Genomic DNA, 288,358 nt, shown 5'->3' on the forward strand with positions numbered 1-288,358 from the left:
CTTTATTCAGGTTTATGTTCAAAGAAGCTGGTACAATGTCTAGCACTTTGCAGTGACCCAGTGAAGAGTTGAGTGAGTAATGGGAGCCCAGCTGCTCCATGACAAGGTTCCTGTCAAGGCCTGGTTGAGCCTGAGATGAGTGTTGAAAGCCCATCAGCAGAGGCTGTTTTTCCGAACAAGGAGCCTCCCTCAGGCTGACCTTTCCAATTCTAGAGAAAGTGGGAGAGGGGTGAGGTTCAGTGGGATTATGTGTAGGGAACATCTACATTCAAAGATCCCATATTTTATATTCTTGTAGGAGATTTTTTAAAGAACATATTCAAACCCACTCACTCATTTATATTAAAAGTTAATTGTCAAGCAAATAATATTTCAAATTTAGAAATCCTACTAATTCCTAATTATAGCTGTCAGAGTGACAGGGCTTTGTGAACTAGCTAGCAAACATGGAAAAGCCTTCCTAGTAAATCAATAAAGTGGAACACTTTTAGAAATATGTGATTAATTATTTAGCACAAGGAAACACTATACAGCTTGTACTGTGTCTATGTACAATTGCACAGATTCTTTTCTTTCTAATAGAAAGCTAATTGTTCTTTTTAAGTACCTAGGATACAAATTACTTGATTTTCTAAGTGGTATGTCAAACTAACTTACATAGTCAGTGTCTGCTTGTGAATATATTGCAAATATGGCTGTGGAAATAAATGGAGAGGACCATTCATAGCCATCTTTATAATACCTCAAAGGCATCTATTATGCAGGCAAACATTTCAGCTTAACAATTTTGTCCTTTAATAAAGAGGCTTGTTAAAATATAGCCTATTCAGAATATGCTACTCATTCAGTAGTGATTTCTGACAGTTTATAGTAGAATGCAGGGAATTGTGACAATGATTTATTGCAAGTTATTAAAGTAATTGCAAATGTGGCATTAATTAAATTAATTATTTTCTTAAAATTTCAACCTAGAAGAGGAAACGATGTAGACACAGAAATGTGTAACATTGTGGATAATATCATAGGTTGTGTAAGAAAACATTCTGGTTTCAATTTCTGCCCCTATCATCTATTAACTGGGTGAGTTGGTCCATTTACTAATGTGTCTGGGCTGTAGTTTCCTCCGTTGGAATATGGGTCTAATAATAATAACTATACTCATTAGATGGATCAGATGTGACAATGCATGTAAAATGCTTAGATAGTGCCAAGCACGTACTAAACACTCAATTATTCTTGTTATTATTGCTTCAAAATTAAGCCAGGAATTGGGTGTATTTTCTGCATTTCCAAAAAATATTTAGTAGTCATTTGAGAACCAATGGTTCATGTCAGCCTTTATGAATATTCACAATAAATACCATAAAACACTACTCTGTTGTATAATGAAACACTCGCACAGGTGGGGATGTTTTGTTGTTTTGTTTTGTTTTTTTCTGAAGAAATTTATATTATGAGAACATCTTATACTTCCACCTATTAGTCCTTATTTGGGTCTTTGTCCTTGGATGAAATCCCTTACTGATAAAAGACTAATACTTTAGCTATCTAAAAATTCAGCTCTCCGGCAAACTCCTCTCTCTGGAAGATGGCTCAGCACCAGGAAATAAACAGGTCACTCTAAGCAGAAAAATAGATGTCACAAGATCTATGTCTCAAATTCTCACATTTTACTTCTAGAGGTATCTTTCAGGCCTTTTCTCAAAGTTTATTTGTCCTTATTTCATACATAGTTCTTTAAGAAAAAGTCATTGTATTCCTGCAAAGGAGACTAAGAAGCAATAAATTAGGAATAGGAAGAATAATCATATATATCATCAAGAATTTAGCAAATGGCTTGATGACAACAAAGGAGGTAGAAAATTTACAAAAAGCAGAAGTGATATAAAAGAATAAGTCTTAGACCTTTGGGGGCTACTTTGTATTGAGACAGACATTTGTACCTCAATAGATTCTGATGAAGTCCAAGAATGTAATAATATAGGATAATAATTGGTATTTATAAATGGTCTAAGTCATCAAGAAATAATTGGATCTGTTTAGGTTACTCTATTTAAGGAGATAAATTATGTAATATATCAGAAATGTCAAATTGGTGCCCTGCAGGAAGAATCTGGCTGGTGAATGTTTAGGTACATCAGTTAATTTGAAACAATTGAATTACTTGACAATATTTAAAAATCAGAAACTTTCACTTAAAATTGGCATCTATCAGTTTCTTGGAAAAATTAGAAAATGTAGTGATACTGAACCCACATTCTCACTTTTCAATCATCAACTGTATGACAACTCTTATATATTACCAATGGGATTAATAATATGTTCACCACTCTGGAAAACTGAAATTTTATCATAAAGTTAACCATAAATCTAAAATATGGGCCAGAAATTCCACTCCTAATTTAACCAAGAGGAATAAATGTATGCATCCAGAACAAGATTTATCTAAGAATGGTCATAGCAACGTTAACCATAATAGCTTCAAACTGGAAACAACTCAAACGCCCATCAACAAGATGTATTAACAAACTGTGGTAGAGCCATACAATGGAATCTACTCAACAACAATAAAAATAAAAACAAATTACTGATGTGTAACAACATGGATGGATCTCAAAAATACTACACAGAGCAAAAAAGGACAAGCATAAAAAGTACATCCTTCATGATTCCAGATATAATGTTGTTAAATGATCTTAAAAAAAATTAGCTTATGATGTTAGAAATCAGAATAGTGATTGTCTTTGGGGGGAGTGGCAGAGAAATTGACTGGAAAGGAAAATTTATGGGCCAATGGAAATATTATTTATTTTGAATTTGGTCATGTTTATATATATTTGCTAATATTGAGCTATGTACTTATGATCTATGCATTTTATTGTATACACCTCATTCAACAAATACTATTAGCTTAAAAACAAGCAAAGCAAACAAATAATTGGAGCTAAATAGCTGCCATCTCCTTTAGCCATACTCTACCTGCATGGTTCCTGCAGGTATTATATTTGCAACTCTTAAGTTTATTTTTATTTATTTATTTCCTAAAGGAGTACATTTTAGCTATCTGGAAAACTCAGCTGTTCAGAATATCTAATTCCTTCAAGGTTCTAGAGAGTTGCAATTTTTAGCTCAGTTTTTCTTGTGTGTTTTGCACAACATCATTTTCTGAACTTGCTTTACTGTGGGTGTTTCATTTGGGTATCTGTCCTTATACATCAAGTGATTAACTATTAGCACTCATAACATTTCAAACATTTCAAATAAATGGAAGCACTGCTTGATACAGCAGGTAGCAAGCCTATGGTGAAATAATGAAACTCATTACCCTGAGGCTTTATATAGATTCAAAATAATGAAAAATAGCTGCATACCAGCAAATAAAATTATGTATTTCAAATCTTAGATTTTAAATCATAGCTCATAGATCCATAACAATTTTCTAAAAGAAGCTATGGGTGATTTCAAGTGAACGACGAGGAGGTCAACCAGTTCTCTTTCATAATACAGTTTTTGTTATTTCTATCAGGGACTAGATTCCAAGCTGAATGGATTAAATAACTGACCAAGTATGGAATTTTCATATTAAACTAATTCAGTCTCTACCAGAGTAAAGAATTTCTTGATAAAACCGTAACTCTTTGTGTTTTTCAAAAATTTAAGATTATATACTTACTCAAATACAGATAAGCCTCCTTATCTGTCAAATTCATTTACATTCAGAGCATGCCATTTTTAAAGCTTTATAAAAGAGGGATCTATTCAAGGTCAACTACTATACTTGATATCAAGCATTAAAAGTAGTTTATGAGCAACACATGTTATTAATTAATAATGCACACAGTTATGTGTTGAGATTAAGCAATATTTATGCATGTAAGTATGACTCATTCTTTTCTTAATGATTTATAAGACAGAATTTTTATGTAACAGAAATTTCCAGGTATCTAATCAACCAGAAGGTATTACCTTTTCATCATGAGGTAGAGATGTTTCAAATTTAATGACAACCCATTGACCTATAGTAGTGATTTCAGGTTTGATTTGCATAGTCACCTCCACCGAGTTGAAGCTGACTACTAATTAGAAGAATTCCAAGTCTGAAGATATAAATAGACTGTAATAGTGGGCTTTTTATGTTTTCCAGGTTTTTTCCTTAATGCCCCAAATTAGGAGATGTTACTATGAAGTCACATTGCCATCTGGTCATATATGGCCTCACTTATGAGTTAACCATGCTTATGTACATCTACAACATCCCTGCATCCCCAGAATGTTATAGGAGGTTTCTGCCTGATGCGCCTGTTCCCGGGCACCCCTTGCTCAGCACTGCCCACATGCAATAGATTCATCCACATCAAAGGCCATTTTCCCAAGTTGTCCTGATACTCAAGCTGTTTCTAATGTCAGAAAACAGTAGAAACCTCTTCTAAGAGCACAGAGGTAGATTCCATGTCAAGGTCTATCATGATACAGCTATACAACCTTATTTTAACTTTTAGGTCATTTTAACTTTTTGACCTTATTTTTCTCAGGTAAATTGATATAGTAAGTACTCCTTGCTATCCCTATCTCATTTGTTCAACAGTAAACAGTGTAATCAACTTTGGCTGCACATAATGAACACCTGGGAAACACTGAAAATCTACCAATATCTGTAACTGAGACATTGATAGTATTTAAATCTCCACAAGTGATTCTTATGTGCAGTCAAGACTGAGGAATAATGATGTTGAAGGAAATCATGGAAAAGTCTTTTGAAGTGGTAAATTCTCTTAAAAATTTTCAGCATTTTTATCAAATCAACTCTAAACTGCTGTCTTCCAGCTTCATTATCTGTCATATTGCCTCTCTATCCAGAGTTTCTCCCTGACAATTGGTTCTTTTTGTGTCACCATGTCCAAAATGGGCCCAATTCTACATAGCACTTATTATTATCATTAAATGTTTTAAATTAAATTTATTAAACATTATAAATTTTTAAAAATAATCTATCTCCTACAACATCTGAAACAACCCTAAGATGTTCATGCCTATTATCTCCTCAACTGTGACTCACAATTCATTTCTTCCCAATATGTTGTACACACTCAAGAGTTCCATCTCCCCTAAACGTACAAGGAAACAATTATAACATCAAATTATCATTATATATTGCTTTGTCATTATCTAGTTGCCTTATGTATGCAAGTTTTCCTCTTCTTAAAGCTATAAACTCCTTGAAGGAGTTACCATGTCTCAGATGTGTTTTGTTTTTCTCTTTCATATATTGTCTACAAGGTATTATATTTTTCATGATTAAATTTGAACTAGAGAAGAAATATTTTCTTTAAAAAATGTCATAGACACACTTCCACTATTTCACTTTAAAATATTCATGGCATGGACTTCGCTGGTGGCACAGTGGTTAAGAATCGCCTGCCAATGCAGGGGACACGGGTTTGATCCCTGGTTTGGGAAGATCCCACATCCCACGGAGCAACAAAGCCTGTGCGCCACAACTACTGAAGCCCACATGCCCCAGAGCCCATGCGCCGCAACTACTGAGCCCACGTGCTGCAACTACTGAAGCCCGCATAACTAGAGCCTGTGCTCCGCAACAAGAGAAGCCACCTCAGTGAGAAGCCCGCACACCGCAACGAAGAGTAGGCCCTGCTCGCCGCAACTAGAGAAACCCCATGCAGCAACAAAGACCCAATGCAGCCAAAAATAAATAAAATTCAAAAAAAATATTCATGGCAATATGGACACTTGTGATGGCTTCTATTCTTTGTTTAAAAGACCACCAACCAGTGTGAGCAATGATTTGCCTTTGGTACCAGTACAGCCAATTTGAATCTGTGACCAAGTGGTGAAAATTTGAGGGAAATTTGTTACTTATAGAAGGGATACTTCTGTTTTAGCCACCAAATATGAGAAGAAATTAAGGTGGGCAAAGACATGCACTCTTAAGGTTTTTTTGTTATTACAATACAAAATTCTGAAAAAAAGGAAAAGTCAGCTTGTCTCTCTCCATGAGACCCAGAATGTACATATATCTTGATACCTTAAAAAAATGTCTGGGACTATGAGTATTCAGAGACTTGATGGATGGATCATCTCTCAGGATCTCTAATCCTCCATCATTAGGGCTGAGTGAAGGGCTTTTCAGAAGAGGTGATGACATAGGTAGTATCTAATCAAAAAATGCAAATTCAAAGAAGCCAGCCTGCTTGTGCCTGCGTTGTGATAATATGGGTTGAAAAAGATAATGGTGGCATGTTTTTCTGACTTCACCTCGGCAGACATAAATGCCCCAGCACTGCATGTGCTAATTCAGACATGAGATAGAGAGACAAATCAGCTTAGATATGTGACAGCTTCACTGCAGCTGGTTGTAGATAAACATCTTTTTTTTTTTTTTTTTTTTTTTTACCCTTGGGATTTCACAAGGAAAACACATTGTAGGGTGGATTGTAATGCAAGAAAACTATGTTTATTAGCAATTGACAGCTCTAGGTTTCTGTCATCTTCAAGAAGGAAAGATGTCTGGTAATAAAGGAGCTCATCCATAAATCTGTATATGATGGGAGAGACATTCTGTTAGAATTCTGTACATATGGGATCATTTCAGCACATAGCAGGCAGAGGTTCTCCTTCTGACTCTTTCTCTTAGACAGAGCTCCAATCTAAGGGTTTCAGAATTTTGTGTAATATTTAAAAAGTTAATTACATGCTGTGACTATAAAGATAATGCAATTACTTGACATCATCAAAATGTATTCCTCTCCTGCAATGTTGGTGAACCTGCATTAAGCCACTTATGCCCATTCACGAGTTTTCCCAGTAATCAAAAGAAGGCACTTCTGAAATGACTATTTGGAATTACAGTTAACATCTGGAATGGAAAAGGGGAGTGACTAACTCACCTACTTGACACTTGAGACACTTAAACTTCTTTTTATCTTTTAAGGCCAAACTTACTGAAGGAGGCGGGGGGGGGGGGGTCTATTTACTGCCTCCATTTCCTACTAACTAACGATTTATTTCACCAACCCAGTGAGATTGCTTATTGAAATGGCTTCAGATGACCTCTTCATTTGTCATATTCAATGGTCCTTTCTTAGTCTTCATTTTTCTGGGTGGTTTGGTACATTTAACACATTTGACCACTTCCTTTATCACAACACTGTTCCTCTGGCTTTTATGACAATACTATATCTGAAGTTTATATTTTTACTTCTTTTCTGTTTCTTATTCTGATTTATTTTCTTCCTTCTCTAAAAGAATAGAATAAGAATGTGATAGTTTGCTCTACCTTTTCTCTGATCTCTTTACATCTCCTTCAAATATTTTATCCATTCACATCTCCAACCGTCACTGTTAAGAGAACAGAAAAGAAAGAAAATCACAAATCTCCCATGGAATTTATCTGCTGAGTTTTCACTTGAATGTTTAAATGCATATAAGATAAGAACAGGATCTATTCTGAATGTCTGCATTTTCACATTCAATAAGTTTCTAATTCTTATGATTTTTTTCTTTGCAATCTTTGTCAGATCTTTCTATTCTCATTGACTCTAGTCTAATCATGAATTTCTTCCTATCATTTTTGAGTCATTGAAGTAACATTCCAGAAAAAAAGTTTAGTCCCAGCGTGCTTTCATTTCTTCTGATTATGACCATCTAATTAATATTTCTAAAATATAAATTGTATCACATTACGTCCTTGTTCACAGCCATCAATATCTTACCTTTGCTCAGTGTAAGTTCCATGAAGATAGAAATTTTATTCATTTTATGTATTATTATATCCTCAGTTATTAGGTGACTGTCTGACACATAATAAGTTTTTAATAAAATTATTGAATAAATAATAAGGAATCCACTCTAAATGTAGCCTGAATTCAATATTTTCCACCATTTGACACCAATCTACTTCTTTAAACCTATCTTTTTTACTCTTTTGTGAATCTCAAGTTCCAGATAGGTTAATCTACTTCTTACTTCTGCCTTCTAAATCTTGTTTTACTTAAAATTCTAGGGTCTGACTTCCTTCATTAATTGCATCTGAAAACTGCAGCTCATTTTTACATTCACTGAATACTTTCACCATGCCATGCACTTTGCTATGTGCTTTCCATAGGTTATCATTTACCTTTCACAACCACACTGTGAGATAGGTATCATTTTCTCCTATTTTACGACTGAGGACATCGCAGCTTTGAGAAGTGAAGTCACATAGCAGTTAAATTGCAGAGCTGAGATTTGAGGCTTGAATAGTCCAGCTCCAGAGCCTAACCTCTCAGTTCCCACGGCTTTCACAGTCATGGCATTCTCCTCTGAACTCCTGGCATGTGAGGTCTGTATTGCTTACTTGGCATTATTCATATTTCCTTGCAGTATTGTTTAATTTGTCATATATATTAACCTTATCTCTCAAGTGCAGAGACATTGTCTCTCACCTCACCATTCATAGATCTGAATAGAGATATGAACAATGATACTGAAGTATCATAATCACCTTGTGGGATTTCTTTTGGATCAAAACACACACTTTGGGTCTGCTGAATGAAAAACTAAACAGGTATTACCTATTGAGTGCTTTATACTAATATGAGCATTAAATCCACTTAGTAAAATATATTTTCAGAACTGCAGTAGGTATAAAATAAGAACACCTCTTTATTTATGTAAATAATTAAAAATAAATATCAGGCATGCCCCATTCCTACTCATTTAAGTCATTTTAATGATACATGAAATATAAAAGGAGATTTTGTTAAAGGTCTCTAAGGAGAAAAGGGCAACACCACTAAATAAAGAAGCATGATCATGCTGCGGCAAACTTGAAAGGAGATGGCATTTACACAAAATGCAATTTACTTTGACAGTAATTTTCTGAGTTTCCCTGGTTATTATTGAAGATACATGTGTGTTTGAAAAAGAATGCTCCCTCTTTCCTCGCTAGCCAGATGCTCTGTTTGATCCTGCAGTGAAGTCACCATCCTGTGTTAATGGCTTCACAGTTTGTTCCTGGAGAAAAAAATTATTATGATGTCACAAATTTGTCATTTTGACTTCACCGCAGGGTCAGGTTGGGGGAGAAAATGGGTTGTAAAGGATAAAATCTTTCAGGCAGAAACTTTTTTTTTTTCTCCTTGTAACAAGAAATAGGTGGTGTTAGGACAAGCACTTAAAATCAAGTAGATGAAAGGGTACATGACTATAAAGGTTCATAGGTATCATGTTAGAAATAATCCATCTGAAATTCTCTTACTTTTAATGGTGCCAGGATAACTTTTAGCTCTACATCCAGGTCAATCTTTTTCTTCATTTTTCTCTATACACCCTAAAGTTCCCAGTTTCAAAATGGAGAGTTTCCTTTCTTGGAATTGCAGTTTTTTCAACCTTTTAAACTCTTTGAAGAATCACAATAGTATATTCTCTCTTTGCACAACTATCAAAGAGCTGCATTGTCCCAGCATTTTTAAATTAATGCACATGAACTTCAGCTTAAGATAGCAGGGTTGAGGCAATTCTTTTCCTTTCTCAAATCCATTAAAAATAATGACTGGAAATTTAAAAAAAGAAAAAAAAAAGAACTAGCTAAAATGAAACAAAGGAATGGCTAAAACCTCAAACTACTAACTGTTCACACACTCACCAAATCATGTAAAATCTGAACCTAAACAGGACAGGATGCTGAGAGCCAATGCACGCCTCCTTGAACATTGATGGATATCGATTTTTCTCAAAAGTAAATGTTACAATCCAGAAAGGCATAGCCAATGATTCTTTGATTCAAGATAACAAGATCCAGGGGGTATAGTGGCTGCAGAAAAGCACAGAACCTCCCTGTAGAATATGTTTACTAGCATGGAATGGCAGGGGACGTGGCACAGAAGGAAAAACTAAACAGAGACTCACTATTACTATTGACTGAAGCCTAGTGTTCTTTGCAAGGGTGAGTGCCAGAGGTGATGCAGGGAAAAAGAGGCAGCCGCACAGGGAATGCTTGACATAAAAGGATTTTCTGTGAGTCACAATGACTACTTGCACACAGAGGGTCGTCATACACTCAGGACAAAGGAAATAACTGAATTGGTGTGAGAGTGTTTGAGACCACAAATTTCCATCAAGGCTCTAGACTTACCTATCCTATAGCTCATACTCCCCAATCCTCCTATACACTATTTTTCAGCAGGTAGCTAGCCTCATTCAAACTTGAGTAAAACTTAGAAACCAACCCATAAACTGTGGGAAAAAAGAGGAAATAGACATAAGCAAATGGTAGCAAAGTAAACATGTAGCATAAGAATTCTTACCTAAAAATACACAGGAAGAATTTAAATAAATAACTTTTCAAAGAAGTAAAAAATATATATATAAGAGTGCAAATAAGAGACTATAAAATAGAAGAAAGTTAAAAGCAAACTATTAGTCCTCAGAAAAGAAATGTAAGGAACAAATAAAACATACTGGAAGTGAAGCCATGTCATGAAGCAATTTAAAATATAATAGAAGTGGCTCAAAGCACAAAGATATAGTGGGTATAATGGGGAAAAACACACAAAATTAAATGGAAAATAACAAAGATACAAAATAGTAATGAATAAGATAATAGAGAACGCAGAATGTATCTAACTGATGCATATTTAGTGTTCCTGAAGAAGAGACTAGAATGAAAAAAGCTTTCAAATATAAGAAAAATCCCTGAAAATAAAAAGAGAGGCTTTCATTTACATATAAAAAAGGTATTTTGGGTCTTTGGAAAAGATGATACAGGATGATTGGAGCCAAATTTGATGATATTGCTGAATTTCAATATCAAAGAAATAATATATAAACAGCCCGGTAGAAAACAGGTTAAAAATCAGACTGTCCTCAATCTTTTTAAAGAGAATCCAAGAGCAAAAGACAATATATATGCTTTAAAAATTCTGAGAAAAAGATCTTGTGGTCCAAGGTCTTATACCCAGTCTAGTTGTCCTCTAAGTACAAAGGCAGTTTGGCAGACCACCTTATGCATGGAAGAACTTAGGGAATGCAACAGTGAAAAAAATCTTTTTTTTTGAAAAACTACTGGCTGGATCTTGCTGGCCAGAAGGTGAATCAAGATAAACCCGAAGAATAGAGAAACATGGCAAAAAAAGAAAAGTAAGCTCTGAATTGGTTAAGATATAAAATTATGACTAAAGAGTGGTACTTATAGCTAAAGGACAGAATTTAAATGCTATCAAGTAGACAAGGGAGAAAAATAAACAAAAATCATGAAAGACATAGGAAAGGAGATGGGAACATGTCTAAGACTAATTTATTCATCTATCATGAAGGAAAGTCAATGGACTTGTGTAAATTTGAAATTTGAAGTTAAAAATACAATATTACAAACTTTTAAACATTTTTTTCCATTTTTATTAAAATAAGCAAGCTCTTTTAGGAACTAATACCACTTTGTTGAAGAAACATTTATGTAGATTCTAGCATTTTATTCCCACTGGTTTCTTTTTCTTCAATTCAAATGAAAATAATTTTATATTTGTATTAAAACAGCTTGTATGATGTGATTCCATTCTTCCAAATTTATTACTTGAAGGACTTATATCTATCTATATCTAGCTGGCTAAGAATCTAACCAGATAGGTCTCTTTAGATACCAAGTTCTATAGTATCCAGCTCTAATTCCATATATCCTTATTTATTATCTTCTATCTATGTAAGAACATAAAGAGATGCCTGAAATTAATTTTACCTAAAGTTAATGATGATTCTTTTCAGTTCGGGAGATTCGGAGTAATATTTTATTTTCTATTTATCCTCTCATCAATACTTAGCTTTTTATTTTTATCATAATTTTTGTTTTCCAAAACCCACACTGGATAAGAAAGCAGGGGAGTGTGTCATCATATTTTAAAGACATTCAAATAAGAAAAATTTTTATTCGGCTTGAATAAATGGCTCTTTTGAGTGTTAGTGATTGCAAATAGCACAATTTAAGAGTTTCTACACGTTGCTTTGGAAGTCTTCCTTCTTTTAAAAACTTATCCTTCCCTTGGTTTCAACCTCATTGCTCTATCTCTTCCTTGGGCTGCTTTTCCATGTCTTCATTTCTAGACTCCGTATCACCTCTAGCTTCTTTTCCTAAACGGAGAATTTCACTAAAACCAGCCCTGGGTTCTTAGCTTTTCTCTATGCTTTTCTCCTCTCACCAAAGCCTTTCTAGAGCAATGACTCTCATCTCTGAGATGATGACCTAATCCATTTCTCCAGCCCTGTCTTCTCTCCTGAGCCCTGGTTTTCCTCTGTAGATGCTTGAAACTTTTCCTTTTAAGTTTCTGCCGTCCTCCCAAATTCAAGTTGGATAAAACCGACATCTTATTTCTTTAAAAACAAACAACATACACATATACAGGCACATACATCAAAGCAACAAGAACAACAGCAACAAAACCTCATTCTTCCTTTCAAAAGTTTATTTTATTAAAGTCTGTTAACTGCCAAATGTTTCAAACCCAGCTGTCTAGTTTCTCACCTCCCACTCAGTTCTCATCCAACAATAATTTGGCCTTTATTCCTTCTCCTCTCCCTAAACTACTTTCATCAAGGCCACCAATGCCCTTCATATAATTAAATCCAATGGGAGGTCTTTTTTAGGCTTCAACTTGTTTGTCCGCTAGGCAACTTTCAAAAATATTAACTACTTCCGGTGAGAAACAACCCCTTCCTTAATTATCTCATACCACATCCTCCGCATTTTCTTTTCCCTAACCATCAACTTCTTAGTCTCCTGGGCCAGCATATCCTCCTTTACTCCCCTTCTGAACACTGCAGATTTCTAGGCTTGCTCTAAGCCCTGTAAGCCTCTTACTGTAAATTTTCTTCCTAGTGGTTTTCATCCATATCTATGACTCATCTCTTTGCTAGGGACTTTTACATTTAGATCTGCAGCCTAGACTGTTCTTCTGAGTGTCAGACCCATATTTCTATCTTCTGATTCAACATTTCCAATTGGATGTCTCAAAGAAGCATCAAACTCAACTTGTCCAGAAATGAACTCATAAATTTCCCCTTCCAAACCTGGGCCCACACTGTTCGTGTTCTTAGGAATACTCTTTCCATCATTTGCCTAGTTAACATCACTTCCTCAGAGTAACCTTGGACAATCCCAACTCACACAAGTATTCTTGTGGCATGCACGCATAGTTTCCTCCATTTCCCTTTATAAGCCCTATCAGAGTTCATAATTATATATTTGTTATTTGATTATAATTCATATATTGGTTATTTGATTAATGTCAATCTTCATCTCAAAAGTGTGGGTGTATATGTATATATGATTATATGTATAATATACATATTTAACATATATTACATGTACATGTCTTATATGTATAGTATAATATACATATGTAATATGTATATATGTCCATACATTTAGAATACTTATTCTATAAATACTTATAATTAATAGACATATGTTGTTTATTTCATATCTATCTATTTATCTACCTCTAAAGCTTGCACACCTCATTGAACCCACATGGACTTGCACAGTGTGTGACAAATTGTATACCCTCAATAAATATTTGTTAAAAGAATACATTTTTTAAAGTAAATTAATAAGTGGTGGAGCATTCTCTCTGGCATCCAGCCTTTAAGTCATGACATCTTTGTTTTTTCCTTTAACCTCACACTACATATCCAGCTATTATCAAGTGCCTTTGAAATAAAACATCTCTTCTAGTCCTTTTCTTCCTATTTATATTGCTACCATTCTGGTCCAGGTCCTAATCACCTTGTATTTAATCTATTGCAAGTCAAAGTTTGGTCTCTGTTCCTTCAATCTATTCTTTATAATACTGAGAGATTAAACATCTAAGAATTATACTTTGTACCTAGTATTCTCTCACTCAAAAATCTTTCAACATTTTTAATTAATTACTAAATAAAAATCCACATTTCTTAGCTTGGATATAGCTCAATACTCCCTGGAACATCCAGGCTATGTCCTCATTGTCCTCTTAAGATGGTTTGTACAGTCTAGTACCTTTGGTGCCACTGTACCTCTTCCTGGAAGACACTGCCCTCTCCCACCAAAACCACAGTACATATGCACACACTACTCCATACTTAATGAAATTCTACCCAAACATCAAAGCCAGGCATATAGCTACCTCCTGTGAAATCTTCCCCAATTACTCAGCTAAACATATTCTCTCCCTCATGTGACACTCAGTGTCTGTCCCACACAATACAAGATATTATATTAATTATGATTTTTAAACACATACATCAATTTTTCAAAAGTTGCATGTGTTTGAGTGTATGTATCTTAGCTTGCCAATTAGATTTTAAGTTATTTCTGGGTGAGAACAATGTAGCCTACTTTATTTCCCAGTGCACAGAATCATAGTGGGTGCCAAAACCCTTTTAGTTGATTTTAGCAGTAGAATAACGACAGCCAAGGAACAAATGCAACTGAAAGGCCATGAGTATTATGGTGTATTTTTTATTATCATTATAGGTAACAGTAATAAAATATTTGTAACAAACGTATATTTCTTTATACTGTTCCAAATGACTTTCCAATTAGTCACTTCATTAGAGCTCCATGGGGGACTAGCTCAACATTAATAATAAGAGAATTAAAACATTTTCCTCTTCCTCATGGAAACTAATTTAAAACCAATGTCTTATGAGACCTGTCAGAAATAATAGTTTTGTTTATTTTTTATTGTTTAATATTGAGAGAGGTGAAAATATTATATGCACTTAGTAGGAGCTTCTAAAATAAGTTTTGGGAACTGATGAACATGTAGAGATGTACTCAGAGTTTACATTGGTGTTCATGCTGATTTTAAGATTCAAAACTCACCTTAAATCTTTAAATGCCCTTCAAATCTGAGTGCTATAGGAGAAAAGGGACTGTAGGTAAATTATAACTATATCAGATTCTAAATTTCAATATACAGAAAATAGGAGAGAAAGAGACAGATAGCCAAGAGAGTGAAAGGGAGAGAGAGAAGAAATATAGGAGATTTCCCCTGACTTTTAGCAAATTCTTTGGACCAGTGTCATAAAATTAAATAGCTCTAATAAAAATGTTTTAAGACTACATAAAATGAGTCCCTTTGCTCAAATCAAACCAGTTCAAGAAAATTTGGCCCCTTTAAAGTTGACCTCATTAATTTCATGATCTTTGGATGGCATATAGCACCCCAACTGTGCAGATTAGTTTGTATCTTCGAAACCCACCAGCATTGTATATCTCTGAAGATTAAAAAAAAAAATACAGCACAGAACTCTGGACTTGTGTAATTAAAATGCAGGCATTTGTTCAAAAGCTCTTGCATGTGAGCTATAAATAATCATTTGAAAAAAATTAAAAATTGAAATAGGTATAACATAGAGTAGTAATTAAGCATTTCTTTTTTTAGAGATGGCTACACCTAAAGGTTGGGAGGGGGATTTTTCCCTGTGAAGTTGCTGGTCATGTATGTGTACACTCTTCCCTTGACATTGACATTAACACAGAGTAACTACCATCTTGAATACCAAGATCAGTGAATATCAGTCAACCTCCCTATATTTCCTATAAGCAAAAATTGGCAGTTTCTGCTGCATTATTTTGACAGAGCAATGATAGGTGGATATTTGCTGCCACCCATTGAGTTGCCGCAACTTGATTAATGCTACATCCTGTATCCTTTTATTTATAAGAGTTCATTCCAGATCTATAGGAGAAGTTTCCTATATTTAAACTCATATTAGTTTTCACAATTATTCTATAATAGGCCGTTTATATTATTAGACAATAGTTACACAAGTGACGGTTATAATTGAACTATTTTGCATGCAGTTTTAAAACATGCCCATCAGAAAGACTGATATAACAAAAGGCAGATTTATAATCTCTGGTACCAGACTACTTGGGGCACATCAAATTGTACGACAGATTTTGCCTTTCATTTCTGGAATGGGTTTTGATATTTTTTGCTCACCATATGTTGGATGTAAATCTAGAAACCAACAGAAATGTAAACATCATTCATGATTAGAGGTTTAAAAATTTTTGGAAGCCCTCTGATTTATTTTGCTGGAAAAGTAATTCCAGTCTACTGAGCACTACAGCCCTTATAACCATAAGTACAATTTGCCTTCCTGGACTTATTACTCTCTGATGGTTTCTGTGCTCTGTGAACGATTACAGAAATGAGCAAATAGGTTTGGTATGTATGGAATAATGATGTAAGGGCTCAACCTCCAAGCTATGGCTTCAGATGTTGTGTATATCAAAGTCAGACAATTTTCTGCCAACAACTATATTGTTAGAGTCCTATATTCCCCTCTCAGAAATGCATCCTATGATAAGAATTTCCTGATTCATATGGAAGGTCTAATTTTGAGGCTACAGGATTTTTTTTTTTTGAGATAGAGAAACCATCAAATTATGTTTACAGGTGTGTATGATGATAATCTAGCACTGTGATCCCATAAAGAATAAATCCAACTTGTCTTACAGGTGTAGGGAACTATTTAATTTCTTTTATTTCTTAACTCTTAGGTAAACAGGTGACTGGAAACACTTCTTATCAATCAAAAGAAAGAAAGAATTCCAGGCACAAACTTGGCATCATGCTAAAATATCCCTATATGTTGAGAGGTATTAAATACTTTTTCTCAAGCGAACTGAAAATTGCATTTTTCCTGATTCAGCAAAATGCTGTAATTGCCCAATACAAAGAAAACCGTACATTATTTAATCTTCAGAATGTTAATTAAGCACTGGATGCGTTCAGATGGTTATATTTTTACTTAAAAAGCCACTTATTTGTGATAAAGGTATGGTGGTGCAGAGATTGCAAATGGATGGTCATTGTGTTAAGTTAGACCAGTGGATCTTGTTTGTTGTGCTCTTGTGGTCTTGACCCAGAGGATTTGCTATTATTTTTAAAATTCCTTGGTAGTCTTTCCTATATAAATCCAGATTTTCAGTTTCTTTTGAAAAAAAAAATGGCAACACTGAGCCTCCATTCCTGCATTGAAACAGTGAGTTGGAGCTCCTGCTATTCTGCCTCTCCAGGCCTCTCCAGACCTTGTATTCTGATAAGTCCAAGATTCTCCACTTGTTTCCTTACCTGTAAGGCCCTGGTGGGCACATGTGTATGTGATCTATGTGTTAAAGTTTTTTCCTTTTTTTGATTTTTTTTTCCCTATATTTGTTTGTTATCTGTAATAGTGCTTCTAAAAGCCTTAAAAATCATGGAAGGTGATGTAGATGTTTTTATCTTTTTTTCTTTTTTAATCATCAGTTGTGAATAAATAACACTTTGCATAAAATACATTAAATGTCAAAGTCAGAAAGAGTCTTTTCAGGGTACATTGGAGTGCCATGCTGTAGAGTGGCATCTTAAGTGAGCATAATGTCTAGAGTCAGCAGGTAAAGCAAAAGTTGAGTACAGGCAAACTTGCCCTTGAAAACCTCTTAGGACGATACCAAGTTTGAAACTGATATACTGTCCCTCAATAAGTCCAGTACAGCCAATTTTTCTCTCTAGTTTGGGAACAGATAGATTTTTTCTTTTTTGGTTGAGCACCAGATGAAGTAATTGCACTGAATTTAGGAATCATATTATATGCAATACACATCTTTGAAAACTAGAATACTCAGAACTGCAGCAAGATGATCACTAAGAGAGACGCGTAGGAAGTGAACTCAACAGAGGAAAAGGCAGAATCCCATTTTTCATCTCGTGCTCACTCTGGGGCATATGCTCAGTGAGTGGAATGACAAGTGAACTGTTCATACTGTTTAATTCTCTATCTGTGTCTCCATTGCTCTCTCTCATCCCTTTTATGAGTGCATGTACTTGAATTCGAGTACATTTGAGTTTGTGCATATGGTAGAAATACACTGACTCAAACTAGGATTTGATCACTTACTAAGTTTTTAGAACATAGGACAAAGGAAGTGAAGAATAGAGATTTTGTTTCTTCTGAGAACAATTCACAGATAGAAAAATGATTAAACCAGTTAAGATATTTGGTAAACTTCCTTAGTGCATGAGATAAGCTCTGATAAAACAGCTCTGAAACAGCTCTGATAAGAGCTGTTTGGGATGAAGAGAGGTATAATGTGACTATCTTAAAGTCTCATACATCTTATAGCTTATATATATATTTTTTAAATTGGGAATCTGGCAAAGAGTGGCCAGTTGTTTTATTTTGGACATTGAGTGCATTTAAAAAGAGAAGAATATTAATCTTGGAGGGAGAATGGCCAAGATGGCGGAGTTTGAAAGTTCTGAGCTTGACTCCTCCCATGGAACACCAAAATTACAACTATTTACAGAGCAACTATTGCTGAGAAAAACTAGAAGACTACAGAAAATATCTTCTACAACTAAAGATATAAAGAAGGAACCATGAAACAGGACACCTTGGGCCCCTGAGCCAGCCACTCCAGGATCCAGCACCATGCATCAGCTGGCCAACTCAAGCTTTAGGACACCATGAACCATGCAGCCAGCCATGTCAGGAACTGGCCTTGCCTACCAGCATGTCAACACTAGATATTGGACCTCAAGCCCCACAACCACCCACCCAGAACACAGCTCTGTATACCAGTAGGCCAGCACTAATCCTGTGAATCCCTAGGGCCCTGCAGCCAACCACCTTGTGACCTGACTTTGCCCACCAGTGGCCAGCAGCCTCTGCACAAGGCAGACCTTGGCAACCAAGCTGACTAGGGACTAGTTACACCTACCAGGCCACCCATAGTAGTCAGCCTGTCACAATAGAAGGACCCATTCAGCCCATATTGGGGCACCCCCCTATGGCATATACATCTGGTGAACACAGAGGAGTGCATTGCTGAGCTGCATAGCATGTCTCCTACAAAAGGCTTCTTCTCCAAGGTCAGAAAACATAACCAACCTACCAAATATATAGAAATAAAACAGCAAATTAGGCAAAATGAGGTAACAGAGGAGTATGTTCCAAACTAAGGAAAAAGATAAAACCCCAGAAGAAGAACTAAATGGAGTGGAGATAAGAAATCTACCCTATAAAGAATTCAAGGTAATGATTGTAAAGAGGTTCAAAGAACTCAGGAGAAGACTGGATAAAGAGAGTGAGAAGTTAGAAGTTTTAAACAAAGAGTTGGAAAATATAAAGAAGAACTGAACATAGATGAGGAATACAATAACTGAAACAAAAAATACACTAGAAGGAATCAACAGTAGATTAGATGATAAGGAGGAACAGATCAGCGAGCTGGAAGACAGAGGAGTGGAAATCACTGAAGCTGAACAGAAGAAAGAAAAAAAGGATAAAAAGAAATGAGGACAGCTTCAGAGACCTCTCAGACAACATCAAGCATACTAACATTCATATTAAAGAGGTCCCAGAAGGAGAAGGGAGAGATAAAGGAGCAGAGAACATATTTGAAGAGATACTAGCTAAAACATCCCTAACCTGAAAGCCAACAGACATCCAGGTCCAGGAAACTTAGAGTCTCAAGCAGTATCAACTCAAAGAGGATGACACGATGATACTTTGTAATTAAAATAGCAAAAATTAAAGATAAAGAAAGAATTTTAAAAGCAGGAAGGGAAAAGCAAATTTACCTACAAAGAAACTCCTATTAAGGTTATCAACTGACTCTTTAGCAGAAAGTCTGCAGGCCAGAAGGGATTAGCATGATATATTTAAAGTGATGAAAGGGAAAAGGCTATAACTAAGAATACTCTACCCAGCAAGGCTCTTATTCAAATTTGGTAGAGAAACCAAAAATTTTACAGATAAGCAAAAGGTAAAAGATCTCAGCACCACTAAATCAACTTTACAAGAAATGTTAAAGGGACTTCTCTAAGCAAAAAACAAAAGGTCATAACTAGAAATATAAAAATTTTGAAAGGAAAGTTCTCATTGGTAAAGGCAAATATAAAAGTACTAAATCAACCATGTATAAAGCTAGCAGGAAGGTAAAAAAGACAAAAGTAGTAAAATCATCTCTATCCACAAGTAGTTAAGGGATACTTAAAAAGATGTAAAATATGATGTCAAAAATAGTAATTGTGGATGGCAGGTAGTAAAAATGCCAGGTTGTTAAAATACATTTGAAATTAAGAGATCACAAACTTAACTTAAAATAATTATATATATATATATGTATATATGTATACACACACACATATATATGGATTTTATATATATATATATACGGATTGCTACATATACACCTCATGGTAATCACAAACTGAAGGTCTGTAATGTGAGACACACACAAAAAAGAGAAAGGAATCCAAACATAACAGTAAAAATAGTCATCAGAACACAAGGAAGAGACCAAAGGAACAAAAAAGAACTACAAAACAACCCCAGACAATGAACAAAATGGCAGTCAGTACATGCATACGATAATTACTTTAAATGTAAATGGGCTAATTGTTCCAATAAAAAAAACATAGAGTGGCTGAATGGATACAAAAGCAAGACCCAAATATATACTGCATAGAAGAGACTCCAAATCTAAATATACACACAGATAGAAAGTGAGGGGATGGAAAAAGTTATTCCATGAAAATAGAAATGAAAATAAAGCCAGGGTAGCAATACTTATATCAGACAAAATAGACTTAAAACAAAGACTATAACAAGAGACAAAGAAGGCCATTATATAATGATCAAAGGATCACTCCAAGAGGAAGATTTAACAATTGTAAACATATATGAACCCAACATAAGAGTGCCTAAATATATAAAACAAATATTAACAGACAAAGGGAGAAATTGATAGTAACACAGTAATAGTAGAGGACTGTAACAACCCACTAACATCAGTGGACAGATCATCCAGACAGAAAATCAATAAGGATAACTTGGCTTTAAATGGCACATTAGATAAGATGGATTTAATATGTATATGTGTATATATAATGTATACATATCTATATATTATGTTATATATATATGTCATATATATTTAAAACATTCTATCCAAAAGTAGCAGAATACACATTCTTTTCAAGGGGACATGGAACATTTTCCAGGATACATAGACCACAAAACAAGTCTCAATAAATTGCCAAACACTTAGAAAGAGTTAACACCTATCCTTCTCAAGCTATTCCAAAAACTGCAGAGGAAGAAATGCTTCCAAACTCATTCTGCAAGGCAGGCCAGCATCACACTGATACCAAAGTCAGGCAAATATATCACAAAAAAGAGAAAATTACAGGCTAATATCACTAACGAACATAGATGCAAAATCCTCAACAAAATACTAGCAAACCAAATTCAACAATACATTAAAAAGATCATACACATGATCAAGTGGGATTTATCCCAGGGATTCAAGGATGGCTCAATATCTGCAAATCAATAAATGTGATACACAACATTAACAAATTGAAGATTAAAAATCATATAATCATCTCAACAGATGCAGAAAAAACTTTTGACCAAACTCAACATCCATTTATGATAAAACTCTCCATAAAGTGGGTGTAGAGGGAACATACCTCAACATAATGAAGGCCATATATGATAAGTCCACAGCTAACATCATTCTCAACAGAGGAAAGCTGTTTTAAGATCTGGAACAAGTCGAGGATGCTCACTCTTGCCCCTTTTATTCGACATACTGTTGGAAGTCCTAGCCACAGCAATCAGACAAGAAAAAGAAATAAAAGGAATTCAAATTGGAAAGGAAAAGTAAAACTGTCACTGTTTGCAAATGACATGATATGATACATAGAAAATCCTAAAGATACCACCAAAAAACAACTAAAACACAACAATGAATTCAGGAAAGCATCAGGATAAAAAAATAATATACAAAAATCTATTTTGTTTCTATACACAAACAATCAGAGAAATTAAGGAAACAATCCAATTTACAATCACATCAAAAAGAATAAAATACCTAGGAATAAACCTACCTAAGGAGGTAAAAGACCTGTACTCAGAAAACTATAAGACACTGATTAAAGAAACTGAAGAGAATACAAATCCCTGGAAAGATATATCATGTTCATGGATTGGAAGAATTAATACTTTTAAAATGACCACACTACCCAAGGCAATCTACAGATTCAGTGCAATCCCTATCAAAATACCAATTACATTTTTCACAGAACTAGAAAAATAATTCTAAAGTTTGTATGGAAACACAAAAGAACTCAAATAGCCACAACAGTCTTGAGAAAAAAAAGAACAATGCTGGAGTCCTGCTTGCTGATTTCAAACTATTCTACAAAACTACAGTCATCAAGGCAGCATGGTACTGACACAGAAACAACAGACACATATGCCAATGGAACAGAATAGAGAGCCCAGAAATGAACCCACACTTACAGGGATAATTAATCTACCACAAAGAGGGCAAGAATATACAATGGGGAAAAGACAGACTCTTCAATAAATAGTGTTGGAAAAACTGGACATATGCATGCAAAAGAATCAAACTGGACTACTCTCTTACACCATGCACAAAAATAAATTCAAAATGGATTAAAGGCTTAAATATAATACCTGAAATCATAAACCTTCTGGAAGAAAAAATAGGCAGTTAGCTCTAAAACATTACTCTTTGACATCAGTCTTAGTAATTTTTTTTAGATATATCTCCATATGCCAAGCAAGGGAAACAAAAGTGAAAATAAATAAATGGAACTACATCAAACTATAAAGCTTTTGAATGGTGAAGGAAACTTTCAACAAAATGAAAAGGCTGCCTACCAAATGGGAGAAGATACTCACAGACAATATATCTGATAAGGGGTTAATATCCAATATATACAAGGAACTCATACAACTCAACATCAATTAAAAAATACCATCAAAATATTGTTAGAGGATTTGAATAGACAAATCTTTAGAAGAAGAAAGATAAGTGAGGGAGATTAAGAGGTACAAACTTCCACTGTAAAATAAATGTCATGGATATCACATGTACAGTATGGGAAATATAGTCAATAACTATGTAATATCTTTGTAGGCAGATGTACCATAACTAGACTTATTGGGGTGATCATTTTGAAATGTATAGAAATATTGAATCACTATGTTGTGTAACAGAAACCAACAATGTGTTGTAGGTCAACTATACTTAAAAAACAAACTCATAGAAAAAGAGATCAGATTTGTGGTGACTAGAGGTGGGTGGTGGGAGCAGGAGGAATTGGATGAAGGCTGTCAAAAGGTACAAACGTCCAATTATAAGATATATAAGTACTAGGAATGTAATGTACAGCATGATAAATATAATTAACACTGCTGTATGTTATATATGAATGCTGTTAATAGAGTAAATCCTAGGAATTCTCATCACAAGGAAAAAATATATATTCTATTTCTTTAATTTTGTGTCTATATGAGAAGATGGATGCTTACTAAACTTGTGATAATTATTTCGTGATGTATGTAAGTCAAATCATTGTGCTGTACACCTTAAACTTATCCAGTGCTGTATGTCAATTATATTTCAATATAACTGGAAGGAAAAAAATAGAAAATCCAGTGGGAGCTATTGCATGGACTTAAGTGAGTTCTTAGACAAGGGTGGTGTGTAAAGATAAAAAGAAATGAACAAAATCCATATGAGACAACCAGTCATTGATTCATTTCAAATACTATTGTCTGATTGTCTTGTCACTTTCAATCCATCAGTCAAAAGAGGGGTGAGAGCTAACGAAAATTTTAGTCACTTATTAGCGTGTTCCCAAATCTCCGGGTTTTGCCTTGTCATTTCTGTCAGACAAGTGTGTGGTTAACCAAATACCTTCAAAATGCTTTTTCTGCTCTTCTCTATTTGTCAATTCAGGATTAAACAGAAAAAGAAAGAAAGAAAAAAGGATCAGGCATGCTTAAAACAATAGCCCTCTTAAGAAACTTGAATTTTAGAGAAAGATCTCTCAAGTCCTCTGAACTGTTTCATAAAGCAGTAGTACTAAAATTTATTTTGAAACTCCTCTATATAGATATATAAATACCAACGTTTATAATTCAGTCCTGGAATTCTTCTCCTACTACCATGTGTTCTCTCCTCACCTCTACCACACCCTCAGACATTATCTTTAGCTGGTGACACTGCCTGAGAGTCATCAAAAAGCACAAGAAGACCAGTTGTATTAATTTTCCTGTTCCCATATATACAATTATCCATATGAACATGGCTATGAAGCAAAGCTATAACTGCGAAACAGTTTAGGCAGTAAATGTATTTCTTTGTTTCTCTGCAGATTATTTTACCTGAATATCCCATGTCCATGACTGTAGTACTACTGCTAGGTTTTGAATTCACTTTATTCATTAGATTTTTGTCATTTGGCAACAAAGAAAGAGTTTGAGTGAAGAGAGACATGAGCCCTCTGCTAGCTACTTTCTTTCTTCGAATATTTTGAACGTTATCACTTTGTGATCTTATCATTGTCATTGCCTAGAACTGGAATTTCTTCCTTGCTGTAGTTACCTCTCCAAATCGTCGATTATTTCTCAAGACCACCTCAAATCTTACAACTTCTCTGAAGCCTTCATAGATTAGGTGATCCCAATTCATTCATGCATGCATTCATTCAGTCAATTAGCTGATGTTTAGAGAGCACCTACTGTATTAATTGAAGCACCTAAATACTTTCCTCAACCTCCAGTGCTTGATCACTCTCAGTTTGGTTTATAAAAGCCTCATCTACACTATTCAGTTGACTCTTCACTCTTTTATTTATCTTGCTGAGTTGATTAACATTTCAAAAACACGTACCATATGTTCACATTTAAGTTTGTGGATTCTTGATGACGTTTCACAGTCAAAAGATAAGAGGCAGGAGTGATATTTTTTTTTCATATTCTTTTCTTAGTCTGGTGAATTCTTAGTCATATTTATTTATTTTGTTGTTGTTGTTGTAATGTCTGAAACATTTATATTAACATATTTCCATACAAATAACCCAATGAAAGTTTAGTATTAGTTGTTTTGTTTGTCTGTTTTTTATACTGCAGGTTCTTATTAGTCATCAATTTTATACACATCAGTGTATACATGTCAATCCCAATTGCCCAATTCAGCACACCACCATCCCCACCCCACCGCAGTTTTCCCCCCTTGGTGTCCATATGTCCATTCTCTACATCTGTGTCTCAACTTCTGCCCTGCAAACTGGCTCATCTGTACCATTTTTCTAGGTTCCACATACATGCATTAATATACGATATTTGTTTTTCTCTTTCTGACTTACTTCACTCTGTATGACAGTCTCTAGATCCATCCACGTCTCAACAAATGACTCAATTTCGTTCCTTTTTATGGCTGAGTAATATTCCATTGTATATATGTACCACTTCTTCTTTATCCATTCGTCTGTCGATGGGCATTTAGGTTGCTTCCATGACCTGGCTATTGTAAATAGTGCTGCAATGAACATTGCGGTGCATGTGTCTTTTTGAATTATCATTTTCTCTGGGTATATGCCCAGTAGTGGGATTGCTGGATCATATGGTAAATCTATTTTTAGTTTTTTAAGGAACCTCCATACTGTTCTCCATAGTGGCTGTATCAATTTACATTCCCACCAACAGTGCAAGAGGGTTCCCTTTTCTCCACACCCTCTCCAGCATTTGTTGTTTGTAGATTTTCTGATGATGCCCATTCTAACTGGTGTGAGGTGATACCTCATTGTAGTTTTGATTTGCATTTCTCTAGTAATTAGTGATGTTGAGCATCTTTTCATGTGCTTCTTGGCCATCTGTATATCTTCTTTGGAGAATGTCTATTTAGGTCTTCTGCCCATTTTTGGATTGGGTTGTTTGTTTCTTTAATATTGAGCTGAGTGAGCCGTTTATATATTTTGGAAATTAATACTTTGTCCGTTGATTCATTTGCAAATATTTTCTCCCATTCTGAGGGTTGTCTTTTCATCTTGTTTATGGTTTCCTTTGCTGTGCAAAAGCTTTGAAGTTTCATTAGGTCCCATTTGTTTATTTTTGTTTTTATTTCCATTACTCTAGGACGTGGATCAAAAAAGATCTTGCTGTGATTTATGTCAAAGAGTGTTCTTCCTATGTTTTCCTCTAAGAGTTTTATAGTGTCCAGTCTTACATTTAGGTCTTGAATCCATTTTGAGTTTATTTTTGTGTATGGTGTTAGGGAGTGTTCTAATTTCATTCTTTTACATGTAGCTCTCCAGTTTTCCCAGCACCACTTATTGAAGAGACTGTCTTTTCTCCATTGTATATCCTTGCCTCCTTTGTCATAGATTAGTTGACCATAGGTGCATGGGTTTATCTCTGGGCTTTCTATCTTATTCCACTGATCTATGTTTCTGTTTTTGTGCCAGTACCATATTGTCTTGATTACTGTAGCTTTGTAGTATAGTCTGAAGTCAGGGAGTCTGATTCCTCCAGCTCCATTTTTTTCCCTCAAGGCTGCTTTGGCTATTCGGGGTTTTTGGTGTCTCCATACAAATTTTAAGATGATTTGTTCTAGTTCTGTAAAAAATGCCATTGGTAATTTGATAGGGATTGCATTGAATCTGTAGATTGCTTTGGGTAGTAGAGTCATTTTCACAATATTGATTCTTCCAATCCAAGAACATGGTATATCTCTCCATCTGTTGGTATCATCTTTAATTTCTTTCATCAGTGTCTTATAGTTTTCTGCATACAGGTCTTTTGTTTCCCTAGGTAGGTTTATTCCTAGGTATTTTATTCTTTTTGTTGCAATGGTAAATGGGAGTGTTTCCATAATTTCTCTTTCAGATTTTTCATCATTAGTGTATAGGAATGCAAGAGATTTCTGTGCATTAATTTTGTATCCTGCAACTTTACCAAATTCATTGATTAGCTCTAGTAGTTTTCTGGTGGCATTTTTAGGATTCTCTATGTATAGTATCATGTCATCTGCAAACAGTGACAGGTTTACTTCTTTTCCAATTTGTATTCCTTTTATTTCTTTTTCTTCTCTGATTGCCGTGGCTAGGACTTCCAAACCTATGTTGAATAATAGTGGTGAGAGTGGACATCCTTGTCTCGTTCCTGATCTTAGAGGAACTGCTTCCAGTTTTTCACCATTGAGAATGATGTTTGCTGTGGGTTTGTCGTATATGGCCTTTATTATGTTGAGGTAGGTTCCCTCTATGCCCACTTTCTGGAGAGTTTTTATCATAAATGGGTGTTGAATTTTGTCAAAAGGTTTTTCTGCATCTATTGAGATGATCATATGGTTTTTATTCTTCAATTTGTTAATATAGTGTATCACATTGATTGATTTGTGTATACTGAAGAATCCTTGCATCCCTGGGATAAATCCCACTTGACTGTGGTGTACGATACGTTTAATGTGTTGTTGGATTCTGTTTGCTAGTATTTTGTTGAGGATTTTTGCATCTTTGTTCATCAGTGATATTGGTCTGTAATTTTCTTTTGTGTAGTATCTTTGCCTGGTTTTGGTATCAGGGTGATGGTGGCCTCATAGAATGAGTTTGAGAGTGTGAGGCAGGAGAGATTTTGATAAAGCTATTTATTCAACTTAAAGGACCATATTTTATTATTAGATTATCTCTTTCTTGCTTTTCTTTGATGTTACAACTTATTTCTCTTTAATTTTTTTCCAATTTTATTGAGATAAATAACTCTGCAACAAACATGAGGGTGCAGATATCTCTTCAAGATAATGATTTCATTTCCTTCGACTATATACCCAGAAGTAGAATTGTTGGATCATATAGTATTTCTATTTTTAATTATTTGAGGAACCTCCATAGTGTTTTCCATAGTAGCTGTACCAATTTACATTCCCATCAAGAGTGCACAAGGGTTCTCTTTACTCCACATCCTTGTCAGCACTTGCTAACTCTTGTCTTTTGGGTAATAGCCATCCTAACAGGTGTGAAGAGATATCTCATTATATTTTTGACTAGCATTTCCCTGGTGATTAGTGATGTTGACAACTTTTCATGTATCTGTTGGCCATTTGTATATATTCTTTGGTAAACTATCTATTCAGGTCTCTGCCCATTTTTAAACTGACTTATTTGTTTATTTTTTGCTACTGAGTTATAAGTCCCTTGTATATTGTGGATATTAACCCCTTATCAGATATTTGATTTGCAAATATTTTTTCTCATTCAATAGGTTACCTTTTTATTTTGTTGGTCATTTCTTTTTCTGTGCAGCCTTTTTAGTTTGATGTAGTCATACTTGTTTATTTGTGTTTTTGTTGCTTGTGTTTAAGGTGTCAAATCTAAAAAGTCATTGCCAAAACCAATATCAAGTACTTTTTCCTTATGTTCTTCTACGAGTTTTATGATTTCAGGCCTTACATTTAAGTCTTTAACACATTTTTAAGTTAATTTTTGCATATGATTTAAGAGAGGGGTGCAGTTCCATTCTTTTGGATAGGATATCCAGTTTTCCCATCACCATTTACTGAAGAGACTATGTTTTCTCCATTAAGAATTCTTAGTGGATCCCTTGTCAAATATTAGTTGACCATGTGTGTGTGGGTTTATTTCTTGGCTCTTGATTCTGTTTCCATTGGTCTATTGCCTGTTTTTATGCCAGTACTATACTATTTTGATTATACTATAATTTTATAATATAGTTTGAATTCAGGGAGTGTGATGCTTCCAGCTTTGTTCTTCTTTATAAAGATTGCTTTGGCTATTTGGGGTCTTTTGTGGTTCCATATAAATTTTAGGATTTTTTTTTCTATTTCTGTGAATAATACCATTGAAATTTTGATAAGGATTTTATTGAATATTATAGATGGCTTTGGGTATTATAGACATTTTAATAACATTAATTATTTCAATCCGTGAACATGAGATTTCTTTCCATTTATTTGTCTTCTTAAATTTCTTTCATCAATGTCTTATTACAGTTAGTGTTTGAATCTTCCACCACATTAGTTACATTTATTCCTAAGTATTTATTGGTTTTTAAAAAATTTTTTTTTAATATGGTAAAAGTCACATAATATAAAACATACTATTGTAACCATATTTAACTGTACAGTTCAGTATCACTAAGTACATTCACATTGTTGTGCAACTTTCAGTATCATCTATCTCCCGAATTTTTCACCTTCCTAAACTGAAACTCTGTCCCCATTAAACACTAACTCCCCATTCCACTTCCCCACCCCCCAACCCCCTGGCCCCTGGCATTTACAGTGTACTTTCTGAATCTATGAATTTGACTATTCTAGGTACTTCGTATAAGTGGAATCAAACAGTATTTGTCTGCACCTACTGTATATTGTAATGCATTTTTAAGGTTAACTTAATATATGTCCTACAAACAGATTATACCTTTTTTTTTTCCTGTGCTATACAGTAGGTTCTCATTAGCTATCTATTTTATACATAGTAGTGTATATATGTCAATCCTAATCTCCCAATTTATCCCACCCCCCCTTTCCCCCCTTGGTGTACATATGTTTGTTCTCTACGTCTGTGTCTCCATTTCTGCTTTGCAAACAGGTTCATCTGTGTTATTTTTCTAGATTCCACATATATGCATTAATATACGATATTTGTTTTTCTCTTTCTGACTTACTTCACTCTGTATGACAGACTCTAGGTCCATCCATGTCTCTACAAATGGCACAATTTCATTCCTTTGTATGACTGAGTAATATTCCATTGAATATATGTACCACATGTTCTTTTTAAAAATTTTATTTATTTATTTATTTTTATACAGCAGGTTCTTATTAGTTATCTATTTTATACATATCAGTGTATATATGTCAATCCCAATCTCTCAATTTATCCAACCCCCCCTTTCCCCCTTGGTGTACATATGTTTGTTCTCTACGTCTGTGTCTCCATTTCTGCTTTGCAAATAGGTTCATCTGTATTATTTTTCTAGATTCCAAATATATGCTTTAATATACGATATTTGTTTTTCTCTTTCTGACTTACTTCACTCTGTATGACAGACTCTAGGTCCATCCATGTCTCTACAAATGGCACAATTTCATTCCTTTGTATGACTGAGTAATATTCCATTGTATATATGTACCACATCTTCTTTATCCATTCCTCTGTTGATGGACATTTAGGTTGCTTCCATGTCCTGGCTATTGTTAATAGTGCTTCAATGAACATTGGGGTGCACTTTTTTTTGAATTATGGTTTTCTCCAGGTATATGCCCAGGATTGGGATTGCTAGGTCATGTGGTAGTTCTATTTTTAGTTTTTTAAGGAACCTCCTTACTGTTCTCCATAGTGGCTGTGTCAATTTACATTCCCACCAACAGTGTAAGAGAGTTCCCTTTTCTCCACACCCTCTCCAGCATTTATTGTTTGTAGATTTTTTGATGATGGCCATTCTGACTGGTGTGAGGTGGTAGCTCATTGTAGTTTTGATTTGCATTTCTGTAATAATTAGTGATGTTGAGCATCTTTTCATGTGCTTCTTGGCCATCTGTATGTCTTCTTTGGAGAAATGTCTATTTAGGTCTTCTGCCCATTTTTTGATTGGGTTGTTTGTTTTTTGGTATTGAGCTGCATGAGCTGTCTGTATATTTTGGAGATTAATCCCTTGTCATTTACTTTGTTTGCAAATATTTTCTCCCTTTCTGAGTGTTGTCTTTTCATCTTGTTTGTGGTTTTTTTTGCTGTGCAAAAGCTTTTAAGTTTAATTAGGTCCCACTGGAGTTTGCAGGCAGCTGGGTGGAGCTGGGTCTTGGTGCTGAGATGAGGACCTCCAGGAGAGCCCACACCAATCAATATTCCCTGGGGCATGGCCTAAAGTATCCACCTCCAACATTCACTTTAGAACAGTAATCATTCCTCCTTGTTGAGCAGCAGCAGCAGCCAGGAGCGCCTGCCATCTGCCATCCCCAGGGGGCCCAAGGCATGGTGGGGCATGGGGTCATGGTGCCCTGGGACTGTGGCGTGGCTACCTGAGCTGGATTGTGCCTGGGGTCACCGCGGCAACTGCAGGAGCCACAGGGCCACCGCGAGGCAGGCCACGGCAGGGACAGTCTGCAAACTCTCAGGCCTGACAGGGCCATGCATGGCACATCCACACAAAGCCTGGACACTGCAGAGATGCTCCCTGGGGGCTCAGCCGACCAGGGCAGGGGTCTATTTGCAATTTCTTCCTACCCTCCCCTACCGACCTCTCCAACTTCTCCCCACTTCTGGGCTCACAGCTCTCTAAGGCCAGTGTTTATTGTTTTTGATGTTCTTGTGAATGGGATTGTTTTCTTTATTAATTTTTGAGATAGTTCATTGTTAGTGTACAGAGATACAACTGATTTTTGTATGTTGTTTTTCTGTCCTGTAACTTTTCTGAATTTGTTTATTAGTTCTAACAGTTTTTTGGTGGATTCTTTAGGATTCTCTATGTATAAGATCATGTCATTTGCAGATAGAGAGGATTTTACTTTTTTCTTTTTGACTTGGATGTCCTTTATTTCTTTTTTCTCTGATTTCTATGGCTAGGAGGTTCAGTACTGTGTTGAATAAGAGTAGTAATAGTGGCACTCTTGTTTTCTTCTTCGTCTTAGAGGAAATGCTTCTAGCCTTTCACTGTTGAGGATGATGTTAGCTGTGGACTTGTTATATATGGCTTTTATTATATTAAGTTCTTCCTATACCTAATTTGTTGAGAGTTTTTATGATCAAAGGATATTGAATTTTGTCAAGTGCTTTTTCTGCATCTATTGAGGTGGTCATATGATTTTTATCTTTCTATTAATGTGATATATCAGATTTATTGATTTACATGTGTTGAACCAACCTTATATCTCAGGGATGAATTCTACTTGATAATGGTTTATGATTATTTTAATGTGCTGTTTAATTCAGTTTGCTAGTATTTTGTTGAGAATTCTTACATCTGTATTCATCAGGGATATTGGTCTGTAATTTTCTTTTCTCATAGAGTCCTTGCCTGGCTTTGGTATCATGTTAATGCTGGCCACATAAAATGAGTTTGGAAGTGTTCCCTCCTCTTCAAATTTTTGGAAAAGTTTGAGAAGGATTGGAATTAATTCTTCCTTAAATGTTTGGCAAAATCCACCCATGAAATCCACCATCCACCCGTGGTCCTGGGCTTTTCTTTGTTGGAGGTTTTGATTAGTGATTTAATATCATTACTTGTTATTGGTCTGTTTAGATTTTCTGTTTCTTCATAATTCAGTCTTAGGAGGTGCATGTTTCTAGGAATTTATTAATTTCTTCTAGGTTATCCAATTTGCTGGCATTTAATTTTTAGTCACTTACAGTTCTTTGTATTTCTGTGGTATCAGTTTTAATGTCTCCTTTTTCATTTATATATTTATTTGAGTCTTCTCTCCTTTTTTCAGTTTGTCTAGCTAATGGTTTGTGTGTTTTATTTATCTTTTCCAGTTTTGTTAATCTTTTCTATTGTTTTCCTGTTTTCTATTTTATATATTTCTGCTTTAATTTTATTATTTCCTTCCTTCTGCTAACTTGGGCTTAGTTTGTTGTTCTTTTTCTAGTTCCTTGAGGTATGTTAGGTTGTTTATTTGCCATCTTTCTTTTCTCTTGATATATGTATTTATAGCTATAAACTTTCCTCTTAGAACTGCTTTTGCTGCATCCCATAAGTTTTGGTATATTGTGTTTCTATTTTTGTTTGTAAGATTTTTTTAATTTAACTTATGATTTCTTTTTTGATCCATTGGTTGTTCAGGGGTGTGTTGTTTAATTTCTACATATTTGTGAATTTTCTGGTTTCATATTATCATTTTCAGAAAAGATACTTGACATAATCTCTATCTTCTTGAATTTGTTGAGACTTCTTTTGTGGCCTAACATATGATTTTTCCTATAAAGTGTTCCATGCATGCTTCAAAAGAACATGTATTCTGCTGCTATTGCATGGAATGTTCTGTGTATGTCTGTTATGTACATTCATCAAAGTGCTGTTCAAACCAAGTCTTTCCTTATTGATTCTCTGTGTGGATAATAAATCCATTATTGATAGTGGGGCTAGTGACTGTGCTCCTCAGTTGGGCAAGGTCACTATCTTGGCTTGTCAGTCAGTTGGGGTTGTAAGCTATGCTCCATGGTTGGACAGAGTCATTGGCTGCACTCCCTGCCTAGGCAAGGCCACAGGCTGTCCAGCAATTGGTCAAGGCCATATGCTGGGCTCTGCTACTGGGTGAGGTTGTAGGCTGAGCTCCTCCGTGGGGTGGTATCATAGGCTGTTCTCCAGGATTCTCAGGGTCACTGTTAAAGCTCCCTGGTTATGCAGGGCCAGAGCTATGCTCAACAGTTGGGTAGGATGTGATCCACAGCTATTGGGCTATTGGTTATTGTGGCCATGCTTCCCAGAGTGATGGGACTGGATGCTATGCTCAGCAGGTTGGTGAGACTGTGAATTTGTCCCCCTGCCAGCATGGGCTATCAAATGCACTCCACTGTAGCTTCAATCTTGTTGCCAATAATCCTAATCAGACTGAACTGTCAAATAGGCTCCTTGGCCAGACTAGGCCATGGCTCAGCTCTCTAGATATGCAGAGCCTCAGGCTGGGATTTCTACCCAGGTGCCTCTGCAAGCAGGAACATGGTCTGCTGAAACCTGAGTGAAGGTTGCTGTAGGCACCACCACCCTTTATCTGTCTCCTTCTGATCCCTAGCTCCTGGTGGAGATGCACGAATACCATCCTGTGATGTATGTGGGGTAAGACCTGAGTATACTTCCTCAGAATCATCTTGCAACTCTGGAAAAGCTGAATGTCCACCTTGAGTTCTCTTTTTACCACTGGAGAAACTGTAAGCCCAGTGGGGCCCTCTAGGTGTGGTGATGTGCTGGCCTGGGGAGTGGTTGAGTTGGTTAAAATGAAGCTGCTGCTCTTACTCTCCTGATGCAGTCCCTCTTAGTCTCTGCTGTCCAAGGTAGTGTTCAAGCCTCACTTCTTGGGTTCTGGGATCTTCAAACTGGTGTCTTGTGTATAGATAGTTGCTAGTTGACCCTCTTGTGAGGCTGACTGAAGTTGGGTACAATCTATGTCACTGTCTTGATGACATCACTCCAAAGCAATTTGTTTTAATGCAAGCTGAAACATCTCTCATCCCTATTTTATATCCTTCAAAAGCTTCTCAAGGTTTTTAGGATAAAGTTTGGCTCAACTATCCTTACTTTGAATGACTCAATTCCTACCTCCTTTCTCCTTACCTACCACAGTCTCCCTCTTTCTATCCTATAATTAATTGAAGTATGGTGGTTGATACATCACATTATAATTACCTTGTTAATTTAGACTTCCTAAATAAAGATTTTTATATGTGGGGTCTAGTAATCTTAATTTTAAGCAAGCTTTCTGGAAGATTCTCATTTAAACTAAAATTAGAAAACCACTACACAATTCCCTATTGGCCTGACCTTTCTGCTCCTCAAATATGTTCATTTATTTCCTATTTTAGGGTCTTAAAATGTTCAGTTTCCTCAGTCTGGAACGTTGAATTTTTATTCTAAGGTAATTTCTAATTATGCTCAGCTTCCAATTTCATGTTAATTTCTTATGGGTATCTTCCCTTAGGTTAGTAGACTAAATTATATCTTGTTATGTATTGTCTTCATTTTCTATCATTTTCTTTCATAGCACTTAGAACATTGGTAATTAAATTGTTATTTATGTATTTATATTTTCATCTCCTCCACCAGATTGTGTGCTCCTGAGGGCTACAAGTTTTATCTCCTTTCTTTCATGGGGTTACTATGTTCTGTCATTTTGGGTTAAGTGTCCCACTTTGCACTCATCTTGCTGCTGGTGGCCACCTGAATCTTTGCTCTTATCACACTGTGCTACAATTTTCTCACTCCTTGTCTCTGTCCTATATAAGCATGTGATATAGGACAGAGATGTAGAACTTCTTGAGGGAAAAGACCAACTACATCTTTAACTCTGTTACCACATCATCTAACAGAGTAATTGGAAAATAGTAGGGCCATTAATAAATACTTGATTAATGAATGAATGAATGAATGAATGACTATTACACTGTGTGATTTTTTATGTTTTAGGGAAGAGATTGTGATTTCAGAAATTCCAAATGTGTGAAATACTGAAGGCTCTTAGTATTCTTCTGAATTAAAAACAAATTGTGTCCACTCTTTTTACTCAGAGATGTCACTGAGATTTCATTAATATTATATCTATTTTAAACTGTATTGTCATGAACAATCTGTAGACTAGAAGAAAACATAAAAGAAAATTTTTGTGATCTTGGATTAAGCAGACGTTTCTTAGATACAATATGAGAAGCACAATCCACAGTAGGAAAAAAATAGGTTGATAACTTGGATTGCATTGGAATGAAGACTTCTGCCCTATGTATGACACTGTTAAGAGAATTAAAAGATGCAGACCACAGACTGGGAGAAATATTTGAAATCATATATCTGATAAAAGACTTGTATCCAGTTTAACCTAAGTACTCTCAAAATGCAATAATATGAAAACCATCAACCTAATTTTTTAAAAAATGAGCAAAAGATTTACACAGACACTTCATCAAAGAAAATATAGGAATGACAAGTAAGCACATGAAAAGATGTTTAACATCATTAGTTACTCGGAAAATGCAAATTAAAAACCACAGTATGAAGCCACAGCACATCTATTAGAATAACAATTGGGTTGGCCAAAAAGTTAGTTCGGGTTTTTTGTAACATCTTATGGAAAAACCCGAACAAACTTTTTATCCAACCCAATAAAACAAACACACAAAATAACTGAGCATTCCCAGTGTTGATAAGGTTGTGGAGCAACTGAAACTCCCATACTTTGATTGCAGGAATTCAAAAAATACAGCCACTTTTCAAAACAGTTTGACATTTTTTTGTAAGGTTAAACATACACTTATTATACAATTCAGTGATCCTAGTCTTAGGTATTAACCCCAGTTAAATGAAGTCATGTTCACACAAAAATATGTATGTTAATATTCATAGTAGATTTATTAGTAATCGCTGAAAACTGGAATCAATTGAAGCTGAGGTACATCCAATCAATGAAATACTACTTAGCAAAGAAAAGAATGTACTTCTGGTACCACAACAATGTGGCTAGATCTCAATTGCATTTTTCTATGTGAAAAACAGCAGAATTAACAGGCCATATACTACATGATTCCACTGATGTAACACTCTGGAAAACATTAAATTATAGGGATGGAAAACAAATCAGTAGTTGCCAGGGACTGAGGGTGTGGCAGGGGTTGATTACAAAGGGGCAGGAGGAAATTTGGGAAACAGATTATTGAACTGTTCCATATTTTGGTTGGGATCGTGGCTACCTGACTATATGTGTTTGCCAGAACTCAGAGTGGTACACTGAAAGGATGAAGTTTACTCTATGTAAGTTATACCTTATTACAGAAATGAAATTTCAGTGGCAGATTATTTTGTTTCTGAATAATTAATGCTTTCAAAGTCCATGTGTTATAACCATATGCTTTTCCTGTTCTGAATATATGCAGTGTTAGCAATGTCAGCATATATGTTGCATGCCTGTTTAAGAAGAAATGTAGGACAAATTATAGATTTAAATAGCCCTAACTGTTGTCTAAATGTAGAAGTCATTAAAAGCTATTTGACTAATAGCAGCTTGAAAAAAAATCTAAATTCATACTGGAGCATTACATCGCTGAATGGCTAGATTCCAGGTAAAGTGATTGATTACATTATTGAGGAACACATGTTTTACTGGTCTACCTATAAATTACCCTTAGCCCCAGGGCTACAGTAATCAGTTTTCATTTCAGAACATTTTCCTCCATTTAAAATTCCATGATTTTTCAGTCTAATCCTTTGTCCATTTCTATCTTGTTCATTTGTAGAAATAATTTCAGTTTTGTCTTGTCCTATAGAAAACTACCATCCAGTAGAAGTGCCTAAAATGCTGGTAGTAACTATTTTGGATGACTGCTTTCTGAGGGAACAAAAAAGAATGTGGAGGTCTTTCTTAGCACATTCTCATTTCTGGGGGAAAGGTCAATAATTCAGATAAATCCTGTTTCATATCTCTACCAGGGGTCACAAGGAGCCAGTCTTACTCAATTATTGAAAAGTCTCTCCATTTTAGAGTAAGCAACAAAAATTCATACAGAGAGATATGACCTTCAATGTTTGAGATTAATTCATTTAAATACATACACATTATTATTTATTAAACTAAGAGATATTTTGCCTTCTAAGTGGTAAAGTTTCTTTCTTCATTTCCATTTCCTACAAAATTTCTACCAATGTACTTGCCCAACAACCTTTATTCGGTTGAAGGAGGAAGAGTGAGTGTTCTTTTGAAATGACATTGACAAACATGCACTGTACACTGGACCAGTAGAGTGGTGATTCAATTATATCCACCAGGCCATTGACCACTGATGGCGGCTTTTTGTCACAAGCTCTGCTTCCTTCAGTACTTTCCACAACCCAAGTCCATCTCTTTTTCATCATATTATCACAGCCTCCCCTTGTCTCCCTCTGCACTCCAAAGCATCCTTATTCATGGACACTTAAAGCAATGTCCTTTATGCAGATCTTGATTTGTTGTCAGAAATCAATATTTTGAAGACTTTTTCTTCATGGATTACTATCATTTCAAAATCAAAATATTTTGCAATTGCTGAAAGCTCACAGAAATATTCCGTGCCTGAGCTGACAGGAAACTGTAATCATATTGTCAAGCAATTGCTCTGACTGTGGCAAAGTGAGAATGTTAGATTACATGTGTCAGCATGTGAAGATAACGGCTGCGCAGTGAACAGCGTGCTGAAGGCTTGATAGGAGATGGGGAGTTTACCGCTGTAAACTGCAGCCTGTTGTCGACAGTAGTGCCGCCTCGGCATTCCTTCATTTGCATTAGGAACCCTTTATGATCAATAAAGTGTCTCAGTTGAACTGTTTGGAAAGCATCCTGAACATTCCCGGCAAAGCTTGTTCTGTCAATTAATATGTGCTAATCTGCAAGCCAGGGTTAAACAACCAATGGTTTCGAATGGGTAATATTGGTTCATCTTTCTCAGACTGGATCTAATAGCATTAATATATTCATTTCACATGAGTGACTCTGCAGCAAGAGAACAAATGTTTTTCTGCTAAAATGGATAAAATCCTATATCTGGTAGCCAGTTTTCTTGGGTATTGAAAGATTTATTGCCAATCTCTACTCTTCTGGTTTTTTCCCTGGTCACAGCAAGACCCTAAAAGTTCTTCATCACTCTTCCCTCCTCCCATGGTGGCTTGTAGCCTCCACCAAGGGCTCCCAGGGATATCTATTATTCAGCACCTCGATACCTTGCAGCTACCTCCATGGCCTAATCACTCAGCATCCACTCTGTCTTCTTCCACGGAGGCAGGAGAAGGCTGTGGAGTTTGAGGTCAGTATGTGTTGGCTTCACCCTTTTATCCAACCTGGCAGTCAGATATTTTAAGGTGCTGTATTTATTATTCAGTTGCAAAACCAGGGTGATTTTTGTGACTGATGTTGTGGTATACTAGGTGTTTACTAAATAAATACATATTTTATGATGTGCATTATTTATTAAGTTAAACATTATTCTACCCAAGTGTATCTTTTGGTACCTTCTTTGTCTTGCTTTCTCTTTACATTCTTTTATTTTCACTTTGCTTTATGAATCTATTCCTCCTCATTGGGCCCAACATTCCAAAGACATTTTCCTGGAAGAGTTGGACACTTTGGGAAGCTACATTACCTCTTTCTGGCCCTTTGGCCATCACTTTATAATTGCTTATTTTAATACCCTGAAAGGGACCTTAGCTGCCTGAGAGTCGATGCAGCTCCCTGGAGCATTAAACTTTCAGGAAGCAGCTAGGTTCAGGGAGGAAAGTTTTAAAGCAAATCCTGCAGATCTGCTCAGGGTAGATTTGGATTGGGGCACTCTACTTTGCATGGGTTGTGCGTAACCTCAGCTGCTGAAAGGGAAGAAGACCCAGGAATCTCTTAGGGCTTATGACTTGTGTATATTCGCTCCAGTCATCTCCGCTCCTAACTTCCCCCTCCTTGTTCCACCCAGCACTCCTGGAGCCTTGGGGCAACACAGGTAGCTTTGGGGAGCAGATGATCATCTCATGAAACATGCTTTTCATGTTAAAAAAATCAGTGAGGGGCTTAATTGGCCTTTCAGGATAAGACCTAAAATAGTAAATAAACTGACACATTATGTATCCCACACAGGTTTGTGGATTTTCAAATACTTTCAGTGTGGAAGAAGGTTACCTCTCACCTTCAATGATTTGTTGTATAAGAAAAATGCATTATTTAACAGTTGTTAGGTAAGCAGTAGCCTGTGATGTTATCAGAGGACATCAAATGAACCGAAGAGTCAACCTGGTTTTTCATTTTTGTTTTTCTAGCCTCCTTCAAAGCATCCAGTACAATAGAGCATTGTTCGGACTCCTGCTTCTTAAGATGGGTCACAAGAAATCTTGAGACTGTTTTATGAGTCCTTGGTGAATAACAGGTCCACTATTAATATTTGTGGTTTTCACCTAGAGCGAGAGTACAAACAGAGGCCCTTGGCCGGCATGCTGGGCTCTATGACGCAGAAGTCTGTAGCTGGGGTCCCGTTGTTGGCCAGTTTATGGGGAGTACAGAAAGTCACCACCAGTATCAATTATCTGTTGCCTTGTATTATCTGTCTTATGTGTTTTGGGGTATTTTGTCTCTACTTACCCATGTCCAAGGTTTTTCAAGGCAGCATTGGCAGTGCTTTTGCAATCTTCATGATGCTTAGCACAGGGCTGTGGACACAGCAATAATAATGATATAATAATTATTTTACTATTTTATAATTGCATAAAGATTTAGATTACATAAAACTCCTTAAATCTCAAACCTGTGAGATAAATATTAGATACAAACACAAAGGAACTATATTTAAAGAAGAATGATGTATGACTTAGAAAATGCACCCCTGCGATTTAAATCCATCGTTTTCAAGAAGCCTTTTGAGCCCTTTCCTTCCTCAATTAGGTTCTTTATCACCTTCTTCTGGGTTTAGCAGACATTAATCTCTGGTCCTTTTATGTTCCCTTAACAAGTGTTCATATATCTCTTTTTAGCAATTGTCACATTCTATTTATATTATTGTTCTTCAAGCACATATCTTAGCTCCCCTTCTGGAATGTGAGATGTTAGGACAGAAAGAGTCTCACTCACCTTTGCAGGATCCTGTACATTGCAGAAAGACTTATTCCTTGCAGGCACTCAGTAAACATGTGTTTGAATTGAAATCTGGGAAACTAATGCAACATCTTTTCATTAAATGCACTTTAGGGTAAAGATAAGTATGACGCAAATAAACCGTCTCTTATACTTTGTAGACGCTGAGACCACATCCTCAAAAATGCAATATTGTGTAGCTATGGGTACTGTCATACAAATAATACCTTTGCTAAAAAGTAATTTTGGATTTGAAAACTGGCTTATTTCATTACACATCACATATCTATACCTTTTTTGATCAAATCTCTAGCCAGATTAACTTGACAAAACAGCTGATTAATATAAAAACAATAGTTAAAAATTAGCAGTTGAAGAGTGGTAAAAGTTTTCCTCTTCAAACTGTGATTTAATGAATATTAGGATGGTACTCACAGTCAACATATCAGTGTTTATCAGAGTGATTGTTCTTTAGACAAAGTTATTTATGATTAAACAAAAGAATGGGATAACAGATATACAAAGTTTCAAAATTACATGAATTTGCTAGTGCAATGATAGAGTGTGAATAGCTTTTAACTTCAACAATGAACTAGAATATTTCTTGCCCCTTATGAAAAGACTTTTTCACGTTACACTACACAATTGCTTTCTACCTTTCCATCCACTCATTATGTATTTAAAAATTTAACAGTACCTCCTAGATGACGATTGAATAATGGTTATCTTTTTTGCTATATCACCTGTATTGACTGATGTCAAAATCATGTGATAGAGTCTTATAGCTACCAGTAGAGGATTATAACTTAGAAGTGGGGATGTAAATGATGTTTATGAGAACTCTAATTACTGACATATCATTTGTGTTAAATGAGTCATATCCCAAGGAGGGGGTCTCAAAGTTCTGGGAGCTGTATCTCCTTGTATTCTCTTTCTATTGAACATCACCTTACACTCCTCAAACACTCCTGTACTTTTCCTCTTCTTTCTTTCAGATAAGTCCACATCCCTATTGAAGTCATGAGCTTTCTGAGCCCTTATAGCTGATTTTTTCTTAGGCAAAGAATGAAGACATGTTGAACAATTAAAAACCACAACCTGTCACCAAAAGCTAGGAAGTAGCACTGAGTAGCCATCTCGTTAATTTTGCTTTTAAATTGTGCTAATACAATGTAAACCAGATAATATATAGCAGAGGGTACCTAATTATGAAAACATTTCTTACCTGTTTCCATTCTTTGGAAAGTCTGATCAAAGTTTGCTGTCAAATATGCTGACTTTAACCACTGATGAATTTGGATATCTGTTTTCATTGTAATTCTTAAATATCCTACCATTTTGTCCTATCCTTCCAATCTCAAAGCCAGTGATCTATTCTCTGGTTTATCCTCTATGACCTCTTAGCATGGTATTACCTTAATTTTTAATTTTCCTTAAAGCCAAGCTCTTTCTCACTTCAGGACCTATTAATATATTCTTCCCTTTCAGTCTAGAATGTTCTTCCGCTTTTATCTCTCCTTTCCCTCCTTCTCCCTTATGCACTATTTTTGGGGGTTGGTATATTATTCTAGTCTCAAATTCTAACTTAAATGTTATTTCTTCGAAGACTTGAGTAGAGGTATTAACAAGTTAAGAGATCAAGGGAACTTTAATAGTGATATCACATAAAATTAGTATTCACTAGGATTTGGGGTGAACAAAAAGACGTTTGGACCTACACTGCCCACTCTCCACTTGGGAATCCCTCTTCCCTCCCAAATCCAGATAGGCCTGCCCCTCTTCGTGACTTTCCTTTCCCTGTTGTTTCCAGCAACTGCTTTGATCATCTCAGCTTTCTCCCATTCCTTGGAAAGAAACCCAGACACTCTGGTGTGTAAATTTTGATGGAACAGAATAGTAATGGGAGAGTCTGTAGAATACATGTTTATAATGGGGCTTGAATTATTTTTCTTGTTTTCTTTCTCTGAGGCAGGCTTGCTTATTCCCAAAGGCCTGATGGATGCCATATAATCAATACAATCTCCTATACTTCTTAAAGCTAAATGGTCTCTGCCACCTTCTTCCATGTTAGTTATTCTAGGATTCTGCTACAAACTGAGTGCTTGTGTTCCCACAAAATTCCTGAATTGAAGCCCTAATCTCCAGTGTGATAGTATTTGGAAGTGGGTACCTTTGGAAAGTAATTAGGTTTAAGTGAAATCAGGAGATCATGATGGGATTAATGCTAAAAAAAGGAGACATGAGATCACTCTCTGTTTGCATTGCACACACCAAGGGACGGCTATAATACATAACCAGAAAGACAGACCTTGTCAAGAACCTGACCATGCATAGCACCCTGATATTGAACTTCCAACCTCCAGAATTTGAGAAATAATTGTGTGTTGTTTAAGCCCCTCTGGCTATCGCATTTCATTAGAGCATCCAGAACAACCACAGATTCCTAGAGACCATGGATCATGGGCACAATAGGATCCAATCAAAGGGTTAAAGAGCTTGTAGTTTGTTAGGCAGAGCTTGAAAAGATCCGCTGAGGCAGTGATGTACATTTTGGGAAGGCTTGGGGGGGATGCAGGAGTAGGAAAGCAGTGGGCTCTTCAGGCTGGCGGGCGTGGGCAGGGCTGGGTCCAAGTGCTAATGAGCTAGAGGGAGGATTCCAAAATGGTGCTTGCCAGCACCAGTGTCCACATGGTAGAAGGAGCACCCAAAATGCTGCTGCCAGAGTCTATGTCCTCAGGGTAAGCTGCAGTTGCCTCCTGCCTCTCTGGGAGACTCTCCAAGATCAGCAGGTAGGTCTGAACCAGGCTCCTTTCAAATTACTGCTTCTTCCCTAGATCCAGAGCATGTGAGATTTTGTGTGTTCCCTTGAAAAGTGGAGTCTCTATTTCCCACAGCCCTCTGGGTCTCCTAAAATAAACGCCACTGGCCTTTAAAGCCAAACGTTTTGGGGGCTCATCTTCCCAGTGCAGGATTCCTGGGCTGCAGAGCCCAATGTTGGGCTCAGGCACCTTGTTCCTTGGGGAGAACCTCTGCAATTGTAATTATTCTCCTGTTTGTGGATCGTCCAACCCTGGGGTATGGGTCTTGACTATACCACAACTCCACCCCTCCTACCTGTCTCATTGTGGTTCCTCCTTTATATCTTTAGCTGTAGAAGATCTTTTCTGGTAGCTTCCCATCTTTTTCATGGACAGTTGTTCTGTAAAGAGTCGTAATTTTGTTGTGCCTGTGAGAGAAGGTGAGCTCAGGGTCTTTCTACTCTGCCACCTTTGGAACTCCCTCAGGTCCTTTTTCAATTAAATTGATTTTAAAAAGAGACTATAGAACACTACAGTTTCAGAAATCAGTATATGGCATATGACTACATATGACTGTCAAGAATATTTTTAATGTAAAATTTTCAAAATTTTAATTGTTAAAGTAATGAAAATTAACATTTTATTACTTCTTATTTTGCATAATATATGTTTAATTCTTCATAGTTTTAGAAAATATGTCTTTAAATTTTATTAAGAATGGAGATGATATAAACTATTTTTGAAAATGAATTTTTTGGAGGTTTCATAGTCTCTGGTCCCTTTAAGGACTTTCTATTTAGATGATTTTTACATACATATGTTTTCCCATCTTAATGGACAAACTTCTGATTAAAGTTGGAAAGCTATCATACTCCCAAGATAAACCCAATATTGCAAAAGTATTAAGTCCTCATTAAGCAATATAATGAGAATTTCTTCGAATATACATTGGACAGTTCCTATAATTCTCTCCTCTCTCACTTAAAATTTTTTTTTTTTTTTGCATGGAATATTAGTAAATGAATCAATGGTTATAAGAAAATTCTTTGGTATCTTACCCCAAAACGTTATGAATGTTTTTGCTCAAAAAAAGCTTTGAGATTTTTAAGAGTGTTGTACTTATCCATAGCTGCATAACAAGTTATGCCATAATTTCCTGGCTTAAAACAACAAACATTCATTATCTCACAATTTCTATGGGTCAGAAATCTAGACTTGGCTTAGCTGGGTCCTCTGGCTCAAGGGCAGTCATGAGCTTGATTGACGTCATCCTTGTGGACAGGGTTATGATCTCATCTGCAGGCTTGACAGGGAGAAGAGTCACTTCCAAATCCACTCCTGTGGTTGTTGGAAGGATTCGGTTCCTTGTGAGTTGTTGGACTAACAACAACTTAGTTGCTCAGTGGCTCTTCGCCAGAAGCCTCCCTTGGTTCCCAACCACATGAACTATCCACAGCACAGTGGCTCATCATGGGAGCTGGCATCCCTAAGACGGGTGAAAGAGCCAGAGAGTAGGAGAGAGAGAGCATCCAAGACTGAAGCCATGACCTTTCTTTAACTTAATGTAGGAATTGACTTTCTATTACGTTTGCTGTCATATATCAAATAAAACAAGTCCCTAAATGCAACCCACACTGAGAGGAGAGTCATACACAAGAACATGAATACCAAGAGGTAGGTGTCATTAGGAGCTGTTTTAGAGGCTGCCTACAGCAAAGAGTATTCCACAAACCCACTTCACCAACAGCCCTCCTTCACTAAGTTGATAGCAACGCTTTCTTTCTAGTTGCACAATCCAAAACTTCAGAGTCATCCTTGAGCTGTCTTTTTTCCCCATATGACATTCCAGTGTTTGAGGAAGTCTTGTCAGCTCTAATTCAAAAATAAATGCAGACTTTTATCACTTCTCATGCTTTCACCGCTATCACCCTGGCCTTAGACCCCAGCACCTTGTATCTGGATTACTGAAAGAGCCTCCTAATAGGTGTTTCTCCTTTTGTCCTTACCCACTGTAAGTTTATTCTCTACACAGCAGCCAGAGGGACCCTTGTTAAACAGAAATCAGTCATGTCACTCTATTCAAAACGTCCCTTGACTTTCCATTTAATTCGGTAGAAGCCAAAATTTACAATATACTGCAAAGCTTTACATGAGTTGGCTCTTCATTCTTTACTGGTCTTTCATGTGCTCCACTCCAACCATACTGACTTCCCTCTATTCCTCTAGCTCGAGGGCAGAATCTGGCCCAAGTGCCTTTTCTATGACTCTCCCATCTGCCTGGAAGGCTCTTTCCCTAGACATCTTCTTGGCTGACATTCTCTACTACTTCAGTTCTCTCTTAAGCCTTCTTGATAAGGCCTGCCCTGATCATTCTATTTCGTATTACAGTCTGTCCTCCTCACTCCCATCCCTTCACCTGATCTACTTTCTTTATATTATAGCACATATCATCTCATAGGAACTGAATTGTATTCTTACAAAAAGAGTCATATGTTGAAGTTCTAACTCTTATTACCTCAGAATGTGACATTATTTGAAAATAGGATCATTGTAGATATATTAGTTCAGATGAGGTCAAATTGGAATAGGGTGGCCCCCTCATCAAATATGACTGGTGTCTTTATAAATAGGGGGAGTTAGGACACAGACACACACACAGGAAGAATGCCATGTGAAGATGAAGGCAAAGATCAGGGTGATGTGTCTTCAAGCCAAGGAATGCCAAAGATTGCCTGCAACCACCAGAAGCTAGAGGAGAGGCATGAAATAGGTTCTTCCTCACAGCCCTTCTAGGCTGGCCTACACCTTGATCTTAGTCTTCTAGCCTTCAGAACTGAGAAATGATAAATTTTTGTTCTTTAAGCCACCTAGTTTGTAGTACCTTGCTATGACAGCCCTAGCAAATTAATATATTATCTTTTAATATATTATGTAATATAAGTTTTATTATTTATATAGTTTACTGTCTGTCTTGTCTTGTTGAAATGTAATCAACTCAAGGGCAAGGATCTTTGCACATTTTGGTCATTGACAAAGATCCATGCCTGGCACATAGTAGGGTCTAGATAAATAATTATTGAATGAATGACCAAGAGACAAATTTGTTCTATGAAATTATTTATACTATATTAGGTTACACTCAAAGAACTAATTATAAAATTCTGTAATGTCCATATATACACTACCAAACGTAAAATAGATAGCTAGTGGGAAGCAGCCGCATAGCACAGGGAGATCAGCTCGGTGCTTTGTGACCACCTAGAGGGGTGGGATAGGGAGGGAGATGCAAGAGGGAAGAGATATGGGGACATATGTATATGTATAACTGATTCACTTTGTTATAAAGCAGAAACTAACACACCATTGTAAAGCAATTATACTCCAATAAAGATATTAAAAAAGTAAATAAATAAATAAATCCATTTTACATCTAACTCTTAAAAAAAAAAAAATTCTGTAATGTCCAAATACAGAATGCCTCACTCAATTGTAGACCTTTTGTTTTTACAGCCTGTCTTGAAACTGCTAATATAAAACAGGGGGTCAATGATGCAAAGAAAATAGGAAATTGTACCACTTTTAGATTAATGCAATTAGTAGACACATTGATGACATGCTGGATTACATAGAGGTCACGCTAATCCAGAATATTATTAGATTAAAGAAGTTTCATTACAGATTGAATAGTACTTCAGTAATGATGCTAGTGAGTATCTCTGAAGAGAAATGCTTTGAAAAACTTTATTTGTTCTATAAAATACCAAAAGAGCTTACAGGAGATGAATTGTTTAAATTGATTAGTGAATACTTCGATACAGATAATATGAAAACCCTACATAAATTTGTGTGTCCTGAGAGTGAGGGAACATGACAGAAAGTTGTAAAGACTTTTGCATACAGCTCATATTATAAACCTTAAGGTTCAAGAAATACATTATTTTCTTCACAGTGAGGCTTTCAGATGTAGACATTGACTGTAGATCAGAATTCTACATCTAATGATGTTATCAAAGTGGTGAATCTAATAAAATTTAAGCTTTTCCACCCTGTTTTAAGCTTTATGTGAAGAAATGGGAGCAGACACCACTTTCTGCTCTTTCATACTGAATTGTATTGCTCATCCAAGGGAAGATTTTTGTCAAAAATTTTTAAGCTGTAAGAATCAAAAACATTTTTTTCTGGATGATTCTCACATTGGCTATGTTGAAGCATAGTTATTGACTTGCTAAACTTTACATCACTGAGCTTTTAAAGGAACTTAATGAAAACAGTAAGGACTCCATGAAAACATTAACATGTGCAGAGTTTATAGATAAAGTGAAAATGAAATCTTGAAAACATGGAGTGAAAAACATTTTGCTAATGATATTTAGTTTACATTGTAATGCTAATCTTAATGAAGAATCATTAACATACATTAAAGCAACATTTGACTGTATGTAAAGAAAAACTGTATCATTATTTTGAAATACTTCATATAAAAAAGTTGTATTGGATTTGAAATCCAAATATATTATTACAAGATTTTTCAAAATTACATTGGTGAATGAAAGAAAAAAAGAGTTGTTGGATTTCATGACATACTAGTTAAAGACAGGAAATGATCTAAATTCTGGCAATGGTGAGAATTCCATTCATCAGTCAGAAAGCTATTAATAGTCTTCTGATATTTGCTACCTTTACTTCTGTGAACAAAGTTTCTCATTAATTGTTGAGTATAAACAATTGAAGAACTAATCTGTTTTGGTTACTTATTTCTACATAGCAAAGAGCCCAAAGACTTTGTGCCTTAAAGCAATAATTTATTATTGCTCACAGATCTGTAGGTTGACTGAACAGTATACAGTTTGGCTTTGGATCTCTCATATAGTGGCATAAGTTATCAGCTGGGTCTAGTCATTTGAAGTTTGACTAAACTGAGTATCCAAGATAGTTGGCAATTGATGCTGGCTGTTAACTGATAACTCCACTGGAGTTGTCAACCTGAGTGCCTACATTTGGCCTCTCCATACAACTTAGGTTTTAGCCTCATGGCAGCTTGATTCTGAGATGGACATCCCCAAAATAAGGACTTCAAGATTCCCAGATGGAAGCACCAAAGCTTCTGATAAGATTTAGTTTCAAAAGTTCAAGAATGTTACTCTTGCTGCATTTTAGTAACGTGTTTAACTAGGAAAATTCTAAATTCAAGGCAAGGAGAGCTAGATTCTGCTTCTTTATGTGAAAGGTAGCATGCATACACAGTGAGGAAAGGCATCCATGGAGGCCATATTGGAGATGCTCTTCTCATGTAAAGTTTTGATGAGAAATTGAATATAAACACTTAAAGAATAAAATATGAATTAAAATATGCCCATTAAAGCAAATTTAAATTAATAATTAATAATAAAAATATTTCATTTAAAAATAGGATATACTTCACGAATAGGATTAATGAGTGTCTTTCCCATAAGATAGACTCAATATGTGTTGGCTATGATTGGATGTTGACTTTTCAGTATTGCACTTGTGGTTAAAGTTATCAGAATAGTGATGATAACATCTAACATTTATATGGTAATTAATGGATACCAGGCACCACTCCAAGTGCTTTGCAAACATTAATTTATTTAAACCTCACAGTTACCCTTGTGAGATAGGTATTATTGCTAGTTCCATGACAGAACTGAGACACAGAAAGGTTATGCAACTTGCCCAAGGTCACACAGCAAGTAGGTGAGAGAACTAGTTTATAACCCAGGTTCCTTGGTTTCAGAGCCTGGGCTTTTAACCAGTACACTATACTATGCAGATTATTCTTGTAGTGAGAAAAAAATAGAGAAGCATCAATTGTAGATCAGATCAAATCACAGATTGTTCAGTTGTACTATAATGTATTTGGTAAATAATATTGTGTTTCCATTTAAATGATAACACCTAGAACCCAGATCTCAGTATTTAACACCATTGTTGAATAAAAGGAATTAGGGCTTCTTGGAGAAATGGCTGATTCTAGGGTTGGGGTAGGATATATACAAGATAAGCCTGGAGCAACTTGTAGTGCCAGAAAGTAACGAAATGCCCAAAAACAAAAAGAAGTAGGATTGGGCATTTCAAAAGGACACAAGAGCCAACATGAAAGAGCTTTCAACAGCCAAATTGGGGCCAATTTGAGCAACAACAACAACAAAAATAACTAGTCTAACTCAATGTATAAAATAAATATTCATGAATTCATCCTGATGGAAATAAATGGTGAAGAGACAAATCATTCTTAGAAAAAAATTCCAAATATATATATATATTATAGATATATAACTCTATATATATATGTAGTTATATCTATTATAACTACTTATAGTCATAACTAATTCCAAAGAGCAGAGTATGAAAAGGGAAAAATAGTAACTTTACAGTGAAGAAACCTGACAGACACATCTTAACCAAGAAAACAAGGTTAACTTCACCAATGATAAATTACATTGATATCATGTATTCCCTGATAGGATGTGATGAGAAGGGCACTAATTATGAGAAAACATTAAAAATCCAAAATGAGTGATACTCTATGGAATATGGAACCAGTAGTCTTCAACATGTCAAGACCATGAAAAACAAGGAAAGACTGAGAAACTTTCACAAATCAGAGGAGACCAAGGAGACATGACATCTAAATGTGACGCACTGGAGTGCATCATGGAACAGAAAAGGAAGCTGGGGGGAAAACTGGTGAAATGTGAAGAAAATAAGTAGTCTAGTTAAAAATTAAGTTATAATTTCTTAGTTTAAAAAAATATACCATAGTTATATATGATGTTAACTAAGGGAAGCTGGATGAAGGGTTTATAAGAACTCTCTGTAAATATAAAATCTTTGGAAGTATTCTGTAAATATAAAATTATTCCCCCCAAATTAAAAAAATAATAATGCAGCATAACATATCTGTTTATACAGTATATTCCCTAATAAAAATATATGTCCAAACACAAGCAAAAAGGAAAACAGGCTAGAAGGAAATATATCATCAAATATTAACTGTGGTTGTCTCTGGATTTTAGGGTTATGGATTAATTTTTTCTCCCCTTAATATTTGTCTATGTTTCTAATTGCTTATAATGAGCATATTTTACTTTCATAATTAAAAATGTGAAAAAAAGAAAAGCATTGTAGTATAAATACAGCTTATGAACAGCATTTGTTTGAGTTCTCAGAATGTTAATTGATGCAAATGAGAATGTTAACGAATATTTTCAAGTAGTTAAGAACAAGTACAGTGGGAGCTAGGACACTAGTTAGGTGAAGCATGTGGAAGGTGTAGAATTTCTTTCTGTTTTCTAATACTTCATCACTTTTAAGAAAGTAGTGTCAGTGCTATTGATGCTTTCTTCCCATTCCTAACAAAAAAAGAACTTTGCAAATGTTGAGTTTGTCTGAACCTCAGTTTCCTCATTTGGTACTAAATTAAGATACTAACTACAGGGTAGAACTGGAATGAAATATGTAAGTACTTTGTAAAGAATTATACAAATGTTAGAGATTATTTTTACTAGTAGTATTAATCCAGTGGTAATAGTAGTAGTGGTGGTTGCAATTTGCTACTGTTATTGTTCAGTATTGTTCAGTGTAATGTAGTATCCTGTGTTGGACCCTGGAATGGAAAAAAAAAATCATGAGTAGAAATATCAAGGCTCACATTGCATATAATCGTTCCTCCACAAATTCATTTTACTTTGGCTGCTGTCAGTTCTTGAAGTAAGATACAGGGTTCAAGCAATGCTGGAAAACACCCATTTAATTGTTTTATCTTCTGTAGGATGGCTTTGCTGTCTACCCTAAGAAGAACTGGCCAGTCCTTCTTTTGGGCCTTCACTGTCTTATGGTTATGCCTATTAGAGCACTCAGTACACTACCAGATGTTTACTTGCGTGCGTGTTTCCTTTACTATTCTGAGCTCTTTGAGGACAGGGCCCTGTCTTAGCCACCCCTGTGTGCTCTACAGCTCCCAGGACAACCTTTGTTTTCTCAGCATGTATCAAGCACTCAAAAATATTTACTATATTGACTTATTAATATATTATTCAGATAGATTTAGAATTATGTTTCAAGGCCCTTGAAAAACCACCAGAATTTAGATGGTAACATCATATTTCAAAAAAATGATAATACATTTCAGAAGAGCTATTTGATGGGTGAAATATCTCTTGTTGGCATCATCAAAAATAAATGCAAAGTATTTTTTAATGTTCAATGGAGTACTGATGAAAATAAGGAATGGAATCTGCAGGTTTTTGTAAAAATAGCAAGCAATTGATCAAGTCACATTCTGTGCTATCAACTGTAAGGGGCTATGACTTCCTAAGGAAGTGTTGGGGATGGGCTCAAATAATGAAGATTATTTTAGCTTTTACTACTTGCCAGACACTCTGTGAAGCTTTTTGTTTCATGTTGTTTGAATTTTCACACACTTGAATGAGGCAAGTATTAGTACCCCCCATCTTTTAGATAAAGAAATAGGTAAAGACATTTCTTAACTTGTTCAAGGTCATACAGAGTCAGGTCAGCCTGACTTCTGCATCCTAAACAAGGATGTCTTTGCATAATATCGGTTCTTATAGACCATGTGTATTAGTTTGCTTGGGTTCTATAACAAAATATCATAGATTGGGTGGCTTAAAAAACAGACACTAATTATTTTCCCTACAGTTCTGGAGGCTGGGAAGTCCAAGATCAAGGTGCTGGCCAATTTGGTTCTTGGTGAGGGCTCTCTTCCTGGCTTGTAGGCGACCACTTTCTCTCTGTGTCCTCATGTGGTAAAGAGACACCAAGTTTTCTGGTGTCCCTTCTTAAAAAGGGCACTAATCCTGTCATGAGTGTTCCAACCTCATGACCTCATCTAACCCTAATTACCTTCCAAAGGACACATCTCCAAATACCATCACATTGAGGGTTAGGGCTTCAGTCTATGAATTTTGAGGGATGCAAACATTCAGTCCATAACACCATGATAATGGATTTAGGGTATTAGCATTTTGTTTTGAGATGTATAGACTAAAGTTTTATGTAGGCACTTTTAAAGGATTTATCCTTTAAGAGGGCATCTTCTGTTTTGTAGTCTAAGATAGAACTGTTTTAATCAGAAAAAAAAAAAAAGTTCCTAACATGATAATAAACTATGAGGGCTTTAAAGAATTGAATTAAAATCAAAGGAAAACAGAGTTTATAAAGTCAGGTTTATATTTTCTTAAAAATTCTTTGAAAACTAGGGGTTATTACCAACTCATAGCTGCTTTCATTAGTCAATTTGTATTCATCCTTGTTGATTGTCTTTCTGTCTCTTAGGAGTTCCAGGTTCTACTCTACCTGGTGAATGCACTTCTTTAATAAAAATTTGTTGAGTGTTGTGCTCGACAAGTACAGACATTGACCACTTTCATGTATTTTCTATGATTAAATAATTAATTCCCGTTGGTTGATCTCTTTGTGTCCCTATGTGAGATGCAGAATAAAGAAAAATAAAAGAGCTAACATGACTGCTTTAACCCTTGACTGAAGACTCCTCACTGAGATATTGTTTTCTTCCTTATGCCTAGAGCTTCTGCATAAAACTGTGGGCTGGAAATTGAATTCTGAATGTTATGTTAATCACTAAAGACGCATTTACTCCAGAGGCTTAAGAGAGACAGAGAGGGAGAGAGAGAAAGAGAGAGGTGGAGACAGAGAGAATGAAAAAGAACAATGACAGAGAAATCCTTCCTTCTGACTTTTTGTATATACAATGAAGGAAGGAGAAGCTATATAAAATTCCCTGGCCTGTGCTACTATACTCCTTTGCAAATTTACTTCTATGTCTCAAAATAAGCTTAAAGTGACACACATATTAGAGGAAAAAATCTCAAATATGTCTTTTATTCCTTCTCTAATGCCCCACAAATGAGAATTCTGTTTAAACATCTTACATGTATTTTTGCCTTTTTGTTTCCTTTAAGAAGAAATCTTGTTGTCTCTCAAATTATAATTTACTGGCCTTTAGTTATTATAGTTCCATAGGATCAGGCAAAATGACTCAAACTCAGAATTAGTTTGGTGTGGTTTGGTGCAGATTTTATTCACTTTTCAACAATCAAATCAGTCTGCTGTGTTCACTGCTTGTAAAGCAGTTTTACTGAAGCATCATTCAGGGAAAGAACATTGCCAAATATTTTATAAAATGACTCTTGTCTTAATTAAATCTTATAATCCAAATTTCCACCCTCCCAGCCACATAAACAAGGGAATTTTATAATATCTAGTTAAAAATAACAAAATCAAACCCCAGGTTGTAGCTTACACATTTTAAATGGGAGGATTTCAGAAACAACAGAAAATAACAAAGTTATTTGATTGAGGATAAACAAATTGTAAAAAATTAAGACACTTAAATAACTGGTTCAAATTCAAACCATATTTGAGCCAGATGAAGTTTCCACACTGGACTTTAAGTGGCATACATGTTACAATCTGGTTGCAAATATTTGTCCAAATGTTATATTTACCTCAAGCAGCTAACCAAGGGTGGAAGATAAAAATAAAAGAATGAAATTGTTTGCACATTCATTGGACAAAATACAAGCTCCTCACGTATTTTAGTCCTAGCTTATAGCTTAATTGTTTGGTTGTTTGCACTGTGTTTACTGTCAGGTTTCTTGACTATTCTTTATTTTTTCTTTTCTTTCTTTCTTCTGGTGTTCTTAGATGGTCCAATTCTCCATCAAGGAAGAGTAGTCCACCACACTTTCCTTTGAATTGTAAGTCCTAGAATCTAGCTGGATATTCTGCTTGAAACATTGCATTGCCACTGAGTAATGGTCTTGAATATGTGTTCCACATAGAGGGTTTTATGGAATAGATGGAGTTAACTAAAAGAGACTCTAATACTTTTTTTTTTTTAATTCCTTTTATTTTTTATTATTTATTTATTTTTAGCTGTGTTGGGTCTTCGTTTCTGTGCAAGGGCTTTCTCTAGTTGCGGCAAGTGGGGTCCACTCTTCATTGTACCTTCAAAGAGGTACGCGGGCCTCTCACTATCGCGGCCTCTCTTGTTGCGGAGCACAGGCTCCAGACGCGCAGGCTCAGTAGTTGTGGCTCATGGGCCTAGTTGCTCCGTGGCATGTGGGATCTTCCCAGACCAGGGCTCGAACCCGTGTCCCCTGAATTGGCAGGCAGATTCTCAACCACTGCGCCACCAGGGAAGCCCTAATACTTCTAATTTAATACAAAAATAAAGTGCTTTTTTAAAACAGCAAAACATTGACCAGGATTCCTAAGCGCTATCTTTAAAAAGATTATACAAAGAGATGAAGATTTTGTAGAAAACAAACGTCTAGGTGCAATTAGATTCCTTTTTCATTATCTGTAGTTGTTATCTACTTATTCCAAACCCAATCTTATTAGACTCTGATGAGAATGTTTCTTTAAAATGCATCAATTTCTCTTAATGTAGGAGCAAAACAAACCTTTCTGGATCATGGAAATGTGCATAGAGATTAGAAGTAACTTCCCTCAACTTGCTTGATTTTGTTTCCTGAGATAAGAATTTTATAACTATCTTAGTTAGGAAACTAAGGCCTCCATTTGCTTCTCCAGTACTGTCAATCAACCATTTAGCTAGGACTTTCGTCAAAAGCAAAGAAGGAAGAAGTTATGGTCATTGCTACATGAAGTTCTTTGATTGTCATCTTCCAGTTTTTGTTAAATGATATCTATTCTTCACTGCTCCTTTCTCAATGCTAGATTTATTGCAAACCTACAAATCAGAAGCCTGTAAGAGGAAAAAATAATCACACTTGGATTTTTTGAGGAAAATGTTTATATTGTTTCAAATTTTGAAATTTATTAGCAATTAATGCCCAAAAGATTATAGAAAGCGTCGTAAGGTATAATTTAAATGTTACTTTCAATATAGCTTATTCTCAGTAATTTAGAGACAACTCTATCATTGGATTATGGATCCACCAGTTGTCTAAGCTTTTTAAACCTAGTCTCTACCACGAATTTCATTGCTTCACAGCAAAAACCAAGGAAATATATTGGAAAGAGAAACTGTTTTTGCTGTAGTTAAGGATCAATGAAGAACAAAATAAGGAACAATCTCATGAAAATGTCAAATTTTTTTCCTGGATGATTAGTTAAGTTGAGATCTTGAATTCCTAATTATATTTGTTATAAAAATAAACACAGAAATTTCAGAGCTGTTTATAAACTAACTCTCTCTCTCTTTTTCTCTCTCTCTCTCTTTCCCTCACATGGAAACTAACAAAATGGGTGTAGTGGACAATGTAGGTTACTTCTTAAAAAGTCATGGCCTCCTTCTCCCCCTTTCTTGGCTAACAGAACCCCAATTTTGTTCTAATATCATGAAGAGATCCCTGACTTAATCTCAGAAGAGTCAAACAGGACATAGGGGTAGAAATAAGGAGAAAGCTGGTTAGATGTATCCCTGAGAAGCCAGAGGCAGTGCTCTGCTTTTTCTATGCTTGAAGATAGTATGTGGCCCAAGATACCTGAAACTGCTGCAGCTTTCTTGAAACTAAAATGGGAACACTGAAAATTACAGAAATTACAATCCAGTATCCTGACTGTATTTCCAGAACCAAATCTGGAAATTATTCCCTCCAGGCACCTTGTTATGGACAAAAATAATCCACTATTGACAGGGGTAAAGTATCTAAAGTAATACAATTCTTTTTTCAAAATAAGGCAATGACCCAGTCCACTTTTAATCAAGTAATGATTTTTCAAACAAAGCTGATACTCCTAATTATAAAACATTACTGATTATTAAAATGTATTTAAAAATCCAAACTATTCCATCACCCAAAAATTATTATTAAAAATCGATGACTATTATGTATATATTATATACATATCAATATTTATAAAGTTCTTCTATTTAATTTTTTATGAATTTTTACTAACAAAATGAAATTAAATTGAAACTGAAGGAACTGAAAACTTTTTAAGTATGTTTTCTTAATGACCTTCTCAGGTTAGAGAAAAAAAATTAATTTTTAAACATAAGAGTTTGAAGTCTCTCCTTTCCTGAAAATTAGTTGAGTGTCAACAGCGCTGTCTGGCATCCACATGCAGAAACAGAGATGCTCTAGGTGGACTGTTCTTGGGCTTGCCCTTGGCTGTGGGTCCAGTTTTCAGATTTCAGGATCCTTGTCCATTTTCTTCATCTCATTCTCCAACTTCCCTGTGAATTCTGTCAATGATTAATCTCCTTCCAATAAATTTCTTTTCTATTTAAATTATCCAGGGCCCATTTCTTTTGTTATAGCTGAGAACTCTGACTGGTACAAAGGTTATTTGTATGTTTATTTTTAATATATATTGAGAAATTGTTTTACCAGAGGCCAAAATGATTTCTATTTACTATCTTTTGTCCTACCTTCATCCTCGCCATATATTGTATTATCTCTCTTTGAACTTTTAATTTGTCAATCTGATAATAACCAAAAGTATCTCAATGATACTTTGTTTTCTTAATTACTAATGAGGTTACATATCTATTGACCATATAGTTATCACATTTAAATTTTTTTTTCAGTTATTTGTCTACATGTATCAGTTAACCATTTCCCTATCTAGTAGTTTGCCTTTTTCTTATCCATTTTGTAAAGAGTTCTTTGCACACTATAGGTAATAATTTTTTTTTCTGTCCAATATTTTGCAAATATTTTTCCTAATTTTTTGTTTTTTTATTTTGTTTAGGGTATCATTTTCTATACAAAAGTGTTTCATTTCTGGTTGGTCAAATATTCTATCTTATTTCTTAGATATTCTGGATTTTCCATTTTGGTTAAGAAGGTTTCCCCACACAAAGTTATATCTACATATCTATTTTTCCCTATGCACTTTGTTTTATATTTAAGCTCTTAATCCATCTGGAATTTATTTTTGTATGTCTCCAGTGTGAAGTACTAGTTCAACTTTATTTTCTGCCAGATGGATAGCCAATTGTGCCAACATCATTCATTAAATAAACTATATTTCTGCTGATTAATTTAAAATCACCTTTGTCAAATAGTAGATCTCCACATATGCTGTGATATATTTCTAGACTATATTTTATTCCACTGATTTATTTTTTCTTCCTATGATGATTCTATCTGATTACAGAGAATTTATGATAATTTTTAATATCAGGTAGGATAAATCTACTTTCATTACACTGTTTCTTACAATTTCCTGTAAGTCTGTCACATTAACTTTAAGATAATTTTATCCATTCCCCCCATCCCTTAAAAAAACAAAACAAAACTTTGAAATTGGAATTAAAATCAATTTGATATTGGAGGAAATTCACACCTTAGTGATACTAAGGTTTTCCAGCCAAGATATCTTTTCATTTTTTGTATAGATACTTGGTTTTGGGCCTTTTAATAAGGAGGCTTTGTATGGTGTTCTTCACATAAATCTTGAATTTTTTTGTTAAATTAATACCTTGGTATTTAATAGTTTTTATTACTATTGTAAATGAAATATTTTGTCCCATGACAATTTAAAGCAGTTTTACTAGTATAGAAAAAGTAATTGATTTTTGTATTATATCTTATATTTATCCTGTTTACCAATATTTCTGCTAAGTCTTAGTAGCTCTGTTACTGGAGTATTTTGTTTGTTTTTGCTTTTTTTGTTTGTGTGTTTGAGGGGCTTGGAGTGGAAATTAGGATTGTTATAAAATGAATTTGTAGGGAAATAAAAACTTAGTATAATATTGCAGCAAGTTAATTGGATATTTTTAAAAGAGAAAATATTTTTTAAGTCCCTCCTATTTGAAATATAAAGCACTAGGCTTGATGTCACGTCACAGCTTCTTCCATAGTGATATGAAGTTACCTCAGGATATAGCATGGAAAAAGGGAACTCTACCTTTTTGGATCCTGAGAGGATTATGGGTAGAGATAACTGAAAGAAGTTGAGAGTAGAGTTGGAGAGATATTGGATGAAATCTATGGGTCCACAAAATCTTGTTTGTCAGCTTTGAAATCCTAGATGGGGGAGGACTCTTGCCTATTCCCTAGTGAGCTGAAGAGATCGCTATGCAGAACAAGCCCATGCCAACATGGAATCATGGTCAACCACAGAGAGGATCTATTCTTACATGAGGACCTCCTTTGGGTCCTTGTGTGGCATGGACACAGATTTGAGCACCAGTAAGAATACCATAGGCCATAGAGGAAACCAGGTATCATCATAGCAGGGTCTTTGGTGGTGCAGGGTTGAGAAGGGAAGGAGCAGCTGAATCAGTGCCACATGGGGTATCATGGAGACTCAGAGTACTTCCAAATATACTCTCAACTGAGAGCCCAGCAAAGCCTTAGTCAGCATACAGGGGCCACCACCTGCTGATCAGGCTGAGAAATTATAGACTACAATTTCTTCAGTCAAAAAGAGGAGGCCAACAGGCAAGGATAGGATAAAGCCAGCCAAACACTACTGGACTCAAGGTGGTACACGCCCAAAGTCTAACACAAAGTCAAGTATCCAGGTAACAATTTAAGCAGGAGCATAGGAAAGAAGGAAAGAAACAGAAAGAAAGGTCAAATTTAAAAAGAATGTTTAAATTATTAACTATAAAGGATTTAACCAAAATTAGATTTTTTTTTTTAATCCTTGCTACTGTTAAAGAAAAAAAAAATTCACTGGACACTTGTCACAAATGGCAAGAAGACTTTATTTAAGACTTCCTAATCAGGAAAAGGGCTCAGAGGAGTCTGACTAAAGTTTGGTCAAGGAGAGACCCACTGTCATTACTCACCAGGTTGGAGATCTTAAGAGATATCAGAAAAAATTTAAAGAATAAACAACAATATTGATAATTAACACTTATTGAAAGTTTACTTTGTGCCAAAGATCTGTATAAAAACTTCCCTGTATTAACATTTAATTCTCAGGTGACCCTCTAAGAAAGGTACAACTATTATCCTCATTTTACAGAGGAAGAAAAGGAAGCTCATTAAGGTTAAGTATCTTCCCAAGATGCAATAGCCTGAAAATTGCTGAGCTGGGTAATGAACCCCAGGAACCTTGTTCCACAGATTACACTCTTACCCACCATTTCCTATATCAGTTCTCTAATTCTAGTAACTAGAACAACAATTGTCATCACTGCAGTGTTATTTTTGACAAAGTAGATGTAATGAGCAAGTAACAAAGCATTTTCTGAAACTGATTGTATCAGCTAGGTTCCATCAAGAAAAAGAAGCCAGTCTAAGTCTGTGCATTCTAAGTATAAAGGGTTTTAGTATAGGGAATTCGAATCTTACAGAACCATTGCAAAGCTCAGGCCAAGGTCAAGGAAGCTATCTCAGACTGTCTCTGCTTATAAGCATTGAAGTTTGTGGTTTTAAGAGCTCACCAGGAAAAGGCTGCAAACCCCAAGAGCTCCCAGTAACTCTCAGTCTGCAGCGCTCTTGTGGGTGGAAGATTCTTAAGACTCCCTGTAAGCTGTTTTAAACTTCACGTCAGCTTTCTGCCCAGGCATTGGGGTGCAAATTCCTCTGAGAAAGGATGGCTTCTACTTTTCTTCAGCATTTCAGTTCCTGCATGAAGGCCTCTCATTAGCAGCTTGTATTCTGGATCTATAAGGGTAGGGGATGCTGGGAAATGTAGTTCCCAGTTTGTCCTCTGCAATGTAGAGGGCATCTTGGAAGAAGGTGGCAGTAAAATTGAGTTGACAACATACAAGTATGTTGATCTATAGGAATTTTATTCTTCTAAAGTAAAATTAAATTTTTGTTATATTATACAATGCTCTTTCTATAATCATTCTGTATACATAGTTTAAACAGTGAAATAGTTCTATAAAGCTAATAATAAAAAATAGTAATTCTTACCCTATCTCCTGATCCATAGATTCCTTAACAAAAGTTCATGCTGCTGATCTTAATTTAATACATTTCTATTGAGTCATCATGCAGATGAAATCACATTGCTTTTCTTTTAGAGCTCAGATTTTTTTAGAATTCACAATTGGGAATTACAGAGATTTCTCAGAGATCTTGTATTCTTCATAACAGTTTTGGTAAAAATTCCAAGCATTTCATTTATTTTTTATTTTTTAATATTGAGAACCATGCTTTATTATAATTTTACTGATCTATTCTTTCTCTCCCTTCCCTCCCTATTTCTCCTGGTTCTTTCATTAATTCTTCGTCTTGGCCCAATTCAAATAACTACTCCCACTGTAGCTAGTCACCTTCCCCTTTTTGCTCCTATAATGTCTTTTTGGCACTTACCTCGTTATTTATATTACAACTGTTTATGTATTTGTCTCCTCTTTGACTTTGTGAGTGCATGGAGGGCAGAAGCTGAATCGGACTCACCTTTATGTATCCAGTACTAACACATGGCTGGGTACAGAATTGGTGCTCAAAAATATTTTTGTGAGTATGTGCTGTAGAATAAGCAGAAATTTAAAAATTTTTGTGATATGTCCAAACTATATCACAAGATGACACAAATAAGCTAGTTTATTTTTTTCTCCTTGTCAAAGAGATAAATTTCCCATAATTTAAAATGAGATTTTTTTAACAGTTTGAACTTCTATATGCTATTTCTTTGTTATATTGTGACTATCTGGGAAGAAAGAAGGGAGAATCAGAAATGAATTAAGAAGGAGACAGAAAAGGTGATTAGAATACCAGGAGGTAGGGATGAAAGGAAAGAACAAGTATTGTGTTCACCCCAGGGAGATTTTTAGTTTTATGCTCAATTGAGCTATTGAATTATGTCAGTACACAAGCCTGCAGAAGTCTAGGGGAGCAATATATTACTAGCAAATAAGAAATAACTGTACATTTCAGTTGTAAAGACTATTTATAAAAGGAAAATTTTACATCACTGGGAGTATTCAAACTGGACCTGAACGACCATGTATCAGTAATATTTTGGAAAACTCAGTCTAGATCAATAGTTTCCAAACCACTCCTCAGTGGAGTTCCTTAGTGGTCCTTGGGAGCCATAGAGGAGGGGGAACAGTGAAGGTTTTCAACTTCCCCTTTAATTAAAAAAGTTCTACTTTTATTAGTTTTACACATTAACGTTCCAAGTAAAGAAGTGAAAAAAGGCTTTCACTGATTTAACAACATTTGAAAACTGCTAGTCTATATTTCATTGCTTCTCAAACTTGGCTGTGCATCAGAATCTTGTGGGGAGCTTCATAAAAGTACTAATTTCTGGGTATTTTTCCATACCTACTAAATCAGAATCCATGGGGCTGAGTTGTAATATCTGTGTTTTTACCAAGCTCCCCAGGCAAGTTTTATTCAGCTGGCCTTTGGAACTAATGACCTCTAAGTTTCTTTCTAAATTTTAAGACTCTATAATTCTTTTTGAGTTCAGTTAGTGTGATAGCTAGAAAAAAAATCACAACCACAGACAGATTCCACTTCGATACTTGTGGATTATCAGGAGGACTGAGTCAAAGGATAAAAAAATTAAATAGATGTCTAACACCAACAATAGCCTAAACTTGGTTTATGAGATGCAAAACAGTGATTGCTGAAAACAAAATATTTATTACTAGAGTAAATATAGAAATGCCTAAACAATAAGTAACCCTTATATGTACTATATTTAGAATAATGAAAAGGAAAAATAGAACCTAAGTAACGAAGAGGGTAACAAACTTTTACAGGGATCTTATAAGGGCCCAACACATTGTTAGGATGTTTAGATACAAACTCTCATTTATGCCTCATAACAACTATATTAGGTAAATAATGTTATTATTCTCATTTTAGAGCTAGAGAAACTGAGGTTTAGAAAGGGTAAGTAATTTACCTAAAGCCACAAAGTTAATACTGATGTCAATATTAGAATTTATGTTTTCTATGTTCAAAGTCAATGTTCTTCCAAATATACTGCCCTGACCCAGGGTAAGAAATTAGGAGTTGAAACATTTTAGATGATTAAACTCAGGGGTTATAATGAATGTTGGAGACTGGCACAGAATCTATTCTTCTCTCTCTTTCACTCTCTTGCTCTCTTTCTCACACACACACACACACACACACACACACACACACACCCTCCCCTACCTCTCACAGACATGAAAACCAGGCGAAAGAAAACAAAGGAAAAAAGGAGATTAGTGAAACTACCAGCATTGATGTCTCTTTCATTTCAGCACCACAGATACCAAGAGGCTCAGTATTTCATTTGAAGGAAAGAACAAGGGATTTGGAGTCAGAATCTCAGTCTATATTCCACTCGTGAGTTTCGTTACCTCTGAGATGGGTTAATAATACCACTCTCACAGAGTATTATGAGGATTAAATGAGGCTTTGTGCAGCAATAGGGCATCCTTAATGACAAGGGATTCTAGAGCTTTTAGAAAGAAATAGATGTATTGCACCATCTCCTATTGGGAGCAAACGTGTAATCAAGGCAAATCTGAGAGGTAGCAGAGTATGTGTGTAGTATGAGTGCCAAAGTCTGTACAGGACAAGTATGAATGCATTCCATCATTCATTCATTCATTCATTCATGTCACAAGTACTCACTGAACCCCTACTTCATTCACAGTCATATTCTGGGCTGTGGGGAACATAGAGAAGGCCCCTGGTCTTAGAAGCTCACATTCTATCTCACAAGTAAAATCCAAATTAAGATAACAAGAAACACAAAAAAATAAGCTGGCAATGAAATCAAGACCGTCTGGGGTACTGAGAATATATAAAGGAGGGTGGCCAGAGAAGTCTTTTCTGAGGAAGTATCATTTGAACTGAAAACTAAAGAATATAAAGGAGAATCATGTAATGGTGTAAGGGAAAAACATTCCAGGCAGAGAAAGCAGACGTGCCAAAGCCCCTTGCCCATCCATTTCAGTCCCTCCTTCCTTCCAGGGGTAGCCCTTGTCTCACCTCTAGCTCTCCAGAGGTACACAGCTCTCATCACCTAGGCCCAGAAACCTGGAACTTGCCCTTTTGTCCACGTGTTACATCTTGGGTACCAGAGTATCACTGGCCACTTACATAAATGGATATGATGTTCTTATTAGTGTTCTATTCTATTCTTTCTGTGTTCAAAACTACAGACTCCTTGTTTGAACTCCATTGCCACATTTTTAGCTAGATAGTACTCCTACAGATTCTGAGGAATGTACAGTCTTTATACATCGGGGGACATGGTACCTGAAAATGTATGTAGTGAGTAAATTTTCACATCTAATTGTAGTATACTTTGTAGTATACTTTCAAGAGTATGGATATGCAAGGTTGGATAGAAAAAGAATTTTAATGTTAGGGTAATTCATTTGATCCTAAGGGTCTTGGAGGTCCGGAGATCCCACAGGAGAATACGATAGTGACTTGCTAATTGTAAAAGCCACTATTAGTGTCTGATTTTCACTTTACATCGTCAAAGTCAGAATTTCTTGGAGGGGCATACGTTCTGAGTTTTGTTTCAATGGCAGTTTTGTCAATAGTCAGCTGTTTATTGATGATATGCTGCAGGGGTGGTCTGAAAGCCTGTTCTCATAAATATTCATCAATATCTTGAGTGAAGGAAAAGCAAATTAACTTCCTGTGTTAGCAGAAGATTCTAAATGTGATGTGGAGAATGGCATCAGAGAACAAAATTGCACTTCAAATAACCATGATTCCACAGTGAAAATGAATAATGATCCAAAGTTTATATTTATTCTCTTATGTCCCCCTTAGAGTACAGAGTATCTGGTAGAACTGGCAGTTGGCTAAATGTTATATTAGACATATATATGTGTATATATATATACTGGCTGGAAGTTAGTTCAACATGAGAAAAACAGAAAAATGCAAAGATTGGCCTTTGACCTACCTGCTTCCGGTTTCCCTCAGATTAGCATCCTCTCTGGAAACCTGACAGCAGGTGAATGGAAGCACAGAAGAGTGTATCTCTCACCTTTGATGGATTTGGAGGCAAGAATAGAGAGTAAGAAGATGCTAGTAAGAAGTTAAGAACAATACCACAGGGTTTCATGGCCAGTGTTTGCAGTCTGGAAAATTGCCGCCTTTTAAACATGCATCCATATAAATAACACCTTCAAAGGAGCTATTAACAGTTTTAGGGGGCTAGGGGTTTTTAGGCACATCTGTGGATTTCAGACATCTGTGGTTGCCATGAAACACAGAGCTAAAATGAAGCTCAATTTCACCATATGATATGCCCTCATAATCATGTTTATATTTCACTTCCTTAAAATAAAATTCTCTTTGCTTTAATGAGCTTATTACATACATTCCTTTAACTCTAAGCTCCTCATTGTCATATTGGAAGAGGGGCCATATAAATAATGAGGAAATAAATATCTGTATCATTCTATCCTTTCTTGAGAATAGACCATAGGGAACTGAGGCATAGGGATAAAAGTGAAATCAGTATTTCTCTAGGCTATCTAACAGTACATGTTATATATTTTTAGTCTGAGGTTGTTAATGAGGTAGCTCTATCGCCATACTGTCACTATTCATTCATTCATTGATAATTATTAAACACTTAATAGTGTACCAGACATTGGGCTAAATCCTGGGAAATTAGCAGTGAGCAAGATAAACACTTTCTTCTTAGAGTTTATAACTGAGTGATGGAGACAGAAAATTAAACAAGCATTGCAAATACAATAATAAATGCTATGACAGAGAAATACGTTTTTCTCTAATCAGGGTCAGAGGTGGAGTTAAGGGGGGATCTCAGAAGAAGAATGTCCAGCTTGACCCTTGAAGGATGGGATGAAGTGAGCAGGGAAAAAGGAAGGGATGTAAGAGCACGGAGTAATTTCAATAAGTGGAAGGTGGTGTGTGTGTGTGTGTGTGTGTGTGTGTGTGTTTGTGCATGGATGTTTATATACACTGCTGTGACTATTTCTGGGGCTTCAAAAGCAACAATTATTAAGAATCTTAGATTCAGAGAGGGCAACTCTGCTTTAGGAAAATAGTGTATATGCTTTGTTTTGTTGTTTTGGTTATTTCCTCTGGGACAGTGGCTTTTTTTGAATCTTGACCCACAGTAAGAAATACACCTACTTCATGACCAAGTGCATGTATATATGAAGTAAATGTTTTATAAAGCAATACCTACCTCACTGAAGTGTGAGACACTCATACTTTCTAATCTTTTTTATTGTCATAAAAATATATAACATAAAATGTATCATTTTAACCATTTTTAAGTGTAGAGTTCAGTAATATCACATACATTCACCACGTGGGCAACCCCTACCACTATCCATCTCTAGAACTTCTTTCATCTTCCCAAACTGAAACTTTGTACCCATGGAGCACTAACTCTCCGTTCTCCCACCCCCTAGACCCTGACAACCACTATTCTACTTTCTATCTCTATGAATCTGACTACTCCAGTACCTCATATAAGTGGAATCATACAATATCTGTCCTTTTGTGACTAGCTTATTTCATGTAGCATAATGTCCTCAAGATTCATCCATGTTGGGGCTTCCCTGGTGGCGCAGTGGTTGAGAGTCTGCCTGCCAATGCAGGGGACACGGGTTCGAGCCCTGGTCTGGGAAGATCCCACATGCCGTGGAGCGGCTGGGCCCGTGAGCCACAATTACTGAGCCTGCGCGTCTGGAGCCTGTGCTCCGCAACAAGAGAGGCCGCGATAGTGAGAGGCCCGCGCACCGCGATGAAGAGTGGCCCCCGCTTGCCACAACTAGAGAAAGCCCTCGCACAGAAACGAAGACCCAACACAGCCATAACTAAATAAATAAATAAAAATAAACAAAGAGGATGCATTTCAAATAGTAAAAAAAAAAAGACAACTGAGCAATTTATAAAAAAAAAAAGATTCATCCGTGTTGTAGCTGTGTGAGAAGTTTCTTCCTTTTTAAAGTTGTCTCCGATTTTAAAAGTTAGTGTTCTATGGTTATGTACTTTACAATGGAAATTCGGAAAGTTTTATTTTTTGACTATTCATTGGTAGTAATTTTCTACTTCTCAGAGGAGGTCTGAAGGCTGACCTTTAGGTCACAGGGATAACAGTCCTTTCTTCATAGGTCAGATTCTCTAGAGCCCTGTAGCTTTCTATTTAAGAAGGGCCTGATTCTGGATTGCCTCCTTCCACCTGAAGATATTAGACTTTACTCCCTTCTTCCCACTCTTCCTTCTGTTATCTTCTTTTATATAATATGAATTCCATGTATTATGGATCTTCTTTTTCTGTAATGTTACTGCCTTTTTCTGCCACACTTTAAGGCAAGTTATTCCATCCTTTTTTCCTTCTTTATTCATCTATTTTCCCTTTATGCTCTATTTTTTTACTTCAGAAACAACACAACCTCATTGGTTTGGGGTTCATTAATCAGACTGACTATTTGCTTTGCACAAATTCCTTTCCTATCATACAAGATAGACCCAAAGATATTAACACATCCTTTTGTTTTCTTAGTTTTCAGAGAATAGTCCATGATGCAAAGTAGGTACGTGAGATTGTATATGCTCGTGTATTAAAGTGTGTAATATTAAAAACACTAAGTTGATACAGCAATTAATGAATATTTATCATCAACGAATACAATAGTCTTCATAAATAAATTTTATAACAACAATAAGGTTCTAAATGCTTTACATATAGAAACTCATTTAAACCTAACAGCAACTCTATATTTTTTCTATTCTATTCTAAAAATGCAAGTTTAGGTGTCCTAAGGTTTTCTTGTCTTACCCGTAGATCAAAATTTACAGTTGAAAATCCCTGATCAATGGCATGTCCCAAAGTCTGAGTTAAACACAAGACACAGATTCAGGGAGATCATGGAATGGAGAAAAATAAAGATATGTAAAGTGGAACGAGTTGATATGTGTTCATATTGTGTGCACTCTCTGAGCTGAGAGGTGTACATTCTGCATTGCCCAGGATCCAGCATGATGGTGGCATTATGAAGTCTAAGAACAAGTGAAAGGCCCTGAAACACAATATATGGGAAACTGCTGGAAAAAGCAAGAATGCTTCACCCAGCAAGTGTGATCACTTTTTAATTATTAAGGGCTCTTATCATCATAATTGCTCTAATTGCGGATATCACATAGTATAGATGTAGTGATAACCCACACTTAGGAGGCTATATTTGTTAGGCACTCCTCTTAGAGCTTGTGGCAGAGACATTACTATATACTCATTAAACCCACTTTCTTTCTTCCTGGAAAACCACTAGCCTTCATTTTCCAGGCTTCTCCATCCCGATGTGGCACATGACTAGCTCTAAGCACTTGGATGTGAGAGGAAGTGATCAGTGACAGCTCTAGACTGTGGTGACTAAGAGCGTGTGTGCCTTTTCCAGTCTTTTGCTTGGCTATTATCTCTGGACCAAATACATAGGATCCAGTGGAAGAATCTGAGGTCCTAGTGGATATCGCTCCTAGATAGAAGGGGCCTGAGATAGGTAACATGATTTTCCTTATAGCTATTACGTAGATGAGAAAAATGAGACTAAAACGTTTAAATAGATTGCCCAAGGTCACATCACATAGCTACTAAGTGTTGGGGCCAAGTTTCATATCAAGCAGGCTTGTTCCAGAGGCTGTGCTCTTCACACTGGACTCTACCCATTGGCTCTAAGTAGCATGTAACTTGTTAAATTCTCACAGCAATTCCATGAGGTGTTGTCTCCCTTATGTAGGTGAAAAAATTGAATTTGAGGAAGGATAAGTGATTTATAAGTTCCAGAATTAACATTTGACTCCAAGTTTGTAAGACTCCAGAGCTCTTTTTAATATGCCATATTTTTTTTACAACATGGCATATAATGTACATAAAAGATGTATGCAATTCTGGAGAGCAGAAGAAGCCACAGGAGTGGAAGATATAGGGAAGCCAATTTTGGTTTAATGATGGAAGATTTTTCTAACGATATGATCTGTCCAACAATGGAATGATGCTGCCTTATGAGGCAGTGATTCCCCGCCACAGGACTGCAGCACAGGCTAGATGAGTCTTTAAGACAGATGTTTTAAAGACGATTACTGCACGTGGTATGTATTTTACTTTTGATCTCTAAAATGCCTTCGAATTCTGAAATCCTGTGATAAGGACCTATTAGAAGGTCAGAACTTGAGATTCTAGAGTGGCAAAGGCTGTGCTGCAGAGACACATGGAAAGTGACAATCTATGGAATCTGACTGTGGCAGGTTAGACAGATTTAATAATTAACGGCCCATAAACTCCATTATCTACTTGATATTGTTAGAATTAGGTGCCAGTCTCAGGTGGAGACTTCATCACTGTCGTTAGACCTCTGTTCTAATTAGCAGGCCTAAGAATCTGGTTGTGAATCTGAGATGTTGCTGAAGGCAAGGGAAACAACCTCAAAGAGAAGTGACAGAAGAAGAACAGATGTAAATGTTTTATGGCCGAAGAGGCCATTTCCTTGCCCCTGCCTCTGTCTGGAGACTTGAAGTCCTGAGACATATCCACTCTGCTTCAAGGAGGCTGCCTGACCCTGACCAGCTGCTTCATCGTTTAATGCATTCATTATGTCTGAGGTCGGCTTTAATTTTCCAGGTCCTCATCTCGATGCCTGTGGATAAGTGCATAAAAAGCCTATCATCAAAACATTATGCCCTCAACTCCACAAGTCTTTTGGTATCCTCTTCAGGATTTCAAAAACTCAGACAAAATGCAAGTCACATTTTACATCCAATGTGGGATAACTTTTTTTCTCTGCATTACAGTATGTGCCGAATTTGATTCCTGTGACAATTCATATTGTACAAAGTGAAAGGAAGCTTTCAGCCTGTTCTTTTTTTCTTCCTTCCATATGGCTGATTGATTCATCTCATACTACAAACTCTTTTTCTTATGAAAATGTGATCTCTGGTGATTTAAATGAATATATCATTGCTTAAATGGTGCAGCATGGCATAGTGTTTCCATTTCAAAGCACAAGCTACAGAGTTGGAGAGAACTGGGAATGAAATACAGCCCTGAACTCTTATTAGCTATGAAACACTGAGCAAATCATTTAACTTCTCTGGGCTTGCATTCCCTTAACTGCAAAATCAGGGTGCATCTGAAGCTGCAAATTCCTTCCCTTATCTAAGAGTCATTATATCTTTTGATTATTTTATTTATCACTTTTTCATTTGGCAGCCAAAATTCATTGCCCTATTTCTGTGTGCCAGGCATGGTATTAGGCGCCAGGGAGACAGCAATGAATAAGACAACATGATCTTTGCTGCTGTTGAGCTTAGTGTATGCTAGGGAATATAAGTTAAATAACCAGTTACACACTTAATTGCTTAATTACAATTGTGAATAGTGCCTGGAAGGAGAAGAATGGGGACTTAAAAGAGTGATCGGTAGGAATGTAGGGGAGGAAAAGTTCTCCTCTACCCTCTTTGGGTCTCTGGCTGGGTCTAAGAATTAAACTGACATGAAATTCATTAACAGGAGAAAAGCGTACAAATTTTATTAAATTTTTATGTATATGAAGAGAATGAAGACCCACAGAAGTGACCAGAGCAGGAAGCTTTGATACCTTTTAGACAAAGAGACAACACATTTGTGAAGGATTATTAAGACAAAGGGATTTGAGCTAGGGAGAGGAAATGGTGAAGAAGTAACTAGGAAGATAGGGGTGAGTTTAACAAGGTTTGTTTGTACAGATTTCTCAGCCCCAAATTCTTTGTGATAAGATGTTTTCCTTCTTCCTCGTACAAGGAGGGTGCCTTTCACATGGGAGTCTTATCTTTTGCTTTTAGGAAGAAAAAAGAGGGTCAGAGTGTCCTTCTTGCACCTGCTATTTCTTAAGTGTCTTTGATTCAAAATAAAGGAATATGACCTATTCTGGGGGACTGGAGAAGACTGATCTGAGAAAATGACATTTAAACTAACTTCATTCATTCATTTGTTCATTCATTCATGTATTTATTATTTAATCAACAAGTATTTACTAAACACTGATTGAACCCCAGGCACTATCATAGGTTTTAGGGAATTTTTGGAGAAAAAAAGATAGACAAAACTCTCACAAAGAGCTTAACATCTAATGATTTTTTCCCCTAACTTCGTTCTCAGTGCAAAATATGCTATTGGAAGATGAGGAGAGTTTGTTATAAGACAATAAAATAGAGAAGGCACTTTGAGGTGAAAGTACTGGCACTTATTTTATGGGAGAAAAACACGAAAGAAATTTAAAGTAAGTTAAAGCAAAGCTTTGGCTGAGAGGAATATGGAGAAGAAAAATTTATGTGTAAAACTTGGTAATTTGTCTGGGGAACTTAGTGTGATGTCAGAATGAGTTCTGATGAGAGTATTACTGAGAGCCATTACTCAACTCTCTGATTTGGTTGGGTGCTTATTCCTTCTAGAATAAATGGTGACATTGTTCACTAGCTTGTGGACTCAATGACAAAGCAGAGCCAGCTGCATAATCTGTGAATTTTGCTGTCAAATTCAGATAACACTCTAATACCTATTTCAAAAATCAGGAATATTTTCCCTCATTGTGGTCATTCTATTTCTTCTTAATGTTGAGGAATATTCATGCTGTAGTTTATGGGTTGTACGTTGTTGACATGTAAATATGACTATGGAATCCATATTTACAGATGCAATAATCATCAACCTGCCTACCCCATTAAGTGGGTGTCACATACAGGATGTTCTGCTTATCAACAAGACTGTCAACTTTGCTTCTAAATATCTCTAAAGTACCCACTCTTCTCTCCATCACCACTTTTTCTAAGGCACAATCACCTCTAGCCTGGAATAATTACAACACCCTCCCAAATGGTCTACATTCCACTCATTTAGACACTCCCCCAACCCCTTTCACACTGCAGTCAGAATGACCTTGTCAAAAATGTAGATCTGATCAGGCTACATTCTGTTTATTATCTTCATGATTATGAGAAAATATGACCTTGACTGGTCTGGCTCCTCTCTACCTCTTTAGCCTCATCATGAATGAGGCTGTTCCTGACTTTTGGTACTCGGTACTCTCAACACGATAACTTCCTTTCAGGCTTCCTCCCACCATAAGCCTTTGCACACGTTTATTTCCTCTTTCTAGAAAGATCAGGAGCACATTCATGAACTATCATTTCAACCCCTTGTCCTTGTGAGGCATCTGCTTGGCAAAACACCAACCCTGGGTCAATTTGTTTTCTTGGTGCAAGAAAAAAAAAAACATAGAGTGAGTTAGAATAATTTCCAGCATTATTAAGGACCCTAAAATTCATTTTCCATAAGAATGATTTCAAGCCTTCATGATTATTTTCAATCTGCCTTCCCATCACCCTGTCATGAACTCATACAAAATCTCTATTCTTACCCTACCAAGAAAACAAAAGTTACCAGTATGAAGTTTTCAACCTTCTCTACCAACTTCCTGCCTCACTGGCACCTTCACAGATTCATTTTCCAACCTTCCCTCACTCATTTCCTCCTATGAATTGTCTGAGGATAACCCTGCCACCTGTTTTACATTATTCTTCTCCCATCTCCTCGGAGACATTACTTTACCTATTAGCATATTTTCTTTATCATCCCCCATATCAGTAGCTTTCAGTACTTTCCATTTCTTCCTCCCACTTCTTGAAACCCTCTCCTTTCCTATTCTTTCTAATTTAGTCTCCTGGTTCTCCTCCCATCAGTCTGACTTCTTCTTTTTTGCCTTCCCCCATCCCCAGTCCCTTGAATATGTATACTCTCAAAGAACATAGATGTTAAACCACTTTACTTCCTTCTATGCAGTTTCTCCCTTAAAAGTCTCATTACCTTATCTACTCAAAATTGTTTTTGGTGACAGTCTTATGAAAATTATAGTTCTTATTTTTTTGGTCTTTTTTGTTTAATTGGTGAATACACCCATAATGTAGTGTAGCTGATTTACTTTATTATGCTTGAAAACAAAACAACTTGTTATTTTTTTCCAGTTTTATTAAGATATAATTGACATACAACACTGTATAAATTTAAGGTGTACAGAATAATGATTAGGCTTATGTACATCATGAAATGATTATCACAATAAGTTTAGTGACCATCCATCATCTCATATAGATACAAAATTAAGGAAATAGAAAAAACATATTTGCCTTGTGATGAGAACTCTTAGGATTTATTCTCTTAACAACTTTCATATATAACATATACCAGTGTTAATTATATCTATCATGTTTTACACTACATCCCTAGTACTTATTTATCATATAACTGGAAGTTTGTACCTTTTGACCACCTTCATCCAAGTCCCCCTTCCCCCACCTCTGGTAACCACAAATCTAATCTCTTTTTATATGCTTGTTTGTTTGTTTGTTAAGTATAATTGACCTACAATACTATGTTAGTTCCTGGTACACAACACAGTGATTTGATATTTCTATACGTTTTAAAATTATCACCATGTTAGGTCTAGTTACTATCTGTCACCAGGCAAAAATATTGCATAGTTATTGACTATAGTTCCCACACTGTACATTTCATACCTGGGACTCATTTATTTTATAACTGGAAGTTTATACCTCTTCATCTCCCTCACCTATTTCTCTCCTACCCCCACTCTCCTCCCCTGATAACTACTATTTGTTCTCTTTATCTATAACTCAGTTTCTATTCTGTTTTGTTTGTTCTTCTTCTTCTTTTTTTTTTTTTAGATTCCACATATAAGTGAAATCACACAGTGTTTGTCTTTGTCTTTCTCTGTCTGATTTATTTCACTTAGCATAATACCTTCTAAGTCCATCCATGTTGTCACAAAAGGCAAAATTCTATTTTTTTTATGACTGAGTAATATTCCAAGGTATATATTTACCACATCTTCTTTATCCATTTATATACTAATGGACACTTAGGTTGTGTCCATATCTTGGCTATTGTAAATAAAGCTGAAGTGAAAATAGGCATGCATATAGCTTTTCTAATTAGTGTTTGTGTTTTCTTTGGATAAATTCCCAGGAGTGGAATTGCTGGATCATACGGCAGTTGTAATTTTTAATTTTTGGGAGGAAACTCCATACTGTTTTCCATAGTGGCTACACCAATTTACATTCCCACCAACAATGCATAAGGTTTCCTTTTCTTCCCATCCTCCCTAACACTTATTATTTGTTGTCTTTTTGATAACAGACATTTTTGATAATGTCTTTTTTTCATTCTGAAGGGTGCAAAGTGTTATCTCATTGTGGTTTATATTTGCATTCTCTAGTGATGATGAGCATCTTTTCATGTGCCTGTTGGCCATCTATATGTCTTCTTTGGAAAAATGTCTATGCAGGTCCTTTGCCCATTTTTTAGTCAGGTTGTTTTTTTGATTTTGAGTTGTATATGTTCTTTATATATTTTGGATATTAACCCCTTATCAAGTATATCATTTGCAAATATCTTCTCCCATTTAGTAGGCAGTCTTTTTGTTTTATTGATAGTTTCCTTCACTGTGAAAAAGCTTTTTAGTTTAATGTAGTCCCATTTGTTTATTTTTGCTTTCGTTTCCTTTGCCTGAGGAAACGTTTACAAAAAATATTGCTAACACTGATGTCAAAGCTTGTACGGCCTATGTTTTCTTCTAGAAGTTTTATAGTTTCAAATCTCACATTTAAGTCTTTAATCCATCTTGAGTTTATTTTTGTATATGGTGTGAGAAAATAGTCCGGTTTGATTCTTTTGCATGTAGCTGTCCAGTTTTGCCAAAACCATTTATTGAAGAGGCTGTCTTCTTCCCATTATATACTCTTGCCTGTTTTGTCATAGATTAATTGACCATATAAGCATGGGCTCATTTTTGGCCTCTCTTTTCTGTTCCATTGATCTCTGTATGTGTTTTTGTGCTAGTACCATACTGTTTTGATGACTGTAGCTTTGTAGTATAGTTTAAAATCAAAGCCTGTGATACTTCCAGATTTATTCTTCTTTCTGAAGCTTGTTTTGGCTATTTGGGGTCTTTTCTGTTTCCATACAAATTTTAGAATTATTTGTTCTGGTTCTGTGAAATATACCATGGGCATTTTGGTTGGCATTTCATTGAATCTGTAGATTGCCTTGAGAGTTATTGTCGTTTTAACAATATTTATTCTTCTAATTCATGAGCATAGTATATGGTTCCATTTGTTTATGTCACCTTCAATTTCTTTCATCAGTGTCTTACAGATTTCCAAGTACAGGTCTTTTACCTCCTTAGTTAGATTTATTCATAGGTGTTTTATTCTTTTTGATGTGATTGTAAATGGGATTGTTTTCTTAATTTCTCTTTCTGACAGTTTGTTGTTAGTGTGTATAGAAATGTAACAGATTTCTGTACATTAATTTTGTATTCTGCAACTTTACTGTATTCACTGATGAGTTCTAGTAATTTTTTTGGTGCTGTCTTTAGAATTCTCTCTGTATAGTATCATTTCAGCTGCAAACAGTGACAACGTCATTTCTTCCTTTCCAATTTGTTTTACTTCTTTTTCTTGTCTGTTTGCTGTGGCTAAGACTTCTAATACTATGTTGAATAAAAATGGCAAAAAGTGGACATCCTTGTCTTGTTCACCTGTTATTATTTTAAAAGAAACCATCAAAATAACATTTATGTGAGGTCACTGAGTTCTGCAAGGGGTGTGTGGTTTCTGATGCACAATGGGAAAGAATGACTAGAGTCAGTTCACTGTCCTTTGCCACCAGACATACTGATGTGTTAGAGTTTGACAGTGAGTATTAATCCCTCTATATTTACTTCCTAGAGTTCTAATACCATGATGCTTTATGTGTGTGGTGTTATTTTCCTTGTATTTCCTAGATGCTGAATATACATTACCTACAAATTTCTTACTATGTAGAAGAACTTTAGTTATTTTCATTTTCTTCTCTCTTATTTAATTCTCTTCTTACTTATTCACTGACTGACTCTTCAATAAATCTTTATTGATTGCTACCCAAGATATGGTGGTGAATAAGAAAAGTCCCCATTCAAGTAGCTTTCTGCTTAATGGCAGACCAATAACTGTAACTTGAATTTTCTTAGGGGTTTCCCCCTTTCAGGTACACATTGGATCATTTTAATATTTATAATATTAACTTTGACACAATTTCCCCCAATTTGTAAATGTCACCCAGCAGCTTGCAAATCTACCTCAGGATATTGGAAGTTCTCAGGGAGTTTTCCTCATGTGTTTAGAAGTCAACCTCTCAGCACAGGCTTTATCTCATGCACAGGCTCCTTCTCACTGACATTTTCTGATAAACTACTCAAAAGAGGCTCTTCTTACTGTAAAAATGTGCAGGTCCACACCAAGTTTTAAGTTCCAGTGTTCTCAAAGCCTCCAAATGCTGAGGTGCCAAATAATTTTATATTCACTTTAGAACACCTATACTAGAGGCATACTCTATTCTATGAAAATATGTCTTAAGTTTTTTATACAAATAACATCTACCCTCTGCCTATAGCAACTCCTCTACACAGGTGATTGGGTGAAGGGACAGATACTATGCTACTTGTGATTGTTAATTTTATGTGTCAACATGGCTAGTCTATGGTGCACAACTGTTTGATCAAACACCAGTTTAGATGTTTCTGTGGAGGTATTTTTTAGATGTGAATATTTAAATCAACAGACTTTGAGTAAAGCCCATTACCCTCCATAATTGGGAGAGCCTCATCCAATCATGTGGAGGCTTTAAGAGAAAAGTGAGGTCCCCAGAAGAGGAAGGAATTCTGTCTCCAGACTGCCTTCAACTCAAGACTGCAACATTGACACCTGCCAGAATTTCCAGGCTGCTGGCCTGCCCTGCAAATTTCAAGCTTGCCAGCCCCACAATCATGTGGACTAGTTCCTTAAAGTACATCTCAGATTGCTCTATCTCTCTGTGTCTCTGCATCCTATTGGTTCTGTTTCTCTGGAGAACCCTCTAAATACACTGTCCTCACCATCTGTTAATCCACCCCCATAAACAACTAATAAAATCTCTTCCATCCTGCTTAATTAAAAATCCAAAATTGTGATGTAAATGGATTATAAAGTAATTGTTGCACAGAATGCCACATGTGATAGGCTGAAAAGTAGCCTCCCAAAGATATCTGAGTACTAACTATCAGAACCTGTGAATATGTTACTTTACATGGTAAAAAGGACTTTGCAGATGTGATTAAGATTCTTGAGATGAATACAGTATCCTGGATTATCTAGGTAGAATCAATGTAAACACAATGTCTTTATAAGTGGAAGGTAAGGGGATCAAATTAGGGAGAATGTAATGTGACAACAGAAGCAGAGATTGGAGTGATGTAGCCATGGGCTAAGGAATGTGGGAATCTCTAGAAGCTGGAAGAGATAAGGAATGGATTCTCCTCTAGAGCATCCAAAGGAACCAACCTTATCAACACCTTGATTTTAGCCTTTCAAGAGTCATTTCATACTTCTGACCTCCAAAATTCTAAGAGAATAAATTTCTGTTGTTTCAAGCCACTAAGTTTGTAGTAATTTGTTGCAGTAGCAATAAGAAAAACTAATACATCAAACTTTCCTGAAGTTCAGCCTTGACTGTAGCCTGTGCTCAAACTGAGATTCCTACTATATGAAAATGAGCAGTTAAAATATAGTGTGATAGACTCACACTTCTAACCAACTGGTATTAGACTTGCCTTCATGCCATAAATAACTGGAAAAATGGACCAAATATGTTAAACAACTCTTTTCAGGCATTACACAGTCAGCATTTCAACAATGTGTCCCCAGCTAAGGAAAATAAATGAGGTGAGCCCTATGTTTTTCTCAGTGTTCTTCGTGTAGGCACTTTCTGGACCATGGTAGAGGGAGGAAAATTGAAACAAAATACAGTGGTCTCTCTTAGTTGAGGACACAGAAATCAGAGTTTAAGGACACAAAGGTGGCTGAAATGTGGGATCTACATAGAAAAAGAGTCCAAGAAATACGTGTAGAGATTTATTTGAGCTTTCGGATGAACAATAAGCTGCACATGTATAGGGCTAAACTCCATGAAGTAGAATAAAGAAAAACTACCACTGAGTTATAAGCTGAGCTGTTCCCAAAGCTCAAACATTGCTATGAGACATTTGAGCCCCAGTCAGGCAAAGTAGAGAAATGTATTGAACACACAGGACACTTAGCAGAGACCACAGAATGATAGCAGGGCTAAAGTAGCCTTAAAGAAAAATCTTCTTTAGACTTATTGTGACAAAATTTATAAACATGTCTCTAAAGAATTAAGCCAACCCACAGGTTCCTTGGTTGCTTGATAGAACAAGGCCCAACATTCTTTTTACTTACTTATTTATTTATTTATTTATTTATTTATTTATTTATTTATTTATTTTTGGCTGCATTGGGTCTTCATCGCTGTGTGCGGGCTTTCTCTAGTTACGTCTAGCAGTGGCTTCTCTTGCTGCAGAGCACGGGCTCTGGGTGCGTGGCCTTCAGTAGTTGTGGCCTGTGGGCTCAGCAGCTGTGGCTTGTGGGCTCTAGAGCGCAGGCTCAGTAGTTGTGGCACACGGACTTAGTTGCTCTGTGGCATGTGGGATCTTCTTGGACCAGGGATCTAACCCGTATCCCCTGTATTGGCAGCAGGATTGTTAAGCACTGCGCCACCAGAGAAGTCTCCAATATTCTTTATAGAAAATCTTTTAAACAATGAACAATATAAATTTCACACTGTCCAAATTCACTTAAAAGTCATGAGAAGCAGGGTAATGTGACCTATTACAAGCAGAAAAATTAGTTAGTAGAAATAGACCCAGAAATGACAGAGATAGTAGGATTACCAATGGCTTTTAATAGTCAGTAGACTTAAAATAGTGATTATAAGTGTGCTGGGATTTAAAGAAAAACATAAACATAATGAAGCTACAAATGGAAAATACAAAAAAAGAACTAAAAAATCATTTTAGAGTGGAAAATGCACTATATAAAATGAAAATATTAATGGTATTAACAACAGACGGGAAACTGCAGAATAAAACTTCAATGATCTTGAAGATATATTAATAAAAATTATTCAAACTAAAATACACAGAGAAAAAAGTTCTATTCAAACTAAAATACACAGAGAAAAAGATCTTAGTGATATGTGGGATAATATCAAGTAGTCTATTATACATGAGGAAAAAACTGACAAAACTGAAAAAGATACAGACATACTGACAGTCATATTTGCAAATTTCCCTAATCCTCTCTCAGTAACTGGTAGAACAAATATATGTACTAACAAGTATCAACCAACTCAATCTAATAGTTCAGAGCACCCATAGGTCAAGTAGAAATTACATGAGGATTTAGAAAATATTTTTTACTGAATGACAGTGAAAACACAGCATATCAAAATTTGGGTGATGAAACTGAAACATTTTATAGAGGGAAATTTATAGATTTAAATTCTTATTTTAGAAAAGAATACAATGTGTCTAAAATAAATTACCCAAGTTTCTTTCATAAATGTTACCAAAAGAAAAACAAATTAAACCTAAAGTAAGTAGAAGATTAAAGTAATATAAATAAATAAATGAAATAAAAATAATAAAAAGTAGAAGGTAATAAGCAAGTAAGAGATAATAATAAGAACAGAAAGCAATGAAAGAAAAAAATAAAAAATAGAGAAAATTAATGAAATTTAAGGGTTTTCCTTTGACAACATCAATAAAAGTGAACACACTCAAGTTAATTGAACATGAAAAAAGAAAATGATATAAATTACCAATGTCCTAATGAAAAAAGATATCTCTACATATTTTACCCAAATTAAAAGAATAACAAAGAATATTATGATATTTTATGAATAATATGTCTATAAATTTGGCATTTTAAATATAACAGATAAAGTCCCTTGAAAGGCACATATTACAAAAATTGGCCCAAGAAGAAATAAAGTTTGAAAAGCCATATATCTAAGAAATAAATTGAATTTATAATTAAAAACTTTCCCATGAAGAAAAATCTAGTTCAAGATAACTTCACTTGTGAATTCTATACAAACTTTAAGAAAAAAATAATATTCATCATTTACAAAATACAGAAAGAAAACTTCTAAACTCACTTTATGGTATTAATGTTACAAGATTACAGCATTCCAGAATACAAAACTACAGGTGAATACTCTTATATACTCTTACGTGAACATAAACAATAAAATCCTTTACATAACATTAGAAAAATCAAATCCAGCAATATATAATATGTAATATATATCTTGATCAAATGAAATTTATCTCTAGAGTAAAAAATTGGTTTATAATTTGAAAATTGATCAATGAATTTTTACCATATTACTAAAATAAAGGAGAAAATACATTTAATAATCTCAGTAGATGTAGAAAGTGCATCTCAGTACATTCCATAGATATAGCAGATGCAGAAAGTGCACTTGACAACACAATCCCAAATCATGATAAAAGCTCTCAAAATAGTAGAAATGGATAGGAATTTCTTCAAACTAAAAAAGAGCATCTACACAATCCTTCATCTAACATCATATTTAATGGTTCTAAGTTTGGGAAAAAAGATAAAGATCTCCATTCTCAACATTTCTCTTCAGGATTTTACTGGTGGTCCCAGTCAGTGTAATAAGGGAAGTAGAAGAAATAAAAGACATATAAACTGAAAAGAAAGAGGTAAATGTGTCTTCATTTGCAGATGACATGCTTGTGTATGTACATGATATTAAGAATCCATAAAAAAGCTACTAGAACTAAAAATGAATTTAGCAAGATCAGAAGATACAAAATCACTGTAGAAACTTCAGTTGTATTTCTCTATACTAGCAATGAATAATTTAAAAATGAAATTAGTACTATATAAATGTGTCATGTCAAATTGACATCAAAAACTTATAAATCTAGGATTGAATTTAATTAAATATATTTAAGAACTTCACACTAAAAATGACAAAATTGCTGAGGGAAATGAAATATCCAAATAAATGGAGAGATATACTATGTTTGCTTAACACAGTATGACTGGCTCTTATTTAATGTAAGTTATACTTCAATAAGTTTGATTTAAAAAAAGAGAACTATGTGTACAGTGTGATAAATACTGTCCTGATGGTAGTCAGGACTCTTAATACAACTTTGTGTGGATGAAAGATTTTCCAGAAATCTTCTTTGTATTTGATTAATGTAGGAAGAGTAGATTTAGATAGACAAAGAGAGAAGGGTGTTTCTGATAGACAGACTATCATGAGTCTGGTACATTTAGCCATCCAGATGTTCAGTAGACTTGGGATTCAGAATGTGAGGTGTGGATACTGAAAGATGGAACTGGGAAAGATCAGATCATGAAAGGCCTCTTAGCAATACTTTGAGAATGAGCATCTCCTTAAATATTGTATCCCAGGTGCCTCTCAGGCACCCTTATCCCTTATCCCTGCCATACTTGGAGTTTGGGATTTTCCTTAAGAATCCTTTATCTTTTCATTGTGTACAGATAGGTTGAAAAGTAGATATTCTGCCCTTGGGGCAGAAAGACAGATTTGGATGTCTTCCCACTTGAATCTTCCAGGGTACTTTTAGATCAGGTGGTAGCATCCCTGCCAGGAGAAAGAGAGGAATTATAAATACAGGATGTCTAGAAGGTGTCGAGCAGAGTACTGGTCACTGGTTACCAGTCCCAGAGGAGGAACCTCACTACATGGAGGAAAGCAAAGAGCATCACTATGCCAACCATCAGAAACAGAAATCCAAACAGTTCTGCCCATTGCGTCTTGGTATTGGAGTCACTAAGGAAAACACAAGGCGGTCAAGCACTGGATGAAACAACACTTTACTTACATAGAGAATGGTGAGCATCTGTCCCCCATGGCTGACAGGTCTTTCACAGGGCAACTGGCCTATGTCCACCCCTCTCTTGCTGTAGTGGAAGGTACCCTGTCCCCTTTCCAGATAAGACAGATGTAGCAGTGGGGTTGGCCACTGCCATATAATGCACACGTTTTAAGCAGAACAAAAGAGCACTCAGTGAATCAGAAACAGAGAAAGATATTCTCACACAGGGTGAGAAACCTGGCTCAGGCTGTGTTCCTTATTTCTGGATGAAAAGTGTTCCAGACTCAGGGCCCTTTCTTATGCAGCTGAGTGGGGGGAGTTGAAAGACTGCTCATATGAGACTGCCTTTCCCAACAGAAGAAAACTAGTCTTGAAGCTTTTTTGAAGGCAGTAGAGGCTATTTGGTTGAGTTTGTGACTCATATTCTGTTTGGAGTGTTCCTTTAACTCCAAGGGCTAAGAGGGATGGACTAGGAAGGGCTCAAGTGAGAGGAAGTTAGATGCTGGTCGCTGGCTGTTGAGTACTTATTCCCATTTGTAGACATGATCACATCTGGGTTTTCTTCTGTATCAATTCACTTAGCTCCCAGCACAGAAAGGATGACAGAAGCCCTCTTATGGAATTCTGTCCCAGAATTTGACATTAGTGGATGAAGTACAACAGCTCTGAAAGAAAGGAATTTTGAAGATAATCCTCTTATTAAGTACAGGCATACTTGTTATATTGCACTTCACTTCATTTAGTGCTTCTCATATTGATTTTTTTACAAATTGAAGGTTTGTGGCAACCCTGAGTCAAGCAAGTCTATTGGTGCCATTTTTCCAATAGCATTTGCTCACTTTTTGTCTCTGTGTCACTTTTGGTAATTCTTGCAATATTTCAAACTTTTGCATTATTATTATATTTGTTATGCTGATCTGTGATCAATGATCTTTGACTCTCTGAAAGCTCAGATGATGGTGAGCATTTTTCAGCAACACAATACTTTAAATTAAGGTATGTACACTGTTTTTTAGACATAATGCTATTGCACACCTAATAGACTATAGTATAGTGTAAACATAACTTTTGTATGCACTGGGAAATCAAAAAATTCATGTGACTTGCTTTATCGTGATACTTGCTTTATTGCTGTGGTCTGACATTGAGCCCACAATATTTCTGAGGTATGCCTTTATAGATTTTCATGCTTCTCTTTATATGTAATGTTCCCAGCACCTTTAACAATTTCTCATCATATTGGTCATCATTCAATTACCCTAGTTAGCCAATGCACTTCCTGGAATGTTTGTGCCTTTGTTAGTTAACTAAATAGTGACTGGTTCTCAGGGGAACACCATATCACTGATGTGGAGTGTCCTGTGCAAAGCGGAGTAGTACCAGTTCCACCCTTGATCTGGACTTACTATAGTTCCCTAAGCTTACATTAGTTTATTTTTTTTCCTACCATTCAAAACAAACTTTATTCTACATAGCAACTCTGTGGAATAAGATAGATTTGAGAGAAGGGAAAAATGGACTGTTACCATCTATGATGGAAACTTAGAAGACTCAATTAAATGATCAGTTGTAAAACACATTTAGCATTATTTACCCTTCCCCAAAATGTTACTGAAAAGCCTACTTGAATGGAAAAGTCTTTAAAAATATATTTGATTTTTCATATGTAGTGACTAAGTTAAATAAAAACAGACAGAAGCCAAACATGTACAACAACACAGAAATGTAGGTACATATTGCACTATTAAGCACTGTCATGGGGTTATCATTCAGCTGGAAGCAAAGTGAACATTTCTTTCTCTTACTTTTTTTTTTGGTTAAAAAAATAAAAGCTTGTCTTTTTGATGCAAATTAAGAAAATTTCTTAGGTTAAGAAGTCTGGCACTTTGACTTATTTCTTCTGTTGAATTTCAGTAGTACATAAAAGTTATAATTCCAACTCAAAGATACATTTGCTTTTTTTCAAGAAAATAACTTAGTAACAAAAGGAAAGTTATTAAGTTGGGAATAATGCCCCTGAAATTAGCGTGTTCTTTTATTCTACTCTAAAAATGTGAGACATCCATTCATGACAAGCAATGATGAGTATACCCAGGGTAGATCATTTGATATCCTGTGTTATTTTATTTCTTTGAAAAATAAGCTTCCAGGAAACATCTTCATATGTGAATATCCTCTGAAGGATGTCTCTGTCAATTCAATAAGGTTTTTTTATTTTTTATTTTTTTATTTTTATTTTTTTTTAAAATTGAGTTTTTTTTTTAAATTTTATTTGTTTATTTATTTTTGGCTGTGTTGGGTCTTCGCTTCTGTGCGAGGGCTTTCTCTAGTTGCGGCAAGCAGGGGCCACTCTTCATCGCGGTGTGCAGGCCTCTCACTATCGCGGCCTCTCTTGTTGCGGAGCACAGGCTCCAGACGCGCAGGCTCAGTAGTTGTGGCTCATGGGCCTAGTTGCTCCGTGGCATGTGGCATCTTCCCAGACCAGGGCTTGAACCCGTGTCCGCTGCATCGGCAGGCAGATTCTCAACCACTGCGCCACCAGGGAAGCCCCAGTAAGGTTTTTTTTAAAAGTCCTATTATCAGAGGCCATGTTTCTAGTCTGTCTTGACAGAGGATCCTCTTGAGGCCAGAAAATGAGGTCAATCACACACAGGAAAGTCAAACAGTGTAACGGTCAAGAAACACCTAAAGAATAGAAGATCTTTCACTAGATTTGGTCAAGAAGAAATTTACCTTCAATTTCAACCAGAAGTCAGAGGCTAGCATACCTCTAATTGCCCAATAGCAGACAGATTAATCAGCTTCTAGCTAGGCACTGAGGCAGCTTGCTATCATTTTAGAAAAAAATAATCTGCTTGATTGTTACTCAAATTCTGGAAATAGTTTAAAATGTTAAACTTTTTTAAAAATTTTTATTTATTTATTTATTTATGGCTGTGTTGGGTCTTCGTTTCTGTGCGAGGGCTTTCTCTAGTTGCGGCAAGCAGGGGCCACTCTTCATCGCGAGGCACGGGCCTCTCACTATCGCGGCCTCTCTTGTTGCGGAGCACAGGCTCTAGACGCGCGGGCTCAGTAGTTGTGGCTCACGGGTCTAGTCGCTCCGCGGCATGTGGGATCTTCCTAGACCAGGACTCGAACCCGTGTCCCCTGCATTGGCAGGCAGACTCTCAACCACTGCACCACCAGGGAAGCCCTAAAATGTTAATCTTTAATGTATCATAAAGCATTGGAGGTTTTGTTCTGGTAGACATGGATGACAGTTTGCAACTACAGCTGATTGAGAGCTAAGTGATATAAGGATATGCATGGACCAATTGAATGGGCAGACCAATCAAGGGCTTTCTGGTTTTCTTAAAGCAACATCTTGACTACACTCCATGGCAATGGCAGTAATGGTAGGGAGATTCTTGCAGGCAGCATCCCAAATTCCAAGCTTTACCCAAAGTTTCATGGCTCAAAAGTACACAGATACTGTCAGGCTATTGGTCACTGCTTTCCTATCATAATGCCAGGATTCTTGCCCAGTATGGAGAGTAATCAGACATAAAGGTCTGTCAGGATGCCCTATTTACAATAGTAAATTCACTTTGAGATAGGTGAAGACATTGATGCCACAGGCATTGGGAGGTGGGAGGGCTTGGATGAGGCACCAGATCACACTAGAATTCCTCGGTATGTTTAGATCAGAGCCAGGTCCTCCTTGGTGATCTCCATGGAGCCATTGTTTTGGACTTGGATGGCTATGTTCAACCTCTTAACTTCCACTGAGCTGGGCATGGAGTTCTGGGTTTCTCTTGCTTCTACTGTTCTGCCATTTCTGCCACACATCTTTAGCTTCATCTTTCATCTGCTGAACATATTCCAGGAGATTCTCCTCCACAGCAAGTTTTCTTTCAAGGAAAGTGTTTCTTTTAATGGTTTAATTCAAGTGCAGCTCAACCTCTTCCAGAGATTTGTCAGAGGCTCATTGTTCTTGTTCCATGGCATCATTTGCTCATCTAGCTCTCTAATAAATTTTTGTAATCCATCTTTGATTCTTTTAGTCTTCACAAGGACATTCTCTAATGCTGAGACCCCCTTGGAAGATTTCAGAATGTTGCTTTTCAGAAACATTCTAGCTCCATCAGGAAGGCAGTTATTTTCTGATCAGAGAGTCCTGTTATTACTTCTAATTTGTTGGAGCTGGTCTTCATCTCATTTTTTGCTTCCCTCTGGGAGTTTTTGCAGTTCCTCTGTGTATTCTTTGCCCTTCACTTCTATGTCATAGCTAGATCTTTTCAATAGCAAGTCTCTTCCTCTATAGAGCTAAAAATGTTCTTTCCCTGTTAAAATGGGGGAAGAACATCACTCTTCTCATGGCCTGATGTACAGGTTCTGGAGGTGAGGAGGGGGTGGTATCTGGGGTACACCTCAGTCCTGCATTAGCTCCCTAAGGGTTCGTTTCACACTGGCCTATTTAGAGTTTGTTGTGAGCTAAAATTCATGAGAGTTTTCTTTATGAATTGCAGTTTAGCCCATTTTCTTTTGACCTATATTTGGGTACTTTATTAAAAAGTCTGAATGGAAGATTTGAAAATGTTATTTACTAGATTTCAGTTTGATTTTAGAGACAATTTGAACTAATGATTTTGTAACTCAATGCATGAGCTTTCCATTTCCCAAGCTTTGTATCATTCACAGATTCGATGAGCTTCATGCTTTGTATTCTTTTCAGAATATTCATTGCATATCATCCGTGTACTAAGTATTATATCACACACAGCATGGAAACCCATTAGGATAAAATTCTTCTTTTTGAGTTGGTCACAGGCTGGTGGACAAACGGTTGAGCACTCAAATAATTACGATGCAACATAAAGTGATTGATAATGATGATGCAGTTTTGCATTGTTTTAGAACTTGCCAAATTAGGGGTGATTTCTGTCTCTGGAGAAGATCTCACTCTGATTCTTTATAAAAACAAAAGCAAAAATTGGTTGTTTCAGTTTACCAAAAGAAAGAAGCCAAATGAAAGGTTAATGTACTGTATACTCATTCTCTATCTAAGACAATGTTAAGTAACTTCAGATATCAGCCATCGATTTTCAGAACCTGCCAGAGGGAAGATTTTCTAAATGTGTCTGAGCAGTTCCAGATTCTTCACTGGCAGAGTTCACTTGAAGGTAGAGAGGTGATACAGAAGTGGTTGTTCACAACCTCAGCTAAGCTCTGTTTCATGATTGGATGACTTCTGAACAAGGGTGAAGGTGTTCCTATTTTATCTCTTCTGGGACATAAATAATAGACCGTAATGATAACTGGTCACATCTTCATAACAGCATTTGAATGAACTTTAGCCAGGAGTTTTTTCTTTGTTTATTAAATAACAAACAGGGCACTTTCTGAGCAAAGGGAGTTTCTCTCAGAACTTTGCAAATATTATCTGCAATATGTGAAATTTATTTTGTGGACATACACAAGTTGATGTACTTTTCTTAAAAATAGTATATAACAGTCACATTTTATTAAGTTCATTTTTTTCTTGAAAGAGGAAAAAATTATTAATTGCATAGTGAACGGTAATGTATTCTCAGATCCTTCAAAGGGTAGTTTACTAAGGGTCTCCCAGACTAGTATTTGAAATTCTACAAAAGTGCAGAAGAAGTAGTGACATGCTTCCTAATTTTTCACCCAAGTTCTGAATTTTAAATAAGAATGAACTGATCAGACTTATGAAGAGAAAGAAAGTGTGACATAATATCAGAAAATGCCTTTTGGTTTGATCTAATTCATAAACAAGTCCAGAGAACTTGTGGAATTATGGATCTCTGATTTGAATTGATTTTCTAGGTCAGATTACAATAGCGTAATGACTGCTCAATGTCTTTAGCCTGCGTGACTATTTTCTGTTCTCTCTCTCTCTCTCTCTCTTTTCCATGAGATGTATTAAATGTAGTTTGGAAGATTCAAGTGTGACAGTGGTATTGATAATTTTCATTCTATTTTGAAATCCATATTCTGAAAGGGCATGCTTTCAAAATAATTTAATTATTTTGAAATAATTACAGTGATACAGTGACTCCTCAATTGAGTGTTTTCTTTCCATCAATACTCTTTATTTTCCCCACCAGTTTCTGTTGTTAAGCTCCAGTTCAATTTTTAACTTTCCATTATCATGCCATCTATATAGTATCTCATTTATGCAAACTCATAAACACATTTTGTTTCAATACCATTTGTACATATGGCATTATATGATGCCTATTATATAATATACTATACTTATATACTATGGTATATATACCATTTATTCTTTTGACTTTTTGCGTGTGTTTGTTACTCTGTTGCTTACTTAATTAAGCAAATAAATATTTGAGTATCTATAATGTACCTAGCATGATTCTAAGCTCTGGGAGCACAGCAGTGAACAAAACAGATATGTAGAATATGCATTCCAGTGGGATAGACAGAAAATAAAGATTAATAAAATAGAAAGTGATACCTGAGGGAAAGAAAAAAATGGAAAATAGGAAGGTGTGAGTTAAGGGTTAGTGATTTGGGGTAGAGTAACCAAAAAGGACCTCATCAAGAAAATGATAGTTGAGTAAAGAAATGATGGTGGTAAGAGTTAAGAGTGCTGTTGGTGTGTTTGAGAAGCAACAGGGTGGTCAATATGGCTGGAAGTAAAAGGGAGAGAGAATGGGGGACCTGATTCTGTATGAATTTTGAAGTCCTCAAAGACTTTGGCTTTTGCTCTGATAGAAGTGGAAAGACACTGGGGGACTTTGGATGGACACGACTGGACTTGCATTTTAATATGATACTATTTCCACCTGTTGAAAGTAAAATGTATGGGGCAAGAGTGGAACCAGGGAAACAAGTCAGAAAGCTATTCTAATCATCCAAGTGTTGAAAGAAGAAGAAGTGGTCTGATTCTAGAGGGAGAGCTCTACATTACTTCACTATTACTTTCTCTGCCCCAGCCCTGAAATTAACCATCAGATTCTGGAACCAGGGTCCCTGGTTCCTTTTAATGGAGAAGGGTATTTATAAATCAAGATCTGAATCTAAAAAAATCTCCCTACAAACAAAAGTCTAGGACCAGATGGCTTCACAGGTGAATTCTACCAAACATACAAAGAAGAATTTTTACCAATTCTTCTCAAACTCTTCCAAAATATTGAAGAGGAGGGAACACCCCCAAAGATATTCTATGAAGCCACCATCACCCTGATACCAAAAGCAGACAAAGATACCACCAAAAAAGAAAATTAGAAGCCAATATCTTTGATGAATATAGTTGCAAAAATTCTCAACAAAATATTAACAAACCGAATCCAACAATACGTAAAAAAAGATCATACACCATGACCAAGTGGGATTCAGCCCAAGTTCACAAGTATGGTTCAACAAACACAAATCAATCAATGTGATACATTACATTAACAAAAGAAAAGACAAAAACCACATGATCATCTCAATAGATGCAGAAAAAGCATTTGACAAAATTCAACATACATTCATGATAAAAACTCTTACCAAAGTGGGTATAGAGGGATTCTATCTCAACATAATAAAACTTATTTTTGACAAACCCACAGCCAACATAACACTCAACGGTGAAAAGGTGAAAGCCTTCCCGCTAAAATCTGGAACAAGACAAGGATGCCCACTTGCACCACTTCTTTTCAACATAGTATTGGAAGTCCTAGCCACAGCAATCAGACAAGAAAAAGAAATAAAATGTATCCAAGTTGGAAGGGAAGAGGTAAAATTGTCATTATATGTGGATGACATGATACTATATATAGAAAACCCTAAAGACTCCACAGAAAAGCTATTAGAACTGATAGGTGAATTCAGCATGGTAGCAGGATACAAGATTAATATAGAGAAATTGGTTGCATTTCTTTACATTAACAATGAAATATCAGAGAGGGAATGTAAAAACCAATACCTTTTAAAATTGCACCAAAAAAATAAAATACTTAGGAATAAACCTGACCAAGGAGGTGAAAGACTTCTATGCTGAGAACTATAAAACATTAATAAAGTAAATTAAAGATGATTCAAAGAAATGGAAAGCTATCCCATGCTCTTGGATTGAAGAATTAACATTATTAAAATGGCCATACTACCGAAAACAATCTACAGAGTTAAAGTGATCCCTATCAAATTACCCACGACATTTTTCACAGAACTAGAACAAATAATCCTAAAATTTATATTGAATCATAAAAGACCCAGAATTGCCAAAGCAATCCTGAAGAAGAAGAACAAAGCAGGAGGCATAACCCTCCCAGACTTCAGACAATGCTACAAAGTGACATTAATCAAAACAGTGTGGTATTGGGACAAAAACAGACATATGGATTAACGGGACAGAATAGAGAGCCCAGAAATAAACCCACACACCTACGGTCAATTATCTTTAACAAAGGAAGCAAGGATATAAAATGGGAAAAAGACAGTCTCTTCAGCAAGTAGTGCTGGGAAAGTTGGATAGCTTCATTGATGCAAATCAGTGAAGTTAGAACACACCCTCACACCATGCACAAAAATAAACTCATAGTGGCTTAAAGACTTAAATATAAAACATGATACCACAAAATTCCTAGAAGAGAACATAGGCAAAACATTCTTTGACATAAATCATACCAATGTTTTCTTAGGTCAGTCTCCCAGGGTAATAGGAAAAAAAGAAAAAGAAATCAAGATCTGGACACTATGATCATTGATCCTGGGCCATTTCAGTGGAGAGAAAATAGATAATTATTACTTTGAAAACTATCATGCATTGCTACTAAGATTTCTAATTCCAGTTCCAACCACAAGGTTCTTTCTTGCCTTCCCACATTCTCAATTTGTATTTTACTTCTCTCACAGTAAGAGTTTGGATCCCCCAAAATATCAATATATTTACTATTGGCTCAGTCTCAAAATATACACAAAATAGTTTGAGAATTGCTACACCTATACTACTACAAAGGCAAATCTACTAAATTAAGTTGAAGACTTATTCACATTTTCTTTAGTCTGAGGATATATAATCAAAATATTGTGTACAGACGTTATTTGGATTAGTTTCATTTTTCCCTATGTGGTTATATAATCCATTTGTTATGCTGTTTAATTTATTTGTTTCTATTTGTATTCAAGTTTAGTTTGCTCCAGTTAATTTTGATTTAATCTCATCATTTTAATATGTAAAATATTAAACTGTTTCCAAAGTCAAAACTATACAAAGAGCTATTCTCAGAGAAATGCTGCTTTCTACTCTCTGATTTCCATAACCAATTTGCCTATTACATTAGTGTTTACTTTATCATTCCTATATTTCTTTTTTTAAAAATAAACAGATAGATGTATATGTCTCCCTCCACTTTTTCCTATCTAAGAGAGAGTAAATTATACTTACATCTTTGTACATTGCTTTATTACCTAACAATATATACTGGTAATCATTCCACATTCATTCATAGAGATCCTCCTTCTTCTGTAGAGCTATGAGTACTCCATTGGGTAGATGATCCATAGTTCACTCAATTAATTTCTAGGTATGGACCTTTAGGTTGTTTCCAATATTTTGCAGTAACAATAATGCTGCAATAAAAAACTTTGTACATACATATTTTCTGATTTTTGGAGGTATATTTCAGAATAAATTTCTAGAAGTAGGATTGCTGGACCAAAAGGTAAATGCAAATATAGTTTTGTAAAATATTGCCAAAATAGCCTCTAGAGTTGTGTATTTTGCATATGCACAGCAATGTATGAAAGTACCTGTCTTCCCAAAGCTGCTCCCCCTCAAACAGAGAGCATGTTGCTAAATTTTGAATTTTTGTAAACGTGACACAGGGTAGTATTTACATTTTTATTATTAAAAGAGGAAAACTAAATTTTTGACCTGAGCAATTAGGAGAATGGAGATTTCTATTAACTGCACTATGGAATATTGTTTAAAAAAAAGGAAGCAGGTCTTAAGTCACTATCAAAGTCTCAGATTTGGACACATTAATTTTAAGTCACCTCCTGGACAGTCAAGTGAATTTGTTGAGTTGAGAGTTGATACATAAGTCTAGAGTTTAGCGGAATGGTCTGGGTTAGATATATAATTTTATGATATAAATACATGATATTTACATGCTTGAGACTTGATGAGATCACCAAAGGAAAACATTATTTAGAAAATAAGTATAAAAATTAAGCCCATGGGCTCTCTAACATGGAGAAGGTGAGGAAGTGAGGAAAGAAGAACCAGATAAAAGGATTGGGGAAGAATGTTAAGAGAGACAGACAAACAGGGAAATCTGATGTCCTGGAAGCCACATGGAGAAAGTGTTTTAAGATGGAGAGACATGTTACAAACAGGTTAAATTATTTGAAAACCGACCATGGGTTTAGCAACATGGAGGTGTTTAGTGATGTCGATAAGAGCAATTTTTTGTGGGTATTGGAGTAAAAGCCTGATTGGATTGGGTTGAAGAGAGACTAGGCAGAAAAAAAGAAGGTACTGAAGACTGGTGGTATAGACTACTCTTTCAAAATTTTTTACTGTATGGGGAAGTAAAGAAATGGGCAGCAAATTAAGTGTCTCAAGAATAGACACCATGGCTTTATACTTTTTAGTATCTTCATAGCACTTATTACTGTGAACATTTTTATAACAAAGTAAACTCTGAGTAGAAAATGTTTTCCAGTAGGAATATCCGTTATGCTTTCCCAGAGAAAGTCATCTAAAATGATTTTTTTTTTCAGTCAGAAGTCCTTTATTCTTAATACTGAGAAAGATGCAAACACAAGTAATTCCAATCAGAGACTGAAACTTGGATGTGTTTCCTACTCATAAGGTTGATATGAATTTCTTTTTGTTGTATTGATCATCCAAACCATGACATCTTTTGTTGTCAATTGTAGTCTCAACAGAATATGTATGTTTTTAACTTATTCTGGGAAATGCTTTATAACTTTTTGAGGAGCAGTACATCATACTTGGAAAAATACTCTGAACATAAAGTGAGAGGTATTCAATTTCCTTGAATAAAATATACACAGACTGGGAGGGGATATGGAGATATATGTATACGTATGGCTGATTCACTTTGTTATACAGCAGCCACTAACACAACAGTGTAAGCAATTGTACTCCAATAAAGATGTTAAAAAAAATATACACAGACCTATTGTTGACATATTTTCTCTACCAAATGACTAGTCTTTTCTTCTTTGATTCATTTACACATTACCATTATCAAACTTATTTGAAACGTTGATGTAACATGCTCTCCCAAATAAAAACACCTTATATTTTTCCATTCAGATTTTCATTTTGAACAGAGCATTGTTTTATGCAATTGCCATAAATTACCATAACCCCCCAAAGATTATCATCCATATTATTTGTGTTTTGGAGATCTCACCAAAGGTGCACACAGGAGGATGGGAATGATCTGGTATCATTATCTTTGAGAAGCCATCAAATCTCTCTAAATAAGACCTCTATAGGGGAGCAAAATTTGCCACTCCAATACCTGTCTCTTTTGGCATGTGGATTATTTAAAGCTGAAAACAATCAAGGCCCAAAAGACTGCGACCTCTGCACAACTGTCTAAAAGTATGTAGATAGATGACTTGTTCCAGAAGGGAGCTATCACCATAGATAACTATAGTATGAACTAGAAGTGGTAGACAAGGAGGAACCTAGCAAAATCTGTTTGTTAAAATTCCTCTCTGTATACCATTTTCTCTGTATGGTCCAGCAAACCTTTGTTTACCAAACATTTGCCTTTTCATCTCCATGTGAATTGCTTTCCCCCAGCTTTGAAGTCCCAAATCATTATCCCAACATCTTCTTTTGTCTTTAGCTGAAGATGATATTTAAGTTGAGGGTTTCGGTCATTTGGGCAAGTTATTCAGTTTACCTGGGTCTCTCCCATGTGTACATGTTAGTAAACTTTTGTTTGATCTTCTCCTATTAATCTATCTCATGTCAATTGAATTCTTAGACCAGCCAGAGCAACCTAGAAGGATCGAGGAAAATTTCTTCCTCCCTGACAGCTCTTATTACTAATAAAATGCCTTTTAACTGAGGGTGTCAAGGTACTTTACCAAGTAAAGAGAAAAAGAAAAGTAATTCGAATTCTAGTGGAATCATATCTCAAGCAACTAAGCAAAGAAACGCTCAAAATCGGGAAAAATTTTAAATTAGAAAGTATTGCATTGTGTTTATTTATTAATTTCACAAATCTGTAAGAAATTTTGTTGTGCAATTTCTCCTTTGAAAATAAGTATTTAATTTAATTTATTTTTATCTTACTAATTATCAATGGAGATGAAATCTCCATTGACATATTTGGCTATATCAGGTTTGTTTAGTGAATGAAAGATTTTCTACTTTTCTATCTAAAGTTCAAATATCCAGGATAGAAGCAGTAGTAAAGTTAAAATACCACCTATCTTCTTTGGTAAGTTTTCATTTTTTCGTTTATTTATTCAACAAACTATTAGCAAGCCATGCACATGAAAAATACTAACAATTTAAAACAAGCCAGTAACTATTAAACGCTTACTCTGTGCAAAGTGCTTTGCTAAGTACTTTTATTCTTAAAATTCTTTTAAATTCTTTTCATTCTTTTATTTAACCCTCACAACAACCCTGTGAAGTAGATACTGGTATTATTTCCTTCATAAAGATGTAAAAACTGAGATCCATGAAGGTTAATAAACTTGTTCAAGGTCAACCAGATACTGTGCATCAGAACTAAAACTTGGATTCAGTGCTTGCACTTGAACTACACAGTCCATGTCCTCAACCATGGATTCAGAGAGAGAGATAAATTAGATTCTTGCTTTTGAGACAGTTGTGGATTAGAGAGTTATGAGAATCATGGTGACAGTATCATCAGAAATTCTCTGTTGGTGAAGGCAAGAGAAAGAAGTGGCATCGTCATGAACTGATTCACAGAGATTAGTTTCTGCACATTGAACACTTTTTTATGGAATTACAACTGTGTGACAGGCATCTGCTGGGCACTAGAGAAACGGTGATAAATAGGCTGCCTCTAGGCAAGCTGCCTTAAGTCAAGTGTCCTATCCGTGATCATTAGACATTAGCGGAGCTCATTTCCAGCTGTTTTTGTCCTCTGGGGACTCCCTATTTGGCCTTCTTCAACCCGCAATGTTTGGTTTACAAGGACACATCGATAAGACAGGCTTAACTTCTCCCTCAGTTTGAGTAAATTTTAGGCAGTTTTCTTCCTGACTATAGACCCTTGACCTCCCTTTTCTTAGAGCATTTACTTTAGAAAACTTGAGACTGTAAATTCTTTCTCTGCTCCTTTGAGATATAAATCTTATACAACCAAAAAATGTCTTTCTGAAGGATCTGGGAGCCATCCCTTTGAAATGTAATTATCAAGAAGGAGAGGGGCCCCTAACTCCCAATCTCTGTGGGAGAGTAGGAGCCTAACTTTGATAAGCACCAACTGGCAAACACAGATGGTCTAAATCACCTTTACCAGCCTCCTCCTAATGTCCTCCAGTACTTTTCTATTTGCTCACCTTAGTGCTTAAAAGCCCTCCCACCCTTCATTTCAGCAGAGTTGGGTTCAATCTCTCATCTCCATTGCAATAGTCTTGAATAAAATCTTCCTTGCCTATTTAACCCATTTGGTGCAACTTTTCTTTGACACATGTTCTGTGGGCATGGTAGAAAAAGCAAGATATAATAGCAGTGATAAAGACACTCAGGAAGGAAGGCGTTCTCATCATAAGTGTGACTTGAGCCAGAAGCCATGGAATCCTGAACAAACCTCTTCTAGCAAAATAAATTTCTATTCCTGAAGTAATATTAATTGAAACCACAGAATGCTAGAGCTGAAATGAACTCTTGATATCAGTAAATCTAACCTCTTTGGTTTACCAGTGAGGAAACAGGTCACCTGCCCATATGGTCAGAGTTGGTATTGTAAAGCTGGTCTTCTGACACCCAGTTCAGCCCATTTGGGACAGACCTGTGTTTTATATGTGTTGCAGATTCATTCGAGAATCTTCAGGCTATTAGTCATAAAAGCACATCTTGTATACCTAAGATATTATCTCTACTCTGCTAAAGAGTTTGATAACAATCAAGGAGGGGAACTATGTAAATTGCTATAATCTGTCTCATACCAATAAAAATACTTGAGCTAATGTCTTGGATCTAATATGAAGTACTGTATCATATACAGCCTTATTATTTAAATTAAGACCTACCAGTCAATCCCCTATATGGTCTTAATTTTAAAACATCCAATTTCTCTCCAAGCTGTTAGGAAAATTAAAATGCATTATTTTTAGGTGTTTGCAGCATTTTCAACTAGTTTGTTGTCATGAGATGAATATTGCTATCAGTTTTTTTATTCATGATGTTATTTAAATAAATATCAGGTTTTTGTGTGTGCTGTTTAAATTCTTATTATCATGCAACACAGCCTTTCCAAATTGCCTGAGGTTAGTGCTTTTGTTACAACCTGGGAGATTAGAAAACATAGCTAGAGTCATGAGAAAGTTAACTGACCTATATTTGAAAAAAAATATAATTAAAAAAATTAACATCAAGGTCACATCACCAGATTTAATGATCATCAGACTTGACTCACTAAATATTAAATCTCATAATGATTAATTCATGGCAATATACTATATATCTCTGTGTGGTCATCTGCATTAAGCACCTGGCTCAAAAAATTTCACTTGAGGAATGTCCTGGGTCACAGAAAATGTTTAGGGTTGTCTGGGTTTCAAAGTAGTTTAAAAAGAGCACAAATGAAACTCATAGATTATCTCTTATTTTTAATGCAAAAAAAGAGTAAAAAATGAAATGGCTATACCATAAAGCTAAGCATAAGCTGATTTGCTCCTGAGTTGAAAGGTTTATAACTCATTTAAAAGTGCCTATTGTTGATGACTAGAGCTTAGTGGGAAGGACATTTTGATTATCAGTTTCAAAGTGTCAGTTCATCCACTTAGTGTTTTAAGTGGAAAGAAAATGCCAGGTGGCAGCTGTTCTGTGTGTGTAACAAATGGTTAAGTACTTATTCTCTCACTGGGCCTAATAACTCTTTGCATTTGGAAGTACAAAAAGATCAAAACATTTAACTTGTTAAGGAGCTGAAACACATGGTAATTGACCAGTCACATGTGACCTTCTTGCACTTGAGCGAGAGCTCTTCTACAATCCGCTAGCAACACTCAAGTCCTTCCCTTATGCTTTTGTTGAATCATATCCCTAGTCCTGATGCAAGTTCACAAATTCTGTATCTGCAATTCAGAAAACTAAAAGTTTATGCATCTGTTGAAGGTTTTTGGAAAGCCTCTTTGGTGGCAAACCCTGACTTCAACAGATGTGAGTTGATTTCTATTCTTATTTATAACATTTTAGTGTGAATATTAATTTATTTCACTGCAGAAAGACTACTGTGTTTGATTATAGGGATCTTCTCTAGACCTGTGTGTGGACATGACATATAATATGATACAGAGACTGTATTATCTGTTTATTATCTAAAACCTGAAAATTTCTGACTTCTAAAACCCAACTCATCTATAGAGTTTTCTTTTAGGAAATTAACAAACTTCCATCGCTTATTATCTTTCACATACCCAGGCAGCTCTAGCTAAAGTTTGTGCCACTCTCTTCTATAGTGTGGATTGTGGCTGGGACGGTTGCCCAACCAGGCATTACATTTTCCAGCCCTTCTTGTACCAGATGTGATCACATGACTAGCTATCCCCAGTAGAATAGGAGCATAAGTGAGAAGAGTCACTTCTGGGCCAAGAATTTCTTAAAAAGCAGGTGGAGCTTCTGCTTCTTTCCCCTTCTGCTGATGGAAAGCAGAGGACTCCAAGGCCCAAGGAAAAGGCAGAACCACAAGGTGCGAAGTACCTGGGTCCATGAATCACTAGAGGGAGAAAGCTGCTCACTGGTCAGAAACATCCACATTGTGTTGTTAAGTGGGTAAGAAATAAATTTATTTGGTATAAAATCCTGAATTTTTAGAGTTTGTTATAGCAGCATAGATATGTAATTACTATCTCCGAGTAGATTACACATTCTCTGAGGGAAGTTACTATATTTTTATGCCTATATCTAGTCAATTGTACCCGTAAAGAGTTACAATAAATGAGGCTGGTTTTATAATTTAAAGAATTATCTAGACTTTGGAAGCTGAAAAATTGTGTTAAAATTTAGGTGTCATTTACCAGTTGTGTAACTTTGAGCATTCCATAATCTTTTTTTGAGCCTTGGTCTTGGTGAAACAGAGACAATGATATTTGTGTGGAGGGTTTTATGAGAATTATAGCATATGGACTAGAAACATCTAGCATGTATACGTTTGCTTTTTAGAAAGCTGTGCTCAACACGTATAAGGCTTTATACATCGATGCTCTAAAACGCTTTTTGAAAAACAAAACAGTAAGCACTAAAAGTATATAGTGCTTTAAACTTATTATTTTATCTCATTCTGTTGATATGACAACTTTGGGATGTCACTCTGATTAGAGGTATTATTTTTGCAATTAAAAACAAAGAGGCTCAGAAGTTTTTGAAACTCATAAATAAGAATATCAGAGGTGGAAGCTAATTCTTCTGACATCAAATCCCACGATTCTCCTACCACAACAGAATCTTAAAATAGATAATTTCTCTTTTTTCTCTTCTATTCTTGGGCAAGTATTTGCAGAAACTACTTCTATGTTGCTTGTATAAGCCCAAGGATGCTGGATAGACTGAGTATAAATCTTAAGCACATATTTCTTTATGTATTTGCTTGGTCAGCCTAAGAAAATCTATCACTAACTTCTCTGGTTTATTAGAGCAGGTCTACTGATATTGTGAAGACATTATAATAATTATAACATCTTTGAGTGCTTACTTTATACCAGCTACTCTTATCAATGTTTTTCATACATTCATTCATTTTATATTCACAACAACCCTATAAACTAGTTAATATAATTATCCCTATTTTACCTATGAGAGAACTGAGGCACAGGGCAATGAAGTAACTTTCAAGGTCACATGGCTATAAGTGGCAGAGCCAGAATTCCAACTTAGTCTGCCTCTGGAGCCTATACTTTTAAACACCATGACACCAAGTCTCTCACCATGTATCAATATATACCTAAGTGATAATAATTTTTTACTACTGAATAAATAAAATGGAATTTACAACTTAATACCATAATTGAGTGTCTAGGGTGGAATTCTTAAAGTATTGGAAATTGACTTTTGATCTAGAACATTGTAGTTTGACCATATTTTTATACATATTTTATAAAACCAGTCCCTGTCTCAATGAATTCTGGACACTCACCTCTCACAGCAAGTCCTATCAGAAGGAAGGATATTTAAATGGGGAGTGAGAGAGGAATACAAGTGGGGAGAGGCCTATATTCAGAGGTAAAGAGATATAGAGGTAAGAAATATAAAGGAAAAGAGACCCGGAATGGAGAGTTGCTGAGAGACTACAGATGCCCCAAGAGTCAGCGGAAGGAATGGATGACCTACGGTGTTAACAAAACTGGAGGGAGAGGATTCCCGCATTAAACACTGGGTGGATGGGGTCTGGGAAACTGAAGAAGAGACAAGGAAGAATACTGAGTGCATTAGTTACCCTGAAGAAAAGCTCTTGCTTCATCACTAACTTGAGTGTGAGTTATGTCCACTCAGTTTTCATGGCCTTGACTATCATCTTCCCATGAAGATGTCCTCACAGGAGGGTCCTTAAGAAAAACTCGCAAAATTGCTCATACTATAATGCTAATATGTTTCTGCTCTGGAAATTTTCAGGATTCTTTTAAATTTTCAACCACCATATAATTTTAGCAAGTACCTTTCTCATATTTTTAAAATTGACTATCATTTATTTAGTGCTTTGTCTTTTTTCATGCACTCATATGTGAGGTATTATAGTAGATTAATTAAAGGGCAAACTCTGGGAGCCAGACAGCTATGGATTATAATCTTTGCTCATCCACTTCTTAGCTTTGTGACCTTGAGCATGTTACATAACCTCTCTAAATCTTAGTTACATCATTTGTAATCTGGGGAATAATAAAAGTGCATATTTCATAAAACTGTAGTGATAGATTAATGAAATAATGTTTGTAAATCACTCAGTGCAGTGCCTGGCCCATAATTAGTGCTCAGTAAATACAGACTCTTATTAAACTGATGGTGCCCTTTGTGAAGTTGATTTACCTTTCTGAAGTGAGCAATGTCACTGTCTTCTTGCTGGCAAGAGTAAGCTCACTAATGTTTTCGCAGTGCCATTGTTGCCTGGGCCTAAGTGAAGTGACTGGAGTGGGGATAAGGGGAAGTTGACTGAATTGGCCAAGAATCCTGTATTAGACACTGAATGGATGAGGTCTGGGAAGCTCCCCCTGGTTGACACTGAAGACGTATCCCCCATATTGAAACATGCCCACAAAAGGAACAGAAAACAAAATAGGTTGAACCAAGAGCAATTAAATACAGTGACAGATGTGAGCCAGAGGTGGCAAGCCAATTTACTAAAGAGACTCACTCACTCCAGGGAGCAAAGACCGCTTGCATAGGTTCAAATTTAAACAGCAAGAAAGAGTTGCCAGAAACATCCCAATGCCTGCATTGCACAGAAGAAGCAATGAGAATGAGAATCTTTACTCCAAGCCATGAATGAATTGAGTATGGTTTCAGAGAGAAATCATGTGAAGGGAAAATCCTTTTAGATTTTCTTCTTTCCTTCCTTTAATTGTTAAATAACCAAGTCCTCAAAGAGACAATAATATCCCCACTTTTACTCTGTTTCCCTATGGTGGATATGAGACCATGAAGTGACTGTTTGTTAAATATTGTTAAATATTTATGCCCTCGGGCTTCATATGAGTTATTACAATCACTTCAAGCCCACAGGCCTCCATCAACTTTACTAATGTCATTAATCTTATCTCTTAACCATCTTGGCCTTCAGTTTTTGCTCTGTCCCCACCTTGCTTGTCCTTCATGGTAAAGAGCAAGGCGTATTCAGTCTCAGGAAGGGAGATGAGTCTCTTCCCTTCTTATGATCAACAAAACCCAGCTATGTATATGTTTTGTGGGTCAGTTTTCCTGTGAATTCTCATCACTACTTTTACTAAAGTGTTTGGAACTGAGGCATTTTCCCTTCCTTTTACACAAACATTTTACCTTTTAAAAATTTTAGAATGATATCTCAGGGTTTCCTTGGACACCAGGGCTTCCTTTGACAGTACTAAAACAAAAGATTTGGCTGTGGATTAGAATAAAGAACAGTAAGTTTGCAGAGTGAAGGTTAGGAATGGGATCTGCAAGGGGATATTAAGTAATTGCTGCCGAGTTTATAGCCTTTAAACCTGAATGGCAAAAAATATAAATTCAGGGAGTCACAGTTGTTGCTTAATCTAGAAGTTGTGCTTTTGTCATTACTGCATTCATCATCCATTTGTTCATTCATTTAAACATTTATTAAGCTTCCACTATGTGCAGAGTTCTAAGGATGAGACAGTGAATAATGTAGATGCTGTACCTTATAGCACTTTTTGTTTTGGCTGGGAAGGCAGACATGCAAATTATTGCTATAAAACTAGGCGATATATATAAACAGATATAAACAAAGAGCCAAGGAAAACCTAGAAAAAGGAGCAATTAATTCTCACTAGAAACTCTATAGCTTTACTTCAAAAGAAGGGAAAAGGGAGAAGGACATTGAAATGATGAGATATGCTGATGTTCAACTGCCCTGCAGTGGCCAGTGGCTAGCGGCAACCTCAGAGTCACCACTGGAGCAATAAGAAGCTCTCCCTATAGGGTGAGCACATGTGTCATTTTGCCTGGGGCTAGCTTTGGTTTATAGCTTTTGTACTGGTGTAGTTGTTCATCCAACCCCCATTCATGTCCAAAGTGAACACCTGGTTACCTGAAGCTCCCTTGCCTCTTAGTACTAAGATGCTCCCCTGTCTCTTTCTCTCTGGTCCACAGCAAAGAAAGGAGTTCAGGGCATGATCCTCTACCCTGAACTCCCAAGGTGAGAACTGCCAGAGGACTGAAGAGGAGTGGTTGGAAAGTTTAGGTCTGTGGTTGGGGAGATGGCCTTGACCTGAGAAAAGGGCTGAGGGGATGGGCAACGTAGAGTCTTCTTTGACTAGGCTTTGCCCAGGGTTTCCCAGTGTGTGTTGTACAGACCATTTATATACCATATTAATAGATAGTCCATGAATAAACAGAGTTTTCTGGTCATTTATGCTTGGTAAATGCTGTATTAAACAAGGATACACAGGTTTCTTTACTCAGGATTTAAGGAGCGCCTTAAAGGTGCTCAACTACCGTGTAATTTCTGCACAGGGCTCTATGCAATGTGCTGGGTACCCAGACTTAGCTATCCCATCTTGGAGCGCTCTTTTTATGGAGCATCTTGCAGGGTAGGCACTCATTTCAGGAAGCCCCGCTTTAGGCCCTGAGCTCCACATGTGGCTGCCTTTAGAGAAGATGGCGGTTTCTTTAATAATTCACTGGCCATCCTCTAGTGATGTCACTGGCCTTTCCACTCAGCTGCCACATGTCTTTGGTTGTTGTTACTTTGCCCATTTGTTTTTCCAAATGGTCATTGGGTCTGAAAAATATTTGCATAAGGAATTCTAGACCTCTCATTTTCTACTTAAGGAAATGGAAGCACAGAACTATGAAGTCAATAGCCCCACTGAAAAAAATCTAGATTTATTATTTGTCATCATAAGTTTCTTCATAGGCTACTGGCCCATGGCGATTATAGGGCAGCAGGAAACTGTTCAGGTAGGGAGTCCAGTCATCTGACTCCTCACACCTCACCACCCACTAATTAGTCATGTGACTTCACGAAAGCCCGAGCTGGTGGGTTTTTCTTCCCTATAATGAAGGTATTGTAGGATTAATGGTTTTGTTGGATTTAGTTCCACATTTCATATATCAGTATTGTAAGTTTTATTTTGTTTCCAGTATATATACAATTCTGGAACGTCAAGGATTAAGCAGTTTGACTTGGAGTAAATGAATATGTCAGGAGGAAAGATGGGATCCTGGAGATTATACTTCCAATCAATGTCTTAGCCCACTAGCCCCTTTTGATAGTTCTCTGCCTTCATTTTTATGTTTTTTGAAGTTTTTCAAGATACAAAATAACTTATAAAAATTTAAGCCTGATGCCCCATGCCAGCATCTCTCTTGTACATGGGTCTCAAATTTCACTAAGAATTGTAGACTAACATTTCATAACATCTCAGTGACCCTCAGATCTAAGAAATTCGGGTCAGAGTATAATGAAGGTAGATGTGATGCCCTCAAGAGGCTGGAGAGGAAAGACTGAATATATTAATGAATAGTCCTCTTTACTCCAAAGCCCGTTAAAGATCAAGTCCCAGCCTTTCTCTAATATTAATGAATTACTTTCAAAATTTATACGAATAAATAAATCACTCAGAGAATCAAGAAACACTGAAAACAGAAAAGTGGCAGTCTGACAAACCCAAGCCTTGCAACTGCTTTGATTTATTTTGTCTCTGTGCCTGAGGGACAACACAGGTAATTTTCCTGTGTGAGGGTAATTATCCCAGGCTGGCCATCTTGGGAAAGGACCCCCTGGAGCTGCTGGCTGACCTTGGCACTTTTATCTTTTAGCGCATGTCAACATACTGCTGGAGAGAAATACTGTATTACAAAGAACTACTCTCTTCTTCCCCCACGCTTGCTTGGGGTCACTTGATTTGTTTCATTCTCCATAGTATTCTCCTCACATAAGAATTAAAAGCAGGTAGTAAAAAGTAAAGAACCTAAAAATTAGTGCACTCAGTTAAAGTTAAACTGCAAATTTTAACGCTGTGTTTTGGTCACAGCCAAGAACTAAGTCTGCCTGGATCTAAGTGATGGCAGTTTTTAAACCCTAAAATTGTCATGTGTCTGGTGATTGAAGTATAAGAGGCTATTAAAAAGTCAACTTGAATTAGCGAGAAGCAACTTTCTAATAGAGCTGACACGCAATCAAGCGGATCTGTAGAGGGGATATGAAAATGATCTTCTCTTATGGCCGAAGGGACATTTCAAAGAGAGCCAAATGCTTTAGAGGAATTTCACAATGTTGCATCTCCCAAACGCAATTTAATGCTTTTTGTAATTGGTTGGGGATATGCTAGAAAGTTCTAGATTGCCTCATTTTCTTCTTTAACTTTTGATTTTGTTCTACTCAATGTTTCTTTGTAGCTCTATATTACATTAACAAAAATGGGACCATTAGCATACATACTGTTCAGTGACCTGTTCATTTCATGTAATGGTGATAGTGAGTTTTGGCCATTTCACTCCATGTAGAGCTCAGAGCTTAAGCAGAAACTCCCCAGGTTTGAATCCCAATTCTTTCACTAACCAGCTGTGTGACTTTGAACAAGTAACTTTACACAGCTGCGCATTGGTTTCATCACCTAGAAAATAAGAATAATGATAGTATATCATTTATAAAGTGGCTATGAGAATTAGTGTAAGGTCTGACATGTGACGTATGTATACATCTACTGTTTTTTCTAGTCTCTGAGTAATTTTTTTATTTTATGCATATACCCTGATGCAGTCAGTCATTCTGCAGCTGATGGTCATTTGAGTTATTTCTTAATAATTTTTTCTTTATAGATAATATCCTATGTGCACTGTTAAGATCCTTCTTCACATTTTCTCATTATCTTCTCCTATAAATATTCAAATATATTCCTTCCCTTTTCATTTCCCCCTCCCCATCACACTTTCTCTCTCTAATTAAAATAGGGAGTAATTTTCTACCTGACAATAGAGACAGAACTCAGTTAACATATGTGTTCTTTTTTTTTTTTAAACACCTTTATTGGAGTATAATTGCTTTACAATGTTGTGTTACTTTCCGCTGTATAACAAAGTGAATCAGCTATATGCATACATATATCCCCATATCCCCTCCCTCTTGCGCCTAGCTCCCACCCTCCCTATCCCACCCCTCTAGGTGGTCACAAACCACCGAGCTGATCTCCCTGTGCTATGTGGCTGCTTCCCACTAGCTATCAGTTTTACATTTGCTAGTGTGTATATGTCAATGCCACTCTCTCACTTCGTCCCAGCTTACCCTTCCCCCCACCCCGTGTCCTCAAGTCCATTCTCTACATCTGCGTCTTTATTCCTGTCCTGCCCCTAGGTTCTTCAGAACCATTTTCTTTTTTTAGATTCCATATATATGTGTTAGCATACAGTATTTGTTTTTCTCTTTCTGATTTACTTCACTCTGTATGACAGACTCTAGGTCCATCCACCTCACTACAAATAACTCAATTTCATTTCTTTATATGGCTGAGTAATATTCCATTGTATATATGTGCCACATCTTCTTTACCCATTCATCTGTCGATGGACACTTAGGTGGTTTCCATGTCCTGGCTATTGTAAATAGAGCTGCAATGAACACTGTGGTACATGACTCTTTTTGAATTATGGTTTTCTCAGGGTATATGCCCAGTAGTGGGATTGCTGGGTCATATGGTAGTTCTATTTTTAGTTCTTTAATGAACCTCAATACTGTTCTCCACAGTGGCTCTATCAATTTACATTCCCACCAAAAGTGCAAGAGGGTTCCCTTTCCTCCAAACCCTCTGCAGCATTTATTGTTTGTAGGTTTTTGATGATGGCCATTCTGACTGGTGTGAGACCCTCATTGTAGTTTTGATCTGCATTTCTCTAATGATTAGTGATGTTGAGCATCCTTTCATGTGTTTGTTGGCAATCAGTATATCTTCTTTGGAGAAATGTCTATTTAGGTCTTCTGCCCATTTTTGGACTGGGTTGTTTGTTTTCTTGATATTGAGCTGCATGAGCTGCTTATATATTTTGGAGATTAATCCTTTGTCAGTTGTTTTGTTTGCAAATATTTTCTCCCATTCTGAGTGTTGTCTTTTTGTCTTGTTTATGGTTTCCTTCGCTGTGGAAAAGCTTTTAAGTTTCATTAGGCACCACTTGTTTATTTTTGTCTTTATTTCCATTTCTCTAGGAGCTGGGTCAAAAAAGATCTTGCTGTGATTTATGTCATAAAGTGTCCTGCCTATGTTTTCCTCTAAGAGTTTTATAGTGTCCAGTCTTACATTTAGGGCTTTAATCCATTTTGAGTTTATTTTTGTTTATGATGTTAGGGAGTATTCTAATTTCATTCTTTTACAAGTAGCTGTCCAGTTTTCCCAGCACCACTTGTTGAAGAGGCTGTCTTTTCTCCATTGTATGTTCTTGCCTCCTTTATCAAAGATAAGTGACCATATGTGCATGGGTTTATCTCTGGGCTTTCTACCCTGTTCCATTGATCAATATTTCTGTTTTTGTGCCAGTACCATACTGTCTTGATTACTGTAGCTTCGTAGTATAGTCTGAATTCAGGGAGCCTGATTCCTCCAGCTCCGTTTTTCTTTCTCAAGATTGCTTTGTCTATGTGGGTCTTTTGTGTTTCCATACAAATTGTGCAGTTTTTTGTTCTAGTTCTGTGAAAAATGCCATTGGTAGTTTGAGAGGTATTGCACTGAATCAGTAGATTGCTTTGGGCAGTAGAGTCATTTTCACAATGTTGATTCTTCCAATCCATGAACATGGTATATCTCTCCATCTGTTGGTATCATCTTTAATTTCTTTCATCAGTGTCTTATAGTTTTCTGCATACAGGTCTTTTGTCTCCTTAGGTAAGTTTATTCCTAGGTATTTTATTCTTTTTTTTGCAATGGTAAATGGGAGAGTTTCCTTAATTTCTCTTTCAGATTTTTCATCATTAGTGTATAGGAATGCAAGAGATTTCTGTGCATTAATTTTGTATCCTGCTACTTTACCAAATTCATTGATTAGCTCTAGTAATTTACTGGTAACATCTTTAGGATTCTCTATGTATAGTATCATGTCATCTGCAGACAGTGACAGTTTTACTTCTTCTTTTCCGATTTGGATTCCTTTTATTTCTTTTTCTTCTCTGATTGCTGTGGCTAAAACTTCCAAAACTATGTTGAATAATAGTGGTGAGAGTGGGAAACCTTGTCTTGTTCCTGATCTTAGTGGAAATCGTTTCAGTTTTTCACCATTGAGAACGATGTTGGCTGTGGGTTTCTCATATATGGTCTTTATTATGTTGAGGTAAGTTCCCTCTATGCCTACTTTCTGGAGAGCTTTTATCATAAACGGGTGCTGAATTTTGTCAGAAGCTTCTTCTGCATCTGTTGAGATGATCATATGGTTTTTCTCCTTCAATTTGTTAATATGGTTTATCACATTGATTGATTTGCATATATCAAAGAATCCTTGCATTCCTGGAATAAACCCCACTTGATCATGGTTTATGATCCTTTTAATGTGCTGTTGGATTCTGTTTGCTAGTATTTTGTTGAGGATTTTCGTGTCTATGTTCATCAGTGATATTGGCCTGTAGTTTTTTTGTGTGACATCTTTGTCTGGTTTTGGTATCAGGGTGATGGTGGCCTCGTAGAATGAGTTTGGGAGTGTTCCTCCCTCTGTTATATTTGGAAGAGTTTGAGAAGGATAGGTGTTAGCTCGTCTCTAAATGTTTGATAGAATTTGCCTGTGAAGTCCTGGGCTTTTGTTTGTGGAAGAATTTTTCATCACAATCTCAATTTCAGTGCTTGTGATTGGTCTGTTTATATTTTCTATTTCTTCCTGGTTCCGTCTTGGAAGGTTGTGCTTTTCAAGGAATTTGTCCATTTCTTCCAGATTGTCCATTTTATTGGCATATAATTGCTTGTAGTAATCTCTCATAATCCTTTGTATTTCTCCAGTGTCAGTTGTTACTTCTCCTTTTTCATTTCTAATTCTATTGATTTGAGTCTTCTCCCTTTTTCTCTTGATGAGTCTGGCTAATGGTTTATCAATTTTGTTTGTCTTCTCAAAGAACCAGCTTTTAGTTTTATTGATCTTTGCTATTTATTTATCTTTGCTATTGATCGTTCTGCTAACTTTGTGTTTTTTTGTTCTTCTTTCTCTAATTGCTTTAGGTATAAAGTTAAGTTGTTTATTTGAGATGTTTCTTGTTTCTTGAGGTAGGATTGTATTGCTATAAACTTCCCTCTTAGAACTTCTTTTGCTGCATCCCATAGGTTTTGGGTTGTTGTGTTTTCATGTCATTTGTTTTCATTGTCATTTGTCATTTTTTTCTAGGTATTTCTAGGTATGATTTCCTCTTTGATTTCTTTAGTGATCTCTTGGTTATTTAGTAGCGTATTGTTTAGCCGCCATGTGTTTTATTTTCTACAGATTTTTTCTTTAATTGATAGCTAATCTCATAGCATTCTGGTCAGAAAAGATACTTGATACGATTTCAATTTTCTTAAATTTACCAAGGCTTGATTTGTGATACAAGATATGATATATCCTGGAGAACGTTCCATGAGCACTTGAGAAGAAAGTGTATTCTGTTGTTTTTGGATGGAATGTCCTATAAATATCAATTAAGTCCATCTTGTTGAATGTATCATTTAAAGCGTGTGCTTCCTTATTTATTTTCATTTTGGATGATCTGTCCATTGGTGAAAGTGGGGTGTTAAAGTCTCCTACTGTGATTGTGTTATTGTTGATTTCCCCTTTTACAGCTGTTAGCATTTGCCTTATGTATTGAGGTGCTCCTATGTTGAAGTGCATACATATTTACAATTGCTATATCTTCTTCTTGGATTGATCCCTTGATCATTATGTAGTGTCCTTCTTTGTCTCTTGTAATAGTCTTTATTTTAAAGTCTATTTTTTCTGATATGAGAATTGCTACTCCAGCTTTCTTTTGATTTCCATTTGCATGGAATATCTTTTTCCATCCCCTCACTTTCAGTCTGTACGTGTCCCTAGGTCGGAAATGGGTCTCTTGTAGACAGCATATATATGGGTCTTGTTTTTGAGTTCATTCAGCTAGTCTATGTGTTTTGGTTGGAGTATTTAATCCATTTACATTTAAGGTAATTATCGATATGTATGTTCCTATTGCCATTTTCTAACTGTTTTGGGTTTTTTATTGTAGGTCTTTTCCTTCTCTTGTGTTTCCTGCCTAGAGAAGTCCCTTTAGCATTTGTTGCAAAGCTGGTTTGGTGGTGCTGAATTCTCTTAGCTTTTGCTTGTCTCTAAAGGTTTTAATTTCTCTGTCAAATCTGAATGAGATCCTTGCTGGGTAGAGTAATCTTGGTTGTAGGTTTTTTCCTTTCATCACTTTAAATATGTCCTGCTACTCACTTCTGGCTTGCAGAGTTTCTGCTGAAAGATTAGCTGTTAACCTTATGGGGATTCCCTTGTACTTATTTGTTGCTTTTACATTGCTGCTTTTTTTTTTTTTACCTGAGTAAACATTTATTTTTTTTTTCATTGAACATTTTTTTTTAATGTCTGAAACATTTATATTAACATATTTCCATACATATTTCCATACAAATACAAATATAAGATTTTTAGAAATTTCATGTAATGTCTGAAACATTTATATTAACATATTTCCATACAAATAACCCAATGAAAGTTTAGTATTAGTTGTTTTGTTTGTTTTTTTATACTGCAGGTTCTTATTAGGCATCAGTTTTATACACATCAGTGTATACATGTCAATCCCAATCGCCCAATTCAGCACACCACCATCCCCACCTCACCGCAGTTTTCCCCCCTTGGTGTCCATATGTCCATTCTCTACATCTGTGTCTCAACTTCTGCCCTGCAAACTGGCTCATCTGTACCATTTTTCTAGGTTCCGCACACATGCATTAATATACGATATTTGTTTTTCTCTTTCTGACTTACTTCACTCTGTTTGACAGTCCCTAGATCCATCCACGTCTCAACAAATGACTCAATTTCGTTCCTTTTTATGGCTGAGTAATATTCCATTGTATATATGTACCACAACTTCTTTATCCATTCGTCTGTTGATGGGCATTTAGGTTGCTTCCATGACCTGGCTATTGTAAATAGTGCTGCAATGAACATTCGGGTGCATGTGTCTTTTTGAATTACGGTTTTCTCTGGGTACATGCCCAGTAGTGGGATTGCTGGGTCATATGGTAATTCTATTTTTAGTTTTTTAAGGAACCTCCATATTGTTCTCCATAGTGGCTGTATCAATTTACATTCCCACCAACAGTGCAAGAGGTTTCCCTTTTCTCCACACCCTTTCCAGCATTTGTTGTTTGTAGATTTTCTGGTGATGCCCATTCTAACAGGAGTGAGGTGATACCTCATTGTAGTTTTGATTTGCATTTCTCTAATAATTAGTGATGTTGAGCATCTTTTCATGTGCTTCGTGGCCGTCTGTATGTCTTCTTTGGAGAAATGTCTATTTAGGTCTTCTGCCCATTTTTGGATTGGGGTGTTTGTTTCTTTAATACTGAGCTGAAGGAGCTGTTTATATATTTTGGAGATTAATCCTTTGTCCGTTGATTCATTTGCAAATATTTTCTCCCATTTTGAGGGTTGTCTTTTCGTCTTGTTTATGGTTTCCTTTGCTGTGCAAAAGCTTTGAAGTTTCATTAGGTTCCACTTGTTTATTTTTGTTTTTATTTCCATTACTCTAGGAGGTGGATCAAAAAAGATCTTGCTGTGATTTATGTCAAAGAGTGTTCTTCCTATGTTTTCCTCTAAGAGTTTTATAGTGTCCAGTCTTATATTTAGGTCTCTAATCCATTTTGAGTTTATTTTTGTGTATGGTGTTAGGGAGTGTTCTAATTTCATTCTTTTACATGTAACTGTCCAGTTTTCCCAGCACCACTTATTGAAGAGACTGTCTTTTCTCCATTGTATATCTTTGCCTCCTTTGTCATAGATTAGTTGACCATAGGTGCGTGGGTTAATCTCTGGGCTTTCTATCTTGTTCCATTGATCTATATTTCTGTTTTTGTGCCAGTACCATATTGTCTTCATTACTGTAGCTTTGTAGTATAGTCTGAAGTCAGGGAGTCTGATTCCTCCATCTCCATTTTTTTGCCTCAAGACTGCTTTGGCTATTCGGGGTCTTTTGTGTCTCCATACAAATTTTAAGATGATTTGTTCTACCTCCATAAAAAATGCCATTGGTAATTTGATAGGGATTGCATTGAATCTGTAGATTGCTTTGGGTAGTATACTCATTTTCACAATGTTGATTCTTCCAATCCAAGAACATGGTATATCTCTCCATCTGTTGGTATCATCTTTAATTTCTTTCATCAGTGTCTTATAGTTTTCTGCATACAGGTCTTTTGTCTCCCTAGGTAGGTTTATTCCTAGGTATTTTATTCTTTTTGTTGCAATGGTAAATGGGAGTGTTTCCTTAATTTCTCTTTCAGATTTTTCATCATTAGTGTATAGGAATGCAAGAGATTTCTGTGCATTAATTTTGTATCCTGCAACTTTACCATATTCATTAATTAGCTCTAGCAGTTTTAGGATTCTCTATGTGTAGTATCATGTCATCCGCAAAAAGTGACAGTTTTACTTCTTCTTTTCCAATTTGTATTCCTTTTATTTCTTTTTCTTCTCTGATTGCCGTGGCTAGGACTTCCAGAACTATGTTGAATAATAGTGGTGAGAGTGGACATCCTTGTCTCGTTCCTGATCTTAGAGGAAATGCTTTCAGTTTTTCACCATTGAGAATGATGTTTGCTGTGGGTTTGTCATATATGGCCTTTATTATGTTGAGGTAGGTTCCCTCTATGCCCACTTTCTGGAGAGTTTTTATCAGAAATGGGTGTTGAATTTTGTCAAAAGCTTTTTCTGCATCTATTGAGATGATCATATGGTTTTTATTCTTCAGTTTGTTAATATGGTGTATCACATTGATTGATTTGCATATATTGAAGAATCCTTGCATCCCTGGGATAAATCCCACTTGATCGTGGTGTATGATCCTTTTAATGTGTTGTTGGATTCTGTTTGCTAGTATTTTGTTGAGGATTTTTGCATCTATATTCATCAGTGATATTGGTCTGTAATTTTCTTTTTTTGTAGTGTCTTTGTCTGGTTTTGGTATCAGGGTGATGGTGGCCTCATAGAATGAGTTTGGGAGTGTTCCTTCCTCTGCAATTTTTTGGAAGAGTTTGAGAAGGATGGATGTTAGCTCTTCTCTAAATGTTTGATAGAATTCACCTGTGAAGCCATCTGGTCCTGGACTTTTGTTTGTTGGAAGATTTTTAATCACAGTTTCAATTTCATTACTTGTGATTGGTCTGTTCATATTTTCTGTTTCTTCCTGATTCAGTCTTGGAAGGTTATACCTTTCTAAGAATTTGTCCATTTCTTCCAGGTTGTCCATTTTATTGGCATAAAGTTGCTTGTAGTAGTCTCTTAGGATGCTTTGTATTTCTGCGGTGTCTGTTGTAACTTCTCCTTTTTCATTTCTGATTTTATTGATCTGAGTCCTCTCCCTCTTTTTCTTGATGAGTCTGGCTAATGGCTTATCAATTTTGTTTATCTTCTCAAAGAACCACCTTTTAGTTTTATTGATCTTTGCTATTGTTTTCTTTGTTTCTATTTCATTTATTTCTGCTCTGATCTTTATGATTTCTTTCCTTCTGCTAACTTTGGGTTTTGTTTGTTCTTCTTTCTCTAGTTTCTTTAGGTGTAAGGTTAGATTGTTTACTTGAGATTTTTCTTGTTTCTTTAGGTAGGCTTGTATTGCTATAAACTTCCCTCTTAGAACCGCTTTTGCTGCATCCCATAGGTTTTGGGTCATCGTGTTTTCATTGTCATTTGTCTCTAGGTATTTTTTTATTTCCTCTTTGATTTCTTCAGTGATCTCTTGGTTATTTAGTAACGTATTGTTTAGCCTCCATGTGTTTGTCCTTTTTACGTTTTTTTCCCTGTAATTCATTTCTAATCTCATAGCGTTGTGGTCAGAAAAGATGCTTGATATGATTTCAATTTTCTTAAATTTACTGAGGCTTGATTTGTGACCCAAGATGTGATCTATCTTGGAGAATGTTCCGTGCGCACTTGAGAAGAACGTGTAATCTGCTGTTTTTGGATGGAATGTCCGATATATATCAATTAAATCTATCTGGTCTATTGTGTCATTTAAAGCTTTTGTTTCCTTATTTATTTTCATTTTGGATGATCTGTCCATTGGTGTAAGTGAGGTGTTAAAGTCCCCCACTATTATTGTGTTACTGTCGATTTCCTCTTTTATAGCTGTTAGCAGTTGCCTTATGTATTGAGGTGCTCCTATGTTGGGTGCATATATATTTATAATTGTTATATCTTCTTCTTGGATTGATCCCTGGATCATTATGTAGTGTCCTTCCTTGTCTCTTGTAACATTCTTTATTTTAAAGTCTATTTTATCTGATATGAGTATAGCTACTCCAGCTTTCTTTTGATTTCCATTTGCATGGAATATCTTTTTCCATCCCCTCACTTTCAGTCTGTATGTGTCCCTAGGTCTAAAGTGGGTCTCTTGTAGACAGCATATATATGGGTCTTGTTTTTGTATCCATTCAGCCAGTCTATGTCTTTTGGTTGGGGCATTTAATCCATTCACGTTTAAGGTAATTATCAATATGTATGTTCCTATGACCATTTTCTTAATTGTTTTGGGTTTGTTTTTGTAGGTCCTTTTCTTCTCTTGTGTTTCCCACTTAGAGAAGTTCCTTTAGCATTTGTTGTAGAGCTGGTTTGGTGGTGCTGAATTCTCTTAGCTTTTGCTTGTCTGTAAAGCTTTTTATTTCTCCATCAAATCTAAATGAGATCCTTGCTGGGTAGAGTAATCTTGGTTGTAGGTTCTTCCCTTTCATCACTTTAAGTATATCATGCCACTCCCTTCTGGCTTGCAGAGTTTCTGCTGAGAAATCAGCTGTTAACCTTATGGGAGTTCCCGTGTATGTTATTTGTCGTTTTTCCCTTGCTGCTTTCAATAATTTTTCTTTGTCTTTAATTTTTGTCACTTTGATTACTATGTGTCTCGGCGTGTTTCTCCTTGGGTTTATTCTGTATGGGACTCTCTGCGCTTCCTGGACTTGGGTGGCTATTTCCTTTCCCATGTTAGGGAAGTTTTCGACTATAATCTCTTCAAATGTTTTCTCTGGTCCTTTCTCTCTCTCTTCTCCTTCTGGGACCCCTATAATGCGAATGTTGTTGCGTTTAATGTTGTCCCAGAGGTCTCTTAGGCTGTCTTCATTTCTTTTCATTCTTTTTTCTTTAGTCTGTTCCGCAGCAGTGAATTCCACCATTCTGTCTTCCAGGTCACTTATCCGTTCTTCTGCCTCAGTTATTCTGCTATTGATTCCTTCTAGTGTAGTTTTCATTTCAGTTATTGTATTGGTCATCTCTGTTTGTTTGTTCTTTAATTCTTCTAGGTCTTTGTTAATCATTTCTTGCATCTTCTCAATCTTTGCCTCCATTCTTATTCTGAGGTCCTGGATCATCTTCACTATCATTATTCTGAATTCTTTTTCTGGAAGGTTGCCTATCTCCACTTCATTTAGTTGTTTTTCTGGGGTTTTTTCTTGTTCCTTCATCTGGTACATAGCCCTCTGCCTTTTCATCTTCTCTATCTTTCTGTAACTGTGGTTTTTGTTCCACAGGCTGCAGGATTATAGTTTTTCTTGCTTCTCAACTTTTTTTATTTTTTATTATTTTCTTTTTTCTTAACATCTTTATTGGAGTATAATTGCTTTATAATGGTGTGTTAGTTTCTGCTTTATAACAAAGTGGATCAGTTATACATATACGTATGTTCCCATATCTCTTCCTTCTTGCGTCTTCCTCCCTCCTACCCTCCCTACCCCACCCCTCTAGGTGGTCACAAACCACCGAGCTGATCTCCCTGTGCTATGTGGCTGCTTCCCACTAGCTATCTATTTTATGCTTGGTAGTGTATATATGTCCATGCCACTCTCTCACTTTGTCACAGTTTACCCTTCCCCCTCCGCATATCCTCAAGTCCATTCTCTAGTAGGTCTGTGTCTTTATTCCCGTCTTACCCCTAGGTTCTTCATGACCTTTTTTTTTTTTTCTTAGATTCCATATATATGTGTTAGCATACAGTATTTGTTTTTCTCTTTCTGACTTACTTCACTCTGTATGACAGCTTCTAGGTCCATCCACCTCACTACAAATAACTCAATTTCTTTTCTTTTTATGGCTGAGTAATGGTGGTAATGTAAATTGATACAGCCACTATGGAGAACAGTATGGAGGCTCCTTAAAAAACTAAAAATATAACTACCATATGACCCAGCAATCCCACTACTGGGCATATACCCTGAGAAAACCATAATTCAAAAAGAGTCATGTACCAAAGTGTTCATTGCAGCTCTATTTACAATAGCCAGGACATGGAAGCAACCTAAGTGTCCATCATCAGATGAATGGATAAAAAAGATGTGGCACATATATACAATAGAATATTACTCAGCCGTTGCTGCTTTTAATATTTTTTCTTTGTATTTAATTTTTGATAGTTTGATTAATATGTGTCTTGGTGTGTTTCTCCTTGGATTTATCCTGTATGGGACTCTCTGTGCTTCCTGGACTTGATTGACTATTTCCTTTCCCATATTGGGGAAGGTTTCAACTATAATCTCTTCAAATATTTTGTCAGTCCCTTTCTTTTACTCTTCTTCTTCTGGGACATCTATAATTCGAATGTTGGCACGTTTAATTTTGTCCCAGATGTCTCTGAGACTGTCCTCAATTCTTTTCATTCTTTGTTCTTTATTCTTCTCTGGTAGTTATTTCCAGTATTGTATCTTCCAGGTCATTTATCCATTCTTCTGCCTCAATCATTCTGCTACTGATTCCTTCTAGAGAGTTTTTAATTTCACTTATTGTGTTGTTCATCATTGTTTGCTCTCAATACTTCTAGGTCCTTATTAAACGTTTCTTGTATTTTCTCCATTCTATTTTCAAGATTTTGGATCATGTTTACTATCATTACTTGGAATTCTTTTTCAGATAGACTGCCTATTTCCTTTCATTCGTTTGTTCTGGTGGGTTTTTACCTTGCTCCTTCATCTGCTTCATATTTCTCTGTCTTCTTATTTTGCTTAACTTACTGTGTTTGGGGTCTCCTTTTCGCAGGCTGCAAGTTCATAGTTCCTGTTGTTTTTGGTGTCTGCCCCCAGTGGGTAAGGTTGGTTCAGTGGGTTGTGTCGATTTCCTGGTGGAGGGGACTGGTGCTTTTGTTCTGGTGGGTGGGGCTGGATCTTGTCTTTCTGGTGAGCAGGGCCACATCTGGTGGTGTGTTTTGGGATGTTGGTGAACTTATTCTGATTTTAGGCCGCCTCTCTGCTAATGGGTGGGTTTGTGTTCCTCTCTTGCTAGTTGTTTGGCATAGGGCATCCAGCACTGGAGCTTGCTGGTCTTTGAGTGGAGCTGGGTCTTAGCTTTGAGAAGGAGATCTCTGGGAGAGTTCTCGCCAATTGATATTATGTAGGGCCTGGAGATCTCTGGTGGTACAATGTCCTGAACTTGGCTCTCCCACCTCAGAGGCTCAGGCCTGACACCTGGCCCGAGCACCAATACCCTGTCATCCACACAGCTCAGAAGAAAAGAGAGAAAAAAAAGAAAGAAGGAAAATAATAAAATAAAGTTATTAAAATAAAAAAAAATTTTAAATTATTATTAAAATAAAAAAATTTAAAAATTGAGAAAATAAAGACGAGAGCAACCAAACCAATAAACAAATCCACCAATGATGACAAGCACTAAAAATTAACTAAGATAAACATATAAATCAGAAACTAGTCAGTCACATACAGCAAACCCCAAGTCTACAGTTGCTCCCAAAGTCCACCGCCTCAGTTTTGGGTTGATTCGTTGTCTTTTCAGGTATTCCACAGATGCAGGGTACATCAAGTTGACTGTGGAGATTTAATCCGCTGCTCCTGAGCCTGCACGGAGAAATTTCCCTTTCTCTTCTTTGCTCGCACAGCTCCTGGGATTCAACTTTGGATTTGGCCCTGCCTCTGCATGTAGGTCACCCTCCGGCATCTGTTCTTCACCCAGATAGGATGGGGTTAAAGGAGCAGCTGATTAGGGGGCTCTGGCTCACTCAGGCTGGGGCACGGGAGGGGTACAGAATGCAGGGCGAGCCTGTGGTGGCAGAGGCCAGTGTGATGTTTCAACAGCCTGAGGTGTGCCATGTTTTCTCCCAGGGAATTTGTCCCTGGATCACAGCATCCTGGCAGTGGCAGGCTGCACAGGCTCCTGGCGGGGGGCAGGTGGTGTGTGGATAGTGACCTGTGCTTGCATGCAGGATTCTTGGTGTCTGCAGCGGCAGCGTTAGTGTTTCATGCCCGTCTCTGGTGTCTGAGCTGATGGTCGCAGCTCACGCCTGTCTCTGGAGCTCCTTTAGGACGTGCTCTGCCTTCTGTGGGCAGACAGGGAAGGATTCTCCTCTCCTTGTGCACCCCAAAACAATGGTCTCTTGCCTCTTAGGCAGGTCCAGAGTTTTTCCCAGACTCCCTCCCAGCTAGCTGTGGTGCACTAGCCCCCTTCAGGCTACGTTCACACAGCCAACCCAAGTCCTGTCCCTGGGATCTGAACTCTGAAGCCCGAGCTTCAGCTCCCAGCCCCCACCCACCCCAGCATGTGAGCAGACAAGCATCTCAGGCTGGTGAGTGCTGGTCAGCACCTATCTTCTGTGTGGGAATCTCTCTGCTTTGCCCTCTGCACCCCTGTTGCTGTGCTTTCCTTCATGGCTCCAAAACTTCCCTGCCACCCATCCCCCCATCCTTACCAGTGAAGGTGCTTCCTAGTGTGTGGAAACTTTTCCTCCTTCACAGCTTCCTTCCAGAGGTGAAGGTCCCATCCCTATTCTTTTGTCTCTATTTTTTCTTTTTTCTTTTGCCCTACCCAGGTACGTGGGGAGTTTCTTGCCTTTTGGGAAGTCTGAGGTCTTCTGCCAGAGTTCAGTAGGTGTTCAGTAGGTGTTCTGTAGGAGTTGTTCCACATGTAGATGTATTTTTGATGTATTTTTGGGGAGGAAGGTGATCTCCATGTCTTACTCCTCCACCATCTTGAAGGTCCTCCACATATGTGTTCTTTTGAAAGATCCATTGTCCAGAGGCTTTGGGTGTTGTCATCCATACATTTAACTATTGCCCAGTGAACTCACTATGTTCTTTTATTCTGGGCTCGAATACATAGGTCATAACGAGAGCACAAGTGAACATCTTCTAGCAGTTTATTTTTAACCATCAAATAATCTTATTCTTCATGTATCACGCTTCCAGCTGACATTTCACGTTAAGGGTCCCTCTGCTTCTGACTTCTGCAACTTTCTTCCTACAGCTCTTTCTTGGCCACTTCTCTCTCCCTTGTGTACTGGGAATAGGTTAAAGGGGGTAAATGAGAGCTGATCCTTGCCCTCAAAGGAGTTAACTTGGGAGGAAAGACGGCAAACAGGGCCTGATTCCACACAAGTCTGACAGAAAAACTTTGAAAGTGAGCAAAAGAAGTAAGCTGGTGATTACAACACAGTGTGAGAGTCTCTATGACAAAAGAGTTGTAGAAAGGAAAGCTGGAAGTCAGCACTATTTAATTACACATTGCCTCTGTGTCTATGAGGCAAAGGACCTTAGGCTGAAAGTATACCTTGGAAATATCACTTTCTATTGAAGAGGAAATTTGAGCCTGACATTCTTTTAAAAGAAAGGACTAGGAAAAAATAATGATAGTAAAAAATCAATGTACTGAAAACCATTTAAAATTCAAAAGTGCTAAATTTCTCTCATTTACAAAAAAAGGAAATGTTTACCTAAATGTTCATGTGCTTTTATAAAAAAAGTCACTGTCATGTTTAAAATAAAAAATGAAAGTGTATTTAAAAATCAACTTTTGGACTTCCCTGGTGGCACAGTGGTTAAGAATCCGTCTGTCAATGCAGGGGACATGGGTTCGATTCCTGGTCCGGGAAGATCCCACATGCTGTAGAGCAGCTAAGCCTGTGCACCACAACTACTGAGCCTGCGCTCTAGAGCCTGTGAGCCACAACTACTGAAGCCTGCCAGCCAGAACTACTGAAGCCCGCATGGCACAACTACTGAAGCCCGCCTGCCCTAGAGCCCACGGCGCCACAACTACTGAGCCCACACACTGCAACTACTGAAGCCCACACATTCTAGGGCCTGCATGCCACAACTACTGAGCCTGTGTGCTGCAACTACTGAAGCCCGCCAACCTAGAGCCCATGCTCCACAACAAGAGAAGCTACTGCAATAAGAAGCCCACACACCACAAGGAAGAGTAGCCCCTGCTCACCACAACCAGAGAAAGCCCACATGCAGCAACAAAGACCCAACACAGCCAAAAAACTAATAAATAAAAAATTTTAAAAAAATCAACTTTATCTTGACTTACTTTTCCAAATAAAAACAACTTCAAGGATTTGATTGGTAATAATTTTAAGTATTTTTTCCCCAGGACATATCAAATGTTATATCTGAAATAATTATTGAATTAAAACATAAATGGAAAAGTAGGAAAAACAAACTCTAAATAAAGTTGTACACATATGGGTTTCAGTCTCTAAATCAAGCTATATGTACTTAGGCGAGTTATTAGACCTCTCTGAACTTCTGATTCTTCATCAGAAAATAGAGGTTGTGAGGATTAAACATAAAGAATGCAAAAGAGCTCATCATAATGCTTGGTACTTGATAGTATTGATATTCACTTCAAAACAATTTGTTAAAATGCTAAAGTTTTCCACAATCATCTGCACCAAGTGAATAGTAAATTCTCAATTATTTTGAACTTTTCCAAAAGAAAAATTATAATTTATTATCAATAAATGCTCAATTTCCTGTTGATTTCTTGCTCTCTCCTTCCACCCCTCAAGGAACAAAAGATAATTCCATTTTGTATTATTAAAATAGTCATCACTCTGAATGTTTGTGGGGTTGGGGAATTCTACTACCCAGGATAAAAGACAACCAGATACATATATATCAATTTTTATTGATATTTTATTATTATCTCCACCAAACTTCAATATTTACAACCCAATAACTATAAATGCACCTATAAACCAAAATTGCATATTTTTTTTAGCAGAAACTGTCAGTTGCTCCTTCTTCCTAGAGAGCAAGATCTCGGCTTTGTACCCAGACTCCTCCTAGGGAAGGGGGTCATGCTTAACCAAAGGAAATTATGGCAGTTCCTTTTCCCACTTTCCAGCCTGCTTTGCCTCTGGAATTATCTGGTGAATCAATTCCGACCTATGATACTTAAAGAGAAATCTGTTTTGTGGGGGTGTGTAGTGAAGGACTATCAGGAAAGTAGATGAAAATGCACCACTTTTATGCCTTGAATACTGCAGCTGTCTTGTGACCATGAGGTGACAATCAGGATGGAAAGGCTGAGGGAATTTCAGAGCCATGTGTCCTGAAGTTTTGAGCCACCAAACCAACATCACTTGCCTCCAGATTTCTTTTATCCAAGAAAAATTATTTCTTATTCATTTAGTCCTCTGAAAAGTTGAGTTTTCTGTAACTGTCTTTGAAATCAATTCTATTAGCTATAGTTAAACAGTTTGGTCTTGAACTATTTAATTTATATATCACAAATAATTGTTAACTAGTAAAATTTATGCCCTCAATAGGCTTTGATTCAACACCTAATTATCTATCTGTCCTTCCGGACACTCATCCATCTATCATCTAACTATTTCAGAAACTGAGAAATTTCTATTGACTTAACTGACCTTGTTTATGGATTGTAACTATTCAATCATTTTTTTCTAAGAAGTCTCACTGGATATCTCTAAAACAATAAGACCCTGTTTGGTATTTGTGACATTTGCTTTTCCACATGGACTTATATGATTTTTTAAACTAAATTTTAAGCTGGAGGAGAGCAGAGAACATTTCTGTTTTGCTCACTTTTGCGTATTCAGTCCTCACTCAGGGCTTAAATAACAAAATAGACATGTAACACACATTTACTGAATCCCTAATGTGAGTCCAGCATCAGTACATCAGAGAAAAATCAAGGACTTTCTCCTTAGTACCCTTTCCCTCACTTTTGTCATACATTCTCTCCCTGCCTTGTGATGATGCATCATAATATAGTAAAGGCCTACATGCTTTCCCCAAATCTTCTTCTTCTTCTAAGTTACTCTAAGGGGTTGGTCTATCAACATTCTTTTTCTCCCAGTGTCTAGTGCTCAACCAACTGTTTCAGAGAAAGGCATTTTGTTCTTTTTTTAGTGTTAATTCATTTATGATTATTCTGGATGACCTGTGTTTGTAAATAGAAACAGCAACAATAATAATAATCAACACCACTTACTAGGTTCCAGATATCATTGTATGCATTTAAAATACATAACTCATTTAATAACTAAAATAACTCTATGAAATAGGTTGCTATAATTACCCTCAGGTTACAGACAAGAAAACTGAGGCTCAAAGTTAAACAGCTAGTTGTGCTGGAACTGGGTTTAAGCTACATTCCTTACCATTACACTAGTGATTCTCAAAGTGAGGTCCCCAGACCAGCAGCATCCATATCACCTGAGAACTTGTTAGTGATGCAAAGTATTGGCTCTCATCCCAGACCAACTGATTCAAAAACTCTGGGAGTGGGAGCCTAGCAATCTGTGTTTTAACAAGGCTCTCCAAATTGTTTTGTTTTGCACAGTAAAATCTGAGAATCAATGCATTACACTATGCTGTCTTACAAAGGGTGATTTAAACTAGCAAAACGTTATGGAAGTTAATTCAAAAAACTAATTAACTCTCCAAACTCCAAAGAAATGAAAGTTGGGATTACTTTTAGGTAGGGACTGACTGGCTGCCTTCCAGCTTCCTTTAATCATAGGAGATGAATGAGTGAATGCTTACACCTGTGATGATAATTGTTCTTGGGTGTGTCGGACATTGTGGGCATTAAAGCAACAGTATAGAGGATGTCCAGCTAGGTAAAAGAGACATATTTGAAAATAAAGAAGGAATAGAAGACATGAGCAAATTTTTAAAGTGTAGGCTGGCTTTTCCCAATGCCAGTTATAAATCAGGGCCTGTTCTTCCTATCATTACCTGGATAGACTATGGAAATGTAAGGTAATTGCATTATTAAATTAAGAAAAGCATAATAATGTATCTGAGCTATGCCAAAAATATATAATGCATTCATTAGCTCAATGTACCTGGGATTTGAATTTTTTGCTCACTTGTATTATTTGTGCCATGCCTAACCACTTCTTTTAGCTCAGATAATCAAGTCTTGAATGTATGTGTGTGTGCATTTGGGACTAATTGGTGTAATTAATGTATGTGTAATGGCTTTAGCTGGCTAATGTCTGAAGGGAGCAGAAAAAATAAGCAAATTCATGAAGTAGGTTTTAGATTAGCATCTATACCCAAGATAATTTTTTTTTCAGCAAGAAATTCAGCCTTCATTATGGCCTTTAGTTAATAAAGATGTGGTTGGATTTCATAAGTGAACTTGCTTCACCCTAAGGAGTCCAGTTTAGCAAAGACATTTTACGTAAACTATTAGCAGCCCAAAGCAGAAGCTTTTGGCTAAATGATATTCTGATAATATAAAGTAAACTAAGAATATAATTACAATGTGAATTTACCAATTCCTTTTTCTTCCTCTTTGAAAATGTTGAATTAACTTTCTTTGTTTCATTCTGTTTTTATATTCTGCCTGATTTCAGAAAAGATTTGCGGCTATTTATAAAAATAAGTGCTCAATAAAAAGAAAAAATTATAAAGAAATCAGGAAGGAAGGAAAATGAGGGTTGGTTTTAAAAATGATACCTTTACACGTGTACTTGTACTAGGTAAACTTAAATATATTACAGTGAAGTTCAAGTCCAAGAAACACATATGGAGCCTCTAAGCAATGCAAGGTATAGCTCCAATCCTGTCTTGCAGAACCTTATATAGTTCAGCATGGAAGTGAGGTGATAGTGAAATAGACACTTTAAAAATCTTTATTTTCTCCTCAATTCTTTTAGCATAGCTATGAATATGATCAAGAAATTATCTTTCCAATTGGGTTAACTGGTAAACCAAAAGACATATCTGTTTGGATGTCGCAAAGAAAAGGTGTTAGAAACTAGACCTAAGAAGCCAAGTTTTTTTTTTTTTTTTCCTTTCTAATTATCAGCTTTGAACTTTATTTACCAGACTGTTTCTTTTCAAATCTGCAAAAGCATGTGTTAATATTGTATTTCCTATGTAGACCAATCTAAGATCTTGTGACCTAATGTTCTTACTGGCACATGTTAATCTTTCTTTCTCTATATGAATCCATCAAATTTATCTGAACATCAATCACCCTCAATAGGATCCTGGGGAGAACAATCACAGAGTAGAGGCTATGAGAACAACAATTAATATGCAGTATTAAATCTATCAGAAGAGTATGGAGAAGAACACTCAGTCATTCCACTGGTTTTCATTTGCTGAGAGAAACAGCCTTCACACCTGAGTCACAGTCACGGCTTGGTTTTTCTTTCAATTAAGCCCATGCTTGTCTGAAGCAATGAGGGCTGGGGGATGAGAGCAGGGCACATGCTAATGAAACTCCCTGCAGAACAAGGGTATTCGGCAGAAAGTGTTGCAAGGAGGAATCACATAATCTGTATTTAAAATTCCTTATTAAGCAAGCATTTAAAACTTTATTGTACATCAGATATGCCACAGAAAACCAGCCATAAAAATCAGAAACTATTATAGGTTGCAGTCTGAATGCAAGCCATAGTAAGATTATTGTGAAATATATATTTTTAGATCAAAACAGGAAAATTCTATGAGATTTAAATTTTGCTGTAAATGTGCCTTGATCTAGCAATTCTCAGCTTAGTGTTTTGCATGCTTATATTTATAAATGACATTACTTAAAGGACCATCCAAATGTTAGTCTGTGGTACAGCTTCATATGGTCAGTACATTTAAGACCAATTTACCTCTATAGCCATTAAGAAAAAAAAAAAGTACTTGCCACTTACTGATGTTTTGTAATGCTCCCCAAGAACCAAAATTGTACCTGCTAGGTCCTGGATTAACTTCTGATACATGACAGCTTTTACAGAAATAGAATTTCAGTCCCTGCCAAATTAGTTTAAAATAATAGTCTTTTATTACTTACTTTTTTATTTGAGCATCATGGCTTTGTGTGAAATATTTATTACTGTTAATGGCACAAATTTCTTGTGGATAAATGCATTATTCAATAAATGTGTATTGAGTATGTACTATATGGCAGGTGTTGGTTTATGCACTAGGGAGATGAAAATACTATAACAAACAGTCTCTGCTTTAAGGCTCTTGTAGTCTAGTAGAGGAGATACATGAATAAACCCAGTGTGGCAAATGCTGAGACAGAAGCATGCCAAGGATGCCACGGGAGCACACAGAGTGTTAAGAGGGAGAAGGGGCTCTTTCAACACTTCCTGGTGAGTGTGTAAGCACATAGCAGCTGTGTCTTAAAGGAAGAAGAAGGAGTCACGAGAGTGTAGTAAGGAAGAGAGAGAGCAGACATGGTAGAGAGAGACTTTCAGGCAATGAGAATATTTTGTGCAAGGAAGACTTTGTAAGCCATCGTAGTATATCTCAAGAACTCTTGGTTTTCTATTATGAAGCATAAAGTGTTTGTGTATGTGTGGTGTGTGCATCAAGGCTGTGGGGGTATTTGGTAGAAATAGAGCTGAAAGGCCAAAGTTTGTGGTTGGAGGACAAAAACACAAACAAACCCATAGGCTATGTGAAAGAACCTGAGCTTGGCCTGTGGGTAACAGGAGCCTGATGAAAATGTATAAGCAGAGGAATAATGTGTGATCACATTGGCATTTTAGAAACCAGAGGGTAAGTGGATGAAAGGAACAGGTGAGCTTGAGAGTCTTTTAACCTTGCTTTTGGTATAATGAGAACATTGCTTTCCAATGGAAAGGAAACCTGTGAATAATAGTTTTTAAATCTTCAAACTTTACCGAGGTTTTAAGAGTTAATTGTCTCTAAGAATATTTAAAACTATAATTTTTTTAAAAGGCAAAATATCAATATCATTAAGTCAACATGTTAGAAACTTTTTGTCCTTTATGCTGTCATTTATTTATACATTTGCTTGTTTATTTTTAATTAAACCTTCATCTGATTTCCTTACTAGACTGTAAGAAACATGAAGGAAGATCTGTGTCTATCTTATTCTCAGTCTCATCCTCAGAAGTCAGCACAGCACCTGACATTTACAGAAGTATAACAAATACTTCTTGAGGTGATTGGAACTGACTTGAAGTTTGGGTCCCTAAATTTTCGTGAAAGGTATTGTTGAGTGAACTTCAAGAAAAGCAGAATTAAGCCATATATATATATGTTTTGTCCTATGTGGTTCATACAAGTTATACTGAGAATGGTTTTGAGGCCCTTTACCTGGCTATCTTTAAAAAAAAAATCTAGCAACAAACGAGTGTATGTAAAAAGTCATTCACCTCCTTGGAAGTGAGACTCATTGATTTCTCTAGTTCACTTTGAAGTTCTTCAAAGAGCAAATGGTTCACAGTCCCCATGCTGGGAGACAAAAGTGTCACTGATTTATGTGCTAAGCAGTATTCCATCAGGCTGTGGGATATTTTAGGGCCACAAGCCAGGAATGAGACAGCCAAGGAAAACTTGGAGACACAGATTAGGGGCAGAGAATAAATATACTGATTATGGGATGTTCCCAGAAGCCAGTGGTCAAACAACCAGGGAATATTGCATTAGAAGTGAAAATTAAGCAATTACTCATTTTTTTTCCCTCTCTGCCTACAAACCCACTCTCACTATGCACACTTCACTGATAAGCTATGATTTTTTTCATTGTGTTTGCTTAAGTCCTTCTTCGCCTCCAATTAACACCAACAGAGCTGTTTGAGATGAGCCACCTCCAGGCAAATTCTCTCGCTTCTGATCCAGAGGCTGTGAAATGTGAACTAGAAACATCTACAATGTGCCAAGGGTTGCCCCATTCAGAAAGAGATGTAGCATCATTATTTCCAAGAGCTCGTATTTTATTGGGAAAATAGACAAGTATATCAGCCATACAGGGTATCAAATGAAGTGTATGATCAAGGTTGGTACATGTTTTTAGAAGAAGATGGTGAAAGGGCCAAAATTGCACTTCAGCTGGGGGTAGTACAGAGGCAAAAGTATGAGTATGAGCAGGAGTTAGCCAGGATGAAGATGGAAGGGAAGTTAACCAGAGCATTTAGTGGGTTTGAAATACAAAGAGAAAGAGACAGCATGGCAGTTCATAGAACCACAAGTTGAGAAATCATGTACAACAGGTATTAAGCTCTTATCCTATTCCTTCTCCTCTCAGTATCTCACCAAGCTTTATTTCTCCTTTTCTGGGTTACTGATTTACCATCAATTTGTTTCTAGCCATTTTGTTTTTGACAGAGTCACCTGCATCTGGTATTCTCCTGCCTCTCTGATCTTTGGCTATGCTTCACTTCCCCCGGCATCCGCCTACATGTAGGATTTAACTGAGGAATCTGCCTTTTGTCTTTTCATGTTCTTGCTCTGCCCTGTCTCTGTGGGTTATCTCTTCACTTCTATGATTCCAGGGAGCATAGAATGTCGATTCACAAATCTCTATCGCTAGATCTGAGCATTTCCAAGCTCAGCATATAAGCTGCCTCCTGGGTACATCCAACAAGATGTTCTATATGCACTTGAATTCTAATAGAAATTTATTTTAACCTCCCTGTCCAAAATAAAATCTGCTGTGCTTCCTGTAAGCTTAGATTATATTGACAACATCATTATTTCAACAGCCTCTAATCTAGAAACCTCTGTGCCATTCTCAAATCCTCTCTGTCTCACTGCCACCACATCACTCACTAATATGTTTTCTAGATAATCCAGCCTAGTTTTTCAGTTACTAATAACTTAAATTAGACTTTTGTCTCATTCTTACTTGCATTTCTGTAATAGCTTTCTAAATTGAACTCCTTGCCACCAGGAATTATTCTTACTGCTTCTGGAGTGATATCCTATCTCTCCCTCAAAACAATAATATCAAGATCAAACACAACAACAAACTTGATCTTGTTTCTCCAGCAGCATTAAGTAAAACTGTCTCACCAAGTATTCCTTTACAGTGTTCTTTCGGACCCTGATTACAGCAAAGGAAACCAGCATATTTGATGGTCGTATGAGTTTATCCTTCTGTGACACTGGATAATCACCCTTTTTTTAAGAGAAAGGATGAACATATCTTAGGGGTAAACCACCTTCACAGGTAAAAATATGTATCCAGAATTTAGAAAGATTATTTTGTTTTTATAATTATTTTAGGACTCTCCAAAACCAGACTTGTCTTCCATCTCGGGGCTAAGCTCTCCTTTTATTCTTTTAGTTTCAATGAGGTGGACATAAAAAAGAGACATACACCAGTTGAAGATTTTTGTTTGTTTTTACTCCTCACCCCTTTTTTTCCTCTGTCCAAGAAATGCCAAATCACATGACTATGCTTCTTACACTGCTTTAGTGCTCTGGTCAAAGGTGGGATGACTTTAACCAACAGCAGGACCTCTGAATTAGAGAGGGGTGGATGTTTGGTCCCCAGCCCTGCTGCAGGGGCATGATCAGACAATCCTTGCAAAGGAGCTTGTATTAACCCTATAGAGGCAGAATCCCCATGCCTGGGTGACTGCCCATCACCACTCTGGTTTCACTTTAGCAGAGTCATGGTGTCCTCTAGTGTTTTCTTTGGGAGCAAGTTACTTTCCATTCACTAATATAGATATTAAAAAACAAAAAAGTATATAATTTCCATCAGGAAAGCTTCTTATAGGATTTTTTTCCCCAAATATGTTTTCTTCCCTTGCTGCAATATACGTACAATTTGTCTTTTGGGAAAGAAGGCATAAATCTTGGTGTAACTTGCTTAATAGTCACAGTTTGTTAATTCCATTTTTCCCTCACTTAAGAAAGAAAACAGTTTCTATTTGCATGGAATGTCAGGAATCTTCAGGCCATTAGACTCAGGGTTGACATCGATATATTCTGTTTTATTGAGTGATACATACTTTCCATTTTTGACCAGGATATAAATCTTCTTTGTAACATACAATTATGAATTTAACATAATGAACAAATTTAAAGAAAAATATTAAGTAGGTAATACTATGGTAGGTACATGGATTTAACAAAAATTTTCAAGATGGTAGATGAAAAATTTACAGTTCAGAAAACACTGACTTAGAGTGGAAGGTATAGCTTTTGTTAGCCGTGGCATCTTTAGTTTTGAATCCCAGTTCCAGCCCCAACATGAGCAATCACCAAATCTTATTTATTAGTTATTATTCTACAGTTTCTCTCCCAGATATTTTTTTCTGTGCTCTTTGTTTCCCTCCTCCTAGTTCCTACAGGAAAAAAGTACACACTTGGCTTCAACTTATTTTTCAATTCTTATCCTCTACCAAAGAATCCAATTTAGGCAGAGATTTGCTATGTTTTTCAGTATGTCCTGTGCCTCTCCACACTGACACTTATTTAGTAGCACTTGCCTGGTGTGATGATTGCCCATTGTCAACACAACATCACTGCATCACTTCCTCTGTAATGCAGAGGCGAAGCTAGGAAATACCTTTCCCTGACATGTCACCTCAATATCAGTGCTACAAAAACAATAGCTGTTTTATTATATGCATGAATTTTATGAGTCAGGAATTTGGACAAGGCACAGAAGGTATTACTTGTCTCTTAACACAATTATTAGAGCCTCATATGGGAAGATTCAAATGTCTGAACAATCTGGAAATTTTCTTACTCAAACGTCTGGTCTCAGCTGGAACACTCTCCATCTATCTTAAATTTTCTTATGGCATGGCAGTTGGGTTCTGAGAGAGAACATCCCAAAAATTAGGGTTGAGACTGAGAATTCCAAGAGAACTAGGAGGAAGCTCATGGCTTTTTATGACTTAGCTGCAGAAGTCACATAGTGTCACTTTTGCTGTGCTCTATTGGTTAAGCAGACCTACAAGTCTGTCTAGATCCAAGATGTGGGGACAATGACCCCATATCTTGTTGAGGAAGGATTAATGATTTATGGGGCCGTATTTTAAAACTGCCACACATATGTGTCAAGAGCCAGTGAGAGTCTATTTTTTTAAAAAAAAGATGAATAATAGATTGTCTATTTCCTTAAGATGCTTCTTTGGTTGTTTGTTACCACACAACAAAACATTGTGTAATATTTTGAAAGGGTTCAGATCTTACTGAAACTGGTAAAGTTTGGACTTAAATTAAATGAATGACAATGATGCAGAGTAATGCCATCTTGAAAATAGTACAAGGTTGAAGAATTAATAGCCACCTCTTCAGATGTAGGACCAGGTGCAGGGTCAACTCTGGATGTTGTAGTCAGAAAGAGGGAGGCCATCTTCTCGCTGCTTACCTGGAGAGATGAGCTTCTGCTAGTAAGGGGGTAATTTCCTTATGCCGGATCTTGCTATTTATCCTGTTGATGGTGATATTGGGCTCTACCTCCAGCCTGATGGTCTTTATGGTCTGGACTATTAAGTGGCTCAGTGCACTAACATGTTATAATAATCTTTTCCCTTTTCTGTAGTTCTGCATCCCTTTGAATTTTTCTTTTAGCATGGATCTCATTGTATATTGCATTGTTATTTTTTACATCTAGCATATCTTTCTTATTAGAACTTCCAGAGAATTTAAGAGAATTTTGTACTTTTGATGGTAGCTGGCACAGTGTCATGTGTCTGATTTTCATGACATTAATTGAATTGCATCTTCTCTGTGTATAAGAATTTTAAATGTTCAATGTTTCATGGGAATGGCTTCACACCAAATGGTTTATAGAATACTGATCAGTATTAAGCTCTTCAGTTGCAGTTAATCTCAGAGAAATTGTACCATTTCTTGCAAATTCATTTTTTCAACAAGACATATTGAGCCCTCGTACTACACTGTGCTGTCCACAGAGATGAATGACAACCTTGGCAGACATGGATCCTGTCCTCCCAGAGCATATGATGTGGAGGGAGATACAGGAAAGGAACCTGTCATCACCTTATAATGCTGAATTAGTAAAGTTCAGTGTACAATGGGAACAAAGGCAAAGTGGCAACTAGTCTGAACACAGTAGAAGAAAGGTGCCCGGGGTAAATGACATCAGCGTTGGGACATATGGGATAGATAGGGGCCATCGATGTGAAGTGTGGATTCAGATAGGACAAAGTGTTCCAGACAGAATGAATAACTTTTATCATGAGTGACATGGAGCTGGGAGAGCCCAGGAAACTACTGAGTTCAGTAAGGAAAAGGGAAGTAGGATGGGGCAGCAAAGGATAAGGTTTAAGAGGAAAACGGTGTAAATTTATAATGTATGTTAGTAAGCTTGACTTTTATTTTGAAGGAAATGAAGAATCTTTGGTGGCCTTTAAGCAGTGTACTGTCAGAATCAGAATATGTTTAGGAACATGCAACAAATAATGAGAGACAACTTGTATAGGGAGAGCTGTTGAAAAGCCAAGAGGTAACGGTGGCTGACATGTTGATTTTAGGACTTCTGACCTTCAGTACTGGTCAAGTTACCGTAATTGTGATAATTTGTTACAAGAGCAGTAGAAAAATAATACAGACATGATGAGTTTTAAAGAGCTGTCGGCAACAAAGTTTAAACTGATAAGCACCCCTCAAAGTAGAAGAAAGTTAAGGAGAGTGAAGGGTCAGAAAAAACTGAGGAAAGATAATATTTTAATTACATGGATTTGGTTAATAGTGTCAGATGCTACTAAGAGTAACTAAAACAAGTTTAAGCAATGCAAGTACTGAAAAGTGAATGTTGTATGGGAAAGAACCACTAGGGGAGAGGTTAAAAAAGGAACAAATAGAAAATGCACTGAATTCCAAGTCCCTTAGAAGGGAGAAAATCACTGCACCCAAATGGAGTTGGAGGGAAAGCGGCCACACCGAGGCAGGAGGAGACCCTGCCTTTCTCTGAGATGGGGGAAGATATGGGTACAATAGCAAAGTGGAATACAGAACAGTGCCTTAGAAATGGAAGAAGAATAAGTCCTTGCTCTGTTCTAATTTTTTAAAATACGTGTTATGATGGTTACTGATTGTGTGAAATTTGGTGCATGTAATAATGAGTAAGTGATTTATGGTGGTTTCCAATTTAAATATTCAGTGAAAAACATGTTAATTGATTAGAAAAAGAATGACAGAATAAGTGAGAGTAAAAGTCTCAGAACAGTAGAACAGTTTAAATTATTTAATTGGTCTCTAGATGAGGTTAACAATGCCATAAAGAAGTTAATACAAAAAACAAAATGAAACTAGCCTTACACTAATCATAAAAGAAAAAAAAAACTGTAAAAGAGAATATAATTCTGTGTGAACTAGTAAATGATGAAAAGATTTAGTTCAACACTGATGAAAAAAAGGTAAGGTGATATTTTAAAAAATTGAGAGTATTCAGTTTCTTCAATTTCTTATCAAATACGTATCATTCATCTCTTATCTGCCAGTAACTGCCCAATAAGGCAGGGTAAAATATTAGGAAATAGAGAATATGAGTGCCACAGTATTTATTATTTAGCTCCCAATGAAACCATGATTGACTATGTAACAGCATGCTCGCCACATCCTTATCTTGGATATGTAAATTGTTAGAGTTGGTTTAAATGATAGGGTGTTTTATTTATTGAGCCATAAACCAAAAGAAATTAAGCTACAAGAACAGAAAGACATACACACACACACAAAATAACCTAGATTACCATAAAGACAGGCAAGTAAACACATCGCTGCAGTACAGGCAATTTGACTTACATACAGTAAGGTAAGAGAGCATCTATCTAATTATCTTTCTATCAATCTATGTATCTGGATATATATAGAGGTAAATATGAGAGAGTGTGCACGACCTTTGCGGTATAAATTGGTATAATCAAAGTTTCTTTTGTAAGACCAGCTTTTTGTAAATATTTTATTTGATCTATCCACATATATAAGTATTGTATAAAAGAGAGACCAATCTGAAATACACTGTAAAGCATCAGAGATTAAATTGGTTTGTTCTGTAATTCTAGTAAAGTGCACACAAGAGAAATGATATGGAAGTGTTTAGGGAGGTGAATGGTAATGGGAAAGTCTTGGCAGTTTGTTCTGGAAAGCAGTGAAGCAAAGCTAAAGGGAAGATGGAGATGCTCTGTAGCATAAAAAAATAAAAGAAAGTAATCAAAAGTTGAATTTTTTTCACTTGGAAAAGTAGGCAGTTTCACTGAATCCTTCCTGAAATAATTATAAATCGTAAATAGATAAACTTGAATCATGATATTCAACTGAAGGGAATTATAAGTATCATCTTGATGACCAACAGAGAGAAGATACAATGCAGGAATTTAGCCAGTTAAGGAAATTGGATCAAAGCTCATGATCCAAATAAAATATATATATATATATATATAAATCACCTTAAAATTAGAATTTGATATATGTATCAGCATAAATATGCATTTTATACATATACAAACACATTTCTATAAATGTTGATCATGTCTTTTAATTCTTTGGAGATATTGTAAATATACTAGCGCCCTTATTGTATAATCACAACACGTAAAATAGAATTTTTATCCTTGATTTACAAATTCTCCCCACAAAAATCATTCAAATGAAATAAACCTAATAATGCAGGCAATCTTGGAATTTTATTTAGCAAATGACACAAATCAGAAATTTATTTTGGCAATTTTTATGGAGTAACTTTCCTGACAATTTCTCCTAGACTTAAAAATTCTCAAGAACAAAAGTTCTCTTCAGCATTAGCCTGTCTGTGCCACCAGTGGCCTTTTGCACAGGCAGAGAGGATAAGAGGAAGATTGTTAGGAGACCTAGCCTTATAATCAAATGTGAACTTGAAAACAGGACTCAAAAAGTAACCCTTAGCCTTGAGAAATAATGACCACTCTACCTGACTGGGCCAACGCCTGGGAAGAAGGCTTCAGATAATGAGCTCGACTAGAGGGATATCTACTCAGCTCACGGTAAGGCGGTAAGTGATGAGATAGGGAGCTTTAACCTAGTTGAATGCAAGTTCTGTACTTTAAACTAGGGCAGGTATATTGTTTCAATTTAAAATTAGAAGGAGCACTCTAGAAACAGAAATTTTCTGGGAGAAGGCTTAGAAATGTACAGCAAGTAGACATATTCCTGATGAATTTTGCAGTACCTTTGGAGGCGGCCTGCCTTGACCTCCATTAGCAATAGATGCAAAAGGATACACAGACATAGATGTTTTAGAATTCACTCTTTCCTACCAATCCTAATGTTGCTTGCTGTTTTGAGAATGTAAAATGGTTATGGTCGGGGAGACTTAAGTACTGTTACATGTACTTGTGTTCTGTTTTAGCAAGTGTTAAACAATGAATAATATAATGGGAGATACATATTGAAGAATGCTACATGCCCCTATTTTACCTTTTCACTCTACAGTGTGCAATGGTTTATTCCTAATTATTTGAATGCAATCCTTGGTTAATCAGAATTCTTTCTTCTAAATTTTTTTTATACCAAATTTACCACATACTTTCCATTTAAGTAATTTTTCATCTATCCTAGCCTAAAAATTTGAATATTTTTCTTATGTGTGGAAGTTCTTACCCTGTAGCCTAATTAGGTTGGCCATCTTTAGCTTTCCTAAATGAATTTAGACAAAAAGAGAACCTATAATGACAAATGTAAATTTGGAAAGAGTTCAACTTAAAGTGAAAGGTCTTATGGACACGATGTCATTAAAAGGAAGCACTGCTTAGAAATAGATTCTCACATAAGCCTGTCTTTGTGGTGATGGTACTTCTATGCATGCTATAATAACATCTCTTTTTCTTTTCCTATAACATTCATTAAGATTTGTTTAAAAAAAATATTCCCTTGTCTCTAAACTCATTTGTTAAGAATAACACATTAATTTGCTGGTGCTTGCATTAACTCTTACGATTCCATTGCTCTATGGCCAAAAGCCTCGTTAGGTTTGAGAAGCTTAAGCTATCTGTGGTTCTTTCCCAATGGTTTTATGGCAACACATGTAGCATTCTATGTAACATGAATGTGCTGAAGATTGCACATTTATTTTAAAAATTGGAGTGGAGGCACAAAATTGAGAAAACTGGGAGAAAAACTTTTTAATAAAAAATGTGAGCTACTATGGGATTAATGAAATAGTAATAATAATAGTAATAATAATAATATCTACTTCAGACATTTATGTCAACAGAATTAGTTAAGAAGTTTTGAAATAAATATATGGGAATGTAATTCAGGGTGGTTTTTTTGATCTGAATTTGAGCAAAGGTGTTCTAACAACTCGCCTCAGTGTTGAAAACAGCAGGGCTAACCACATGCTGGATAAAACTATTTTACTATTTTCCCACAGACAGCCTTCACCAGGGCATTATCAAAGCCAACTCAACACTGTGTGGTCAAGCTTTAAACACATCATTGCAACATGGCAAAAGTTCTTTCATAAATGCCAAGTGTATCATAGTTTAACCACTTACCAAGTGGCCTTCTGTAGTATAATGTAACATTAATCATATCAAACAGAGAGAAGAATTCATAGCTAGACCTGTCCTTTTATTTGTCAGTTGAAATACTTGGCTTGATATAATTAGTCTCAGTTGATTTTGATGGAAGGCTAGGAAGATCTAGAGAAGTTGCCTGATGCATTATTAATTCTCTACATCTTTACTGTAGTGCCAACACTATTTATCCCACTTTGAATTCTCCACGTCCCTTTCTCTGGCAGTGACAGCTGTACGGCTGCTATGGTCACTTTTCTTTTCTTTTTCTTTTCTGACTAAAAGGGCAACCTGCAGCTGCTGTTTATTCCAAGGCTGAATAAAGGATCCGTTTGCAGAGGCACTCTAGTGGCTGAGAAAGTGCCCCTCTCTCCTTTGTCATCAAGTGTCTCTCCTTCAGGAAGTGATCATGTTCTGCTCACTCAAGGAGCTGGGACTTTGAGATTGTTCTTTGATTTGACGACCTAAAATCCCTTTCTGCCTCCCTGGGTAACAGGAATGACCATTTCTAAAGCCAAAACGTTGACTGTTACCTAACTCATTCAATCACATGTTGTCACATTTGCGCAAAAGTATTTTCCTCCCAGAATTCTGGGGATGCCAATGCCCACTTATGCTCTGCTTTATTGGATTCCTGCATATATTCATGATGTGTATGTCTGGACAAATTTAAAGAGTGTAAAATATTACTTTCAGGTAACCATGATGGATCAAGATACTACATGACACTCATACCTAGAATAATAATTTTTCTTCTGATTCCAATAAAAATTAGTGATTTTCTTATATAAGTGGAGTTTTCATGCTTCTCACATTTCTCTCCTATTGACTTCCAGCTCCAGATTTCTCTTTAATTGAGGCACCCTCCCCATCAATTGTAAACTGTCAACTAAGTTTATAGAATATTGCATCCCTTCCATCACTGAGTCCCCTTCAATTAAATACATTAGACAGAAACATCAGAACTGGGAAGAATAACCATGGAAAAATAATATAGACCTGGAGGGTTTTTTTTTTTCTGGCCTGCCTTGAGAAATAATCCAAATGCTCTAGATTAAAATGACTGCTGCTGAGACATGTCTTTTCAAAAATAATCTCTGCTACTGGATGAATATAATTCACACTTTTGGGAGAGTTCAACTTAAATACTTACTTTGTCAAAATACATGATTCAAAGTTTTGTAGTGCTTTCTTGAAATATGTTCTGTCATCATTTCCAAACATTTCAAAGCAGCACTCATTGAGTTTATTTACCTAATTCCTTACACCATAAGCTAGTATGGGAACAAGTCTTTTGAATCCTCATAAGAAAGCTGAGTGAACCAAAACTCATAAGGGTTAAATAACTTGCTCATGGAAACATACAACCTGTGAGGGGCAGAAATAGAATTTTCATCCAGATATTTGACTAAGAATAATATATTTTTTACCACCATACTCCAGCTTTGTTCTGATTTTAGGGCCATATTTCTTATGATGTTTCTTTAAATGATTATGAAGAAAAATGAGTACCAAGAGTGGGTTCTGTTGTGGTCCCAGGCTTATAATTGTTTTACATAGTTTTTTTCCCCAACAATGTAAAGTTTGATTCCTCAGCTTGAATTTCCACACCAAATATTTTAGAAAAATTGATAAGTAAGCACAATAGTAAGGACTTTGACTTCTATGCCACTTAAGGAAAAATTATGAGGTTGGGGATTTCAGTTGGTAGAACAGAAGGCAAAGAAGATACATGATATTGGTTATAAAATATTCAAGGAGATACAGTGTATAAGAAAGAGTTGTATTTTGTTTCTGTTAAAGGAAAAAAACAGAATTACTGTGTAGAAGCCACAGAAAATGAACCTGAGTTCAAATATCTATATAAATGTGAAAGATAGATAGATGATAGATAGATAAATAATTACAGGAAGTACTCAAGCAGGGACACTCAGAGGAATTTTATCGCTTACTTTTTTTTTTTTTTTGGCAAGTCACCTAGCCACATCTTAGTTCAACAGCGTGAGGAATTAAAATACTTTTTTGGGGAGGGGTGAACAACCATACGTCTATGAGAGATTCCAAGCATATGTATTGTAGAATCTTCTTTTTAAGTTTTTATTATATTTTATTTTATTACCTAATGTTATTGGATTTTTAATGTTAGTTTTCTTCCCATGTTTTGAAATTTTGGATTTCAGACTCATCTTAATTTTTTGGCTTGTTTCTCTCTTTCTGAGAAGTGGCTCATTTCGCTGCTGCCCCACAGTGACATTAGGGTATCTCAGATTCCATTGCTAAGCCAATGTCCAGCCTGGCTTAAATCTTGGTTAGGTAGATGAGTTTTTGCCACATCTCAAGTATTGGAAAGTACTTAGTAATTGGTAATTTTTTTGCCAAAAATACTCCTACTTTTTCCTTCACCAGTAATGTATGAGACTATGTAACACAAACTCTACAAAGTCAATTTTTTCTACTTTTTTTAAATTGAAAGATTAGAAAACATACAGAAAATTAAATAAATACTTCTCTTCTGTTTGTGGCTTGCTTGTTCACATCATTAGTCCATGCAAGGAATCTCTCTTATTTTATTTTCTCCTCAGTTCACCAAATCCATTCCCTCTACCCTCTCTTCCCGTAGGCATCCTTTCCAATGAACTTACAATATATCGTTTTGAGATCTTAGATATGTACTTATCCTTTACAATGTTCTTTTGTGTGTATACATTTTTAAGTAACATTATGATATTTTGTTATATCTATAATCATTTTACTTTATTAAAACTTCCATGTTATGTTTTTTAAATGCTCAAGTTACAGTATAAACTTTTAGTTCATTACTGCTGTAAGGTATTCCAGAGTATGCAATCATTACCAGGAAAACACAGATATATATATATATATAATAGAAATATATATATTATCTGGGGTATATATTCCTGGGAGTAGAATTAATGAGTTATGTTATACACTGTATGTAACTTAGTTTTCATCAGGTATTATAGATTTATTTCCAGGAAGGGTATGCCAGAATATTTCCACCAGCAGTATGTAAAGCTTTCTACCTGCCCTCTAACACTTGGACTTAACTTATCTTTATTTTTTTTTTTTGCCAATTTTAGCAGATACAAACTTATATTTCACAATTATTTTAATTTGCCTTTTTCTGATAAACATTGAAATTGGCCTATTCCTTTTCATTCTCTGTGTTTATATTGGATTTTGATACATATCTTGCTGTTTTTTCTGGAGTTCCACTTACATCCCAGATATTAATATATTTTTAGTTTTAGGTTTTGCAATTATCTTCTCCTAGGTTATGACTCATTTGTTTACGTTATCTATATTGTCTTTCATTCAACGTAAAGTTTTATTTGATGTAGTCAAAAACATCTTTGTTCTTGCTGTATACTTTATGGAGTTTTTTTTTTTTTTAGGGTTTAATTTAAAAAGTCTTTTCCATCAAAAGGTCACAAAAATATTCTGAAATTTCTTCTATCACCTTTATTTTTTCTACATTTAGATCTTTATTCCACCTGTAATTTATTTCTGTAAAGATGCACTTTGATTTTTTTCTCCATGAAAACAAAGCAAAACAAAATGATATGAACTAAGCAATTATCAATTTCCAATTCTCATAATGGTTCTGTTATATTTTTCTTGATATCTTTTGAGGCTATGTTGTTAGATTCATATATATGTTTGAGTCCTACATTGTTTTGAGCCATTTTTCTTTTACCATTACCTTGCATTCTTTATTGTGTATGTGTACATATGTGTGCATGCATACATGTACATGTATATATAGTCTGTTTATCTTCTGATATTAAAATGGTTACCTAATCTTTGTTTTGGTTCATAATTGGTGGCATTTGTTTTCCTTTCCCCTTAATTTTAACTTTCTATACCATTTTAGTTTTAATCCATTACTTATACGTAAAGTATAGTAGGGTACTAGTATTGTTCAATATGATAATTTACTGCTTTTAATTGGTGAATTTAAAATTTTAAATTTATTTTAATTATTGTTTTATTCAGGTCTTTTGCCATATATGTTTTTTTCCCTTTTCCTCTTTTCCTGCATATTTTCTATAGTTCTGCTGCTGCTATGGAAGTTACATATTCTAATTGTATTCTTACATAGAATAAATCTCATATATATGCTATTATTTTTCATTTTAAATTTCCTAAGTTTAACGATGCTTATATCTTTGTCCCAAATAAGACTTATCTATACACTCATTTCCTTCTCATCTCCCCCAGGCTACCCACCTTTCACTACTCCACCATGTTGCTATCACCTATAATTTTAGTAATAGATTGTTTGGATTTATTTCAGTGATGTTGTTTTCACTGATTTATAAAATAATGGTAAATTTTATCAATTATCACACACACCTAGAAAGCTCCTGGATTTGTTTATATTTTTCAAAAAATGTTTTCAAATGTAGTCGCTGTGTTCAAAATATTCTTAAGGTTTGTATTCTATAGACTGATATATTTAAAATGGGAATTTAGCTAGATATAATGTTCAGAGACAAAGTTTCTTTCCTCTAAATATTTAAAAATATCATTCCATTATCTCTTTTGCACCTAGTCTTGCTCTTGAGATATTTGTTGCCAATCTAATTTGTCTTTCTTTTTGGCAATTACTCTTTTTGAAAAATTTAAAAATTTTCTCTTTGTCTTCAATGTTCTTACATTTTTTAAACTGTAATATGTTTAAAATATTCCATCTAGATTGATGAATTGCCTTTGTATTGTAGTTTTTGCCTTTCTCAATTATTTAGTTATTTCTTGTCCTACAGGAATATTAGCTGTGTTGGCTGGTAATTTGTAATCAGGTTGAAAAGCTAAAATCAAGACCTAGCTTACACACTTCCTGGTGGATTTAGAATATGGAGGTCAGAAGTGGGTGCAACATAAGGCAGAGAGTTCTTGTTTGACCACTTTATAATTTTCACTTGTTTATCCTCAGGAATTATATTCTCCAACAATTTTCTCTTAAGGGTGTAATTACTTCTCCCTCATTTGTGGAGGGAGTGGAGGATGGCAGAGGGACTACTCAGGGACTTACTACTTTGCTTTGATTAGTTATCAGCTGCTCTCCATTCCAGTTGTGCTTTTTATGTCATATCTCTGATACTGCTTGGCTAGCGTCATAATTTTTAAACTTCTGCTGGTCATGGATGTGAAAGAAGAGAAAACAGAGATCTATCCAGGATAGTAGGCAGTGAGGCAAAATAAGATAACCAAAAGCTGTCCCACAGTCTAGTATTCTTCTGAGGTATAATACCTTCTTCTGTTCCAGGAGATTTCAGTGCAATCCATCTAACACACACACACACATAAATATCTTTTCTTTCTTAATACTGCTCACAGTTTAAAATTTTGTTTTATCAATTTAATCAATTTCCCTCAATCTCTTCTGTGGTATCTTCAAAGTTGGGCCAGGGTAATAATGAAGGAACTCAAGATTTTATCATTTTACCAGGAACTAAAATTGTGCCACCTCAATATAGCACATTATTACATGTTGAGGAAGTCCTCTGGGAGTCAAAAGGTATTAGAGGTTTTATAATGATGGTTGTTTCATGAATCTCATATTTTTCAATATAGTTCCAATTTGCTTAAGCAAACCAAATGTATGAAAATTGTAATTTATGCACCAGTTAAATGAGTGAGTGATTATTTGTCTTGCAAAACAATTTGCCATAAAAGTTCTCTAAATAGCAAACTTCCCCAGTGCATTTAAATGTGATATGATTCATAAATTTCAGCTTATATCTAGTTTTTGGGAACGCAGGTATTAGAATGCTCTATAGGAGCTTAGATTCTTAAGCAGTCAGCCACTGACTGAATGATTCATTCTTTCATTCTTCTTTTTTTTTTTTTTTCGTTACCTTCTTTCATTCAGTCTACCACTTGTATATTGGAGCCAGATGTGAGCTACTGTGTCAGCTCCAAACTCACCTTCTTAAACTTTGCTTTGTGACACTGGTACTGGAACTCTGCTCACCATATTTCTGCTCTGCCAGCTTGTGTCTGGCTCTACTATTAGATTCAAGAGGGAGACTGGAGCGCTGGAAGAAGAAAAGACTTCCTTCACCTCCTCAGAGGTCTGGACCCAGTAGCCCTTCCTCTTTTGCACTAAGCTTGGGGATTCATCAGCCAAGCATCTCTATCCTCAGCGGTCTGATTGTCAGCTGTATGAGCTCTTCTTTAGGATCTAAGTCTAAATCATTCCAACCTCCTTTCAGAAGTTGCTACCTTCGTAGTTGTTACCTCCAAGATACCATAATGTTTACTTTCTACACTTTCAATTCTTTAGTACAGCACAGCTAAACTAACTGGTGTGGGTTATATCTCCAGACTACAGATGGACAAATACAATGTTCAGCATAATTTTCTTTTTTAATATTTGCAATATGTCAGACGCTGTGCTGGTCACTATTAATGATGGTCAAGTCCTTCATGTTTTTCACCTTAAGGTTTTTAGGAAATATTGATTACATGTTCCTGAATTATTTTTTAGTTTTGTATTTTTATGTACGTGTGAGAAGGTTATATGAGGCAATGAATGTGATCATACAATGGAAATAGAATCACTTGACATGTATATCGTGATCTACAGATTTTAATGTACCTGCATGCATATTATATTGTGTGAAAGTTTAGGGCAACAATTAACCACATTTTGCAGATGAGAACATTTAAGATTCAGAGAAGTTTTATTCAAATTTTCCCTTTTGAATCATAAATCCTTGTTCACTGTAAAAAATCATTTAACTTTTAAAACGTAAAAGCAACATGAAACTAAAATCAAACATTGTCAAACTCAGAATTTGTAGTTCTTCTACAATATGGGAAAATGGAAGTCTTGCATTTTATATATATATATATATATATATATATATATATATATATATATGAGATTTCATATATATGAGATTTCATATATATGTATATAAACACATTTGTGACAGGAGATTGAGATAATTTTGGTGAGCCAATGAGTTGTGTGTGTGTGTGTGTGTGTGTGTGTGTGTGTGTGTGTGTGTAGTAAAAATGGAGACTCAGGAAAAAAGAATGGCAAATTTCAGTTCTGGAAAAACACCAACCTTGAATACTAGGACAAGCCCATAATCTATTCTCTTTTCCATTGAGGACTCATTCTCTTTAATTCAACTGCAGTGCTAATATCTTGGAATTTCTTAGAACACAAAAGTACAAATTTGACAGTCACTTACTACCCAGAAAAATGTCTACTTTCTAGGCTCATGACCAAAAAGTAATTTTGATTGTGTGTAGGTGTGACAAAATCTCAAGTGTAAAAAAAAAGCAAAACTTTTCCCCAAAATTATTTGGTGAAATTGATTCTCCAGAGTGATACAACAGATTTATATCTCTGGTTATCACTTTCCTCTGATATATGGCTGCACACTTCTTGGTGGGGCCCCAGATTAAAAATTATAGTCTAAAGGCATTTTTCAAAATCAGGGCTCAGAAACTTTGCAATAAACCATATTGTTCATTTATTCTCAAAATTGCATTACAAAGAGATACTTTATAGTTTTAGTTGGTATAAATGCAGTAGGAGAAAGGCTTCAGCCTACTCTTAGCACTAGCTTTCCTTTTTAAGCCATTTTTTGATTGTGGAGATTCTTCCTTTAAGAATTGGATATCTTATATATGCTGAAGTGTTTTCTTTAGTGACTCAGAGTGTCAGGGCCAGACAAGAGCGTCAGAGAGTACTCAGAAGACATTTGAAACACTTCACCTTACTTGCTCTTATGAAGGTTGTTTTTGAAATGACATTGACTAACTATGAAGGATTAAAGAGGGAGAAAGAGGAGGAGCCATCATTAACCTTCCTTTGTCTCAGATTATATTCCTCAAATGATCTCTCCTTAAAATTGGTCAAAAGATTTTCAATATTCTACATGAAGCTGGCTTTTTATCTTTCCATCCCCCTTTGCTGTTTCTAATATTTGTCCTACTTCATTGTTTAAAACAGAATCTGATTTCAAAGTAGGACATTACTTTGACATAAATTACAGCATGTTAGAGTGCTTAATCTTCTCGGTATGATTTTATTGCTGTCCTGTATAAATAACACATAATAATTCTGTTTTATTAATATAGTGATCCATCTTTATTGCCCTGTGCTTATTAATGAAGATTGAAAATGAAGGTGCCCAACTATAAATTAGAAGTGTTTAAACAACTTTCAAAAAGTATTCAAGTATTAGATTAAGCTTTCATTTATTGGATATATTTACGCATAAAGTTCTGAATCCTCTTTAATGTTTTTGTTATTCAAAGAGGATTATGTTCAGTTATAAGCCTGGGTATACTCAGAAATCAAATATGCATTTATTAGACTAATTAATCAATCAACACATATTAATTTCAAGGAAAGGATCTAAGGTGAGCTCCGCTAAGCCACTTGGATTTGATTCATCCAATTTCATGGGTCAAAAAAACTTCAAACTAAACCATTGAGCATGGTGAGTAATCAAGAATTTGAGTATATCTCTTAAGGTCAGCAGGTGAAAGAGAGAAATCAAGAAAATATATGTAAAAGCTTTCCTCCTTCTTCCATCTGTTACCATTTATGTTCTTTTACTCTACAGTGACAAGGAGCTACTTAAAGTTCCTAGAATGTACCACATTTTCTTTACCTTATATTTTTTGCACATGCCCTGCCTTTGACTGTAACATTCTCTAATGACCACTCTCTTCTAAACACCGTGAGCCCATCACCTGAACTTGCTTACAGGAACTCTCTCAGATCTCAGCTTAAATCACATTTGCTCTGGGAAGTCTTTCTAGTTCCCAAGACTAAGATAGGTTCCCTTCCTATGTACTCCTATTATGTCCCGGTCTTGTTCCTATTGTAATGCTTGTCAATACATTTGGTTACATGTTAGTTTACTTGCTTAGATTCTCCATTATAATGCAGGCTTCTTAAAGGCAGAAATGGTTAGAGTTTTGTTTTGGGTTCTATCCCTAGTACTTATCATGGCATCTCACACAAAGTAGATGTTGAATACTTATTCTTTGATTTTATTGAGAGTAGCAGCTGGGAAAGGCATGCAGTATATCCAAAATGCAGAGTCCATGAGGCAGGACACCGTGATGGTTTTATAGTGGTTAAGTGTGCAGGCTCTGCAGCCAGATTGCCTGACTTCGATTCTCAACTCTGCTACTTACTTGGTCTATGGCCTTAGGCAATTCCTTAACCCTCTGTGCCTTAGTTTCTTCACCAATAAAATAGGGAGAGTAAAGGGATTCTAGCTCATACATTTTTATTTAATTGAAAAGCATTAATATGTGTGTAGAAGTCTTACTAGAACAAGTAAGTTTAAGGTCGGATTGTCAAGTGAGGAATTGAAGACCTTGTAGTTAGAAAGAGCTGGAGAGTCTGAGAGTCGGAAGTTCCAGACCATAACTTACAGGGAGTGAGGGAGTATCTGAGAGCCTGGCTAAAGTCTGGTTTCTCTTCTTCCTGCCCAGTCTTGCATCCCAGGATATCTAGTTTCATTACTCATCCCTAGAGCAATAGTTCTCACAAGATTGTCCTTCAGCTTTCAGAAGCAGAGCCACTTGATTGGCTTGGTGAAAATATAGATACCAAGACCTCACCACAGAATCCTTGCAGGACAGGTCTGGGGACCTGTATTTAAACAGCATCCTCGATGATCATGATGTTTGAAGTTTGAGAACAGCACTTTGAGTTTCATTTCTCTGGATATGTTTCCAGAAGCAGGGATGGGCCACTGAGGTTTGAAAAAAACTCCCTGCTGATTCAGAAATGCTTTTCATCTCCCTGTTGCTCTCATTCATAATATTTATAGCTTTATATCATTGCTCATTTTATTCCCTGTGTTTTGATATTTGCAAAATATAATCATTGTCCTCAAGCAGCTTGTGGTATGGTTGAGAGATGAGTGTCAAACACATTAAACGATAGCATAAAAATCTCAAACTCAAGTTTTGATATTGACTTTAAGTATAGTGTAAAACAAAAGGTTTAGGTAGGCTGGAAGAGTCTGGAAAGATTTCGGAAAGTGAGTTGGCCATGTAACACGAGTAGGAATAAGGTGGACAGAGAGGGGTAGGGAGGAGCATTGAGGCAGGATTAAGAACATGAGTAAAGGAACAGAGATGGGCTTGAGAATGGAATGTTTAGAGAAGCTTAAAGAGCCAGGGTTCAGAACTTTCACGTTAAAAAATAGAAAGTAGTGGGAGTCAAGACATGCAGCATTATCTCTAGTGATTTTCCATAATCTTACAAAACACAAAGAAAAGTCAGGATTTGATTGACTAGATTATAGAGAATCAATGGAAAGTCTTTCTTTAGGAATCGAAAGAAATAAAAATTGGAATCTAGGCAGATGATGTCAGTTTAGTAAAACACCACTACCTCTAATATAAATACAGTGTGATTCCCTGGAATATGTCAAAACAAGAGGTATTAATAGTTGTATAAAAATAAATAACCTAAATCAGTGTAAATTACAAGAAACAATTACTAGTGGATTGTGGCTATGGTGACCCCTGATGAGAGGAGTGTGAGCTGGTGTATTTGAGGGATGTGTGTTTGTCCATGCACCCTCAGCGGTGGCTTCCTTACCCTCTGTGCCCTCACTGGCAGCTCCATCACCTGAGTCATTCTTCCTTTTTCTGGAATGGTAGCAGATGTTTGCAGGTGGGTAACTCTATCAATGTGTTTCCCACCTGTAGAATTTGGGGAGTCCAACAACCTTCTTTAAGTCCAATTTCTGTCCCTTTCTGACCAAGATGGCCATGTTCCTGCTGGTATAACATTTTCAAAACCCTCGTGGGTCTCCCCTGGGACAGGATGATTAGACAGGATGATTCTCCACAGGTCCTTCCTGGGAAACTCCATCACTATGTCTGGCTTCTGCAGAGGTGATTGATTAGATCCATGAATCACACACCTAATCTCCTTAACAAAAGTTTGCTCAGCCATACCCTCAGCCTTCTGTCCAGAGCATCCTTTCTCAATAAGGATCTTCTTAATTTTAGCAACCTTTGAATCTGGGTAGGCTAATAACCTCCCAAATCACCAAATGCTAGTTCCTTTTTGCTTAATAGTTCCTTCCTCAATTTACTTCTTTCCTCTTGCATTTTTACTGAAATTAGCAAGGAGAAATGAGGTTGTACCTTCCACACTCTACATGGAAATATTCCCAGGTAAATATCTAAATTTGTCACTTACAAATCTGCTTTCCACAAACTGTAGAATAAAATTCAGTCAAGTATCTGTCATTTTATAGCAAGTATCTCCTTTCCTATAGTGTTCAATAAAATGTTTCTCATTTCCTTTTGAGACATTACCTTTAACCTCTATATTTTTATTAACAATCTTGTCGAAACAACCTCTACCATACCCATTCCCCAATTCTAAAGCCACTGCAATATTGTAAAATATTTATGACAGCAGCACCCCACTTCCTGATGTATATATATATATATATCCTTGTGAGGACATAGAAAAATTGTAGTGTGTGTGTGTGTGTGTGTGTGTGAATGTATATGAGATTTATCTCAAGGACTTGGCTTATATAATTGTGGGGTGAGCAGGTCTGAACTTTGTAGATTCAAACAGGCTGGAAACTTTCAGGCAGGGGCCAAAGCTTCAGCCCACAGATGGCATTTCTTCTTCCTCAAGGAAACCTCAGTTTTGCTCTTAAGGCCTTTCAAATGATGATATGAGGCTCACCCAGATTGTGAAGGGAAATCTCCTTTCCTTAAATCAACTAATAGCAGATGTTAACCACATCTACAAAATACCTTCATAGTAATACCAGATTAGTATTTTATTGAATAACTGAGTGCTACAATCTAGCCAGGTTGCCATATAAAATTAACCACCACCATTGATATGTTTTTCTAGCTGCCTGAAACCCCTCCCCCCAGCTAACTCATAATCACAATTCAGGCTACAGTATGAATATCTCGTCACTTTGGGTGGATAGCTTTCTCTGGGCCCTAAACCAAGTTCACTCCCTGTTAAATGTCCCTGACTGCATCCTGCACTTCTGTACATCACACTCCTTATGGTTTAGTCAATATCTGAGCCATCTGCTGGATTACAAGCTCCTTGAAGTTCCATGACTCTAGCTTGTTCCTTGCATAGTTGGCACTCAATAAAGTCTGCTGAGAGAGGGAAAGAAGAGATCACAGGTTGGCCTGATCCAGATGGCAGGTTCTCTCTATCTACAACTCAAGGATCCAGGACCAGCTCTTGCTATTTTAAAGGGAGCCAAAGAATTAAGAAAATCACTTTCTTTCTCAGTAATATTTGGCTTTTAAGAACATTGTGTCTAGGAACTAAATAAAATAAAATATATAGATTAGATTAAATTATATTAAAAACAAGAGCAAACTTAATATTAAAGGTGATAGTTTTCTATTTGGTATCTGCCCTTCCTGAGGAGTATAGGAAACCACTAATGCGATGGATGGGAATCTCCAGGATAACCAATGTTTTAGGGTTTGACATAAAATCTGAAAATATATTTTTAAAGTGTTTGGAAGACTAAGCTTTGTAGTGATATAGACAGGATTCATGTCTTGATTAGAATACTTACAACCAATGACCTAATTACTTTTTAAGCCTCAGTATCTTTACAATGCTGGTTAAGACATTTTGGCAGAATCAGTCTATTGGAAATGAGTTAGGAGTTCATATATTTGAGGGGCTATTTTCACTTGAAATAAAGGAAGCAAACCTGGGTATCAAATGGAAAACAACTCTGCTTTTCTAGGACCTAGGCTATTCAAGGCAATAGGGTATTCAACATATGCCTGTAGATGGAAAGAAATAATCCTTCAGGAAAGTGGAGATTCTGCTACTGATGATGGAAAATAAGAGAATCTAATTGAATACTATTTACTGAACATTTTATTTGGGCCAGGCAAAATTTACACACTACTATTTAATGTACAAAACATTGTTTTTTCCATTCCACTTAGAGAAAGTAGAGCAAATTAACTGAGATAGTTATGCCCATGCTATGTAAATCCCATTTATAATCTTCATTTGTAAAACAAATATAATAATAGTTGCTCTACTTATAGTTCTGAGGTTGTTGGGAAAATCAGAATAAAAATGAGATAATATGTTTGAAATTGGTCTATACCCTGTGAAGAAAATAAAAGGTATGATTATTTAAAGACTTGTATGTACATGCTTCAACAAGTGAACAAATTTGTACTTAAAAAAACAAATCAATCAAACTGGCTGTTACTTGGCATCATATAGACAAAACAATTGTTGATTTGACAATCTTTCAAATTTCAGCTTGTTGTCATGGTGTCACGTTGACTGACAAAGAAATTGGTTCTCTCTGCTCTACAGTTTCCAGATTCTATAAAACATTAAATAAAGAGAACTGAAAATAGAGACCAGTTTCAAAGTCTTTACTCAGGGCTCAGTCAGAGGATAAACTTTAGATCACGCCTTTGGTGTGTCCTGAATAAACTGATATTGAATATGCCCCATGCTGTTTGTCTTTAAGAGATGTGCTACTTCAGTCTCTGCTTCTGACCTTCTAGACAGATGTAGAATAGAAATAGCCATTGGGACTGGCCAAAAAGATGAACAATGGTATTTTCTTTAGTTCTCAAGAATGATACAATGTTATAATTTTAAATGCCTTTAAAATATTATTTACGCCAGCCTTCCCCAAATTCACCAATTTATTGAAAGAGTTAGGACTGTAATCTGGCCAAGTTAGACACCCACCACTCCCTCACTCCTTACCCTCAACTGTGCTGCCCTGTAAAATAAGTGGAAGTCATGTTAGCTTTAATTTACCTTTCCTTTTATTTGAATCCTATTTGAAAACAGAACCTAAGGTCTCCATAATTCTCAATAACCTCACATGAATTTTGTCTAGATAAACTTGCCTGAAGGTGGCACATAACTCCACACTTCTCAGCATACTGGAGGACTCATGGCTTAAGTCTGACTACTGTGACATAGTTGGAGTTGTGCTTCATCTACCATTATGTCCCCTGACAAGTTCTCAAGAAAATTCCTTATCACATTAGACAAAGAGAAGGAAGGTAAAGTCTCATGTAGGCCCACCTAATGATGGGAAGGTTGATTACTCCCTATTTCAAAACCTGTTTCTAGGGCAGTTATTCCGAATGGATGGATTACTTCACAGCCAAAAAGACTTATTGTCCTTTAACCCAACATTTCCTGAGGTAATCAGGATGAGTCTTTCTTTATCTTTGTTGACAGAGGGAAACATGAGCCTAATTTAAACATTGTAGTAGCGGCCAGTAGACCTACATAGCTAAACAAAACAAAATAAAACAAAACTGACAAAACTTGATGTAGTCAAGGGCTCTCTGAATGCTTTTATGTGGAGAGGGCAGCAAAACCATTTAAATTATAGAAGTTTCAACTAAGACCAGAGATATAATATTAGTTATCAGCCATATTATGAGTGTGAGGAAATGATTAGTTAAGTTTCAAACTTGAAATTCATAAATGGCTACATATTATTCATTATATACACAATTGGCCATTTCTTTTTATTTTCACTGATTTAAAGTCCGTTTAAAATCACCAGTGTAGTAAAGTCTATTTTTACACCATTTTATTTGCAGAACATTTTATAGCATACCCCCTCCATTTATCTCATGCATGGATTTTAAAGGGGCTGTGCATGTTATCTCAAAAGTCTTTTTTTATAACAATATTGGAGGAAGTCTCAGGGATTTAAATGGATTGTCTAAAGCTGCAAAGCTAGTATATAGGGAAACCATACCTTCTGGTTCAAGAGCTCTTTCCAACATTTTATATTGCTTCTGGCAGAGCTCCCCCTGGACAAATCATTTTTTTTTTCCCTCACCAGAAACTGCCTCCTTGCTTCTTTCATCTAATTTTGCATAACTCTTGACTTCATTTCCTTAACATCTTCTAACCATCAAGTATTCTTTAATGATGCCCATTTTTCTATACAGCCTACCACTTCACATTGATTAAATTGTTTGCCACTTTTTAAAGGACTCTTTTCAGAGTGCTCATTGAAAAAGTAATAAGTGTATATGCTGTATGTTGGATAGTCCATGCCTGGGTTTAGAAATACTTTTTAGAAAATTCATGTTCACAGCATAAGCCTATTTTTCAATATTGTGCATAGGATGAAATAGAAGCTTTTGGTACTCTCCTGGGCAACCTAGAAACTCTAGAGCTGACAGTGATCAGAATCTAGAATGAAAAGAAAAATTACCTTATTTTCCTTCTCAGTGTGTATGCTTAGGAGAAGTGATGTTTCCCTTTGTGGAGATTACAGTCTTGTGGGGAAGACAAACATTGAATACATGATTATCATGTGAGCTTCACAAAAGGGCAACTGTAGGAAGCATTTTGCATTGTGTTTGGCTCACATATTCTGAAAGGGTTCATATTTCCTCTTTGTACGTGCAACGATATAAGTATTTCATACAGATATTCACTTCTGTTCTACTGTGCTGGAAAGGCTCAATAGATCATAGCTACTGTGGATATTGCCTGTTCTCATTGATGCGAATCTATATCTTATTGTTTTAAACCACAATTTCTCTAACTTTCACTGGAGAACAAGATGATTTGGGGGAATTATATGGATTCACTACACCTGGTTGAATTCCCAACTTTGCCATTTGCCAGCTGTGTGATCTTGGACAAGTTACTTAACCTGTCAGACTCCGTTTCTTCATATGTAAATTTATGTTTGGGATTAATAATCATTTCACTTTGCTATGAGGATTATGTGAGATACTGCCCATGAAAATTCTTTTATATACAAACTACAGATATTAATTGCTTTATAGCCAGTTTCAGAATGTTTCAAAGGTGGTGATAGAGTGTGTGTACAGTTCTCGATGTTTTCTCTGATCTCTCCTTGTTCTTTGTCCCTATAAACTTACATTCCATGCCTGTCATGGCAGAAAGAACGTGGGAAGCATATTTAAACTACAGTGTTAGGCAGAGATTATATAGCAAAAAGAATGGCATCAGAGGAAGTGAGACTACAAACCCTGAAAACTCTTATGTTTAGCATTTGACAGAATATGGGGAAATTCACACTATGTATATATTGATTAATTAGTGAGAAAAGAAAAAGATAGTAAATAACCCAAAGTATCCCTTTGAAGTCCTGGATGGGTCTAATACAGAAGCAGGATTCTGAGAAACTGGAATGAAAAAAACCATTTGGACCAACTTCAGAAATAGGCTGCAGCTCTTGAGCTAGCTCTTTCTCCTCCCTAAGCACTTCCTGATTTGAATGGTATTTGACCAAATGAACTGACAAATCAAATGTTTGGTGTGGTGTGGCTGTGTTGGAAACAAATGTCCATTGAAACACGTGGGGCCTCAAATGAAAGTAAGGGGCTACAGAATTAATTCAATATATCACCACTCTCCCATATGTCAGATTTAAAGATTTGATCTCTTAGAATCTTAATGACATGAGAGGCTGGTGAATTCATCCAATGCATCATCATAGGACCCCTTGGTATCCACCTGTAAATTCTGGCTTCTAATGATATAGGGAACAATTTAGTCATGTTAGAGTATTTATGAATTATACAAGTTTCCCTTTAGATCATTCATTGTAAGTTTTCCATAAAAGATAAGGATACAGACTAAATCAACCACAGCATTAAACTGGAATCATATTTCTTCTTAAACTAAAAGTAGGTAAAACGCTATTCCCATATTATAAAAATAAATTACAACCCAATTATTTTTTCCTATTCAATTCAGTTACATATCCATATTGTATTCATGGGCTGATAATGAGAGTTTTACTTTTTTTTTTTCTTTCTTTCTTTTTTTTTGTGGCTCTGCCTGTCACAGGAGAGCTCCACGGGAGTAGAAAGTATAATGTCATGCTTGTATCTACACACTTCTATTTACTTCTGATGAGGCTGCTATGTATGAATTGCTTTCAATTTTGAACATAATTTCTCATTAAGTAGTTTCTGTTTTTAATCTGCCAGCCAACAGGCCATAATAGCTAATATTATAAAAGGGTTAAGTCTTCTTCTGATTCACATTTATTTGAATTTCACAATTCAAATAAGAGAAAAAAACATCCAACTTTTCTCAGGCTGGAGACACTGATGGGATATGAGATGTTACATAGTCATGAGACAGTTGGTCTGAATAATAAATGAAAACCAAAAGGCCTACAACATTTTGGCTTGAATAATAGATCATTAGGTACTTAGAAAAGAAAAGATCTTGATGATGTAGTTGGGCAGGACTCCTAAAAATATTTTTATGATACATAATTCCCCTGAAAGTATGAAAGAAAAGCTACCTTTCTTCATACATATAATCTTAAGAACCATAGTTTGCTTAAATCTAGACATAAAATTACAAAAGTAAGTCTTGCCTGATGTTGGAAAAGGCAACTAGTTCCACTAATGCAGAAAAATCACTTGGCTTGACAGTTTTGCAAACATGCATTTGGAAACAGAGGTTATTAGTATACTTGGTACTAGAATAACAGCATAAATCCTTAGATTAATGTACACTGCAGTGCCCTCATATATATGTGTGTGTGTGTGTATATATATATCTCCCCAAACTTCTGAGTTGCCTGGTTATTGGGTGACAATGCTATGCTTTTCAGTGTCAAGGGGCAATGGTGCCTGTCACAAAGAACAGCAGGTGGCCGTGCAGTTGCTGTATCACCACTTTAACTTTTAACAGCTGTTTGAGTTGGCAGTTGAACTACAGCACAAAAGGAGCACCAGGCTTATTCTCATTTATTTAATAGATTTGAAGGGTATATTGAGGTGAATTACTATCCCTGTGAAAATGGCCTTATGGCTTCTGGAGTTACCTTTCAAAGGGTAGGAGTTCAGTGGCCTGAGGGATTGAGTGGAAACCACATTGGTTTTGGTGGTAAGAGATATTTGCCAAGAAAGAAAGGAGACTGGAGAAGGATTCATGTTGATCCCTCATCTAGACCTTAAAGTGTTGTACAAGTTCTAATCTCTTAGCTGGCAATCGCAGGGGGAGGAAACAGCACTTTTTGATTTTCTGTCAGGGTAACCTAAGGTAAACGTTACTTTAACAAGGGCCACTTGGAGTTGGATGAGATTATATAAACCCATGAAAAGTTTTGTTTTACTTTACATTTGGACAGCTGTCCAATTCCTATTTAAAATGCTTAAGAACTATGTCCTATGCCTCAGAATATCATGGTTTTAATTAATAGCTCAGCACACATTAGAAATAAGGACAATTTTTTTGCCTGTTAATTAATGGTTTTTTATTGAGAAATAGAGATTCCATATTATCTGTAATACATATTTCAGTTGGCTAGAATATTTTAGAAAGTAAATTAATATCTGAGCCCTGATTACCTGTGGAACAATGTTATATAGGCTCGATACAGGCAATCAATAAATAAGGTGTTGTTGTTAATTTAACTTTTTATTTGATAAAAATACCAATACAGTTTCCTTCATTTTTATCACGTTTCAAACTTTCTTGAATTTTTTTCTGTGTTTTTCTTTTAATATAACGGACCACTCTTTCCTAATTCAGAAGCAGGTGATTTTTTTCTATACAGTATTGAATGCTGTGTCTCCTTCAATTTCTCTTGAGGGTGGAAAGCACTTTTTTCTTTTCTCTTGCAAAATGTTTATAGGTCTGAAAGTATATCTGAATCTTGTGTCAAAATGCATGATTGTCCCATAGGTAGCAGAAAGGAAATTATCTTAGGATTTATGAGTTCGTTTTTTTTTCTGCAGAGTACCTACACTTCCTTTAAAAATCGCTTGATTGTCCTCTACAAAGTGGACTAAAGTCCCTTCCTGATGCAATATTTTCACCTTCTGAGTAGTAAGTGTAACAGGTCAGGAACTGAGAGATTGAACTCATCCTAAAGTTTTCATCAAAAAGCTACTATGTACAAGTGCTTTGCAAGTTAGTCAGTGTTGCAACAGAAATGGAAGATTCTATTTTATACCCAAGAACACAAAGCCTTACATGTAATTAAGTGCTGGGTAGAGTGATTTGGACTATAGATACTTACAGGACCTCAGAGACGGCAAGACTGAAAATATCCAAGACCAGAGTCATTTACTTGAAATTAGTAACCATCGTGCTTATTTACAACTTTTCAAAATTCCAAATAATGCAGTCGAAATTGTGAAGAGATGAAAAAGCTGACACAAGTGCTTGGGGTTCACATGGAAATAGTAGACTAAACAGTAAGTTGCTCTGATCCAGCTGTGATATTGAAAATGCCACTTTTACTTGTTATATATTATCGCCTCTGAATTCTTTTATATGTAAAACCCAAAGGTCACCTGACACTCCATCAGGCAATTACTACTTCTTTCATTGTGTAATTCAATGGCTGATAAAGTACACATCATTACAGTGCAGAGATGCGGTATTCTCTTCCTCTTACACCCAGGGCACTTCCTTGGTGATATGAAAGATTTGGCAGAGGTAGAGAAACAAAGTTAGTAGGAGTAATCACACAGTTGCCTGCTGTGAAGAAGAGTGAGCTTTATTTACAGCGCAGCATTCTGATTTGGCTTTAAGAGAGTTCCATCAACTAAAAAGTATACATAATAGACTTGGCAGAAACATAAGCTGGTGGTCAGACCTGATTATATTAAATAAGTAATGTTGCCAAGGTATTGCTTTCTCAGAGTTATAACAGATGTCCACAGGACAGTAATTCTCACTCAACTGCTTCTTAAATGCTAAGATTTTGAGCTAGAGATATCCTGTGGCTCCATGACAAAAGGTGTTATGCTAACTAAGATCTATCTAAGTCTTCTGATCTAAGATAAGGCAGAGCCTAAAAGGAAGTTATGTAGTGAATTGATACGCTCATTGAAATATTTTCACGATAAATTTTAGAGGAAAATTTAGACTGTAGATATAGATCAAACCAGAAGATAATTGGAAAATAATATCTTGAGCCAGAAAATTAGACCTAAGAAAAAACTCATTGATAACAAAGAATTAGTATATAACATAATTGGTACTGTTTGGGTTAAATTTGCCATTTTTTCCAAAATAATATATTTACAGATTAATGTCATTGCTTTTAAAGAACTGGTTTGTGTGTGTGGATATAGCACATAGGCCTTAGTTCTTACAGATAAATACATTTAAAAAAAAATTACTTGTTTGCTTGTCTTTTTCTCTATATTACAAATTTTACAAAGGCAAGGAACGTCACTTGTTCTTATCTCTACTATCAGTACCTAGCACAATTTCTGGCCCATCAGATATGCTCAGGAAATGTTGGTTGATAGTGCTAAACAAAAAATATTTTCAGTTAGGGGTTTTCTCAACAACAAGAACATTCAGAAAAACAAAACAAAAAAATCAGCGGAGAGTAGACGTTTTTAGGGCATTTTGCTGTCTGAGTAAAATAAGGGCTGACAGCCCCGTTTTTTAATTAAATTAGAAGTGTAAAATAAAGTAGCAGCAGTGACAGAGGGTTAACACAGTAATTCTTTTGTTTTCTTTATACAGCAGTGAGTAGTTTTTGAAGACCCACTCAAGTATGATCTAGGCTTCATTTTTGATTAATTATTTGAGCAACTTCTGCCAAATTTGCATATATATTTAGACTCTAGGATATCATTTTGCCATGTGTCAAAACTTTTTCTAAACTTGAGAGGACAGTAATAATAAAAATAAATTTGCAACCATTGAGGAGAACTCTTCTATAAGAAAAAATGTAGCCAAGAGTGGGAAGTTGATATTACCATATATGAGAAGGAGTGTTCAACATAATAATTCAAATAGATAAAGCGTTTATTAAATTTTTGTTGAATTTTTCATTTGAAGATCTCAGTGATATTTTAGGATTGTCAGGAAGATGTTCTAACTTATTAGGCCATAATTCAGTTCAATGACAAAAGTATATATGCACCTCTAAACTGGCACAGTTAATTTTCATTTTCAGATTCCAATCTACAGTATATATAAACTTCCCAAATGTAATATGGAACATCTAAAAGGTAAATATATTTGGGGGGGGGGGAAATGTATCTTTTCTACTTAAAGATTCTGCTGTTTAACAAAAGAATTTAATCTTTTAAAATGTATTTGTATGCCTATGAAGGCAGCCGGGCCTACTATGTAAGTATATATGAAGATTTTAGGTGAGGAGTGGGTAGACAGAATATACTGCTCAAGTTCATACAAGTAGTAAATGGCAGACACAGGATTTGAACCATGGTATCTGGCTTAGAGCCAGAATAAATTTTCCTTGTTAAAAAAAATTATTTAAATTAAAAAAATAAATCTCTAAACTTCAGTATGATGACCAGCATCCCAACACCAGTCTACATTTCCTTGATTCTCCTCAACGGTAACATCTTCTCAGTTGGGTACATATTGTTCCAGGTCTTTTGCTATGCATTTGCATATATACATATGTACTCCTAGAGCATACATAGTATCATATATTTTATAACTTTAATATGTAAGTGATGTAACACTGTTTTGTCATTTTGAAACAATTTTTATCTCAACCATATGTCTTAGAGACACTTTCATGCTAACATATTTAGTTCTACCTCTTCTTTCCAAAATGATACATACCATCCTGCAGTATGACCATATATCTTCCTTTATTTTAATCATTTCTTTCTTAATGTAAAATAAGATTATTTTCATTAGGGGAAGGAAGGATGCATATGTAATGACTCGATTTCTATTACACTTCTCTACAATATTAGAGTGCCACCACAAAAATTTGAATCATAGCTATATTTGAGCTAGAAAGTTTTTTCTTGTGGAAAAACTCTGGGCAAGTTGTTAGAACTAGGTTTCTTATTATGAAGTAATATTTATAACTCTGTGTCTCAATGTTCTTATCTGTAATTGGGCACTGATATTATTACCTGCTCTGCTATGTGTCTATGTCCATAGTTTTGTTTTCAAAAGTGTAAAATAAATAATTATTATAAATAATAAGTGATATTCTTATTACATCAATTCAACTCATCATGCATTTATTGGATATTTGCTATGAGAGAGATGCTGATGTAGGTATCCTAGAAAGTAAAATAAATATTTTATTTAACAGAATGTGATATAGTAAAAGTAAAAGGCACAAATAGAAAAAATTCTGAAAAAGGAGTATGTGAGCTGAGTTGTAGGAAAGATGAAAAGTTCAGCTGGATGATAAGAAAGGAAGAGCACTCCAACTAAAGGGGCTGTGAGATGCTTCTTGAGAGAGGTAAAGTACACAGTTGAAATATGAGAGACACATTAGTTAGAGTATAGGAGGAAGAGAGGAACAGATTGTCCCAAATTCCCTCTTATGTAAATGGGACTTGGATGCTTTGTTCAGGCTGGTATTCTAGAGCCCATAAGTTTTTCAAGCATGAGGCTCTTTCAAGAGCATTATTAAGAAATCTAAAAACCCTTGTTTAGTGGCAGAATTGTATTGGAAAATCAAACATGCAGTCATAATAAAGTGTCAGTCTAAGGAATCTTCAGATAAGCAAAAGCCAGCTCTGATGCAGAGCTCCAGCAAATGTAAGGCCTGCCAAAATGCACAATACAGGAGTTCTAGAAGATGAATGAGAGCCAGTGCCTGGGGAGACCAGAATTCAGAGTTAGGTGTCTCTTTATAGGGTGTTTAAGTCTTCACCATAAATGGAGAGATTTCAAGGGGAATGAGAACAAATCAAGCCAAGGTTGTGAAATGGAAAAATTCAGATCTCATCTTCAGGCAGGGAGTATGATTTGGGATGTGTTTTGGGGTGATGGATGAGGGAGGAAGACAGAAGGTGGTACAGAGAGTGAAGACATTAGAAATGTTGATTAGAGCACATTGTGACTTTGAATGCTAAGGTGAGGCTCTGATTTTAATGATATATGGTGAAGCATTAAAGCTTTTATTCCAAGGAGTGACACATGATAACTCTCTCCTTAAAAGAACTCTTGCAGGACTGTGAGCGGATTAAAGGAGGGAAGATTAGAGAGAATGAGAACAGTTATGGGACTATCTCAATAGACCAGGAAGTGGCTCTATGGTCTTAGGTAAGAATAGTGGAGTGGAAAAAGAGGAATGGACACATTTGAGAAACACTACAGAAATTGACTTCTTGAGATGATTTTTCAGCTGATTTTATATGAGGGAAAGAAAGGAGTCAAACTTGCTGATAACAACCATAGTGCACAGAGGGGGAATCAAGAGAGGGGATTAAGAGGACATGGATCTCACCTCTCCCCACCAACATATCAAAAATACATCTACAAGTGGAATAATTCTCACAGAAAATTACTGGAAACTGGCATAAGAACTCCTATACAACCTAAGGCTGCAAGAAAGATTCCTATGTAATCAGGTAGGATGGAAAGAAAAGCATCAGGTTGAGACCTGTGCCCCTGGAAGTAGACTGAGAGGAAAAGGGAGATTGCAAGGGCAGACACATGCCCTGGGGAGTGAGTGGGTTAAGCCACAGACTGAACGTCCCAGCCTGGGGTCCTACACAGAGGAGATCACCCCCCTTGGCTTCTTGGAGAACCACTGGGACAGATAGAAGGTCTGGAGAAGCCTAGACTCCACTAGTGAGGAGTGTGGTGTGGATGCTGGCTTGCCACCAGGTGGGGCAGAGAGAGGTCTGCCCTAGTGGCTGCTGCCTCGTTGTGCTCCCCAATCCAAGCTGAGCAAACAACCTGGCCCTATTCACTTTACACCAGAGCTTGGCACTGGACCTAGCCAGGTCCTGGGAAAAGACTAGATCTAGGGGTGCAGAGGTGACCCTAGGGCCTGAGATGTGGTCCAGGGGGGGCAATGGTGGCCATTGTTGGCGCTCACTCAAACAACACCACAGAAGCAGCCCAGACTTCTGACTACAGTACAGCCACTTGAACTCAGTGTGACCAGCACACTGCGATCCCCAGTCCCAGGTAAGGGAATGCTCCGTCCCTGTCTACTCCATGCCACAACTTTGCACTAGATCCGAGAAGACCACAACAGGGGAAAAGATAAGAATTTGAGCTGTGTCTGAGCAGAGCCACGGATGCCTACATAGGTCACATATTGGACCTCTGTAAACACATGAGCTCCACTTGCTTCAGCACTCCCCTCTTTGGGGCAAAGGCCCCAGTGTGGGGAGAAGGAAAAACACACACTTAAAAGGAACAGAGCCAGCTCGAGCCCAACCCTCATGGCATCCACTTCAGTAACTTGAGAGCAGACCCCACCCCTCACAGGGCATCAACTGCCACTGAGCACAGAGGAAGTCCTGCTTCACACCCTGCACAAGCTCTAGCTCATTTGACACCAGTCACGCTCCCTATCAAGGTGATAGTGGTCAGCACACCCTGAGGAAAATGTGGCTGACATCCACATCAAATACAGCCTTCACACCAAAGACATTGGGCACACACAGTCTACACACGGATGCTTCCACTTAAAAAATATGATTTCAAGACTACAACAGATAACTGTTTCACCTAAATTCATAGAGAAAGAGAAAGTTAGATAAAATGAAAAGGTAGAGGAAATACTCCCAATTGAAAGAGCAAGAGAAAACTCTCGAAAAAAATAAATAATGAAACAGAGATAATCAGTCTACCCAGCAATGAATTCAAGAAGTTGGTAATAAAAATGATAACTGAATTAAGAAATAGAATTGAACTAAGCATGGATCATTTTAACAAGTAACTAGAAACTATAAAGAAGACACAGTTAAAAATAGACAATTTAGGGACTTCCCTGGTAGTCAAGTGGTTAAGACTGAGCTCTCGATGCAGGGGGTACAGGTTTGATCCCTGGTTGGGGAACTAAGATCCCTCATGCTGCATGGCATGGCCAAAAAAAAATAGACAATTTAATTTCTGATATAAAAAGCACTCTAAAAGCAATGAATAGCAGACTAAATGACAAAGAAGAATGTATAAGTGACCTTGAAGATGATAGAATTAAAAAGTCACCCAATCAGAACAGCAGAAAGAAAGGCAAATGAGAAAATCACAAGCAACATATGAGATCTCTAGGATACATACGATGTTCCAACATTCAAATTATAGGGGTTCCAGAAGGAGAAGAAAGAGAGAAGGGGATTGAAAATGTATTTGAAGAAATTATGGCTGAAAAATCCCCAAACCTGAAGAAGAAAACAGATATCTAGGTACAGGAAACACAGAGGGTCCCAAACAAGATAAACACAGACAGACCCATACCAAGACATATTATAACTAAAATGGCAAAAGTTAAAGGTAAAGAAATTGAAAGCAGCAAGAGAAAAACAAAGAGTCATATACAAGGGAATCCCTTTAAGGCTATCAGCTGAGTTCTCTGAAGAAATTTTGCAGCCAGAAGGGAGTGGCATTATATATTCAAAGTCCAGAAAGGGAAAACCCTGTAATTTAGGATACTCTACCCAGCAAGATTATCATTTATAACAGAAGGAGAGATAAAGAACTTCTCAGACAAGCAAAACTAAAAGAATTCAGCCATACTAAACCTACCCTAAAATATATGTTGAAAGGTCTTCTCTAAATGGAAAACAAATAAGAATTTATAGGAAAGGGGAAATCCCAATAGGAAAGGCAAATATATAGTAAGGATGGATGATCATTTAAATAAGCCAGTAAGTAGATTAAAAAACAAACAAAAAAATTATAAAAGTAACTATAACTACAATAAACAGTAAAGAGATAAGTATGAAGATGAAAAACATGACATCAAAAACACAAAATGTGGGGGAGGAGAGTAAAATGTAGATCTTTCAGAATGTGTTTGAACTTAAATGATTATCTATTTAAAGCAAGTAGATATAATTATGGCTCAACATATATGAACCTCATGGTAACCACAAATCAAAAACCTATGATAGATACACAAAACCAAAAAGAAAGAGACTCAAGCATACTACAAAAGAAAATCATCAAACCACAATGGTAGAAACAGAAAGAAGAAATAAAGAAAAAAGAACCACAAAAACAACAGGAAAACAAGGAATAAAATGACAACAAGTACATACCTATCAATAATTGCTTTAAATGTCAATGGACTAAATGTTCTGATCAAAAGACGTAGGGTGGCTGATTGAATAAAAAATCAAGACCCTTCAATATGCTGCCTATAGGAGACTCACTTCAAGGTGAAAGACACACAAACTGAAAGTGAGGGGTTGGAAAAGATATTTCATGCAAACAGAAACAACAATAAAACGAGGGTAGCAATATTCATATCAGACAAAATAGACTTTAAAACAAAGGTTATAATGAAAGACAAAGAAGGGCATTATATAATAATAAAGGAATCAATACATGAAAAGGATATTATATTCATTAACATATATGCACTCAATAGAGGAGCACCTAAATATATAAAGTAAGTACTAACAGGCATAAAGGGAGAAACTGATAATAATACAATAATAGTAGGAGACCTAAACACCCTACTGACATCTATGAACAGATCGTACAGATAGAAAGTCAATAAGGCAACAGAGGTCTTAAATGACACAATAGATCAGTTGAACTTAATTGATATCTACAGGACACTACATCCAAGAAAAGCAGAATACACAGTCTTTTCAAGTGTACCTGGGACCTTCTCCAGGATAGCTCACATACTAGGTCACAAAACAAGCCTCAACAAATTTAAGAGGATAGAAATTATATCAAGCATCTTTTCTGACCACAAAGGTATGAAACTAGAAACAGGAAGAGAACAAGCACATGGAGACTAAACAAAGTGCTATTAAAAACATGTTCATCCAAAGGTCAGTGATGAAATAAAAGAGAAAATCAGAAAATACCTTGAGACAAATGAAAATGAAAATTCATCTTTGCAAAATATATGGGATGCAGCAAAAGCAGTTCTAAGAAGGAATTCCATAGGGTTAAAGGCCTTCAAAAAACAAGAAAAACTTCAAATGAGCAACCTAACCTACCACCTAAAAGAATTAGAAAAAGAACAAACAAAGCCCAAAGTCAGCAAAAGGAAGGAAATAACAACCATAGTGCAACTACTAATTAGCTATGCACAAGGCACTGTGCTTACACACACATATACACGTTTATAATGTTTCTCACAAAAACCCATTATTGTATCTATTTCACCCAGAAGGAAACTGAGACACAAAGGAATCATGATCAAATTCCTTGGCCCATGTTCTTTTGTTTGTTTGTCTGTTTTTTTATTGAAGTATAGTTGATTTACAATGGTGTGTTAGTTTTTGGTGTACAGCAAAGACATATATACATATATATATATATATATATATACTTTTTCAGATTCTTTTCTGTTATAGGTTATTACAAGATATTGAACATAGTTGCCTGTGCTATACAATAAGACCTTGTTGTTTATTTTACATATAGTAGTTTCTATCTACTAATCTCAAACTCCTAATTTATCCCTTCCCTCTACCTTTCCCCTTTGGTAACCATAAACTTATTTTCTATGTCTGTGAGTCTGTTTCTGTTTTGTAAATAAGCTCATTTGTATCATATTTTCTTAACTATGATTTAATCACTGCCTTGATGCCATGAGTTAATGTTGAACATCTATTCAGGAAGGCAGTAAACTTTTGTGGGATGTTTTCATATATAAGTATTTAAATTTAGATATTTCTTTCAAGACTTTGGTACTAGAACTTATTCATCTATGTGCATGTAGTATACATGAATTAAATTTGTATATCTATGCATATTCTTTTCTTCAATTTCTTTATTTTATTTATTTTTATTTTTGGCTGGGTTGCATCTTCGTTGCTGCACGTGGGCTTTCTCTAGTTGCAGCAAGTTGGGGCTACTCTTTGTTACGGTGCGTGAGCTTCTCATTGCGGTGGCTTCTCTTGTTGCAGAGCACAGGCTGTAGGTGTGTGGGCTTCAGTAGTTGTGGCACATGGGCTCAGCAGTTGTGGCTCACAGGCTCTAGAGTGCAGGCTCAGTAGTTGTGGTACATGGGCTTCGTTGCTCCGTGGCATGTGGGATCTTCCCGGACCAGGGTGGAACCTATGTCCCTTGCACTGGCAGGCAGATTCTTAACCACTGCACCACCAGGGAAGCCCTCTGTGCATATTCTTATGTCTCAACATATTTTCCAAGTATCATAGCCATTAAGTTTCAGGAATATGATAAAATATGTCTTATAATCAATGAAGTACTAAAAAGAGACTAACTGAAAATGTTTCTGGTTTATTGTTTCCTTGTGTGAAACACTTTGTGTCAGCTTTTTCAGAGACAGGAAAAACTAACAATCATGTAATTTCCTAAATTCCTTTCAGTCTTTGAAAATGAAAGCCCTGCTCCAGATAATGAAGTTGAGTGTGGTGAGATTTAAATTCTATCCAAATAAGTTACGTTAACTCACAGTGATTTATTCTAATAAAGGAGAGGGATCCCTGGATAATTGAAATCCATAGATAATTGAAAAACTGCATTTAGCAATACTTCTCAACCTCAACTCATACCAAATTTTTTATTGGCATTATAATCATGTAACTAAATCTTCTCATTTAAATTTCACTTCCTTTCTCTTTTCTTCTCACTTCAATGGGAACAGAAATGCCTAAGTTAATAAAGAACAGAAGGCAAAAGTCTTCTATCCAGGGCCAGGTCAGAGACTGGATGCCTGAAACATTTCTAGTATGTAAAACAATGATTAAACCAAAACCTTTAAATATAGTTAGTGGGGTAATTTTGAACACTTTGTGAAAAAGAGAAATTTACTTTTAAATGGTTTTGTATTTTCATTAGAGGCTAAAGTTTATAATACTTTGAATTGGAAAAAATAATTTTCATACTGGTCTTATGTTGTTTTTTATCAGGCAAAATGGTCCTGTGAACAGAGTAGCATGTACATAACCTGTCACAGATTATTCAGTAAGTTTCTTAACATACCAACATCTCAATGTGGGCATAAGAGGGTAATGAAACGTATCGTAATTTGGCAAATGGATATTGTGCTTAGTACAGCCATTTAAGAGTTGCAAGGTATGTTACAATATTGAGTTTGTTTGGCATGGTGTTTTAGTAACTTCAAGATATAATTAAATCATGCAATAAATATTTATTTAAGAACCTACTCTGTTCCCAGGAGTAGAATGATGGATGAGAAAGTGCTTGCCCAACACTTACCAACCTGATGTGTGGTTGGCCCTATGTTATGGATAAGCAAAGGGTGCTAAGACTTGAAGTCAAAGAAGACTTCTTGAGACATGATCTCTAAAGTCAGTTAGGAAATACTTTGCTTAAAATCAATTGACATTGAGATCAATGTGATTATTCAAAATTGCTTATACACTTTTTGTTTTTTGCTGGTCATGGAGAGTTTCTTTAAATGAAAACTTAGATATCTTAACAGTACAAAATCAGATAGTAGTGATCTCCTTTTATTGAAACATGGTGGGTATAGAGGGGATCCTGAATCCTTTTCTCTTCATCTTATCATCCTTCTTTGTGTACATTTCTCCTAGTAGAGGTGTGGAGTGGGGGTGGAACAGTCCTAAAGTAGCCATCTACTTGATCATCAGAGATAGACCCAGATAGGATTTGCCTCTAATTTCCTATTATTTCCATGTTGTGTGTTTTGTTACTCATTTGCCTCTCCTAGTACATGGTGAACTTATATAGATCCATAGATGCTTGGTGCTCTTCACTACCACCTGGGCAAGGAGTTGATCTCTGTGTCCAGTGGGATTTTATATTAGTTAATTGATTCATTCATGTAATCAGCATTATTGAACATGTTATGTCCTAGGTATTGTGCAAAATATAGGGATTATAGGGACAAATAAGACAATCATATTTTAACGACTCTATTAAAGTATAATTTTAATACCATATATTATCTCAATTTAAGTGTACAACTCAACGAGTTTTAGTAAATTACAGAGTTCTGCAACCGTCACTAAAATTCAATTTTAGAATATCTTTATCACTCCCCAGAAGATCTCTTGTTCCTATTTGTAGTCTCCTTTCCCTCCCCCAACCTCAGGCAAACATTAATCTTCTTTCTGTCTCTAAAGATTTGCCTTCTCTGAGCAATTCATATAAATAAAATCATATAATACGTAGTATTTTACATTTGACTTCTTTCACTTAGCATAATGTTTTTGAGGTTCATCCACATTGAAGCATGGATCAATAGTTTGTTCCTTTTTATTGCTGAATAGTATTTTACCATATGAATATGACAGATTTTATCCATTAGAACAATCATATTTTGTAGCACAAAATAAGCTAAAGACTTTAATATACTGTTTATAACAAGAATTTACAGTGTATTCATGTTTAACAGGTTAGAAAGTTACTAAAAGTCATATTTTCTGTTTAAATCAGGTTTTGGAGAGGTTGAGGCTCTTGTTCTCCTGGGGGAAAGTTTGAAGGAAAAGAAAGAGCTCTGAAGCTACAGACACCAGCACTGAACTCTTACAAGACCCTTTGATTTTTTTTTTTTTTAATATACAAATGACATCTCATAGTTATTTTTTTTTAATATATGGGATTTTTAAAAATTTTTATTTATTTATTTATTTATTTATGGCTGTGTTGGGTCTTCGTTTCTGTGCGAGGGCTTTCTCTAGTTGCAGCAAGCGGGGGCCACTCTTCATCGCCATGCGCAGGCCTCTCACTATCGCGGCCTCTCTTGTTGCGGAGCACAGGCTCCAGACGCGCAGGCTTAGTAATTGTGGCTCACGGGCCCAGCTGCTCCACGGCATGTGGGATCTTCCTAGACCAGGGCTCGAACCTGTGTCCCCTGCATTGGCAGGCAGATTCTCAACCACTGCACTACCAGGGAAGCCCAAGACCCTATGATTGACTTGGTTAAAAAATAGTGTGAGATTAGAAGATCTTGTTACTACTGATGATAGCTTAGCACAGCTGGCTCAAAAAATAATGATATTAACGGGGTCTTCCACTTTAGGAATGGTAGCAGGTGGACCTCCATGAACTTACTTCCCAGTGAAAGAAGCAAGAGATAGATAGATGATAGCTAGTTAGATACATACATACATACATAAACAGAATGATATACCTATATCTGTACACACACACAGATGTAAGTATTTAAAGTCTCTGGAAATTGTCCTAAGAGTGTACAGCAAATAAATGAAGAAATATTTATTCAAGAAAATCCACTAAAACTTGGTAAATACACTGAGTCTGTGGAAGCTGAGCCACATCTCACATCCCTCTTCTGCCCTCCTTCAGTTCCTCCCCACCACCAGCTCAGCTTAACAGAAGCTCCACTCCGGGTAGATGTGACCAAGAGGACAGCACTTCTTCTCTTCTAAGCTACCAATCAAGGGACACTTTATCTCCTAGGAAGGGTAGGCCACCAGCATTGCTCATTCCCTTCAACTCTGAGTTGCAGAGTCCAAATTGTTGGTGAGTGAAATTGAGAAGTCAGAGACTCCACTCATAGGGTAGATGCTCCACCTGATGCTCCATGTAGGCATGGCAAGACAAGAACGTTAGGGCTCTGATCACCTTCACCTTAGCTCGCTCATAGGGCAGATGTTCAATGCCAGGAGAAGCAAGCTGAGAAAAACAGAGGCTACTGCCCCCTCCCAGTGTCCAGAGCAGTTGCTCAGTTACCGTCCATAAAATCAGAGAACTCCAAAGCTTTCACCAAAGGAACTAACTCAATTTAATACAAAGTGTGAGTAATTTCAGTACTAAGGGCACTCAAAAACAGTGGAGATCACGTGGTAAATAATTAAGAGGCTGGGGCTTCCCTGGTGGCGCAGTGGTTGAGAATCTGCCTGCCAATGCAGGGGATACGGGTTCGAGCCCTGTTCTGGGAAGATCCCACATGCCGCGGAGCAGCTGGGCCCATGAGCCACAATTGCTGAGCCTGCGCGTCTGGAGCCTGTGCTCCGCAACAAGAGAGGCCGCGATAGTAAGAGGCCCGCGCATCGCGACGAAGAGTGGCCCCCGCTTGCCACAACTAGAGAAAGCCCTCGCACAGAAACGAAGACCCAACACAGCCAAAAATAAATAAATAAATAATTAATTAAAAAAAAATAATAATAATAATTAAGAGGCTGTTAGCTCTGTGAGATCACCAAGCTAAACTATAGGCCATCTAGTTTACCAGAGACAAGCAGGGGAACAGACAACTAAGACGAGCCCTCCTGGAGTCAGAACAAACCTGGCCTTAAAACTACCCCTGCCCATATTTAATTGGATCAGGCTGTGGAAGAGTTTATGCCTGAGGATACTGTCAAAAACAATAGAGAAATCAGTCCATAATTAGCAGAGTCTAAGAGCTGGGTGTGATAACAGTAGAGGCAGACAGCTTAATAGAGAGATCAGGAAAAGACAGACATGAAGGCCCTGTTAAAACAATTGTGATCTCACAGTGATGTGCATATACCCAGGGCCATACCTTAGGAGGTGCAAATCAGAGATTTCACACAATGGTCTTAATACATTTCACTGAAATATTCTAGCCTAGTCACTAAATATATAAGCAAATAATAATGAAAACTAGCCCTGGAGAGGGGGATTGGAAATCAATAGCCAGATTTGTTACAATATATTACCTAAAGTGTCCAGTCTCCAACCAAAAATTATGACACATGCAATGAACAGATATGACCCATACCTAGGAAAAGAAGGCAGACAATAGAAATTCCATGTGAGAGAGGCCAGATATCATAATTTAGACAAAAAGGGATCCTTCTGGAAAGAATCAACTTCAATCTGGCTGGAATGGAAAGGCTTTCCAGTAGTTCAAGTCTTCAGATTCTTGTCCAAAGCCTTCTGGAAAAGGACTAGAGTGACAGCAATGGAAAGGCTGGTGGCTGTGGGCAGTGACAAACTACAATATGTTCTGTAGATAGTTAATATTTTAATTTAAAAAAAAATTTTGTCTTTCAGATGTTAATGTATATATTTATAATATAAAAGTATAAAAATAATGAAACAATAAAGTATATTTATGTATGAAAAGTCCATTTAGGTCCAAACTTCAAAAGGAGCCTACTTTATTCTAAATGCTACATGAAATACTAAATAGAAACATTACGGGTTGGATTACATTTAATGATTCAAGAAAATATATTACTTTAAATTCTTGCCTTTTATTATTATATGTTGAATCCCTGAAAGTCTTCTCCAATTATATCAAGAATATAAAACACATTTTGTAAGGTAATTTCTGACTTAAAACTTATTTTTCTTCCTTCCTAACACGAGATCGTTTTAATCAATTTTTCTCAGAACACTACCTTAGATATTTACAGAGATTCCTCAATCATCTTGCACATTTGATAGATTCGTTGTAATATATTAATTGTGAGAAGAGAATATTTAATGAAAAAAAAATCTGATGCTCTATATATAGTCCTTTGCTTCACAAAAGCCTCTAGTACATGGGCTGCCCTTACGTTTGACATTTTGTGATGGAAATACCAGATGTCAACTAATAAATTGATACAGAAGTTCCAAAAACACAAATCAAAAGATAGCTCTTAATTTTTCCACAAGTGACCAATTTAAGAATTAATTAGAACTCGGAAGGCCATTCATTTAGGAATGGAATCAGTGAATTCTAAGGCGATCCCATGTGTTACTGCTGAAGAGACTCTTCATGACACTTGCACATATGTACAATTTTTTCCTCTATACACCCAGGTTTGATAAAACAAAATCATAGAAAATCTGATAACACGTTTGGAAATTCTTCCATAGCAGAATTATAGCATTTACAAAATACTGTGTATTAATTCAAAGAATCATGTAAATTCCCTGTGAGTTTACAAAGGAAAAAATTTCAAGCAAGATACTACTGTACTTTATGTATTTTTTTTTAATCATGGAGATCTATACCACAAAGGTTAAAGATTTTAAATATTTAGCAAAATGTACCTTTTAACCTTCTCTCTCTCAGAAGGCAATCCAAACTATTCAATTCATTAAATTAATCCATGGTGGCCGCAGCAGAATAAAGATTTCATTTCTTTAGCATGTAAATCATGCTATTAATGTGTGGAAATATACAGCACAGAAGTCATTTACTTGTCTAAGTGAATTTTGTTCTGAAACCTGAAATGCATCTCATATACAAGCAATAAAGATTAAAAGGAATGTAAAATTTAATCTGACAGAAAATGCAAAACATTAGTTTTGACTTTATGGATAAAAAATGTGTTTTAAAAATTGTTTTGGAAATGTTTTGGGGCTTGTCTTTTGGCATAAAATTGGCTTAGACTATGTAGTATGAGCAGCTTGCAAGTTTAATGGACTTGAAACCTGTGCATAAGACCTTTAAATGATGTTTGGGATGTGATATTGTCATCTATCCATAGATATTTCAAACCATAAACATATACTTAGCTCTGGAGAGTGTATGGTTTTTAAAAATAACCTTTTTATTTTAGAATAATTTTAGATTTGCAGAATTATTGTAAAAAGACTAAAGAGGGTCCTCATATACACCATACATAGTTTCCCCTATTACTAACAACTTGGATTAGTGGGTACATTTGTCACAATTTGTGAACCAATATTGATATACCATCATCATCATTATTATTATTATTATTACTAAGTCAAGTCCATATTTTGTAATTTTTTTTTAACTCAAATTATTCCAGCTTCGACCATTGGGGTTGGCTCTGGGGCCCCTTTTACACATCATTTTTTTCTTTTGAGTGCTTGTATTCGAGCACTAAAGATGCTGTAGGCTCATCTTGTATACTTCCTACCCTATTCCTAGAATCAACCCTTTCTCCTGGATCTCTGGTTATTATTATAGGAGAATGGTATATAAGAAACCAAGATCTGTGCACTAGATGTGTTTATTACTACTAAGTTCTTGTTGTTTTTAGACCCTCTAAACTGACAGACTTAGTGGATGTATGTACCTATACTAACCCACTTATATATACACATCTACAAATATTTCTCTATAAATACCTACCTGCATCTATATTAAACTAAACTTGAATTCATTAGAGTCTCTGACTCATCTCTTACCACATGGATCACTCTAACCTCCTCCCCTTGCTTATACTCCCACTTCAACAGTGAGAAACCTGGTTCCCATCATCTGCTATACATTTACTTGTTTAATTCCAGTATCCATACATAGGGCTTTCAGAATTGCTAACCCACATGCCAGTGGGAACAGCTTCATCAAAAAAGAACAGAATAGTGCTATGCACACTTTTGTCTTTATTCTTATAGATTCCATTCATTTCCAAAGTTATTACATTAGCATCTTTGTTGGTCATCCCTTCACTGAGGTTGTTTCATACAGTTATAAAACTTCTTTTTTCACCTTCTACATTCCATCTTTGGATCCCTCAACTTTGGAAAAACTTTTAAATTTGCATACATTAATGTTCACTCTTTCTGCTGTAAAGTTACAGTGGTTTTACCAAATGCAAAATGTCATGTATTCACCATTCCACTATCATACTGAACACTCACTGCCTGAAAAAGTTCTGTGCTTCAACCATTCAACTCTTTCCAACCCCAAACTCCTAGGAACCACTTATCTTTTTCTTATCTTTGTTTGTTTGGGTGTTTTTTTCTTTACCAAGTGTCCTATAACTGGAGTCATGTAGTATGTAAATTTTTCAGACTATCTTCTTTCATTCAGCAATATGAATTTCAGATTCAGCCATGTCTACTTGTGGCTTGATAGCTCATTTCCTTTTATCACTGAATAATATTCCATCATATGGATTTACACAGCTTTTTTTTACCCATTCACCTATTGAAAGACATCTTGTTTGTTTTCAGCTTTTTCACAATTATGGATAAAATTGCTGTAAACATCTGTGAGCAGATTTTGTGTACATATCATTTTTCAAATCAGTTGGATAAATATATAGCAGCATAATTATTGGATTGTAGGCTAAGACAATGTTTAGCTTTATTAGCAGCTTCCAAATTGCCTTTCAATTTTGCATTCTCACCAGCAATGAATGGGAGATTCAGTTGCTCCATATTTTTGCCAGCAATTGGTATTGTCAAATCTGTGAATTCTAGTCATTCTAATAGGTGTGTAATAATATCTTATTGTTGATTTAATTTGCACTTTCCTACTGACAAATGATGTTGAAGATCTTTTCATAGTCTTATTTGTTATATATATATGTATATATATATTCTTTGATGAGCTGTTTGTTGAGATCTTTTGCCCATTTTTTTCATTGAGGTTTTGGGTTTTGTTGTTAAATTTCAAATGACCTTTGTATATTTTGGATACAGTTCTTTACCAAACATATGATTTGCAAATATTTTCTCCATTTGTCTTTCACAGAGCAATTATTTTTGATAAAACCCAACTTCTCAGTTTTTTCTTTTATGGATCATATTTTTAGTGTTGTATCTGAAACCTCACCACAAAACCCAAGGTAACTCAAATTTTCTCTTATGTTTTCTTCTAGAAGCTTTTTAGATCATTGATCCATTTTCAGTCATTTTTTTAATATAAGTGATGAGTTTGTGTCTAGGTTCTTTTTTCTATTTTTTGCATGTGGATATACAATTGTTCCAGAGATGTTTGTTGAAAAGGTTCTATTTTCTTCACTGAATTACTATTGTACCTTTGTCAAAATCAGTTGATTATATTTGTGGGTCTATTTCTGGGCTCTCTATTCTGTTCCTTTATCTGTGGTGTCTTTGTTTTTGCCAATACCATGGTTTCTTGACTACTATGGCCTTATGTGAAATTTTAAAATTGAGTCCTCCAATTCTGTCTTCTTTTTCAGTGTTGTCTGGGCTATTCTATGCCTTTTGTCTTTCCATATACACTTTAAAATCACTATAACCTTCCAATGAAATCTCACTCTTTCAGAAGACCTATATTTTGGCTGTGACTTTTATACATGTTACTTCTTAAATAGCTTCCTTCTCTCACTCCCCAACTCCAGTTGAGACAGGAATGCCAGACATGACTAGAGTAAGAGGAATGCCTTTTCCCCAGTGGTTCTGAGACAAGGCTCTGGTAAGTTCTTTCCTCCTGGAAAGTTGGCTTTGTTAGAGAGAAGACTCTTGGTATATTTCACAATAATTACTCCTATCCTCGTCCTGCTACAACCAGAGGGGATCTTTCTCAGATTTTCACTGGAGAATTTGGTGGGATTCCAGGCAGAAAGTCCCATGAAAGTATGAGGTCCTCTTAAGACCTTCTCACACTCATGGTAGTTCAAATTCAGTCTCCAGCAATTTATCAAAATTAGCTCATGTTCTTACAATTTTATAGCCCCAGTGGCTTTTGCTCCAGGTAAGCAGATCTCAACTTTGACTCTCTGAATTCACTTTCCTTTCCAGATTTTATGGTGACTATTTGCCCCACAAAATATTTTTTGACAAATCCAAGAAAAGTCATTTATTTTTTATTGTGTCAAGGTTTTTCTTTTTCCTTTCAAGTTTTTAAAATGTTTGTGCTGAAGCATGAGGTCTCTGATATGTTTTTAACGCAGTTTAATTGTATAAAATTTCTCATTTTTCTTCTCAATTGCCCATATATGTGGTAAAATCTATAGTCTGGTAAAGGCCTCCAGTTTCAAATTTGTGACAAATTCTCACGTTGGACTAAGTTTGGAAGAAATTGTTAACTCTTTCTGGATGAAGAGAGAAATTTCATACTCAGGAGTTACCTTCAACAACTGAGATGTTCCCTTCAACAATTCTGAGTTCCAATTTTGAGTTCTGAGTTAGGTGTATATTAAATATATGCTGAACAGATTTGAATTCACTTTAGCTAATGCAATCCTTTTTCAGTAAGATTAGATTTGTGGGATGCAATTAACCATAGAAGTAGTATTTACAAAGAATTGATAATTGAAACAATACACAGGGATTTCTTTAAATTAGAAACATATTCAAAGAATGTAATTTTTATCTGAAATATAGCAGATATTTAATAGAGATATGTTTTAAAAAATATATTCCAGTTTCCTAAATCCCTCGTTTCTGGAACTGGCTTATCTAAATTAGGAGCAAAACTAGTCTAGTCCATCTCTTTTGTTTCCTTTGACTTCCCTTCTAGGATTGGGTTAAAAAAGTTAGTAATGGGAATCCAAATGAAATAAAGGATGTGACTTAAGTAACCCAATATCCTAAAGAACACTCAGATTATGTTACGTTATTATGAAGCAAATTCTCAACCCTTTACCTACAAGAGGAGTAAATATCAAATTCTGCTGTATGGCATTCAAGGTATTCTATAATATGCTATCAACCTATTACTTCAGAAACATTTGCCTCTGCATTCCTCAAGATGATTATATGTTCAACTGACTTGAGTGAACAAGCCAACAGCTCACTCTCATCTTGGAAAGCTCTCTATGGAACTGGTACTCATCCTTCAAGGTGAAAGATGTTTACATATTAACTCACCTAAAATCTAGAAGATCATCTGTTAGCTCAGAGTTCTGTGACACGCATAGGAAATACTGTGATATACACCTAATCCCACTTATAAATTCACAGTTCAGTGGGAGAGGAAGAGAAGGAAACAGTTACAGTACTCTGAGATAAATATTTTATTAGAGGTTAATATAAAATCTTCCCTCATCCTTATGATTGAAATAATTTGAGCATTTCTCTTTGCTTATACTAACTTTATTTTACTTATTTTAATTTATTTTTTATTATGATACATTATTTTCATAATCTCTTAGTTCAATGTTATAACATTTATGAAGACAGATAAAAGAGCTTATTTGTTGCTTTATTTCCATAGCATCTAGCATAATACTTTGTTTGACCAGATAACACCGTTCAAAGGTTTGAAGAATAAAACTTTAATATTTTACTAGTATATAAATGGTGTTTCTTGTTAAAATAATCTTTCTATTACAAAGAATGTGAAAAACTTTTGGAAGCCTTTACATTTAGGACTACTTGATATAGCTTGTAGGTAGGTATTTGACGTTTTGAGTTGGATAGCTCCTTTTAATTAAAGATTATGATTTATTATGGCAGCAACTTTCTGTAAAGAAGAAATATGGAATTATATGGAATAATAGCTCAAATGTAAAATGCTTCTAAGGATAATTATAAAATCTAAATATACTTGGTGAACATTTATCATTCTTCAAAGTTTTAATATACCTGAAACCAGAAAAAATAGTGTAATCTGAAATGAATATAAAGAAAATTAAGAAAAAAATAGTCCTTTTGGTTAGAAGTGAGTAGATATTGTTAATATAAATTATGGTAATGGTTGAATATTTAAAGAGTTATTTCAAAGCACATTTAATTACTGAGATTTTTAAAATTTTTATTGGAATATAGTTGATTTACAGTATTGCGTTAGTTTCAGGTGTACAGCAAAGTGAATTAGTTATACATATATATTTATCCACTCTTTTTTAGATTCTTTTCCCACATAGGCCATTACACAGTATTGAGTAGAGTTCCCGGTTCTATACAATAGGTCCTTATTAGTTATCCATTTTATATATAGTAGTGTGTATATGTCAATCCCCCCACCCCTTGTAACCATGGGTTTGTTTTCTACATCTGTAACTCTATTTCCGTTTTGTAGATAAGTTAAAGTACCATTAACATTACTGGGTACAGACCAATGAAGGCTACAAAATAATGAGTTTACTAAATATATTTCATTTGCTTCACTTTTCTTTTCAAAAAAATAAACCCAATTGTCTGCATTGTATTGGTTAAGGAGAGTAAATTTCCTGCCAAATGTTAAATATATCTACACAAATTAACTCTTGCTATAAGATAATATTCAGAAAAGTCTATAAGGAAGCAATCAAAGCTTCAGTCTTCATGAATGATAATGAGTGAGGCAGGATTTCTTGAAGATGTTTGTAATATAAGCAATAAATGCATGTGATATTTGTACAGAATAAAAAGAATAGCTTTGTTTTTCATTAATTTATTTACTCAGCATACATATTATGTGTAAGGCATCATGTTTTGTGAGAATAGGTATTTAAAGATATTACCTCATCCTTCTCTTTCTCTCTCCTCTTTGCTCTCTTCTTTTTCTTTATTTAGAAAACATGCAATGTAATATTTATTCCAGAATTTTATCTGGATATTTTTATTATCTTTCGATTTAATTTTGATGGTTGAAAGAACCTGGTGTAACACATGCTAGTTTCACCTAGAATATTCCCTCCAAGGTGAAGGCACTTAAAGCTAGGGCTGCCAGGACGCTCACAGTTGCATTCCTTCAATTGCCCCAGTTAAAGGTGTACCCCTTCCTCTGAAGCGGCCTGCATCCAATGTCTGGTTGTTATGGGGAGAACAAGTCCTGGTCCCGGTGCCTCAATTTGGGAAAACTGAAGTGCCATCTCAGCTCTTGAGCTCTCTGTGGAATTGTCTGAGGGCCCAAGGTGAGTTTGGAACTGGACCAGATCATCTGTCCAGGCTACTTTCTCTAAAAAGGAAGAGGTTGGGATCTGAATCATTTTCTTCTCAGATGGCTCTTCATGCCTTATGCGAATTTTCTTATATTATGCCCAGAAAATTAAATTATATATACAAAGTAATTTGGGGTTAATCGACCTCTGTTAAAAACAAAAACAAAAACAAATAAAATCTGCGAAAGTTTTATCCAAAGCAGTGAGCGCTCACGGTCTTGTGTCTGTTATTTAAGTGGCCACATGAACTATTCTTCCCAAAGCAAAAACGGTAATACGGAGGACACTTCTGTCTCTGTGTTAGATCTAGAGGGTCTGATATCTTTAAATACCAGGCTTTTGCTAATAATAACAAACTATTTAATGACCACCTTAGCAGACATTCTTTAACATATATATTAACTTTATCAGTGAGAAAGGAAAGACAAAATAGATATGTGTTCAAAGGTAGATTAATCATTATTATGTTATGCTGTCAAATTAATCCATTCAAAGCAATAATCCAGACTAATAACTTGTTTCATTTATCTTTTTCATTATTTAATACATTTTCAGTTTAATTTTCACCCAATGTTTGCTATAAACTTGATGTATATCTTGATATATATATATGCATATATATATATATATATATATATAAATACATACACACACACACACCCATATATTATTTTTTCCTTAAGCAGAATATAGTAGAGACAAAGTAAATGGTGGTAAGTTTGCAGCAGAAATAAAATATTAGAGCATTAGAAATTGGCCTTAATGATGGATAGGAAGTGAAGTCAGAGTTTAAATATTTTCCCTTAAAATACACAGATTGGTTGTCTGTATTTGATAAATATATTTTTATAATTTCTCAAATCATATTTCAAACTGCCTCTGTGAATACATCCTCCCTGGAATATTTTAAATCTTTCAATGCATTTATTAGGTGCATATATTATAAAGTGTGTAATGATTATTTAATGAACTTTGTCTTCTGCTTTAGCTCCTACTATGACGTGCCCACCCACAAAACTATACTGAAATGAGAGCAATGTGTCATAAATAGAACATTCCTAAAGACTATGATACAGTATAATTTGAAAACTTTAAATTGCTAGCAGGTGATGAATGAGGTTCTAGCTCTTAAAAAAAAGATTTCAGCTGCTGTTTTGTTGGATGTCAGTGTGTAGACTGTCTGACAGGGAATGCACTGTTTCAGAAGTCCGGAGCTGCCGCCCACAGCAGTGTAAGATGGGAAGTGTTAGGAAACTCATGGCTTCAGCCTAGAGGGAGATAATATTTTGTTCATATACAAAATGGAAGTTCCTGATAAAAGGACAGGAACTGTAAAATCTTCTAATCACTGCAACGAAACTCAGAAATTGCTGTTTGAGCTATGTTGAAAACAAACACCCATTGAGGAAAGTCAGAAAAGTATACCACCGTGTGAAAAGAGAGAGAGGCCATTTACTAATAGTGACTAGTAGCTGGAGTTTTGCAAAATGTATTGGAAGAAGACAAATCTCCTCAATAATGCAGCCAAAGGTTGCCAATTACTGTCTATACCTCTACCTTGTAATATTTTGCAGAAGTGGGGATTTCAAGGAATAAAAAGAAATACACAGAGGTAACTGAAGGTAGCGATTGGAGTGTACCTGAAGACAGCCATTGGAGTGTACCTGAAGACTGCACTAAGGCATTTTAATGGCCTATAGGTAAGAAAAAAGAAGAGACTGGCAAGCAGAAACATCTCTGCAATGCTTTGAGAGGTATATTGTTAATGACAGGCTGATAATTTGCTTTAAATGCTCCCCTCTCTGTTTTTGTTGCTTTCATAGGAGGATTAATCATCACCATAGAATTAGGGGTGAGTTTGAGGGTGGAAAGTGCATTCAGAATGGCTAATCTACTTAATTCTGTTAAATCTCTGGTACTCTGTGTGTTTTTTCCCCAAGCAAAACAAAACCAAATTCTTCAGATTAAAGAAGATGTGGTATATATATACAATGGAATACTACTCAGCCATAAAAAAGAACAAAATTTTGCCATTTGCAGCAACATGGATGGTCTTGGAGGTCATTATTCTAAGTGAAATAAGTCAGAGAAAACAAATACTGTATGATATCACTTATACGTGGAATCTAAAAAATACAACAAACTAGTAAATATAACAAAATGAAACAGACAGATATAGAGAACAAATTAGTGGTTACCAGTGGGGAGGGGAGAAGGGCAATACAGGGGTAGGAGAGTAAGAAGTACAAACTATTGGGTGTAAGATAGGCTACAGGGATGTATTGTACAACACGGGGAATATGGCCAATATTTTGTAAAAACTGTGAATGGAGTGTAAGCTTTAAAAATTGTATAAAAATATATGTACGGAGGAAAAACAAGTAAATAAAAATAAATTTTAAAAAACCCAAATACTTCAGATTTCCATAATAGTGTCCAAAGCCAAACAATGAACAAGACCCATTTTGGTTCCGAATAATTAATGATTTTTCACTATAACTACTTTTGGCCTCATCTTTGAAAAAAACACAAAATTTTAAACATTAGGGTATAAAGCTGAAAATATAAATTCAGACTGGAGTGGTTCTCAGTAATAAAGAAACAAATTTCTGCAGTTATGCTGCCTCCTTGCTGACCTTCTTATCAGGCCTGCTGGAGAATTAGAAATAGGGTAGGAAGAGAATTGCTATTGAAACAAAGCTGCAAATTTCTCTTTTCTTACAATATGAAATATAAAGTTACTGTGGTCCAGAACTGTCTTTTAATTTCAACAAACAAATATTATACATATGTTATCTGCCAAACACTGTGATATTTTCTCAGGATTAAAATGTAAATACGACACTATTTCCCACCCTCACTGCTTACAATACAGCTGTAATGTCAAGCACCTGTACAACAGCTGAATAAACAATGGTCAGCGTCCCTGTCGCATTGGTAACATAGTGAATTAACCTGCCTGCAAAGATGAACCAAAGAAATCTATAATTTTTTTTCAAGCTATGGCTCTTGAAAATGATGAATATATAGTCTGCTTTAAGATCAGGCAGAAACAGGCAATAAGAATAAGACTGGGACTTTCAACTTACCTCAGGTTTTCACAAGGTGGTTTCATCATTTGAATGGGAGTGAATTCCAAGATTGTTGGAAATACCTATATGGTAAATCTATACTATAACCCAGCAAAATCATAAACATTTTTTGAATTATCTGATATTTTGTGCTATTCATGCTCAAAGCTCCTCTCCATTAAAATAAAGACTGTATGTTGAATGCTGGTGGACTTACTTTCCATTTCCCCCCAGAGGCCGGCTCAGTGTGATTAAAAGTCAGTGTGATTAAAAGGTGAACACATATTATTTAGCCCCAGGCAACATCCTGCCCAAGATCTCTGGCATTCAGTAGGGAATTATTTTGCAGTTAATAAACTACTGAAAACATTTCTAGCCAAGCAAAATGTTTTATCAAATTCATTTTCTTCTTTTAAAAGATATGCTCCTTACTTTTGGCACATGAGGGAAATGCCAATTTTTAAAAAGTCATTTAAAGTTAAAATTGGTTTCTAATCAAACACGGTTGGAGAGTGGAAGCAAGGTAAAGAGCAAAGCATTAAAACAGCACTGTCCCAAACAGAATCATGAACATACACTCCTCACTGCTAAACCCTCTCGTGAGAGCCTGAATAAGCAGATGGCTTTGAATTTTGCTTAGAAAGTATGAACATGTATTTTCAAGAAACGGAACACTGATCATACTCATCGGAGAGAGTAATCAGAAAGAGAGTAACTCGCTATTTTCTTTTTCCAAATGCGAATATTTTTGCTGTTTTCCATTGTAAAAGTACTTCATGCTAATTGCAAAAATCCAAACAAGTATGAAGAGAAAACTAGCTCCATGCATTCCACTATGAACAGTTGGGTATGATTTATTCTACTATGGCCACCCTCGCCTCCTGCTCTTCCCAGAACACTCCACAAACTCCCCACCTCAGGCTTTTGCATTTGCGATTCCTTCCGTTTGGGATTCTGTTCCCTGGATATTTGGGGTGCTTGCCCTCTGCTCCCTCACTTCTTACAGTTTTCTTCTTCAGACCTTAGAAAGGCCTCCCATAACCACTCTCACTCATACGCCAGGTCCAACCCCATCACTCTCTATTCTCCTTACCGGGCTGCACTTTTCTTCATAGCGTCCTTTTCCACTGAGAGAGCATACATGATTTGCCCAAGTCCATGGCTAGGAAGCAGCAGACTTGGGATTCACTTAGGCTATCTGGCTGCAGGGTGGGTGCTTGCAACCACTGTACAGTGCTGCCCTTCTGTACTAGATGCTCACTAATATTTCTGGAGTGAATTTAATATACTTCCAGACACATTTCTATATACACGTAATTTCTTTCATTAATGGAAGCATATGAAATAGCCTGTATTCTCACCTCTTAAAATACATAAAAAGTGAAGAAATTTCCATGCCTCTGTGTGGATATCTCTCTGTATGTCTAATCTGTATCTATCCATACATTGTAATTATTTTAACCAGTCCATTATTGTTGGATACTTAAGTTGTCTTCACAGTTTCACAATTGTAGTCACTCGTAAGACCGTTTTGAATACGTATCTGATTATTAGAGTAAGTTTCTACATGTGAGATTGCTGAATTAACGTATAGGCACATTTCAAAGGTATTTTAATAATTTCACAGATTTCTGTCCAGAAATTCTGAACTGACTTAAACATGCACCAGTAGGACATGAGGGGTCTTGTTGTGTCCTGCCCCTTGTCCCTGTGCTGCTCCTACAGCCAGAACTTAACAGTTACAGGTGGGCACCAGGGTGGTCAGGCCCTGAGCCCTTCACTGATGCTGCCTGAACAAAATTCCAGTCTTGTCATATCTTTGCTTTCTTAGCTAAATAATTTCGGACAAGCTGTTTGAACTCCCTTTCTTCTACTTTGTATTTTTAAATATTACTATGCATGTTACATGATTTTGTCCCTTCAATTTGTTTTGTCTTTTATCTTAATTTATGGTATTTGTTTTCCCTACACTTTACTTTTTCTTTTCTTTTTCTTTAGTGGGGGGAGCTCTTTTTGTAGTTTTGTTTTAATTTTTCTGTATTCTAATTTATAAACGTCATGATTTCTGCCTAAATATGCAAATTATAGCTCATAAAGGTATAGGCTTTTTATTATTATATTTTCCCAGCATTTTTGGACTATTCTTACTCTTGGAAATCTAGCCTTTATTCATGAAAAATTCTAGTATAACTTTAAAAAAATTACTAGAGAAGGGTTTGCTGTTTGTGAAAAAAATCAAAGATTAAACAAATGTAAAAAATAAAGAGCAGAAGTTCTCATCTCCCTTTATCCAGTCTAAGACTAATTGCTATTAACAATTTTTTGTGTATCCTCTGCACTTACCTGGATATGCAAATTCTATCCATTGTTCTGCAACTTGCTCCTCACTTAACAATATATAGGATCCTTTCACATAGCACATTGAGATATCACTTTTTCTTTTAATTGCCTGTATAGACTTCCATAATATGAAAATATTAAAATGTATTTAATTATTCTTAGGTGAGAAGCCTCTAGGCTGACTCTAGTTTTTGCTACATGGTGCCACATTTTTTTATATATGTCCTTGCACATTTGTGCCAATATTTATGGAAGATAGCTACCAGAATAATCATCTGATTACTCAAAGGATATGCACCTTTAACAGTTTTGTAAAATCTGTCAAATTGCCCCCTATTTGAATGAAAACAAGTTCATTTTTCACTCTTAAGCAAATGTTGGGTATTTCCAGTCTGATTCCTGATCTAACATAAGTAACTTATTTTTTTTTACTGAATATGATAGGAATTTCTCTTTATCCTTTGACATCCCAGATTACATGAAGGTCTGTCCTAGACATGTGTCTCTAAGGGAAATTTTTCTGTGTTAAGTATTTGATGTTTTCTCTTCTTCCATTATTTCTGTTCTTTATTTGTAGAATACTTACACTGCTTGTGAAATTTCTAATGTACGGATAAAATAGAAATAGACCTTTCAGATCCACCCTCTATGTCTTTAAATTTCCTTTGTAGTTTATATTATTGTTTATTTTGTACTACACTGTGGAAAAAATAAGTATATCTTCTAGATTACTAATTCCATTTTAAGTATTATTTGTTCTTCAAGTCATTCTTTATGTAGAGATTTGAAATTATTTTAATGATGAAATTTTTAATTTCTGAGAACTAAAAATCACATCTTTCCATGTATTAGTTACTGCTAGTTTTCTACCATTTCCTCCTCCTTTCCCAACAAAATATGGGATGGCAATATGCTCAGCTTAAAACAATAACAAAGAAAAACGTTTATTTTCCAGTTTCCCTTGCAGCTATGTGGTGTTCTGGTAAATGTTTAACAACCAGCTCTCTGAAAGTACAAAAAGTACAAAGAGCTAGTTTTGTAGCTCTTGCTGATTCCTTGGTAAAATTATCCAAAGAACTCCCTTAATTTTCTCTTTGGCCGTAAAGTCTATTCTTGAGCTTTATCAAGAAACATGTTTTACATTATTTCAAGAGTTAATTTCATATCATTTGCTGAGAACAAACATCACAGCCAAGCATATGGAAGACTGGGCTTGACTTGGATGAACAACCTGCTGCCTGCTTCTTGGCTTACTCTCACTCCATCCTGTACTGATGGATCTAGACCTTGGGTCCAGGTTTTCTAGAGGCAATTTTATTTTATTAAGAAGTTATTATATTTGTCTAATGGGATTTCTTCCTTCCTCCCTCCCTCCCTCCTTCCCTGCCTCTTTCTTTTTCTTTCTTTCTTTCTTTCTTTCTTTCTTTCTTTCTTTCTTTCTTTCTTTCTTTCTTTCTTTCTTTCTTTCTTCCTTTCTTTTCTCTAAGGTTTTGTTATTAATCCAGTGCAATCTCCTTTACGTTTCACATTATTCCTCAGTGCTGCTCAGTAGATGTCCCCTTCATGATTCTCCATTGAAATTGTGGATTATGTTATATTTATATTTCTTCTGTTATTAAAATAATCTTTGGGGAGAGAAGAGGAACATATTTGTTATATTGAACTGGAGTCAGGTGAATTTTACAGTCAGACAGTGACTTTTTAAAAATCCAGATGTTGAATGAAATCTCATGAATGTGGTTTACAAGGAAAAAGACATTAAGGTTATGCATTTACTGTGGTACTACTTTGTAAGCTTCTTAGTACTTGTAAACGCTTAAGATTATATACTTCGTGAACACTTCTCATGTCATTAAAATTTGAGAATACCCTGTATTTCATAATATTCTAAACTACTTGCCTATTTTGGAATTTTAGGCTGCTTATTTTTCTGTTGGTTATTGTTGTTTTACTTTTTAAGCACTATTATAACAAATATCAATTTAATTAAATCTTTGTTTACATTTATGACTAACAGCGTAGTAGAATTTTGTAGAAATGAAATCAGACCAAGAAATTCTATTTATCAAATAAATATTGCTTTAAATAATTAAATTAATTCAGTAGTGATATTTCAGATAGAGACGCTAAATGAAAAGAGAATTGAGCTTAGGAGTTGAACAGACGTGGCATGAATTTCAGCTCCACTGTTTACTAGCTTTATGAACTTGGGGATACCATCTAAACTCTGTGTATCTCGATTTCCATTTACACAAAATGGAAGTTGTAACATCTTACTTGTGGGATTGTTGTTAAATGAAATGTTGTATGCAAATCACTCTGTGCTTGGCAAATAGTGATTCATCATTCACACTCAGGTATACAAGTTGCACACTTCAGTTGTACAGTGCACACTTGTGTGGTCATATGTGTAAACTCTGGCCAAAAATAAATTCTTGCTCTTTTTATTGATATGTTATCATTATAAATATCAAAGATTTTTAATTATTATTTTATTGGCATCTGAACTAAAACATCTAGTCAATTACCTCATTCTTCAGGCTATAGTTTTTTGGGTCTAATTTATAATTCGATTGAATTTTATCTTTAATTTTTCTAAGAGTAAGCTCTCCTTTATGGTAACTGACCTTATGCATATTTGCTCAGCATTTTTTAAATGGGGATTTTGTATCTTCAGAAAAATTTTTATAATTGTTTCCCCCACCCATCCAGGCTTCTCCAAATTACTTAAGAGGGCGGGATTAATTTTGTAAATAATGACGCATTTTGTGGATGATTATGTGAAAATAGTTTCCTTTTTTTTTTGGAAAAAAAAGGTAACCCTTGAGACCAACAAGAATATTTATACCAACAAGAATTCATATTATTACACTTAGAGAGTAGAAAAAGTAAGGAGGCTATCACCTAGTTCTGAGGCAAATGTTGACTACCTACCATGTAGCAGGGTTTCTTCTAGGGGCTGGTAAACAAAATACATTTGGCCCCTAATCCTCTGGATCTTACATTCTAAGAAAAGGGATAACAAGAATAACTGAAAAACTTTCCAGAACCAAATGGCTCCATTTCTCATTGAAGCCATATATGAAAATTAAATTCTTCTACTCATCAATTAGAAAGCATTCAAATTAATGGCATATTTAAACACACTCACACAAAGGGAAATCTGATAGTAAATAGTTATTCTTGCCCATTATCTACATGTGAGAAATAAATCACAAGCTTCTCCTTCAACTTTATATGTATATTCCAGACTTTAAAGGAATAGGCTTGTAGGAACAGCACTGCCACTGTAATTGCTTTCCACTGAAGTCTTTAGCACGTCTCAATCTGCAAAATGACTGAACTAGAATTCTTACTTCTGAAGATTATCCACACCCCAGGGAAGAATCTCTGTTTTTTGGCAATGGGGCAGAATATTTGAAATGCTTTATAGTTATATATAACTAAAATTTATATTATATTATTATAACATATATATTAAGTATAACTAATATTATATACTATATAAAAATAAATTTATATGTTTTCATGCTCTGTGTGCATGCTACATATTCCATTAAAAATCTCTTTACCCATCTTACATTTTAGGTTGCAACTCCCTATTAACATTTCTGTTGTATCATTCAGATATTAAAGATTGATCTCAGTGACAGAGAAAACATCTGCCAGATCATTTGATTCTGGTATGATCTTATCGTAAAGGTGGATGGGAATATCCCTTGATTGAACATGATAGTCTTTGAGCACAGGCTAATATTGAATTGACCTTTCAAGCAAATTAATTTCACTATTGACACATATTGAACTTGCTGTAAGCTAAAGCCTTTCAGGGTTTCTTCACATGCATTGCTGTCAAATCAGGTCTCTGTAATGACCTGCCTGGCTTCTGTCCCCGTTACATGCCAATCCTGAGGAACTGAGTGAGAGCCAATAGTTAACTTTAAAAATTCTATATTTGGGGCTTGGCAACTTAGCATTTGTTAACCCATGTTTTTGTTGCCTGATTTTGTAACTAGTTTTTTGTTGCTGTCATTTGATTGTTTGTTTTTGCTTTGCTCTTTGGATTGAAGTTTTTCCCAGAGGGATCAGTATTGACAGTTGGCATCATCTCTTGTCTCTCCAGGTCCTGAGACCTCTGTCTTCATTCCTTGTCTCAGGTCTTGCTCTTAAACCCCAATTTGTGCCTAGTCAATAAAGTCCTATCTCTTCCCATTCTCCCACTGCCTCCTCAGCTATCTGATCTTCCCTAGAGAGATGTCACTCTTGACATGTAAGCATGCATCTTGGGCTCACGTTAACACATGCTGGTTTACTTTAGTCTCCTTACCTTAGTTGCCCTTAAGTATGCCCTTCACTTTAGTCCTATTTATAATCCTTCTATTTTTTTAAAAGGCAAGCTTACTGGGGTATAATTTGTGCAGTGGACAGGCTGTAACATGGTCCCCAGTGATCTAACCCTTGGTATTCATGTCTTTGCATAATCTCCCCTCACGTGTAAGCTGGATGTGGCGACTTGCTTCTAATGTGTAGAATAAGGCAAGAGTAATGGATGTCACTTCCAAGGTTAGGTTGAAAAACACTGTGGCTTCTGTCTTGGGCTGACCTCTCCATCTCTTGTTTATTCATTTTATGGGAAGCAGGCTTTCATGCTGTGAGCTACCCTATGGAGAAATCCACCTTATAAGAAAGTGAGGAAGGCCCCTAGTCAATATGCAGTGAGAAACTGCGTACTGCCAACAGCCACCTGAATGGGCTTGGAAGTGGATCCTACCCCCACTGAACCTTGAGATGACTGTACCAGCCCAGAACTTGAGGTGCAGCCTTGTGAGAAAGACTCTGAGCCAGAGGTACCTGAGCCTGCATTTCTGATCCACAGAAATTGTGAGATAATAAATGTTTATTGTTGTAAGCCACTAAGTTTTGGGATACTTTGTTAGACAGCAATAGGTAACTAGTATAATTTTCATACAATATAATTCACCTTTTAAGGTATACAGTTCTTTGAGTTTTGGTAAATGCATACAGCTTTGTACCCATCACCACAACCAAAATATAGATAATTTCTATCAACCTCACCCCCAAAAGTTCTCTCTTGATACATTCTAAGCTTTCTCTCCCTGCCCTCCCCTAGCCCCTGGAAAACACTGATCTATTTCCTGTCCCTCTGATTTTGTCTTTTCCAGAATATCATAAATGGAATCGTAGTATGTAGCCTTTTGCATCTGTTTTCTTCCACTTCATATAATGTATTTGAGATTCATCCAAGTTGTTGAATGTAGCAGTAGTTAATTCCTTTTTATTGCTGGGCAGTATTCCATTCCATGTATTTACCACTGTTATTTATCTATTATCAGAAGATGAGCATTTGGGATATTTCCAGATTTGGATGATTATAATAAAGCCACTATAAATGCTTGTAAACATTTTTTGTGGGTATATATTTTTCCATTTTTGGTTAAATACCAAAGGATGGGGTTTATATGGTTTCATGGTAAGTTGTAGGTTTAACTGTATAAGAAACTACTAAACTGTTTTGAAAAGTGTCTGCATTTTACATGCCTAGCATTAATGTGGTGAGAGTTCCAGCTGCTCTGCAACCTCAGCAAGACTTAGTATTAGCAGATTTATTTTTTTGTTTTAGCCATTTTAATATATGTGTAGTGGTACTTCACTGTGATTTTAATTTGCATTCTCTAATGACAGACGTGACATTGACATACTTTCATGGGCTTATTTTTCATCCATACATCCTCTTTGGTGAAGTGTTTGTATGAATGTTTTGCCCAATTTTTATATGTTGAAGACAAGAGATCAAAGAAGAAATCCTTGACTTGTCCCTGGTCTTAGGGAGAAACGTTTTTTACTTTACTGGTAATTGTGGCATTAGTTGTAAGTTTCTTTTGTAGATGCTGTTAATCAGGTTAAGGAAATTCTCTTTAATTCTTAGATTGCTGAGATCTTTTCCATATCATTAAAGAATGCTGAATTTCATTAAGTGCTTTTCTGCATCTACTAAAATGATCATATGATTTTTCTTCTTTAGTCTGTTAATATGGTGAATTAAATTGATTTTCACCTGTTGATCCAAACTTGCATTCTTGGGATAAGCCCCACTTGATCATGTTGGATTTGATGAATTCAATTTGCCAATATTTTTGGGGTACTTTTGAATTTATGGTTATGAAGTATATTGATCTGTAGTTTCCTTTTCTTGTAATATCTTTGTCCAGTTTTCATATTAGTATAAACTGATGAGTTGGAAACTCAAAAATGAGTTGGAAGTGTTCTTTCCTCCTCTATTTTCTAGAAGAGTTTGTGTAGAGCTTGTATTGTCCTTATGAGTGTGGATATTGTCAGAGATACATCAAAACTTGTTCTAATATTCTGCTTTCAGTCAAATGAGTCTTTTAGAAGTTTTTTGTTTCCACAAATACTCAATTTCTTCCTCTTTGCTCCTTTTCTAGTATAGTTTAAGAAAATGTAACTTCTCTCTGGCTTCTCTTTAAGGAATCACTGGTGTCCTATCCTAACAATCCTCCAACCACCAGGATTTATCCTTAGATTTGTGATACACACACACACACACACACACACACACACACACACACACACAAACTTCTTGTTAAGTATTGCCATTTCCCTTTCTATAAAACGTATTTACTTGAGGTATCTCCTTCTATTGAGATGTTAGTTGTCAGCTCCATAGCAACAAACTATGTTATTATGTAAAAAACTTGTGCATACTTGTGTTAAAAAGTTAAGCCCCCCAATTTGTACTCACTCTTTGTGCAATGATATAAACACGGTTTAGGCCTTAGTTAGAGTTAATTTATTGATTCAGAATTGTGTACTTACTATGTACCAGGCATTGTGCTAGGTGATAAGGATAGGACAATAAAGACAGTCATGTTTTCTGCTCTATGGAACTACAGGCAAGTGGGAAAAAGAACTAAGTTAAGTAATTCCTATTTTGCTTCAGAACATCTCTGCATTTTTTTTATCCTAAAAACGCTGGAAACATTCTTTATTCTGATTTTCTGTCTCATCAGTTTTCTTCTGTAGTATTTAATTTGCTTTTAGGTGAAAAAATGGATGATTTTCTTCCTTCCTTTCAAATTGCAATTAAATTTTTTGATTGGTCACTGACAATTTATCAAATACATTTCACCTCATTTAGGACCCATGATGTTGTTGGCAAATGTGACATAGAAGTCAAATCCATTTTTTTAGTGGCTTCTACATTATTGAATCTTACTAAGGTCTCAGTCACATTTCAATTTCATATTCCAGGAAGAGTGTGTACCTTCTGCTTATGCCAGCAGCTCTAAATAGAAGCATTTTGCCTCTCTCTCAGTAGATGGCTCCAATCATTATGTCCTTTCTTCCAGTTATTGGTGCAAACATGAGTTTCCCTTTCTAGATGAGAGGATCTGAATTCTTCTCTCTTGAGCAATGTCACCCAGCACTTGTTTTAACTTGAAAAGGTGCACAATTCCTTTTTTAAAAATTTTATTGCAGTATAGTTGATTTACAATGTTGTGTTAATTTCTACTGTACAGCAAAGTAACTCAGTTATACATATATATTCTTTTCCATTATGGTTTATCACAGGATATTGAATATAGTTCCCTGTGCTATACAGTAGGACCTTGTTTTTATTTTTTTTGTTTTTTTTTAAAAATGAACTTTTTAAAAATATATTTATTTATTCATTTATTTATATTTGGCTGTGTTGGGTCCTCGTTTCTGTGTGAGGGCTTTCTCCAGTTGCGGCAAGAGGGGGCCACTCTTCATCGCGGTGCGCGGGCCTCTCACTATCGTGGCCTCTCTTGTTGCGGGGCACAGGCTCCAGACACGCAGGCTCAGTAATTGTGGCTCATGGGCCTAGTTGCTCCACGGCATGTGGGATCTTCCCAGACCAGGGCTCGAACCCGTGTCCCGTGCATTGGCAGGCAGATCCCCAACCACTGCGCCACCAGGGAATCCCGGACCTTGTTTTTTATCCATCCTATACATAATAGTTTGCATCTGCTAATCCCAAACTCCCAATCCTTCCCTCCCCCACTTACCCCACCCCCTTGGCAACCACAAGTCTGTTCTCTATGTCTGTGAGTCTGTTTCTGTTTCGTAGATATGTTCATTTGTGTCATATTTTAGATTCCACGTATTAGTGATATCATATATTTGTCTTTCTGTTTCTGACTTACTTTGCATAGTATGACAAACTCTAGGTCCATCCATGTTGCTGCATATGGCATTATTTCATTCTTTTAATGGCTGAGTAATATTCCACACAATTCCTTTTAATATTTTATCACAATCCAACTCATACTCCTTGGTCTGTTAAAACTGGATTTTGTTCCCTTTCAAATTCATTGAAAATTATGTTTTTAAAAAATATTTAGTGTTTTTATTATAAAAATAATACCTATAATTTAAAATATATGGTAGAAAACTTTATGAAGTTGAAAAGTAGCCTCTTCTCAAAACTACTCTTCAGTGGAATACTTATAGAAATTAAGAATGTTTAACAAAAAACAAAACAACATATATGCATGTGTTTATATATATATACACACACATATACACACACACACTCACATATAATCAAGTGTTCAAACTTTCAATAATAGACATCATAGGTCAGTGATCATTGAAGAAGGGAAGCAAATGAGATGAGTCAACTGTCCTAGTGGAGTGAATAGAGCATTTCCAGGCCACAGCCTGGGAAGGGGCCCATAAACAGAGCCTGGTGGTCACCCTGAATTGAGGAGACATTGCTGAGAATTCAGGAAGGGAAAGGCAGGCAAAATATGCAGGGAAGAGTAATAGGGAGAAGAAAACTTTCCAGGGAAAACTTCAGAGTTTTCCCCATGAGTCCTCAACTGAGTACTTATGAGCACAAGGGTGAGAAACGAGTCACAGAGAAAGAACTGGAGACAGAATTCTTAGGGTTAACACAAGACTAGATACAGCACATGACCCAACAGTCAGTGGCAAACTTTGTAATACATGGGCCTGAAGAGTACTTAGGAGGGTACTGATTCATTAGTGGGACAAGACAAAAGACTACTTTAATCCAACCTAACAAATCTTGAAAGCAAGCTTTGAAAGGATCAACCTGTTTCAAAATAACTATATCTTAGAACACAACTCAAGTATGTATAAAAGAATACAAATTTTTTTTCTGGGTATAGAATTCCAATTTGAAAGCTTGTTTTTGTTGTTATTGTTAAAGATATCGTGCATTATCTTCTAGCTTGCAGTTCCTCTTTGGAGAAGTCTTCTGATATTTTTATTCCCTTTTATGGTAGGTATCTGGCTGACTTTAATATCTTTTTCTTTGTCACTGGTTTTAATCAATTTTATTGTGATGTGCCTTAGTGTAGTTTCCTCATGATTTGGTTTCTTTGAGCTTCTTGAATTTGTGAGTTTGTAGTTTTCATCAAGTTTGGAAAAATTTTGGCCATTATGCCTTCATATATATGTTTTTATCTGTTCCCCAGCTGCCAATATCAGGACTCCAATTACAACTATATTAGACATGAAAATTGTCCCACATCTCACTGGTGTTTTGTCCACTTTTTCAGGCTTTTTTTTTCTCAGTGTTTCATTTTTGATAGTTTCTATTGCTTTGTTTTCATGTTTCCCATTGTTTTCTTCTATAGCGTTTAATCTGCTATTAATCACATCGCATATATTTTCCATCTTAGACATTTTTTATCTCTCTTAAAGTTCAGTTTTTAAGAATATATCTTTCATGACTCTACTTAATGTGTTCATGCTTCCTCTACTTTCTCAAACACATCAAATATAATTCAACTATTGAAAAATATCCTTGTCTATTCATTCTATCATTGATATCATTTTAGTGTCATTTCTATTAATTAATTTGTTTCATCACTGTGCATCATGTTTTCCTGCTTGTGTGCCTGATAATTTTTTATTAGATGCCACACATTTTGAATTTTATCTTTTTGGGTGCTGGGTATTTTGTAACTAGCATATAAAAGTCCAAGTAAGGATTAAAATATGATAGGAAAGGAGCCCAGGACCAAGGGATGAATTGTGATAGGTCGAACTAAATCATAGAAACTCAATTTCCAAGTCTTCCTTGCATCTAGGCTTGGAAATGTAAACTAATTTTAGCCAATAATACATAAGAGGAAGTGAGTTGTTCACTTTAGTAAATGTTTTGCTCCCCAATAAAATGCAAGATTTGAACCATAAGTGTTTTCACCATTGTTTCCTGGCTTTGAATATTCTAATGATGTCTAACACTGTGGGAGCTATCTTGAAGACATGAGCTGACAAGGAACCCCCAAATTTTTGAAAATTAATTTATTAATTCAATAAATATTTGGTCTATGGAAAAGGGGAGAATTGAGTTACCAGTCATTGTGATGGGAATTCTGTAGATAAACATATTTTCAGTGGTAGGTGAAGAGTTCAGTTTTAGACATTCTAAATTTGTGATACTTACTAGATGGTCATCCAGAGATGTCTAGTGAAGCAGCTGGAAATATTAGACTTGAGTTCAGGAGAGAAGGGGATGGTGAAAGAGATGTTCATTTGAGAAGAATGTAAAAAGTAAGAAATAAATAGTTATCTAGGAATAAAGGAAACTGAGGAGACTGGGGAGTTTCAGGATTATTCGAAAACACTAAGAGCCATTTGATCTTGGGGGTCATGAATTTACGTGAGTGTGATTATCATGAATGACAATGGAATTTAAGGTTGATGAAGATGGAAGTCAGGAACTGAGGAAAATTGAGGGACAGTGAAAATTAAAGCCCCATGGAAGTGAGACACTAAGATGGAATAATAGGAGATTGTCTTTAATGAGTGAATGCCTGAAACTGAGTTTACGAATGTAATTATTCATAATTACGGATGTAATTATTATTAATGTGGAAGGCTAAGGAATGAACATGGGATCAGGTGGCTGAAATAGGATAGAAGTGAAACTTTTGGAGGATAGGAGGTCAAGGAACTGAGAGGCCAGGGAATTGGAAGAATCATATAAATGGATAATTAATTATGAAGAATTATGAGGGAATGACATTGGAGAGAGTGATCGTGATTCAGGACCTAAAGTTTTCAAAGAATTACAGTGAGGGCCTGTAGATGATGACAATCTGGAGAGGATGCTAGTGACATAGTTTAATGGCATAAAATTTAAAGCTGGGAGATTTAAAGGAGAAGGAAGGAAAATGGTCATGAAGTACTAATGTGCATCAGGGAGGGCACCTGAAACTCTCAGGTTCAGGGTGTGAGGAGCATGGGAGAAATACTATCAGTACTAATGAGTGACTTTGCAAAGGAAGTGGAGTCTTCCAAAGAGAGCAGGTAACCATGCAAACAACAAAGGGAAGGAAACATTTTGAGAAGTATGAAGTAATTAGGGGATTTTGATGATTATGATTTGATGATTTTGTATTGCAAAAAACAGAGTGCTAGGATAAGTAGAGAAGAGGTGGGAAATAATATCATATTAATCTGGGAATGGAGCAATAGATTCATGGATTTAAAGCAGCTGAGTCCTTCCTGACAGTGTTGAGTCCCTGACCTACCTGCCTCTAGTCCCCTGTTAAGTGATGGTATTTGTTTAAGCCTCTGATATTTGGGTTTGTTGTTACTTGTAACCAAACTTATCCTAATATAGCAGATATCGGTTAATTTTTAGCTGGAGTCTGATTTAATCTAATATACTTTGTAAAAAGAACATCCTGGCTGCTCTGTGGAGAATAGGCTACATGACAGCAAAGACAGAGGCAAAATTACAAATGGCCAATAATTCATAAAATGATGCTCAAACTGACTTTTAATATTTATTGACTGTGTTGTTTTTTATGCCATTCGCTTGGTGTGTTACTTTTTTAAGGCTGCTGTAACAACTTACCAAAACTGAGTAGTTTAAAACAACAGACATTTATTCTCTCACAGTTCTGGAGGCCAGAGTCTGAAATCAAGTGTTGGCAGGGTCATGCCCCCTCTGGAGCCTCTAGGATAGGAGCCATTCCTGCCTCTTTCAGCTTCTGGTATCTCCAGGTATTCCTTGGTTTTTGACAGCATTAACTGTAATCTCCGCCTTCTTCTTTAATGGCCAGCTAATCTGTGTATCTGTGAGTCCTAGGGTTCCTTGCCTTACAAAAACACTAGATATTGGATTAGGGTCCAGTTCAACACATACTACTTCATCATATCCTCTGTTTATTATTTTTACTGGACTATTTATCTTTCCTACTATTGTTTTATAAATTCTTTAAAAATTTACATGTGCTACAAACACTTTTTAAGATAGTCTTTTTACTTTATTTAAGAAAAAATAGCCACTGGAAACCTTTAATTTTTAATAAATAACACTCTTTCTTTCTAAAATTTATAGCAGTGTGTTACTTATAAAAATGTTTATCATTCCAAGATTATCTTTCAATGTACCCATTTTAATCAATTATCTTTTTTAATATTTAAAGAATTGATTTGTTATTATTTCAGAATTTGATTGGGATCTTAATTACATTGTCTTCCTTCATGCCCTTTAACCTCTTCCATTAGCAAAGAGGTCAACCTGTGTTTATTGCCCACATAATCAATGCCTGCCTCAGGCCAGAAAGATGCATATACAGGCCCTTCCATCACCTGGACTGGTCCCCTAATGTTTTTTCCTTCTGGTTATCAGGATGAACTAAGTTATTTATGATATATTCCCAAGAGCTTCTGGGTAAGTAGACTTGGAAATTTCCAGCCTATTCCTTCTGGTCTGAATCAGAGGTTCCTCCTGGGAAATTCAGCTCTTGCAAATTTAACTTTTCCAAGTGTGTATGTAGACAATCACTAAATGGGTGTACTCTTGAGGGACTTAGGGGAGGAAATAGCCTTGAGTAGAGAGGCAGGGCAAAAGCGTTAGTGAATAGAGCGTTCTTGAACCAAGATGCATCGAGTTGTTACTATTTGCTCATAGATTTTTTTTTTTTTTTTTTTTTAAAGAAGGACTTTCAGTCTTATGGTTGGCAGTCATGCTTCCTTTAGTGGCCATAAATCTCTCCCAAATGCTAAGAACCTGCTCAGATTTGGTAAGCCAGCTGAGTAAAAAAGTCATCTTCTTGCCTAATGGCAAATTCTGTAGTTTTTACCACACAATTCCCTTTATGGTCATAATTGTCCCCTGCAAAAATATAGTGTTACAGCAGAAATCATAAAACTGCTGCCTCCGGAATAAACAGGAAAGGGCACATTCTCATTTCAAAACAATATGTGCACCAATAGAGTTTAGCTTCCATTTAAAATGATTCTACTAACAATGCAATAGTTTTGATAGACTGCCCGTTTGACCTTTTAGTACATAGATGAATCTGTTTGCTCTTGTTTAGACAGGTATATCTTTTAGATTATAGATACGGATATGACTCTCACATACATTTACAGTTCCTGTAGGGCAGAGATTGTGTCTCTTTGGTTAGTCCAGGACTCAGCACAGTTTTAAGTACAAGTAGGAGCTTAATAATACATGTGTTTTCAGCATTTTCAGTCCTGAAAAGAAGCAAAAAGAAAAAGAAATATAGAAACAGTGCCTGGTGAAGAATGGGTGCAGCCTCCACCTGAAACAGAATTTAAATTGATCTCTACACTTTGAAGTTAGCAAGAACATGATGTGTGGGAAAAGAAAAGAGGAACAGTAAAAATCCGCACATGCAAAACTATTTCTAAATCAGACAGGGTTTTAGTTGGTTATTTCACAGAAGCAATGGCCAAAGCCCCCTTTTAATGGGGGAAATGGTAACTTTTACGTTCTGGGATGTGCAAAAGGAAATAAAAATTTTGAGAGGCAAGTTAACTGGGAAAATAGCCTTACCTTCCCAAGGATCCTGATCTGTAGGGAAAAGAACATCTCATAGGTATGTAGCTACAGGGAGGTAGACTATGGTGTGTAGATACTGAGAGCTCTAGAATCTGGATCCAAACCTATATCCTTAAATCTATTCATGTGAACAAGTTACTTACTTGTTACTTGTGGTTAGTTACTTGTTCGTTACTTAGTTTGCTTTGTCTATAAAACGAGGCTAATAATAGTACTTACCTTATGGGGTTTGTGTTGGGATTAAATGGGTTAATAAACGTAATTCCCTTAGATCAGCTCCTGGTACTATATAAGAAAAAAGTTGTCAGTTATTGGAAGTAGTTGTAGAAACAGTAATAGAAGTTGTATTAGTTTGCTTGGGCTGTGATAAAGATGTACCACAGACTGGGTACATTAAACAATAGATATTTATTTTCTTACAGTACTGAATGCTAGAAATCCCAAATTAAGGTGCCAGCAGGCCATGCCCCTTCCTTGCCTTTTCTGGTTTCTGTTGGTTCTTGGTGTTCCTTGGCTTGTGCCAGTGCAACTTCAATGTCTGCCTCTACCTCTACCTGGCCTTCTTCCCTGGGTCTCTGGGTCTCAAATCTCCCTCTCCTATCTCTGGTAAGGACAACAGTCACTCAATAGGTATTTTTACACCTGGATTATTTAAAGTCTTTCATGTTTTAAATCTCAGTAATATGTTTAGAATGGGTTGGTAATCAAGTCTTTCCTGGAGTTTTGGGACGTTTCTGCCATAGTGATTTATTATTAGCCTTATGTAAGCAGGAGTTGGTTGAGGCCACTATACCCAATCACACTGAGGAAGCCGTTTACGTTCCAATACAATGAAGGCAGCTTGCAAAAAGAAGCACAAGTTTGGCAGTGGGAAAGCTGAGAGAGAGAGAGGAAGGGCAAGAGGGAGGGAGGAAAAGAAAGAAAATACTATCTCTTTGTGGTTTAAACGGAATTTATCTCTTCCTCACTTACAGTAAGTATTTGTCACTTTAAGCCATCGTATATGGACTTCGCCTGCATGTCTTCTCTCTGTGGTTACATGAAGGAATGCAGACTCCTTGAAGGTAAGGTCTGTATGTGATCAATCTTTGTAACCTCTCACAGTTTCCATCCCATTCCACTGGAAACTAAGTAGACATGAATGGAAATGGGTGAAATTAAGGAAACTAATCTTTTAAAATCTCTTACTATGTTCTACACAATGTGCTAAAGCCTTTCCATAAATTATGTCACTTAATCCCTGTAATGTCTTTGTAAGGCAAGCATTATTATCTTTCTTTCAGAGATACTTGAGTCATGACTCAGGAAGTTTTTGTAGATTTCTAAATGCCATATAGTTTTTAAGTGGTAGAATTGGGATTTGGACCCAAGCTATGTAGTTTCAAAACTTGGACTTCAAGTCTATCTAGTCCCCATACCTGATGTTCTAACAGAGTTCCTAATAAGGAGGAACATTTTGATCAGAATGTATAGAAATGGCCTAATGATAGAAGGGAAATGCTTGAATTGAACTTTGAGGAATGGAATTTCTATATCTAGAAAAGTATTAGGAAGATGTTTAAAATACATAAGTGAGCTCATTCAGACTCCTATTCCAAAACTCTCCACTAGGTTCTCCTTATGCTTGGAACAAAATCCAAACTTCTGACTCTGTCTTAAAAAGCCTTTCATGACCTGTCACTTGCCTCCTACTTTAGGCTTTTCTCAGACCTCATCTTCAGCTGTTCTAGAGCCTCCTTTCTATTCCTACCCCCTCGCAACTTATTCCTGCCTACTCACACTAGTTTTTCTTTCTCTGATACACTGTCCTGGTCTTCTCATGACTGGTTCCTTTCTGTCATTCTGATTTCAGAGAGACCACACATCAAAAGCAGCTTCCTATTCACTTCCATCATATAAACCTATTCTAATTTTAAATTTTAACACTTTGCACTATTTGACATTTTCTTGTGAGTTTACTTGAATGTGTTTGTCTTTTATTTTCCCCGTTCATTTCATTGGAATATAAAATATCCTAAAAGCTAGGCTCAAGTCTGTCTTGTTGTTGGTTGTATCTACCCTCCCCAGATCTCTTGCAATCACCAGCCCTCAGTAGATAACTTTTGAATGAATGAGTGAGAGTACAGTAAGTAGCTTGAAGTGACTATGTATTGGCAGGGCCCACAATAATTGAACTTAAACTCAGATGTAACAGAATAAATATTTGAAAGTAGTTGGCTAGAGTACAAAGTGCATTAAGGATAGCAGGATGTAAAGCAGGACATTTTGATAGGGCCATTTTGATGCTCTAGTTTTTTTTATGTGTTTGCATCAAAATGTTTCTGGCAAAATAGAAGGAACGGTGACAAATGTATCACATGAGAAGTACTCAGAGGCTTTTCTTCTCATATGGCTGCAAAGGAAGTGCCTGAATTTTCTCCCTTTCTCCATCTTGCTGTGCTAATCACATAATGATAATTATCTCCCACTAGAGAGATATCATCAACATCTCTGTCTCCAGTAAAGAAGAACTGGAGGAAAGGAAAGGTGTGATTGATTTACTTAAGAAACAAGAGAATTTATCCTGAGGGCAAGGAGTCATGGAAAGAGGGCTGATGATTAGATAGAGAAAGGAGATTTAAGGAGTAGCAGCTGTCTGGCAAAGAGGATTTTTGAGGCGTTAGATGGGTAAACGGGACTGATTAGGACTTTGGAGGGTTTTGTGTGATATTCCTCACCTACTTCACCACCTCATCAAGGTACTTTGGTAGAGAACTGTATGATTTTTTTCAAGACTACTGGAGTTGGATTTGTTTCTTCTGGATGTGACAAGGCCAAGATGAGCTTCTAATCTGTTTTAAAACACAGATTCATTTGGGCTACATGTGTTGTTTAGTTTTATTAGTAAGTCAAGCTGCAACATATCTCTGATCCTGACTTCTTTTCTAACCTCCCTTTCTGACCCTCAATGAGCATTCTTTTTTACAACAAGAAAACAACCAATACCAGGATAGCAGTTTAGGAGTTTAACACCTGATGCTTTCTCATTATTATAAAAATATTTAACAAAGTAAAACACAATATGTGAATGCCATTATTATTAAGAGAAATAATAATAGAAATATCATTGAGAATTTTCTGTGCAATTTGATGCAGAGAAAAGTAATCATATTACGACCCAACTCTCTGCTATATTTCCCCATAAATCACCTTTCTCAAATAAATATTCTCAATGAAACAACATTGGCCTGTCGACTGACCAAAAAAATGCATGACCTAAAAATTGAGAGTTATGTTTTATTCAGTGGACAAAACTGAGGACTTAAACCTGGGACACAGCATCTCAAATAACCCTGAGAGGGTACTCCAAAGAGGCAAGTGGGGAGCCCAGACTACACAGGAGTTTTTGCAAGAAAAACCAAGTAGTCGGAACATCAAAAGATTATTGTTAATTAAGGAAAACCAGATATCTCAAGTTAATGAATTTAGTGCTCTCCTATGTATTGGAAGATGCAAGAGTCTGGGGTCACTGAAATCATTCCTTTGATATGCACCTCAGCTCTCTGGGGCCATATTCTGTTTTCTCATCCTGAGCCCTCAGGGTATACCCTCAGGGTGACTGCAGCAGCTCACTGCTAGATGGAGGGGGAATCCTTCCTCCATCCTGAGTTCCCTCAGGGCCCACCATAGGGGGCAGCTGTAATGTGATGGCTGGATGGCTACAACATCCTTTGTTTACTGATATGGCAGGCAATATTTTTCACAGGCCAAATCAGGAAGCTAACCAAAAACAATTTCCTATATATATAGGAAAAGTACCATTATTAGACTGACTATTTAGTCTATTTCCATTATGAAATGCTATTTTTAGGTGAGAAATCAAAGGATGAGAGACAGTTCATATAAGGTATATGTTAATACGGAGAGAATAAGCAAACACTTAGCTTATTTTGATTAATGGCTTTTCCTGAGAAAAGCAGGTATAGTGACATGACTCCTGATTATATGTTGTTTGTCTGCTAGGTGTTTCTCACAAACCATTTCATCCTTCAGCCCATTTCCTGCCTCACCCACCCCTGGCCTCTGCGTTATTCCATTCTCCACCTTGGGTTGACCATGAAGTGGTGAGATGGAGTGAGGCTGAAAAATAAGGTAAAAATATATGTCCTCTAGAACTGAAATAGGTGAAAGTTGGTGTTTTCACTTGTTTATTTCAAAATAACCCCCATCAAAAACACTCAGTTAAAATGGTCTCGTTGGAATAACTTTGGTATGAATAAATACCTGTAACAAAGTAAACTCTCAAAAATGCTATGTTCCCAGAGGAAGTGCTGGGAAAGTTTCATAAAGGATCAGGCTTAGATTTCAAAGGTACATTCATGTTAGATTCTGGAGGGTTGAATGGACAACTTGTGCATTTGGTCTTGATTTTGTACGACATAGGAAACTAGAAAATTTTCCTTTCAATCCAAGAGTAATGGGAATAAGGTGGCATTTTAATTGCTGTATTTAGTGGACTGTATTTAGTTTCTTGCGTATTAAAAACCTTACTTCGAAAGGTAAAAATGAATAAATAATAAAGCATGTCCATAGTCACATAAATTTGGGAAATGTTGAGTTAAACAAAGTGAAGCATATATCCAAGCTACAGGACTTCCAGAGCCTTCAGAGATGGCTGATATTCCACATAAATATCCCAGACGGGGAGAGTAGACAGTGCTTCTTCAACTTGAGGAATTAGTGATCTGAGAACACACTGCAGAATGCAAATGGTTTTGAGGGTAAACAGACTGGAAGCAGAGGGAATGGTAAAAGGGTTATCCAAAGAGCCCAGAGGGAGATAATAATACCCTGCCTTAAATGTGGCAGAATAATAGATAAGGAAAGAAAGCCTCAATGCTGTGGTATATAAGAAGTGTTCCCAAAAATTTGCTATAAAATAGACATCGTTCAGATTTTAACTATCACTTATACAAGTCTATATGTCTATATTTTTAATTTTTGTTAACCTATATTTCTGCCAATTGAACATTTCTATCTGTAATTAAACATGGCATGTACCAAACTCATTATAGCTTGCTCTGACTACTCTCTGCCTCTATAATTTACCTATCTCATGAGTCAATCTCTCAAGCTCTAACATATCAGCTTCATTTTTGAGTTCTCCTTCTCACCACTTGAGAACACACCAAAAACCTGTCCCTTTTACCTTCTAATTGCTGCTAATCTCTGTCAGCTCTTCATCTCTTCTGACTTCCTTCAAATTCTATTTCCAAAATTATTTTCTTAAAAAAAAGTCTAATAGCATCACCTCTATTCTGTGCTTGGAAATACTGTCCTTCCCTGTTGACTAAAGGATAGAGCCATCCTTTTAAGTGGGGGCTTAACATGTTCTGGATCAGACTCCACTCTTGCCATTCCTTCCTCATCTGAGCTAAGGCTGTTCTCTTAAATAACGCAAGCATTAAATCTCTGTATCATTGGCATACCTTGTCTCCTCCACCTGAACTGTCCTTCTCTCTCTTCTCTATTTGGCAAAAGCTCACTCATTCTTTAAAATTGTTTGCTTCCTCTTTGAAATCGGTTATGTAGATATTATATATATATCTGTCCTGTCACAATGCCTCACCATCCCTCAATGTCACCATTTATATAAAGATAAACAATTTAGTCCTGCCTTTGTTTCCTCTATTGAAGTCAGTTTTCTCTTCATGAGTTAGCATTTTCTCTAATCATCTGGTGAATTTGTTAGTCTGGAACCTTCCCAAGACTTTCTAAAGGTTGAAAGAAATGATTCCCATTGGTTCCCCTTGGTCCCCTATTCTTCAAAATATAAATACCACTTAGTTAAATTTAATTCCATTTTTTTGGCCTGTTTTACCTTTCTATAAAACAACTAAAAACTGTTTATTTAATATTTACCACAGAATTTACTAATTTTCAACTCTGTAGCAGCAAACCAATTCCAAGGTCACTTTCCAAGTCTTTTAAAAAAACAAGATGGCAATGTGCCAATGGATTGGTACAGTGTCCAATCCTAATGAAAGATTAAACATTTTAGCTAGCAATTCCAGTGTCCTCTGACTGCTTTAAAAACATTTGGTTGCATGCCATCTGTTCTTGGTGATTTATTTATGTCTTGTTTGTCAATTTTTTTTCTAAAGCATCCTCTCAACTTATTTATTTATTAATCAATTCCTCTGGCCTATGCACTATGAAAGTCAATATGAATGTATTAAACAGATAACCTGTGCCCAGCATAGTGCTGGGTAATGTGAGAAATACAAAACATTTGAGATGCGCATCTGTTCTCTAGGAGCTTGTCTTTCATTGGGGTAAAAAGCAAAAACAAACAAAAAAATGGAGAACATGTAACTCAAATGACCCGGGTGCTATTAGCTGCAGGTACAAAGTACATTAAGCTCCAGATTTTAATGTCTGTTTAGTTCCTTCTAGCAGCCCTCTTCACTTCCCTGACAAGCCCTCCCATTACTCTGCAATTTCTAAGACTTTTCTTAAGAAAAGTCTACTCATATTCTTTTGTGTTAGCATTCTCTTGGGTGTTTATTGCCCAAAAATGTTTTGAGAGAGATATTTCACCATGACCACTGCTGTCAGTGGTATTGAAATTTTTGCCTCTCTGTCAGGCATAGCTGGCACTACCGGTACTTCTTGTCTGCTCTACACTCTGGCTTGATGCTGCCACTTTGGTAGAAAAATGGGAAGAATTTTGCTATTCCTAAATCTCCGTTCCCTAAGCCCTGACGTATGGCTGACTGCATGCCTAGTTTCTCACTATCTTTTGTCAAAATGACCCCTCATCTTCTGCTTTGCACCTCTTTTTTAGAACTTGAGGTGGCTGGACAACTGACTTCATTTTCTATTTTCTCAGCTTGGTTTCCTCTGCCTCTGGTCACCATGCTCCATCCTCTTTCTTCCTCTTGGAACCAAAAACAAAATTTCTCATTCATATAGATTTATGCAAAGAAATGCTGGGAGCTATCATTGGTCCTACATGTCCAATCTTCAGTTGCTACCTACCGAATAAATCCACAGTAGATCTTAATTAATCCTCACAGCAACCCTACAGGGCAGGCGATATTATTTATGTTTTACAGCAGAGTGTACTAAAGTTTAAAGAAAACTAGCTCAAGGGTACACAACTAGTGAGATTCCTTTACTCGAAAATGTTGGCAGCCTATTTCGTGTGTGGGAAACTACAGCAGTTTGATTGCTTTGATTTGCATTCCTTTATATATATATGTGTATATATATATATATATATATATATATATACATACATACATATATATGTATATATATATATATATATATATATATATATATATATATACACAAAAGTAATATCTTGATTACAGAGAAATGAAAAAAAGTGAATTGAAGACATGATAAAACTTTAAGTTAAATTCACTTTGACTGATCGGTCTCTCCCTTGAAATCTTTTTTTATTTATTTATTTTTTAACTCTAATGTAACCCTCTAAGCCAAATTTGAAATCATAAACAATAAGGCCAGTGCTCAAATCAGGCATCATCTGCTTCAGAACTGGTCATGTCTCAGTTTCTGATTGGCAAGCAAATCACAGCCATGTACTTATTAGACTGTTAGGCTCCCTTCCAGTATAGTCTTCAATTATCTTTGTTATTGTACAGCAAAGAATATTTGCTTGATGAAGTAGGGCTGATTTGCTTATTGTATGTCTCTGCATTCCCATTAATCTCTCCAACTCTGCAATTTGTGTTGGTTTTCTAGTTATTAGTGTGAATTCATGACAGTGTACTTTATTATTAGTGCTGCCTCCTAGCCATACCTAACCATTTGGAATATGCAGAAAATGTGACAAATCTCCCAGCCCTGAAGTCTTTGGAGGCTGAGTATGAATGGCTACACTGCAGCAAATAGACAAACACAGGTGCTGATGTTAAAGAGTGAATAGAAATCTATTAACATTTTTAGTCATTGAAACAGCTGTCTCTTCCTTCTTCTCATCCCTGTGGCTTAAATGGAGTTTAAAAAAATGTATTTTTATATGTTTTTGCATTGTCACTTCTTCATTTTGGTCCTTTGGCCTTTGGTAATATATCTATTCCATGATGACACTATACCCAGGGCTCTATTTTACTGTAGGATTTTAATTGGAGAACGTCTCAAGTCTCTTAACAGAGTTCCCTGTTAGGTGACTCACATGAACTCTCCTGCTTATAATTAAATACTGATTAACAAATGTTCTTATTATGTCTCTTCAGAAGATCCCAAATATCAAAAGATTGTATTCTTCAACTTTGGGGATAACCTGTCTTTTCCATTCACAGGACTTTCCTAAGCCTCTTCACATAGTACCTGACTAAGGGCAGATCCAGGTAGGGATCTTGACCTCACTCGACTACTACTTCTAGGAAAAAGGAAACACCAAGAAATTTCAGAAGTTTTCTAATGAATTTCTCTTCCTCTCAGTAGTGTACTATTTCCATTAGACAGTAGAACTCTTGCTTCAAGGATTGAAAAATGTAAATTTAACACAGGATACAGGGATTCACACACCACATATAAAGCATAGCATGTGAGCAATATTCAAATGGCAAGATTACTGGAAATAATTTTTTGGACAGAATTGAAAGGTTTTTCTAAAGAATGGATTTTGAAAAGGGGAATAATGGAGAAAATTAAATGTTCTTTGGAAGAAGATGGTAATGATCAAAGTATTTGTGTTTTTTCACATGGAAAATACCTTCATGTTTAATCTCTCTGAAAAGTATAGCCCCATTCTTTCCAGGTAAATATCCTGAAGTAAGGGAAACATATACTCTTTAATTTATATCTCTTGTACTTTGTTAACTGATCATTTATGATATTGTGTATTTTGATATTGACTATTAGACCTTTCCAGATGCCAATGGGAATGATCATTTCTCCATTTCTGATCAAGTATTATCATATTCTGTATTGTGCAAAGATGCCCTGTGAGGTGAAGTATATGAATAATGATGTTTTATGACTGCAATTATTCCTCAATTGATTTTTCATTACTCATAGTGTGAAATCTGAGTGAAATTTACATTCTCTTCCTATAGTTAAATGTTACTATCAAGTTAGTGTTATAAATTTCTGCCAGATGTAATCATGCCTCATTTCCAATACTGAATTGTCTTTGAGTGAGCGATCATATTTCTTTACCAAGCCTTTTGAATTAATTACTAATATTTTCAATCTTGTAGAATTTCATAAATCTTACTCATTAAATGAAAAATCATGATTAGTTCTGAATCATTAAATGTAAACTTATGACTAAATCTAACTCAATTCACGATAGTATCTTTCTAAATTCCATGTTTGCCCCAATCTCCATGAAACCAGATGTATTTATATGCTTGCTTCACATTTGTATTTTAGCCTTTATCCTAGTTTATTCTTTCCCAAATAGTTCTATATTTGTGCCTTGAAATCTTCCAAAAGGTTTTAAAGCCACTTCCTATTGGGTTCACTGTGGCTTGGGGGTCTCAGATTACTTTTCAAATCTGTATTCTTAGGAAAATCTCAATAGCTTCATTTTTATTTTCTTTTCAAAACACTTTGAACAGATTTTTCATTTGTTTGTTTTCTACACCAAATCATGTTCATACGTTTGGCCAAAAAATTAAACAATGATTTTGTAAGACATTCATTGCAAACACAAGGGATCATTTTAGTCACATGTACCCTTTTAATTTTTTTTTCTATTATAAGTAAATAATGCTGTGATGAATATCCTTATACATATTTTTGGTGTATATTTCCACTTATTTCCCTGAAATAAACATTTAGAAGTTGTATCACAGGAAAACATTCTTATTTAGACAAATTTTTATCTTTGCTCAAATTTGATATTAGAATAATATATATATGGAATTAAGTGTTTGCATATATTTATTGACCATTGATGTTTCTTCAATTATGAATTGCCTGTTTATGAATTTCCTTTGTCCACAAATCTATTGGAGTTTTTATCTTATTGATTGGCAAGAGATATTAATACATTTGTGGTATTAACCCTTTGAAATATTCTTCTTATATACATATTTTATTTGTTCAGCTCTATTAATGTTTTCTTTATAATTCCTTTCTATTCTTTTCAACCAATAACTTATTTAGTACTGTCAAATTAATATTTACCCTTTTTTATTTTTTTCACTTTCCCCTATTTACCACTTTAATACATTTATAATTTGTTTTGTTTCTCACAAAACTGATCTACTGTACCCACACTCTTGCTTTCACCATTGGCCTCATGCTTAGTATGCCATTAGAATTGCCTTTTAGAACATTTGATTAATATATCCTCTTGCTTATAATGCTCATTTTCCTCTTTCTTTGTCACTAGCAGCTTTACTGCTCTGACTCCAACTGGCCTCCAGCACAACTCAGAGGTGCCACAATGTGATAGGCTGAACAATGGCCCACAAAAGATGCCCTTGTCCTCAGCTCTGAAACATGTGAATAGGTACACATGTTTCAGATGGCAAAAAGAACTTGGAAGATGGAATTAAGGTCACAGCCCTTAAAATAGGGAGACTACCTTGAATTATCTGTGTGGGCCCAGTGTAATCAGATGGCCCTTAAAAGTGGAAGAGGAAGGCAGAAGAGTCAGTCAGAGAAATGTGATGGAAGAATAGGCAGGAGACATTCAAGGTATGAGAGAGACTTGGCACTCTGTAGCTCAATTTGACAGTGAAGGAAGGAAGCCATGAGGCAGAGAGTTGTTGACCTTTAGAAGCTGGGAAGAGTTCTCAGCTGACAGCCAGCAAGGAAATGAATACCTCAGTCTGACAACCACAAGGACCTGAGTTCTGCCAACAACCTGAATGAGAAAGGAAATGGGTTCTCCCCTAGACACTGAAAGGAACACAGCCTTGCCAAACTTTAACTTTAGCCCAGGGAGAGCCATGCTAGACTTCTGACCTATAATACCATACAAAAAATAAGTTTGTGGTAATTTTTTACAGGAGCAATAAGAAATTAAGCAAGGCTTTATGGATTTTGATATTGGGCATGTCTGGTTCAAACCCTTACTCAATCCCTTAATAGCTAACTGAGTAACTGTTTACCACCTACCTCATGGGGCTTTTGTGAGCCAGAAAGTAGTAATGACAGTAGTAACAATAATGACAACAATAATACTAATAATATTTTAACAATATAATACTATAGATACATACACATATTTAAAAAATAATGATTGTAGGCAATACTTATTGAATGTTTACTATGTGCCAGATAATTTTTTAAGCACCTAATAGGTACTACTTCTTTTAATCCTTAAACTACATCTCTGTTAGATGGTGTTATTATAATCAATTTTTTTCTTATACCTGAATGATATTTATTTAAAAAATAAAGAGACAGAGGAACAGAGAGGATAGATAACTTGCTTAAGCTCATACATTTAGTCAAAGAGTGTTGGAGCCAGTACACTAAACCTAGACAATGTGGCCCAGAGCCTGCATGTTTAATTACCTTGTTACAGCTGCTCTATTATTGTTGTTGTTGTTTTAATATTATTAACCATTATGCGACAGCTGCTCAGTTATCATTGTTTTTGTTATTACTACTATGTTATTATTATCATCCCAATACCAGTCAAAAGTCCACAAATGATACAAAGATAGTAATGGGAAGACTTGCATATGGGGTTTTGACTTTGAACAAAGATTGTCTTTGAGCCTGCCGTATGGTTTGATCAAAGGGCCAGTTCAGATACACAGAGCCTTTAGACCTGGTTTGGGAGTTGGCAATTCATCCTGGAGTCAAGTGACCTGCTGTTAAGTACCAGCAATTATTAAATTTGCCTGTGAATTTTGAATAGTTTATTTAATTTCCATGTTCTGATTATATAACTGATCTCCCTAATAATATCTTTTTAAAATCACTAATTAAATTAGATCAATTGTTATTATAACTATAAAAATAAGAGATAGATTGTTCAAATATGAGGTTTTATATCAGCATAACATTTTTTAAGAGTTAATTGTGAAAAGGACAGAAATATGAATTGTTGGATTTTTCACTTATACCCAGAGGGTCTATATGTTTTGTTCATCAGCATAGTTGCTTTTATAACACGTTTCCTTTGGTTTTCACAGTGTTTGGTCATGGGACTGTGGCTGAAAAAGCAGAGTGTGTGAGAAGTGAGACAGTGAGATACAATGACCAGCTGTTCAATATTATGATACCACTGAAATGAATAACTCTATCTTCCTATGTGAAACAAACAGTACCATGCTCTACAGCAGCAATGTGTGCAGAGAGGAAATAGTCTGAGTGCTTTGGATGTGATGACAAAGACAGGGCTGAAAGCCACAAATGAATTCTTAGTCAGATAAGACCCCTGGCCCCTACTAAGTAATGCTGTACCAGGTTGGCCTTCAGGATCCCACAGATGAGGCCTGCATTTCACTTACTGAAAGGGCAGCAATCACACTTCTCCCCCAGTCAGAACAAAAAGGATAATTGGGAGGCCTTGGGGGGTGAGAGCAGGGAGATTGTTCCAGTTAATCCTGGAAGTCCTACAAATCTAAGCCAAAGGAAACAATTTTAATCACCTCCATGATCTTCCACACCTTGCTCAGTACTCTTCTGGCTTTTCAATTAGCGTTTCACTTCTTTGGCAAACGATTCTCTCTGCTTATGATTTATATTTATGATACTCATTTATTTTCAGTCATGGGTCATGGTAACTCAGGAAAAGTTCTAGCTTAGCGATTTCAGCATCCTCCTAATCAGCCTCCTGGCTTAACCTTACCAACCCATTCTTCACCCAGACACAAGTGGGATATCTCTTAAGAGCAAGTCTGATTGTGACCTTCTTGCTTATCCCCAAGCCAAAATCCAACTCAAAATCAAAGCCTCTTAGTATCAGTTACCTTACTGTGAGGAGAAATTCCACATTTCTCAATACATCCTCAGAAGTCTTTATGCCCAGGGTACCTCTCCCTTAACTTCTCCAAGCTCATAATTTGCGGCAAACTACTTCCCCTGCTTTGCTCTCTGCGTGCTCCATTCCTCCAGCCACCACAGACTAGGCTTCTGTCTTCAATGTTTCCTGCTTGCTCTTGTTTCCATGTGTTTGCATTAGGTCTTCTTTCTGCTTGAAATATTCTACCACCAAACACTAACCTTTACCTGGAATTGCCTCTTCATCCCGAAACCCTCAGTTTAGGGGTTTCGTAGATACTAGGATGGATTTAAGTGACTTTAGACTGTGTTCTTGTAATGCCCTGAATCTTCCTGATTTAACACTTAGCATCAGTGAATAGCATCTGGCTGTTTTCTGTATCTCCCAGTAGACTACAAGTTCCCTGGGAATATGGCCCATCTCTTGGGCCCATCACGGTGCCTGGCACACTGGACAATGAGCATCTCTTTGTGTTAAATCTTTCTGTTAACCTGGTACACTTTCACCACTCAGTGTGTGCACAAGCATTTGGGTTGATCAGTTAAATCTAAATCCACAAGATAAAGATTCCAAAGTTATGCTTTATGCTTTACCAGATTGCCTTGATACTATATATCAAATAATTAAAATAATAAATGAATTATTCTTTTCTGCAATTCCTTTCCCAATTTATTATCTATATGTCTACATGAGCAGGAGCCTCAAAATTTTGCAATCTGGTAGAAACTGTTGCTATACTGTCACATAATTGCTTTTTTCATAAGCTAAAAATGTATTATCTTTTCCTTAATAAGCAAAACAATAATCCTTTTATGTATGTGTGCATCTGTCTTTGAATGCTGATGGTAATTTCATATGCATTGTGTTATTTATTCCTCATAATACCACCTTGAGGGAAATAGTACAATTTTTGTTATCTCAATTTTATTGATGACACAACTGCACTCAGTGTGCTTACTGTTTAGCCTGAGTCACCAGACAGTGAGGGAGAGAGTAGATACATCTGGTTCACAATGTGTAGTCTAGTTTATTTTCAGTTCTGAGTTATTTTGAGACTCCGCTGGTTCAAAGCCTAAAATAATTCATACTGTAAACCCCATGACAACAAAGCCCATGTATGTTTCCTTCACCAATGTGTTGCCCATCATGGGCTTGGCAAAGAGTAGGTACTTAATAATTACATGTTAAGTGAATGAATGAATTAACCTATACTGGGAATTCTTTTCCATTGCCTTTCAAGCCTTTTATATTTGCAAATGGCGTACAGAGATGGCACCTTCTAAGGTACCTAACATGAAGAGGGATGCAGGATATTGAAGGGAATAGACAGACTCAGAGATGAATCTTGGCTCTGATATTTATTAGTTTTGTGTTTTGGACCATTATTTGAATTCTAAATCTCAATCCTATCATCTAGAATTTCCATCATCTGGCTGGAACATAAAGACAATATTACTTGCTTCATAGGGTTTTTGTGGGAGGTAAATGAAATAATGTATAAAAAGTATGTGCCACAGGGTCTAGCATTTAGTAGACACTAGATAAATATTAGTAGCTCTCTTCCTGCTATGAGGGAAATGTGTTAATTCATAGCCATTTAGGTCAGCAAGAGAATCAATCATTAAAAAAATTTTTTCTAAATAGTCATTACATATTTATAATTCCAGGCTGCTTGATTTATATGTACTCTTCGTAGCTGCTTCTAAGCAGTTTCCAGCTTTTGCATACCCCAAGAGTTTATCTCATTCTTCTATGTAGGTTGAAAATAAATTTTGAAAATCATACCAATATAACTCAACAGTCTTTCAAGCTAGTGGATTTAGTTGTGAGTTTTAGCTAGGAAAAATAACAACCATAGTAAAATGTTTTGTAAATCCATACCTGATTGGAGAGAGGATATTAGAAGTTAAGCTCTTGATTTCAATATATCTAGGCATTAAGCTACCTTTTGTATTTTGCTTGGTATGCTAATCCACACAGAAAGCATTACAGAAATCATTTCATGAAGTCCTCTCTAAATGATTCCTTTAACCATGTGAGTGCCAAAATGTGCAGTTTTTCCTTCCATTCTAACTACCTAAGGACCCACAAAACAACATTAGTTTTGCTTTTAAACAAAAATTATACTAGGCATGAGTTGTGTTCGGGGATTAAGAGAACAGTGATACCGGTTTTTGATTCCTTTATGTTGATATCTTAATTAAGTTAGTTAAATTAGTTCAATTTGTCCTTTCCTTCAAATGCCTTTGTTAAAAAAGATAAGTTGAAAAAATATGTTCTTAGCTATTTCTACAGCTGATTATTGCTGCTTGTTAAGTTTTGGCGACTCCTTTCCCTGTGAAAATATGTGTGGATTTCTGAAGCAATGCACAATATACATCAACTGTTTCTGTAGTCGTTGCAGTCAGACTGACCTTGGTTTGCATAGGGGCTCTGATTTGTTAGCTAAGTCGTTTTAACTGATAAGATTCTCAATTTCCCCACTGGTCAAAAGCAGCGATTAATATCCGTCTAACCAGTTTGTTGTGTGGATGAAATAATATATGTAGATCTCTCTGTCTGGAGCAGAAGTTCTATAAACATTAATCCCTTCTCCACTTCTCTCTGTTAAGTATTCTTTAACCATTTACATGCTTCTGATGGTTTTATGTCTAGTAATAATACCACTTTGCATATGTAACACATTCCAATTCTGCCAAGCACTCTCCCATCCTATATTTTATTCTCATAACAAACCTGAGAGATGGGTACCCCTTCTGTTTGGAAGGTGAAAAAATTTATTAAGTTGTAAAGTTCTTAGATGTCAAGGACTATGCCTTTTGCTGTTTTCTTTGTTCTTCAGGCCGAGCTTAGCACAGAACTTGGCATACATTCGGGCTGTATAAATATTTGTTGGACAGAACTGATTGATGGGAAGAACAGTAACTTGTCCAAGGTCACACACAAGGTCTTGATGGCAAGATGAGAACACGGTTCCTCTGACTTTCAGATTTTTCCATTAGACAAGTGGTGAATAACATTTTAATTTTTTTTCTCCACAAGGTCAATTCAGGGAAAATAAAAATATTTATGTGCCACAATTTCCCAATTGAAATGAAAATAGCTTTATTGAGTCTTAAGGAAAAATATATTCCTCTACTTAGATTACTTACTTCTGCTGTAGTAAAGTGCCAATGAGAAATATTAGCACTATTTTTTCACTAAAATGTTAATATCTGGGTATATTTGAGAAGGAGCCACCCAGAGGCACTTTCCAATCTTTTATCCCTTATATTTGCAGAGCACTTTAGAATTCACAATGTGCTTTCACAGGCATTATCTAATTATGTTTTTGAAACAATCCCAGGAAGAGGTATTACTACCAACCACACTTTACCAGGGATGCACTAAAGTTGAGAGGAGGGGCAACGACTGGCCTAAGGTCCCATACCAAGTGCATAGAATAAGGCATTTCCTTCCATAGCATATATACTGAGGACGTCCTTTGCCTTTTCTGGGTACTGAGAGTGGAGACAAGATATATTCCCTAACCCAAAACAAAACAAAACAAAAAATCTGAGCATTTGGGCATTTCTCTGTCTTTCCTCATGAGGCTTTTTTTTTTTAAATCCAGCTGAGTACAGGAATCTAAGAATGAACGAATCCAAAAAAAAAAAAAGAAAAAAAAACTACCTTATTGACCTGGAGGCTTTCTGCTCTGAAGTCTCTGCTTTGTATGGATAGGAAGGCTACAGTGGGAATTACACTGTGAGCTACAAAATGAAGCTTCGTGGTCTTTAAGCTGCTCTGCATGACCTAGTTGGATGATTAATGCCACCAAATCAGAGGTCTGTTCTGGTTCATGGAATGCCAGTGATTTGGTACAGATTTGACTTGAAATATCTAGAAATGATCAATTTTGTTATAGTCTGCACATATGATGAGACTTTAGAAATTTTTTACTAAATATGCATGTAGTGATCTTTCCTTCCCGCATTTATACATCTTATTTTTTCATATACTCCTCATTTGATTTTGTTTACTTGCAATTGAAGACTGAAGTAAAATAAGTTTATCTAACCAGGTTGCCCACTGTGGGCAAGTGAACAGAGGTTTTTCCTCACCATTTGTCTTCCAGGAGATCTCCAAGCAGGTACATATTTGCATAAAGCACCAAACTAGGAAGTATGAGGAGAGAGTAAGAATGGCGGGAGGGCGGGGGCGGGAGGCATGGCTTTCTGACGCTGGTCCTGTCTCTCTGCATTCAGTCTCGCCCCACTGGTCTCCTTCTCTATCTCCCTTCTATGGTTTCTCATTTGTCACCTCTACATGAGGTTAGAATTAATTTGAAGCTTTTTTTTTTTTAAGATTTTTTCTTCTTTTGATTCTAATACATCCTCCCTCATTTATATTTCACAGTTTAGTGTTGTAAGTGACATCATTTTCCAAATTCCTGTAAAATGACAGGGTTGTCTACAATTGTGATACTGATAATATCTTTTTCAGGGAGAAGGAACACTTGCAGAAAGTTTTGTTGACCTCAGACAACTTGCTATTCTTGGAGAAATCCAGAGTTGCTTTATATTTCACTTTCTGCTTTCTGACCCAATAGAAATAATCATTGACTTGTTTTAGACTTGGTTGTGTTTGCTAGCTGATTGATGAAGTCCACATTTAGTGGACTTGCTAAGTTTTTCTGTTCGTTCTTTGAATAATGCTGCTGAAAGTGAAATTAGACCCTCTATAGTAAGTGCTGTCTCAGTGGATGAGTGGATAGATTTAATCCATGGTAAGGAGGTCACCTTAGAGTTGGGTACATATAATTCTTTCTTCTTCTTATATTGTCTTACATCTGCATTTCTAAAATATTGCTATGTACTTTTTAAATCAAAGAATAAGTGCAAAGATAAATCAATAAGGAGTTCAGTGAATTGGAAATCTTCACAACATGTAATTTGCAATTATTTTGTCACTTTTGTGATGTTTATTAGTCTCCATATTTCCAACACACTAATGACTATATAAACAAAATTTGGTTCAATGTATCTTTGTTTAATGAGAATCAAAATCCCAAAACCCATGCTCATGTCCAGAATTTCCCCAAAATATAATTAGTATAAATGATGAGAAAAGCTTGTGCTTTTATTCCCCCCATGTGGTAATTCAGTTTATTGTCAAAGATAGCATTCAGTCCAATGTTGTTCATGTTTAACAAATACTTAGAAGTCACCTAACTGCCCAAGTCACAATGCTCAGCCCTTAAACACTAAGATGCAATCCTAGAGTATTGCAATAGCTTCTTAACTGATTTCCTTTCATTTTGTCTCTCTGTACACCCAGATCCATCCTCTACACTGAGAATTCCTTTATGAAGCCATTTCTGATTCCTCATCAGAATTATTTCACCCTCTCTTCATTCATTTATGGCATAACGCTTATTCTTGTTTAATGACATATGATATATGTTATCATTAGACAACATATTCATTACAGATACTGAAGATGATTAGTTACAGATGTGTGGCAGATACAGATGCAGTGTGGCTACCCCTACATCCCATTCATTTTTAAGATAAACTGTTGAGAATTACAAACACACAAAGAAGTGCACAGATCATGTATATGTTTCTCAATAAATTTTCACAAATTGAACATGTTCATATAACCCCTTTCAAGAGCAATAAATGAAACATTACCAAGTTCCCAAGTGGGGGCCTCTGCTCCCTCCCAATCACAACTCTCCTCACCAAAGGTAACACCAGCTCACCTCTCATCACCATAGATGAGTTTTAGTTTTTGTGTCTGGATTCTTTTGCTCAATATTAGGTGTGTAAGTACTGGCATTGTTAGTAGTTTATTCATTAATACTGCTGTTTAGTATTCCATTTTGTGGATATACTACAATTTATCTATTCATTCTACTTTTGCTCACTTGTTTGGTTTACTAGTTTGGGGCTATTAGAAAGAGTGCTGTTATCTATATTCTAACATATAGCTTTCAGTAGACATTCATATACATACATTTCTGTTCATTCATTTATCCTTCTCTTGGGATATTAAATTGCCAACATGAAATCAAGAATTGCATTCTATTTTGTTTTAAATACAGGAATGTGTTTCTGAAAATATTTGAGTTTTGAAGGCAAGTAAAGGGAACTTCTTAAGCTGGTCCACTTTCCAATTCCAAACATTAAGACTCTTAAGTCTGTTTCAAGTTCTATTTCCCAGAAGTAAGCAAGCAAATTAATAGAGACTATTAATTTAAAAAAATCCGTTCTCAGTTTAAAACAAATAAGCAAACCAAATATTCTGTAACATCAAAGAAAAAGGAGAAATCACAAAATTTAAAGGTAATATGAATTCCTAAAGAGGAACTTGCACATGAATTCCTAGAAAGTTTTATAAAAACAACTCATACCAATGGTTAGTAAACTGAAACTGGATCTTAAAAATGAACACAGAAAGACTGAAATAATTTCTAAAGTGTAAAAAGTAAAATCAGTATTGAAAACATTTAATATAGTGTAGTTGAATTGTCCATGAAGAAAATCAGATAAGTGAAATAGAGGACAGATTGGAGCAATTTCATTCCAAGAGGAGAATGAGAATGAAAATATACTATGTAAGTAATAGGAGTCTCCCAAAAAGAGCACAGAACAAAGATGGATGACTAAATAAGCAAGGACATAATAAAATAAAATTAAAAATCTAGAACTAAAGTAAATAAATTCTCAAGATTGAGAACTAAGAGAAATTAAAAAGGCCTACTATGTTCCAAGTAAAATGTACAAATATAAACTACTACTGAAAGACATTAACAATTTTAACTTTAATTTTCAATGCCAAAACTCAATGAAATAACGTATCAAACAAATACTGATTAAATATTGGGTTGGCCAAAAAGTTCGTTCAGGCATTTTTCATAACATCTTAAGGGAAACCCAAACGAAATTTTTAGCCAACCCAATAATTTATTCAAATATCTTTCCCTGAATAAAACACTGGCATATGTAATATAACATCTTAAACATGGAATTCCACACTTTGAGCTCAACAACAATGTCTTTTTTCTTTTTGCATTTTCTAGCATTTTGTTCACTTAGTACATCTTCCTATTTTATCTAAATTGATCATCCTTTAGTCTTATATAAATATATATTGTGCAGGTTATATCTTAGTATATCCCCAGACATTCAAAAAGACTCATGGGATCACTGATGAACACGAAGAGTTAAATAATTGATTTCTCAAAGTATAGGTACAATTCTGTACCAATAATGGAATATCCACTAAATGTGGCTGTTGTTTTTGAAAAGAAACAATTAGGTTTAATTAAACAACATCATTAAGACAGGGGAAAGACTAATAAAAATAAATTAGAATACAGAACACCAAAATTGAAGGAGAGCTAGTACTGAAAAATCTTAACTGGTATAACTGCTGGAGCAAAGTAGGATACAAAAGAAAAAAAAATGGGGACAATTAATGGATTCTACCTTCAAGATAAAATACAGATATATGGGAAGAGTCAGAAGGTAAGAGAGAAGCTATAAAAGTGTTCAACTCTTCTTTCTTTGAAGGCAGTATGGAAAAAGACTACTGTAGTATTTCAAAACTTGTAATACATTACAAAATGAGTAATTATGCAATTAAGAAGGAAACAGTAGAGGAGCTTCAAGATGGCAGAAAAGTAAGATGTGGAGATCAACTTCCTCACCACAAATACATCAGAAACACATCTACATGTGGAACAATGGCTACAGAACACCTACTGAATGCTGGCAGAAGACCTCAGACCTCCCAAAAGGCAAGAAACTCCCCATGTACCTGGGTAGGGCAAAAGAAAAAAGAAAAAACAGAGACAAAAGAATAGGGACGGGACCTGCACCTCTGGGAGGGAGATGTGAAGGAGGAAAAGTTTCCACACACTAGGAAGGTCCTTCGTGGGCAGAGACTGCGGGTGGCAGAGGGGGGAAGCTTCAGAGCCACAGAGGAGAGCACAGCCACAGGGGTGCGGAGGGCAAAGCGGAGAGATTCCCACACAGAGGATCAATGCCGACCAGCACTCACCAGCCCGAGAGGCTTGTCTGCTCACCCGCCGGGGCGGGCAGGGGATGGGAGCTGAGGCTCGGGCTTTGGTCGGATCCCAGAGAGAGGACTGGGGTTGGCTGCGTGAACACAGCCTGAAGGGGTTAGCGCACCACAGCTAGCCAGGAGGGAGTCCGGGAAAAAGTCTGGAGCTGCCAAAGAGGGAAGAGACTTTTTCTTGCCTCTTTGTTTCCTGGTGCACGAGGAGAGGGGATTAAGAGCACCACTTAAAGGAGCTCCAGAGATGGGCGTGAGCCGCGGTTATCAGCGTGGATCCCAGAGACGGGCATGAGACGCTAAGGCTGCTGCTGCCGCCACCAAGAAGCCTGTGAGCAAGCACAGGTCACTATCCACACCTGCCCTCCCGGAAGCCTGTGCAGCCCGCCACTGCCAGGGTCCCGTGATCCAGGGACAACTTTCCTGGGAGAACGCACGGCGCGCCTCAGGCTGTTGCAATGTCACGCTGGCCTCTGCTGCCACAGACTCGCCCCGCAACCGTACCCCTCCCTCCCCCCGGCCTGAGTGAGCCAGAGCCCCCGAATCAGCGGCTCCTTTAACCCCGTCCTGTCTGAGCGAAGAACAGACGCCCGCAGGAGACCTACACTCAGAGGCAGGGCCAAATCCAAAGCTGAACCCTGGGAGCTGTGCGAACAAAGAAGAGAAAGGGAAATCTCTCCCAGCAGCCTCAGGAGCAGCGGATTAAATCTCCACAATCAACCTGATGTACCCTGCATCTGTGGAATATCTGAATAAACAACGGATCAACCCAAATTGAGGAGGCGGACTTTGAAAGCAATGATATATATGTATTTTCCCCTTTTTCTCTTTTTGTGAGTGTGTATGTGTATGCTTCTGTGTGTGATTTTGTCTGTATAGTTTTGCTTTTACCATTTGTCCTAGAGTTCTGTCCGTTTTTTTTTTATTATTATTTTTATATAGTTTTTAGCACTTGTTATCATTGGTGGATTTGTTTTTTGGTTTGGTTGCTCTCTTCTTTCTTTCTTTCTTTCTTTTTTTTTTAATTACTTTTTAAAACATTTTTTTAATAATTATTTTTATTTTGTATTTTAATAGGTATTTTATTTTATTTTACTTTATTTTATTTTATCTTCTTTCTTTCTTTCTTTCTTTTTTTTTCTGCCTTTTATTCTGAGCCGTGTAGATGACAGGCTCTTGGTGCTCCAGCCAGGAATCAGGGCTGTGCCTCTGAGGTGGGAGAGCCAAGTTCAGAACACTGGTCCACAAGATACCTCCCAGCTCCACATAATATCAAATGGTGAAAATCATCCAGAGATCTCCATCTCAACACCAAGACCCAGCTCCACTCAAAGACCAGCAAGCTACAGTGCTGCATACCCTGTGCCATCCAACATGCAAGACATAAACACAAGTCCATCCATTAGCAGAGAGGCTGCCTAGAATCATAATAAGGCCACAGACACCCCAAAACACACCACCAGACGTGGACCTGCCCACGAGAAAGACAAGATCCAGCCTCATCCACCAGAACACAGGCACTAGCCCCCTCCACCAGGAAGCCTACACAATCCACTGAACCAACCTTAGCCACTGGGACAGACACCAAAAACAGTGGGAACTATGAACCTGCAGCCTGTGAAAAGGAGACCCCAAACACAGTAAGTTAAGCAAAATGAGAAGACAGAGAAACACACAGCAGATGAAGGAGCAAGGCAAAAACCCACCAGACCTAACAAATGAAGAAGAAATAGGCAGTCTACCGGAAAAGGATTCAGAATAATGATAGTAAAGATGATCCAAAATCTTGGAAATAGAATGGAGAAAATACAAGAAGTGTTTAACAAGGACCTAGAAGAACTAAAGAGCAAACACACAGTGATGAACAACACAATAAATGAAATTAAAACTTCTCTAGAAGGGATCAATAGCAGAATAACTGAGGCAGAAAAACGGATAAGTGACCTGGAGGATAAAACAGTGGAAATAACTACTGCGGAGCAGAATAAAGAAAAAACAATGAAAAGAATTGAGGACAGTCTCAGAGACCTCTGGGACAACATTAAATGCACCAACATTCGAATTATAGGGGTCCCAGAAGAAGAAGAGAAAAAGAAAAGGACTGAGAAAATATTTGAAGAGATTATAGTTGAAAACTTCCCTAATGTGGGAAAGGAAATAGTTAATCAAGTCCAAGAAGTACAGAGAGTCCCATACAGGATAAATCCAAGGAGAAACATGCCAAGACACATTGTAATCAATTGGCAAAAATTAAAGACAAAGAAAAATTATTGAAAGCAGCAAGGGAAAAACGACAAATAACATACAAGGGAACTCCCATAGGGATAACAGCTGATTTCTCAGCAGAAACTCTACAAGCCAAAAGGGACTGCCATGATATACTTAAAGTGATGAAAGGGAAGAACCTACAACCAAGACTACTCTACCCGGCAAGGATCTCATTCAGATTCTATGGAGAAATCAAAAGCTTTACAGACAAGCAAAAGCTAAGAGAATTCAGCACCCCCAAACCAGCTCTACAACAAACACGAATGGAACTTCTCTAAGTGGGAAACACAAGAGAAGAAAAGGACCTACAAAAACAAACACAAAACAATTTAGAAAATGGTCATAAGAACATACATATCGATAATTACCTTAAACGTGAATGGATTAAATGCTCCAACCAAAAGACACAGGCTTGCTGAATGGATACAAAAACAAGACCCATATATATACTACAAGAGACCCACTTCAGACCTAGAGACACATACAGACTGAAAGTGAGGGGATGGAAAAACATATTCCATGCAAATGGAAATCAAAAGAAGGCTGGAGTAGCTATACTCATATCAGATAAAGTAGACTTTAAAATAAAGAATGTTACAAGAGACAAGGAAGGACACTACATAATGATCAAGGGATCAATCCAAGAAGAAGATATAAAAATTATAAATATATATGCACCCAACATAGGAGCACCTCAATACATAAGGCAACTGCTAACAGCTATAAAAGAGGAAATCAACAGTAACACAATAATAGTGGGGGACATTAACACCTCACTTACACCAATGGACAAATCATCAAAAATGAAAATAAATAATGAAACAGAAGCTTTAAATGACACAATAGACCAGATAGATTTAATTGATATTTATAGGACGTTCCATCCAAAAACAGCAGATTACACTTTCTTCTCAAGTGCGCATGGAACATTCTCCAGGATAGATCACATCTTGGGTCACAAATCAAGCCTCAGTAAATTTAAGAAAATTGAAATCATATCAAGCATCTTTTCTGACCACAACACTATGAAATTAGAAATCAATTACAGGGGAAAAAATACAAAAAACACAAACACATGGAGGCTAAACAATACGTTACTAAATAACCAAAAGATCACTGAAGAAATCAAAGAGGAAATCAAAAAATACCTAGAAACAAATGACAATGAAAACACGATGATCCAAAACCTATGGGAAACAGCAAAAGCAGTTCTAAGAGGGAAGTTTATAACTATACAAGCCAACCTCAAGAAACAAGAAAAATCTCAAGTAAACAATCTAACCTTACACCTAAAGGAACTAGAGAAAGAAGAACAAACAAAACCAAAAGTTAGCAGAAGGAAAAAAATCATAAAGATCAGAGCAGAAATAAATGAAATAGAAACAAAGAAAACAATAGCAAAGATCAATAAAACTAAAAGCTGGTTCTTTGAGAAGATAAACAAAATTTATAAACCATTAGCCAGACTCATCAAGAAAAGGAGGGAGAGGACTCAAATCAATAAAGTTAGAAATGAAAAAGGAGAAGTTACAACAGACACCACAGAAATACAAAGCACCCTAAGAGACTACTACAAGCAACTCTGTGCCATTAAATTGGACAGCCTGGAAGAAATGGACAAATTCTTAGAAAGGTATAACCTTCCGAGACTGAACCAGGAAGAAACAGAAAATATGAACAGACCAATCACAAGTAATGAAATTGAAACTGTGATTAAATATCTTCTAACAAACAAAAACCCAGGACCAGATGGCTTCACAGGTGAATTCTATCAAACCGTTAGAGAAGAGCTAACACCTATCCTTCTCAAACTCTTCCAAAATATAGCAGAGGGAGGAACACTCCCAAACTCATTCTATGAGACTACCATCACCCTGATACCAAAATCAAAGATGTCACAAAGAAAGAAAACTACAGGCCAATATCACTGATGAATGTAGATGCAAAAATCCTCAACAAAATACTCGCAAACAGAATCCAACAGCACATTAAAAGGATCATACACCATGATCAAGTGGGGTTTATCTCAGGAATGAAAGGATTCTTCAATATATGCAAATCAATCAATGTGATACACCATATTAACAAATAGAAGGATAAAAACCATATGATCATATCAATAGATGCAGAGAAAGCTTTTGACAAAATTCAACACCAATTTATGATAAAAACCCTCCAGAAAGTAGGCATAGAAGGAAATTTCCTCAACATAATAAAGGCCATATATGACAAACCCACAGCCAACATCATCCTCCATGATGAAATACTGAAACCATTTCCACTAATATGAGGAACAAGACAAGGTTGCCCAGTCTCACCAGTATTATTCAACATAGTTTTGGAAGTTTTAGCCACAGCAATTAGAGAAGAAAAAGAAATAAAAGGAATCCAAATCGGAAAAGAAGAAGTAAAGCTGTCACTATTTGCAGATGACATGATACTATACATAAAGAATCCTAAAGATGCCACCAGAAAACTACTAGAGCTAATCAATGAATTTGGTAAGTAGCAGGATACAAAATTAATGCACAGATATCTCTTGCATTCCTATACACTAATGATAAAAAATCTGAAAGTGAAATTAAGAAAACACTCCCATTTACCATTGCAACAAAAAGAATAAAATACCTAGGAATAAACCTACCTAAGGAGACAAAATACCTGTATGCAGAAAACTATAAGACACTGATGAAAGAAATTAAAGATGATACAAACAGATGGAGAGATATACCATATTTTTGTATTGGAAGAATCAACATTGTGAAAATGACTATACTACCCAAAGCAATCTACAGATCCAATGCAATCCCTATCAAACTACCACTGGCATTTTTCACAGAACTAGAACAAAAAATTTCACAATTTGTATGGAGACACAAAAGACCCCGAATAGACAAAGCAATCTTGAGAAAGAAAAACGGAGGTGGAGGAATCAAGCTCCCTGACTTCAGACTATACTACAAAGCAACAGTAATCAAGACAGTATGGTACTGGCATAAAAACGGAAATATAGATCAATGGATCAGGATAGAAAGCCCAGAGATAAACCCACGCACATATGGTCACCTTATCTTTGATAAAGGAGGCCAGAATATACAGTGGAGGAAAGACAGCTTCTTCAATAAGTGGTGCTGGGAAAACTGGACAGCTACATGTAAAAGAATGAAATTAGAACACTCCCTAACACCATACACAAAAATAAACTCAAAATGGATTAGAGACCTAAATGTAAGGCCAGACACTATCAAACCCTTAGAGGAAAACTTAGGCAGAACACTCTATGACATAAATCACAGCAAGATCCTTTTTGACCCACCTCCTAGAGAAAGGGAAATAAAAACACAAATAAACAAATGGGACCTAATGAAACTTAAAAGCTTTTGCACAGCAAAGGAAACCATAAACAAGACAAAAAGACAACCCTCAGAATGGGAGAAAATATTTGCAAATGAAGCAACTGACAAAGGATTAATCTCCAAAATTTCCAAGCAGCTCATGCAGCTCAATATCAAATAAACAAACAACCCAATCCAAAAATGGGCAGAAGATCTAAATAGACATTTCTCCAAAGAAGATATACAGATTGCCAACAGACACATGAAAAAAATGCTCAACATCATTAATCATTAGAGAAATGCAAATCAAAACTACAATGAGATATCATCTCACACCGGTCAGAATGGCCATCATCAAAAAATCCACAAACAATAAATGCTGGAGAGGGTGTGGAGAAAAGGGAACCCTCTTGCACTGTTCGTGGGAATGTAAATTGATACAGCCACTATGGAGAACAGTATGGAAGTTCTTTAAAAAACTAAAAATAGAACTACCATACAAACCCACAGTCCCACTACTGGGCATATACTCTGAGAAAACCATAATTCAAAAAGAGTCATGTACCAAAATGTTCATTGCAGCTCTATTTACAATAGCCAGGACATGGAAGCAACCTAAGTGTCCATTGACAGATGAATGGAGAAAGAAGATGTGGCACATATATACAATGGAATATTACTCAGCCATAAAAAGAAACGAAACTGAGTTATTTGTAGTGAGGTGGATGTACCTAGCGACTGTCATATAGAGTGAAGTAAGTCAGAAAAAGAAAAATAAATACCATATGCTAACACATATATATGGAATCTAGAAAAAAATGGTCATGAAGAAACTAGGGGCAAGACGGGAATAGAGACACAGACCTACTAGAGAATGGACTTGAGCATACGGGGAGGGTTAAGGGTAAGCTGGGACAAAGAGAGTGGCATGGACATATATACACTACCAAACGTAAAATAGATAGCTAGTGGGAAGCAGCTGCATAGCACAGGGAGATCAGCACGTGCTTTGTGACCACCTAGAGGGGTGGGATAGGGAGGGTAGGAGGGAGGGAGATGCAAGAGGGAAGAGATATGGGGACATATGTATATGTATAACTGATACACTTTGTTATAAAGCAGAAACTAACACACCATTATAAAGCAATTATACTCCAATAAAGATGTTTAAAAAAAAAAGGAAACAGTAAAATAAGAGCATAAAATAAGATTATAGAAGATGACATCTATATAACAATTAGAACAATAAATTTTAATGCTTTAAAATCTCTATAAAAATCTGAAGGATCTTATATTGAATTGATAAAACATATTAAAAATATAGAATACATTTTTTAGACTCTACATGTTAAAACCTATGGGGAGTGCTCCAAGGCCCACACCCAGTTCCCCGGGTTAGCGCTTCTCTGAGGTCCGCCTTCATCATAAATTGGGGGTCCTAAGCACAGATGTACGCCAGGCAGAATCTCACTTGCTTCCCCTTGCCCTCTTTGCCAGAACCAGATTGACCCCCTTCATGGAAGCACCAGCCTAAGCATGATTATACTTGGGGACTGCTCTTTTTAAGTGACAAATTTGAGGAAGGATTTTTGCTGGAACAGGTAAGACGAGGTGAAACCTTTAGCATTGGTGACTCACAAATCAACAACGCAGAATTTTTGCAAGTAATTGAAACCATTAGCCTTCTTCAACACTTTTTAGTTTTTATAACTAGGCAAGCAAAGTTAGTAAAGACAGTTTGCATAGTATTCTTATAGATCAGAGAAAGTTATTGGTGGGTACAGATTCTGGCAAAACACACAGCAGAAACACGCAGAGAGGTTTTCCACAAGCAGCTCACCAGCTTTCTCCCCAAGCCTGACCTCCTTTTCCTTCTCTGCAGTTTCATCTCCACAGCCAACAACTCCACTCATGCTTTAGTAAAAGTTCTCTTTAGACTAAATTGAAGATGGAATCAAAGGAAATCCTTCGCTATTCCCAACGTAGGCAAGATTAGCCAGCATGAGTACGAAGTGCCTTCAGTGCCAAATATTAAGAGTTATGCCAATTATTAAAGTGCATGGTAATGACTTTATTTATTTATTTTTTTAACAAGGACAGAGTAATGAAAGACATCCGGGCTATTCACAGGTTTATATCGCACTTCACGCAGGCTGTGTGTGCAGCTGTGGAAAAGAGTGAGTGAGTTGTTGAATCTTGTCAGGCAGAAGTGAACAAATTAAAAAGACAAATCACTCAGATGAAAAACAAACAAAAGAAAAGAACAAGAAAGAAGATTGCAGCAGGCAATGGTAAGCAAACAGATGCCGTTTGAAAGTTTGGAACCCATGTTTGGTCCTCCGATGCCATGCGTCTGTAGCTGAGGTAGAAGTACACTGGGAGATGCAAAGCCTTCAGATCCTCCTCCCTCTTACTCTGATTTTAACCCACACAGTCAAGAAACCACTTCGAGCCTTTCTCACATGGAAAGTAGAGTATGTATGCCTTGATCTCAAGCCATGGGCTCTTCCGATTATGCTTCCATTGGTGTCAGACTGAAATATCCTGGAAGTGAAGCAGGATGAAACTTTGATTGACCCCCGCTCCCATAACATTAGGGAATACTCACGTTTGAGCAATTTGCCACCACTGACATATACCCAAGAGGGCTCCAGGAACACTCAGACCTCCCAGAATTAATTCAAGAAGATGCACTCTCCACTTAGCACCGTTTTTCTTAATTACTTATTGAGACAATATTTGAAAACTTGTTCTGAGGGAGAATTGCTTTCTCAGATCCCTGGACTCCCAAGAGGAGAGTCCTTGTGCACAGAACTTGTTGGAGCTTCACATATGCAGATCCTCACCTTTGGTCCCAGTGTGCAGGTTTTAAGACACAACCATTAAGATAATCAAATTGCCTAATTCTGGTGTGATTCAAGGGTGTACAGTTAAATTTAGGCAAAGTAAAATTATGAACATAATTTTTGTTCTTTAAAATAAATTAGAAATTAGAGACTAAGCACAAGTAATCTATAAATGTTCTATAATTAATCTATAAATGAAAAATTTACTCCTTGCACTATTATGCCTTGAAATTTACTTTTCCCAAAAGAAAATGAGTTTAGCAGAGATTTCAAAGAACTTTCTTTCTATGATAAGCCAAGTTCATCTTTACCAGAAAACTTTTAAAAATAATTCCATGAAGTCTGATTGGGACAAATCAGATATGTCTTCTCTTGTCGTATTGGATATGACTTTGTGAGATCAAAATAGAGGGCTTTGCTTCAACTTTTTTCTACTAGCCTAATATGTATTGCCACTTAAAATGATTGCCTTTTAAATAATGTAGAAATGCTAATTACCAGTAAGTAATCATCCAAATAAGTATGTCATCAAATAAATTATTTTTCTTTTGGAGGATTACAGTGACTGCTATGTTGTATTAGCCAATTTATGGTCTCAGTTCCAGTCTTAAAGGAAGGACGTACAGCAATGGAGGACAGAAAGGAATTATGTACCAGACTCAAATTTTATGATGAACAGATTTCAGACACAGTGTATTTAGTTCAGTTCCTATGTAATGCATTTAATTCATTTAGATTTCCTGACAAATCCTGGTGTTAATTCTATATGTGGAGGAAAGATATTTAATAAATTGTTTAGGAATCTTGACGAGTAAATATTCACTTTAAACCTGGGGAAAAAATAAACCTATGGGCTACAGGTAAAAAATGTACTCAGGATCTATATTTTATCTTTATAGTCTTTTTTACCCCAAATGTAGAGATTGTATCAACATTTCTCAGATTGGAGGAAAATAAAATAACTTTTTAAATCTGGTTGTAGCTCAATTTAAATTCAGGGAATATTAAACTAAACACAACTTTCTACCTTGAGTTTATAAATTAAGAGTGAAAGAAATATGAAATGAAAAACCTAAACATTCCACTTAAAATCATAGAAAAGTAAGGATAAACATAAAAAGAAACAAATTGTCAACAGCTATTTTCAGGATATTAGCCAAAGTGGACAAATTTGCCTGTAAATATTGATCAAAGTACCTGACTAATCGCCTTTACACCACGTTGTAAAGTATAAATGTGATAACATTGGACAATGTTGGGGTTCATTCTTATTTAGACTTCCAGATTACATATTGGGTGTGTAAATCAGGGGATTTTAGTGGCACAGTAGGTTAAATGTATGACGTGAGTCAAAGGTACTGATTGTGATATAATGCTTAGTACATTTAAACTTATTAATATAGTAGATAAGACCTTCATAGAAGACTGATGACGCTCATATTTGCTATGAATGAAAATTACCAGCATAAGGTTTATTCTAACAAGATTCTATACATTTCATGTTATTATATTTATTTTATAACTTTATTTTGAACATAAGAAATCTGACATGAAGTAGAGTCTTCTGAAAGCTGTATTTTCCTTTGTTTGTGGCAATTGCAGAAATTCTAGGAGTTTTCATGAAAATGAATATAATAAGAAATACAATAGTAAGAAATCAGTTTTATGCATCAAGTTCTTGAATACTTTTTTGAATGTTTGTCATGCTCAGTTTCATCAAGCTCAGTGCATAATTTAGGTATTGGAAACATCACTTCATATCATTGTTTGGTTTTAACATCTAGCCTATTTCCCAGGTAACAAATGTATTTGACACTATTACAGATAAAATTTTTTGTTTGGTTACATATTAACCTGCCATTTCTCCAGTGCTTTGTTTTAATATGTTCAGATTATATACAATTCATGTCACTCTACCTAAGCCATGCTGAACTATAAAATCCCAAAATATAAGCTAAAAAATTTAATAAAATATTTTTCAAGTGATGATATGCTTTTAGTCATCACCTAGGAGGTAAGTGTGACAGGCTATTTGTCATAGAAAGTTTGAAACCCTAGGAACTGAAATTATCTTTACTCCATTTATGTTTTATTATGTTCTTTATAGTCAAAATATGTCAGGTTAATCAGTGTTGTCATGTGTTTTCTTACATCTGTTACTTAATATTTTTCACTCCATCTCTGCTAATATACATATATTTAGGGTCACTGTTAACTTCTTCCAATATGCTTAAAAATACATTTCATTCACAACGTAATCTAGACTAGAGTTAATCTTGATGCCTTTGTTTTCACATTTTTTCATTAAGATAGACCAAGGCATATTTGGAGGAGTAAACCATTTTTTTAAGAGGATAAATATAGTCCATATAAATGTAGTAGGATGCAATGAATTTACAGAAAAAAAAGTAGAAAACAATGCTACCTTTTGAGAATTAAACCAGTAAGGTACACATAAAGAGTGTGGTTAGAGACTTATTGTTGATATTAAGGTAGGGAGTACTTGAATATTTACATAAAAAAGGAAATAATTTGGATATTTGTGGGCGGGGGGGAGATGTTACGGGTGAATCACTGATGGCTGAGACCTCCTGGGAAAGGAGCCAGATATCTGTATTTTTAACAAACTCTCCTTGTAATTCTTTTGTAAACTGTGGAGGTTTGTATGGAATTTGAGTCTGATATTTATATTTTGCTCATTTTGTTGTTAAGTAATTTTTCCTGAACTTATAGAAAATGTCGTGGTTTAGTTAGCTTGTCTTCACAGAGCAAGCTAGCTAACTTCACAGAGCTTTTTCTTCTATTTGTGTGTTTATATTTATTTTATTTATGTTTTTCCTTTCTTTGCTTCTCCTTAATGTGGATTCTTATTCTAGAAGGGAACTCTAGTGGGTCAGGTTCGAGCTCATATGGGACAAACTGCTTCCGCCCCTCTGATGATCTTGCCAGGCACCCCCTGAATTCACTCACCTGCTAATGTTGGGGAAAACCCCTCAGTTTTAGCTGTTTTTCTCAAATTGGCCTGCTGCATATTCCAGGGACTATCTTTTGGTCATTTGGTGTTCTCTCATTTTCAGGTCAAACATCACTTTGCTTCTGTCAGACCTCATGTCAGTAATACACAAATTCCTGTGGTTGTTGGTAATTTGTCCCCACCTGTGGACATATCGGGGTTTGTAGGGATATCTCACCACATAGTTTTGTTGTAAATGTTCTCTGTGTGGTTTTGATTTTGCAGTTTAGTTACTTTGTCCATTTTTATGTGGGAATTCAAGGTACAAAACTATACCATGATATTCTAAATTTACATTTGTAAACAGTTCTACAGGTGATTCTTGTATACCACTGCTTTAAATCATAGTGTTTTAGCTTTAGAGCCTACCATCAACTAACCTCAGTCTATGTCCCTCTTAGTTTCAACGTATGAGAGAGAAAACCTGAGTAGTTATTAGCCAGCAAAGGTTTGCTTGTCCTCAAGTCCAGTCATGGTCTAATCAGCAATGGGTGGTGACAGGAACTGATATACATTTTTCTGTAAGACTAAACATTACAGATCAGTAGAGGAAAAGGAAATGGCTGCTTAACATTTATTATAACTTTTATTCATAGTTTTCTCTGAAATATTAAAACATGTGACTAAAAATATGAAGAAGACTTTTTTTCTCATGCCATTGTCTTTGCCTGAACTCAGCCTGTGCCCCATCACTTTGCTGACTGATTCCAACTTTTTCTTCACGTGTCAGTCCTGATACTTCCTAGAAGACTTCCTTGACATATTCCTTTCCCTCAGTCTGAGTTACATGTTTTCTCATTCACCCATCACATTTCAGTTTTTTGTCTGTTTGTTTTTCTTCAAATAAGACACTACATTCCTTAGGGTAGGAATTGTACTTTTTCTCTGTATCTCTACCACCTGGCACAATATTTTCCATGTAGAAGGAACTGAGAATGATGAATGAGTAATTTATGAATGAATGAATGAACATAAATCATAAATAATTTTACCACTTAGCATTTATCATTGGTGGTTTAATGGTAGGCTAAATAATGTCCCCCAAAAGATATCTACTGCCTAATCTCTAGAACCTACAAATATGTTACTTAGTACAGCAAACGTGTATTTGGAGATGTGATTAAGGATCCTGAGATGGGAAGATTATCTTGGATTATCTGGGTGGGTCCTAAATATAACCAGAATGGTCCTTATAAGAAGGAGACAATGGGAAGTAGGAGATGTGATGAGAGAAGGAAGAAGTTGGAGTAACGTGAGGAAGGGGCCACAGGCCAAGAAATGCAGGCAGCCTCTAGAAACTAAAATAGGCAAAGAAAAAGATTTCTCTCTGAACACTCCAGAAGGAACACAGCCCAGATGACCCATTGATTTTAGACTCTGGACCTTCAGTACTGTAATAGAATACATTTCTATTGTTTTTTCCCACTCGGTTTGTGGTAATTCGTTACAGAAGCAAGAAGAGACCTATACACTGTTGTATTTTTCTTGCTCTTTCTGATCAATAACATATACTTCTACGTTATTGAATCAACTGACAATTGTTTCATGTCATGTGGAGAATATATCCTCAGTAAAGATTTGAAGACATTCTTCATTTTAATAACTGCATTTTGTCTCTGAGTCTTCACAAGGTACTAAGGGATAGATTCTAGTCCCATAAATATGATAGTCACTACCAGATATTTTTTTCCTCTGAAATGTTTTTGCCACAAGAAAGCTTTTATCTTCTTCCTCACTGTTACTTTGTATTTTCAACATCTGACCTTCAGAGATTAAGGCATCTCCCAACATACATTAGACCACACAAGGGCACTTAATCATGTAAACAGTGAAATCAGTCTCACTGCTAATTTTTATCTAATGGCAAATTCCTTAGCTGTAAGTACTTTGATGGTGATGAAAGGAAATACTTTTTATTTTATTATTCCACAAGACACATTTCAATGTGAGAATCCCAACCTGCGTTGGTTGTAATTATAATTTAAAAATCTTGGCTCTTTTTTTCTTTCTTGATTGCAGATACATTAGCATTACTTTGGAATACAATGCCACTCCAACTTCATTTTTCTCTTTGGAATGTGTAATGTAAGAAAAAAAAAAATGATGATGCACCTAGCAATATTTTATCCATGAAAAGGACATTAATTTTTCCTTTTTGCTTTTATTATGTTATGAGCTATGTTGGAGGTAATGGATTACAGTGAAGCTGTCTTCACTGTGATTCATCAGTCTTGTGGGGGGAGGCGACAACCAATCTGCTCTTAGTGATTGGTTTCTAAAAGACATGGCCTTTTGTGCCATGAAAAAAGAAGTTAGTTTCTAAGCCTTGAGAATTACACTTAGCAAGAAGGCAGAAAATGTACTTACTGCCAATGAGTAAATTAATATGACAAAAAAAGGATATGGAATTGTTTAGCTTTCATCTATTTTGCAGAAATGAGGAATACAATGGTTTCTCACATAGTTACATAGCCACAGGTTTTTTACCTGTAGAATTATTAAACACCAAAAGCAGCTTGTGGTTTGGAAGATTCCACATTTACAAGAGCAGCCAAATAGAACTGTTTGATTTAAGTGGCAAATCCTAGATCCCTGGCTTAACTCTGAAAAAAGGTTTAGATATAAATCTGATTTATAAATTATCCAGTTTAAATAATTGGTAATTGACTAGGCAATTAAAACAGCTAAACTATCTTATTTTAAACTGTTAATCCTCCAAAGTTTAAAATGCTTTGATCATCACACATGATAGACTCTGTCAGATACTAATGCCATTAATTGCTGTTATTTTAGCAAGCTTTTATTTTTCTATTTATTTTTAACATCTTTCTTGGAGTATAATTGCTTTACAATGTTGAGTTCATTTCTGTGGTATAACAAAGTGAATCAGCTATATGTATACATATATCCCCACATCCCCTCCCTCTTGAGCCTCCCTCCCACCCTCATATCCCACCCCTCTAGGTGGTCACAAAGCACCAAACTGATCTCGCTGTGCTATGCGGCTGCTTCCCACTAGGTATCTATTTTACATTTGGTAGTGTATATATGTCAATGCTACTCTCTCACTTCATACCAGCTTACCCTTCACCCCACCCCGTGTCCTCAAGTCCATTCTCTACATCTGCATCTTTATTCTTGTCCTGTCCCTAGGTTCATCAGAACCAATTTCTTTTTTTAGATTCCATATATATGTGTTAGCATATGGTATTTGTTTTTCTCTTTCTGACTTACTTCACTCTGTATGACAGACTCTATCTCCATCCACCTCACTACAAATAACTCAATATCGTTTCTTTTAATGAATGAGTAATACTCCATTGTATATATGTGCCACATCTTCTTTATCCATTCATCTGTCGATGGACACTTAGGTTGCTTCCATGTCCTGGCTATTGTAAATAGTGCTGCAATGAACATTGTGGTACATGACCCTTTTTGAATTATGGCTTTCTCAGGGTATATGCCCAGTAGTGGGATTGCTGGGTTATACGGTAGTTCTATTTTTAGTTTTTTAAGGAGTCTCCATACTGTTCTCCATAGTGGCTCTATCAATTTACATTCCCACAAAGAGTGCAGGAGGGTTCCCTTTTCACTACACCCTCTCCAGCATTTATTGTTTATAGATTTTTGGATGATGGCCATTCTGACCTGTATGAAGTGATACCTCATTGTGGTTTTGATTTGCATTTCTCTAATGATTAGTGATGTTGAGCATCCTTTCATGTATTTGTTGGCAATCTGTATATCTTCTTTGGAGAAATGTCTATTTAGGTCTTCCACCCATTTTTGCATTGGGTTGTTTGTTTTTTTGATATTAAGATACATGAGCTGCTTGTATATTTTGGAGATTAATCCATCATCAGTTACTTTGTTGGCAAATATTTTCTCCCATTCTGAGGGTTGTCTTTTCATCTTGTTTATGATTTCGTTTGCTGTGCAAAAAGTTTTGTTTCATTAGGTCCCATTTGTTAATTTTTGTTTTTATTTCCCTTTCTCTAGGAGGTGGGTCAAAAAGGATCTTGCTGTGATTTATGTCATGGAGTGTTCTGCTAATGTTTTCCTCTAAGAGTTTTATAGTGTCCAGGCTTACATTTAGGTCTTTAATTCATTTTGAGTTTATTTTTGTGTATGGTGTTAGGGAGTGTTCTAATTCATTCTTTTACATGTAACTGTCCAGTTTTCCCAGCATCACTTATTGAAAAGACTATCTTTTCTCCATTGTATATTCTTGCCTCCCTTAGCAAAGATAAGGTCACCATATGTTCGTGGGTTTGTCTCTGGGCTTTCTACCCTGTTCCATTGATCTATGTTTATGTTTTTATGCCAGTACCATACTGTCTTGAGTACTGTAACTTCCAGCTCCGTTTTTCTTTCTCAAGATTGCTTTGGCTATTTGGGGTGTTTTGTGTTTCCATACAAATTGTGAAATTTTTTGTTCTAGTTCTGTGAAAAATGCCATTGGTAGTTTGAAAGGGATTGCATTGAATCTGTAGATTGCTTTGGGTAGTATAGTCGTTTTCACAATTTTGATTCTTCCAATCCAAGAACATGGTATATCTCTCCCTCTGTTTGTATCGTATTTCATCAGTGTGTTATAGTTTTCTGCCTACAGGTCTTTTGTCTCCTTAGGTAGATTTATTCCTAGGTATTTTATTCTTTTTGTTGCAATGGTATATGGCAGTGTTTCCTTAATTTCTCTTTCAGATTTTTCATTGTTAATGTATAGGAATGCAAGAGATTTCTGTGCGTTAATTTTATATCCTGCTAATTTACCAAATTCATTGATTAGCTCTAGTAATTTTCTGGTAGCATCTTTAGGATTCTCTATGTATAGTATCATGTCATCTGCAAACAGTGACAGCTTTACTTCTTTGCCAATTTGGATTCCTTTTATTTCCTTTTCTTCTCTAATCACCATGGCTAAAACTTTCAAAACTATGTTGAATAATAGTGGTGAGAGTGGGCAACCTTGTCTTCTTCCTGATCTTAGAGGATATGGTTTCAGATTTTCACCATTGAGAATGATGTTGGCTGTGGGTTTGTCATAATATGGTCTTTATTATGTTGAGGTAAGTTCCCTCTATGCCTACTTTCTGGAGAGCTTGGGTCATCGTGTTTTCATTGTCATTTGTTTCTAGGTATGTTTTTGATTTCCCCTTTGATTTCTTCAGTGATCTCTTGGTTATTTAGTAGTGTATTGTTTAGACTCCATGTGTTTGTATTTTTGATACATTATTTCCTGTAACTGATATCTAGTTTCATAGCATTGTGGTCACAAAAGATATTTGATACAATTTCAATTTTCTCAAATTTACCAAGGCTTGATTTGTGACCCAAGATATCTATCCTGGTGAATGTTCCATGAACACTTGAGAAGAAAGTGTATTCTGTTGTTTTTGGATGGAATCTCCCATAAATATCAATTAAGTCCATCTTGTTTAATGTATCATTTAAAGCTTGTGTTTATTTTTTTTCATTTTGGATGATCTGCCCATTGGTGAAAGTGGGGTGTTAAAAGTCCCCTACTATGATTGTGTTTCTGTCGATTTCCACTTTTATGGCTGTTACCATTTGCCTTATGTATTTAGGTGCTCCTATGTTGGGTGCATAAATATTTACAATTGTTATATCTTCTTCTTGGATTGATCCCTTGATTATTATGTAGTGTGCTTCTTTGTCTCTTGTACTAGTCTTTATTTTAAAGTCTATTTTGTCTGATATGAGAATTGCTACTCTAGCTTTCTTTTGATTTCCATTTTCATGGAATATCTTTTTCCATTCCCTCACTTTCAGTCTGTATATGTCCCTAGGTCTGAAGTGGGTCTCTTGTAGACCACATATATATGGGTCTTGTTTTTGTATCCATTCAGCCAGTCTATGTCTTTTGGTGGGAGCATTTAATCCATTTATATTTAAGGTAATTATCGATATGTATGTTCCTATTACCATTTTCTTAATTGTTTTGGGTTTGTTATTGTAGGTCTTTTCCTTCTCTTGTGTTTCCTGCCTAGAGAAGTTCCTTTAGCATTTGTTGTAAAGCTTGTTTGGTGGTGCTGAATTCTCTTAGCTTTTGTTTGTCTGTCAAGGTTTTAATTTCTCCATCGAATCTGAATGAGATCCTTGCTGGATAGAGTAATCTTGGTTGTAGGTTTTTCCCTTTCATCACTTTAAATATGTCCTGCTACTCCCTTCTGGTTTGCAGAGTTTCTACTGAAAGATCAGTTGTTAACCTTATGGGGATTCCCTTGTACATTGTTTTCCCTTGCTGCTTTTAATATTTTTTCTTTGTATTTAATTTTTGATAGTTAGATTAATATGTGTCTTGGCGTGTTTCTCCTTGGATTTATCCTGTATGGGACTCTTTGCGCTTCCTGGACTTGGTTGACAATTTCCTTTTTCATGTTAGGGAAGTTGTCAACTGTAATCACTTCAAATATTTTCTCAGAAATTTTCTTTTTCTCTTCTTCTTCTGAGACCACTATTATTCAAATGTTGTAGCATTTAAAGTTGTCCCAGAGGTCTCTGAGACTGTCCTCAATTCTTTTCATTCTTTTGTCTTTATTCTGCTCTGCAGCAGTTATTTCCAGTATTTTATCTTCCAGGTCCCTTATCCGTTCTTCTGCCTCAGTTATTCTGCTATTGATTCTTTCTAGAGAAATTTTAATTTCATTTATTGTGTTGTCCATCTTTGTTGTTTTTCTAGGTCCTTTTTAAACGTTTCTTGTATTTTCTCCATTCTATTTTCAAGATTTTGGATCATTTTTACTATCATTACTCTGAATTCTTTTTCAGGTAGACTGCCTATTTCCTCTTCATTTGTTTGGTCTGGTGGATTTTTACCTTGCTCCTTCATCTGCTCCGTATTTCTCTGTCTTCTCATTTTGCTTAACTTACTGTGTTTGGGGTCTCCTTTTCCCAGGCTGCAGGTTTGTAATTCCCACTGTTTTTGGTGTTGCCCTCAGTGAGTGAGGCTGGTTCAGTGTGTTATGTAGCACTAAAAACTAAACTAAGATAAACATAAAAACCAGACACAAATCAGATGCAGAAAGCAAACCCCAAGTCTACAGTTGCTCCCAAAGTCCACCATCTCAATTTTGAGAACATTTGTTGTCTATTCAGGTATTCCACATATGCAGCGTTCATCAAGTTGATTGTGGGGAGTTAATCCACTGCTCCTGAGGCTGCTGGGAGAAATTTATCTTTCTCTTCTTTGTTTGCACAGCTCCTGGGGTTCAGCTTTGGTTTTGGCCCCACCTCTGTGTGTAGGCTACCCTCAGGCATGTGTTCCCCACCCAGACAAGAGGGGGTTAAAGCAGCGGCTGATTAGGGATCTCTTGCTCACTCAGGCCGGGGAGATGGAGGAGTATGGTAGTATTAATTGGAATGCGGAGTGAACCTGTGGCAGCAGAGTCTGGCATGTCATTGCTACAGCCTGAGGTGTGCCGTGTGTTCCCCCAGGGAAGATGTCCCTGGATCTCGGGACCCTAGCAGTGGAGGGCTGCACAGGCTCCCGGGGGGTGTGGGTAGTGACCTGCACTTGCACACAGGATTCTTGGTGGCAGCGGCAGCAGCATTAGCATTTCATGCCCGTGTCTGGGGTCTGAGCTGTTAGCCACAGCTCTCGCCTGTCTCTGGAGCTCACTTAGGTGCTGCTGTGCCTTCTGTGGGCACACGGAGCAGGAATTCCCTCTCCTCTCGCTCCCCGAAACAGTGGTCTCTTGACACTTAGGCAGGTCCAGACTTTTTCCCTGACTCCCTCCCAGCTAGCTGTGGCGCACTAGCCCCCTTCAGGCTGTCTTCACTCAGCCAACTCCAGTCCTCTCCCTGGGATCTGATCTTCAAAGCCCGAGCCTCAGCTCCCAGACCCCACCTGCCCCAGCAGGTGAGCAGACAAGCCTCTCGGGTTGGTGAGTGCTGGTGGGCACCAATCCTCTGTGTGGGAATCTCTCAGCTTTGCCTCTGCACCCCTGTTGCTGCGCTCTTCTCCGTGGCTCTGAAGCTTCCCCACCCCGCACACCCCTCATCTCCACCCATGAAGGGCCTTCCTAGTGTGTGGAAACTCTTCCTCCTTCACAGCTCCATCCCAGAGGTGCGGGTCCCATCCCTAATCTTTTGTCTCTGTTTTTTCTTTTTTCTTTTGCCCTACCCAGGTACGTGGGGATTTTCTGGCCTTTGGGGAAGTCTGAGGTCTTCTGCCAGCATTCAATAGGTGTTCTGTAGGAGTTGCTCCACATGTAGGTGTATTTTTGATGTATTTGTGGGGAGGAAAGTGATCTCCACGTCTTACTCCTCCACTATCTTGAAGGTCTCTGGCAAGTTTTTAAATTCTTCATATTATCCATTTTTCCATTCTATTGAGTCCTCTCATTAGCCTCATTTTTCTTTTCACTCTTTTTGCAAAGTTTAGAATAACAGAGGTTATAAGCTATATGCTTAGGACCCCAAAGTGAGTCTTTTTAAACTGAGTCTTTTCACCTTTAAGCTCTAAAAAGGCACCTAAAATTTGGATTCTGGAAGATTAAGTTTCATTGATTTTCTCTAAGAAAACAAACTGATCTTTCCTATAACTGCAACCTACCTTTGGACAATTTCTCACTGCATGTTTTCTTTTAGATTATATTCCTGTTGTCAAAGCAATGCAAACAGTCATATGCCTCCAGCTTACAATTTCATAGACGAACTTGGAAAGGGAAAAATTAAATGGCTGGGAGGGATTTGATGACAATTACTGAAAGCTACCTACCCACCCACACCTCTTTTGGTATCCTACCTCATTTTTGTAACCCCTTCGGGTTTCAACAAAATTTCTTGATTATTAATTGAAATACTAAGATGATTATTATGTTAATTAGTCATTATTTGAAAAGAAAGAAGTCTGTTCCCTTTAGGATTTCTAATGTATTTCTTTGAATAGATAATGTATAATTATGCAGTATTTCTAATGAGAGATATATATGAGTTAGAAACCATGGCCATCCTGATGAGGCTTCCTACAGTTCTACCAAGTTGTCCCCTTTATGAGCCTTGTTAGTCTTATTCAAGAAAGTACACATTCATTTCATTATATTCTCTTTGGCATATTTCATTATATCTGAAAATTGGATCCACTAGTAGCAGGTAAATTTAATAGATATAACAATTTTCTAAATGCAGTTTGCATTTACACAAATTGAGTCAAAGCAACCCAAATCCTTTAATGAAAAGCTAAAAATAAAGTAAGTATTACTTCTTCCACACTCCCAAAAAAGGGCATTTAAAATGCCTCTTAAGATTATAGGAGAAATAAATAGTTCTTTTTTCTTAAGCTTATTCATACTGGGCCACTGAAAATGAGGCATTTTATCTTTGGAAATTTAATGAACAAATCATTTTTTTCATTTATTAAAGTGACTACTCTCTCAACCTCTTTAAGACAGGAAAGCTGGATGGTGGAGCTGTTAAGGACTTTGGCTTTGGCATCAAACTGTGTCTGATCCAGGCTCCATCATTTCATCTGGGCAAACTACCTCATCTCTGTTCCTCTTCTGTTAAAAAAAAAAACCTCACTTGTGTATTATGAGGATTAAATGAGATAGTCTATATAAAGCACTTGGTACACTGTCTGGCACAAAGCAAGCACTCAATATGTTAGACATATTTATTATTCATGATAACATAATTCATGGTCATACACTGGCATTCCAAATCTGGTATCAGAATGTACAATATTCACAACAAATATCCTAATTAGCTAACTTCTTGTTCTGTTCTATGGAGATACAAGTTCATAAAATAGAAAAAAGGGAAAAGCCATTGAATTTTTGCATTATAAAAACAGGTTAAACTAAGGATTCCTTTGAATCATTAGTCCTTCCAATGTTTTTAAAATATGACTCAATTTACAAAAATCCAGCTTAGAAAAAAACTTCTGGAATTGAACTTTTGTGTGGAAGTGGTATACCTCTTTTGAGAATGTATTGATGTTATTTTTTTACTTGTTTTGATGGTGATTGTTCTGCCAGGTTTTGGGTAAACCTCCATGAAGAATTCAAGTGATTTGTTGTCATATTTCAGGCTCCCATTTTGTCTGTCTTTAAAATGGAATTAATTTGTTGTTCATCTCCCTCTAAAATGAGATGTCTGATGGTTTGGAAGAAAATTAATAGAGCAGGTTTTCTGGCTCAAAGTCCCCTTATAGGACTATAGTGCTATAGTCCCCTCTGTGTGAATACTTAGATGAGTGTAAATATTATGCTGGGAACCACAATGTCTCTAATTTCTCCTGCATCATTCCTTTTGCCTAGAACTGTGTTTTTATACAACCATTAAAATAAAACGTTCTCACTGATTAAGCCATGTTTTCCTAAAGATAACCATTATATTTTTATTAGTTTTTTCCTTTGGAAAAATGTTAATAACATCTGGGTAGGAGGGTCTGAAGATTATACAATTCCAAGAAATATATTTTATATAGCTTATAAACTAAAAGAACAAAGAAAGAAACATGTATAAAATTTTTTTGGAGATAAATTTTTAAGAAACTTGAATTGCTTTGTGAATTACTCTGATTTACATAATTTGATAAAGTAAATGATTTGTACTTTTTCACAATCCACTTTCACTAGGACTTGAAACTGACATTTTTGAGTCTGATTTAAGGATCTTCCTATGGTCTAGTGGAATATACCAAGTGGTACATAAAATATACATTCTGAGAAATTCTCAGAGCTCATGAGTTTAACCTTGTATATCTAAATTTCACTTCCTTCTACCATTTTCTATGTTCTTGATATCTTTACTACCATTTCTACTATTATTTATTGAGAGTCTATATTGTAATAAATGTTTTAAGCTTTTTTCCTCATTTACTCCTAACAGTAAAATTTGTGCTAGACATTATTCTCATTCAGAAGATGAGATCAATAAAACTTCGACTGGTAAATAATTTGCATGAGGTTATACAGCTACTAATTGATGGAGCCAGGCTTCAAACCTTCTAATTGCAATGCAGCTTGAATAAGGTTCTGTATGTTGAGAATACTATTAGTCATTGAACAGAGAGACAAGACATACAGAACTACTACCCTCTCGATCTAAAGTACGATGTAGGTGATGTAACAGAGGGATCTCAGAGAGTTTTCATGGAGGCATTCAAAACATTTTCACCCAGGAGATGGCAATTGGGGTTAGTCTTGACAAATGTGTGTTTACCAGTAAATCGATGGTTTCAGAAAAATTGTCCAAGGCATGGAAATGGGCAAAAGATATTATTAGTTGTCCTTTCAGGGGAGTGCTAAGTGATATTTAGCGGTCAGGACTGTGTACCTTTGGTTAACTTTCTATTGACTAGGTTATTTTCAAATCTGAAGGGGTAGGAGTTAACTTTTAGGAAACTGAGAGTCACACAAATCATTCATATTCATAGGAATAAAAATATTTTTTTCAGTAAAGATAGAATTGATTTCTATTCAGTACAAATAGTAACCTAAACATTGCATTTCATCACCCTAAGGGATATGGGATACTAACTGGTCTGAATATATGCAAGCTTATTTCAGCTTTCCTAACTAAATATTGTGAGTGTGTGTGTGTGTGTGTGTGTGTGTAGGCCCAGTGCCCATGAGATAGGTAGATAGATAGTAAATAGATATAGATATGTAAGTATATCTATATATCTGTATATCTTTTCTTCCTATTTCCTTTTGATGGTATTGACATTTTACTAGTTCTCTCATTAAATAGTGAGTTTAATAAAATCTTTTCTCAGGTGTTTATATTCACATGAGAGTCATATTTTTAACTTTTTGAAAGTTATAGTTTAGCAATTGGCATGGGAACTTTCATTAGAACAACCACCTTGAAAATAGAACAGACTCATAAAATTGACTGGAATCTAAGAGTTGTACATACATTTAAAATACAGGAGAGAAGAGAAGTTTAGGAAGTGCATGAAGCAGGGGAGGCAAGCAGGGCCCAGTTTTTATAGGCCTTGAGTGCTATGCTAAGTAACTGTATTTATCATGTAACTATAACTGTTAAATTGAACTAAAGAGGCTCATAGGTTAAAATCAGAAAACAGCTAGATTGTTTATTTAATTAATGTCTTTGCAAGTCCACTTTGTTGGCACCACTATATCCGTGGGATGCAATTTAAGAAAAATCACAACACATTTTCTGGATAGTCTTGAATAATAAATTTTGGAAAAGAGTACCAATTCAGTAATTAATATGTTGAGTTCCAGGTTGTAATCAAAATTTCCAATTTCATTCCAGGCTTTCCCACACTGCAGCTTGGCCTTGTTGCAAGACTGAGGAAAGGAAAAGGGAAGCATGATCATTATTTCCTTATTTTCCCCACCTAGAGTCTGTGCTTCTGTTTCTCCTCTCTCCCTTACCAGGGGGTATGTAATGTCTCCTGAATCTAATTTGACTCATTCTATCAAGGTGGTCAAGGGTTGGTATTCTCTTGCCTTGCTTGGTGTTTAAATATACTTTCTTCACTTTCGAAGGCAATTTGGAGAAACCTCCATCACTAGATTCTCTTACCTGTAGGTTCTTTAATACAGTAAAGTCCATCATGCTGTGAATGAGTACCACAGTGAATTTTTTTAAGTATGTGAAGTTCATAAAGTACAGAATAGTGCTCAATAAATGTTTATTGTTTTGAAATAACATGTGTTGCGGCCACAAAAAAGAAATAGATATATGTTTGAATACTATTTTGAAGGATTCTAAGCATTTATATAAAAATTCTTTGCCAAATCACAGCTACTTTCTGGTATAGTCATCTCAAGTTATTACACATTTTTTATTTTTTATTACCAAACTGATTGGAATTAATTTTGTTTGCTCTTTTTTCAGTTCCCAGGCATCAACCTAATTGATACTGTGTTTCTGCTTCAGTTGATTAGTTTTTCTGTTTATATGCAATTTGAGGTCTGAAGGGAAACCATGATAAGCAGATTGAGTGTCAGTAAGTTTATCAACATACGGCTTTCCTGTCTAAATTGAATGTGCAACGTAAAAATTCATTAAAACTCACCTTTGAAACCTAGAAATAAACAGTTCAGAAAAATGTCTAATGAGATGGCAATAGAAATTCTCCAAATACAACTTAGAGATACTACCTGCAAAATCCTGACTGCAAGAAGTCAGTGGAATTCTTGCTTCCCTGCAAGGTGTTTTGTTTTGTTTTGCTATCATCCCTTACTCTTTTAATTATTTGTTCCACAACCTTCCCCAATCTTTGTTTCTCTTTTTAAACACTCATCCCCACAACACTTGAAGTACACAGTATGCTTATATATTTGTCTTCTATGTGGTTATTTTTGATGACTTCAAAAATCTATATCAATGACTTTTCCAATGTCTTGGCCTCTGTTACTTTATCTCCTAAATTCCAATGAACTTTTTCAGCATTTCACATTCAGCATTTCATACCAGCTCGTTATCAAACAAACAGCAGAACAAAACAGAGAAAACCGGAACCAAACCCTACCACTTTCAAGACTTGAACCCTGGAATTTCTTTCTAAGGAACTCAACTTAGTGATTATATTACTTGCCCTTTATATTCTCTATTTCCCTTTCTTTGTAAAATATTGTGCAGTCATAGCTGTCGAATGATGCTACAAAACACTTCCTTAAATATGTTAAAAGACTTCACTGTGGGCAAAGGGAACAATGAAAATCTCTGTATCTTCCACTCAGTTTTGCTGTGAAACCAAAACTTCCCTAAAAAAATAAAAAGACTCTTTTATATGGTCTAACCTTATACGAGCTCTTTAAAAATGACTCAGCAACCCCGGTGTACATACACCTATAGCCTCTTTTGAGGCAGATACAGATTTTTTCAAATTATCTCAAGGCCCTAAGCTACTTCATCAATCAATGGCCTTTATAGAAATCATTGTGTATTATGTCACGAAAATCTTAAGACCAACTGACAGTGTTTCCTCAAACCTCACTCTTCTGCATCTTTTCACACTTCTTTCCTCCTCCTCTTCCCTTGGGTGATCTCAATAATTCTCACAATTTTAGTCTCCCTCAGAGCAAAATGATCAACACATTTATATCTCAAACTGTCTTGTCTTCTAGGACTTCTGAGATACAGAGTGAACTCAATTGGACGCATCACCTCAAACTTTACATTTTTAAAGTGCCCCTAGCACCATCCTCCCCGAAACTCCTCCTCCTCCTCCTACCTTATTTACCTCGGCTAATGAAAGAGCATAATATGCTTCCAAGGCAAGGATCTTCCAGGTCATCTTTGACTTTTCAACATGTTCTAAATGCTGTGTCCAGCATCTCAAGATGCTGTGAGATTTACATGAGGAAAATAATGTGGCTTTCCTTAAAAAGCTTTGAAGCTTTTTTTTTTTTCAGTCAAGTCATAATATAGATATTCTAGAATAAGATCTAGAAAGTAATCTTAAAATAACTTTATTTCCAGGATTTTATTATGGTGCTAAAACATTTCAAGGAAACAACAAATATTATATCAATCTTGGGAGATGGCTCAGCAGAGAAAGGCAGAAGAACAATGAGACATAACAGTTTTCAGCAACCTCCATAGAAAACAGTGCCCAGCTCTGAACCCTGAATGTTCAAGACTTATGTTTCTGTAGTGACGATGGGTGAATTATGTTCTCAGAGCTCATTTACACTAGTAATCAATTTCATTTTAGTAACTCCATTTGTTCTGATTCCATTTCCACCCAGCGAACTTCTGATTATATTTTGGCTTCCTATGTAGTTTTACCTGCAGAATCAATTAAGACAATTTTTCAGTCTAAATAATATTTGTATTTTTCACTATAAATTAAAACATTGGCCTTCTGACTTTATAAGCTTGGTGAATGTTGGTACATTTCAGAGAGACTGGTCAATGTTTTCTATTTTGCTTTCTGTTGGAATACTATATCTATATAAAATAATTGTATAGCTCCATGAATTCAGGTGCTGGCAATAGTCATGTATCCAGAATCCTGATCAATAAACAAATAATTAACACCCCAAAAACCCGCTAGCCCAAGCCTTTGGAACCTCTTAGCTAGGCCATTGAAGTAGACTTCAAAACAATCTCCCTGTTTCTCTTCACTGCTGTTTTCTAAATAATAATCAAGGAATTTCTCTGCTATTTCTAAGGTTTTTGGAAGTGCTTACTTACTTCTCTAGCTCCAAATCCCACTATGTCTCTATCCAAAATAAATAACTTTCCAGGTCTAGAGATTTATCAGGAAAGCAAAGCAATGGGGATTACATCAGGATAAGAAACAGGAACTGCCAACAACCAATGATTCTTGACCAATAATGCAATTTGGAATGATCAGAGATGCTTTCAAATATATACGTATCTGGCCCAATTTATATTTTTAACTTCTTTCTTTCACATCTGACAACCAATATGCCAGAAAATTACGTCTGGCTCTACTTTCAAAATATATCCAGATCCTAATCACTGCACAAAGCCTCCACAATTGACATCTCAGCTACTCTCATATCTCCTATGGGATATTGCAATAGTATCCACTCTTCAGTCTTTTAACACCGTAGTCAGAGTGATCCTGTTAAAATGTGTGAGCCAAATCTTACCTCTTTTTTTGTTCTAAAAATCCTCCAGTAGCTTTCTATCTCAGAGTAAAATCCAAGGTCCTTAAAATAGCTTTCAAGTCCCTAATTTGCCTTGTCTAGCACAGTGGTCACCTCCACACGTGGCTACTGAACACTCCAGATGTGGAGTCTAAATTGAGATGTGCTGTAAGTAAAAAATGCACATCAGATTCCAAAGACTTGGTATAAAAAAATTTTTAATATGTCAACATTTTTTAATTGATTAAAGTTAAAATGATAATACTTTTCATGTATTGGATTAAATAACGTTATTAAAATTAATTTCGCAGTTTCCATTTTTCACTTTATCTTTGTGGCTACTGAAAAATTTATAATTACTTATGTGACTTGTGATATCCATTGGACAGTGCCGCTCTAAACAATGTAAGCTTCATTACCTTTCTGACCTGCTACTTCTTCACCATTTCTTACCAGACTGTCTTCCTTGCTCTTCTCTGAACTCACCAGTATGCTTCTGCTACAAGGCCTTTGTGTTTTAGTTTCCCCTCAGTCGGAAAGGTCCTTCTTCTAACATTTCATGGTGTCTTCCTCATTTCCTCTATGCTTTTTCTTTAATATTATCTTTTCAGTGAAAACTTCTGTGACTGCTTGATCTAAAATTGAAATCCATGGAAGTTTGTATCTCTCTTCTCTGCTTTACTTTCCCCCCACAGTTCTTATCTTTACCGAACACAGTTTTGTCTGATAGAGCAAACTGAACATTAGAGAATCTTTTTTTTTTTTCTTTAATTAATTTTTATATTTATTTTTGGCTGTGTTGGGTCTTCGTTTCTGTGCGAGGGCTTTCTCTAGTTGCGGCAAGCGGGGGCCACTCTTCATTGCGGTTCGCGGGCCTCTCACCATCGCGGCCTCTCTTGTTGCGGAGCACAGGCTCCAGACGCGCAGGCTCAGTAGTTGTGGCTCACGGGCCCAGTTGCTCCGCGGCATGTGGGATCCTCCCAGGCCAAGGCTCGGACCCGTGTCCCCTGCATTGGCAGGCAGATTCTCAACCACTGTGCCACCAGGGAAGCCCCGAGAATCTTTTTAAATCTAGTGAAATCTAGTTTCTACTGTAGGCCAAAGCACACAACTCAAAGTTTGCAGCAAACTTTACTCAAAATTTAGACAAATAACAAGGGCTTTAAAATAAGGAGATGTTCTCTCCAGGACTTCAGAGCACATGAGTAGAAATGTAGGTGTGTGTCAACACTCAGGAGTCCACATGAGTGTATCTTTTATGTTCAGGAGGTATGATCAGGAATAGCAGAAGTCCAGATCATCTCCTGAGAAGGACAACCGCAAGAATGTCATGGTCATACTTATAGCCAAGGAGGTCTGGGTAATTACAAGCAGGGGCACTTGCAATGGAGATTGAAACTGAACCCCAATCTCTTTTGTTACCAATGGACATGATAAATGGTGGGTTACCAAGAGTGAGCAGTGTTATCTGAGAGAACTGGTTGATTTAGATTGTTAATAATACTGGAGACCTCTACTCAGTCGTCATGACCTCCCAACACCACAATACTAATCACAGAGACCTAAGGAGACCAATGTTCTATGATGTCTACTTTAATGACCATTATTTTTTTGGCTGTCCAGCATATTATAGGCCAACTGATAATCTGCAGCTTCATGTATCTCTTGAGTCACTGCATGGGCCCCAGCACAAGAGCTGGCTCACCAAATGTCTCATAAGGGGAGCAGTGGTGACTACTTCTCCACCTTTATTCAAGACTGGAAGCAATTTGCTGCTCTTAGCCATCAGTGTCCAAAAGTACTTCATTTTATCAGAAAGTACACTGCATGCTTCCCTTGAAAGGGTGTGGTTGGTTACATTGCCCCAAAAGAGAGCTGGGAAAGAAAAATCAATTATCTCTGGTCATCTTTCAGGTTTAACCATGTATTAAAGTGTGATTTCTCTTTACTATATATAAGCCTCACAAACCAGCAGATGTGATCATGCGAGCAGCAGGAAGAAAAACATGGGGGTCTTCCAGATCCATGCTGGCTTATTTTATTGTAAATATTAACAATAATATTTTATTAAAAAATGAAAAATACAGAGCAATTGCTAACTCAGGACATATGGTTACCATATCCAATTAATCATTCACTACAAATACAAATATACTACCTAACGAAAGTGGAGGACACTATATAATAATCATCAACAGAGACTTTAAAGCATTTTAAGATAAGATAAAATGGGCCAAACTAATGTGATTGCTCATGACATCCATTGTATACATTTGTTCCCTCTGGCCCGTATCTGAGACCAAATACGGCACAGACGGCTCCAGCACATATTTGACACTCCCCATATCCAACACGTGCAATGTTATACCTGTTTATTTCTCTCTGCCGTCAAAAAAAATTTTTTTGTCAAAAACACGCTAAACATTTTTTAATTGATTGAGCATATTTACCCACTTTGACTTTTCTATTTCCCAGAGCATTTCTATTCTTCTTTAGAGAGCCACAGTTCTTTAAAAGAAACCCACAAAATAAAAATTCTCTAAGTGTATTTCTAAAGGAAAACTATGATGTGTCACATATTGCTTTATAGTTTAGGGATGGATAGAAAGATGGAAGCGGGAAAAGACAAAACATCACAAAATAAAATATAAAGTGCCAAGATCTTGTTAGCTGTTTTAAAAACTGGGAATCACTAGCCTGGTAAAGTATGGGTAGAAGAAGAAGTGACTTTGGGCAGCTTACTTAATACTTCTGAAACTCAGTTTCCACAGGGGAAACGTATGTTTATCTGATGCTGTTTCTGTGAGAAGAAAATTATATGATCCACGTAGAACACTGAACCTGATCCCTAGGAATCATTCTGTCAAAGTATATTTTTATTATTGTACTTATTGTTTATCCCTTGGTTGGGATTCAACCCTGATTCTTCACCCTCTTTAATACATACATTGAGCAACTAACGTTTTATCCTTGCTAATATTGTTACCATTTGAAAATGATGTTACAGTGCTATCAAGAAGGAGAAATTGCTCTTCACAGAGTTTCTGTTTACACAGAATACCTGCCTCCAAGGAATTTGCAATCCAATCATACAAGTAATATTTACACATGTGAAACAGCTTAATGTCAATACAAAGGTCTTCTATGTACTTACCATGGATGGGATCCATGAGAGCAGTGATCATTCTTCAAGTAATAATGATAGGAAGAAGTAGCAAGAGAAGAAATTTTTACTGTGTGTCAAAAAAGTGCTAAGCTTTTTAAATTGATTGGTCATATTTAATTCTCATAGCACACTGCATAGGAAAGCACTATGATCCTCCCATTTTATATATAGTGAAACTGGAACTTGAAGGGGTAAAATATCTTGCCCGCACTCATTTACTATGGAAGAACCCAGAAGTGAACTCAGTTCTGACACCAGACACCACTTTTCTGTCTATGGTTGTACTCAGAGGACTTAGCATGATGCTTGAAACACAGAAAGTATCAAATAAATTTTTGTTGCAAGAATGAATCAATGAATGAATGAATACAATGCGAGGTACAGGCTATACATGCTTTTAGGAATTCCAAGATTTCAGAAACTATTTCACTTAATGATTTACTCAACATAGATTTATCAAGCATTTGTCACATACCAAGCATGGTAATAAAACCTGGGAATACAAGGAAGGATGAGATATGATTTTTGGCTTTAATAAATTTATATTCAACAAATAAATACTTTGATAAGTGCTGTCATAGAAGAATACTCCAAACAATGTGGTAAGATAATTGGAGAGATTTCTCTTGGCTCTTTTGGATAGAGAATATCTTAGGTTATTAGAAGATGTTCCCCAAGTAGAAGAGAAGAAAGAGAAATCCTACACAAAGAGAAGGAACGCAAAAATAGGAATTGTGACAAATATAACTACTTTGGGAAAATAATCAGCTTTGAGTGGTTGGTATATGGGTAGAGTAGGAAAAGCAGAGGTTAGGGTTAACCAGATGTGAGACTGGTCCCCTGCAGCTGCAGCCCAGAGCAAACACCAGCCTTATGTGTAGAAGGACTGCTTGGAGAGGGAACGTCAATGAATGGAAAAAGACATAAGGTATGCATATCCTAGTAGACTACATAGAAGGCAGAACAAGATTTCACCACCTCTTACTACTCTAAGTGCAAACCTCAGACCAGCTGCCGACTCTTTCTAGGGAAAACACTAGTGCTTCCTTTATCTTGTGGTAATAAATCCTACAGTCCAAGGGCCAGGACCCCTCTCCTTGTCCTCAAGTCCTGCTAAGTCCCTTTTTGCTGCCTCAGAGCTGCAGACAATGGGGGGATTGTGAACTCATTACTAAGTTCTGCCCAGTGAACATTGTTCCAGGTGAGGTCAATGTACTCTCTGCTCATGTACCCTCAAATGATCAATAGTTGATGAAGCTAGAAGGGCAGGTTGGTCATTTAATGATGGACATTAACTTGGACCCCCAAATTTGTATGTTGAAGCCTTACCCCTAGTATGACTGTATCTGGAGAAAGGGCCTTTAGAAGATAATTAAAGTTAAAAGAGGTTGAAAGGGCCGGGCTCTAATCCGATAGGAGTGTGGCCTTATAAGGAGAGGAAGAGAGAGATTTCTCCACCATGCCATGTGAGGACAGAGAGAGAAGGTGGCCATTTGCAAGCGAGGAAGAGAGCCCTCATCAGATCCAACCATGTTGATACCCTTATCTTGGATTTCTAGCCTCCAGACTGTGAGAAAATGAATTTCTGTTGTTTAAACTACCCAACCTATGTTATTTTGTTGTGACAGCCCAGAGAGACTAAGACAACCAAGGATTAGAAATGCAGTTTGGAGGCACAGAGACAGTCACGGAGAGTGAAAATTAAATGTAATCTAGAATTATGAGGCAGCAGGGACTGTAAAGTGAACAAAACTTTCTAAGACACATCCCATCCTTTTCTGAGGTAATTCATCCTTTGCCTACAATTGCTATTAAACTTCCAACAGAAGACTGTATTTTGAAAAAAAAAAGCACAGTTTCATTAAAGATTGAACGTATTATGTCTTCCACAACTATTTTAGAAGTAAAAGAGATGTAAAGATTAAAGTCAATGATAAACAAAAAGGAAAAAAATCTGATCTAGAAACTTCAGTCATTAGCTGGAAACTATTCTTGGGAAGAGGAATTTCAAATCCTTGAAAGTACTTAAAATAGTTTTAAAACAAAAATAAATAACTTCACTTATATACCCCTCCGTCTTGTTTGGAAAGCTTAAATGAATGCAGATCTTGACAGAAAAGAACCTTCCTTCTGTTTAGAGGAAGAGGAGCTCTTGCTTTTTTTGAGGCTTATCAGTTCATTTTTGCTAAAATCCCATCTCCTAAAGAACATCATTCAAGTAGTTGCCCTCTCTTTTGTCCCTAACTTTATACTCTGACATTTTCTCTTCACATTTCTCCTGTATTAAAAAAAGCAACAACATAATAAAGCAACCTATTCCCCAGATCTTGCTACTCTCTCTTCTGCATCCACAGCAAAGCTACTTTAAAAAGTCATTTTCCGCTTTCTATCTCTACTCACTCTCCTCCTAATCATGCCAGGGCACACGGTTATCTGATTTCATCCTTGAAAAAATCCAACACCCTTTCTCTGTTCCAAGCTACTCCTGACTTACTAGATGCTAAATCCAGACGATGTATTCCCTGCGGTAGCACTGATCAACACGCAGATTTTGAACTTTGATAATGTTTCCTCCCTAGACTTTCTGCCTTTATACATCTTACATCTTCACTCTGTTCCTGGGAGATAGTCTTCCCCAGAGGTTTGCCTTTGGTCTTCCTTTCTCATCCTATACATTATATCTGTGTACTTTCAGGACTTCAACTACAAAGCTAGTAAGTTCTACACATAAACGTCTATGAGAGTGTTCTCTTCTGAGCTTTAACCACGTATTCACAACAGTCTACTAGGCATGGAATTTAACTATTTGGGTAAACTTGAAAAGATTACTTAGTTTCTTTAAATTTCCTAATTTGTCACATGGAATGATAATAATAATAATAACCACCTCACAGAGATTTTTTGTGAGGAGAAAATGAGATAAAGATAAAAATAGATCAGAGTAGTGCCTGTTAGTCTGTATTCTTAATTTTATTATTATTTCACAAGCTATAGTTTAATTAAATTCATGATTTCCAACTCTCTCCCCCAAAAAACCCCATCTTTTGTTTCTTTTAGTTCATGTCTCTGTAAATAGTGGTATCATCCATACAGGTTTTTCAAGTCAATGACTAGGGAATCTTTCTGAGTTTCTCATTCTCCATTACCTTCCCCATCTTGCTGTTCACCAATCGAGCTGACATTTCTGGAATCCATTCTATCTCCATTCTCACAGCCATTGCCTTAATTCAATCAGTCGTCATTTCTCCCTGGGGAAGAAATGCACTTTAGTTTACTTCTAAACTAAGTCTTTAGTCTTAACTTGATTGAATCTATTCTCCATATTGCTTGCAGAGCTGTCTTTCTAAAATACGATTGTGTTCATTTTCTCTTCTCTATTCAAATTCTTCTTTGACTCATTCTAATGTTCTGGATAGAGTCCAGGCTTGATATATCACACACCCTCAAGTACCTAAACCTAGCCAAGATTTCTTACCATCTCTCCTATAAAATACCAATTCTTTATTCTTTTTCATATAATTCTTCTTCTTTCTAAAATGTCCATTAACTTATCTTTGCCTGGCTAAATACTATTTCCTCCATAAATGTCTCTCTGACAATCTGAGCCGGGAGCACCACCTGTAAGTCCCCATTACACCCTGTTTTCACATCTTCTATAAAATATATCAGTTTGTGATTTCCTTGAAAATAACAGTGATGAAACAATATGCAAAAATAGTGCAGAGTTCAAGCGGCCAGCCTGTGTTTCAGGAATAATGGGGAAAGCAATCTTTATAGGTAGGGAAGCTTGGCTATACTGAGGAGTTGTTGTGCCTTTAGTATATGACTAGGTCAACCTATCAATTTTGGAGAATCTGGGACAGATCACCAATTCTTTAATATTGATAATATTCTTTCCAAATAAATTGAGTCCTTAGCCACTCAGAACATCATTACACCAGATGGAGAGTATTAAAGGAGAATTATACATAATTCTTTCTTTTCTTTTGACAAGGGAAAAATATGTTGAAGTGACTGTCATATTATTTACAATATGGCATTTGGAGCAAGAATATTTAATTTTTTAATTTAAAATATCCCTTGGAAATATATAATATCCTCTTACAAGTTTTTAAATAATTCATGGTGGTAGACTTCAAAATTGTTTGCAGGAATATTAACTTGCCTCCTTTCTTTTGTAGTTTTCTTTCAACTGGATAATATAAAGCCCTTAACATATACTGGCTTACTGCAAAATAGATTTTGCTTTAAAATAAAAATGTTGTACTATTTGGTACTAATTGGGATTTTTGACAGTCTCCAAAGACTGGCTTAAAAAAAAAAAAATTCACTGCAGAACTTCATCTAAAGGTCCCTCTGTATAATTCACATTGAGAACATGGAGACTGTATTCCTTTTTTAAAATTTTAACCTAATGTTATCTCTTTATAAGAGAAGAGCTGGGGTAATGAAGGGTCTTGTGACCACCAATAGTACTTCTGCTCTTATTTATTTTCGTATGAGGATACAAGTACAATTTTCTCCCTTGAATGGTATGGTAGTCTATGGCTGGTCTTCTTCAGGAAGTCCCCATGTGTGAAATAAGTAAAACAAAAACAAAACAAAACAAAAAAACCATAAAAACAAAAAAGCACGCAAAGTCTTCGAGTCAGGTACACACAGGGAAGTGGGCATTTTCCCTGTGCCAATACAAGAGAATTGCAAGAACCAGATTTTGCAAAACAGGCTTTGTGATGTGGTTTCCTGAGTAGAAGAGTATGAGCTCATGCTATGTGCTGATGTGATTCTGAATATAAGTCAGGGAACCCATCATACCATGAGCCTCTGACCCAAAGGGCTTCTCTCTCCTCAGAGGCTCTGAGAGCTCTGAACTTGAGGACATGTTTAAAAGGAATACAAAGAGGCAATGGGAAGCTGTGTCCACCCTCTGCTTCTTTTCTAGTTTAGATTTATTGTAAAACGTATTCACTGCTCTGGGAGTAAACCATAGTAAATGCAACCTTGAACTGAGCTTGTCCTGTGAACTGGGACCAGAGTTTTTGATCAGTCAATCAAGAGTAACAAAATCCTCGGTATTTGGAGAACTAGATTTAAAGACTAAATACCAATGCATTATCCTAGTTATAAAACCTGTTGTTTTCAGACCCTTTTCCACTTTACATGACTGAATCCTGGAGGAAAAATGATCCTGGGAGTTTCTCACATAAGTTTCTTATTAATGCTCATTACACATACATGGAAAATAGAAACTAGTTTAAAATGGCATTTTTTATAAGAGAAAAATGTATTTAAAAAACTATTCAAGACAAAAGTCTTGGAACAAAGGTATCATAAAACAAACAAACAAAAAAAAATCAGGCTTGTTATAATTAGGTTTCTTTGGAAACCAGACATAGTCTTAATAATTTTAATTTAGAATTATGGCTGTGTCAGTTCTTTAAATGCTTTTAGAGACTATTTCTTAAAGGTATGCCCCCTTGCTTTTCAAGAAAAGGACAAATGTATATTTTGAAGGTTAAGGTTCTGGATCAATTATACATACGAGCATTTTGCTATTTGTTCAAATGTTTTTAACTGGAAGGTAGTAATTAGCTCACCTTCACTCATGGTAAATGCTCATCGTTAGGCCTCTAAATGTTCTTGGTATGACCACATATATATCTCATAGTTTCTTGGGGGGAAATTACTATAGTTTATTTCTGCACATTGTCCGCTCTGTGTGTGTATGTGTGTACATGTGTGTGTGTGATTAAATAATGGAGATTGTGTCTACAGATGGTTTTTGTCTTAGAAATCTCCACTCTCATGCAATTAACCTATCTGTGAGAAGACAGGTATTACGAAGCTCAGCTCTCTGTGTAGCAGTTGTTAATCTCGCTGTACATTCAAGAGACAGGAGTATTTCCAGCTCTCTCTAAACATTGTTCTGGCTGAAACAATCTATTGCAAGAAACCTGATCATTCCATTTCTTTTTATTGAATAAGTACAGGATGGCTTTAGACTCCTATGGGGAGAAAGGAATTGGGCTTGTGATTCATATTATTTCTAAATTAAATATTGTATTAGCTTTTGTTTCTACTCAGGCAGAAATCTTAACCTCGTAATCAAAATGCCACTGTCATACATAGCTGGGGAAATATATATTTCATCTTTGTCCATCATATCAAATGTCCATGCAAGCATTGCATTGTGGAGAGGGTGGAGTGAGAAGCTAGGTATGGAAGAATCAGAGAGAAGCAAAGCAAGAAAATGTAGAGTGGGCAAGGCAGGATGCTGGGTGATGGCCAGGATACTTAAGGTCTTCTTTCTGGCTCAAAAACTAATTTGAACTCTCTTGGCAACAGTTTCTTTACCTGTAAAGTTACATTAATTTCAAAGCTCATTCCAGATTTAATCATTTTAAAAAATCATTAACATTCATATGTGCTTCTAATCACAGCTTTTTATATGTAATCCAATCACCCACTTCAGGAGCTATTAGTAAATCAATATGATAATTAATTAAGAGAGTTATTCAAAAGCACTTATTGAATGTTTACTATATGCTAAATGGTACAAAAGATACAAGATATAATAAATGAATCAGAGCCTCTCTGTCCCTAAAATTTACTTAAAAAGCCAAAGAGACATGGTTATTACTGTGAAAAGTGCTATCTTGGAGACATATGAATAGTGCCAAGAGTTTCTTTCTGAAGGAAAGATGAGATTGTCTCAGGTGAGGACACATAAGTTTCACAGAGGAGATGACATTTAAGTTGAGCTTTGAGGGATGAGAAGGAGTAGGGCAATTCAGGGAATAAGAAGAGTATTGAAGCAGCATGAGCGCACACATGAGAATAGCTCATGCATGTGCCAGGAAACCACAAAGTCTCCTGTTACTTTCCTTTCAGTTCAAAGAGCAGCTATGGCTTGCCCCCCACATGCCAGATAATATAGTTAGCCTTGCAGATAGAAAAATGTAGAAAGTATAGGCAATGACCTCTTAGAACTATTGTCCACTGGGCAGATGTCTAAACAGATCATTCCAGGGACAGGTGTTAACTATTATGACAGAGAGGAGTGTGGGGTGTTACAAGAGCATAGATATGGAACACCTTACCCAAATCTAGAGGAGGCAACATTTAAGCTCTGCCTTATAAGATGGGGAAAAATTAGTCTGTCAAGGGTGGAACATTTATCTCAGAAAAAGGAGACTAGAAGAAGCTAAGTAAGGAACAGAGATTAGAAAGAGGACTACCAGGAGTTCATTCTTGTTGGATCGCAAAGTTAGAGATAGAGAATATGAGACCTGAGGCTGAAGAGAAAGGGAAGACGCGTGGGTTACAGAAGTTTCTTATGCTATAATACCGTACATGGACTTTACACTGTAGGTTGTAATGTAGCTATTGGGAGGCTTTAAACTGGAGAATGACTTAGTAGGCTCTTTATTTTAGGGGTGTGGAAGATGAATATGAGGGACACAGACCTGAGGTGGAAGGTTTAGTCAGGAGGCTGCTGCAATCATCCAAGTAAGAGGCAAGGAAGGCTGGAAATACTAGATGAAGGAAGAAGGGGGAGAAGGGGAGATTAACTAGATAAATATCTAAGAATAAAATCAGAAGATTGTTTTCAACCACTTACTTGTAAGAACCCCTCTCCCCAAACATCTCTCGTTCTCCAGACTTAGAAAGTTACTCTCTAGGTTTATTTCATCGAGTCTCCTATCTTGTGTCTCTAAATACTACCAATCTGGTGCTGTCCAATGGAAGTTTCTGAGGTGATGGAAATGTTCTATATGGATGTCTAATATGATCGCCTCTAGGCACATATGCTGCCAGCCACACCGAGCACTTGAATGTGGCTAGTGGGACTCATTGATTTTTTTATAATTAATTTAAATTTAAATAGCCACATGTGCCTAGTGACTATCATATTGGGCAGCAAAAATGACAATTCCTAAAATTCTGTCTCTAGTTTAGATAGTTCCTCCTAACACAAGACTATATCCAACTATGTACTCAATATCCCCACTTAGATTTCTAATGGATATTAGACTTAGCAGTTTAAAATCCAACTTCTGGACTTTTCCCTGAATGCTGCTGATGTTCCTGATGTCTTCCCCGTCTCAGGAAATGACAACTTGACTTTCAAGTTCTCTTTGAGTTTCTTTCATTCTCTCACACCCCACGTCTTATCTGTGAATCAATCACATAAAACTTCATCCAGAGTCTAACTGATTCTTCCCACCTGCACAAGTGTCACTTAGTCCACAATAATATTGCCTCTCATCAGGTTAGCACAATAGCCTCCTGACTGGCCTCCCTGCTTTGAACTTTGTGTTTTATGGAAGTCTGGGTCATATTGTATTATTCTTTTACTCAAAATTCTTGCTCTAAGTAAAATTTAAAATCCTTAAATGGTCAATACAGTCTGGCCCTACATTTCCTGCCACCTCATCTTCTACTTCTCTCCTCCATGCTCCTCTGCTCTGGTCATACTGCATTTCCTTGCTGTTCCTGGCATACCCCAGACATGGCCCCACTGCAGAGCTTTGCACTCACACTCTCCACAGCCTGGGATGCTCTTCTCTTGGATATCTGCATGGCTTTCTTCTTCATCTTCTACATGGTCTTGCTCAAATACAGCTTGGCATCAGGTCTTTCCTGACAATTGTATTTAAAATTTCATTTCCCTCAGCTGACACTTTTAATCTACCCCATCCACTCCCCTACTTTATTGTTCTCCACTGTACTTAGAGGCACCTGGCACAGCAAATATTTTGTTTATTTTGTTTGTTGACTTTGGTCCCGCACCTAGACTGAAAGTCCCCTGCAGAAGGTACTTTAATCTATTTTGTTCATTACCACATTCCCAGCGCTTACAACATTGCCAGAAACATAGAAGGTGCTCCGTATGTTTATCAATTACATAACTAAGTAATTTTCAGATTTCTAATTCATGTTGATTGGTTGTATCACTAGAATGCAGGAAATAAGAGGAACTCGCATGGCGCATAGTATATGCTCAATAAATATTTGTTGACTGGGATTTTTAAATGAGTTAGTGAAAGTAGGATGATAAGTTTAATCTTATGTGTCAACAAATAAAATAAATGTGCTGAAGATCACTCTGGGGGTGGGAGGTTTAGTGTAGCAAAAATGAGGTTGAACTTTATTCTTTAGAGAGTAGAACCATTAAAGATGATTTTAAGTTGTGGAACTGTACCTGTGGATTCCGGCAAAGCAACAAACTGTTTGTAGTACCTCTTTTGACATCCAAACTAATCTCCACCACTGCTGGTCCAGTTCAGGTCCTCATCATTTCTTACCAGCCATAATCTCCCAACTGATCACTGTGTCTCCAATTTTTATTCTACAAATCCATCCTTCCTCTTTCCACATATTGATACTATAAAATATATATTGGTTCCTGTATTGTTGACTTTCTGCCCCACTGACATTCCTCATCTTTACATATAAACCTGCAGCCCGTTGGCTCTGATTCTTCAGGGGCAAATAACAGGAGGTACTGAGAGAAGTTGTTATTATGGGATAAAGACTAGATCCTCATATACAGTCAGGGACTTCTCTTTACTTACCAATTTATATGAAAAATGGATAGTTATTTGTAAGATTCACTCTCTCCAAAAATATACTACCCTGATTTGTTATTCACTAAAAGTTCTTCAAGCGTAGGCACTTGTAAAAAGTCACCCATATTCTCTAATGATTTCACTTCATGATGACAAATTCTTGGCATTTTGTAGCTGGGCTTTGGGAGATAGGTACAAAGTGTACCATTAGTGCATATATAAGAGGAACCTTTGCCGGCTCCAGTGTCAAGGTGTTTCTGACACAGCCCTGTAATTAATGGGAATGCACTTTCTGGGGTGTATGTCAGTAACTTGGCAATGACAGAAACATATGCCTTGTTTGATGAAGCTGAAAATGAGAGGAGGTGGGAGAAAACTTGCTGGAAATCTTATTCCAGTTGACAGTCTACCCTGGGTGACATTAACGAGGCTTTAAGTATGTTGATATAAATCAAGATATAGCCAGAAGCAAGGCCAAGGCAGACTGCAAAAACTGTGAAATTGGCTGTGTTAGTGTCCCTTGTGCAGAGGAAGCAATGATGTTGCTTTCAGCACAGAGAAAATTGTCAACCCCTTTAGACAGTTAGCTAATGAAAGGGGGGAAGATCCAACATCTGTTATCATAACTTAACAACGCAGACATCCAGGCCATAGTGAGGGGAATTCACTAGTGAAACCCCCAGTGGCCTAAGTCAGAAATCCGGGAGCCATCCTCCTTCTCTAGCTCCCAACATCCAATCATTACTGCGTTCTATAACTTTTTGTTTTCAGTGTTTTTCAAATCTGCCCCTGTTTCTCTATCCCTCTTCCAACTGTGTACTCTTGTCACACATGAGATAGTCTTCTAACTCGTCATTTTGTTTTCAGCATTTCCCCCCACTGAATCCAGCCATTGAAAGGGCTACCAGATTGACTTGGCTAAAAAATTACTCAGGGGCAACACATTGACTTCAGCATAAAATTAATGGCTAATGTTTAGTGTGTGCCTATGTTCCAGGGAAATTATAAGTCTATAAGGTAAGGTTGCTCTCTCCAATTATAGATAAGGAAAGTGAGTCACAGAGCAATTAATTATCCATATTCTCAAATCTCTTAAAAGAAGTGCTTGGAATTGACTACAGGTAGTTTGTCTCCAGATCCTGTGCTTCTATACACTATGTGACAATCCTTTCCAGGATGGCAAACAGACCTCTCGTGATCAAGCCTCTGCCTCCCTCTCCTATTAATTCCCTGCACACCACCATACCCACCCTAAATTCCAACTACATTTACTATAACTCCTGGGGCACACAATGTGTGCCTAATCTACATGTTTTCATGTAAGTTGTGATATTGCTCTAGGCTCTCATCTTCCCTTCCCCTTTTCCATCTGATTTATATCTTACCAAGTGTTACTTCTTGGAAGAAGTCTTCCTTTTTACCTCTCCTTAAAACTGAATTTATAGTAAAGTGCCATGTTACTTAAAGCCCTGAATGCCCTGAATCAAAATCAATCAGATAATCGCTTTTTAAAAATGTATATTTCTGAGTTTCTCCTAGATTCCTTAGAGAAAGGGTCTCTAGAATCCTCATTTTAAACAAACTCTCCGGGTAATGCTTATTCACATTAATGTTTGAGAGCCATTGGTAGTGATTGTATGTTTGGGCTCTAGAATTAGGCACGTGTGAGTCCAACTCTCAGTTTGGTCACTTACTGCGTGACCAGGGGTGGGTTACCTAAACTATTGGGAACCTAATTTTCTTCAGCTCTAAAACAGAGCTAGGAACAGTGGAGAACAAAGTGACAAAATGCATGCAAAGTGCTTTGCAGGAGGGTGTGGTACTCAGCAAAACTCAGTAACGCCAGCTGTTGCTACTCTTGTCCTTCTTCGTTTACTTTGCTAGTCCTGCTATTATGGAATTCCTTGTACTTTTATGCAATGTCCGGTGACTTGCGTGTCTCCCATTAATTAGACTGAAGAGAGGAGAGAAGTGAGTCTCCTTCCGCTCTGTACTGCCCAATACCCAGTGCAGTAATCCACTCACTCTTGTGTTTAATATGTTAGTTCAATGCATGATTAAATAATTTTTGAATGTCCTATGTCTGTTTAAAAACAAAACTTTCTAATCAAAATTTAAAATAGAGCCATGGGACAGAAGGAACCCAATTCTCTACAAATTAATAGGCTATACTTTTTTTTTAAATATCTTTATTGGAGTATAATTGCTTTACAATGGTGTGTTAGTTTCTGCTTTATAACAAAGTGAATCAGCTATACACATACATATATCCCCATATCCCCTCCCTCTTTCATCTCCCTCCCTCCCACACTCCCTATCCCACCCCTCTAGGCAGTGACAAAGCACCAAGCTGATCTCCCTGTGCTATGCAGGTGCTTCTCACTAGCTATCTATTTTACATTGGGTAGTGTATATATGTCCATGCCACTCTCTCACTTCGTCCCAGCTTACCCCTTCCCCTTCCTGTGTCCTCAAGTCCATTCTCTACGTCTGTCATACAGAGTGAAGTAAGTCAGAAAGAGGAAAACAAATACCGTGTGCTAACACATATATATGGAATCTTAAAAAAAAAATGGTTCTGATGAACCTAGCAGCAGGACAGGAACAGGCCATACATTTTAAAATATGTTATCTTGAATTTAATTTTATGGCAGTTTTGATGTAAGATATATTCACTGATGAAAACTTGGAACTTTCCAAAAATATTTTTTCACTGAACATATATTTAAGGATAGCCTCCTAGGTGCTGAGTTATCTTCTAGGCAATGAAGATACAGAAGTTTTAAAATTAGGCAAAAGAAAAAAATCCTATTCTCATGACAAGCTAATGAATGTGTTGGGAGGGAGAGGGGGTAGACAATATATGCAGAGATACATAGATAAATAAATCACAGAGTACATTAGTTTTCTGTGGCTAGGTAACAGATTGCCACAAACTTGTCAGCAACAACATGTATTTATTATCTTGCAGTGTCCAGGGCAGAAGTCTGGGCATGGCTGAGCTGGGTTACAATCAAGGTGTTGGCTGGGTTGCATTCCTGTCTAGGCTTGGGATTCTCTTCCAAGTTCACATGATTGTTGGTAGAATACTGTTGCTTGAAGCTATAGGACTGAGGTCCCTATGTCCTTGCTAGCTGTCAACAGAGAACACTCTAGGCTCCTAGAGGCCCCTACCGTTCCTTGCCACGTGTCGTTTCACAGCATCTCACAAAGTGGCAGCTTCCTTCTTCAAGGCCATCGGAGAATTCCTTGTTCCCGTCTGCTAAGGAGTCCTAAATAACATAACCTAATCAAGGAAGTGACATTCCTTTACCTTTGTATTTTCTATCTTCTAGAAATAAGTCACAGGTCCTGCTTGGATTCAAGAGTAGGGGTTTATTCCAGTTATAAGATAAATAAGTGCTAGGGATGTAATGTACTGCATGATTACTACAGTTAACAGTGCTGGATAATGTACAGGAAAGTTGTTAAAACAGAGTAGAGACTAAGAGTTCTCATCACAAGGAGAATTTTTTTTTTTTCTTTTCTTTTTATTGTATCTATATGAGATGATGGATGTTTTCCTAAACCTATTGTGGTAATGATTTTACAATATATGTAAATTAAACCATCATGCTCTACACGTTAAACTTATACAGGGATGTATGTCAATTATTTCTCAATAAAAGTGGAAAATAAATAAATAAAAATCAATTTTTAAAAAGGGTAGGGGTATAACGTTGGATGTGATCCACTGAGGGTCATCTTAGAACTGTGCTTGCCCACGTACATGGCATGTCAGTTGGTGATAAGTATTATGGAGAAAAATACAATGAGGAAGACAGGATCTGTCAAGGTGACGTGTGGGGAGGAGGCGATGCTGTGGGAATGAGTGGGCAGAGGAGGGAAAATTCTCTTTGTTCTTTTGGTTAATGTATATTTTATACATTCTCTTAATAGTGTCTAACATAAATGAAATGCCAATTAAAGGATGTAAAGAACTGATTAAATGTTGGAGCACTTAGTAAAACTGAGTTAAAATAATTAGAACAATTATATGACAATCTTCTCTGTCCAGACAAATCTGAGAGCAGAAAAGAAGTGGCTCACACAATGAAATTAACATTTTGGAAATCAGTCTCACACAAAAGGAGAAAACTACAAATGAGATCTTTCCTCCTCAGGGATTTCCATTCATCAGTTAAGAATGTGGCTTTCTTCTTTGGTTACTTGTGATTCATCTCAGAAAGTTCTTTATTCCCCGGGAGGAACCATGCTTTATTCATTCCTATTCGCTGTGGGATTGGGTCCCTGTGAAGCAGTTATTTTTAGCCAACAGTTTATACTCCTACATTGTTTCCTAAGTATTATCCTTGGTTAATCCACCAATCTTCACAAATCTATTTATAGCCCAATCAAATGAGAATCTCAAAAGCCATTAGCATTAGAAGCGTGAACTTGTCTTCATAGAACATTTTCTTTCTAGTTGAGACAGGAGAAACCTACAAGGGACAAGAAATGTCTGAGCCATACGTTCCATGCTGAAAACATCAAAAATGGCCAAAAAACAATAATTAACACAGGACTTCCTCCCCAGCCACAATGAACACTTCCATCTTTTTGCAAGAGCAGTGACTATTCTTTCCATTCTTGGTTTTTGTCTTAGTCTGTTCAGGCTGCCTTACCAAAAATATCAGAAACTGGGTAGCTTATAAACAGCATAAATTGATTTCTCACAGATCTGGAGGCTGGGGGTCTAAGATCAAGGCGCCAGCAGACTCGGTGTCTGGTGAGGGCCCACTTTCTTATAGAAGGCTGTTTTCTACTGGAACCTCACAAGGAAGGGAAAGGAGCTCTCATGGGCCTCTTTCATAAGGGCACTAAATCCATTCATAACTTAATCATCTCCCAAAGGCCTCACCTGCTAATACCATCACCCTGAGCATTAGGGTTTTAGCATATGAATTTGGGGCGGGATTACAATCAGACCACAGCAGTTTTCTTGTTCTTGGGTTGTACCGATATTTTGATCTGTGTAGGAGGATTTTCCTGGGGATGAAGATATGGATAAAAGAAGGCGAAACTAAAACCAGTTAATTTTACTACCAATTATCAGTGCCAATCAATGCCTAGATAAGAATAAAGATAATCCTAAAAAGGAATTTTGATTTTTATCTTCAGCTTTTAATTATCTATTGTCTGTTCACATTATAAAAATTAAAATGAAGGGAGTATTAACTGTTTTGTACAATTTCTGTGGTATCATGGTACTCCCTTTTCCAATTCAGGAAGCAAATACAGTGCAGGATTTTACACCTTCTAAAGTATACCACGGAGGGGGCATGTTTGATCTGGTGAGTAATGTCTGCTTAAGCCTGAATTTCTTTAAGGTCTTACATTTATGTTCAAAATCGACATAATTTTTTATATAAACATACTTACTTTCATAAACCAATGCTGTTATAAATTACCTAGCATCACTCTAAGGAAAAACGTTCCTCTGCGTGTCTGGTCTCCTCTCAATTCTCTGCTTCACTTCTGGCACTTCTGATCACCAAATGTGTGATGATTTTTCCCACACAAAACAGTTCTCAGATTCTCAGGACACCAACTGGTTGTCCTACAATTTAACTCAGTTCCGACACTATCTGCCTGGAGATAGTGACAGATCCCACAGGTTAAGGCTCGGTCCCACAAGACTACTCTCTCTCTTCAGATGCCAATTGCAAGTCCAGGTTGTCACTTGTGCTCCTAACAGACCAGTTAGAAATCACAGGTTTCCATGATTCCCTCCCCAGTTTCCATTAATTTGCTAGAGTGGCTCACAGAACTCAGGAAAACAGTTTATTTCCTAGATTACTCATTTATTATTAAAGGATATAACTCAGGAACATCCAGATGGAAGAGATGCATGGGGCAAGATATGGGGGAGAGAGAGGGACACAGGGCTTCCATCCTCTCTGGGAACAATTCTCCCCGAAACTCCACACGTTTACCAACTCGGAACCCTGTCCTTTTAGCTTTCCTGCAGGGCTCATTACACAGGTATATTTGATTAAATTATTGGCCAAAGGTGATTAAACTCAATCTCTATCTCCTCTCTCCTCCCTGGAGATCAGGGGGTAAGCCTGAAAGTTCCAGTCCTCTAATTCTAGTTGGTTCCTCTGGCAAGCAGCCTCCATCCTTAAGTAACTTAGGGGCTTTCCAGAAGTCACCCCATTAACATAAACTCGGGCATGGTGGAAAGCCGCTTGTTATGAGTAACGAAAGGCACCTTTATCTCCCTCTTCATTTTGGAAATTCCAAGCGCTTCAGGAGCTCTGTGCCAGACACGGGGACAAAGACCAGATATATATTTCTTACTATAAATCACCACCTCACAGTCACACACACACAAATCACATACACACAAATCAGTAACCCCTGGCGAAGGTACAAAAGCGTGGAGTACACCCAACAGAACAAGTGCCACTAAGTAATACAGTTTTAGAAGACCAGTAAGAGCCTTCCCAGGCACCACTTTAATGACCAAATTGTTGATAGCATGTAAACAAACTTAGGTATTTTGGACATAACCCTCTACTTGCTGTTAGTTTTTTTATTGGAGTATTTACTTGATAATGTAAATATGTTTATCACTATGGGTAGACATATGAAATAAATGTACCAATCATTTGTATGCAGCATGAAAAATTAAATGTATGAAAGCTTTTACAAGCAGAATTTGTTCAGGTTGTTAATTCTTTCTCTCCCAGGGAGTCAGTTAAAATGTACCAACCCAAGGTGATTCGGATGGTCTTTCGGCCTACTTCTCTCTTTCTCTTTCCTTCTCTCTTGTTCTCCGTTTTTCTTTTCTCTGCTCGTCACCTGTATCTCACAATGTGATTATCAGCCTTTGATTTTATCCCATGAGTTGTGTTGCCATTTTAATAAATTCTGTTTCTCCAGTTTCTTTTTTCTTCATTCTTTTATTTCGTGCATTGGATTCTTCTATTTGCATTTGTCTCATTTACGTCACCATTTGCATTGTTATGCCCTCAGTTACTTTTCTTTTCTTCCTCAGTTTTCTTCTTTAGTTATTTCTGCTCTGGTTATGTGTTTGCCAAAAGAAAATTCTGCATTTGGTGTTTACTAGTTTTTTTAGTTTTTAATGAGCACATATTGACACATTGATGTATTGGAACAGACTCTTAGCAAATTTTATTACAGTTTAAAAATTGTTAGCCTCTTTTCCTCCTTTTTAATATAAGTTTTATACATTAAAAAAAAGCTCACTATATAGTAGGAATCTATCAGGAAGCTCACCTAAGCTTTCTGGGTACATGTGGAATTCATTCATTTACTTAACAAATGTACTATGTCTCACCATGTATCATGGGCTTTGCTAGATTCGGGGAGTTCTGCTGTGAACAAATCAGAAATAGCCATTTCTTTCATGGAACTTACAGACTAGTAGAGAAAATAGGCATTGGTCAAATTACTAAACTAACAATTATATGAATACAATTTTGACAAGTGTTCCAGGGAATGAGCCACTCCCCACCAGGACTACTTCCCTCCTTATTCTAAACAGGAAGAAACTAGCCTAAGCTCCTTTTCTGGCTTTTTTTAATGCCTGGTAAGATCCTATAGGATCTTACAGGTCTCTTTTTTAACACTCACTACAAATATAAATCAACCACTAATTGTGCAATTAGTTGAGTAACGGCTCTCCCTCCCCAAAACATAGTTTCCAAGGCTGCAGGAGCTGTGCCAGTCATCTTCGATTCTGACTTCCCAGTGCCAAACAATAGTGCCTTGTGCTGAGTAGGTATGTTATAAATATTTGTTGAAGAAATGAATGAGTCATATTCTTTATCTCAAGCAATCCTGTGAGATGCGACCTCAGATTGGACCTTTCCTGTCTTGCATTTTCAGGAACACATTTTAATATCTACTAGACACACTGCTTCCTAATGATATAGCTGAATCTGGGAGGCAGGGTGTTAAACGATGCAATTTACTTGTTAAACAAGTATTGTCTACTTGCAGGGCTCAAAGCTGGTCCTAGAAGTTATGGGGAATACAAAATAAATATAAAACTAAGGATCTTGAAAGCCTCAGCTCCTAGGCTTTGGTTGATTACTCTGTGTAGGCTATGTGAGAAGTTAAACATTCTACCCCTGTGCCTTTTAGAAAATAAAAAGATGTTGATACTGGCTTAAAAGAACAGTTCTCAAATTTTCAGACTCAGGATTCCTTTACATTCTTAAAAATTCTTGAGAATATCAAAGTGTTTTTGTTATGTGGGTTATATTTACAGATATTTTCTCTATTACAAATTAAAACTGAGCATTAAAATGTTAGCTCATTTCAAAAAACTGCAGTAAGCCCATTACATGTTAACATAAATAGTATATTTTTATGAACAATAGTTACATTTTCCAAAACAAAACAAAACAAAACGAAATAGAAGGGTGGCATTGTTTTACATTATTTGCATATCTCTTTAATGTCTGCTTATCAGTAGACAGTTGAACACTCATAGAGGAAGAAATAATGAAACCTTGAAGTTTAAATAAATTAATTTAGAAATGCATGGTGATTAGCTCTTGAATTTGTTCTGTTATCTAGTGATGCTTAATCCTCAAACAAAAAGTTGCTGAGGTCACTGGAGGACGGAAAGGTCCCTGGAGGACGTGAGTAAGTTACAGGTTTCAGAGTTATAGAAATCTACATTCAAGTTTCAGTTTTATGAGTGCATTGGCAATAGTTACTTAAGAACTGAGCCTTAGTTTCCTCATTTTTAAGAGGGGCAGTAATGCTTACATTAAATGGCACTTGACAAGATTAAATGAAATAATGTATATGAAATGGCTGGCACATATTTTGCTCTCAGGAGATAGTTCTTTTTGCTCTTTCTATCCCCAACCCCAAAATCCTTAAATAATTTAGTAGAATTGAAGCATAATAGTCATTATATTTGCAAGTACAGTTAATCATTCTGTGCATTAGACATTGTTTCTATTAGACATGTTGTTGACTTTTATAAAATCTTTTGTGTAATTTCATAATGTAAATATCATCAACTAATGTCTTTGAATCTTTGGGAAATGTCAAGGACACTACTGTGATTATTCTCAAGATGCCTGATATCCAGTTGAGCAGACAAAACTCACAGGCTGGAAACCTCAGGAACTTATAAACCTATAAGCAAGTGGGAGTACATAGTACAAAGCTTATATCAGAGCTGAGGGTTTATGAAATAAGGTGATTTAAACCAAAGGAGGTCAACCTCCAGAGATCCCAGTGGGAATGATCTGAGTATATTAAATATACATGTTCAGTCCAAATGTATGTGTATGTGAAGGGATTTCAGTGGTCTGAATATGGCAGATCATCAGTTGAGAACACATTCAGTGAAACATCTGGTTTCAATTTCTAGTGCTGCCCTTAGGAGTCTTGTGACCTTCAGTAACTAATTAAGGGTTCAGAGCTTCATTTACTTACCTCATGGAATCGTAGTAAAGATTATCATTATCTGCAAAATTGTAATAATAATAATACCTATCTATCAGGTTATTACAGAGGATTATATGTTATAATGAATGAAAGACCTCAACCCTGTGATAGGCACATAGCAAATACTCGATAAATACTAGCCATCATTACTATTATTGTTGTAAGTATAGTTGGTGAACATAGATTGGCAGTTGTGTTTCTTGAATCATTCAGGCCAATCCTAATTTATTTTTTTTAACGTTTGTCAGGTGATATTCCAGACATCCCAGTTTTTTGAAACTACTCACTGCAATGAGATAGCTGAGAAAAATTTCATATCAAATAATGGAGCCACATAATGAATATATATTTTTCATTATCTGAGAAGTCTGTTATATTTTTTCATTCTGCTCCAGTAAGAGGCTTCTTCTATTGCTCCTAGCTCTTCCTTCATTGGCTGGATAACTCTTGCCAACTCTGGAGGATATTTGCATATTATGAATGAGGGACTGGTTGAGGCTTTTAGGCCCTGGTGCCTTCATCACCCTGCAATTCTAGCTCTCAAATTTAGTCCCAGTTTATACACTAGTTTCCCTTGATCCTGTCTTCCCCTTGAATCTGGCATAGAGCTTCCCACCCAAGTAGGTATCTTAACTATTCCTCCTTTGTATTGCAATAATACTGACCAAGTGTTCACAGCTGCCTAGTTCTTACCTTTGCTTTCTCTTGACCAAACTTGAGTCAAGCTTCTCTCCTTCCTCTGGGTCCCTAAACTTATCTTGGCCTACAAGCCTGAACGAGCACTAAAAGTGGGACCTGTTCCTTATCAGGGTCTCCTGGGAATCAGCAAGGCACTTTTCCTGTCATGCCCAGTTTATTTCTTCTTCCTTGTCCAACTTCATTTTAAAAGATATGTTTATCTTTGCTTACCCCTGCTTACCTTATAAATAAAAGACTTTGCCTGTTGATTTTGAGATGCAGATTTCTGAGATGGGAATTTTGTCCCTAATGCAATAGTCTTTCTTCTGAATAAAGTTTCTTCCTGTCTAAGTTCAGATTGTCTTTATTTTGGCAACATCTTGCTTCTGCTCTCCTGGGAAATTCCCCATTTTTCCTTGTCTTTGCATCTTTCCATCTTTCTCCCTCAATGTCCTAATCTCTTGGCTGGTTCTTGACAAAAATACCCAGCAACCATTTCCCACAAGTCCTGTTGTCTTGGCCCTGAGTGGATGAGCCTGGGTCATTAGATACAAGACTGATGTGAAATTTAGAACATATTTCCTTTCAGACTAATGGAAATCATCATCCTACACTGAGCAAAAGTCTAAACATCTTCCCAAGTTTAAGGGAAAGTATTGTGTGATTCAATGTAAAAATCAACAGACTGAGTATCACATGGCCTGCGGGCACAAAAAGAAAACAAGAACAATTTATCTTGTCAGCTCATAGTTTCATTTACTCTGCTTAGTTATGTCAATTGAGTTAAAGTAGTGTTTTGTAGATGAATGTCCATAAACTCTAATCAATATGTTCGTTCACATGCTTATTATATAGGAATCACTGCTTTGTTTTTCTATCCCCATTGAGGTTATTAACATGTCCTAAATCAGTATTATCTGAATATCACATGAAGGCTTTCTCTTTTTTAAACAACAAACAAGAAGGCTAAATCACTAATATTTCACCCTGACCCCGTTGTGCCCTACCTGCCGCTTTTTTCATCTGGATTCGATTTAATTATTTCCTTTCCAAATATCTCATCATGCACAATCATCCTACATATAGCCATAAAAAACAGATTCCTACATCATCATTTAGATCCTGGCATTCTCTTTTTGAAAGCTTAAGATTTTCTTCTGAGGCCCAATTGTCATAACAAAGCCCTCTACTCTTCCCTCTTCACTCACTAGCCCCTGGTCTTCTGCTGATGGCCAAGCAGGTTCACGTGATATATGCACTCCCACAGAGTATATCCATACAGCTCTGTCTTTCTTTCATTGCTTTAAATTCTTTCCAAACATCTTTGGTATGTTTGAAGTTGTTTCCTTCCTAGGATTATACATTTATGATGCAAATTTTTTTAAATCACTTAAGACTCTTTGCCTAAATGCTTTTAGCTTCCTGGTACACTTCTCAGATTTTTAGAAAGATTTTGAATCCTTTCCCCCAAATTCATTCTTTTAAATCCAATACGGCCATAGTTTTGAATTATTGTATTTTCCTTTCTTTTCTTTTTCTCATATGTCTTTTTTCATATTTTCCCAATACTGTTCATCTATCACAATCTCTAAATCAATTAGAAAATGATAATAGTTACTACTTTAAAACAAACACTTAGTAAGAAACAGTATTTTCTAAACGTCTTTAATGATCACAACTTCTGAGGCAGGAATACTATCTAAATAAGCAGATGTGGGACTCCTAGTCTCACACTATACTCTAATGCCTCAGTAATTTTAAATGTGCCAAAGCAAGCTTGCTTTGGGCGTGGAAATAGGCAGCACTTTGGGAAGTACTGTATAAATAAATAAATGCAGGGATTCCTGCTTGTGAATTCATGGGACACTTCAGACATATTACGTCCTTTCCTAAGTCTGGTCAGGTTAGTGTAATTTTACACCTGCCCTGTTCCGGCACATATTAGAATCCACGCCTGAAGAGAGGGCAGAAACTCAATCTCCTGGTGCCCTGTGTCTCCTGCTAGGACTGGAGTCATCTGAGCTATCGAATGCTGGGTGTGTTCTTTCTGGCCAAGTGTTACTCCTGGATGTGTGAACTTATCTGGAGGGGTAGTAGAACAGGAAATCAACATTAATAATAAGAACACAAATAACAATAATTATGGCAGCTGATATTCACCAATCATGTTCTGCAGAATACTGTGTTGAGTGCTCTATACAATCACTTTAATTAATCCTGATAAACCATATGAGGAAGTACAATTGTGTCATCAAGTTTAAGAAGCTTACCTCACCATTTGATGTTCATAAACTTTTCAGATATGTTAGGAATAGCTTCACCACAGTCTCAACTCTTACCTTATTGAAAATCTCAAGCTCTCTGCTCATGCTTTTGCTGGCAGACAAAAAAAAAAAAAAAATAGAAGTGTATTGGACATTTATACTATTATGTAGTCTAATGTACACATTTTCTAAAAGAAAAGTATATTGCAATTTGTGACAGGGATGCGTAAATAGTGACCATATAATTTATCATCCAAATATGGACACTTTTGAGACTGAAACTAGATGTTAAAAATCTGTTAACAAGTGTCAACTCATTCACATCAGATGTACCTGGGACTGTCCCCAAGAAGGTAAGTTTTGTGGTCGCCTTTTGCCTAAGCCATTGTCAGATAGCTGCACAATATCAACATTTTTCTGGATGCAGATCAAACAGATGAGCATCTTATTTGTCTATTACATGAAATATATGCAATGAAAAGTCAAATACTTTCAAAATTACAAATTGTAATTTTGTAAATTGTGTTTTACTATCCAAATAATTAGATTATAAGGAAATAATTGACAGTCAAGATTTTTACTCCAATTCCATCAGCAATAGCTAACTAATAAGAACCTGCTGTATAAAAAAACAAATAAAATAAAATTCAAAAATTCAAAAAAAAATTCTATCAGCAATATTTCCAAAAAATTACATTACCATTTTACATTAGTAAGTTAGGTAAAAAAAATCATTGTCCATTATCTTTACCTCATTACACAGTTAAAGTGAGAGACAAAATAAAATTTCTAGAAGAAATAAGCCAGAATACCAATTATAACAATATATGATTTTCATAGTTTTATATCATTGCTTATTAGTATTTAGCTTTGATAGCTCATTAAGATACTCTGGATTATTTCAACTTTCTGCTTAGAGCCCTTCAAATTTTTTGTATTACCTCCAGAAGGCATTGTTTCATTACCCTGATATCCAGAGCCTTCTGCAAACTTGTCCCTTTTGTGCTATCCAATAGAGTAGACCACACAGGAGGCTATTAAATTTAAAATTAAATTAATTAAAATTGAGTAACATTAAAAATTTTATTCATCCAGTGCACTAGCCACATTTCAATGGCTCAATAGACCAGGTAGCTAGTGACTACTGTATTAATGCCAAACTGAAAATACTCATCACAGAAAGTTGTATCTAACAGTCCTGCTCCACATTCCTTCTAGATTTGTTATCTATTATTCTCAGCCGAAAAATTTCTGTTCTTGCCAAATTAGACCCCTTTCTATCCTCTAACAGGTTGCACCTTGTTTTTGACCATTTTAATCAGTTTAACGCTATGACATGAAATACCTCTAGTACCTCAAGAATTCATGTACTTATTCATACAAAAAATGTGGAGTTTTCTTTTATTCCAGGAAGTCTGTTATGTGTTGGAGAAATTAAAAACAAGAAACATAGTCCTTGTCATACAAGGTCACAGTCTAATGGGGGAGAGTGACAAATAGATGAACGAGTACAGTTGGTAACTGCTAAGATAGAGTGAGTTTCATGGGAGCAGATGAACACTCCTATCAGAAATTAGAAGAGGGCCTTCCCTGGTGGCGCAGTGGTTGAGAATCCGCCTGCCAATGCAGGGGACATGGGTTCGAGCCCTGGTCTGGGAAGATCCCACATGCCACGGAGCAACCAGGCCCGTGAGCCACAGTTACTGAGCCTGCGCGTCTGGAGCCTGTGCTCCGCAACAAGAGAGGCCGCGACAGTGAGAGGCCCGCGCACCGCGATGAAGAGTGGCCCCCACTTGCCGCAACTCGAGAAAGCCCTCGCACAGAAACGAAGACCCAGCACAGCCATAAATAAAATAAATAAATAAAATTAAAAAAAAAAAAAAAGAAATTAGAAGAGATTCAGAAGATGCTCCTGTAAAGATGGCATGTGATCTGAACCTAGAAGCACAGAAGGAGTTAGGAAAATGAAACGAAGGAGAATGGAGGAAAGTAGAGGGCTCTGAAGAGTAGGAGCTGACTGGGAACTGTCCACTCTTCGCTGTAGCTAGACTTCAGCATGCAGGGCACTCACTACAACACTGGACCAGGACACTCAGATCACCCAGAGCTCAAATGCCATGTTGAGAATGTGGGCTGTATTTGAAAACCAAAAAAGCCACTGACAGATTGAATGTAGGGATGTGACAGGATCAGATTTGTGTTTTTACAAAGATCACCCTAGAAATAAAGAGGAAAGGGATTGGAGTAAAAAGCCGTTTAGAAGACCTTTTCATAATCTAGGTGACAAATAACAAGAGCTTAAATTACTGTAGTGACTTTTGGGTAGAGGGAAGGTTCTGAGAGATTAAAATGCATAATTTATTGGTAACAGAATGAAGATCTACTTTCAAACTTCCAGCAATTCTGAAAAATCCAAACCAGATGCCATCTTCAAATTGATTTCACATCTGAGAATCTTTGTTTTTAAATTCCTGTAGCACTTATTTACTCATTTTTAGTGCTAATTTCCACTCCTGAGTCCCTTGACACCAAAGACTATAGTGTGCTTCCTAGTATCCCTTATAATGAGTAACACAGTTCTTTGCTTTATTTAACACTTGATATATATTTGATCACTCAGATTGTCTCCAAATCAAAAGTAATGTTGTTGAGCAAGTGTCTAAATGAACTCTATTAACAGATGAGGGAAGTAATGGAAAAAGTTATGCGTGGTAAGTTCAAATACTTTCATATATACTATCCTCTTGGTTGTACTTTTCAAAATTAAATAATAATTAAATTTAAATTAAATGATTAAATAATTTAATAATTAAAGTTAAATAATAATTAATTTAAATTTAATTAAATGAATAATTAAATTCAAATTAAATAAGTTAATAATTTAAATAATAATTAATTTCAGTTAAAACTAATTAAATAACAAAATGTATAATTGTTTGCTGAGCCTTGGTCTTCCCCATTAGGGTATTTGATTTCTACTATTGTAAGAATCACATTTGTCTTGTTTATTGTTGGATTGCAATTCCTAGGAGGGTTTCTGCATCATAGTTGGTGCTTAATAAATATTTGGAGAATGAATGAATCTGTAGTGCATAGATGGGAGGGAAATGATCATTTATGGACCACTAATTATTTGCCAGGCATTATCCTATTATGTAGTTTTATAAATATTATACCTTTTATTTCTCAAAATACTTTAAGTATTAGTAACACCAGGAAAATAGGTGTTAGTAACCCCTTTTTACAATTGACAAAAGTCTGGCTCAGAGAGTCTAGATGATTTATAGGACAGCAAATGAATAGCAGTCCTGGAATTTGAAGGCAATTTCTTCTGCATCCAAAGTCTATAGTTGTTTGCTATAGAAACTTGCCCTTTATCTGGTAAGCATGAACATCCCATTTGGGAAAGGATATTTGTGTTGCATAAGTATCACTGAACTTTAGATCTGCATGGTGGACTGGTGTTTGGATTAACAATCACTTGCTCAGTGCTTCTAAGGAAGCAGCTATGGCTTGGGACAACAAAAATGAATAATAAATGGCCTCTGTCCTAGAGAACCCACACTAGTGATGGAGCCATGCTTAAGCAAATAATTTGGGTTCAATAACACACACACACACAGACATGGGTACAGACACACAGAGGCACTCATATTCAAACTTCTGTGAGCTTCCACAACACTGTATGCTTAATCTAATCTTAAGTTTCTGAGAACACTTTTTTTAAGAAGTAGAATATTAATCTAAACCTTAAAGAATAAGTACGAATTATCCAGTAAGGAATGGGCAAGTCAGCCATACAAATATCTCAGACCAAAACAATATGGGTAGTCAACAAAAAATTAGTCCAGTAATTTAATATTCTACAGAATTTTGATAAATATTAAAGCAAGAAGTGAGATGAGATGAAAAAGAAAGTCAATTGAGGTTTTCTTCCCAAATTACAATGCTTGAACTTAATTCTGCAGACAATTGGAAATAGCCATTTTATGCAAGATATTGAAATAGTTAAACTTTATCCAGTCAGCTCTGGTTGCAATTTAAAGAAAGGATTTAAAGGATGGTAAAATTGGACAAGGGAGGTCTGTCTAGGTAAGTATACAAACTAAAATAGTAGACAGTAATAGAGATGGGCAGGAGGAGCTAGATTCAAGAAACAGAAAGGAAATCTGCTTATAAAACTTGATGGAATATGAGTGAGGGAGACAAAGGAGTGTAGAAAATTTTCCACGTTCCAGTCTTGAGGAATGCAGTTGATAGTGGTACCTTAACAGAAACCTGGAACAAATAGGAGGAAGTTTCATCTGTCTTTAAAATGAAATCAAACAAATACAACAAACAAAAAGCACAAATCCTCTCCTGACCTCATTTCTTCTTCTAGCTATCACTTCATTTCTCTGCTACCCCTGATTGCAAAATTTCCTGAAGGTGCTACATAGAGCTACTGACTCCACTGCTTCTCACCTTGTCCTCTCAGCTTCTCTAATAGGGTCCCTGCCCTCACCATCTCACTGAGACTGTCCCTGGGTAGGTCGCAAATGACTTTCACTGTGTCAAAATGGAATGTTTTCTTCACTTATCTTATTTGACTCAAAGCAACATTAAACCAGTTATTCATTCTCTCCTTAAAATACATTTTTCCATTAACTTTTGTAATACTATATTGCTCTGATTATTTCTCTTCTTAATCTCTGCTCCTAGCTCATTCTCTTGTGATGACTAAACCTTGGAGTGAACCTGTGCTCCATCCTCCCCTCCCTTTGAATCAACACAGTCTCCCTGGTAGACTTATCTTGTCCCCGGCTCTAAATAAAAATCATCGGCAACAACTTTTAAATTTATATTACCTGCATTGTGTTTTCCTTCAAATTCCAGACTGGACTTTTCCAAGTTCCTGGCACCTCCACGGGAATATCAATACTAATCACACACATTGTCAAGTCAGAACTCTTGATACCTGTTTCTCTATCATCATAACTACTCTCCCATCCCTCATCTTAATGAATCGTATCATCAGTCACACACTGATCAACCCAATGCCTTGATTTATCCCTTTCTCTTTATTCTTAATTAACCAGCAACTTCTGCCACTACCTCCAGATGTACCCCAAATTGGCCACTGCTGTCACCTCTGCTGTTACCGCTCTAGTCTAGGAAATCATTGTTATATCTTAAACAGTCCACTACAAAAGCCACCTAACTGGTCTTCTTGTTGCCACCCCTCCCTGGTTGCAATTTACTTTCCTCAAACAAAATAAATTTTTAAAGATATAAATTCCATCATATCACTCCACTGTTTTCCATTAAATCCTCCTCACTCTGGCTTTAAAGCCTCTACTGATCAAGCACACTCTCTGACTACAGTGTGTCTCATTATCCATGAGACTTGCAGCCCAATAGAATCTCTGTCCTCAGACATGCTCAGTTCATTCACAGCTTTGAACTGGTCATTCTTTCTGCTTGAACTGCTCTTCCAGGCAACTTCACATGGCTGCCTTCATCTTGCCATTCAATCTCAGTTCAAATGCTACCTCCTCAGTGAAACCTCATTAGACTCCCAATCATTTTCTATCATATCAGGTTAACTGAATCCTTTGCATAGCACATATCATAATCTGCTGTTTTCCATTGTTTATTTTGTTATAGATTGTCTCTCCATCTCTGATCTCACTTACCACACACAGACACGAACTAGGATGCAAGCTACATGAGAATAGAGACTTTCAGTTGCTCACTGCTGTATTGCTAAGTCCTACAATAGACAGCTTGATGAATGAAACTAAAGTGAAGGCTAAAGGTGGAACTGGACAGCATGGTAAAGAGACTGAAAGACAGTGGCAAAGACATGAAACAGGCTAACATAGTTTTTGGTTGAGTGAAATATTATTAGATAATATATGTCACGGGAACCACCAAAATAGAAAATTTTCAAGAAGAAATCAGTGCAAACCTCTGTCAAAACCAGCAGAGATCCAGTAAGATAGGGGCTGCAGGGAGTGTCCATTGGATTTAGCAAAATCGGTGATCTGGTCTCTCATGACTTTGGTCACAGTAGTTTCAGGGAAGTGGAGACAGCTGAAGGTAGAGTGCAGGGGCTGGAGAAGCAAATGGGAGAAAATATGGGGAAAGTTGAGTATGATATTTTTCAAGACACTTGGCTGAGAAAGAAGAAATGGAGAGTCAGTGAGGGAGGTACTCTAGGTGGAGAAATGGTGTATGATGTGCTGAGAGAGAACTGAAGGGGAAATACTAGAGAGAAAGACCTTGAGGGGATAAGAGAGAGGGAGCAAAGTCCCCAGAGTGGCAAAAAACGAATGGGATTAAAACCATAGCTGGAAGTTGGCCTCAAAAGTAACAAGATGGATAAAAGCCAGATGCTTCCAGTCTGAAGTAGTTCATGTTGATGCTTTTAATTTTCTTGATTAAGTGGCAAGTCAGCCTTCTGAAAAAGAGAGTTGAATATTGGGTAGAATGTTTATAGTGGGTGGTGAAAGGTCTGCATTTTTTATGGAGTGAGAGACAGATCTGAACAAGAGCAGTAAAAACATTTTAATATGGCTTAGACTGAGATTTACTGAATTTGAAAACCATCCATACCATTGTGATATTAAGAGAAGCTCAGCGTGCAAGTATAAGATTGGATAAGAGGAATTTGGAAATTGATGAAGAGCTAGAGAATTTCTGGGAGGTTCTGGAATCAGAATTGAGGTATTGATAGAAAATAGTTCAGGTGATGGATCATGTGGTCTAAGTTGGACAAAATAGGCAAGGCCAGTAAATACTATTTATTACCACAGATTAGAATCAGATAGTTAAATACAAACTTAATTGTGGGTTAGAGTACAAAAATTCATAAGGGTGGGCTTTTATTTCTTTTTTTTTTTTTCAAAATAAGCATTCTTCTTTTTTGATAAAACGTATTTAAGTTAAAGTATAACACCGTTTAGAGGGAGTTGACATGTACACTGGCAAGATGTGTAGTCCATGCAGGCGTCTCGATCAAAGAATCAATGAAAAAGAACACCTTAGCCTACCGTCTGCTCCCCTGAGGAGTGGGGAGGTGGGGGAGGGCTTCTTTAAGTTCACACAGGCACCATAAGGGGTAGCATTAGGATCATATTTGGCATACTGTTTTATAAGCTTTTCTTAAAACTGAAAAATGTGATTACAAATCATCTTCCTGTCAGTGGGTATATCTATAGAGTTCAATTTTGGCAGAGCTGCATGGTCCCATAATTCGTTTAATGGATTATCTAATGATAAATATTTAGGTTCTCAAAAAATATTATTCCATTTTATACTCCTACTAGTAGCATGTGACAGTGTCCATTTTTTCTCAGTCCCATCCATACAGGGAAAGATTTAGAAAACCCATACTAGCTTTTAAAAAATCTTGATAATTTTGGCCAATCTTATAGATTAAAAGAAGTATCTCAATGTTATTTTCAATTTTTGATTATTTGATATATTGCAAATATTTGTTTGTATTTCTTTTCCAGTAAATTTTCTGTTCACTACTAAGAATCAGTAAAGCACGGAGATGAAGTTCATAGATTCTCAATTCAGTGTATCTAGGCTTGAAAACTACTTACTAGCTGTATGATCTTGAGCACATTGCTTCGTCCTTCCTCCTCATTAAGTTTTTCTGAGAATTAGATGAATTAATATAAATAAAATGCTTAGAAACGTTCTTGATAGCCTGGAAATGCTCTATAAATGCTAACTATTTTTGCTGTTATTCCAATCACTTAATCTTTTTTTCTCTTCTGAGTATACCATTATAGTTAAGAGTGTGGGTTCTGTAATCAGATGGGATTCGGAAATTGACTCTGATTACTGGCCATGTGACTCTGAGCAAACTACTTCATGCCTCTAAGCTGTAGTTCACTTATCAGTAAAATTAAAATTTTCTAAGTATACTTATGAGAATTAATGGACTAATTCTTGGAACAAGTTTTGCAAAGTGACTGGAATAAACAATAAATAGCATTACTATTAATGTTGCAATTATTATTTCCTTATGATGTATATTGTAAACATTAATCTTTGTCTATTATATACATTTCAACTTCCCAGTGTATTTGTCAGGGTCTCAACAAAAAACACACAGTACAATCAAGTTAGAATAATTTGGAAAAAAAATTCAATTACAAAACTCACAAGACCTTGTTTTAAAAAGATATGGGAGGGAGGAGCCACAAGGGATTATGCAGTAACCCAGAGCTGACTATCTCTAGGGTGAAAGGAAGAGAGGAGGGAGAGGTTTCTGGAAACTGAGAACAATGAACATTGACTGAGTGACACAGCAAGATTCAAGTGACCACAGAGCCTGCTGGGGCTCGTCATGGCTTAGCCCAGGGAAACCAGAGAGCCCCCAGGAGCCACTAATTTAGTCAATTTCTGTGATTCCCAGAGGCTCTGGAGGTCCACTATTCAGTCACAGAGATGGAGAACAGATTAAAAAACAATGGGAAGTGAATGTCAAGGTGCAAAACTACAGTGTCATTTTTATATTTGCTCTTGTTGCCTTTTGCCAAATTTATGTATCTAATTTTTATTTCATCAAATTGGTTAAACGTCTTTATAGTTTCTGGTATTGATGTCACATTTAGGCTATTCCCACTCCAAGATTATAAAAAATATTTCCTCATTTTTTCCACATTTATAATTGTACAGTTTTCTTTCTTATATTTAAATATTTGATCCATCTGGAATGTGTTCCACATTCTCTTCTTTTTATGTTTCAGATGTCCAGCTAGGTATTTGAATTCGTTTTATTAAATTATTCATTTTCCAGGGGCATGTATTGATTGGATATTTTATTGTGATGGAGTGAGAACTCAAAGAATAGGAGCTAGAAGTAGGTGTTAATTTTTTAAATTGTGCCAAGGGTAAGTGAGAAAGAGATACTGATAGACAAGTAGAGAATCTCCACAGTAAAAGATAATATAAAATTAATACTACTGGAATCGGTAATATTTTTGGATTTTATAAATATTATTTCCTTGTCTAAAATGTCTTTCCCGTCCCACCCACTATACTCCCAGCCTTTTTCTGCTAATGGAACTTGTCTTGTCCTTTTAGACTCATCTCAAATGTCAGTTCTTAGAAAGTCGTCCCCACCTCCTCTCCAGTCAGTGTCTGCTCTGTGCTCCCAGGTACTCTTGTTGCACAGATAACATTTTAATAATTGCATAGATGTTGTTTCCTGGCTAAACTGTGAAGTCCACAAAAGCATGGCCACCTCGTATTTAACCTTGATTTCTCAGTTTCTAGATCATGGCCTGGAATGCCCACAGATAATGCCATAAATAATGCGTAACATATAGTGAATAAAACTGCACTAGGGCCTAAAAGAGGATATGGAACTTCTCTGGGGCTCAGAGGAGAGGATAATGCAGAGAGCTAAGTGAATGCTGAGACATTTATGAAACAGAAGTCAGCTGGGAACATGAGTTAGCTGAGGAAACATCTACCGAGATTCACTACCTTGCTTGGGATTAGTAGGCAGATTTGGCCTTGGGAGGGTCACTGGCTGTGTGGAGGAGTGAAGGTCGGCAGCAGGCTGACTGAGGTATGAGCTGAGGTGGGACAGTCCATTGATTCTGGGACTTAGTGAAAAGAGGGTCTGTGAAAGTTCAGGAAGGACATGGCATTCTGATGGGGGGAAAAGGAGAGTCTTATTTTCCTTCTTCAAATCCTGTCTTTACCATTTCATTTAATAAATGTACTCATTTCGAAGATTTAAAATTTCTTGCAGAGGTAATTTCAGTTGCGGCAGGCATTTAATTACAATGGCTGCCATTCTTAGGATGAGCCAGTGGGAAGGGCTGCTGAACTGGAGGAGTAGGAGAGACCAGTGAAGGCCTAAGTTAATACTAGCCTGGAGGATGGTGGGCCTGACTGGTGGCTTCCAGGATTTGTGTTGCAATTTGTTGGGCATCTAAATATGTCCACTGACTCATTTACTAAATATGTTTGAACTTGGTGTCTGCCTAGCATGTGACTCTTAGTCTATTAAAAAATAATAAAAAAGCATCCATTAAATTATTGTCATATCAATTAATATTTTTTTAAAGCTTAATTTGTTCATGGTATCAGGTATTAAGATTATAAAAATAGTCATGCTGAAGACTTTCTCTTATATATAATTTTATGGTGTTTATAGTACACATAGTATCTTATCACATTAATTTTGCTCCATTTGTCATAAATAGCATCGAGAGTTTTAGGTTGAAAAGTATGTATGTTTTCATCAATAATCTACAGGTGTATTTATGTTTTCATATGGAAAATAGATTAAACATAAATGTTACAAATTGCTATCTATAGTCTGAAGATACAGGGCTCTATTAGCCCCTGTCTGTAATGCACACATTTATTCGGCCTAAGGACCCGGAGCTACATAACTACATCAACAGCAGTGCTAATACTAAATGATAATCATAGTCAATGCTTACATAGCAGTTATGTACCAGACACTTTTCCATGCCCTGTGTATATTTAACTCCCATAGTCTTCACATTAATTCTATGAAATATTCACAATTACTATTCTTATTTTAAGGACAACACAATCTAAGCATAGAGGTGTGACATACAAGATCACATAGTTAGTAAGTAGAAGAGTGGGACTTGAACCCAGGCAGTCTGGCTCCAGGTTTCAATTTACTATATTGCTCCCAACATCCACATGTAGTCCAAATTATGGTGGCACAAGCTCTCATGTGCTGGAAAATAGTGCCAACACAGTATTTTCCAGATGGTTCTGAGGGTATCCCTGTTCATTGCCAGTTGTGTTGGGGACAAAACATCTCCATTGGTGACAGCCTAATTACCCAACTCTAATCTTGGGGAGATAACCACTTTCCATTTGTCTGCTTCTTCCTAAGCTTGGGGAATGCTTTTATCTCCCATGAGATGTAGGAGCCCAGATTATAACTTTAGTATTTTAATGAAGGTTTAGAGATAGTTAAGGAAAGGACTTGCAAAAATGAATATTTAATCACTGCAGGGAACCCGGATCCACCCTTAGTTCCCCTACTATGTTGTGCTCCTTGTTCATCCCTGTCCCACCTCCCTGGAGACTTGAGAAGCTCTGCCCATCAACAGAGATGTTCAGACTGCCTCCTAGAATCCTGAAAAAGGGTCACTTTCATTGGCTTTAATTTGAGCTGTTGACAGTTTTTGTCTTTGTCTTTGGTTTGAATGGGTAATTTAATGATGGCTTAGGATAGGGCTTATCACAAATTGTTATCACCATACTGTCTTGAACTGAAAATTTTCACATTTTGAACTTTGCAGCTTTCTGGAACATTACTCTTGTAGGACATTTTCATAAGTACTTATCTTCAGAATCGAAATTATAATATGTACTAAATAGGAAGGGTTTTTGTTTATTTTTGTTTTGTTTTTGTCATTTTATTCTCATTTAACACCAAAAATGAACATGTAACTTAAAGTTTTAGAACTCGAATTTAACTCTAGGTCTTACCATCTACCAGCTTTGTGGCCTTTGGCAAGCTTTTTGAACTCTCTGAGTGTATTTTATTGAATGTAAGATAATGCAGAAGTTTCACAAAATATTTTAAGGATATACTCCAAGAAAAGGCAACTTAAAGCAAATAAACTTATAAAGGGAATTGTTTCCATAAAAATCAATGCAAAAGTCAAGAGAGATTCCCAGATACTCATTATCTAAGGCATGTTATCCACCACCTAATCCTCCCACTGCTCTTCCTACCTTATCTCCCCACAAACGCTTAAATTCCATGGCTTCTCACTTCAGTGAACATACAAGATCGTACATTCAAACTCCCACTATGGTGACTGAAGTGGCACATCACGTGGTTTCTACTTATCTCTTTCACTTGATTTATTGTTACTCAAATTCTTGCTCATTCTGCTCTAGCTACATAAGCTTTGGTCCTGTTCTTTGGCAATGCCTAACTCATTCCTATCTTACAGTTTTGCAATAAGCTATTCTTTCTGCCTGGAATAGTTTTTTTCTAATCTTCCTATGAATGACTCTTTCTTGTCATTAAGTCTTAGCTCAAATGTTACATTGTCAGGGAGGCCCTCCCTGACCATCCACCCCATCTTATCAATGACGATCACGTTAGTGCAGTTTTGTTTCTCCATAGCACTTACCACTACCTGAAAAATTATGTCATTTACCGCTGTGTATTGTCTGCCTCTCAGGACTAGACAGTATGCTCCCTGAGCACATGGATCATGTCTGCCATTTTCACTGTCATATCTCAATACGTAGGACAGAGCCTGACACATGGCAAACCCTCAATAGATATTTGGTAGATAGTGTTAAATAATTAGAAATTATAACTAAACTTTTATTACTGTGTATAATTTTTATTACCTTAAAATTTTGACTCCTGACTTAACGGAAGACTTATGCAGACACACCAAGCTGTTACCCCAAAGGAAATGACGATGAAAATGAATTTCTAGGGGCTTCCCTGGTGGCGCAGTGGTTGAGAATCTGCCTGCCAATGCAGGGGATATGGGTTCGAGCCCTGGTCTGGGAAGATCCCACATGCCGCGGAGCAACTAGGCCCGTGAGCCACAATCACTGAGCCTGCGTGTCCGGAGCCTGTGCTCTGCAACAAGAGAGGCCGCAATAATGAGAGGCCCGCGCACCGTGATGAAGAGCGGCCCCCACTTGCCACAACTAGAGAAAGCCCTCGCACAGAAACAAAGACCCAACGCAGCCATAGATAAATAAATAAATTTAAAAAAATTAAAAAAAAAAAAATTTCTAAAATGAAGTGAGTTGAAGAGGTGTGCTTGCAAAGAATCATCAACATCCACCTTTAACAACTCTATATCTACATTTAAGAGTAAAATCAGAGACAGTGCTCAGAGTTATAACTTAATGAAGACCTATAAGTCCTACATCTTTTTGTCTTTCTTGAAGACTCAACAAAAAACGTACTATAGATTGATTTTGAATTCTATCATAATGGGCCTTTTATTTATTCCTAGCCAAAGTACTTATATGGCTTATGCCAATAAAGTTATTGCAAAATATGAATACTGATAATAATGTACAATGTGTATAAATGAGAAATGTAATTATAAAAAAAAACTATAAAGGACTGACACAACATAGACAGACCTCCTTCACCTGACAGACAGTAAATTTTACACCCAGAAATTCTGACTTAATAGGACTGGCTGGGGCCTGCCCACTGGTATTTTTGGTAAGCTATCCAAGCTGTTAAAATGAGTTGTCATTGTTGAGAGCCACTGATTTAGACCAGCCTCTTCTTTATGTTAGCAGACATCACTCAGAGACCCCAAGGAATGTTTACATAATGTTCTCTGTGTTTTTTATTGATTTTTATATTGGAATTTTTCAACGTTTAAAACAAATCACAAAGTTATGCCCAGTTATAGAAACCCGATAATAAAAATTAGACAGACATGCTTTTTAAAGCCCTTTTGATTACATTCCTAACATTATAAAGCTCTAACTTTTCATGTAGTCAGTAATGAGCATAGTAAGAGATGTCATATTTTTGTTATTATTCTTTTGAGAGTTTAATAGAAAAAACATTTTCATAGGATCTTATCAATAAAGGATAATTATATGAAAGCAAAATATTTCTAAAGTCTATTTTAATTTATGTTCTGAAGTCATACATTTATAATTTTTCTATTTTTGAACATGCATATCAAAAGATAACTTTTTATTTAAAATATTATAAATAATTTTAATTATTTAATAGAGATTAATGAATAGAAATATCTTTTCCTTAAATTATATTTCAAATATCAATCCCCAAGAATTCAAATGATATTCTCAAACCAAATAATGACTCTTCTAATTAATCTAAATATTACTTTTGCAGCCCAGAGTGGGGCTTCTCTGGACGTTTTAAAAACATGTACATCCTTTTTATCTTATGTACCCTGGATTTTCCCCTGTGCTGTATGTGCTTAGCAATGGACCGCATTGTTTTCTTTAATGAACATTTATTGATCACCTATCAATGTTGGGAGACTAGTCACTGGAGATCAGCCATGAAATATATAGCTAGGATTTCTGCCCACTTGGGCCTTATAGTTTGGTCCAGTGTTTCTCAAACTTTACTGTGAATACAAGCCACCTGGATCTTGTTTAATCTTGTTAAAATCTTGTTTTATTTTTTTGTTGTAGTAGATCTGGTGCATGACCTGAAATTCTGCATTCTAACAAGCTCTCAGGTGATACTCACGTGCTGGGCTGTGGATCACACTTGAAGTAGTAAGATTTTATCCTTCCTTGGTGATTTTTAAGCTTTAGAGACTCCTATTACTTAATTGATAAATACCTATATTTTTATTATGAAATGTACCATTGAAATCTTATTTGATATGTATCTTTCTTATTTCTGTCATTATTTTGGTTGTAGTTCTGCTCTCTAACTCAATTATAACCTGTTTAAGGCGGGAATCAAGTTCTGTATTTCCTTGTCTCTCATAATGTCTGTTATGCCTGGGATCATAGAAACGATTCAATGAATATTTAGCAGGTGAGATTCCATGATTTAGGTTTAACTTTGCATAAAGCCTGAAGGAACATTATAAGATTTCTCAAAGACCCTAATGTAACCATATTGAAGATCAAACGGAGTCAGAGATGGTGTCTTCCCATTGAAAGGGCTGCTGACTCCCATGCCACACATATCGATAACCGATCTCCTGTTTGGTTCCTGCATGCGTTTCAAGCTGATGATGAGCTTAGTAACCAGCAGCGGTTGCTGCACTACAGAGCCCCTCTCCCATCACAAAGGAGCACTCAGAGAGAGTGCCCATGGATTAAAACGGTTTGTGGAGAGAAACCAGCAGTGTGCCGAATCTGTAGGAAGTGCTTGTGGAAAAATATAGGTCTGATTATTTCCACAGTGCCTCTTCTGAACAGAAATGGGAATTGTGGGCTTCGTTTTATTATTTTAATTAGTCTTAAGCAGTGCATTAAAGATCCCAAAGTGGAAAGAAAGCCACAGTACCTCCATTTGTATATTTCATACGTCTGTATGCAATGGCCATTGGCTTTCAGATTTCAAGTCATTTCATCCCAGGGCTTTGGTTATTTACTACAATAATGCAAGTGTGCATAAGCATATACTGTTATTTATTACATAAATGCCCACCAAATGCTATCCAGCATCCTCATTTTTACTGCTTTTTTTTTTTTATTTGAGAAATGCATTCTCTCAAGCTGACCTTACAGAAATGTGTTTCTGTGTGTTAAGCTGCCTTCTTAGAGCACTGACTCTTAAAGGCATACAGTGAGATTTCTGTCTTGTTGCAAAGAGGCCATTTTCCTTGGTGACACAGAGCCATTCTCAATTGCTTCACACATGGAGCTGCCTGCTGCTTTGGAGCTATCACTGTCACCCAAGGAGTGCTGTTTTTTATTTCTTTAGCATGGGTGACTCAGTGTGATGATGGCAATTAGTTCTCAACACTGAATGAATTATAAAGAAAGCACAGAAAGCCACAACCCAAGAAGAAAGGTTCTGTCTGAAGGATAGTGAAGCTTATTCTAAAGAAACGTTTGTCTGTTTGTTTGCTTTTAATCACAGATGAGTAACACCAATGGCATCATCTCATACACATTGCCTGAAAGAGTGGGTCTTGAAAGTTGAGTCAAGGCTGAACATTTTATTTAGACTGCAAATTATCTAGCTACCTCAGCAGACTGCAAAATCAACTGGAAGCCTTTCAGCATTTAATTAAGCAGGACAAAAGAAGTCCCAATAATAACAGTGTGAAACTGCCAGAGAAAAATTATGAATACAAAGGGAGAAATCATGAGTAATTAACCCCAATCTGAGAGTACAGAGGAGACTCCAAAACAAGAGAGAAGCACATGCAAATAATACTAAATTTGCTGTCTTGAATGATTTCATGGTGTTTAATTTAACTATAAATTCACAAAAACAGTGATCCAGTTGCTAAGGGGAAAAATGCTCCATGTAGCAATTCCCCAAACCTTAATAAGGGAGATGAGTTTCACATCTAGTATGAGCTTTCCCTGTTGCTTCATGGTTGGATTTTTACAGTATTACTTTATCATCCCCTGCTGAGATATTGTGAGGGAAAAAAAAGAATAAGGATATGGTGTTTTAGGGCTGAGGAAAAGAGGGAATTACATGCAAATAAATCTACAAAGAAATTCATTAGCATCCTAGGAAACTGCATCTTTCCCCACCACTTGTCAACCTGGAAAGATTGTGCTCTCCTTTTAAATTTAAGCTAATCTATCATCTTCTTTAATGACATCTTCCATGACCCCCCCCATGGTTTGTCTGCTCTTAGCATTTTGAACCATCTCTATTAATTAGAGTTCTCACATTGGCTTATGATTATTTATTCTCTATTGTGACTCACTTTTTTCAGCTCTTTTAGGACATAGTCTGGATCTCATATTATTCATCATTGTATTCCAGCTGGCCACATGCTAGCTTCTTAATAAAAGATTTTGAATTTCAATTTCTAAGCTTTGTATTCCTATGCTATTATAGATACTACAGATGCTAAAGAGTTGGAGTCATGTAATAAAGTGACATTAACCAAATATTGGAATGAGTTGATTTTCAATGAAAATTGGCCTCAATATCGCAGACAAACTGAGATTTCAAGAGAGTCATCTTGAAAATAAAAGATGTCATGAATTGAGGAAACCCTTGCTTCCTAAACACCTATAGTATGTAAAACTGCCATATAGATTCTGAGAGTTCAGTAAATATTGATTAATAGAAGTCTGTTTTCTGTTGTTGGATTAATAATTAAAGATGTAAAGAAAATGGATAGTAGAGAGCTTTGCTTTCAGAATTTTGAGATTTAGGGAAGTTAAATTTACTACATGGTCCTACAACTCATAGAACAGGACACATAGTAAGGCCATTTGTTGCATTATCAGTTATCAGATTTATGTGATACTTTATTTATAGCATCTATATCTATATCTAATCTATATATATCTCCTAGTATCCACCCTCATGCTTGAAGAAATTCAAATTTTGAACTTTTTGGAATTATTATACACCTTGAAAAGCTGGGAAATGCAGAGTTTTATCTAGTTTTTAGGTAAAATACAAATCATGTGGAGAAATTGGCTTTTATTTAGATGCCTCAACATGCTGTACAAGTAGCCCTTTATATTTCTCTGACTATAAAATGGCAACTGTTATTTTCTATAAATTAAATCAAACTTTATAATCCTAATGCCAGGCTTGCTTCCTTAATTATCTTAAACTTGATTTTTTTCTACAGTGTCAGTTTATTGTTGGAATGTTATCTAGTGTTCAATAAACATACTTATAATTTAAATAGATGACCCATAGTCAGGTTTTATAGTGAGTCAAAGTTTATTTTTTAAATGGGGGTGTTACTCTGAAAATAATTTTTTAAGCCACTGTTAAAACTGTTATTTCGAGAATTTAAAAGAATTTGGACTAATGATTGTTTAAACATATTCCTCTGCTAATAGCATTCTACCATTGTAAATATCAGCTCTGAATGACATTACATATTTCAGTAAAAATAACCCCCTGGTAATTGATTCTTGACTCTTATTCTTTAACTCGTTATGAATTGGGATTAGTCTCAGTTATTTAATTTTCCTGCCTCTGTGCATTTGTTCAAACTGTTCTTTCCACCTGGAATACCCATCTTTCATATTTCTGTCTATTTAAATCCCTGCCGATTTTTAAGTTTCAGCTTAATTGTGATTCATATACTGTAGGCCAGCCTAGTGCCTTATCTTTGCAGGCATTCACTAAACCTCCATAGGCTTTCTCTCCTCCAGGAAGGATTTGTAGTCTAGTTGATAGTTACTTCTCCTTCTAGTATACGTCTCCAGTTACTGGACTAAACATTCACTTAATAATACAAGTTCAACTAAATGTGCATGGATGGAAATTGAGGATAAACAGAGTCAGAGAGAGAGAGACAGAGACAGAGAAAGAGACAGAGACACAGAGACAGACAGAGAGAGACACAGAGTGAGGAAAAAATTTTTGAATTTTATTTTATTTATTTTTTTATACAGTAGGTTCTTATTAGTTATCTATTTTATACATATTAATGTATATATGTCAATTCCAATCTCCCAGTTCATCCCACCACCACCACCCGCCTCCACTTTCCCCACTAGGTGTCCATACGTTTGTTCTCTACATCTGAGTCTCTATTTCTGCCTTGCAAATGAGTTCATCTGTACCATTTTTCTAGATTCCACATATATGCATTAATATACAATACTAGTTTTTCTCTTTCTGACTTACTTCACTCTGTATGACAGTCTCTAGGTCCATCCACGTCTCTATAAATGACCCAATTTCGTTCCTTTTTATGGCTGAGTAATATTCAATTGTATATATGTACCACATCTTCTTTATCCTTTGTCTGTTGATGGGCATTTAGGTTGCTTCCATGACCTGGCTATTGTAAATAGTGCTGCAATGAACACTGGGGTGCGTGTGTCTTTTTGAATTATGGTTTTCTCTGGGTATATGCTCAGTAGTGGGATTTCTGGGTCATACGGTAATTCTGTTTTTAGTTTTTTAAGGAACCTCCATACTATTCTCCATAGTGGCTGTATCAATTTACATTCCCACCAACAGTGCAAGAGGGTTCCCTTTTCTCCACACCCTCTCCAGCATCTGTTGTTTGTAGATTTTCTAATGACGCCCATTCTAACTGCTGTGAGATGATACCTCATTGTAGTTTTGATTTGCAATTCTCTAATAATTAGTGATGTTGAGCAGCTTTTCATGTGCCTCTTGGCCATCTGTATGTCTTCTTTGGAGAGATGTCTATTTAGGTCTTCTGCTCATTTTTGGATTGGGTTGTTTGTTTTTTTAATATTGAGCTCCATGAGATGCTTGTACATTTTGGAGATTAATTTTTTGTCCGTTGATTCATTTGCAAATATTTTCTCCCATTCTGAGAGTTGTCTTTTCGTCTTGTTTATAGTTTCCTTTGCTGTGCAAAAGCTTTTAAGTTTCATTAGGTCCCAATTGTTTATTTTTGTTTTTATTTCCATTACTGTAGGAGGTGGGTCAAAAAAGATCTTGCTGTGATTTATGTCAAAGAGTGTTCTTCCTATGTTTTCCTCTAAGAGTTTTATAGTGTCCAGTCTTACATTTAGGTCTTTAATCCATTTTGAGTTTACTTTTGTGTATGGTGTTAGGGAGTGTTCTAATCTCATTTTTTACATGTAGCTGTCAAGTTTTCCCAGTACCACTTATTGAAGAGATTGTCTTTTCTCCATTGTATATCCTTGACTCCTTTGTCACAGATTAGTTGACCATAGGTGTGTGGGTTTATCTCTGGGCTTTCTATCTTTTCCACTGAACTATATTTTTGTTTTTCTGCCAGTACCATATTGTCTTGATTACTGTAGCTTTGTAGTATAGTCTGAAGTCAGGGAGCCTGATTACTCCAGCTCCTTTTATTTCCCTCAAGATAGCTTTGGCTATTTGGGGTCTTTTCTGTCTCCATACAAATTTTAAGATTTTTTTGTTCTACTTCTGTAAAAAATACCATTGGTAATTTAATAGGGATTGTATTGACTCTGTAGACAGCTTTGGGTAGAATAGTCATTTTCACAATATTGATTCTTCCAATCCAAGAACATGGTATACCTCTGCATCTGTTTGTGTCATCTTTGATATCTTTCATCAGTATCTTATAGTTTTCTGAGTACAGGTCTTTTAACTCCTTAGGTAGGTTTATTCCTAGGTATTTTATTCTTTTTGTTGCAGTGGTGAATGTGATTATTTCCTTAATTTCTCTTTCTGATCTTTCATTGTTAGTGTATAGGAATGCAAGGGATCTTTGTGCATTAATTTCATATCCTGTAACTTTACCAAATTCACTGATCAGCCCAAGTAGTTTTCTGGTGGCATCTTTAGGATTCTCTATGTATAGTATCATGTCATCTGCAAACAGTGACAGGTTTACTTCTTCTTTTCCAATTTATATTCATTTATTTCTTTTTCTTCTCTGATTGCCATGGCTAGGACTTCCAAAACTATGTTGAATAATAGTGGTGAGAGTGGACATCCTTGTCTTGTTCCCGATCTTAGAGGAAATGCTTTCAGTTTTTCACCATTGAGAATGATGTTTGCTGTGGATTTGTCGTATATGGCCTTTCTTATGTTGAGGTAGGTTCCCTCTATGCCCACTTTCTGGAGAGTTCTTATCATAAATGGGTGTTGAATTTTGACAAAAGCTTTTTCTGCATCTATTGAGATGATCATATGGTTTTTATTCTTCAGTTTGTTAATATAGTGTATCACATTGATTGATTTGCATATATTGAAGGATCTGTGCATCCTTGGGATAAATCCCACTTGATCATGGTGTATGATCCTTTTAATGTGTTGTTCGATTCTGTTTGCTAGTATTTTGTTGAGGATTTTTACATCTATAGTTATCAGTGATATTGGTCCATAATTTTCTTTTTTTGTACCATCTCTGTCTGGTTTTGGTATCCGGGTGATGGTGGCCTCATAGACTGAGTTTGGGAGTGTTACTTCCTCTGCAATTTTTTGAAAGAGCTTGAGAAAGATGGGTGTTAGCTCTTCTCTAAATGAATTTGGTAGAATTCACCTGTGAAGTCTTCTGGTCCTGGACTTTTGTTTGTTGGGAGATTTTTAATCAGTTTCAATTACATTACTTGTGATTGGTCTGTTCATATTGTCTATTTCTTCCTGGTTCAGTCTTGGAAGGTTATACCTTTCAAAGAATTTGTCCATTTCTTCCAGGTTGTCCATTTTATTGGCATAGAGTTGCTTGTAGTAGTCTCTTAGGATGCTTTGTATTTCTGTGGTGTCTGTTGTAACTTCTCCTTTTTCATTTCTAATTTTATTGATTTGAGTCTTCTCCCTCTTTTTCTTGATGAGTCTGGCTAATGGTTTATCAATTTTGTTTATCTTCTCAAAGAATCAGCTTTTAGCTTTATTGATCTTTGCTATTGTGTTCTTTCTTTCTATTTCATTTATTTCTGCTCTGATCTTTATGATTTCTTTCTTTCTGCTAACTTTGGATTTTGTTTGTTCTTCTTTCTCTAGTTCCTTTAGGTGTAAGTTTAGATTGTTTACTTGAGGTAGGCTTGTATAGCTATAAACTTCCCTCTTAGATCTGCTTTTGCTGCAACCTATAGGTTTTGGATCGTCGTGTTTTCATTGTCATTTGTCTCTAGGTATTTTTTTATTTCCTCTTTGATTTCTTCAGTGATGTCTTGGTTATTTAGTAACATATTGTTTAGCCTCCATGTGTTTGTGTTTTTTACATTTTTTTCCCTGTAATTGATTTCTAATCTCATAGTGTTGTGATTGGAAAAGATGCTTGATATGGTTTCAGTGTTCTTAAATTTACCGAGGCTTGATTTGTGACCCAAGATGTGTTCTATCCTGGAGAATGTTCCGTGTGCACTTGAGAAGAAAGTGTAATCTGCTGTTTTCGGATGGAATGTCCTATAAATATCAATTAAATCTATCTGGTCTATTGTGTCATTTAAAACTTGTGTTTCCTTATTAATTTTCTCTCTGGACAATCTGTCCATTGGTGTAAGTGAGGTATTAAAGTCTCCCACTATTATTGTCAATTTCCTCTTTTATAGCTGTTATCAGTTGCCTTATGTATTGAGGTGCTCCTATTTTGGGTGCATATATATTTATAATTGTTATATCCTCTTCTTGAATTGATCCCTTGATCATTATGTAGTGTCCTTCCTTGTCTCCTGTAACATTCTTTATTTTAAAGTCTATTTTATCTGATAAAGTAGTGCTACTCCAACTTTCTTTTGATTTCCATTTGCATGGAATATCTTTTTCGTCCCCTCACTTTCAGTCTGTTTATGTCCCTATGTCTGAAGTGGGTCTCTTGCAGACAGCATATATATGGGTCTTGTTTCTGTATCCTTTCAGCGAGCCTGTGTCTTTTGGTTGGAGCCTTTAATCCATTCATCTTTAAGGTAATTGTCGATATGTATGTTCCCATTATCATTTTCTTTATTGTAATGGGTTTGGTTTTGTAGGTCCTTTTCTTCTCTTGTGTTTCCCACTTAGAGAAGTTCCTTTAGCATTTGTTGTAGAGCTTGTTTGGTGGTGCTGAATTCTCTTAGCTTTTGCTTGTCTGTAAAGCTTTTGATTTCTCCATCGAATCTGAATGAGATCCTTGCTGGGTAGAGTAACCTTGGTTGTAGGTTCTTCCCTTTCATCACTTTAAGTATATCATGCCACTCCCTTCTGGCTTGTAGAATTTCTGCTGAGAAATAAGCTGTTAACCTTATGGGAGTTCCCTTGTATATTATTTGTCATTTTTCCCTTGTTGCCTTCTA

At 36.2% G+C, this 288,358-nt stretch overlaps 1 long non-coding RNA gene across 1 annotated transcript; it reads right to left on the reverse strand.

Annotated features, from left to right (window-relative positions):
- Positions 1-31,188: 31,188 nt before the first annotated feature.
- Positions 31,189-223,522, reverse strand: LOC309626552. Its single transcript, XR_014243270.1, has 2 exons — positions 220,428-223,522; positions 31,189-46,203 (listed from the first exon to the last, which is right to left on the reverse strand). It is a non-coding gene; the product is annotated as an uncharacterized lncRNA (long non-coding RNA).
- Between the last annotated feature and the right edge of the window lie 64,836 nt (positions 223,523-288,358).

This window comes from Balaenoptera borealis (assembly GCF_965194805.1).
Source record: "Balaenoptera borealis genome assembly, chromosome: 1".
In the NCBI taxonomy this organism is placed as follows: domain Eukaryota; kingdom Metazoa; phylum Chordata; class Mammalia; order Artiodactyla; family Balaenopteridae; genus Balaenoptera; species Balaenoptera borealis.